The following is a 243,793-nucleotide window of genomic DNA, read 5'->3' on the forward strand; positions in this document are numbered from 1 at the left end:
AGGCTCTGAAGTCACATTTATTGACTGGCAAAGGAGGAAGGCCCCCACCCACTATTGGTGGGGCCTCCCAGGGGCTGGCAATTCTGCGTTTTCTTTGTCTTTTTCCCTCCCCCCCTCCCGAGACAGGGTTGTGTAGCCTTGGCTGTCCTGGACTTACTTGTAGACCAGGCTGGCCTCAAACTCACAAAGATCTACCTGCCTCTGCCTCCCAAGTGCTGGGATTAAAGGTGTGCACCACCATGCCCGGCAATTCTGCGTTTTCTAAGAAAGCAGGCTGAGCAAGCCATTGGTCCACTGAGCAACACTCATTTATGACCTCTGCATCAGTTCCTGCCTCCAGGTTTCTGGCCTGTTTGAGCTCCTAGCCTGACTTCCCTGGATAATGGATAAGCTAGGCTATAAGATGAAACAGACCTGGGATCTGACTTTCACACGAACTCTGGTGCCCCATATTTGACCACGTCCCCTGGATGGGGAGGCCTGGTGGCACTCAGGGGAAGGATAGCAGGCTACCAAGAAGAGACTTGATACCCTATGAGCATATACAGGGGGAGGAGGTCCCCCTCAGTCACAGTCATGGGGGAGGGGAGTAAGGGAAAATGGGAGGGAGGGAGGAATGGGAGGATACAAGGGATGGGATAACAATTGAGATGTAATATGAATAAATTAATAAAATATATTTTTTTTAAAAAAGATGAAATAGGGGCTGGAGAGGTGGCTCAGTGGTTAAGAGCACTGCCTGCTCTTCTGAAGGACCCGGATTCAATTCCCAGCACCCACATGGCACCTCACAACTGTCTGTAACTACAAGATCTGACACCCTCACACCAATATACGTAGATTAAAGTTAAATAAAATATTTTTTTAAAAAAAGATGAAACAGACCTATCTGGTGACATCCATGGGAGTGGAGTAACAGAAGCACTAATGGTCAGGGTGAGAGGGGCAGGAGGAGATCCTAGGCAGCAGGGGCCCCTAGCCACAGCTCAGCAGGGCGAACCAGACTCCAACAACTCAGCCTGTGAGATCTTGGAGCAGTTCTGACCCTGTGGAACAAATGTCTTTTCCAGACAGGGGGGCAGTCACCTTGAGGGCAGCAGCCAGCCCTTCTAGAGCACCTGACACCTGAGCAGCGGGCTCCTCCCTACCCTCTTTCCTCTCAGCTGTTCCTTTCTGGCCGTCTCCTTGACCCCAGAGTCTTGGAAGCAAAGACCTAGTTGCTTGTCCACAGCTGAGATAAGTAGTGAATGGCCTTTGTGTCTCGGTTGACAAAATGGAAGGGGGGAAAAAAAGAAGCAAAAACAAAATAAACAAGCCCCACCCTTCTGCTTGCTGGGGAAGAATTCCTATAAGCCCAGATTCCTATAGACCATTTTGTTCAAGCTCCCTTTATAGTTAAAGATGAGTAACCTTCAACTTCCTGTCTTCAGGGAGGGCACAGGGGTCTCGGGAGGGAAGGCTGGGATCACAGGCATGTGCCAGCCACCAAGCTCAACTTAGACCTTTCTTTTCACTCTAAGTACTGATTTCATCTTAATTAGTAGAAGATGCAGGAAATGGGACCAGCTGGTGACTGCCTTGCCAACACTAGGTTGTTAACCTTGAAACAGTATTTTATAACTGTGAGCAACTGATCCTTCCACAGGATGTCCCTGTGAAGAAGTCATTTCTATGACAGGGCCAACCCCTTTCCCAGGGCTGCCCTCTGCTGGCTGCTGAGGACTGCTCCTGGCTCTCTTCCACAGCTACAAACTGCCTTCTCATCCCATCAGCTCCCCTGCTGCCTTCCCTGGCCTGCATCCTCAGTACTGTTGTCACTCTTGCTCCAGTGGCTGCCTAGTACCTACAGAAAGGATCCAAATTCCTTAGCCAGGCACCCAGCATCTTTTATAAACTGCGCCCCTCCCCTCCCCCCCCCCACTCCCCCACCTCGCCTGCCTCTCCCCGGCCCCAACAGGGTTTCTCTCTGAGTAACAGCCCTGGCTGTCCTGGACTTACTTTGTAGGCCAGGTTGGCCTCGAATTCTCGGAGATCCGCCTGCCTCTGCCTCCCCAGTGCTGGGATTAAAGGCATGTGCCACCACTCCTGGCTGCCTGTGTTCTTTTTTTTTTTTTTTTTTTTTTTTTTTGGTTTTTCGAGACAGGGTTTCTCTGTGTAGCCTTGGCCATCCTGGACTTACTTTGTAGACCAGGCTGGCCTCGAACTCACAGCGATCCACCTGCCTCTGCCTCCTGAGTGCTGGGATTAAAGGCGTGCGCCACCACGCCCGGCTCTGTGTTCTTTTTTTTTTTTTTTTTTTTTTGGCTCTGTGTTCTTTATGAAATGATCCCAAACTGTTTTCTAGTCTCCCATGCTGTTTCTATCCATTCGCTGTTATACAGAGCACAGCTTGAAAAACCAGCCCTGGGCCGGGCGTGGTGGCACACGCCTGTAATCCTAGCATTTGGGAAGCAGAGGCAGGGGAAGCTCTGTGAGTTCCATGACAGCCAGGTCTACAAAGTGAGTCCAGGACAGCAGGACTGTAAGAAAAACCCTGTCTAGAAAAATAAAAAAAGAGGGGCTGGAGAGATGGCTCAGGGGTTAAGAGCACTGGCTGCTCTTCCAGAGGTCCTGAGTTCAATTCCCAGCAACCACATGGTGGCTCACATCTATCTATAATGTCATCTGATGTCCTCTTCTGGCCTACAGGTGTACAAACAGGCAGAGCACTGTATACATAATAAATAAATCTTAAAAAAAAAAAAGAAAAGAAAAGAAAAGAAAAACCAACCCCATCCAAAAGCCACCCCATCCAGCCCACATCCAAAAGGATGGAGCAGCCTCATCCATGCTGCTCTGGCCTGGAGTCTGCACTGTTCTCATCCACAGATGTCTGGGAAGTCTAAGAGGATGTGCAGCAGGGTCTCAAAAAATGTACAGAAAAAAAATAGAGAAGTAACTGTGGTTGAGGACTTGGCGCATTCACTATAGTCCCTTCCCATGCAAGCATCTGACCTGAAGTTTGAACCACTGAACTCATAAGAGGAAAAAAAAATGGTGATGTGTGTTTACAATCCCAGTTCCAGGAAAGTGGAGACAGGCAGATCCCCAGGCTCACTGGCTAGCCAGTCTAGCCCAATCGGAGAGCTCTAGGTCCCAGTGAGAGACCCTGCCTAAAAACAAAAACAAAAACCCAAGTAGGGACTAGTGTGATGGCTCAGTTGTAAAAGCTTGCCGCCTAGCCTGCTAAGCTGAATTCAATTCCTGGAACCTATTGGTAGAAGGAGATAACTGACCCCAGAAAGTAATCCTCCAGCCTCCACACAAGCCACTTAGTATGAACATGCCCACAAATAAAATGAATTAAAACAACAAAACCCCACAGCACAACAAAACGTCGCCCTTGACACTCACACACACACACCGCAGCAACAGTGCTAACAAACACTGTTTGTTTTTTGTTTTTTGAAGACAGGGTTTTTCTGAGTAGCCCTGGCTGTCCTGGAACTAGCTCTGTGGACCAGGCTGGCCTCGAACTCACAGCGATCTGCCTGCCTCTGCCTGCCAAGGGCTGGGATTAAATGCCTACACCATCACCACCACCACCAGGCCTGTTCTAGCACCTTTAAACCCAGATTCTTCCCTTCCTTAGCCAGACGGGGTAGAAAGGCACAGTCTAACTTCCATCTGGCAGATGTGGAAACAAAGCTCAGAGAGGCTTAGTAACTAGTTTGCAGCCACACAGAAAGGCAGTTCAGCAAGGCAAGGGCCCTGGTCCATAGACCCCCTGGTCCTGCCACTGAGCCATTAACACTAAAATCTTCCCCCACACGTCTTTCAGTGCCTAAACTCACACACAGCTGAAGAATAATAAGAATCATCGGTTTTTCCATTCCCCAGGCTCTCCCCCTGGGAATTGTCCCACTGTTGTGACCAGGTGTTTCCTTGCTGTCACGCTCTGGCCTCCACCTCTCCTTTTCCCACATGAAAGCAGCCTCCTGCCTAGAGCCATTCAGGAAGTCACATGGTAAACTTCAATAGTACCTTCTGCCCCTCAGAGGCTGTGTGACCCGTGAGAAGTCCCCATTATTTTCTGGGTCCGCCCCCTTTTGTCCAGTGAAGGATGAATCTTTGAGGGTTGAAGTTTCTGGATCACGTGATGCACCTCTCAAGCTAGCAGTATTTTTTGTTTGTTTGTTTGTTTGTTTAATTCAGTGCCCTTAAGGCTTTGTGAAATGTCATTTGCAGAAGCCATTAACCATATCACAGTGCTGTCCAGTGACACTGAGGTCTGTGGGTCCTTACCTCACGATGGAGAGTGGCACAGTGCCCAGGGCTGGCTGCCTTGAGACCCCATCCCCCACTCTTCATGCACCCCTCCCAGCCCCTGAAGTTCAGACTGGAGAAACCTACCTACCTGCAAGCTAAGATCAGGCCAGGCATCTGCCAACCTCTCCTAAAACCTAGCGGTATTCAAACCCCACAGCCCCAGGATGGACATTAAAGGTTCCTGTTTTCCCTCTTCTCCCTAAGAGGTCTCTGGGCGGTGGGCTCATGGCTGGCGGCAGTGCGAATGTGCGGACTGAAATTAGGTGACTCAGTACAAGGAGGGATCCCACTGTAGGCTTGGAGAAGCCATTGTAAAGCACAAGGTGCGGGTTCCGCTCTTAGGCAGGGCTATGGGTGGCAGACGCTTTGGATGGGCTGTTACAGCCTTATCCACAGGGCAGGGACCCAGGAAAGAAGCTGAGGCCTGACTGGTAAACCAGCTGTGGTCCTTGTTCGCCTCGCTGGGATGCAGTGGGCAATCCATGGCTTAGATGATGGCCACACAGTTGCCAACTTTGTAGAGTAATAGGATTATGGGATAGAGAGACAGCTCAGGTCCCATATGGTGGTCCACAACTGTCTGTAACAGTGGCCCTAGGGGATCCCAATGCCCTTTGCTGGCTGCGCAGATAAAGCATGAGCCTGGTACACATGCGGAACACCTACACACATAAATATATAGCTTTAAGCATTTGGGGGAAAAAAGTGCTGGCACACACCTTTAATTACAGCACTTGGGAGGCAGAGGCAGACAGATCTCTGTGAGTTCAAGGCCAACCTAGTCTACAAAGCAAGTCCAGGATGGACAGGCTAGGCTATACAGAGAAACCCTGTCTCGAAAAAACAAACGAAAACATTTGCAAGCAAAAAAACAAACAAACAAACAAAAAAGGAATCCCAGGATGGCGGAGGGTGTTCCTCCTGTAACGGGAGTTCCCAGGCAGCCTTGCTCAGCAAGGCTCACTCCCAGCTCTCCTGCTTTCTCCTTGAGAACAACGTCAGAGGCCAGGAGCCTCCCACCCATGCCCTCCTTACCTGGAGCAGCCATGGTGCCCCAATAGGACCCCTTAGAGCTCAGAGAATCACCTGCCTCTGCCTCCCAAGCGCTGGGATTAAAGGTGTGTGCCACTATGCCTGGCGATTTTTTTTTTTAATTTATTTTATGTGTATGAGTGTTTTGTTTGCATACATATGTGGATTGCATGCATGCCTGATGCATTCCTCTGGAGCGCAGAAGAGGCATCGGAACCCCTAGGACTGGAATTATAAACAGTCGTGAACTACCGTGCTAGGAAGAGCAGCAAGTCCTCTTAGCCACTGAGCCATCTCTCCAGCCACACCTCCCCCTCCCCCCCAAAAAAACCCATGAGGCACTTTTATATAAGAAAAATCAGCCAAACATGGAGGATCTCACCTGAAATCCTAAAATTTGGGAGGCTGAGGCAGGAGGATTGCTATGAGTTTAAAGCCAAGCTGGATTACAGAGTAAAGCGTTTTCAAACTCCACTAGCCTGATCCTCAAAAAAAAAAAAACGCTGAAGAAGAAAGAAAAATCAAATTAGTGAAACCTGGTGGGGAGGGGCATGCGTGGCAGTCAGCGGAGCCTTGGCTGGATACAGAGCAAGGTGCTACAGACCCAGGGGCTGGTCCCTGCTAACACCTCTACTTACCCTGGCAGGGAACAAAAGGCCACCTTTTAGGGGAGGTGGTCAAAAAGGAAGAGTCTTTTGTTTTTCTTTTCTTGTTAGCTCTTAAGTTGGTTTTATTTTGTATCTAGGGTAAGGTAACACTTTATTCCATAAAATAGAATGTATTCCTGGAGAATACTGTTTTTTAACTTCAAAGCTTTGCTGATACAGTTGAGGCTAGGAAGAACCATACAAGATTTAAAAAAAAAAAAAAAAAGCATTTTCCCCCCCACAGAAAATGCTTCCTAAGTGAGAACTGGGAAACCCCAGGGCACTGTTACCCCACAGCAGGTCCTGGAAGCTCCCAGGGCACTTGGTTGACACAGTTCACATTTACATGGTGGATACCTAGGTGCCAGGTCAGGGCCCTAACTGCCCAGCATTCCAGCTCTCCAGACTAAGCGGCTGCCCCCCACCACATGGCCTGACAGGGAGGTGATTGTGTCATCCAGAGGGAGTGTGCTGGTTTATTGGAAAAGGATGGCCCACAGCTGAGGCCAAAGAGGTGGGTTGAGTCTGAGGTTGATGACACTGTGCAGGGAGTCAGCCAGGCAGGAGCCTTAGACCAGAGAGGGCTAGGACCGGCCCAAGCACGGGACAGTGGCTGAACCACATTGTAGAAAAGGCCTGCTGGACAAGTGTAGTCCTAAGACAAATGGTTACTCTAGCAAAGACTCAGGTGCCGGAGAAGAAGGGAGGCAGAGTGAGGGGGCTATCTCAGGGTCTGGGGGCCACACTCAAGCACCTTGCTGACAAGGAAGCAGCCCCTGTGGGCAGCAGGTAGACAGCAGGTTAACTCTGGGATAGTTCACACATATCATGCAGGTCTTGGGACCCAGCCATCATGAAGGGAAGGTAATGGGACTGTCACCCATTACAGTCCCAAAGAGGGTGAGTGCCTGAGCCCTGGGCCGGACAATAAGCTGTACTGTTTCCCAGCTCATGGTCCCTCTAGGCCTGCTTGGAGACCACAGGGTTCCTTGTGGTGTGTGTTCTGCCGAGTGTGCAGAGGAAACACCTGCCCCAGAATATGACATCACCACTGCAACAATCTCTGACACAAATCCATTTGGCAGGGGCTTCACTTATACCTAGCAACCGAGTCACCAACAAATCACCTATCGCTTATTCAAAAACAGCTGAGCATTGTTAGTCCTTCAATGGGTCAGTTAACCTGGACAAGGACTCCCCCTCTCCAGACCTCATGAAGAGCAGGGCTGTAAGAACCAAGTGGGAAGCTGGGCATGGTGGCACACACCTTTAACCCCAGCATTTGGGAGACAGAGGCAGGCGGATCTCTGTGAGTTCGAGGCCAGCCTGGTCTACAAAGTGAGTCCAGTACAGGCAATGCTACACACAGAGAAACCCGTGTCTCGAAAAACCAACCAACCAAAGAACCACGTGGGTACCGAAATAGTGAAGCTTAGCGGGAGGCCAGCCTGGTCTACAGAACCAAGTCCAGGACAGCCAAGGTTACACAGAGAACCCCTGTCTCGAAAGACCAAAATGAACCCCACTTGTAATATGTGACAGCTGGCCCCCCCATACCCCTCCATATCCCCGGTGTCCAGGGAGATTCCTTGTAAACTGCTGTTGGCTGCCAGCAATGACAAAGCCAGATGCCTGAGCCACAGCAACCTCCCCTCGGGATCTATGTTCACCTGCCTCACTGTGCCAGCCCTGCCTCCAAGCTGAAGTGACAGAAACTGGTCCCTCAGGATCACAGCAGCGGGGGCCTTTCTGCTCTGTGATTAAGGCAGAGGGGGTGAAACAGAATGTCTGTCAGGTTAGATTTTTTTTTCATGGCAGCAGGGCTCCAGAAAACATGTGACACGCAACCTTTTGAAATATGTCTTATTTGTTTAGCTTCTTTTTTTTAAGTGCAGAGATTAACGAATGTGAACACCTTTTAAGAAGCTGCATCATGATCAGGCAGTGGTAGCACATGCCTTTAATTCTAGCACACTTATGCAAAGGCAGGTGAATGTCTGTGAGTTCAAGGCCAGCCTGTTCTAGAGAGTGAGTTCCAGGACAGTTGAGGATGCAGAGAAACCCTGTCTTGGGTAAAGGAGGAGGAGGAAGAGGAGGCTGGAGAGATGGTTCAGTGATTAAGAGCACTGTTTGCTTTTCCAGAGGTCCTGAGTTCAATTCCCAACAACCACATGGTGGCTCACAACCATCCATAATGTTCTTCTGGCCTACAGGGATACATGCCGAAGAAGAAGGAAGAAAGAAGGAAGATGGAAGAAGGAGAAGAAATAGAAGAAGAAGAAGAGGAGGAAGAGGAAGAAGAGCTGGAGAAGGAGGAGGAGGAGGAGGAAGAAGGAGAAGAAGATAGCAGGAGCAAGTGGCAGCTGCTGCATCAGGGGGCTGGAGAGATGGCTTGCATTTATGAGCACATGTTGCTCTTGCAGGGACCTGAATTTGGTTCCCAAAACCCACTTTGGATAGCCTGTAGCTCCAGCTGCAGGGGATCTGGTGCCCTCTACTGGTTTCCTTGAGTTACACACACACACACACACACACACACACACACACACACACACACACACACACACACACACACACAAATAAAATCAGATGTGGTGGGTGCATGCCTTTAATCCCAGCACTTGGGAGTCAGAGGCAGGTAGATCTCTGTGAGTTCCAGGCCAGCCTGGTCTACATAGCAAATTCCAGACCAGCCAGGGCTCAAAAAATAAAAATAATAAAATAAATCTTTAAAAAAGGAAGATACATTACACAATGAAGCTGTCGTTTCCACACATATATGAGCGCCCTCATGACATGGACTCCTCCACTTTTACAGGGCCTCAGGAAAGCACTCTAGAAAAATGAAGTTCCAAAATGGCTGTTTAGCAGAGCAACTATGGGACGGTCCTGGCTGAGGCCCTTCTTCTTTGCCAATTACTTCCAGGTTGTGAGGACATTTCTCCCTGAGTCTCTCGAGCGGCCTGCTCTGGGCCCCACTGGTTGGCCTGGACGGCTTCTGAGGTCTCGGTCAGCCCCGTCACCCTGGGCCAGCTCCTCATCGTACCTGAAACAGGGGAGGTCTTGCTCAGTCAGGGGCTGCTGAGCTGCTGTGGAACAAACATGTCACTGGAAACAGCCACCTAGCTCCAGATTCTGGGCACATCCCTGCCCCCCCCATACCAGGGAGTCCACTGAATACCACGCAAGGCCACAGATCCTGGGAGAGAAACCCAGCCACACCGCCACCGTGGACAGTCCGCCCATTTCAATAGGCCTCTAGGCAGAATTTGGTACGGGCCTCAGAGGAGCTGTGAGTGAGTCAGCTGGCCCTCCTGTCTGAGGATGCTTCACACTGTGTGGGGTAGGGCCCAATCCCATCTCAGACAGAGAACCTGGCATCAGTGGACTGCTAGAAAGGGCCTGGGTCATCACGTCTGCTCTGCCAGCTGATGACTGTATCTCAGCCCTATGCAGCAGTGTCGAGGAACAGCCGGGACCTCAAAACTGAAGAACTGGAAGAGACTTGGTGCCCATTAGCAGGGCTCCTGAGAGTGGTGAGATGTGCTACCCAGAACAGACCCCGCATTTTTTTTCAATAAGGCCAAGAATATTTCCTACTAATACTAAAATAGAGCCAGGATGAACGAGGCTGGCCATGACTGTGACACCAAGGCCACAGGGGCAACGAGGGGGCACTGACACCCTGGGCACAAGAGCTCCCTTCTCTCCACACTGGCATACTCTGAAGGGATGCTATGACCATAGATGAAATGCAGTATTCTTGGCCGTGTACAGGGATAGGACAGCACCTAAGGATGTGAGCCCCGCCCATCCCATCAGCAGCAATTCCTACTGCTGCCACTAGAACCCAACCTGGAGCCATCTGGGAACATCCATGGACACCGATGGGCATCATGGGGAAGAGTTTCCAACTGCCAGTTCCAGCCCAAAGCCCTCTGCTCCCTGAGAGGAGTGTGAGAGGGGAGCTCAGGCCTAGGGGGAAGGCTCTGGCCTCTGCTTCTTAAGCTGGAGATGAGCGTCCTGCCGGCTCTGCACATAGACAGAGGACCTCACAAGCTCCATTGGGCCACCCACCTTGCCACATCCTGCTGAACTAAAGAGGGACCCACTGAAACCCTGATGGTTCTAGAACCTCGCATGGACTCTCCACCACAGAGGCCCTCGGGACTGAGCCCAAAGGCTCCCACTGCAACTGACATGGGCCGCTCTCATTTTGCCTTTACGTCTCACACTGCCGACCCCATGTGGCTCTGGAGCGGGCCCATGCCCAAATGTACCAAGTGTACCCCTGAACTCTGCACTCCTCGTCAAAGACCCCTGTGCCCTCCACTAGCCCTTGACCGTCTCCCTCACCTTCTGCTGTATGAGAAGCCTGGCTGTTCCTGGAGCCCTGGGGAACGTGGACTGTTTCCTCTCTCTCAGACCCCTGGGTCTGGAGAGGCCTGCACTCTAGACCTTCTCAGCCCTAGCAGGCCAGGCCAGCAGAAGCCTATTCTAACCCCTTATATATCAACTCTGGGTCTAGCCCTTGATCCCCTGGCCATGGGCACTTGTTTGGTGACCTGGACATTTGTCCACGTTAGTGCTATCACCATACCATAACAAGCCTTAGTCTTGTCTTGGTCAGTGCCCGCATCCTGCACGGCCTCTTGTACCAACCCGCAGCCTCTGACAGCTCCCCTTCCCGGGGTCCCCATGGGGGCCACCTGCCCTCCCACACTCTCTTCTTCTCTTGCCTTCCTGGCCAGCTCCCACTGCTGGTCCCTTCCGATTCCACTGCTGTCCCTACCTGAGGCTGCTGACCTTAAGAGGACATCAGCCACACTCGGTCAGTGGTTACTTTTGGGGTACCCTCTAAGGCCCTGAGCTGCCTCCCTCCTTTCTTTTCTCAGTACTCTCCCACCACCCCAGCTTCTACAACTGTACGCAGAAAAATGGGTGGAGGCTACACAGGGGGTCCAGAGTGCAGGCCTGGGTTCAGAGCCTCCCACCAGAGGTGCACCTGAGACCCGAGAGCAAGAGTGCTCATCGCGAAATGTCCCCTCATGTTTAAACTTTAAATTAAATGCTTATGTGTAGGACAAAGAGAGGTAGTGCACACCTTTAATCCCAACTCTTGAAAGGCAGAGGCAGGGGTTTATTTTCGAGTTTAAGGTCAGCCTGATCTTCATAGTGAGTGAGACTCTGTCTCAGAAAACAAAACCAACCAACCAAAAAATGCTTATTTGCACTCAGGGGCAGTAGAGGTCACCATCCATCTTGGGGGATTGTATCAAGTACCCTTTCTTTCTTTCTTTCCTTCTTTATTTTTTATTTTTTTTAAAGATTTATTTATTATTATGTATACAGTGCTCTCCCTGCATGTACACCTGCAGGCCAGAAGAGGGCATCAGATCACATTATAGATGGTTGTGAGCCACCATGTGGTTGCTGGGAATTGAACTCATGACCTCTGGAAGAGCAGTCAGTGCTCTTAACCTCTGAGCCATCCCTCCAGCCCCTTTTTTTGGTTTTTCGGGACAGGGTTTCTCTATGTAAAAGCTCTGGCTTTCCTGGAACTCACTCTGTAGCCCAGGCTGGCCTCGAACTCACGGAGATCCACCTGCCTCTGCCTCCCAAGGGCTGGGATTAAAGGCGTATGCCACCACTGGCCGGCTCAAGTACCCTTTCTTGCAACTTGTTTTTCTCACCCAACCTCAAGGCCCACAGTATATGCAACATTAGGCCAATCTTTTATTTATTTATTTATTTTGGTGGGGCAGGTGAAGGAAGGGTTTCTCTGTGTAGCCTTGGGTGTCTTGGAACTAGCTGTATAGACCAGGCTGGCCTCGAACTCACAGAGATCCACCTGCCTCTTAGGCCATCTAGCCTCCAATGGTATGAACACTTTAGTCAACCACTGTCCTCCTGATTACTGTTTGGACTGAGGCCCACACAGCTACCCACGGTATGAGCCTGGCACTTTGTGCACCCTGCTCCTAGCACTTCACAGGCGAGAAGCACTGGGGCTCAGACCCAGCCCATCACCTGGCATGTGGCGGATGCTCTGTAAGTATCGACTACACAGAACAGACCCAAACCACTTTTTGGTGTCTTCAACATCTATCCCCCAGCATCAACAGACAGACACACCCTCCACCAACCACCCCCATATCTGAATATCAGGCGAGAACACAGGACCTCCGGGGAGGCATACCATGGACTTACAGGATTTCATAGTTGCCAAGCACTTCCTTGGGGGGAGACTTGTTCCATTTGCAGTCCGGAATCTCGCCGTTAGGGACTGCGATGTTCAGGGTGTCGTTAATCAGGTTGTACTTAAGGATTCGGTCATTGGCGGTGCTGGAGGTAAGGGATGGCGAGGCGTTAACCTATAGGAAGAAAAACACGCGTCCTTCACCGTGACCTTCCCCCTGTGGAGTGAGGGGATGGGGAACCAGCGCGGGCCACGCCTGCCATGCGCTCCAAGGTGCTTGTCACCCTTTAACACAGGCATCTCACACCTGCCAAGCACCTCATCCCGGAAGCTGTCACAGTTAGCTGTCAATGTGACAGAACTCTAGAGTTGTCTGGTAGAAAAGCGCTCAGACCAGATTGGCCTGTTAGTGCGTCTGGGAGGCATTTTCTTTAGACCTTTTTCTTTATACATTTCTTTATTTGTGCATGGGGTGTGTGTGTGTGTGTGTGTGTGTGTGTGTGTGTGTGTGTGTGTGTGTGTGTGTGTATCTGTGTGGGCATACACATGTTAGTGCACGTGCGGAGGTCAGTGGACAACTTGTGTGAGTCAGGGCTCCACTTCCACCACGTAGGTCCTGGAAACCAAACCCAGGCTGTCAGGCTTGGCAGCAGGTCCGCTAATACCCACTGAACCATCTTGTTGGCCCTGTGAAGCCAATGGAAGGAATATCAGCATCCATCTGAGTCTGCATCAATTCTGGGCATATGTGGCCAGCTGCCTCCCACATCCACACCACCATGCCTTTCCCACCATGAAGGATTATGGCCTCAAAGTACTTACCAAATAAAGCCTTCATGCCTGAAGTTGTTTTACTGTCAGGTATCTGACCACAGTGCTGAGGAATAATACCATGGCTGTGGCCAGGGAAAAGGCTTGCCGTGCGGCAGGGTATGCACATCTCTTCGTTTCTACATTGGCCACCACTACATACTCTCTGCTTCAGATGGATCCACTTTCTTTCTTTTCTTTTCTTTTTGGTTTTTCAAGACAGGGTTTCTCTGTATAGCCTTGGCTGTCTTGGACTAACTTTGTAGACCAGGCTGGCTTCAAACTCACAGCAATCCGCCTACCTCTGCCTCCCAAGTACTAAGATTAAAGGTGTGCGCCACCACCGCCTGGCTAATGCATCCACTTTCTAATTACACCTTAACACACACTGGAGAAGAGCGAGAATGTGGCTGGGTATGGTGGCGCATGCCTTCAAATCCCAGCACTCGGGAGGCTGAGGCAGGTGGAGTTCGAGGCCAGCCTGGTCTACAAATCGAGTCCAGGACAGCCAAAGCTAACACAGAGAGACTCTGTCTCGAAAAAACAAAAAACAAACAAAGAAAAAAAGAAGATCGAGAATGTCCCCTTCTCCTGTGGCAGGGCTAGCCAAGGTGGCAGGGCTAGCCAAGGTGGCAGGGCTAGGCAAGGTGGCGGGGCTAGGCAGGGTGGCGGGGCTAGGCAGGGTGGCGGGGCTAGGCAGGGTGGCGGGGCTAGGCAGGGTGGCGGGGCTGGGCAGGGTGGCGGGGCTAGGCAGGGTGGCGGGGCTAGGCAGGGTGGCGGGGCTAGGCAGGGGGGCGGGCTAGGCAAGGTGGCGGGGCTAGGCAAGGTGGCGGGGCTAGGCAAGGTGGCGGGGCTAGGCAAGGTGGCGGGGCTAGGCAGGGTGGCAGGGCTAGGCAGGGTGGCGGGGCTAGGCAAGGTGGCGGGGCTAGGCAAGGTGGCGGGGCTAGGCAGGGTGGCGGGGCTGGGAGTTACCTCGATCAGCCAGGGCTTCAGCTTGTCGTCAATGATGATGTCATAGCCATAGCATTCGAAGCAGTGCTTGTCATTGTTCATCACAGGCTGTGGAGTGAGCAAAAGGTGAAAAGCCACGTCAGCAGGGACCACGTCAGCAGGGACCACGTCAGCAGGGACCACAGGTCTCCTCCCACGCTGCTGACTTCCTGTCACAGGCATGCACGCACGCACCCGCAGGCTGCCTTCTATCCCTTCCAGCCCTGTGAAACCAGGTGCACACCGGATGATACCAGCTGACTGAGATACACCTTCGATAACCTTTCCCTGTGAGCTGAACAACTGAGGGGTGTTGGTGGGGGGATGCCTTGAGTGGATGGAGAAGCTGTCAATAAAACGCTGTTTGTTGGGCAGAAGGACAGGGCGGAGCTTCCTAGAGGAGGTTGGTGGCACGCCTTTAATCCCAGCACTCAGGAGGCAGAGGCAAGTGGATCTCTGTGAGTTCAAGGCCAGCCTGGTCTACAAAGCGAGTCCAGGACAGCCAAGGCTACCCAGAGAAACCCTGTCTTAGAGAAAAAAAACAAAAAAAAAAAAAAACCAAACAAGCCAAGAGGAAGTGGGAAGAGCTGGTAGCTGGGAAGTTGACAGTTGGGAAAGAAGCCGCCCCAGGAGTCATCAGATTGGCATATTATTGGCATATATGTAGGTTTTGAGGCCTTAAGATTAGAGTAGTTTAGATTCTGCCCAGCATAGTGGTTGCAGCTTTAAAATACACTATAATCTCACTGTGTCAGCTATTTGCACAGTAGGCCATACTGATTAAGTTATTTGCAACAGATGTTGGAAAGATGGCTCAGCTGTTAAGAGCACTTATTGCTCTTTCAGAGGACCCTAGTTCAGCTCCTAGAACCATGTCAGGCAACGGACAACCATCTGGAACTCCAGATTCAGGGGATCCAATGCTTCCGGCCTCTGTGGGCACCTGCACTCATGCATATACCCACAGGCAGGCATGCGTGCATGTACACACACACACACACACACACACACACACACACACACACACACACACACACACACACACACACACACAGAAAGCCTGCCTACTTAAAGAGCTTGGGAATCACCACCCAGTAAAAAGGCCCTTCTGTGAGGCAGCTGTGCAGTCTTCTCCTCAGGGAGGGTGACGGGTCCAACCTGGGAGTTTCACATCTCTCACATGCTCCATGGTGACATGTCACCATCCCATGTCCCCAGGTACTGTGTCCTCAGGTCCCACACAATTGGGTGGGTCTGTCAGGGGCCAGCTAGGTACCAGGCTAGACCACACTGTTCTCAGAGGGAGAGCTGAGGACCTCTGAGTCCTGGGGTGACCTCAGCAGTGGGCTGGTTGCCTTCCTGTTCCTGCTGACAGACGGAATGGGAGACAAGGAGGTGGGCTTTGGGTCAGGAGCCTTTCCCTCTGTCCTTAGCTCTGGAGTCAGATCCCCCATTTTTCTTGAGAGTTATATGGGGAAGCAAAGACAGCCCAGAGATAGACACCATCTGTGAAGCCCTGAAAATAGGGGAGCAGTGCACCATGCTTGTTCTTTTCTATTTGCTCAAAAATAGAAGTACACCTGCCTAAAAACTGCACACCATTGAGTACATCAAAGGCGAGGTCAGGAACAAAGAAGGAGGCTATTTTCAACCTTAAATAGCCACGAGACAGCAACATTAAGCTGCCTGAGATGAAAGCCGCTGCAAATGCTGCCCCGGGGAGTAGCCTCTCATGCCAAAATACCCACCAAGAAGGGCTGTGGTCTATGTAGTGCACTCTAGGACAGCCTGGTCTACACAGCACACTCTAGGACAGCCTGGTCTAATCTAGCACATACTGCAGGCCAACCATGACTGTACAGTGAGAACATGTCTCAAAGAAAGAAGCCAGGCGTGGTGGCGCACGCCTTTAATCCCACCACTCTTGAGTTTGAGGCCAGCCTGGTCTACAAAGCGAGTCCAGGACAGCTAAGGCTACACAGAGAAAGCGTCTCAAAAAACAAAAAGCCAAAAAACAAAAACAAAACAACCCCCCCCCAAAAAAAAGAAGGAAAGAAAGAAAAAAGAAAAAAAGAAAAACAAAACAAAACAGAGGAGCAACGGATCTGAGGGTGAGAAGAGTTGGGTGGGTAAGTCGGGGCTAGGATGAGTGGAGGGAGGGGAAACGGTGGTCACAATGTATTGCATGAGAGAATTAAAAAAAAAAAAAAAGAGAGAGAGAGATGACGTGAATGGGACCCTGTACTTCTGCTTTAGGGTCTGTGGCCATATCTGAGGCTCTATGTTCCCCTGGGCAGTGTCTCCCCAGAAACTGGCCCAAATCCCTTCCCAGTGCTGCCTGACACATAGGCAGGGAAGAGAGAACAGAAGCACCCCAGCTGTGGAATATTTCCTGAGAAGCCCTGGTTAGCCCAGGGACCATCTGACCCACCCCCCACCTGTTACTCACTGCCCTGCCCCCACCTGTCACTCACCACCCCACCCCCCCACCTGTCACTCACCGCCACTGCCTTGAGAGACTGCACGATGATCCAGTGGATCTCATCAAACAGCTTGCTGGTCACTTCCCTGCCTCGGGTGCTCTCGAGGTAGAGTCGCAGGTTGTTGACGGTCCACTTGCCACCATGGATGTGGTTGTAGTCCTCCTGGTGAGGGAGGGAGGGCACGTGGCCTTCAGGGCACAGTCTGGAGTAACCCAGCCCCTTGCCCTCAAGTGCCTCCTGGGTATGAACAGGCACCCTGCAGCAAGACAGAGGGGAACCCTGGCCAGGGTGGTCTGTGCCGTCTACTCCACACACTGTTAGGTGTTCAACTACCTACTAGTCTCTTAAGTGACTGTTTATACTCAGTGGCCCACAGTGTCACCTGCCACCTGGGTCCCCTCCCGAGAAGCCGCTCTAGGTGAATGCTTTTGGTCCTGGTGTTTCACCACAGCAATGGTAACCCTAACTAGGACAAACGTGTATATTGACAGTTCTGGCGCTTGGTGGGCTGAGGCAGGAGGACAGCCAGGGCTACTTAGCAAGAGTCAATCTCAGAAAGGCAGTAACTCCTTTAGGACCAGCACTTGGGAGGCAGAGGCAGGCAGAATCTTGGTGAGTTCGAGGCCAGCCTGGTCTACATAGCAAGTTCCATCACAGCCAAGGCAAGACTTTATCTTTAAAAAAAAAAAAAAAAAAAAAAAAGACAAAAACAGCAACAACAACCCCCCCCCAAAAAAAAGAAAAAAGAAGGAAAAGAAAACCCAACAATAACAGCAACATCACAACAACAACAAAAAAAGTGAAAATGTCTAACTCTTTAATGTATAATTTTAAAAACAATTGACAATGAGCTGGGTGGTGGTGGCGCGCACTCCTTTAATCCCAGCACTCGGGCAGAGGCAGGCGGATCTCTGTGAGTTTGAGTCCAGCCTGGTCTACGAAGCGAGTTTCAGGACAGCCAGGGCTACACAGAGAAACCCTGACTGGAAAAATCAAAACAAAACAACTGACAAAAAAAGAGAAAGGGTTTTTGAGGGGTAAAACCCTTCCAGCGAGACACCGCCCTGCCCAGATGCAGAGGTGAAAAACGAGCAAGTCTCCTGGTTTCCAGTCACCTCAGAACATCTCATCGCCCCCAGTTTGCAAGCGTGGCAGGCCTCAGGCTCAGCTGGCGCTTGCTTCTCGGCCTGCCAAGCCCGCTCCTCCTGGGCTTGCAGCAACCAGGATCCACCCCAGCTGCCTGAGAGGCACCCCCTGGATGGCACAGAGGCTCCGGGCTTCAGTGACAGCCAGTCTTTGGCCACACTGAGTCCTCTCACCAGGAGAAGGGGCAGCTTTACAATGTTCAGAGTAACGTGCTCTCTTTCTAACTCAAGTGTGCACTGGTGTCAAATTTTCACACGAGGTTCAAGCTGCGCTTTCAAAAGAGGGAGGGCTTTGCCAATCAAAAGCACTTCGTGCCGGGCGTGGTGGCGCATGCCTTTAATCCCAGCACTCGGGAGGCAGAGGCAGGCGGATTGCTGTGAGTTCGAAGCCAGCCTGGTCTACAAAGTGAGTCCAGGATGGCCAAGGCTACACGGAGAAACCCTGTCTCGAAAAACCAAAAAAAAAAAAAAAAAAAAAAGCACTTCGTGAGGCAACACACACACACACACACGCGCACACACAAAACAGTGTTCATTGGCTTAGGTGAACTGAATACATTTTCAATCTACAGTATTTTCAATTTTAGGCAGGTTTGTGGCTTGAAAAATGGCTCCGTAGTTAAGAGCACTTGCTGCTCTTCCAGAGGACCTGGTTGGGTCCCAACCCCCATGTTGGGTGGCTCACAACCACCTGAAACATCCCTTCCAGCATGTGTGATGCCCTCTTCTGGCCTCTGCGGGCACCTATGTTCACAGACACACAGACATACACACACACACACACACACACACACACACACACACACACACACAGAGATAGGCACAAATAATAATAATAATAATAATAATAATAATAATAATAATAACAACAACAACAATAATAAAGACAGCTTTAAACTGGGCTTGTTGGTGCCAGTGTGTGACTCCGGCTACTCCTACATTGAGTCAGGGAGAGTCACAAGTTCAAGGCCCGCCTGGGCTATAGCAAGAACTCAGGGTCCGCCTGAGCAACTTAGTAAGATACCATCTCAAAATAAAAAGCAAGAGGAGGCTAGGAGGCTGGGAATATGGGTCGGTTGTAGAGGGCTTACCCAACAGCACACACCAGGCCCTAAGGCCACTTTCAGCCCAATGACCAACAGAGAGAAACAGGTTTGCCAGGACCCCACCATCTCAGGTCAAGGGCCCCCTCTTTGACTAAGGGAGAAGAGGAGCCTCCAGCATTGAGATGACTTGTCCAAGATCACAGAAGTGGAAAGGCGGGGCTTGAACCTATACTCTAAGCTCCCCCACCTCAACTCCTACCCTATGCAGACATTCAGGTAACATGCCTGGGACAGCCATGCCTGCTACCCTGAGATCTTTCAATGTCTGGGCCTCAGGCCACTGGGGTCACCAATGGCTCTCCTAGAACTAGCCTGGTCCCCTCTTACAAAAACGTACGAGAGAGAATCCCACAAAGCCAGGCTACTTCCTGCGGCGCAAAGAGGAGCCACTCACCCCGTGCTTCTGGATGGCTACGTTGGTAAGGTGGACGAACATGTTGTCCAGCTCGCTGGTACTCGGGGTGTACTTCACTGTGCAGAAGCGGCAGAACCCAAGCTTGTACCTGGGAGGGAACTCACACCGGGTCACAGGAGACGAGAAAGAGGATACACTATCCACTCGACAGAAGACTGGCTGCTAACTTCCAGTGCTTTGTGTAGCCCAGGCTATCCCCAAACTCATGATTTTTCCATCTCTACCTCCTCAGTGCTAGTGACACTTGCTTCAAATGTCCAAAAAGAGTGCTGTTCTTATTTGTAAGACTTACGGTAACTTCTAGGCCAGCTGCTTTTAAACAAGAGCCACCTCTCTGATACCCACCCTGAGCCAGGCGAGGTGCGTCCCCCATGTCACTGAGTCATTAATAAGACTCAAAATAACACTATGCAGTGAGCCCCAGGAGGCATGGCGAGACTCTTACATGTAGCAGCGCAGTGGTCGGTATGTGGATACCAGGACGTAGAGACGCAGGTCAAACTTCCTCCCGCCGATGAGTAGTGGATTATTGATGTAGAGCGAGATCACGTAGGCCTCTTTTGTGGACTGAGACACAAACCTACACACATCAGACAGTCACAGTTAGACTGTAAAAGATATGAGATTAAAGGCGCAACTTGCAAAGGGAAGAAGTGACAACTTACTGGCCAGCTTTTGGAGTTTTAAAAATTTTTTTATTTTTGTTTGGTTTTTCAAGACAGGGTTCCCCTGTGTAGCCTTGGCTATCCTGGACTAGTTTTGCAGACCAGGCTGGCCTTGAACTCACAGTGATTCGCCTATCTCTGCCTCCCGAGTGCTGGGATTAAAGGCGTGCGCCACCACACCCCGCCAGCTTTCATTTTTAATTAATTCACTTATTTAATGTGTATGGGTGCTCTGACTGTATGTCTGTCTGGGCACCACGTGCATGCAGTGTCTATGGAGGAACTGGAGTTGCACACAGTTGTGAGCCACCATGTGGGTGCTGGGAATCAAACCTGGGTCCTCTGGAAAAGCAGCCAGCGCTCTCTTAACAGCTGAGCCATCTCTCTCCAGCCCCAGTTAGCTCTAATCACCAAATTCACACAGCCTAGAATCATCTAGGAAGAGTCTTCATGGGGCTCTCTCTATACTGGGTTGGCTTGTGGGTATGTCTGTGGGGAACTTTTTCTGTGCATCATGTGCATGGTCCATGGAGGTCAGAAGAGGTATTAGGTTCCCTGGAACTAGAGTTATTACATACAGTTGTGAGCCACCACATTGATTCTGCAAATGCAGCCCCGGTCCTCTGCAAGAACAGCAAGTGCTCTTAACCAGTGAGTCATCCATCTCTCCTGCCAATCTTAATGAATTATGTACAAAGGGAGCCTACTGTGAGCGGCACCATTCCCTAGGCTAGGGATCCTGAGCTTTATGATAAAGAAAGCTGGTAAGCACATATAAGCAAGAGGCTGTGCATATATTAATTTCTCTCCATTCTTGACTGTGGATGGGATGTAAAGAAGACATTTCAAGTTCCTGCCCCCTTGACTTTTCTGTGATGGAACGTGACCTGGAATTGAGAGCTAAGATCAACCTTACCTCCTTTGAGTTGCTCTGTGTCACTGTGTCTTATCACAGCAACAGAAATCAAACTACGGCGGCATTAAAATTAGAAATCTGTATGCAACTGAGTATGGTGACGCACTCCTTGGCATTCACCCAGAGGAGCTGAGAATCATCACACAGAAAACCCTGCAGAGTGATGCTTGAAACAGCATCAATCATGGCTGCCAGGAGATGCCAGCAATCAAGGTGGCTTCCGTAGGTGAGTGGGTAAAACTGCCAGATAACAGAATTTTTTACTCAGTGACAAAAATAGTGTGTGAACAAGCCAGATGACATAATGTATGCCAAGTACTTAGGGAAGCCCTTAAAAACACACAGCTTGTTGGGGCTGGAGAGATGGCTCAGAAGAGCACTGTCTGCTCTTCCAGAGATCCTGACTTCAATTCCCAGCAACCACAAGGTGGCTCACAACCATCTATAATGAGATCTGGTGCCCTCTTGTGGCCTGCAGGTATACATGCAGGCAGAACAATGTATACATAATAAATAAATTAAAACAAAAACAAAACAAAAACCAGACACACACACAGACACAGCTTGTTGCACACCTTTAATCTCAGCACTCAGGAGGCAGAGGCAGGTGGATCTCTGTGAGTTAGAGGCCAGCTTGGTTTACAAAGTGATTCTAGGACAGCCAAGGCTGAACAGAGAAACCCTGTCTTGAAGATCCAAAAACAAAAACAAAAAACTAGAAACCAAAACACACACACACACACAGCTAAGTGACAGCAGCCTACCTAAAAAGGCTCCATACTGTGCCTCTAGCCAGATGACATCCTGAAAATGAGAAAACCAGGTGGGAGGTGGTGGCGCACGCCTTTAATCCCAGCACTCAGGAGGCAGAGGCACCTGGATCTCTGTGAGTTCGAGGCCAGCCTAGTCTAGAAAGTGAGTCCAGGACAGCCAAGGCTACACAGAGAAAACCCTGTCTCAAAAATAAAATAAAATAAAAATAAAAATAAAAGGGGAAAACTAGGCAGGTGGGCTGGAAGGAATGGTAGGTGAACAGAGCCCAGTGAAAGAGCTTTGTATGACCCTGTGGGGTGGACACATCACCACACACAGTCTAAGCTCACAGAATGACCAAAGCAAAAGTGAATCTTGGCAGAGATGGTAAACCATACCTGTGCGCACGCGAAAAAGAAATGTAATTTAAAAAAATCAAAGGAATCTGTTGACAAAGATATGTGTAATTGGTAACAAGCTCCTTGCCTCCCTCCGAGTGGGACTGGGGGTGACAAGGGAACCATGGATGACATCTCAGCTAGAAGCCATGGCAGGAGTTGCGGGACCCCCACTACCCCCCAGAGCCCACCCAGGTGTCATCAGATTGAAACATTCTGCACAGGAAGGGTCCTCTGCCACTCAGGGGACTCCTGACAGATAAGTCATCACTCCTGGGAAAGGACCATGCTGAGGCCTTGCTCCAGGCCATGCCAGGCAGCTCAGGACCCTTCAACAGCAGAGGCGAGCTGCTAACACAAGGGCAAACTAGACTCCACCTGCCAGCCAAGCTGCTGCCGGCCTAGGTGTCCCCGGCAGGACATGCCTACTCTCCCCGGCTTTACCCTGGTGACCTGCTCCCCCAGGACAGGTACTGTTAGTGCTTCTAGTTCCATTAGTTGCAGAATCAGAGGTCCCCAAATCTGAAGCGTGCCACACCTGTGCGTGCCTGCCTCAACCAGCTTGGGAACCAAATGGCCTGCAAAGCCACCGCCCAGGACCTGTATGGCTTACTATGGGGACATCTGTAGTTAATTTACATGTCTTCAGCCACAAGAGCCCTGCCAGGGTACCACATAACAAGCACACAGCTGGAAAAGCAGGTAAGGCTGCCCAGCCCGCGGCCGAGGCCGCCGGAACCTCACACGCGGTTGGGGCTTCTCAACTCACGAGGCCGTCTTGCTGTCTCGGGACCACTTTTTAATCTGGGAGAGCTTGTTGATGAGGAAGATGCCCTTTCCCTGGGCTTTGCCACATGGCTTCATGATCCAGGTGCTGGACGGGCTCTTCCGGAACTCCTCTACAAACAGGTTGTAGTCAGCGGGGAGCATGTAGGTGACCGGCACAAAGTCTGAAGTAAAGAGACCCATTGTCATAAGCAGCTGCCCACCTGGGGCTAAGGGCAGGAAAACCTCACCATGGTTCAGGGCTTCTCAGCTCACTGTCACCTCAACCCTGGACCTATGTGACAGGACCGCTGCTGTCCTACTCCTGTGTACACTAAGAAAGGACCTTGGTGAGCTATGTGAGTAGAACTTTACAGAAGTACACCACTTAAACCCTGAATAAGCTTTCTGCTATGCAGATATCATTCCTACTTAGCAGATGGGGGAAACTGAGGCCAGAAAAGTTGATGATAAATTCTGTTCAGGGCCTGGAAAGAAGTCTCAGTAATTAAGAACACTTGGCTGCTCTTGCCTAGGTCCCGGGTTCTATTCCTAGCACCCATACGGTGGCTCATAACCATCTGTGATTCCATTTCCTGGTGATCCAATGCCCTCTTCTGGTCTCCATGGGTACTGCACACAGGCGGTAAGCAGACAAAATGCCCATACACATACAATAAAATAAAAATAAATAAAATCTCAAAAAAGTTTTTTTCCATTCTGCCCTGGTATGGGATCCTGAACTGCCAAGTAGCCCAGTCTTGATCCCTACATAGAAAAGGGATACACACAGCCAGATGTGGTGGCGCATGCCTTTAATCCCAGGACATGGGAGGCATAGGCAGAGGCAGGCAGATTGCTGTGAGTTCAAGGCCAGCCTGGTCCTCTAGAAAAACCAAAAAATTTAAAAAAAATTAAAAATAAAAAGAAAGAAAGAAAGAGAGAGAGAGAGAGAGAAGGGACACACACAATCCCTGAGTGTGGCTCAAGAGAGTGGTGACACTGGGCATACTCTTGTCCCTACTAATTTTGTCTCTCAGCAACTCCATGGTCACAGAAACTCAAACTCCAAGCCAAGCTCAGCCCTGCCTACTCGCCTGATGACATAAGAGGTTAAACAGATGCCCACAGAACCTGCCCCAACCCATCCACTTGCCTCAGTGCTTTGAGCTCCTAAAATAATTAACTCAGTGTGCTAGTTGGTTTTTGTCAACTTGACATAAACCTAGACATGACTGGAAAGAGGAAATCTTTTTTTTTTTTTTTTTCCTGAGACAGGGTTTCTCTGTGTAACAGAGCCCTGGCTGTCCTAGACTCACTTGGTATACAACGCTGGCCTCGAACTCACAGAGATCCACCTGCCTTTGCCACCTGAATGCTGAGATTACAGATGTGTGTCACCATGCCTGGCTTGGGAAGGGGAGATCGTAAGAAAATGCCTGTAGGCAAGACTATAGAGCATTTTTTTTTTGATTGAGGACTGATGTGGAGCACCCAGCCTACTGTAGGCAGTGGCATTCCCAGTCAGATGGTCCTGGAGCATATAAGAAAGCAGGCTGAAAGGTGGTAGCAGGACATGCCTTTAATCCCTTGGGAGGCAGAGGCAGGAGGATCTCTGAGTTGGAGGCTAGCCTGGTCTACAAAGAGAGTCCAGGACAGCCAGAGCTGTTACAGAGAAACCATGTCTCAAAAAAAACAAAACAAAACAAAGCAAAAATAAACCAAAGTGAGGTCAGGACAACCTGAGCTATACAGTGAAACCCTGTCTCAAAAAAAAAAACAGAAAAAGGGGCTGGAGAGATGGCTCAGCGGTTAAGAGCACTGTTTGCTCTTTGAGAGGTCCTGAGTTCAATTCCCGGCAACCACATGGTGGCTCACAACCATCTATAATGTGATCTGATGCCCTCTTCTGGCATGCAGGTATACAGGCAGATAGAGCACTCATATACATAAAATAAATAAATAAATCTTTAATTAAAAAAAAAAAAAAACAAAACAGAGCTGGGCATGGTGGCGCACGCCTTTAATCCCAGCAGTCGGGAGGCAGAGGCAGGCGGATCAATGTGAGTTCGAGGCCAGCCTGGTCTACAAAGTGAGTCCAGGATGGCCAAGGCTACACAGAGAAACCCTGTCTCGAAAAACCAAAACAAACAAACAAACAAAAAAACAAAACAAAAACAAAAACAGATGGGCCCAGGGGTTCCGCTCAAACTAAGGCACCAGCCAAGGACAATACAGGAGGTAAACTTTAAACCCCTTCCCAGATCTAGCCAATGGTCAGAACAGTCTCCACACTTGAGTGGAGAGTGGGATATGACTTTCACACGTACTCTGGTGCCTCACATTTGACCATGTCCCCTGGAGGGGGAGACCTGGTGGCACTCAGAGGAAGGACAGCAGGTTGCCAAGAAGAGACTTGATACCCTATGAGCATATACAGGGGGAGGTAATCCCCCTCAGGAACAGTCATAGGGGAGGGGAACAATGGGAAAATGGGAGGGAGGGAAGAATGGGAGGATACAAGGGATGGGATAACCATTGAGATGTAACAAGAATAAATTAAAAAAGAAAAAAACAGGAAAAGGAAGGAAAGAAGGAAGGAAGGAAGACAGACTGAGCAATCAGCAACAGGAAGTGAGCCAGTAAGTGGTACCCCATCATGGCCTTTGCTTCAGCTCCTGCCTTGAGTTCCTGTCCTGACTTCCCTCAGAGATGGAATGTGATGCAAGACTTGTAAGATGAGACACACCCTTTCCTCCCTAAGGTGCGTTTGGTCATGATTTCTATCACAGAAACAGAAGCGCTCACTAGGACACTCAGCCACTGACTTAGGACCCGGGACACGTGGGAAGGCACCAACCCAGATAGATGTATTTTCCATTCTCGTCTTTCTCCGCCAGGGGGCTCCCTTCCTTCTCCAGTTCCTTCCTGTATCTTTTGATGTTCTTCACCATCAGGTCCTTGCGGGTCAGTTCATAGTGGTTGGGGAAGTGGTTGACGATCTGGTCGTCTGAGAGCCGGTACCCAGTCTCCACGCTGAACACATTGCGAATGGTCTGCACACTCATCCTGAAACAGAGGCACGGCAGGGGCTGGGGCTTGGAGCTGGGTCTGCCTGCACGCCTCTTCACAGCCCTGCCAGCCTTTAGAGAGCCCTTACAGGTTATCGGTGTCGTCCACGGCAGGGGTGATGGGCTGTGGCCAGGCTGAAGGTGGCTCTGTCCCTGGACACTTGTGGCCCCAAGTAGAGCCCATTTATTGCTCACTGGCTGGCACCAGGCTCACAGATGTGCACGTTGCATACTCAGAGGTCTGAAGAGGCATCGGATCGCCTGGAACTGGAGTCTCGGGTGGTTGTGAGCCACCGTGCGGGGGCTGCGAATCAAACCCAGATCTTCTGGAAGAGCTCTTAATTGATGAGCCATCGCTCCAGTGCCCTTCAGGCTGATTGTTAACCCAGCTGACAGACAAGGTGGGGCAGACCTTTCAGAACTATGTCAGGAAATCAATTTGTTCCCAAGTTCAGAAAAAGCATCCAAACACTAATATCAACACGGTGACTTGAGGCCCCCAAGTCAACATATCTTATTCTTGGGCTCGCACAAGGAGGGCTCAAGAGGAAAGTCAAATGGATTCATTTTTTTTTGTTTGATTGGAGACAGGGTTTCTCTGTGCAGCCCTGGCTGTCCTGGAACTCATTCTGTAGATCAGGCTGCCTCAAATTCAAAGATCTACCTTCCTCTGTCTCCCAAGTGCTGGGATTAAAGGCATGTGCCACCAACATCTGGCTTGGACTCATATATTCTCTCTCTCTCTCTCTCTCTCTCTCTCTCTCTCTCTCTCTCTCTCTCTCTCTTTCTCTCCCTGGCTGTCCTGGACTCACTTTGCAGACTAAGCTAATCTCAAATTCACAGTGATCCACTTGCCTCTGCCTCCCAAGTGCTGACATTAAGGGTGTGCGCCATCACACCTAGCTTGGATTCATTCTTATTCTATTCTTTTTCTGCACTGCAGGTTGAACCCTGGCAACTGCACATCCTAGGCAAGTGATCTACTACTGAGCTCTATGCCCAGCTAAGAAACGGTCTTCAAATCCTCTAACAAAGCCACTGTGCCTACCGACCTCATGGAGGCACGGGGAAGGTGTATAAAGGAAGGAAGGTTGCTTGGTAACTATGAGGGAACCTCTGAATCACAAATCAAGGCAGCTTGCCACAGGCCTCCCTCTGTGGACTCAATGCTGCCCCACCCCACAGACAAGCCTAAAGAGCTGCCCATAGTACCCACTCCATGATGACTGAAACAGAGGGCCTCTTTAAATGTCCTATCATAGGAAAGATCAGTCACACAGAACCGCAAAAACCCAGACTCAGCTTTCATGGCTGACAGCCCGGGGCCTGGCCCCCAACTCACTTCTCATAGTTTCCCTTGGAAGAAATTTCTCTGTAAGAAATTCCCAGACAGGGTTCCCCTTTGCTCAAAATATTTCCACTTAACACTCTCTAGCAGTTAAGGGCTCCTTTTGCATTTATTTTACTTAAACGTTTTTAGGTATATTTATATATTTGTGCATATGAATGTGTGGGCACTCGTGTGAAAACCACGAGGTCCTGAGTTTGCATTTCAGCATCCACAAAAAAAGCCAGGTGTGGGGCTAGAGAGATGGCTCAACAGTTAAGAGCATTGTCTGCTCTTCCAGAGGTCCTAAGTTCAATTCCCAGCAACCACATGGTGGCTCATAACCACCTATAATGTCATCTGATGCCCTCTTCTGGTATGCAGGTGTACATTCAGATACCTGCAGATAGAGCATTCATATAAATAAAATAAATCTTAAAAAAAAAAAAAAGCCAGGTATGAGCTGGGTGTGGTGGTGCACATCTTTAATCCCAGCACACAGGAGGCAAAGGCAGGTGGATGGATGTGAGTTCAAGGCCAGCCTGGTCTACAAAGCGAGTTCAGGACAGCAAGGCTACTCAGAGAAACTCTGTGTCAAAGGAAAAAAAAAAAAAAAAAGCTGGGTGTAGTAGTGTGCACAGGTGATCCTAGCACTGAGGAGGCAGGTGGAGGTGGGGGTGGTCCCTGGAGCTTGCTTAGTAGTCTAGCCAGTCTGGGAAGTCAGTGAGCTCCTGTTTCGGTGAGAGACTGTGCCTCAAAAACTAAGGTGGAGGGGCTGGAGAGATAGCTCACTAGTTAAGAGCACTTCCTGCTCTTCCAAAGGACCCAGGTTCAATTCCCAGCACCCACATAGCAGCTCACAACTATCTCTAACTCCAAGATCTGACACTCTCACACCAACCCACATAAATTAAAGTTAAATAAAACGCTTAAAAAAAAAAAAAAAACAACTAAGGTGGAGGGTGATAGACACAGACACCAGATACTGACCTCAGGCCTCCTCATGCACCTACACAGACACATGGAAACCCAAACACAGATATACATGAACACACACACACACACACACACACACACAAAAGCACGCCAGGCAAGATGGTATAGGCCTTTAATTCCAGCAGCTGTGTAGTGACACCCTGTCTTTAAGGTGGAGGGGGGAGCTCTAAAGCCTCTGTGGTGGTACACGCTTACGCTCACAGTTCTCTGGAGGCTGAGGTCAAAACAGGATGAGCCTAGAAGCTAAAGGCTAGTCTAGGCAAAATAGTGAGATCTCTAACTTTGTCCCTGCAAAAGGTCAAATAAAAAGAGCTCCAAGAGGCTGGAGAGAGGGCTCAGTGGTTAAGAGCACTGACAGCTCTTCCAGAGGTTCTGAGTTCAATTCCCAGCAACCACATGGTACCTCACAACCATCTATAATGAGTCTGGTGTCCTCTTCTGGCCTGCAGGTGTTTGTGCATGCAGAACACTGAATACATAATAATGAATAAATCTTAAAAAAGAAAGAAAGAAAGAAAGAAAGCTCCAAACACTTCTTCCCTGAACAAGGATGGCACTCAGTGCCCTCCACTGGCACTGGAGGTCTAATGAGTACCTCACTGGGCACTGCCAGGCCAGCTTCATGTCACTGTTCAGTTCAGGCCTCTCTCCCAGAACTCAGTGAGCAAAGTGCTTGCTGAATCTTACTTTTCTGTTTCTGGAACAAGACACCATGACCAAGGTGACTCATAAAACAAAGCATTTACCTGAGGGCTGCTAGAGCCAATGACTGTCATGGCGGAGAGCGCTGCAGCAGGCAGGCAGGCAGGCAGGCATGGTGCTGGAGTGGTAGATGAGAGCTCACACTCCTATCCACAAGCATGAGACAAAGAGGAAGAGAGCCAGAGGCATCGAGATCCAGCTACCTGGACTCTGGGTTTCGCCAGGCCAGTCAAGGAGGAAAAACCAAAGATGCTGGACAGACAGAAAACAAAGACCTGGCGGGCAGTGGTGGCGCACGCCTTTAATCCCAGCACTAGGGAGGCAGAGGCAGGTAGATCTCTGTGAGTTCGAGGCCAGCCTGGTCTACAAAGCGAGTCCAGGACAGCCAAGGCTACACAGAGAAACCCTGTCTCAAAAAACAAAGGAAAAAAGAAAACAAAGACCCAGCAAGCACATCTGGAGGAAAGGCCTAAACGAAGTGGTCCAAAGTTTAGGCCACGTCCAGCAACCTGGGCCTGCTGGACTAAGCTGCAGGTGACAAACCCTGGAGGAAGTTCCCAGCCACATGCTTCTTACAGCTGCCTGGCCTCTGAGAGACTGATGTGTCTCGGGTCCCTGGCCCGGCCCGCTGTTCAGAAGCACCATTATTAACTGGTTCCAAGCACTGAGCTCAGGCTACTTACACAGAAACACAAAAGGTAGACATGGCTTGAACAGGCTCAACTGACTATAGATTTGGGGAAAACTAAAAACAACAACAACAAAAAAACCCCCACACAGCTTTTTTCTCTTACCAGTAAAAATTCCAATCTTCATTTTCTGTCACTTGGACCCACCCTCTCTTCTCAAAGTTGTTGATTAGTACCGACTTCTCAATGTCAGTGACCCACTTCACCTTTCCCGCCATGATCCTAGAAGAGACCCAGGGCGTTACACTCAGAAACATCACTAGGATCAACTCCCCGCACCCCCACCAAGGGGATCCCCTAATCACTATGCACAGTGAACACACACACCCTCTACCCCAAGGACTGCTGGTAACGTCTACAGACGCCCTGGCCACCATATATGGGGAAAGAAGGACACTTCAGATATCTAGCACAAGGGGTCGGGAGACACTGGTCAACACCCCACATGCATACAGGCCTCCATTCCTCCATAAGTCCCCAGCCTCTATGGCAACCAGAGCTAAAGGGGTTAATGAAGCCGTCACCCATAAGCATCCAATGGCACCTGGGTCACAACAGAGTCACGAAGGGGCTACGAGGGCAGGAGAGGCTCTGTTCAGAGCACACGAGGAAGGCTGATCTGAGGTGTGGACCCCTGAGCTGACCTCTGACGAAGGAGCAAGAGCTTGCACATCCTGCCTGCGCATCTTCATCCTCTGTCCCCCACTGCTTATCTCTCCTTTACCTCTCTCATTCTTTTTTTTTTGGTTTTGTTTTGTTTTGTGAGACAGGGTCTCTCTGTGTAGCCCCTGGCTATCCTGGAACTCACTCTGTAGACCACGCTGGTCTTTTTTTTTTTTTTTTTTTTTTTTTTTTTTTGGTTTTTCAAGACAGGGTTTCTCTGTGTAGCCTTGGCTGTCCTGGACTCGCTTTGTGGACCAGGCTGGCCTTGAACTCACAGTGATCCACCTGCCTTTGCCTCCCGAGTGCTGGACCAGGTTGGTCTTGAACTCACAGAAATCTACCTGCCTCTGCCTCCCAAGTGATGGAAATAAAGACATGCACCACCACTACCCAGCTACTTCTCTCATTTAAAAAAAAAAAAACAATTTTAAGATTTATTTATTTAATCATGTATAAAGTAGTCTGCCTGCATGTACGCCTGCAGACCAGAAGAGGCCATCAGATCACATGCTAGATGGTTGTGAGCCACCATGTGGTTGCTGTGAGTTGTAGTCAGGACCTCTGTAAGATTATTTATTTATTTACTATGTATACATTGCTCTGCCTGCTTGTAGCTCTGACGGCCAGAAGAGGGCACCAGATCTCACTATAGATGGTTGTGAGCCACCATGTAATGCTGGGAATTGAACTCAAGACCTCTGGAAGAGCAGCCAGTGCTCTTAACCACTGAGCCATCTCTCCAGCCCCTTAATCATGCTCTTTTTAAAAAAGAATTGTGAGATTTTTATTTTTATTTTATATGTATGTGTACAACCACTCACAGATCGCCAGGTACCTGTAGATGTGACATTGGCCCTCCTAACCCCCAACGTCCCGCATCCTCAGCTGGGCAGGAAGTGAGCCTGAACCTTGGGAGGCCAGAGGTTCAGGTCCATCACCCAGTGCTCTCCCCAGACACCATACACACACATTCTCTGCCCCGCCTGCCATGGGAGTGTTAGCACTTACCATAGGTCCTTCTGCAGTTCCCTGGAGTGCCCAGCGTCTCTCAGCAGCACTGACAAAAACACAAGTGACACACAACTGGTAAGTGGCACAGTTATGAAGCAAAACTTGACCAGCCAAATAGATGCCCAGGGATGGCATCTTGTTAACAAACATGCACAGGAAAGGCTCTTAAATGAGAAAGGCTTTGGAGTAGTCAGCCATGATGGGTCACACGTCATCCTAAGAGGCAGAAGCTAGAGGGAGGAAGATCCCAGGAAGTTCATGGTTAGCCTGATCTATATGTCATGCCCAGGCCAGCCAGGGCTGTACAGTGAGGCCTTGTCTCAAAAGAAAATACAATCAGGTGCTTTCAATCCCAGCACTCTCAAGGCAGAGACAGGTGGGTCACTTTGAGTTTGAGGCTGGCCTGGTCTATATAGTGAATTCCAGGACAGGGGGTCTACACAATGAGACCCTATCTCAAAATAAACACACACACGCACGCACACACACACACACACACACACACACACACACGTGTGAAAGGGAGGAAGGAAGAAAGAAAGCCTCTAGGATTACTGTACACACATATACCCATACACTCACAGAGGCACATATGCACAAATAATAAAAAATGTAATCTTAAAACATTTATACATTGAAGCCAGGCATGGTCACACACGCTCTTATAATCCCAGCAGGGAGGCAGAGACAGGCTGATCTCATGAGTTCAAGGCCAGCCTGGTCTACAGAGAGGGTTTCAGGGTAGCCAAGGCTACAGAGAGAAATCCTGTCTCAAAAAACTAAAAAACAAAAACAAAACAAAGCAAAACAAAAAACATTTGCACATCATGAAAACTTACGCAAGACAAAGCCATTCAAGGTGAGCAGTCACAACTAGGGCATTTACGGAAGACAAAATGCCACCCACCTCGTCCAGGTGACAGGGTATAGCCTTCACAAAAGGGAGAACAAGGTTTCCCATGGCCACTCACAGCCTAGCCTTTGCAACGACAGTCACTTGGGCCAGCAGAGAGCTGACTGCGATGGTCCAGTCCCAGGATGGTAACGGACACATAGGGCAATGCCTGTTAAGGCATTAACAAAACAGTGGCAGTGAAATGGCTCAGCAGCTAAGAGCACTGGCTGCTCTTCCAGAGGTCCTGAGTTAAGTTCCCAGCTCACAAACCATTTATAAAGTAATCTTATATCCTCTTCCGGCTTGCAGGTGTACATGCAGGCAGAGCAGTCATACAACAACAACAAACCCAAACAAACAAAAAAATACAACACTGTGACAAAGCTCAGCTGTGGTCCTGGAGGGGACAAATCAGGTGTCAGCTGTGTCCTAGAAGAACTGCACCCCGCCCCCAAGTCCATACAGGGCTCTCCATAGCCCCATAGCTCTGCTAGACAAACAGCAGGCCTGATGGCCATCCCAGCTGAACCCAGCTGGTTCTTGGACACACACACATCCAGTGAAACCACTAGCCAAAATATAAATTCCCTTTGTTTGGATCGAATAGGGGCTACTCAGCCAATCAGTGGGTGAGAGAGTGTCCGGCCCTGCCGGCCTGAGAAAGAAACAACAGTCATCCATAAGGCCTTGGCTATCATGGAACACGCCAAATGTGACCAGGAGATCTGCAGCTCAGAACACTTACCTGGTGGAGTGTGCCTACAACCGCAGGAGGACCAACAGACACACCAGAGAGCTTCACTGCCTGCTATGATTACAGCCCTAGACAGGAGTCAAGACTGCCTTCTAAGAAACAGCAAACAGAAGAGAACTTAGCAGTCTCATCAGCCCTCTGCATCCAGCTTCAGAAAACAAAGACCCTCTCTGATTCCCACACTTTGACATTTTTACAAATCAGTGTCAGTCAAGTCCCAATGACACCAGGATTCCCAGTATAATTTTCTTTTTCCCAACAAGCTTTCACTAAAAGGGAGAAAAAGCTACCTTTAAGGAAACAAGAGCTAAGGGGCTAGAGCTGTAGGTGCAGGAACTGCTTGTGCAGAGGACCTAAGTTTGGTTCCCAGCACTCAGGCCAGGCAGCTCACAACCTCCAGTAACTCCAGCTCCAGGGTCTCACATACGCCCCCTTTTGGCCTTCACTGGCACCTACACTCACATGCACACACCCACACAGAGCCATACACATATATACCTAAGTAAAAATTAAATACTGAGGAATATTTAAGTAAAATAATATATAATACTGCACACCCATGTCCTGGATCCCTTTCCACACCACGGTCTGCTGCCAGTGCCATGCCTCCAAAGTGGCTGTCTACCAATGTCTCCAATTCCTTGAGAGAACAGAGCAGAGCCTCTTTTTTCTGTTTTTTCTTTTTGTGCTGTCATATGCCAGCACTGTAATACGCTCATTAAATGCTCCACCGAACAAAGCCAGCTTTACCAACTCCAACTCGGTTTGCAGCGCTATACTTCCAGTTGAGGACGCAGTTCCTGCAAACCGCTCCCCCCTCCCCGCCGCTGCTCCACAGAGGACCACAACTCCCAGACAGCCCTCCTAACAAAGACTACATCACCTCGGCTCTGTGCAGTCTTGTAGAGGAGCTAGAGGAGCCACCTTGAGCTCCCGCACAGGTGCGGCGACCCCCACGCCCCACAACAGATGCCACCGCAAACAATACAGACTGCGGATGCACTGAAAGCCTAGGAGCCCACGAGCCTGGACTAGACCGAAGGAAGGATAACGATGCAATTACAGCAATCTGACGGCACAAAGCAAATCCCAGGAGCTCAGAAGAGGGAATAACGTTGAACGGCGCTGACCTGGACTGGGCATCAGGAGCTAAACCGCCCGGATCCTCCACCGGCGCGCCCGCCCGCGCGTGCGCAGTCTCCACCCACGGCCACGCCCACGGCGCATGGGACACCGCCCAGTCTCTCTACTGCAACCAGTCAGCCCCACTCCGGCTCCACTTCCGGAGAGGTGTCCTAGCAACAGAGGACGCGACTACTGACTGCAAGACTGCTTCCGGATATGGCTTTTCCTGCAGGGTGTCTGAGAGGCTTAGAGCCTAGGAAGCGAAGGGCGGCCTATCCGTACACCTTCCAGGCCACAGAAGTGAGTTGCAAGGGCTAGAGGCATCGGATAAAGGCTCTTGCCGCCAAACTTCCGTGATGGAAGGAAAAAACAGACACCTGAAAATAGTCCTTTGATCTCCATCCATTTGCTTGCCGTGGTGAATGCCCACACACATACAATACATTTTCTTTTCTTTCTTTCTTTTCCTTTGGTTTTTCGAGGACAGGGTTTCTCTGTGTAGCCTTGGCTGTCCTGGACTCACTCTGTAGACCAGGCTGGCCTCGAACTCACAATGATCCGCCTGCTTCTGCCTCCATGAGTGCTGGGATTAAAGACGTGCACCACCACACCGGTTTGTAATTAAAAAAAAAAAAAAAAAAAAAAAGTAATGAATCTGGAGAAATTGCTCAGGGAGGACCCGAGTTCAGTTCCTAGCACCCCTGTCAGGCTGCACACAATTACCTATATGTGAGTCACTCCAACTCCGTGAGATCCGAAGCCCAAAGACAATGGCGTTATGGGAACCTACACACGTAACACACACCTGCACACACACACAAACGAGATAAAATAAAAAATAAAAAAAGCTGCATAGTGCCCTTCCAAAGGACCCAAGTTCAATTCCCAGCACTCCCATGATGACTATAACCTTCTGTTAACAATGCACATGGTGCGCGGAAATATATGTCGGCTAAGCACACGAAATACATAAAATTTTAAAAACGAAAATTAAATTTAAAAAATTTGAAGGACAGGGTGTAAGATGACAGCGTGAGCCTGGCGTCTGGAGGTGAAGAGGGCGCTGCACAGGGTGTAAGATGACAGCGTGAGCCTGGCGTCTGGAGGTGAAGAGGGCGCTGGACAGGATGTAAGATGACAGCGTGAGCCTGGCGTCTGGAGGTGAAGAGGGCGCTGGACAGGGTGTAAGATGACAGCGTGAGCCTGGCGTCTGGAGGTGAAGAGGGCGCTGGACAGGGTGGGCCAGTCCTTTGTCTCCTTCGGTCTATTCTACTGTCACCGAATTTACCATCCAGAAAACAGGTAAGAATTAACCCCAGTTTCTGCAGCTATAGTGTAATGTACATTCCATTCAGCATGTAGTGATGACAAGGGGCCCTCTCAAAGGACTTAAAGCGTTCTTCCAAACAGTGAGCTTTATGCCTGTGCTTGCTGAGCCTCCTGTGTGCACATGCGTGGAGAGACCAGAGGCCATCTTCAAGTGTCTTTCCTAAAACATATTCCACCATAGTTTTTTGGGTTTGTTTTTTTAAAGATTTATTTATTTATTATGTATACAGCATTCTGCCTGCACACCAGAAGAGGGCACCAGATCTCGTTATAGATGGTTGTGAGCCACCATGTGGTTGCTGGGAATTGAACTCATGACCTTTGGGAGAGCAGTCAGTGCAGTCAGTGCTCTTAACCTCTGAGCCATCTCTCCAGCCCCCCACCATAGTTTTGTTGTTGTTGTTGTTGTGGTAGTGGTGGTGTACCCCCATAATCCCCTCCCCCATCCCATGCCCTGGAGCTGGAAGCTGCCAAGTAGGGAGACTGGCTTAGCTAGCAATCCCCAGGGACCTCCCTGTCTCTCTTTTCCCAACTGTGGGATTACAAGCACACGCCACCAGGCCCTGTTTTTCTTCCTTCCTTTCTTCCTTCCTTTCTTTCTTTCTTTCTTTCTTTCTTTCTTTTTTTTTTTTTTTTTTTCTTCTTTTTTGTTTTTTGCTTTTTCAAGACTGGATTTTTCTTTGTAGCCCTGGCTATTCTAGAACTAGGTGTGTTGACCAGGCTAGCCTCAAACTCAGAGTTTCTGCCTGCCTTTGCCTCCCTAGTGCTGAGATTAAAGGTGTGCACAACTATAAAAGTATCTTTTATTCTCCTGGCTCATTTACTGTCTGGGAGGCTTACAGCCTCCTGCTAACTTAGGCCTAGTCCTGGAATCATGTGGCCTCCACACAATCTAACCTAGGCCTAGAATGTTTTCAGCCTCTGAGACTTACTGCCTACTGAGCTCACCCTTACTTGTTCTTTCTGAGATCTGGGCTGACGGGTTCAACTCAGCTGTTCTGGCTCAAACTCCTCTCCCAGGTGACTTATTCTACCTGGCTTCTCTCTCAGCCTGGAATTGCTCTGCTTGGCCTCAAACTCTCTAATCTGGTGGCTTCTCGTTTTCTGGCTCATTTGGTCTTCACCTGAGTTCTCCCTCCCTCTCTCTCTCTCTCTCTCTCTCTCTCTCTCTCTCTCTGCAACCCATCTCTCTATTACTGTCCTGGTAAAACTGCCTCCTCTCTCTGTAAAACTGCCTCTTAAGTGGCTTCCCTTTCCTCCTCTTCTTGTAAGAGTTGGGACGTGTCCTATTCTGTCACATCTTCTCTGACTCATCACCTTTTCTGCCACTCAATTAGACATTACTTTCCAACACGGGTGTTTCCCTCTGCAAACTAACTTTACCTTCACTTGGGATTAAAAGCACGTATCTCTACCACCTCACCTGGACCCAAGCTTTTCTTTACCTGATACTTGCTCTGTACCAGGTTGGCCTTGAACTCAGATCTGTCTGTCTCTGTTTCCTGGATTAAAGGCATGTTTGTATCCCAGCCAGATCACACAGACCTAGAAGGTCTTTGGATGTGATCTCTTGCCAGAGCAGCCATGTTCTGAATTAAGATTTCTCTACAGGCCACCACGCCCAGCTATGCACCATTTTTTCAACATATATTCAAGGTAGAACTCAATCCTCGTAGCACAGCAAGCAGGTTACCAACCAAGCTACTGATTTATAGTCTGGAGGTTGCAGGTGCATGGTACCTTAAGTATGTATAGAAATGAGAAGAAAAAACTTGACAAATTAGTTCTTTCCTTCTATCATGTGAGGCCTGAGCATCAAACTTAGGTTGTCAGTCTCAGCAGCAATCTCTTTTACCTCCTGAGCCTTCTCACTGGCCCCTCAAATGCCCATTTTAAAATCGTTTCCTTAGGCCAGGCAGTGGTGGTGCACACCTTAATCCCAGCACTCGGGAGGCAGAGGCAGGTGGATCTCTGTGAGTTCAAGGATAGCCTGGTCTACAAAGTGAGTCCAGGACGGTCAAGGCTAACACAGAGAAACCCTGTCTCAAAAACAAAAACAAACAGAGGAAAACAAACAAACAAACAAAATTCTTTCGTTGGGGCTGGAGAGATGGCTCAGTAGTTAAGAGCACTGACTTGTCTTCCAGATGCACCCTGGTTCAGTTCCCAGCAACCCCATGGCAGCTCACAACTGTCTGTAACTCCAAGATCTGACACCTTCACACAGTTATACATGCAGGCAAAACACCAGTGCACATAAAATAAACTATTTAAAAAACCCTTTCCTAGCCGGGCGTGGTGGCACACGTCTTGAATCCCAGCACTTGAGAGGCAGAGGCAGGCAGATCGCTGTGAGTTCGAGGCCAGCCTGGTCTACAAAGTGAGTCCAGGATGGCCAAGTCTACACAGAGAAAACCTGTCTCGAAAAACAAAAAACAAAAAAAAAAATCCTTTCCTTCCTGAACATGATGGTCTACTAGTGTTACTTTTTAAAATGTGTGTTACAGTTTCTCTTTTTCCAGACAGGGTTTCTCTTCAATGCCCAAGCTCTCACTTTTAAAACCACAAACGGGCCGGGCGTGGTGGCGCACGCCTTTAATCCCAGCACTCGGGAGGCAGAGGCAAGCGAACAGCTGTGGAGGCCAGCCTGGTCTACAAAGGGAGTCCAGGACAGCCAAGGTTAGCACAGAGAGACCCTGTCTTGAAAAACCAAACAAACCCATAAACAGGGCGCGCGCGCAGGTCGTAGTACTGTAGCTGTGATCCGTGGGTTCCTGCAAATGGCTCCGTGGTCTATCTGCCTCAGGCGTTGACACCCATGACTGTGCGCCAAGGCCCTTGCGGACAGGTTGCCGGTGAGCCTGCCCCGGCTGTTTGGAGCTGCTTGGAAGCCTGTTGTTGTCAGGGTCTGGGGGACTCGAGGGCCACTCTGGTGTGCGGTGACCAGGCCCACTTTCTGCTCAGGTGTACGCCGAGACCGGGCCCTGAGGCATGGCAGCTTGCTCATGGCTATCCATGACTACTATCAACGACGCCTGGGCTCCTCAACCCCCAACAGCTCCTGCAAAGAGTATCTGGGGGACGCCGTGCCCCACTCCCTGGGTCTCCCTAACGCCAACCCGGACCACTGGTGGGCCAGTTTCTTTTTCACGAAGTCCACCCTCCCATTTGTGACACAGTGTTGGAATCTGCTGAGCACTCAGCAGAATCCCTCTAGTCCCCCAGAAGCCCGATCACCCGTGGCCTGGCTCCTGAAACCATGAAGCAGCAGCCAGTCAGCCATGCTGGCCAGGCTGACACCAGGGCCCCATCCTGATCTGGCAGAATCACCAGCCAGTCCAAGTTTAAGCGGAGTTAGGCTAGAGTCCCATGCACCCACCCGGCCAGTGGGCTGTAAACTAGGAAGGCTGCAGCAATAGCTGGAGAGCGCCCCCTCTTGGTTCACAGCGCAGAGCTTTCCTGGCCCCATAACTGTGCCTTGCACCAAACAGAAAATAAACTCCCAGCAGCCATCCTTAAAAAAAAAAAATAAATAAATAAAAAGAAGACAGGCTTGGTGGCTCATGCTTTTAATCCCAGCACTTGAGAGGCAGAGGCAGGAGGATCGCTGTGAGTTCAAGGCCAGCCTGGTCTACAAAGAGAGTCCAGAACAGTTACGGCTACACAGAGAAGCCCTCTCGAAAAACAAAAAACAAAACAAACAAACAAACAAAAAAAAAAAAAAAAATTAAGGGGCTGGAGAGATAGCTCAATGGTTAAGAGCACCACCTGCACTTTCAAAGGTCCTGAGTTCAATTCCCAGCAACCACATGGTGGTTCACAATCATCTGTAATGTGATCTGATGTCCTCTTCTGGCCTACAGGTATACATGCAGGCAGAACACTGTATACATACTAATAAAAAAAAAACTCTTAAAAAAGTAAAATAGAAAAAAAAAACCTAAAATAGAACCACAAAAAGCAAATAAGTATTATCTTAATTAAATTAGTGTTGATTTTTAAAGATTTATTTATTTTTGAAACAAGATGATCTTGCTATGCTGGCCTGGAATTCTCTGAATAGAAAAAAAATCAGAGATACAACTTCCAGAGATTAAAGGCATATGACATCATACTTGGCTAAATATATCTGACTTTTTAAAATGATATATGAATTGTTACTCAGCTTTTTAAAGCTATTTTGAAGAATGACTAAGATGTCTAAACCAAGAAACTAGTCTTACTTCAGAACAGATCCACTTTTGGATTTGGCTTTCTGCCCAAGTGACCATCTGCGTTAAGTCTATGCCATGACTAGAAAACTAGACAACATTCCCAACAAACAAAAACACCAAGAAATGCTCTGAAGATCCAAAAACAGATGATTGTGGAAATTCCAATTAAAAATGAGTACAAACACTCAAGAAAAAAAGTGAGATTTCAGCTGGGCGTGTCACTGAGTGCTATTAATCCCAGCACTCAGGAGGCACAGGAAGGCAGATTGATGTGAGTTGGAGGCCAGCCTGGTCTACAAAGCGAGTCCAGAACAGCCAAGGTTACACAGAGAGAACCTGTCTCAAAAAAACAAAAAACAAAACAAAACAACAACAACAAAATGAGGTTTCTGTGCAAGCCCTTGGTCAAAACCCCTTTATCTCTCCACCTCCACCTCTCACAGCCCCACACCCCCCAGCCATGCGCGGAAGGGCCCGTGGGAAGACCGGTAGACAGAAAGTTGCTTGCTGAGGCAGTCCGCTGAGAAGCGTGTGTGTGTGTGTGTGTGTGTGTGTGTGTGTGTGTGTGTGTGAAGCCTAATGCTGCGACCCTTTAGTACAGCTCCTCATGTTGTGGTGACCCCCCCCAACCATAACTACTTTATAACTGTAATTTTGCTACTGTTATAAATCTTAATATAAATATCTGATATGTGACCCCACACACCCACAGGGGTCACAATCCACAGTCTGAGAACCTCTGCTTTCAGGAAAGCTGGCAGTTTTGAGAAAGGCAAAATAATTGAGCGAGAGCAGCGAGTGCAAGCCTGACAGTGGTGGCACACACCTTTAATCTTAGCAGAGGCAGAGGCAGGGAGGTGAGCTCGAGGCCAGCCCGGTATAAAGAGCAAGTTCTAGGACAGCCAAGGCTACACAGAAAAAACTGTCTTTAAAACAAACAAACAAACAACAACAAAACCCAAGCAAACAAAAAGAGAGAAGTTAGTACAATCAACACACTGGACACGATCAATCCATCTTCCAAAGCCAGCCTGTCACCTGCTTTGCACACCTCGGAGAGTCTCACGTTTTTTCAATCAGCTTATTAATATGGGAACACAATGATTTTAGTACCAGTTAACTGAATGGGCCCTTTCCTTCCTGGTCTAGATTAATTTCTGTTACTGTGATAAAATACCCTGAGGAAAGGCTACTTAGGGCAAGAAAGGGTGTATTTACCTTATAATTAATTCCTAGTCCTAGGGCATCATTCAGGAAACCAAGGCAGAGGCCAAGCCACACCACATCCACTGTCAGCAGTGGAGAAACAATGGGGTTTTAAGCACTTCCACTCTCATCTAAGAGTTTCCAGTCTTACCTAATTCAGGACCCTGCCAGGGGAATGGTGCTGCCCACAGTGGGCTAGATCTTTTTTTTATATCAGTAGCAACAAGACAGACCCCAACTGATAAACTCAGAAGTCAAGCTGGTGGAGAGGATTCCTCCATTGAGGCTCTTTCCTCTCAGCTGATTTCAGACTGTGGAAAGTTGATTTAAAACTGACCACTAGACTTCCCCAAAAAGAACTTTATTCTTGGGGCTGAGAGATGGCTCAGTGGTTAAGAGCACCACCTGCTCTTCCAGAGGTCCTGAGTTCGATTCCCAGCAACCACATGGTGGCTCGCAGCCATCTATGGTGTGATCTGATACCCTCTTCTGTTTATAAAGCACTCATATGTAATAAATAAAATAAATAAATCTTAAAAAAAAAAAAAAAGAACTTCATTCTTGGGCTGGGCCGTAGCCCACTGGTAAAGAACATGCCATTAAGTAATGTAAACAATTCAAACAGCTTTAGGAAGTCCCTAAAATTGACTGGATTCCACTAGGCCCCTCCCTGCTAGAGCAAGCAATAAAAACTGAGAGTCCCCTTCACAGAAGCCAAGCAGCAAAGAAGACTGAGACAGGACCAGCTGTCTGGAAGATGCAGAAGCTAGCTGAGCTGCCTGGGAAAGATTTAGACCAACTGAGGCACCTGGAAAGGCCACTCGCCAACCTGTTGTGTGGCCTGTAGGCTGTGCAGTGTGTTGCAGGTTCCCAGCATTATGAGTTATTACCCATGCTGAGGTGGCCTTTGGTGACGCAGCTGTCTCTGAGTCATTTCTGCCCCTAAAAGCGACCCTAATAAAGCCTGTCGTTCACAAAGTTGGACTTTGCTGGTATCCATTCTTTGGTCTGTCAGGGGCTCCTTATGTGGGGGTGAACAGACCTGTGTGTAGCATTTCCCTGAGAGTTTTATCACACACCACATGGTTAGCACATATATACAAGGTGTTTAATCTCCTGGGGAGCTGTGGTGGTAGTGGGGTTGTCCATTCGTCTCACTGTAAATCTCTATGACCCACAGTTTGTATTCAACCGTTAATTATGTTTTTTTTTTTTTTTTTTTTTCACCAATAAGAAGGTTTGAAAACAGACTGGAAAGATGGCTCAGCCATTTAGAGTACTCACTGCTTTTGCAGAGGATGGGAGTTCAGTTCCCAGTACATATGGCAACTCACAGCTGCCTGTAACTTCAGTTCCGGGAGATCACATGGCGCCTTGTGGCCTCACACGGGCACAGTGAGCATGCATACATGCAGACCAAACATCCTTGCGCATGAAATAAAGATAAATCAATCTTTTAGAAAAAAACAAAAAACAAAATAGAGGAAGTTGTGAGAACATACACCACTCGATTGTCAACAGAAGAGCCTGGATTTGAAGCTCTGAAGCCTTGCATTACTGCTACAGAATTTAAGGAGGCAAGGCTTCCTTAAATCCCCACCCCCGCCCTCCTCCCAGCCCCAATGCCTTTTCCATCCCTAAGCCTAAATACCTTTGGCACCATCTAGTGGAACCATTTAATATAATCTGCTGGAGGCCTTCGCATCTCAGGACAGGCCTTGCACTGTGGAGAGAGAGAGAAGCCCGGGAGGCACTCTGAGGCCTTGTTCTGCTGCCTCCTGGAAGGTATTCAACAAACCTTGCCCTGTTGATGAGGCTTACTGAAGAGGTCAGGATGTGGTGTCTAAGAAGAAAGCACTTGGGCTGGAGAGATGGCTCAAAGGTTAAGAGCACTGTCTGCTCTTCCCAAGGTCCTGAGTTCAATTCCCAGCACCCACATGGTAGCTTACAACCACCTGTAGTGAGATCTGGTGTCTTCGTGTGGTAGGCAGGCACACGTGTGGGCAGAATACTGTATAAATAAAAAATAAATCTTTTTTTTTGTTTTGTTTTTGTTTTTATTTTTTGTTTTTCCAGACAGGGTTTCTCTGTGTAGCCTTGGCTGTCCTGGACTCGCTTTGTAGACCAGGCTGTCCTCGAACTCACAGCGATCCGCTTGCCTCTGCCTCCCGAGTGCTGGGATTAAAGGCGTGGGCCACCACGCCCGGCTCAAAAAAATAAATCTTAAAAAAAAAAAAAGAAGCACTTGAAAAATTCCTGCGTCAGGACACTATCCTCAGACAGTCTGGAGTCCAGAAGTGAAGAGGGCCGGTCGGTGGTGGCACACTCCTTTAATCCCAGCACTTGGGAGGCAGAGGCAGGTAGATCGTAGTGAGTTCGAGGCCAACCTGGTCTACAAAGTGAGTCCAGGACAGCCAGGGCTACACAGGGAAACCCTGTCGCAAAAAACAAAAAACGGAAGTGAACCTGAACCACCGGCCGCCAGAGAGGTTCTCAAAATGCTGCTGTGGTACTGATGGTGAGGCTGGCATGTGGGGAACCAGTCCCTGGGGACAAATCTGGCCGGGTACAGCTACTTGACGCATGAATACGAGAGCGCCGATCCCAGCTCCACCTCTCAGTTCTGCGTCAGCAGTTTACAGACCCTGTAGATGTGGGCTGAGTTTCCCAAGTGAGCATTTCAACCATAAAGCCCCGTTGAATCGCCAGCGGGCAGGTCTTCCCCTGGCTCTCTTCCAGGAACAGCTGCTGAGCTGGCTGCTCCCTGGTGGGGGCCTGGCTGTCAGGTCCCTTCTTCTACCCCTCTCCCTTTCTTGTTTATTTCTGCTCCTTCAGAGCCTCTACCCCTTGTGCCCCTCTTTCTCACCACGTAAAGCTGAGCGGCTGTACAGTCTGTAAGGAGGAAGGAACAACCACCTTCTTCCATGGGAAACCTTGGTCAGATAGAGGTTCCAATTGAGGTGGCCTCTCCTCAGCAGGCTGCATCTCCATTTTCTTCCTTCTCTCAGAACTCTAGTCCGGCACCGAAAGAAGACGGAAAGATAAAAATAAATAAATAAATAAACAAACAAACAACCAAACCAAACCAACCAAACAAGCAACAAACAAAAACCACCACTTACTGCTCTTATAGAGGGTCAGTATTTTTAAAAAAAGATTTATTTATTTATTAAGTATACAGTGTTTTGCCTAAAATAAAAGAAACAAATCTAAAACTAAAACAAAAGGGACTCTGGCCTCTATACCAGTTGTTGGACTTTCCAGTTGCAAATGTTCTTCCATTAGATCAGGAGTCCCCTGGGGATGAGGGTGATAGCGTGTCCCCAGCGTCACACTGAGGAGGTGCAGGGAGCTTTGAGAAGGCTCTGGTGAGGGAGGGACCTAGTAGTTGGGAGTCTCACACTGATGAGTTCAGACGGGGGCTGTGCCAGCCAAACCCATCTGACACCACCTTCCTCACTCTGAAATTAGGCTATGACGGGACTTAAGGCAGGATACAAAGGAGAAAGAAAAGTGACAGCGTTGGGCTTTGCGACTGTGTGTTAGCCAGGGTTTCTATTATTTTGCCTTACAGCTTATGAGCCCATTTTCCAGGAAGTCAGGGCAGGAACTCAGGCTGAACCTGGAGGCAGTAGCTGATGCAGAGGCCCTGAAGAAACCCTGCTTACTGGCTTGCTCCTCCTGGCTGGCCTGCTTCCTTACAGCCATCAGAACCACCAGCCCAAGGGCGGTGCTGCCCACAGTGAACTGGGTGGCTCCCTCATTAATCATCAATCAAGAAAACGCACACAGGCTTGGCCACAAGCCAATCTGATGGGCGTCTTCCAAAATGACTCTAGCTTGTCTCAAGCTAACATAAAATCAGGCGGCACGGGGCCCAACACAAACTTCCTCAGGACTCTCCTGCCGGAACCCCCAACTCGACACACACATGCTCAGCCCCAGCCTTGCTGAGGACAGACAGAGCTATGCTTGACAGTGGCTCCCCCCCTCTCAGGCAAAGCACCAGGCCAGCCTCTTTCTTTCTTTAAAAAAAAAAAAAAAAAAAAATCTCAGCTGGCCGTGGTGGTGCATGCCTTTAATGCCAGCACTTGAGAGGCAGAGGCAGGATGGCCACTGTGAGTTTGAGGCCAAGGCTACACAGAGAGCCCCTGTCTCAGCATCCCTCCCAATCTCTGTATGCATACATGTACATGCATGCATGTATGCACATGCAGAGGCCAGAAAAGAATACCAGATCCCCTGGAGCTGAAATTATAGGTAGCTGCGTACCGAGCTGGTGAGAAGCAACTACACACCCTCTGCAAAAGCAACTCTTTGGTTTGGTTTTCCTTTTTTTCCAGATAGCCTTGGTAATCTTGGTTAACCAAAAGCCTTTTGTTTTTTTGTGTAGCCTTGACTGTCCTGGACTCTCTTTGCAGACCAGGCTGGCCTTGAACTCACAGTGATCTGCTTGCCTCCCAAGTGCTGGGATTAAAGGCTTGTGCCACCCACCACCTGGCTTGTAAGAGCAACTCTTTACCTGAAGCAGCATCTCTCCAGCACCTGAGAGACTAGTGTTTCCTCAGGCGTGCCCACACTCGGGATCTCTAACCTTCTTCTCCTAGCTCGAATGACTTCTTCCCAGATCCTTACCTGAAACATCTAGTATGACAATGTTACATGTCAATCATCTGGGAGATGAGTCTCTGGACACGCCAGCCACAGCTTAGTTTAATTAGATTAATAGGGTGGCGTCATTTGCAGGGTGGGAGCCTGGCCTGTGTGATTGAGAACGGAAGCTGGACAGCAACACTGTCTTCCTTTCTGTCTTCTCCCTGACTGCAGTTATAGGAGGAGCTGCCCTGCTCTTGCCACACGCCTTCCCTGCCTGCCACTTTGTCCCCGTCCCTGTACCCACCCCCTCCACTCTGTCCCTCTGGAACTGTGAGCACCTTTTGTCCCTTAAGTTGCTTTTGTCAGAGTATCTTGTCACAGAAAAGAGAAACTAGCTGGGTGGTGATGGCACACGCCTGTAATCCCAGCACCAGAGAGGCAGGGGCAGGCGGATCTCATGAGTTTGAGGCCAGTGTGGTCTACAGAGTGAGTTCCAGGACAGCCAGGGCTACACAGAGAAACCCTGTGTCAAAAACAAAAACAACAGCAAGAACAACAACAACAAAACACACACACACACACACACACACAAAATCCCCACAAAAACAAAAACAAAAAACCCCAAACAAACAAAAAAGAAAAAAGAAAGAAAAACAAACAAAGAAGAAAAGAAAGACAGAAAGGAGAAACTAAGGCACTCAGGTCAGAGAGCACAAACATCCAAATGTTTCAGACGACCCCAGGATGCCCTAAGTGAAGGTGGCATCTGCCTCTCTCTAGAGAGCAGGCTGTCCCGCCTTCTGGCTCTGTCCCCTCTTGTCCACCCTGTATCGCCCGCATTGGCTGCTTTTATTGACATTTCTGGGCACAGGGGAGACGGTTAGGTGGGTAAGAGCACTTTCTGTGCAAACACCAGGACCCAAGTTCAGACCCCAGCACCCCTGTGGAGCGCCTGTGACCCTGGCGCTGTGGTGAGTGGACACGGGAGGAGTTCTGAGGCTTGCTGGTCACCAGGCCAGCCCCTGGTTCATTGAGAGACCTTGATCCAAAGGAATAAGGTAGGTGATGGAGCAGGACACGTGAAATTCCACCCTGGCTTCCTGACATTTGCACGTGCACGTATGCACACACCACAGAATATATAATAAAGTGCTAGCGACATTTCTTTCACACTTCAGGGGGGACACGGCAACATACATACATCCCCAGAGGAAAAAACAAGCCCACAGACATTTAAAGAAAAACAGATAATTTTCCGTGAGAGGAAAAGTCTAGAAATACTTCCATCCCTAGCCTCTCTTCATTCTCTGAGGCAGCAACTGAGGAAGGGAGACCCAACAGGCTGGGGGATGACAGGCTGGTTCCTGCCTCCCATAGAACCTTGCGGGTGACCTGCCTGACCTGGTGTTTTCAGGGATAGCCAGAGTGTGAGGACAGGTAAAACAAAAGTCTCTCCGTTGTGAGGCAGAACGCTGCTGAGGGCCCTTCGCGGATGCCAGGAGAGCAAACATGTTCACAGGACCTGCCTTCTTAGGCAGAGAAGAGGGAGCTGGGCCAGAAGAGGCCATTCTCAGGGCGCCCCGAAAAGAGCAGCCATGTGACCGGCCCTCCTCACTGGCTGTGCTTGCTGAAAGTGCTGTGGTGAGTTGCTGGGGCTGTAATTGTTTCAGAGAAAACCTGCTATCATGCTGATAAGCTGCCTGTCAAAGGATGTTATTTCTGGACGGGAGGAGACTTCACAGGGCTGGGGCTTCTTCCTGTCTGCACCATGTGGGTCCACGGCCTCCCACCAAACCTGCCTTGAGTGATAACCAGGGGACGTTGACAGCCTGTGGCTCAAGGCCTCCATGATGCTGCAGGGCCAGCTATCTCAGGACCCTGGATTCCTGGAATTGTCTGACAGTGGAGGCCTGGTCTCCGTCCCTTGACAAGCCATGCACACCAAAACAGGTTCTTTTGATCACCCCAGCCACTGGCTCATGGCCTGACACTTGTCTACACTAAATTGCTATTAAATAGCCGTGGCACCAAGCCGAGCAAGCTGCGTTACCTAGTCTGCCAGGATTGTTTTTGTCACTAGTGAAGCTGGCCTAGTCCAAATCACCCTGAACCTAGCTAGCTGAGTCTCCCTGACAGCTGTCAATATGGATCTTGGTGATCATCATTATCACCATCTTCTTCTTCTTCTTCTTCTTCTTCTTCTTCTTCTTCTTCTTCTTCTTCTTCTTCTTCTTCTTCTTCCTCTCTCTCTCTCTCTCTCTCCCCCTCCCCGCCACCTTCCCCTCCTCTCCCTCCCCCTTCTCTCTCTCTCTGTCTCTCTTTTTTCCCCAAGTCAGGGTTTCTCTGTGTAGCCTTGGCTGACCTGGACTCACTTTGTAGACCAGGCTGGCCTTGAACTCACAGAGACCCATCTGCCTCTGCTTCCCAGAGTGCTGGGATTACAGGTGTGCGCCACTACACCGGGCTGGGCATGGTCCTCATCTTTTAACCTTTTGAGTCTTTTCTCATCCTTCATGGACTTGGATTCTATTCGGTTTCAGTTTTTCATTTCCCCAACAAAACATATAGGAATAGTAAGCATTTGACTCAGTGCACACTGGACAGTGTGTGTGCCAAATAACATGTACATCTCCCAGAAGCTCTTTTGTACCCCTCAACCCCTGCCCCCCATCTCCATTATTTTCCCTCAGCCATTGATGACTTTTACTTTGTTTCGAGCTGCTTTTTCTTCTTCTTCTTCCCCTCCTCTTCTTCCTCCTCCTCCTCCTTCTTCTTCTTCGTTTTTCAAGACAGAGTTCCTCTGTGTAGCCTTGGCTGTCCTGGACTCTCTTTGTACACCAGGTTGGCCTCGAACTCACAGCAATCCACTGGGATTAAAGGCATGCGCCACCACTACCTGGCTTCCACCAGTATTTGTTAAACAAAAGATCCAAAGTCAGCTCAAGGCCCAAACTTGACCTGAAGCCAGTGCTGTGAGTGTCAGCTGGGCCATAGATACAAGTGACCATAGGCCCAGAGGGCATCGGGATTATGAGGACGCAGAGGTGGCTGCAGGCAACACCTCTGGATTAGGCCTTCAGAGAGAAAAAGGCACGTCTCTGAGTAGCAGAATGTGCAGCCTAGTGGCTCTGGGATAGAGCATGGGACCTACATCGTGAAACAGAGGGCCAACCCCTGAGGGGTGTCCCCTGACCGCCACATGTTTAGTCCCCTCCCCAACTAACTAGTCAACCAACCAACTAACTAACTAACCAACTAACTAACTAAGTAAGTAAATGTTTCAAAAGAATGTACAAGGCAAGAGAAGAGAAAGTGCTGAGCCCTGGGGACAGACAGAGGCAGCTTCTGTTATTATCGCTTTTATTATTTCTTGTATCTGACCCAGGACTTTGTGAAGCCACACTCTTTTTGGGGGGTGGGTCGAGACAGGGTTTCTCTGTGTAGCCCTGCCTGTCCTGGAATTTGCTGTGTAGACCAGGCTTGAAATCAGAGATCTGCCTGCCTCTACCTCCCAAGTGCTGGGATCCACACTTTCATTTAAGTGGTTTTTACCAAATTTTCCTCATTTATCTCTTTTCTTTCTTTTTTTCTAAAAAAATCATTTAAGCCCTGTCTTGAAAAACAAAACAAAAATTCATTTTAGACAGGGCCTCTTGTATCCCAGGCTAACCTGGAACTCCTTGTGTAAGCGAGGATAGCCTTGAACTGCTGCCCTCCAGTGTCCACTTCCCATGTCCTGGGATAACAGGTGTGCATGAACACAGGCAGCCTTTTCTAACTTAAATGGAGTCTCAATGTCTTGCCCAGAACCTACGCAATTTCCCAGCCTCCCCAGTTTCAGGGAGGGATGGGATGAACCAATGCACCAGCCCAACCCTGCATGTTGCCTTGGGAATCGTGTAAGCTAAATATTTTCTAACGATTTTCATTCACTCCTTCCCTGGGCCCTTAAGTCCCCCGTCTGCCCACCTTCCCCCATTTATTCTGCTAATGTTTACAGAACACTTAACTATGTGCCTAGCGTTGTGCCTCTAGATGCCCTTGCACATCTCTTCAAACACGTCAAGTCTTTCCGGCCTGTGAGACCCCTTACCATTGCCCTCTCTTTTCTGACTCTCAATTGGTTCATCTCAAAATGCACTGGCAGAGAGGTCTCAAGCCCTTCCTCCCCCCATCCTCCCCCTACCCCCCAAACTCCAGGCTGTGGCAACACCTGGTGGTTATGAGCAACGGCTAGGGCTAAACTCACCTCTGGCCTTGGAGGTGACCACAAGACTGGAAAGGTCAGAGTGGCAGGTTGGAAGGCCCCTGGGATTACAGTCTGCCCAGGAACCTCTAACGAATGGGGAAGGGCTGTCTTCTCAGATCAGGAGAACATTTAAGGACCCCCCCCCCCAAGTTTCACCTTTCTCCTAAAGCGAGAGGGAAGAGCCAAGCCAAGCCTGGCGAAGCACCCAGTAGGAGTCACTTGCCCCGGTCTTGACCTCCGCTGTCCCAGAAAGGAGCGGACCTGGGGTAAACAAGCTTTGTTGTTGTCCTGATAGTGGTTACTTTGTTATTCTGTCAAGCCCTCCACCCTAATACACGGCGGAGCTCCGGGTCTCGAGAACTCGAGAGTCAACTTCTCCCACTCCGCCTGTAATTCTAGATTTCTCCTCTCCCCACCCTCATCCCCTTGTCACCCTAAACTATCGCCGGAGGGCTAGGCGAGCTGCCTTTACCTCGGGAGAGGGGAGGGGAGGAGACGGGGAAGGGGGAGCCTGGGAGGCGCAGCGGGAAGCTTGTAGCCGGCGGGAGCACAAGGAAGCCACAGATTTCACGGCTGGTTTCTTGGAAGAACTTTCGATCTTCGTGAATTTTTGAGATACTTAACTCCCATGTGTGGCAGCCTAAACAGCGCGGAGTTTTGAGCATTTGCTTTATCTAATCGTTTAGGAATCGAGCCATCATCGTTCTGAGTCTCAGTTTCTACGTGGGTCAGGAAAACAAAAACAAAAACAAAACACCAAGCCCTTTAGGAGTACTGTGGGGACTAAGCAAGCAGCCCTTGCTAGGGCTTGGATGATGCACACAGACCCGGCCAGCGGCGACGTCTGCGGATACTCGGGAGCGGAGAGAGCGCTCGCAGACGCATTGGCGCGGACACCCGGGCGGGCAGCTGAGGGACCTCTGCAACTTAACGGCATTCCTACTGCGAGCGGTTCCGTAGCCTCTTAGTGGGGCGGGGCGGGGGATCCGGAGCCCGAGAGGGAGGGGAGAAGAAGAGGAGGGGCGGGGCGGGCGCGGTCACCTATCAGGGCCCAGCCCGCCGCTCACAATAACCCGCCTCCAACCAGCGCCCCCGACTCCGCCACCGCCGTCCGGGCCGAGAGGTGTTCGGGCAGCTCGCCCGCCGCTTCGCCCGCCGCTACGCCCGCTGAGCCTGGCAGGTAAGCGCTGGGCAGCCCCAGGCCAAGTAGCCGGGAGGTTGGGGAACCTGTGTCCAAGTCCCTCGGTGGTCCCGGCTCCGAAAGGTCCCCTCCGCGACTGCCACCCCCGAAGGTGCGAGCCGCGTCCGCGTGTCACGCTGCGCGTAATGGAGTGGCCCTTGAGACCTGGCCGCAGGACGTGGTGAGCAAGTGCCCCTCGCTGTCGCCGTGCCCTCGTGTTGAAACCTTAAGGGGAGCGGCTCGGGAATGCACTGTGTGGCTGCGACCTGGGTGCGGCACTGCCAGAGTAGGGCGGCCGCCTCTGCCCGGGCCACGGGCGGGCGGAAGATGGCGTCGGTACCTGTCCCTGCGAGGACCTGAGCGTTCTCATCTGTCCCTCCCTCGGGAATCCTAGGATTCGTACCGTCCCTGGGGCGGCCTGGTGGTTCACCCCTGCCCGGGACAGAATCCGGATTTCCCGTCTATACTCGCTGGGATCTGGGGACGCAGGGCTTCGAGGGGCGGCAGAGGGCCGTAGGAGCAATCCAGACCAGCACTTCCCCGAAACTCCTCGCCACCTACCCGCCCAGCCCAGCTAGCTGGACACCGCAGAGGCGCCTACCGGGTTCTTTACATCTGGGGGTAGGGTAGGGGGCAGGAAGGTCGCCCTTGCGCTTCCAGCCACAATCAGCATTAGAGGCTCAAGAGCTGTCCTCTCCGCCTTGTGGCTTTACAGATGCAGGTGGTTTTGCAAACTTAATTGTTCCGAAGTGCACTGAGCCACCCTGTAAGGTGTTGTTTATTGTTGTTGTCACTGTAGTTGGTAACACTGTTACTGTGACCTGGAGCCAGCTGCAGCTCCTTAGAAAGCTGGTCACGTTCCTACTTTGGAAAGGGGCGGGGTTGGGGTTGGGGATGGCAATAGATCTTATTCTAGGTTGGAGATTCATGTAAACCCAGGAGTGGTAGGACTCATTTAAAGTAGACTGAGGCTTATGTCCCAGCAGTCACATAGAGCTGGCTTGATCAAAGGCCAAAGGACTTTGCTAGAGGCCACACCAATCTCTACATGTGGCCCTCTTCCTGACTTAGTGGCTTCCTAGAGGGTCCTCGCCATTCTGCAAATCAGTTTGTTGAGTTTGTGAAACGGATCCAGGTTTAGCCAGGTGGGGAGGAACATCACCCAAGAGGCTGCAGAGCTAGTTAGCAATGCTGCTACCTAGATTGCCTCTCCATTTGGGCATGTTTTAGAGGAGGCCCTCCCATAGCACTGTGTGTGTGTGTGTTTTGGTTTTTTGAGACAGGGTTTCTCTGTGTAGGCTTGACTATCCTGGACTCGCTTTGTAGACTAGGCTGGCCTCGAACTCACAGCGATCCACTTGACTCTGCCTCCCAAGTGCTCAGATTAAAGGCGTGTGCCACCACTCCCAGCCCTTTCTCTGTCTCTCTGTCTCTGTCTCTGTTTTCGTGTTTTCGGTTTTTCGAGACAGGGTTTCTCTGTGTAGCCTTGGCTGTCCTGGACTCACTTTGTTTTACAAGTATCCACTGAAGGTGGTCATTGGGGCCTGCTGGCTTTGGATCTAGGGTCCTGCCTAGGGCATGGGCCTACTGTTCACCTCTCAGGCCTGCTCCTCCCCATGGTCTCCTTTCTCCCTACTTCCTCATTTTCTCCCACCAGGATTTGAGGCTTTCTGTTTTGTTTGTTTTGGGGCCGTGTCTCACTGTAGCCTACTCTGGCCTCCTGCTCACTGTGTAGCTGAGGATGGTCTTGAAGGTAGCATTCTCTTACCTTCACTTCCTGAATACTAGTCACTGTGCCTAGTTTATTTGGAGCGGGGGATGGGACTCGTGGCTCTGTGCACACTAAGCCAGTGCCACCAACCAAGACCCTTAGTTTTGTCTGTCTTTCCTTTCTTCTCCCTCTTTCTTTTCTTTCTTTCTTTTTTTGGTTTTTTGATAGGGTTTCTCTGTGTAGCCTTTGCTCTCCTTGAACTCACTCTGTAGACCAGGCTGGCCTCGAACTCCCAGAGATCCACCTGCCTCTGCCTCCCGAGTGCCGGGATTACTGGCGTGCTGCCACTATGGCAAGCTTGCTTTCTCTTTTTCTTACATAGGGCCTCACTATGTAGTAGAGGCTAGCCTTTCATCCTCCTCAATCCCCCTGCCTCCGCCTGCTGTTGATTCTTACGTTGGTTTCTCCTGCTAATAACACAATGCCTTGGGTGGAGTCAAAGTTGTAAAGAAACAAAATTTATTTTGGTTCATGATTCTGGGTTCATGTGGGGTTGAGGGACTGTACTGGGTGATGGCTCACATGACACACATTGTGCATGTGTATGTGACACTCATAGAGTGTCCCCTTATAAAGGTGCCAGTATGTACTTACAACTTTGTCTCACTTTAGTCACCTCCCAAAGGCGACTAAGCCTCTAAGCCCCACAGTGAGGTTGAGTTCTCCCGTCTAAATGCCTCACAATGGGGATTAAATGCTAGCACTCCAAGCTTTGGGAGCTTCAGGTCACACCTGAGCACAGCACCTTCACTCTCAGAGCTTCAGGGTCACAGAGCTGACACTGACCGTGGCTACTGTTTCTCCGTAGTCCCTCTACAGTTAGGTTTTTGGGGTTTTTTTGTTTGGTTGGTTTGGTTTGGTTTTTCAAGGCAGGGGTTCTCTGTGTAGCCTTGACTATTCTGGACTCACTTTGTAGACCAGGCTGGCCTCGAACTTACAGTGATCCTCCTGCCTCTGACACCCCCGAGTGCTGGGATTAAAGGCGTGCGCCGCCACCACCCGGCTACAGTTAGGTGGGGTTTTTTTTTTGTTGGTTTTTTGAGACAGGGTTTCTCTGTGTAGCCTTGGCCATCCTGGACTCACTTTGTAGACCAGGCTGGCCTCGAACTCACAGCGATCTGCCTGCCTCTGCCTCCCAAGTGCTGGGATTAAAGGCGTGCGCCACCACGCCCGGCTCAGCTACAGTTAGGTTTTAAAGGTTGCCTTTGGCTTTGCTTTTTTATGCTTTGGAGACAAAGTCTCACACTTCACCACCCAGGCTATCTTCTGAACTCTTGATTCTCTGGCCTCTGAGATCCTGGGGTTACAGGCCTATGACTTAATATTTACTTCTCTTACTCAAAAAGTTACCTTGCCAGAGGATGTTGGCTTCCAGCCCACACCCAACAGCGTGGAGCATTATTTTCCAATTTGGTGACAAGCTCATTTAACTTATCTTCTAAGCTGCCCCCTAGTTCGTATTTTAAACTTTCCTTTGTTTTGTTTCCAGTCCTGGGGACGGGACTCCGGGCTTTGTGTGTTTTAAGCAACACGCTGACACTGAGCTACACCCCAGCCATAGTTGTTCCTTTTTCTGTACAGACATTTATTTCCTCAGACACTGAGAGGTAAGAGTTCATCTGAGAGATACAGCCCTGTCCCTGTGAGGCTGTATCTGACTCTTCGTCTTTTGATGTCTTTGCTCAGTTGACACCTTCTCTCACAACTCGGCCATGTCTACCCTTCTTGTCATCTCATCGATTAATTGTTCTGTCCTAAGCCCTTGGCTATCTGAAATAATCTCCTATATTTGTGTCCAGACGTACCGTGGCCTGCAGGTTCTATGAGACAAGGAGGATCAGATGGTAGGTCCCTGGTGCCTGTTGTCGCCTGGACGCTTAGAATAAGTCTCTGTCTCTGGGTGGAGGGGTTACCTGCATGCTCGTTGCTGTAAGGTGGTTGATATACAGTAATGAAATTACTGCTGGATTCACTGAGAGCAAAGAAACCAGAGACTGTGGACTGGAGAGGTAGCTCAGGCAGTAGAGTGGCTGGATAAGACACACAGGTCCCTGGGTTCAACTCCCAGTACCACTTAAACCAGGGCTAGTGGTGAACATCTGTAACGCTAACAGCCGGGAGGAAACAGAAATTCAAGGTCATTCATGCTTGGCTGCATTTTGAGTTAGAGGCCAACCTGGAATACAGGAGACCCTGTCTTGAAAGAAAAGCAAAGGGACAGGGTACAGCTAGCCATCCTGCCTTATATCCCTTTCCCATCGCCTCTCGCTCAGTGGCAGGGACGGGGTAGTTGGAAGGGCATATTGGCCAGTGAAACTTCAAGCTGCCTTGCCACAGACAGTACTTACTTCCCCTCTCCCTGGAAAGCATCCTGTTTTCAGTGAGTCAGCTCCCTTTCCTGGACAATTGATGGCTCTTGCTTCCCCTGCGGCTGGCTGAGTGGATCCCACGAGAGAGTCCCTGTTTTGCTGTCTGCCTAGAACAATTCCAAAGCTGTTCAAGGAAATGCTGAGCAGCGCCCGGCTTTTGTTGGTAGCGGCCACCAGGAAGCCAGCAATGGACCAGGCATGTGTGGTTGCTTCTTTCTCCTACCGTTAAGGAGAAGGCTGAAGCCGAGCCTTAGGAGAAATATGTCAGCAAGATACATTCCAGGCCCAAGTTTCTTGGCTCTGAGGCAGGCGGGGAGAGGCCAAGGCACAGGGCAGCACAGAGAGGACAGCTGATTTACCTAGTGTCAACATTAGGTTGTGACAATACAAAACACCCTCTGGGCACTGCCAAGCAAACCTGTTTTTCTGGAGATGGGAGAAAACTTGGTGCTCATTACCCTGCCTGAGGAGAGGCTCACCATGCCAGGAAGGGCAGTGAAGGAGAGCCCACCTGGCCACCTGGTGAAAAGCTGTGTGCCGAAGATGTGACAGTCAGGGTTCAGAACAAGTGGGTTTTTTCAACCCCAGAAGAGGAAACATTCATAAAGAAGGGGCTGGAAAAGAGAAGCTTCCCCAAATGGGGACCAGGCTAGCTGGTTCAGGACATTGGGACAGTACTGTCCCAGAACACTGGGACAACCAAGGCAGTCCTCAGGTGTAGACCCTCCTGTAGACCCAGGAGGCCGTCAGTGTGGACATGTCATTCCTCCTGTGAGCCGTTAATGAGCACATACTCCTTAGGGCACGCTTCCAGTGAGGCCATCCTCCTAACAGGTGACCTCACAGCCCAGTCTAAGCATATGTCCACTCTAGGGTCCTCCACACAGGGGCTTTATCTGCCCTGTCCCTGCGAGCTGCCCTTTCTTGCTGCTTTGTCATGCCTTTCCCCCCTTGCAGACAAGTAAACGTTTAATGAGGCCATAAAAAGGCCAACTGGGGCTCAGAGGTTAAGAGCACCGTCTGCTCTTCCAAAGGTCCCAAGTTCAATTCCTAGCAACCACATGGTGGCTCACGACCATTTATAATGAGATCTGGTGGGTAGGAGCACACGCGGGCAGAATACTGTATAAATAATAATAATAATAAAATGCCAAGTGGCCAATTCAGGTCAGCTGACCCAAGATGCTGGGATGACAGCAAGGAGCAGTTGAATTACGTCTGGAGGCCTGAGGGGCAAGCAGGTCCCCTGGCCTAGCTGGGGTGTGAGATGCTGGAGAGTCAGTAAGAGGGTCTGGTAAGAGCCCAGCAACATCGGAAGGAAGGGGGCAGATGCAGTCCGCCTCCCAGAGAAGCCCAGTCAGTGCCAGTGCTTCCTCCTTGAACATTCCAGAGCAGATGAAGAACTTAGAAGCTGAAGGGGGAGGTGGTAGCTTGTCACTCTGTCCTTCTCTGATGGAGGCAGAAAAGCACAGAGTCCTCCCTCCCTCCCTCTCTCTCTCTCTCTCTCTCTCTCTCTCTCTCTCTCAGTCAGAAGAAGTGTTCCGTCTCATACTTCCGCTGCTGGTTGGCCATGGCCTGGCTTATACTGGCCAGGTGCTCTACCATAGACTTGCAGCTCCAGACTGGAGCATTCTCACAGAGGGTTAACCAGGCAGACATACCTCTGAACCTCTCTTCCCTGATGAGCAATTAGGGGTCCAGGAGGCTTAAGGGAATCTGTCCAAAGTTACATAAAGCCCAGGGATCCAGAAGGCTAGTATTTTTTGAGACAGGGTTTCTCTGTGTAGCCTTGGCTATCCTGGACTCACTTTCTAGACCAGGCTGGCCTCGAACTCACAGAGATCTGCCTGCCTCCGCCTCCTGAGTGCTAGGATTAAAGGTGAGCGCCACCATGTCCAGCCTTAGAGGGCCAGTCTTAACAGGGGAGTTTTCCTCAGAAATACATGTCAAACAAAACACTTGCGGGGTCTCCTATCTTGTGCCCAGAAAGCGGGAAACAGAACCAGGCGGGCGACTCCCCCTATGTATATAGCTGAACGTCCTTGTATGTCTTCCTGCAGTTTTCAGGGGCACCATAGGTGAGAGCCAATTAGAGATCTGGAAAGCAGCCAGGTGCTGGGTCAGGGATGATATGCAATTAAATGCTTTTTGTCAAACATTAAACCAAGGAGCCAGGCAGTGGTGGCGCACACCTTAAATCCCAGCACTCAGAAGGCAGAGGCAGGCGAATCTCTGAGTTCAAGTGTGAATTCCAGGACAACCAGGGCTACACAAAGAAATCCTGTCTTGAAAAATCAATCAGTCAACCTCAGTTGATAGAGTGCTTGCCAGCGTCCACGAAACCCTGGGGTCTTTTCCCATTTCTACATAAAACTGGACAGGGAAGAGTGTGTCTGGAACCCCAGCACTCAGGAAGTGGCAGCAGCAGGATCAGAAATTCAAGGCCATCCTGAGCTATGTTTTGAATTCAAGGCCAGCCTTGAAACGCGGGGATGGGGGGGGCACGGACAGAGCTGCATAAAGGGAGGCAGAGGCAGGCTCTGGATGCTGGGGGCTGGGACACAACCCGGGCAGGCCGGGCCGGGAAGGACAGGAGTCACACGTCGCCTGCCCACCCACTACCCTGGCAGCCGCACTAGTCGAGCGGGAGAGCCGATTCCTAGTCATGTTCTGCCCAGCCTTTGTCGAGGGCTGGCCCTTCGGAAAGGCTCCTTGAACAGCGGGGGAGCAGGCCAGCCACCATAACCGAGAACTCCATGTCCACCCCTACATCGAAGCCCAAGCGAGCCAAGGTGGCCAAGAAGTCCATGGACCACCCCAAGTATTCGGACATGATCGTGGCTGCCATCCAGGCAGAGAAGAACCGCGCCGGCTCCTCGCGCCAGTCCATCCAAAAGTATAACAAGAGCCACTACAAGGTGGGTGAGAACGCCGACTCCCAGATCAAGTTCTCCATCAAGTGCCTGGTGACCGCTGGTGTCCTCAAGCAAACCAAAGGGGTGGGCGCCTTGGGCTCCTTCAGGCTGGCCAAGGGCAACGAGCCCAAGAGGTCGGTGGCTTACAAGAGGATCAAGAACGAAGTCAAGAAAGTGGCCACTCCAAAGAAAGCAGCCAAGTCCAAGAAGGCTGCCTCCAAAGCCCCAGGCAAAAAACCCAAAGCCACCCTGGTCAAGAAGGCCAAGAGAAGCTGGCTGCCACGCCCAAGAAAGCCAACCTAAGATTGTCAAAGCCATGCCAGTTAATGAATCCAAACCCAAGAAGGCCAAGCCCGTGAAGCCCAAAGCCAAGTCCAGGGCCAAGAGGGCCAGCAAGAAGGAGTGACCATGAAGGCTTTGCTTGTGGACACTCCTCCCTCCCTCCTGTTTTCTATAAATACATTTCTCTCTCTTGATCTCATCTGCACCCCTTTGCCCATTCTATTCTGACTTTATATAAAAAAAGAACAAGAGTTTGGATTCCTCAGGCATTGTGGAATGATCCCTTTTTCCTTAACCCACTGTGCAAAGACAGCAAACAGACGTCATCTTTGTGATGAAGATTTTTTTTTTTAACTGGGTTAGGGATTGGGGAGTAGGGAGCGTGTTGGGTAGTTTGTTTACTATGAAATTGGCAAAGGTCTGGTTAGGTGAGGGAACTCAGGAACTAAGGTTTGTCTTTTAAGGCTTTCTTAGGTTGTTTATCTCATGAGTTTCAAAATCTTTGCTTGGGAGCAGGTGATAACCCACCTAGCTGGCCAAAGAGGGAGGGAAGGAAAAACTCCCTGGGCTGCCCTACCAATGGTGAGCATTTGGGGACCTGGTTTTTGTTTTTGTCTGTTTCCTCTTCTACCCTAGTGCCTCCCCATTGTCTAGAAGGGGAAAGGGGTCCCAGTGATAGCTGGTTAGAGAAGCCATAGCTTCTCACTACCAGGATCTAGCCATTGGGGTCTTCTCAGCAGTCTCTGTTAAAATGGGAGTGGAATTAGGGGGAGGGGCAGGGAGTCAGCCAAGTGCCTGTGGAAACGGGTTTTTTCCACATGATTGATGAATTGTGTCCTAAGAGGACTTTGTTCTTTTCCTTTTTTTCCCCCTCCTTTCCCTCCCTGTATAAGATGTGGCTTTGCTTGGTGCCACTTCAGTTCTACCACCTGCCACTTAAAACCCCCTAACCTCTTCTTGAGTCTTTTCTACGTAGGTGAGGAGGGGGAGAGGCAGGCAGTGGACTGTAAGACCCACTACAGTTGGTTTGAATTTGCTAGGTAGCTTTAGAGAGCCAGGGCGGTGTGCATGTGTGTGTATGTACATATCCGTATCTAAGATTAGTTAGTATTATATCACTTCGGGAGCTGGGAGAAAAAAACCTGTACAGCTAATTGTCTTTCTCTTGTTTTAATAAAATAGGAAACTCGCGCATCTCCTACCCCTTTTAAACAACCGTTATCAGTGCCAGGGAGGAAAATTTGCTGTGGTTGTAATTTTAAAACTTTAAAATAAGGGGGTCTGGAGAGATGGCTCAGAGGTTAAGAGCACTGGCTGCTCTTCCAGGGATCCTGAGTTCAATTCCCAGCAACCACATGGTGGCTCACAACCATCTATAATAGGATCTGATGCCCTCTTCTGGCCTGCAAGGGTATTGTGCACACAAGGTGCGCGCGCGCACACACACACACACACACACACACACACACACACACACACACACACACAGGCAAAACACAGGAAGTCACATAAATAAACCTAACGGCGTCTGTGCTCAGGGGCAGCCCTGAGGCTGGTGGTGACATGAGCAGGCAAGACTGACGGGCAGAGCTTGCAGGGTTACTTCCAGGCCGCCACTTTCCAAGCTACTGGCCAACACGTCCCTTTTTATGTCCCTTCCTTTCCGCTCTCCTCTTCCCCATCTTCCTTCCTTTTCCACTGTTTCTCTATCGCTGCTGGGAAATGCGCCCCGCCCATCCCCCCACCCCCCTAGTTAGTTGTTTTGGACATCTGCAGGTTCCTTGGACGGGGTGTCCTGAGTCGGGCTTGCAAAATAACTTTAATCCATTAACAAGAGTCCCCCCCCTCCTCTTTGAATTGCTGTTGCCAGTCACAGGCATGGAATCAGACTGTAAGATGACGGACGCATCTGTGGTAAAAATGTCATGTCCCTCCTACAGACTATATCGCTGGGCCCCCATAATAGTATCTCCATTCTAGAAGTGAGAAGACACGAAGCTCAGAGAGGCTTACCTGTCTGCCCAAGGACACCCAGCAGCCTGTTTCCATCCTCCAAGCCACAGAGGAAACAACAGTGTCCAGTACAGTTGGGTGGAGATAAAGGGAGGCAGAGAAGGGGTTGGGGATTTAGCTCAGTGGTAGAGTGCGCAAGGTCCTGGGTTCGGTTCTCAGCTCTGGGGGGAAAAAGGGAGACAGAGAATGGCTGTGGAACTTGATGCCCGGGCTGAGCTCTTCCAGACCCATAGGAATGGAATGACCATTTTCCCAAGCATGCCCAGTTGGTGGGCACTGCATTTGCAAAGGTCCAGGGTCCCAGCTCAGGCTTCCAAGGTGTGGTCAGACAAGAGGCCAAGACCTGGGTGGCTGGCTGGAAGAGTGATTGTACCATGCCACTGGGGGTGGGGTGGGGGGTCCTGGGGATCCTCAGGTCAGCTCTGAGGCCTCTACCTGGGGGATGTCTGCTATAGAGAAGGTCTGCCCAGGGTGGAGCTGGTCTGATGGCTGACAGCAGGGATTCTGCCCAGCCCCGGGGCCACACGCATTTGCCCTCACCATTCTGATTCTTGGCCTTAGGTGGACACAGAGGCTCATGGGAAAGGCTTAGGTGAGCTGATTTGTGATGGTGGTGGAAGAGTTTACACTGGGCACACAGGGAGCTAATCCACACACAGAACTGAACCTTGCGCACGCGCGCGCGCACACACACACACACACACACACACACACACACACACACACACCCATCAGATTCTAAAAGGGGCAAGCTGTGGGACAAGGAGCCCCAGCAATGTGGCTGCATTATCTCTATTCAACAGCAGGTAGGGAAACTGAGTCCCAAGGATGGGAAAGGTGAATTGCTGAAGTCAGGATGGTAATGAGGTCAGGGTGGCGTCTGTCCCAGGCCCATTAAGATATAAGAGCCTTGGAGCCCAAGAGGGTTCTAAGGAAGACAGAGATGGGTGCCCGACTCCCCAGCAGGGCCGGTTCTCTCAGGCCTCGGGTGTCAGCAGCCAGCTGGTGCTGGGGATGCTGGGAAATCAGGCTGCCAGGGCAAAAGGATCAAGGTGAGGGCCAGATGTCCAGCCTCAGGGATGAAGTTCCACCCCACTGTGGTCCCCTGCCAGAGGCAGGGTTGGGTGGGTTGGGAACGTGGGTCTCCAGTGTGGAGAGGAAGGTAGAGAGGTGGAGGCTGCGGTTTGGGGACAGGGAGGAAGAGAAGGAAGGGACGGATGCAAATTAGGGCCTGGTCTGCTTTCCCAGGGAAATGGCCTTGCATGCTGATTCATGCCTGGCCTGAGCCTCACGGGAGGAAGTTTCTGGACACAATTTTACAAGGCCCCCCACACCCACATATGTGTGTACACACATAGACACATGCATAAGCATTTGCACGTCTGCTTCAAGACCTCTTGGCCATAAGCACATCCGTGCCTCTCTTTATCTGCGTCTTTAATGCTATTTACTTACTATTTTATTTTGGTGTTTTGAGATGAAGGCTCGGGTAGTTCAGGATGTCCTCTAATTTGCTCTGTAGACCAGGCTGGCCTTAAACTCTGCTCCTCCTGCTTTCACAGGATTACAGCCTGTGCATAGCGCCAGCTTCTTTCATATCCTTTGTGTCGGAGCTTTAGAGTTTCTGTATGAGGATTCAACAAGGCAAACGTGCCCTGAACGAAGCCTTCTTTTTCTTTTCTGTTGTTACTGAAAAAAAATTTACTCATGCTCAACTGGGTTTGTTTGTTTTGTTTTGTTTTTGAGACAGGATCTCACTGTATAGCCTTGGCTGTCCTGGAACTCACTGTGTAGACTGGACTGGCCAGACCAAACTCAGAGATCCCCCTGCCTCTGCCTCCCTAGTGGTGAGATTAAAGGTGAGCGCCACCATGATTGATCAGTGAAGTCGTTTTTTTTGCTTGCTTGGTTTGTGGCGCTAGTGACTCTGGCCTTTTGACCTGTGTCTCTGACATCCACAGTCCTGTGAGTGGCTGTCTGTGACGCTGCATAGATGCACATGCCTGCTGACCTGTTGAAGGAGTCTTAGCAGGCAGAAAGCGACCCCCGAGGGGTCCTAATGCTGAGCCTTGTCCTTGCCTCAGAGACCCCAGTGTAGGACAGATGTGGTGTCTGCTGCCTTCTGTGGTGAGCCCTGCATTCTGCTCTCTGCAGTACAGTGCCATGGTCAGTGAGGTCAGGATGGCTCTGTGAGATGGTGGCATTGCTGGCCAGGGTTGGGAATGCTGCCTATGAAATGCAAGTTCATTTAATAGGAATGGGAAAGCGCCTATCATGGCCCATTGGGGCTCTGAGTGGCTTCAAGCCAGGCTAGCTAAACACCTGTTGGCATCTCTATCTTGCAGATTCTTGACCTCCCCCCCTTTTTTTTTTTTTTTTTTTTTGTTAAACTGCCACCGCCAAGTACTCCCCGGGGACAAATGTGTCAAGAGTTTTGAGGTAACTGTGTGAGCATGTGGGTAACACCAGATAGACTTGTCTGGGCCCCTTCCCAAGTTCCTGGTCTAGTGATGTGTGTATGTGTGTGGGGGTCTTGCTCCCACCTTAGAGCTCTGCAGCTCTGTCTGCAGGTGCACCGAGCAGGTGGAGCCCCCTTCCCTCCTGCTGCAGCCCACAGTTTCTGCCTCCAGGCGAAGGTGTTGCCTAGCAGGTGTGGTTTCTGTGGCTGTGTTTATGCTTCTCATCCCAAAGCCAGGCTCTTGTGAGATTTGAGCTTTCCGAAGTCGGGGTGGGGGTTGGGGGGACAGACGGGACAGATGTCAGCCTCTCCTCTACCTTCCTCTTGGAGGGGAGACAGCCACCTCTTTGTTGAGACAGAAACTGCCCACGTATTCTTTTTCCACTCCTGGAAGCAAGAACAATGCTGTCCTTATATGGCTTCTCAAAGCCTGGAGCTCACCACGCCCTCATGCCTGCTGTGGTGGCTGATGACGTCACCTTGTGTTCACTCAGCCCTTTGATTGCGCACACCTTTGAGGTGCATTGCTGACAATCACCTGTCTCAAGACAACCTTGAGACACCTGGAGGGTCGCAGCTTAGGTTTTAGTCCCCAAGTGCCTAGGCTTCCCGCCAATCTTTCTTTAGCACAGGGAGTGGACAGTGAATGGACTCTTCGGTGTTTAGTTGTGGGTGTCCTCTGGAGGATGGCTTTGTGCACTGTGGGTGCGGTCAGTCCACTTCACGGTGGACGTTGGTCTGCCTTGGAGAAGGGATGGGACATCTTAGGTCCCTATCCATTTTCTGCTCAGAATGAACATTTCCAAGACCCAGTGTGCCCTCTGAAGAGAAAACTCACTTTCAGGGTGGTTCTTGTGTGTCTGTGTGTGTTCCTGGCGATAAAACCAGGGCCTTGCACATGCCAGGCAAGTGTTTTACCCCTCACTGAGTTATTGGGGGGTAAAATAAAGGAATCTTTGCAAGCACTCTGGACACAGCCTGGCACAGGGTAGGGAAGCAGGCTCAGGCCAGCAGGACCGTCTCAGGATTCGGTGGCAGAAATGTTTCGGGCTTATGATACTATCTGCTTATATACAGTGAGATGTACTGATGGCCAGGGCAGGAAGATGGCTGTAGTTACCTCAGCACTGAAACAGAAGCCAGGCCTGCAATCTTAGTGCAGGGGCCGCAGAGACTGGAGGACCCCAGGAGCTTGCTGTCCAGCCAGGCTGGCAGAAGCGACTCTAGGTCCAAGCGGAGGACCCTGTCTCAGAAAAAGGTGGAGACAAGATGACGGCTGTAGTTACCTCAGCACTGAAACAGAAGCCAGGCCTGCAATCTTAGTGCAGGGGCCGCAGAGACTGGAGGACCCCAGGAGCTTGCTGCCCAGCCAGGCTGGCAGAAGTGACTCTAGGTCCAAGCGGAGGACCCTGTCTCAGAAAAAGGTGGAGACAAGATGACGGCTGTAGTTACCTCAGCACTGAAACAGAAGCCAGGCCTGCAATCTTAGTGCAGGGGCCGCAGAGACTGGAGGACCCCAGGAGCTTGCTGCCCAGCCAGGCTGGCAGAAGCGACTCTAGGTCCAAGCGGAGGACCCTGTCTCAGAAAAAGGTGGAGACAAGATGACACCAGCATTGACCTCTGGCCTTTCATACACACTTGTACACCTCCACCACCCCCTGCTTCCACACACATGCATGCACACACAAGATGTATTGTGGGGATGATGTCAGAGCCTACTCATGAAATTCAGTTGCCTCTCCTATGCACATTTACATATAGGCTGAAGGCAATTTATATGAAATATTAAGTAATTCTGTGCATGCTATAAAGTTCCCATACTCTGAGCTATCAGATACGTGGTGTGATGTTGGAGCTCAGAGTTTTTAACTTTGGATTCTTGAGTAGGGCTGCTCAATACCCTTTCCCATCTTCTTTTTCTTTTCTTTTTCTTCTTCTTTATTTTTATTTTTATTTTTTGAGACAAGGTCTCTGTGTCATCCTGAAGCTCTGGGCTGGACTGCAACTTACTGTGTCCCCCAGGCTGACCTTGAACTCAAGACAATCCTTCTGCCTCAGCGTTGAGATGACATGTGTGCCCTAGCATTTGAGATGGTCTGTTAAGAGTCCAGATCCAAGCAGGGCATGGTGGCACATGCCTGTAATCCCAGCACTCAGGGAGGCAGAGGCAGGCAGATCTCTGTGAGTTCAAAGCCAGCCTGGTCTACAAAGCAAGTCCAGGCTACACAGAGAAACCCTGTCTCACCTGCTCCCCCCCCCAAAAAAAAGGAGTCCAGATTCATACAATCATTGCCTTGATGCCATGGACCTAAGGCAGCCAGGTACCATGTGGAGTGACCTATGGTGACTCAATCACAGAGTCCACCCAGCCTGTCTCAGAGGAGATAGAGCCATTAATGCTGTGAGAGTCAGCACTGTGGGAGTTCTGGAAGCCTCTGACCACAGGGATTGAAAACTCTGAATGGGAGCTGGGCGTGGTGGCGCACGCCTTTAATCCCAGCACTCGGGAGGCAGAGGCAGGCGGATCGCTGTGAGTTCAAAGCCAGCCTGGTCTACAAAGTGAGTCCAGGATGGCCAAGGCTACACAGAGAAACCTTGTCTTGAAAAACCAAAAAAAAAAAAAAAAAAAACTCAAGCCGGGCGTGGTGGCGCACGCCTTTAATCCCAGCACTCGGGAGGCAGAGGCAGGCGGATCGCTGTGAGTTCGAGGCCAGCCTAGTCTACAAAGCGAGTCCATGATGGCCAAGGCTACACAGAGAAACCCTGTCTCGAAAAACCAAAAAAAAAAAAGAAAACTCTGAATGGGAATTTGAACCCACTGGGGAGGCTGGGAGTGGCTTTACTGTCGCGTAGTTGCTCAGGCTAGGCTTTCTCTATGGCCCTGTCTGCTGTCCTTGCTGACAGGAGGGGAGCTGCCCTGGCCAGGACTCACTAACTCCCTTCCTTCCTTCCTTCCTTCCTTCCTTCCTTCCTTCTTTCCTTCCTTCCTGCTCTTCTGTTTCAACTGTCACTTCATTGCAAGATGGTATAGCTAATTACAAGCTGATAACTTGTTAATCTTAGTAAGGCAGCAAGTTGCTATGTTTATTCAAAAGTGATCACCAGATAATTCCAGATGTGGAGCAAGGATTAGCGATGTCTGCTGACTGACCAACGGGCTTGAGCCACTAAATGGACCTTGACCTTTTTTTAGGAAGGGTGCACGTCATTTCAATAGACAGCAATACAGGAAGAGCTTGTCACACGGAGCTTGAGCGTTCCTGGCATGCAGCCTTAGATCCTCAGTGCGCTTGGCCGTGGTCTCCCTTCCCGCTGTACAGAGATGCTATGCACCACATGCTTCTCCACCCGGTCGGTCGTGTGCTCTTGCTCCTTGCCATGCATCCCGTCCTGTACAGAAATGTGGTCATCCGAGTACTCCTGACCTCCTCGTGTGTCTCCTGGGAAATGTCCCTCCAAGGTCATGCCTCCTGGGAAGTGACCTCCAAGGCCATGGTAACATTATTCCTCCAAGTGTCAAAGAGGTAACGGTGCTTCTGACCCCAGTGCCTGCAGTGCTTTCTTCATGTCAACCTGCATCCTGGGTTTGTTTGATGGCCGACTGCTTTACTCCTTCTAGTTGAGCAGTTATAAAGTGTATCGACAACTTCTCCGATAGAGGAGCACAGACAATGGGCCCTCCTACTGATGTGGTAGAGGACGCCTCTGGGTGGGTGTATATTTCTTTGGGTAGAAAATATAAGATAAACCTAGTTCTAAACACACAGGGACCTCTTAACACTGGTTTAAACCAAAGGATGAAGAATTCCTTAGTTCAAGATGAACTTCTCCTCCACCCACGGTCAGGGAGAGGCGGTAAAGGCACAAGACGTGGGTGTCCTGTGTGAAAGACCCTTGTGCCTGTAATACTCCTGGTCCCAAGATGGGTTGTATTCTTTAGACATGGGCTGCTGTGGTGGCAGCAGAGAGTTCCACCAGGGGCAGCATGGTCTGCAAAGGTTCAGGCAGTGGCCTTTGAGTCCCTGTGAGCCTGGCATTGCATCGACTCCCTTTATTCCAACCCTGTGTTCAAATTCTCTTGAGATCTCATTGGCCAGACTTGCAAGGGATGCTGGGTAAGGGAGTGGGTAGGAGGGCCTTGATGGGTACAGAAGAGTTGTCTGAGCAGGAGGTGAGGGTTGGTGAGAGAGCAAAATTGAAGCCTCTGCAGGGGCTGGGGGAGAGGGGACTGTGAGGCCTCCCTGTGTGGCCTCCCTGGTTCTGAAGATGCGTATGTGTCTACAGGTGTGTTTAAAGGAAAGACTGTCCAGCAAGGGAAGGGCTATGGGATCACAGAGGACACTCATCTTATTTTACTCATTTGCCATAATTTCTCCAGCGCAATAGCGGACATAGAAGAGGGGGGTGGGGTGGACATAGCAGCACATGCCTTTAATCCCAGCACTCAGGAGGCAGAGGCAGGCAGATCTATGAGTCAAAGTCAGCCCAGTCTACAGAGGAAGTTCCAGGACATCCAGGACTACATAGAGAAACCTTGTCTCAGAAAGGGGGGAGCGGGCCAAGCACAGTGGTGCGTGCCTGTAATCCCAGCACTTGGGAGGCAGAGGTAGGTGGGATCTGTGAGTTCGAGGCTAGCCTGGTCTACAAAGCAAGTCTAGGACAGCCAAGGCCTGTCTCAGAAAAACCAAAGGGGGTTGTTGAAGGTCTGCGAGGTGGCTTAGTGGGTAAGGTGCGACCTGAGTTTTATTCCTAGAAGTCATATGAAGGTGGAAAGAGAGCACCAACTCCACAGAGTTGCACATCTGTGTGTACAGTGTGGCATGGGCCCCCTTCCATTATGCCCCCCACACTGAAACTAAGGAAATAATGAATAAACAAATAAGTGACTGTAGAGCGCAAGGCTGGAGGTGTAGCTCGGCCATGACAGACTGTCCTAGCTTTATCTTCCATGAGGTACAGGTACAGGACAGAAACAGCAAACCCCACTAGGTGTGTGCTCTTCATAAAGGGCAGGGCCAAGGAGTCGCCCTCCTCGGGAGCTTGCTGTGTGGGGAGGGGTGCCTGGACTTGTCTCTGTCCCCAGGGACAGAGGCTCTGAGCATCCTCTCACGGCAGAGACCCCAGGACTTGGTGACCTTCTGAGGCGCACAGCCTGTGTGGAGCAGGACTCTGGAGGGGGCTGGGGCTGGAGAGTTGGAGGTTGGCCCAGCAGCTCAGAAGAAATAGCCACAGAGACAGGAAGGTTATCTTAGGTATGGGGCAGCAGAGCCTGATATTTCCTCTCATTACAAGGGTCACGGCCCGTGCTTCTGTGGTCAGAGAGAGGAAAGTGACAGCCACTTTCTCTAGCTCAGGGGAGCCTTTAGTTATGAAGACCTGAAGACATGGGGAACTTTTTGTGTGTATGCATGTTATGTGTGGGTAGGCATGCATATGTGTGTGCATGTACATGTGCTTGCACACATGTGGAGGCCAGAGGTCAACATTGGGTGCTGTTTCCCTAAGAGCTGTCCATCTTGGTTCCCCCCCGCCAAGATTTATTTGTAATTGTGTGTGAGGGGGTTGTGTGGGTATATGCATGAGAGTGCGGGTGCCCTTGGAGGGCAAAAGAGGGTTTCTGACGCCCCTGGAGCTGGAGTTTATAAGGGGTTGTGAGCTGCCAATGTAGATGCTGGGAATCAAACTCTGGTCCTCTGCAAGAGCAGTATACACTCTAATCGGCTGAGGCGTGCGTCTAGCACTGACTTGGATTTCTGCAACAGGATCTGGAACCCGGGGCTCACTGATGAAGCTGCATTGCCTGGCCAGCAAACCCCAGGGACCCTGTTTGCAGCTCCCTGGCACTGGGGCTCCAGGCATGTGGCACCATCTTGCATTCTGCAGAATTTAACTCAGGCTCTCGTGCTTGCATGGTGAAGCGCTTCATGGGCTAAGCTCATGACTTTGCTGCTCAGGTCTGGTGACTGGGCAGAGCTGTGCTGGCCAGACAGCATTCTCAGGCTCTGTGACAGACTGGGGGTGGAGGGACAGTGGGGAGGAGTCTACTCAGATTCCATGGGCTTCCTGGTCTTCAGCGGTCAAGGACAGAGGACCAGAAGCTTTTGTGGCCTGCTTTGGGAAAGATAGTCCAGCTTGCCTGAGTGGCCTTGGTGGAAGCAGCTCTGGTTTCTGTGACTCAACTAGGGGAGAGGAGGGCGGGGAACGCTCATGTTCCAAGGCCTTATGGTCCTCATGGGATCCCTGTACCCCATATACCAAGCGCCTGCTTTGTTCTGAGTCTCAGCAGCCACCATGCATAGTTCTGGAGAACAAGTCACACTCAAGCCTATTTTATCCCACAGAAGACATGTCGGAGGCCACAGACCTCATCAAGACTCTCCTGCAGGACCAGGTCCCCCAACCTCCAATGGCCTCTGGGGCTCCCAGCATGAAGGAGACTGCAGGGGGAGAAAACCTTAGTCTTGTGAGAGACTTGGACCTCATGGAGTGCCTGGAGGGCAGGTAGGGCTCCGTCCCCAGTGCCCTCCTCTGGGCAGGGGTTGAAACAGCACCTTCTATCCTGAGGGGTGAGGGAGGGGTGAGAAAGCAGGGTGAGAGAGAACAGGGCACCCCTGAAGGTGCTCCTCAGTCGCACGAGGCTCACAACAGTGTGTTTCCGGGGTGTCAAGACCAGCATATTGCAGCCTGAACCTGGGCCATCTCGTTTCACTAGCAGGGGCCATGTCTGTCATTGCCTCTCTGTCCAGATGGGGAAGGCAGGGGCCCTCCCTGCTTGGGCTATGAGACCCACTCACTTCCCAGCAGAAAGAAAGCAGCCATACTGGCCAGAACTAGTCTGTGCACATAGGCAGGTCAGCCCAGGCTCTCCGTGTGTACCCTCAGTTTCAGGGCTCTCTACCACTCTGGGTGTGGAATTAGGCTGGGACTATTTGATTGCCTGCCGCCTTACTTTCTGCTCCATTCCTGAGTGAGGTGGAGCCTGGGACAGTGTTTTCCTGGGGTCTCCCAGGGTATAGATGGGACCAAAACCTCTCAACCCGGTTGCCAACCTTCCGGGGCTCCTCCCACCCTTGTCACCATCAGAATCAGGAACTGGCCTGGGACAGTGGGTAGGTGGTGCAGGTGGCCCCTGAGGGCCTCTGTGCAGGGACTTTCCAGTGAGCTGCTGAGTCACTGGAGTGGAATGTGCGGGCAAATCCCAGAAAAGGCTCAGGCAGACTGGTTTCACTGTGTGTCCATGCATTCACCACACGAGTTCATCTCCTGTTTCACGGGAGAACTTGAATTTTATAAAAGACTTAGGTGCACGAGTGCTTGCCTGCACATTATGCCTGTGCAGTATGTACATACCTGGTGGTGGCTGAACTCAGAAGGGGGTGCTGTATCCCCTGGAACTAGAGTTAGAGATGGTTGTAAACAGTCATATCTTCTGCGAGAGCAACATGGGCTTTTTCCCTGCTGAGCCATTTCTCCAGCCCCGAGATTTTCTTTAAATTGAAGTCACGCACCACCACGCCTGGCTCATTTGGGAATTTGGTTTAGCGAGTGTTGCTAGGCAAGGCGCTGTCAACCACTCTCCATCTGGGGAAGGTGTGGACACAAGTGTTTCAGGACTGGGAACCAGGGACGTGGAGTAGGAGGATACACTGAGACCCTGTAGGAAATCAACTGGAGGGGGCTCAGAGCACCCCCACCTGCTCGTCCCCACCAATTCACTGTTATTAGCAAAGCCCACCAGGCAAGCCCTTCCCAAGATTCTCTAGGGAGAAAGTTCAGGTGGTGAAGTTGTTCCGGGTTAGGTCGTCCAGATTTCCAGGCATGTTAACGAGACATTCCTACTACTAATGTCTGACTTCCGCAAGAGGCATATATGTGGTATGGGATGGGATAGGCCCTCGGTTGGCCCCTCTGCCTCATGTCCCAGTGGCCTGTGACCTATCCTGCAGGGGCACATTTGAAATGGCTTTTACTCCAAAGTGAACCCATGGATGAGAGGGACACCAAGAAGGTTTGCTAGCCGGGCGTGGTGGCGCACGCCTTTAATCCCAGCACTCGGGAGGCAGAGGCAGGCGGATCGCTGTGAGTTCGAGGCCAGCCTGGTCTACAAAGCGAGTCCATGATGGCCAAGGCTACACAGAGAAACCCTGTCTCAAAAAACCAAAAAAAAAAAAAAAGAAGGTTTGCTGCTGGCCCCTAGCATCCCACTGTGCTCCACTCCCTAGGCCCTGAGTCCCATAGGAACCGGCGGGCTGGCTGGGTGGTAAGGCCTCCGCAGCATAACCACACCAAACTGCCCTGTGCCTTCCTGCAGAAACCAGGTGGCCCTGAGGCTGGCCTACATCGGTGATGAGATGGACCTGTGTTTGCGGAGTCCCCGTCTGGCCCAGCTGCCTGAGATTGCCATGTACAGGTACCCAGCTGCCTGGGTCGGAGCCAGACCAAGGGAGCCCCGCAAATCTTGGAAGAGTGTGGGAGCTCCCAGGCAAGGTTGAAACCCCTTGCTTCCCAGCCCCCACCTGGGTCCCCCAACCTTCCCTTTGGCCTTAGCAGTTGTAGATCAGGCGCCACCTAGGACCTTCCTATGTCCCTCATCAAGCTGTACAGTCCTGAGAGATCCCAACTTAGAGTGGACTTGGCCCCAGAGGCAGCCCTTCCATTGATCACCCAGGACAGGTGTAGGCAGCAACTTGTTCTGAGTGTGGGATGCTCCTTGTGGCTGGCTCTGGGCAGAGACCTAGGCCTAGGGAGAGACGCCTTTCTTAGTGGAGAGAACGGGGTGCCAAGGGGCAGAGAGGCTCTCTGTGGCCATGCTATGTGGGTCACACACGTAGGCTTCCAGTAGCTGCTGCTCCAGTAACCGCCTTGCTTATCTCATGTCTAATAGACTCGCTACCACCTACAGCCAGACAGGCGTCAGGGGCATTTTCAGACGCTTGATTCGCGGCTTCGCCAACCTGAGGGAAAACATCTGGTCCTGGAGAGTCCTAATTCCTGGCGGCTGGGTAAGAGCCTTGAAGCCTCTTGTCCTCAGCTGTGCTGTCTTGTTGGCCGGTTTCCACCCCTCTCTACAGCTTCATCCCTGCCTCTCTCTGCATCTGTCCCATCCTAGCAGTCTTAGTGTATGCAGCAGCTGCTTGCCTGGCTGGTGAAGTCACGAAGGTTCAAGTACACACTCAACAGTGCTTTTTGGCCCTCCTGCAGGGAGCCTTCCTCTGGCAGAGAGGACCCTCAGCCGTAGTCTCAGGGTCGCCTCCCCTGCTCACCCCCACTGGCTGAATGCCCTTATTTGCACTGTGTCCCAGATCCCCCCAGTTGTACATAGAGTCTCCTCACCCAGGGCAGTCACTGGGCCTCACTCTTCTCTCTCTCTTGGTCCCACAGGTGTCTCCCAACCAGTCCCGCAGACAGCTGTTTCCCATGGTGCTATTGGTCCTCTTGCTGCTGGGTGAGGCCTGGCATTTGCAGCTTCAGTGAGGTCCAGCGGGGGCAGGGCAGGCCCCTGCCCCTCAACCCCCCCAGAGGTGCCGGCACCCTAACGGGGTGTTTTCTGACTGTTCCCCCCCCCTTTTTTTTTTTAATATTTAACTAGGATAGTGCTGAGATTTCATACAGGTTTTTCTGGGTTTTTGTAAGGCAAATGAATTCACTATACCTCAGGGGCGTTACTGGCTAAATGCCCCTGAGGCCTGGCTGGCCCCTCTCTCTGACCCCTGCCTGCCTTCCTCTTGGCAGGCTGGTCCTGTGGTCACCAGTGGGGGGAGTGCTGGCCACACCCCTGTCTGTGAAGCTTTGAGGCAGAGAATCTACTGGACTAGATTCCTATGGGGTGGAGAGTTCAATAAAGTGCTGTTTCTAGGAGAGTTCAATAAATTGTTTCCAGCCAGTCTGAGAATCTTCACTCACCACTCCCCTCAGCAAGACCAGGGGCCAAGTTAGGTGGCTGACTTGGGCCTGCTGGGATGGAGGTTCTGAGACAGCAGGGCAACTTCCCTGAGGTGACTGGGATTGTCTGAGCCCTGTCATGCGACCACACCCTGTGTGCGGTTATGGGATGCCCTGGTTCAGGTCTGTAAGACAGCTGCCCTCATGCTGGGCTCACTGGAGCCCGAGCATCTGAGAAGGTGGCACCTGCTCCATAGACAGGCAGAGGTGCTCCAGACCCAGGACCTATGGAGGCGACCACAGGAGCAGTCCCCCGCAAATGCTGACTGCTTTCCACAGCCCTCATTTACAGGTGGGCTGCACTGCCTGCTTGGTGCCAACTCAGGAGCTAAGGCCATTTGCCAGCCTCAGCTAGGACAGACGTGCTTACTCGGAGTGGGGCACTTTGGAGGTCACAAGGCCTGTAAGTACCACTGGCCAGGACCAGGGACAGTTGCACAAGAACAGGACAGTTGGCCAGTTGGCCGTGGCACAGGTCCTGTCCAGAGGCTGAGAGCCCCGCTGAGCAGTCTATCCGGATTAGGCCCAGGCTCCCCACCAACAAAACAAGCTCATGGCTTCATTCCCAGGACTCACCTCGGAATGAGAAAGCCAGCCGGCAGCTGAGGATGGCTCGTGTTTATTATGTGTCTTCCCAGGAGCTTCACTGCACTCCTGCTGTGGAGCAGGCTGCAGTCTGAGGGAAGCCAGACACAGCTGACAATGCAGTGACCACTGTCCCATGGATAGCTCCGTGGGGATGAACTGGGGCTGGCCTAGGGAGGTCAGGGTCCTCAGCCAGCCTTCCTGCCCAGACACATCCCACACCTTACACCATGTTCCAAGTTCTACCAGGGACCACCCACTCTAGGGCATACAGCAGGCACTTAATATGTGCTCCTTGGATATGTATGGCATATGGAACTCAATCATCCAGCTGTCGAGTGAGGAGAGGACAAAGTGGCTGTGAAGGCCACCAGACAGTCAAGGCCAAAGGAGCGAAGGAGCTAAAAGTCTCGGCCCAGGGTGGGCAGCATGTCACGAGAGGCTGAGAAGCCCCTCTGGCAACATGCCTGACTTGAAGCCAAGTAATGTATCCACAGTATCCACGGAGCAAGTCTAAGGTTACCCCAGGCTAGCCCTTCCTGGCATCACTGAGGGGCATGGCTGGGTACAGAGGCAGAGCAGCAGCAGGCTGGGCAGGAGTCTGTAGGAACTCTTTCCCCGAGCAGCCAGATGTCTTGTCAGGTGGAGGATGGGCTGAGCCACACACTGGCACACAAGGGCTAAGCTCTGAGGGAAGCCTTAGCCACAACTGAGGCTGCAGTGACCAGTGTCCTCAAGGCCCTCAGAGGTCAGGGTTTGTGCTGGACTGCATCACATCCACGTGGCTGTAGGACTTCCACGCCTGCCTGTTGCAGCTCTTCAGGATGCTCCCCAGCTGCTGCCCAGGGCCCACCTCAAAGGTGCTGGGGAACTCGGTGCCCTTCTTCCGCTCATAGATAGAGTGCATCGTCTGCTCCCACTTCACTGGAGACACCACCTGCTGCCCCAGCAGCTTCCGGATGTGCTGCGGGTGCATGTATTTATGCCCACTGACATTGGAGTGGACAGCAACCAGCGGCTTCTTGATGTTAATCGAGCCTAGGATGTTCACCAGGGGCTCCACAGCTGGCTCCATGAGGCAGGTATGGAAGCCGCCGCTCACCGGCAGCATCTTCGTGCGCCTGAAGTGATACTTAGCAGAATTCTTCCGGAGAAACTGCAGGGCCTGGAGGGAAAAACAAGAGGAATCTCACAGGCGCAAAGGTTCCAGCTGTTGCTGGCATCCTTGCGCTATACACAGCTATGTGTGTATGTCACTGGGACGGAACCCATGGGACTTGGTGTACATGTGAGCATGCAAGCATGTGAGTGTGTGTTGCTCTGACAGAACCCAGAGGTCTGTGTATGCAAAGCAAGACTTCCACTCTTGAGTTCCACCCTCAGCCCTTGGTTTTTTGTTTGTTTTGTTTTTTTGAGACAGGGTCTCTCTGTGTAGCCTTTGCTGTCCTAGACTCATTTTGTAGACCTGGCTGGCCTTGAACTCACAGAGATCCACTTGCCTCTACCTCCCAACTGCTGGGATTAAAAGCATGCACCACCACGCCCGGCTAACCCTTAGTTGTTTTGAGACAAGGCCATGGTACAGAGCCCAGGCTAGCTTTGGAATCACAATCTCCTGTCTCAGCTTCCCGAGTGCTGGGACTACAAGGTGTGCATCACCACATGTAGCCCACAAGCCCTTCAGCTATAATCTTAGTTCACTCTTTCACCTGCCCCAACTGAAAAGTGGCCATGGCTCTTAAGTAGAAATATAGTCTGTCTTGGCCTACAATTGACCAGTGTGGTGGCTCTAACCATCTTCATCACCTCTGAAATGGCACAAGTTAATTCGCTCCAAAAGGCTGCTGTTCAGCTACAATGCAGAGACAGGCTGGGTGACAGCTCATCAGTTAAGAGCACACATTGCTCTAGCAAAGGACCTGAATTCAGTTCCCAACACGCATGTATGGCAGCTCACAACTGTAACTGCAGTTTCAGGGGATCCAACACACACACACACACACACACACACACACACACACACACACACACACACACACACTTCAAGGTAAGTACTGTTTTTCATTTGGAGACAGGGATCTGTATATACGGCCTTGGCTGTCCTGGATCACATAGTATGTAGACCAGGCTGGCCTCAAATTCACAAAGATCCACTTGCCTCTGCCTCCCAGGTGCTGGGATTAAAGGTGTGCGCTACCCTGCCTGGCAAAAATAAATCTTAAAAGGGGGGAGGGTTTGTACAGAGCATCTGGAGGAGCCAGTGGCACCTAGCATACATATTAGTTTCAGTCCAGAATCCTGTTTCCTGCTGATTGCTCCATGCCTCTCTACACTGCCTGCATGACAGGACCTCAGAGGAAGACCCAAGCCCACATCGCCAGCTCCTTGTCCTTTGAGCCCCAGGTGCCGGTGTCTATTTGAGTCTCTCTACAGAAAAAAAGAGGGTTTCACTTCAGCCAAAAACCTTGACCAAGGGCCCCTCAGTTTAAATGGCATCAGGAGCCAATAGTCCAAGCACGCTGCTTTGTGCAAACCACAGAATCTGCAAAGATGTTTCAGTTGGTGCACATTCTTCTGGGTCACAGCCAGGCCTGCTGAGAGGCTTTCTGGCGGGAAGACCACCCACTCTGCACCCCGTTCCCAGGCCCGTTCAGTGGCAGTTGGGATGGGCCTTGGTTTCCTCGTCTATGAATGTGTAAGTTACCCTCAGGCGATGACGAGAGCTGAGCTTGGACAGAGCACAATGGTCAGGTCAGAGGTTCTCAGGCTCTCACACCACACCCCCACTGTAATTACACTGCAGTTACCCATGCTCAGTTAAGAAGGTGCTGCTCTCCCTGTTGGTCATCTCTGTGCCCCACTTCCTCACGAATGCACACTGCTCTCCTGGGCATGGTAATGGGGCATCTAACCAATGAACACCAAACTCCTTCCTGTCTTTAGTCCTAACTTCCAATCTGACCCAGCAGTCAGCCTCAGGGTGACAATCGCTGCCACAGAGCCTGGCAGAGCAGGTGTGTGCTCCATGCCATGAGAGGTCCGGGTTGGCTGCCATTACTGTTTCCAGTCCTTTTTCAACCCCAGTGCTTCTGCACCCACTGAGGACACACCTCAGGACTGGGAGACTGACTCATACCACCGTCCTCTCTACCACACCTAAATTTGACCTCATGCAGGCAATGATGCAGACAGCTGCTCAATGACACTTCTTACGGCATGTGGTCCCCAAGTGCTTCTCAGGCAGGGTTGCCATGGCAGCAAGGCCACAGTCTCTAGATCCAGAAGGTGCCTCTATGAAGCTCTAGTTCTACTTACTGCTGAAGGCGAAGGAGCTTTTCCTATATCGGTTGCTGGGAATGGGGCTCCCCGCTCAGTGAAACCCCAGCCTTCACCTGAGCCTTTTGCAATAGCGTACCAAGGCTACTTTAGTACTTGGCTTCTTAGCCAGGGTCCCCAGGCACAGTATACAGACTTCATGTGGTAGAGCAGAGTTCTGCCTGCCAGGGCCTCCTGAGCCACTTACACTACTCACGGGGGTGGGTATGGTGACCCTCTACCATAACAGTATGTCACCAAGAGGCTGTGGTGCTCATAGGTTCAGAGGTATTTGATTACACCCAGCAAAGGTGACCCAGAGAGTGGAGACAAAATGACTGGCCAAGTGAGGGAACCACCAGAATAAGAATGTGGGTTTAGTGGCAAAGAACTGTGTGTGTGTGCAGTTTTGTTGGTTGGTTGGTTGGGTTTTTGAGATAGGGCGGTACCATGTAACCGGTTGGCCTGGAAGACTGGTTCAGAATCGCCCTGTCTGCAGGGCAGCAGGCGATATCCTGGCTTCTGCTTGCCTCTGCAGTGCTCACTCTGTCACACAAGCCCTTGGCCCTCAGGAGATTTCTCCAGACCATGCTCAGCAAGGCACCCACTCTCCTACTAGGACATCACAGGGGTGCACTGACTCCCTGCTCCACACAGACTGGAGCCTGTGAGGGTTTCTCCCATCAACACTAACCTCAAGGTGTCCTGAGATGACCCTGCAATCAGGAAAGAGGTAGTTGGACACCTGGCACACCGGGTTCTCTATTCCCAAAGATTTGCAGTGCTCCCGGGCTTCCATGCAGGCAAAGGAGAAGTTGGACTGACGCTGGCCAAGGACAGACAGCATCCCGCTAGGAACAGCATCTGATGCTTCTTGCATAGCTTCGGCTCGGACCTTCACTGCATACAGACCTATCCAGAGAAAAGTGTGGTTGGAAGTCCAACTGTGAAATCGAGGTTGAGCCATCATCAAGGGAAATAGTGACAGTGGTGCTGGCTCCAGCTCTGGGGCCAGAGCTCTAATTATCTTTAGCTGAGCACTGAGTGGTCATGCCCAGCGTATGCTGGACACTTACTGCATAGGATCAATTTGAGCTCAAATCCCTAGCACCCACATAAAAAGTTAAGTATAGCAATGTAAGTCTCTAACCCAGCAAAGTGGGAGGGTGGGGCAGAAGCAGAGACCGCCAGCCTAGCTCCCAGGTCAGGAAGAGAATGTCTCAGAGGAATGAGGGATAAGACACACACTGTTCTTCTCCAGGCTCTGTTAGTGCACAGACACAGGTCTGCCTACCTGCACACACATGTGCACACAACCAGAGAGAGAAAGGGGCGGGGGGAAGGGAAGCAAATGTGAAAAGCAGGATGCTCACTATATTAACTCAAATAACTTGGGCTGGAAAACTGCCTCAGTGTTTAAGAGTGCCTGTGTTCTTGCAGAGGACTAGGATTCTGCTCTCATCACCCACATGGAGACATCTGACAACTGCCTGCAACTCCAGTCCCAGGGAATCCATGCCTAGGCACTGCACACACATGGCACGCATACCCTCATGCAAGTACAGGCACACATACAAATAGATAAACCTTTAACTCAAGGAGCTTCCTGCCTAGTTGGTTGTCGCAACTGTGAGACATCTGATTGACAATGAAGGGCAGAGACCAGGGGACCTGCTATAAGGAGCACCCTACAATGCTCAGGAGAACCCCAAACACCAGTGTGGCTGCTTTGGAGTCCAGGGAGGGGCAGGGAGGACAGACTTGGAGCCACAGCTTTAGGCTCACCTTTCAGCTAGTAATCTGGGACAGTGGCATGCATTCTTCCTGGGATGCTACTGAAAATGGCACATGTGGCCAGGCATGGTGGTGCATACCTTTAATCCCAGCACTCAAGATGCAGAGGCAGGCGGATGTCTGTGAGTTCAAGGCCAGCCTGGTCTATAAAGAGAGTCCAGGACAGCCAAGGCCACACAGAGAAACCTTGTCTCAAAAAAAAAAAAAAAAAAAAAAAAAAAAAAAAAAAAAAAAGAAAGAAAGAAAGAAAGAAAAGAAAATGGCACTTGCTCTTAGGAGAGACTCAAGAGGACAAGCAAGACCAGCAGACACACAGGTGGCTGTAAAACTACATACATGGACAACATAAATCATGGCTGTCATAAACCAGGCAGGAAACCCAAGTAGAGCATGCGACTCAGCACTGCCACCGCAGGAGGTAGAAATGGGCTCAGGTAAAGGGTGCTGACAGGCTGTACCCAGGCAAGCAGCTCCAAGGCTGAAACATAGAGGAAGGGCTATGACAGCGCTCCTGGCCTCCCCCATGTCTGTTCCTTGTGCAAGATAGGCTGACAGGAACAAGGAGAGACACAGCACTGCCTGGGGTTTGACTGAAGACAGAGAACCCGAGGGGCAAGCCCCACGCTCTTCTCCATGCATAGCACTCACTCAGCACTTGGGTATATCTGTGTGGGATTTACAACTCTGTGCCCCAGGCAACTGTGGGACACACACATGTAGAACTGTGACAGGAGGCAGAAGACACACTGTAGGATAGAGAGTATGTGTGGACATCACCCACGTGAGTGGTGATGCAAGGGTTATGACACATGCCACACAAAAATATTCAGCACACATCTGTGACTGCAGCGTCATTCTGCAAACTGCACACACTGAACTACAAAGCTAATGCTTTCAGTAGGACATGGAAACATTGCTAGCCCTTCCATGACTAATACGCTTTTAAAAACAGCACTGGGCTGGAGATGTAGCTCAGTGGCAGGGTGCTTGCCTAGCATGCTTGAGGCCATAGGTTCAATGCCCAGCATGGCTCACTCAAGAATACCTCATTGCCATTTCCTCTTCCATTACCCCCCGTAGGCATGCTATTAATCCCAGCACTCTGGAGGCAGAGCAGGCGGATCGCTATGAGTTCGAGGCCAGCCTGGTCTACAAAGCAAGCCCAGGACAGCCAAGATAACATAGAGAAATCGTGTCCAAAAAATAAAAACAAACAAACAAAAATTGTCCTTTGATATCCTCACATACACTGAGGCATATGCATGCACACACATATACACACATGCACACTCATGCACAATTGTATTTTATGTAATTAAAGAAGAATGCAGGGGCTGGAGAGGTGGCTCTGCAGTTAAAAGCACTGGCTGCTCTTCCAGAGGTCCTGAGTTCAATTCCCAGCAACCACATGGTGGCTCACAACCATCTATAATGTGATCTAATGCCTCTTCTGGCCTGCAGGTATACATGCAGACAGAGCATTCATACACATTAAATAAATAAATAAATCATAAAAGAAGAGGAAGAAGGAGAAGGAGGGGGAGAAGGAGGAGGAGAAAAAGAAGAAGGAGAAGAAATAATAACACAGAGGGCAGTGAAGGAAGGCAGTCAAAGGAAGAGACCTCATGAGATCACACACATGCGCGCATGCTAGCATCGAATGCTTCAGACTTCAAAGGGGATCAGTGGAATCTGGCCTTGAGCTCCAGTGTCATCTGCAGAGTGGGCTGCCCACAGAGCCCAGCAGGAACACACCCTGCACCAGCCATGCTCCTTGTGTACCTTCAGAAAACTCCATGGCTCCGGCAAACACAAGGGCTGCAAACTCGCCCACGCTGAACCCAGCCGCAGCAACACAGTTCTCGATGACCTGCGGAGACAGAGCAGAACATGAGGCTCAATCCTCGGGATGAGCTCAGGCCTGGGATAGGCACCCAAGCAGGACAGGTAAGTGTCACCGTGAGCCGATTCTACTGGACTCCTATTCCCGCTTTACTGATGAGGGGCTTGCCTAGCAAGGCAGGCTAAAACCGACCCTAGGGACACCATGAGCCAGCGCTCCGGATCCTTTTTCCTCTGCCCAGAGTGGCTTCTTGGACACATGAGGTACAGAAGTTACATGCACACTGCCTATGCCACTCACGGCTGTAACCACAGCAGGGGGGGGGGCGAGGGGGCTGAAGCTAAAGGGTTTTGAGTTCAGCGCTAGTACAGCTGCGTTACAGTTCACCTTTTCCATGTTCCTGAACAAAAGAACAAGCATTAAGCACCTGACTTTCTGGCGGCTAGAGAGATGGCTCAGAGGTTAAAAGCACTGGCTGCTCTTCCAGAGAACCCTGGATCAATTCCCAGCAGCTCACAGCTGGTTGTAATGACTTTCAGAGGCTCTGACACCCTCAGAGACATGGATGCAGATAATACAGCAATGCACATGGAATAAAATTAAATGATATTTTAAAACATGTATGATTTTTCCAGGCCACAGAGAGCTGGGTTTAGTCCCCAGGCCTGCTTTGCACTACTGTTAACATAAGGAGGTACTGCTAGTATAAAGTCCCAGCACAGGCTTGGCCCAGCGTAAGCGCTGAGTGAATGTGCCACAGGACCACACTCCTGCTGTAACTCTGAGCCCCTGTCACTCCTAACACTTACAAGGTGGCTGTGAACGTTGGAACAGAGGGTCTCACCAGGGGTCAACATGTACTGTCCCGGAATTCCTCCATCTCAACAGCAAGTGAAGTCATGTGCTCTGGTATATGTCATGCCACGTCCTCCCGTCTTTTTAGACAGGCTCTCACTCTGTAGCCCTGACTGACTTGGAACTCAGAGAGATCTGCCTCCTGAGTGTTGAGATTATAGGTATGCACCTCTAAGCCTGGCACCTCCTCTTAATGTGTTTTCTTTAAAGATTGTATTTCTCTCTCTCCCTCCCTCTCTCTCTCCCTCCCTCCCTCTCTCTCTCCCTCCCTCCCTCCCTCCCTCCCTCCCTCTCTCTCTGTGTATGTGTGTGTGTGTGCGCGCGCGCGCGCGCGCGTGCGCGCGCACGTGCCAGTGGAGGCCAGGAGAGGGCAATGGATTCCTTGGAACTTGAGTTACAGGCATCTGTAAGCCAGGGTCCTGGGGACTAAAACTGACTTCTAAAAGAGCAGTAAACACTTTTAATGGCTGAGCCAGCTCTGCAGCCCCTCATGTCATCTTCTTAGGCCCTTTCATTTAAAGAAGTCATCTTTAAAAAATCATTTAAAAAGTGATAGAGAGATGGATGGCTCAGCAGTTAAGAGTACCAGCTGTTCTAGAGAACCAGCTTTGATTCCCAGCAGGTTACAAATTGTCTTTTAACTCCAATCCCAGCAGCGTCCCCTTGTGGACCCTGAGGACACTAGTTATGCATGTGGCGCACAGACATCCCTGCAAAACAACCATACATAAAATAAATCTTAGCCAGGCGTGGTGCCCACGCCTTTAGTCCCAGCACTTAGGAGGCAGAGGCAGGCAGATCCCTGTGAGTTTGAGGCCAGCCTGGTCTACAAAGCAAGTCCAGGACAGCCAAGGCTACACAGAGAAACCCTGGCTCAAAAAACCAAAACAAACAAAACAGGAAAAAAAAAATCTTAACATTTAATAACTACTCCAGCAACTCAATCTCATTTAAAATCACAGCCCTGCTGGGCATGGTGTCTCACACCTTTGATCCTAGGACTGGGGAAGCAGAGGCAGGTGGATCACTGCGAGTTCAAGGCCAGCCTGGTCTACAGAGTAAGTTCCAGAACAGCCAAAGCTACCCAGAGAAACCCTGTCTCGAAACACCAAAATTTAAAAAAAAAATTGTTTTTATGTGCATTGGTATTTTGCTTATATGTATGTCCATGTGAGGGTGCCAGAGCCTCTGGAACTGGAGTTACAGTCAGTCGTGACCTGCTATGTACGTGCTGGGAATTGAATCAGGGTCCTCTGGAAGAGCAGCCAGTGCTCTTAACTGCTAAACCATCTCTCTAGCCCCTCCCAAGAAAAAAAAAAAATTGTGTGTGTGTGTGTGTGTGTGTGTGGCCGGGTGTGGTGGCACCTGCCTTTAGTTCCAGCACTCAACAAGTAGAGGCAGGAGGATCTCTTTGAGTTTGAGACCAGCCTGGTCTCCAGGGCAGTCACACAGAGAAATCCTATCTATGTGTATGATCGGGGTGGTGGTGGCATACATCTTTTATCCCAGTCCTCTGTAGTCAAAGGCAGGTGGACCTCCATGAGTTCGAGAACAGCCTGGTCTACAGAGTGAATTCCAGGACAGGCAGGGCTACACAGAGAAACTCTGGGAGACTTATGTGAATGAATGTTTTGCCTGTTTGTATGTTACGTGCACGTAGTGTGCATACCTGATAGCTACAGAAGCCAGAAAAATGGCCTCGGATCCCATAGAAGTGGCATTATGGATGGTTGTGAATCACCACGTAAGTGCAGGGAGCCAAACCCAGGTTCTCTTAACTTCTGAGCCATCTCACCAGCCCAATACATTTATCATTAATGTACTATGTTAACACCGTCTTTAATGTACTATGTTAACTCAGTGCGTTAAGTGTGAACTGAGGATCAGAAGGGGGACCAGTAGGAACCAAACTGAGGACCCCGAGACCCTGCGAGACCCAGCAGGCGGGGTCCGGCGCTCTCTTCTCGGCTCACCGCCGGCTGCAGGTGATGTAGCTTCTCCACGGCGGCCAGCGAAGCCACGAAGACGGCGGGCTGGCAGTGCACCGTGCGGTCCAGGTCCTCCTGAGGCCCGTGCAGGCACAGCTCCAGTAGATCGTAGCCGAGCACCCGGTGCGCGGCCTCGTAGAGCTGCCGCACGCGCGGGAAGCGGAGCAGGCCGCCACCCATGCCGACCACCTGGCTGCCCTGGCCGGGGAAGAGCAGCACGGAGCAGCGTGCGGGCGGCCGCCGTGCCACCGCTTCCTGGGCTCCCTCCTCGATCGTGCTGGCGTCCCGCAGCAGCTCCGCCACGTCCACGGCATCCGGCGGCGGCTCCCGGAGGCTCGAAGCGGCGCGGCGTCCCCAGGTTCCCCAGGCCCACGCGGCCCGAACAACCCGGGCGCTCATAGCGAAACACAGAGGCGGTGTTCGTTACCACGGCGGCTGAGACGCACTGCGGCTGCGCAGCGGTGCGGTCCTTCGTTTAGTTCCTGTCGGGTCGCTTAGGCAACCAGAAATAAAAAGGTTCCTATGTTACTGAACCACCCCAGCTCTCAAACCATTTGCAAAAGTGATTTTTTTAGTTTCCTTAAACCTCTCCAGCCAGGAACCCCAGACAGTATTCCACAGTGAGCCTTCAATAGGTATTTACGCACTAAATTGTGCGACGCCGTCCAGTGGAATGTAAAAGAGTACTGCGAACCCTGCGCATTGTTTGTTTGCTTGTTTTGTTTTCGCCCATACTTCTGCCAAGCGAACTAAGCAAAAAGTTTTCTCTGGTTGTTGGAATTACAGCCATGCGCCACCGTGCCTTGCAGAGGGTGTCTTCTAATCTAAGGATATTAATCTAATTCATGAATGTTCTACCTAATGATCTAGTCATCCCGACTCTCCGAGGGCCCTATCTCTAAACACTCTCACCCTGGGAATAAAGGATTAATATAGGAATTTTGAGGGGATGTATCACTCAGTCCACAGAAATCTACATCAGCACATCTATTTCACTGAGTTTGAAGAAAATCAAATAAGCATTTCAGGGTGTTCAGTCTTGTTTTATTTGTGTGTGTGTGTGAGAGAGAGAGAGACAGAGACAGAGAGAGAGAGAGAGAGAGAGAGAGAGAGAGAGAGAGAGAGAGAGAGAGAGAGAGAGAGAGAGAGAGAAAGAGAGAGAGAGACAGAGAGAGAGAGAGAGAGACAGAGAGACAGAGAGACAGAGACAGACACAGAGAGAGAGAGAGAGAGAGAGAGAAGGACAGAGAGAGAGAGAGAGAGAGAGAGAGAGAGAGAGAGAGAGAGAGGGCACGCGCACACAAGTGACCTGTGTAACCTGGAATTTACTATGTAGACCAGGCTGGCCTCCAACCCATAGATATCTGACTGGCTCTGCCTCTTGAGAGCTGGGACTAAAGGTGTGCGCCACCCTCACACATGACTATTTTTAATTCTCTCTCTCTCTCTCTCTCTCTCTCTCTCTCTCTCTCTCTCTCTCTCTCTGTGTGTGTGTGTGTGTGTGTGTGTGTGTGTGTGTGTAGGGTATTGAAACCTCTGGATCTGGAGCTATAGGCGATTTTGGATTTTCAGCGGCTTTATGTCGGTGCTGGGAATGGAACTCAGGTCCTCTGCAAGAGCTGTTGTAACTTGCTTAACCTGCTTAAACTCTATAGCCCCTCATTGAGACCTACTTTAGTTCCCAGTGTAAGTGTGGCTCCCCTGTTAACACCTGCTGTTGCTTTTAATATATCAGAAGTCATTTTGCCTCCAAGTCTCCATTTTGATCATAAAGTGAAATTAAGTTCACGTTCTCAAGCTTTACCTGCCTGGAGCTTGAGCAGCCTTTTACTTACAACTCAACACTTGGTGAACGCTCTGCTTGAATTAATGATTTATGTTCTACTCAAACAAACCCACAGCGGGGCGTGGTGGCGCACGCCTTTAATCCCAGCACTCAGGAGGCAGAGGTAGACGGATCGCTGTGACTTCGAGGTCAGCCTGGTCTACAAAGCGAGTCCGGGACAGCCAAGGCTACACAGAGAAACCCTATCTCGAAAACCTAAAAAACAAAAACAAAAAAGCAAAAAAACCCAAAACCACAATACCTGCTATGTTCCTTTGTCCTGGAACTGTGGGGAACTGGAAAGTCCCAAGCCTATATCCTAGCCAATCAGCTTAAAATACTTTGTTAGCCACCTGGATACATTGTTTGAGGAACAAAATCGATTATTCTTGTGTTTATCTGGTCAAAATGATGTAATGCTGCCCTCCCCTTGTTTCTCAGCTGGTTACCTGGTTAAGGTTTTTCTTATAAAAAAGCCTGCCTTAGAATCAGACCAATGTCACAGTCTGGTTTCTGAATTCAGACTGTGTTCCTGGCCAGTCAATTTTTGCTCAGTGTTCAAATAAACTTCCATCAATCTGACTCTGGTGTTCGAGTGGTCAACAGAGTAATATGTATTCTTAAATGTGTAGCCATGCCAGGTGTGGTGACGCATGCCTTTAATCCCAGCACTTGTGTGGCAGAAGAAGGCAGATCGCTGTGAGTTCGAGGCCAGTCTGTTCTACAAAGTGAGTCCAGGACAGCCACGGCTACACAGAGAAAGCCTGTCTCAACCACCACCACCACCACCACTGAAATGTGGAGCCATCTTTCTCTAGCCTTAAGGTCTTGCTTTTGACAAGGAAAGGTACATACGTATCCCACTAGAGGGGATTACATTGTGGAAGGAGTGAGACCTGCTAGCACACCCCCACAGCTGGCTTTTTACTTGGATTCTGCATATCTGAATTCAGGTCCTAAAACTTGTGCAGAAGCTATCTTCCTGGTCCAAAGAAGTCTTTTATTTATTTATTTATTTTAAAAGATGTATTTATTTATCGTTTATACAATGTTCTGCCTGCATGTACACCTGCAGGCCAGAAGAGGGCACCAGATCTCATTATAGATGGCTGTGAGCCACCATGTGGTTGCTAGGAATTGAATTCAGGACCTTTAAAAGAGCAGATGGTGCTCTTAACCTCTAAGCCATCTCTACAGCCTCCTCCCCCCAAAGAAGCCTTTTAAAGACATAAATTCCTGCTAGGTGGTGGTGGTGCATGCTTGTAATCCCAGCAGTCAGGGAAGCAGAGGCAGGTGGATCGCTGTGAGTTCGAGGCCAGCCTGGTCTACAAAGTGAGTCCAGGACAGCCAAGGCTACACAGAGAAACCCTGTCTGGAAAAACCAAGCCAAGCCAAGCCAAACAGAAACCTGGTCTCCTTTCTTCCACAGCATTCTTCAAAAGCTCAGCTCTGCACAGTAGCAGCTGCTTCTAGAATCAGGAGAAAGAAATGGCAAAGACCTGTTTGCAAACATCCGTGAAAAATGGTTACCCCTCTCCATCCACTGGTCCCTGTTCCCAGAACCATCTGAGCTTGTGTTTGGAAAGGGTCAATGGAAGGGTGGGTCATGAATTGGGGGGGGGTTGCGGGGAGGGTTCCTCTGAAACAGGATGACTTAAAGACCCACTCCAGCACTCTGCTTTAGTGAGGTCCCAGAATCCTATTTCAAAGGAAAACCCTGAAATCATTGCTATTCCAGGAACAATGAACCTGAACTACTGACCTGTCACCAACAGGCTTATTTTGTCAATTCTTCTTCTTCTTCTTCTTCTTCTTCTTCTTCTTCTTCTTCTTCTTCTTCTTCTTCTTCTTCTTCTTCTTCCTTCTCCTCCTCCTCTTCTTCTTCCTCCTCCTCTATTATTATTATTATTATTATTATTATTATTATTATTATTATTATTATTATTATTATTATTATCTTTTCTCTGTGTAATAGCCCTGGCTGTCCTGGAACTCACTTTGTAGACCAGGCTGTCCTTGAACTCAGAGATTTGCCTGCCTGTGTCTCCTGACTCCTGGCTTTTGTTCATTTCTTTTATTGTGAAAAGACACCTGAGGTTTCCCATGAATCTGCAGAAAGCCTCTTAAGGACAGAAAAGAAAGCCAACATATAGAATTTGGAGACTGAGGAAAGAAGAAAACAACTATTTTTAAAAATTAACTTTAGGGCCAGTGAGATGGCTCTGTGGGTAAGAGGGCTTGCTACTGAACCCCAAATCCTGAATTTGGACCCCGAGAACACACATGATGGAAGGAGAGAACCAAGTTTGGCAAGCTTTCCACTCACCTCATATACCAAATAAGTGGATGTAAAAAAATTTTTACAAATTGTCATCAACCTCTTCAGAAGGTAAGATAGCACATTTATAAGATAGGAATGGGTAATGATAGAATCATATGCACAGAAAACAAATAGTAAAGCAGAACTGTAGCACTCAGTGATGTCCAGAAGAAGCCGCTGGGGAGGGAGGGAACAAATGAAGCAAAGCGTAAGAACTAAGCAAGACCAGAGCGGGAAGATCAGCACAGGAAGTCCAGGGCTCTGAGTGACAGCCATTCCAGAAAGAGAAGTGAGGAAACAGAGGACAGGAAAGCTGGGGTGTGGAGGGGGGGGGGGGGAGGGGGAGGGGGGGAGGGAGGGAGGGAGGCGATTCAGTTCTGAAAAGTAACAATGATCAGGCTTTTCCACACTGACAGGGGCTGTTGAAGCCAGGCAGGCGTGGTGGTACACACCTGTAGCCCCAGAACTTGAGAGAACCGTGAGTTAAAGGCCTGCCTGGATTGCACAGGAGGCTCCAAAAATAAGATTTAAAAAAAAAAAAAAAATGAGAGCCGGGCCTGGTGGCACACGCCTTTAATCCCAGCACTCGGGAGGCAGAGGCAGGCGGATCACTGTGAGTTCGAGGCCAGCCTGGTCTACAAAGTGAGTCCAAGATGGCCAAGGCTACACAGAGAAACCCTGTCTCGAAAAAAAAAAAAAAAAAAAAAACCCAAACAAACAAACAAAAAAATGAGAACTGGAAAGATGTCTCAGAGGTTAAGAGCCATCTCTGGCTGCTCTTCCAGAGGACCTGGGTTCAATTCTCACAACCATCTCTTAACTTCAGTCCTAGGATGTCTAATACCCCCCCCCTTTTTTTTTTTTTGCCTCTGTGGGCACCAGGCACAGACATGGTGCACATACATACACATGGCAAGATACCCATAGACGTAAAATCAAAACAAAGGTAAGAAGAAGCAGGCCCTTCGAGAGCTGGCTCGATGGGCTAAGCTTAAACTCACATAGAAGGTTGTGCTTGCAAAATTTCAAAACTTTGCATCCCACACTTAAACTTTTCCATAAAGAACCAGATAAACTGGGCAGTGGTGGTGCACACCTTTAATCCCAGCACTGGGTAGGCAGAGGCAGGTAGATCTCTGAGAGTTAGTTTGAGGCCAGCCTGGTCTACAAGGTGAGCCCAGGACAGCCAGCGCTACACAGAGAAACCCTATCTTAAAAAACAAAAAACAAAACAAAACCCCCAAAAGAATCAGACAGGTAGCATCCAAAGTCTGTGGCAACAAGGTGGTATCAACAGCCGAATGGACCAGCGACCATACTGGTGTCACAGCACACAGCACGAGGCCACTAGACCACAACACATCTTCAAGGTTCTGAAAGACAGTAGACTTCTTAGAGAGGCACCAGTCCACCATGGGTGGTGGGGTGGAGGTGGGGGTTGGGCATGGGGCACAGATTTGTAAGGTCACTTTCAGGCACTCTGGAAAGAGCTCTAGGAGGACTGGCTGAACCTGGACAAAATGGAGCCACTAAGAAGGGCGATGCTTTAGTCTGTTGCCGTTATCAAACACCACAGACTGGACCACTTATATAGAGTAGAAGTTTATTCCAGGTACAGTCCTCAGTATCGGAAGGTTCAAGGTCAGAAACTGCATCTGACGAGGGCCTCCTTGCTGGTGGGACCAAAGAGAGGCTGGAGCTAGCCCTAACCCTAGGGCTATGAGCACACATCGCTTTAAGCTTCCACGGCCAGTTTGGTCAGATGGAGCAGCATGCAGGGTGGGCAGGGTGGCCTCAGTCTGCCACCTTTCTCAGCGGATCAGGCCAGGATACCCAAGTTGAGCCGCTTAGCTAATTTATCCAGTGAAACAACAGCCACGAGGCTAGAGAAATGGATCAGTGGTTAAGAACGGAGACCTGGATTCAGTTCCTAGAATTCATACGGCGGCTTCCAACCATTACAACCATCCTTAACTCCAGTTCCAGGGGTCCTGTATACTTTTCTGGCTTCTGGGGGATAGCGCGTGTGTGTGCGACCGTGACACACACACACACACACACACACACACACACACACACACACACACACTCAAATACATAATAAACAAAACAAAACCCTACCACAGCCAGGGCTGTCCCAGGTGCTGCTGGGCTGGGCATGGGTGGGATCGGCTAGAGGGTTCTGGTGTGGCAAGTCCCCTTACCATCTGGATGGCTGTCCCACTTGAGCATGAGGTCAATAGCATAGATGGCCCGAGATGAGGGGTAGTCACAGAGACCCATGGGCGGTGGCTTGGCACAGGCCACTTGGAACAGCTCTGTGAAGGCCTTGAAGATCTCAGCCTGGGGACAAGCAATACTGTCACAGGGTTTCCTTGAGCCTGGCTTTGGGACTAACAAAGCCCACTGCCCTCTCTTCAGGCCTGTTCTGCCATCCCTCCTACATTCTTTATGTCTCTAGGCTTGGCCGAATGGCCGCCATGTCTGCCTGTCCCCACACTCCTGGAGCCCATTTCTGCTTCGCATTAAGTTAGAAGCTCAGAGCTTCCTGTATTCTAGGCAAGGACCATCGCCGAGCCATGCCCCCATGCAGGACTCTACCCCCTGCAAACCTGCTGTGTTTTTCCAGTGATCAGCCTTCTGCCAAGCCCTGTGATCTCAATGGCTTGGCTTCCTGGGGCTGGTGGAGCCTATTGCTCTTGGGCTACCTCAGTACACCCCCAAATTCCCTCCCTCCCACTGAGGAACATCCTAAAGAGGCCCCGGAGCCTCCATGTACGGGCCCAGAGTACATGGGGAGGGGATGGTCTTAGAATCCCTCTGCCCAGCCTGGCAGAGCCCAAGACTCACCTGGACACCATTCCAGGGGAACTCTGGGTACTGCTTCTCAAACTGGGGGATGAACTCATTATAGTGCACCTGCAATAGACGAGAGCCAGTTATGGTGGTGGCAGCTGCCTCTAGGATGAAAGGATGAGGCAGGACTGATCTCACAGCCCACTGTTTGGTCCAGCTCTGGTCCTCGGGCCACACATGAGGAACAGGAGACCAAGGTTAGGCTCTAGGCAGACAGAGAGGGACCAGTCTGAGTCTCAGTTTCCTCTCCTGCTCAGCCCACTGACTCTGCAGGGCTCCCCAAAAAGCACCCAAGGACAAGATTCCTAGACTAAGGTTTTACCAAAACATCTGAATAAGGAGGCCCAGACTTCTCCCAGAGAACATCCTTAGGACTGGCTCCCAACAATGCCAGGGGCCTTGATGAGCAATCTGGGTCTTGGGTTTCGATCCCATCAAAGGTGAGAGGGACAAGACGCAACACGGCCACTCTGGCCCACTGGGAGTCTAAATCAGCACAGCCACTCTGCTGGGGCAGCTCCTTTCTCACAAACCCACTTAGAAGATGCTTGGGTAGGCCAGAGAGGTGCCTCAGAGAGCCATTAGCCATGGCACCTACGTTACTTATGAGGTCTGGTCCACTAGCCTACGCATCAAGTATTCACACACCAGGCCAAGAAAGAACTCAGAATGCAGGGCGCACGCCTTTAATCCCAGCGCTTGGGAGGCAGAGGCAGGCGGATCGCTGTGAGTTCGAGGCCAGCCTGGTCCACAAAGTGAGTTGAGTCCAGGACAGCCAAGGATACACAGAGAAACTCTGTCTTGAAAAACCAAAAAAACAAAACAAAACAAAACAAAACAAACAAACAAACAAACAAACAAAAAGAAATAAAAGAAAGAAAGAATGAACAAACTCAGAGTTTAAGGCCAGCCTGGGCTACATGAGCCCATGTCTCAAAAAGAAAAACGAACAAAAAAGAAACCTAACCAATTGAAAACAAACAAACAAATCCTAATATCCAGAGGAAAAAAATCAGGCATTCTGGGAAGGGAGAGTGATGTAAGGCTCGGGGCTTCCTGGGTCTCCTGTCAGACAGGATCAGGTGTTCTGTGCTCACACTCCTTAGCTCTGAAGATGTAACAAATCCAGCAATCTAGCTCCTCTCCCCTCACCACACCCAGAACCGGGACCTGGTGCATGCTCCCTGCCGCCCCAGGGGGCACTGCTGGCCCGCTGTCTGCCTTGAGGCCTTCAGCCCTGGCATGTAATGACACTGTCATCTCGTTGTGCCCACTGGCTGTGCGGCAGTGACCCTTATGAAGACCTCACTCCACTGACTGTGATAACCAGAACCCGGGGCCCCACCAGCCCCTACCTGCTTCAGCACCACATCCAGGTCATAGTTCATGACGGTGAAATGCTTCTCATAGTCGTCTAAGTCATTGAGGGCGAAGGGCCTGAGAGACAAGCGGACAGACATGCGTGGACTCCCACGCTCCATGCAGAGCAGCCACACACCACTGGGGGGTGGGGGGCACTGCTCCCCTTGTCTGTGGGGGCTTGAGTTGAGGGTCAAGAGCAGTGATGTGCTGTGGAGATTCTCCGTAAGCTGTGACATGTCACCATCATGCTGGGCTGACAGCTAATTCATTACAACAGTGATGCCACCGAGCTGGGCGTGGTAGCACGCGCCTTTAACCCCAGCACTCGGGAGGCAGAGGCAGGCGGATCTCTGTGAGTTCGAGGCCAGCCTGGACTACCAAGTGAGTCCAGTACAGCCAGCACTGTTACACAGAGAAACCCTATCTCAAAAAACAAACAAACAAACAAAACAAAACAAAAAAACCCAAAAGACAAAAACAAAAACTGGGGTTGGGGATTTAGCTCAGTGGTAGAGCGCTTGCCTAGCAAGCCCAAGGCCCTGGGTTCGGTCCTCAGCTCTGGGGCGGGGCGGAGGGGACACTTGAGAAGCCACGGGCTGTGTGATGTGGTGAGAGAAGAGCCAGCGCAGGCTTTCTGGCCCCACAGTGAAGGAGGCGTTCCCTGGACCAGCCCTCAGCGCCTGGGCCCCACTCTTCTCCGCTTACCGGTTGGAGAAGCGCAGCCAGAACACATCGTAAACACACAGCCTCAGTGGCTTCACTGAACGCAGCAGCACGACGTAGCGGATGTCAAACTTGACGGTCCCCACATCTTCTCGGAGGAACAAGACGGGACTTTCAATGTACTTGGACACAACCTGGAAGGTAGACGTGAACTTGCCAGTAGATTCCACCTCACCTGGGCGGGACAGGGTACACGGCAGCTCTGTACCCTGAGACCCATGATGGGGGGAGTCTCCTTCACCTGTGTCCACAGAAGGACTCTAGGTAGCACTATCACAGCCAGCTATGGCTCCCCCTACTCCTGTGCTAAGGCATGGCAAATTCTTTATGTTCACCTCTATTTTATACTTTGTACCACACGCATGCAGTGTCCAGAGGCCTGAAGAGAGCAGAACGTTAGGTGTCCTGAACTGGTGCTACAGACAGCTGTGAGGCACTCTGTGGGTGCTGGAAACAGAACCTGGGTCCTCTGTAAGAGTAGCAAGTGTTCTTAACCACCGACCCATCTCTCTAATCTCCCCGCCCACACACCCCAGACAGGGTGACTCTGTGACAGAGTCCTAGCTGTCCTGGACTCACTTTATAGACCAGGCTGGCATCAAAGTCAGATCCGTCTGCTTCTGCCTCCTGAATGCTTGGATTAAGGTGTGCACCGCCATGCCCAAATCCTACCTTTTTTTATTTAATTAAAAAAAAAAAAAAAAAAAATGCCATCCCATCAAGTTTCAACATTTCTGTGCACACACATGTGTGTAAGCTGGCGTCAACCTTGACTGTCATTCCCTAGGTGTTATCCATACTGATTTTTTTTTTGTTTTGGATTTTTGAGACAGTTTCTTTGTGTAGCCTTGGCTGTCCTGGACTCCCTTTGTAGACCAGGCTGGCCTTGAACTCACAATGATCCGCCTGCCTCTGCCTCCCAAGTGCTAGGATTAAAGGCATGCGCCACCACTGCCTGGCTGATTTTTTTTTTTTTTTTTTAAAGCCATGGTCTCACTGGCCTGGAGTGTGACAAGCAGGCTAGACTGAGCATGCTTGGCTCTCCCTGCCCCGTTCCCATGGGTTCTCGGGACTGAACTCCAGTTCTCCTGCTTACAAAGCAAGTACTTTCTTTACCCACTGGGCCATCTCCTTAGCCCTGCTTCCAGGTCTTAAAAAGACAAATTCTCACCAACAGTTCTATCCACTCCCACCTGCTGCCTCAAGTCCCTACAGTGATTGACAGCCCTCAAAGCTCATTTCCTTCCAGCTTGTACCATGATCATGTCCCTCCACCACAGCCATACCTCAGGATAGTGTCCTGAAACAGCTTCCCGGTAAAGCCAGAGGATGCCCCATCCCTACAGGATCCTCACCATAGACCCACTCCACAAGTGATCGGCCCACATGCAGTGATAGGATCTGATCCTCACAAGCAGAGCGACCCCAAGTCATAGTTGCCTCCCCCAACCTCAGACCTAGCCACAGAAGTCCTGAGGCCACTCTCCTTGGTGTGTCTGCTTGTGTTTTGGTACACCTAGGTGTGGTGAGCTGTGTACCCACCTTGGGGGTACTCTCTCGGTGGCGAATGATGCTGTGGAGGTTGTTGGTGACATGAGTGTCCAGGCTGCGGGCCAGGTTCCAGGGCTTGCAGATCCAGTGATTGTCATCACCCCTGGAGGAGACACTGGTTGAGCCGTGCCCGCCTTTCAGACACTGGGCCCTGACGATGTAGAGGCAGACTGGCTAGCCAACATTTTTTTTTTGTTTTGTTTTTAAAAGGAAACACAATGTCACAGGGACACTGGGCTATCAGCAAGAGTTTGATGGAGCCTACGGAATGTTACAGGAGGGAAGCCCTCACCTCCCAAAGGCAACAAGAAAGAAGCTTAGGTGCCCAGCTAAGAAGTAGGCTGGGCATTGCAATAAGGCAGGGGCACATTTAATGGGACGGTGCCTAGGAGTGTCTGTTTATCCCATCTCTAGTCTAGGGGACTTACCGCCTCTCCCGGTGCTGGAAACAGCTGACAAACTGGGGCAGCTCAGTGAGCAGATTGAAGGTTCGGGGCAGCCAGGGGGGACCCTCAGGACCGCCAGCCCGTCGAGCAATGGAAGCCAGACAATCCTTAACAGTCAGCAGGTTCTCACAGGGGAATTGGTTCAGCAGCACCTGCGGCCTCTCTTCGCTGAGCTTCCTGGGGGTGGAGACCAGTACAGCCAACTTAGAGGTCACTTAGCACAGCAGAGAGCAGAGTTGAGTTTAGAAGGAGACTTGAGGGCCTGAGGAGAATGGCAGGCAGTCAGAGACACTGGCTATGAGGCCCGGCGGGCTGTAGGGTACCCACCTGTAGTCCTTGAAATGCGAGAAGTGGTAGAGGATGTCCGAGTCGGCCTCGCTTTCAGTAAAGGCGAAACGTGGGTGGGTGAGGTGGCAGAGCACCTGTTGCATGTCGGTGTGGACTCTGTGGAGAGACCTGCGTGAGCGGTGGCCTAGCTGCAGGAGCTCCTGGGCACCCTGATTCTGTGGCAGCGAGTCCCAAGGAATTCCTGGTGTTGGCAGCCTGTGCCTAAACCAATTTCCTCTGCCCAGCTGTAGGAGGGACACTTATGCCTCCAGCTTCCCCATAGGAGATGGGAGGACAGAGCCTACCAGCGGGAAAACATGATGGATATGAGGCAGGCAAGCATAGGGAGAGCTTAGCACCTGGGACTCCGCTTGGCTTGGGCTACACGCGCCTCACTCTGAACAGGGAACAGAGCAAAATTCTCCTCCCAATAATGACACCAAACGTGGACAGTTTCTATTCAAAAGTACACCCTGGTGGGAGGGAAAATCTGGCCTGAGCTGGCGGAGGGTGTAAGGGCAATAAGGTGGAACTGCCCTCAAATGAACATTTAGGGGAGAACCCTTCCTTTATTTACTATCTTATGCCCATGCATTAAGTGGCAACACCTATGATCAGGGTCAGATGCATTATGGGAACGGATGTGCATAGTGAGTAAAAGGGCTAGGTAATCTAAGCCTCTTTAGTCAAAATGGAGAGGCCAGTTGCGTTGCGCTCGCCTTTAACCTCAGCACTAGGGAGGCAGAGGCAGGCGGATCTCCAAGTTCAAGACCAGCTTGGTCTATAGAGCAAGCTCAAGGATAGCCAGGGCTACAGAGAAACCCTATCTCCAGCAATGATAGTAAGAACTACCCACATTATACCCCGAAGAACTAACTTTTTCTTGAATCCCATACAAGGGAACCTCAAACAATAATTGGGACCTCTGAATGTCTTCAGACTGTGAGCCACTCTGTCAGTCTTGACAGGATGTTCCTTTATCGCTTCTATTACTTTGTTTTAAATAAAAGTGTCTTTGCTTCTCTATAATCTGTGTGAACTCTCATTTCTTTCATACACTTATTTGTGTGTGTTTGTGTGTGTGTGTGTACAGGGGTCAGAGGACAACTTGTGGTGCTCAGAGATGTCACAACCAGACCTTTCGGTTGCTGTGCTGAGGTTCATGAACAGGAATGCCAGACCAGGGAGGATGACTTAACGAGTCAAGTGCTCACCTTGTAACCACCAGGATCTGAGGTGTAAAAACCATAGGTGTTGTGGAGCGCAGTTAGAATCCCAGGGCCTGGAAGATTCAAACGGGCAGATGGGTGGAGCTCCTTAGCCCGCCCAGCCTATTCTAATTGACTCAACAGGAAGAGAGTGAGGGCTGCGAACAAGTGGGTGTGGCTAGGCATAGTGCCTAGGGCCTTACTACCACAAGGAACAGAAAGTGGTTAGTTTTGTTTTTTGTTTTCGCGTAGTGCTAGGGATTGAACTCAAACAAAGGACTCCACCGTGTGGCTATATCGCCAGTCCTGCATTAAAAAAAAAAAAATCGGAAATTCAGCCAGGGTCAGTCGAATAAAGAATATAATATAAAAAAAAACAAAAAAAAAAAAAAAAAAAAAAAAAGAATATAATATAAAACACGGTCAGCGCTGGCCTCAAACTCACTGTTATTCTCGGGTCTCAGCCACCTGGGGTGGGATTACAAGCACGTGCCACCACAGTTTAGCATTCGTCGTCTGCAGAACAGTGGCCTGCAGTCCAACCGTGGGGAGAGAAGACAGAGATGCCTGGCCAAGGGCGGGCCTGGGAAACCAGGGTGCCTCGGGGTGCGGCGCGGGGCGGGGCGGGGCGGGGTCAGCGGCCACCAACCTCTGTGCGCAGTGTCCTTCAAGGAGCAGCCTGCGACCGTGAGGTGAGACCCCGGCAGCGGGGAACCAAAAGGGACTCTGAGGCCAGGACCCAGCGGGCGGGACTCCTCCCGAGAGTGTGCTGCTGAGGCGGGTTGGCACCCTGGGGACTGCGACCAAAGTCCTGGGCCTCGGTAGGGCTGCGGGCGGTGGCTGCAGGCGGCAACGGGGCGGAGAAAGGAGGGAGCCTCTCATGCTGCTGGGAATCCTGCCTTCCTTGCAGGGGAGTGCGGAGATCCGTGGGAAACTAAGGCCCTGCGGAGGCCAAGTGTGGGAGCCAGGGCTCGTGCCCTTGCCCACTGAGACCCAAGCCTGCTTCTCCCGCATGTGTGCTATGGACGCGTCGTGATATGTGCACTCGGGCACTGTGTGTGTATGCTTCTGTGCCTGGCGGGGGGCTGGACTCAGACCTGCCACCGAGAAAACTCCTGACAGTGGGTATCTGAGGGGTTGAGGGGGTGAGGGCGACAGTCAGCAGGCTTGGTTTTTTTACTCTATACTTTAGCTTTTCTCTGATCGGACTTTTCAGTTTCTTCTTTTTGTGCCCCTCTTGTTCGGGGTTGTGCAAGCGGCTCCTGAAAGCCAGCTTTGTTTGAAAAAGTTGCCACTCCGCAAACGCCATTTCCCCACGCTCTAGACCTCAGGCAGTTCCTGTCGCAGGTCCCTAACAGACCTGTTGCTGGCACAGTGATTACTTTCAGAATGAGAAAGGCGGGTAAAAGGTACAGGGAGGATTTGCAGGTTCATTAAGAAGAAAAAGTCCAAAAATTCACCGGAACGGCAATGGGGCAATGGATCGCTGGAAGATAAGCTCAGGAACGGGGAGGAGCTTCGTGCAGTGAAAAAAAGAGAACAAGGCCAGCCAGCTCCCTTTGGTTTCTGGTTCACAGTCTCTAGGGAGGCCCCCAGAGCAACAGGCACCCCAGGTCCACAGGCTCTGTTCCTGAGTAGTAGAGGATCTGGGTTGCCTAGCCAGGAGGGAAGCAGTACAGAGGCTCCAGCCCTGCTAAGGGAGGGCTCTCTCTCTTTCTGTCTTGCTGTCCCACAAAGAGATGGGTTCTCAGGCTCCATGGAGCGAGAGCACCAAGTATGGAGAGGGTAATGCCGTTGGCCTGAGGCCCTTAGGACCCTGGGAAGAGAGTCATGGCAGCCTGTGGACTTGATTCTTGTCCAGGGCACTGTATCCCAAGTGGAGGTGATGGAGGTATCCAGGAGTGGCCATGTATCATGGTGGCTGTTAGAGACACAGCCCTGGAACATTCTACAGTCTCCTGACCCTCGGTTTCTTCACCTGAAAAGAGGCACTAACAATACAGTCTCCTTTGGGTACTAAGCAGGTTGTGTGGTTCCAAGAGAGGTGGCTGACCCCTTGCCCTGTGGCCACTGTGAGGGATACATGAGCTTAGATGGGATGAGCAAGAGAGGCCAGTGCCACCAAGGAGTGAATGACACTCGGTCTCGCCTCCTTCCCCTGAGGTCCTACACCTGTGTTCTGCTCTGCACTGTCCTACTCCCTCTGTCCAAGGTGCTCCCCAGAGGTGGAGGGGTAACACAGCCTCCTCCAGGGGAAGCAGATGAGTGGTCCCCACACTGACAGCCACATCCCTGTGTGGAGTTTTCCAGGGAGATTTTGGTGTCCTGTCCTTCCTTACTGGGACATTTCAAGGACCCTTAGCAAGCCAGTAGCAGGCTAAAGCTTTAGATGCTACGAGCCTTCTAGAAGAGACCGAAATAAAGAGTGAACAGCAGGCTTACCCCCCTCTGAGTACCCAGGCCCTGTCCTCTGTACCATCCTGGGACTTCACCATAAGCTGACATCCTGTCCAGCTCAGCCATAGCCAAGGGTGACTCAGCTCTGTGGGCCCCACCCCTGCCTGTCCACCACCCCTCCGTGTGGGTGACTCAGGAACTGGGCAGTCTCCAAGAGGCCCCTGGAAGGTCCCTGGCCTAACTTTCTCCTGCAGTTTCAAGTGGGGCTGGTGACTGTCCTGTTTTGTGACCTTGGAAGGGAATAGGGGTCCCCCCTCTGTTCCCCTCAGGGCAGCAAAGCCTAGCCTTTGTGGGGCTGCTGGAGCCCGGGATTCAGCGTCCTGTCCCTAGATCCTGTGCTCATGGTATGTCCTTGGGACAGCTACCAGCCTTTTTCTATTTAGCAAATGCATAGTGGGAGACTCGATGGGCCCTGAAACCCATCAGCAGAGACACTTGATGTCCTCTGAAGCTTGACGTGGGGAGTGTTTGAGACGCCGCTGCCCTTATGGGAACGGATGTGCATAGTGAGTAAAAGGGCTAGGTAATCAAAGCCTCTTTAGTCAAAATGGAGAGGCCAGTTGTTCCGTTGCGCTCGCCTTTAACCATCAGCATAGGGAGGCAGAGGAGGCGGATCTCCCACGGTTCAAGACCAGCTTGGTCTATAGAGCAAGCTCAAGGATAGCCAGGGCTACAGAGAAACCTATCTTCCAGCCAATGATAGTACGAATACCCACATTATACCCCGAGGACCTAACTTCTTGAATCCATACAAGGGGAACCTCAAACATAATTGGGACCTCTGAATGTCTTCAGACTGTGGCCCTCTGTCAGTCTTGACAGGAGTTCTTTATCGCTTCTATACTTGTTTTAAATAAAAAGTGTCTTTGCTTCTCTATAATCTGTGTGAACTCTCATTTCTTTCATACACTTATTTGTGTGTGTTTGTGTGTGTGTGTGTACAGGGGTCAGAGGACAACTTGTGGTAAGGCAATTGGCTCTCTCTCTTAACTATGTGGGTCCCAGGAATTGCATTTCAGTGGTCAGGAATGGTGGCAGGTCCCTTGACTGGCCAAGCCATCTGGTTGGCCCTTTTATTTCACTCTTGAATAAGAGTCAGGAGAGCGAACCACTGCAGGCAGGACTCTGACTGGGCCCCCATCTAGTCCATTCCAGAGGGGATAACAGTGCATGTAGGAGTGGGGTTCACAGCCAGATCAGTGTCTCAGGACACACCCTTTGCTTGGGCTAGGGCTCTGGCTTCAGGGAAGAGGAGGAGGACAGAGGAGAGAGGTCACCCCTAGGACCTGGGCAGAGTGAAACACACGGCCCAATTCTAGCTGGACCGAATATGAGTAGCCATGGGTAGGGCATCCGGAGGCCTGTAGAGAGGGCTCCTAGAAAGGCAGAGGCCCTGCTTAGCACCAGGTGGGTGTGGCTCTTTACCCAGGCCTGACGACATTTAGTCTAGCTGTGTCTTCCCCCATCACTGCCCACACCCTCGGACTCCTCTGACGGGCTCTCCTGGCAACACCGGTGCCTTTTCCCTTTATTGAGATATGGTCTCACTCTGTAGCCCAGGATGGCTGAGAGCTTGTGGCAATCCTCAGGCCTCTGTCTCTCATATTGAGATGATAGGAATGTCACTGTGCCTGGCAGTTTCGAATTTTCAAGGACAAGTTCAACAGTGGCCTCCTCCAGGCAGCCCCGCCCACCTTCGCGCATCCCTTGAGGGGTACCATTGCCATCATGCCTGGATTCCAAGGACACGGACGCTGACTTGGGGTCCAGAAAGGCCTTGCTTTGGGACCTGGGAATGGCAGTGACCAAAGGTAAGTTTCATCGGCAACAGCTATGTACCTGAAGATGTGGCCCTGGCGTTGTGACACTGGGCTAATGGCGAGTGGCAGTTTCTCCTTGTTTTCCTTCAAAATGGCCTAGGATCAGAGGCAGAAATAGACCCCAATGAAGAGAGCAAAGGACCATGAGTTTCCCCAAGCCTGCCGGTCAGGCCCAGCCTTTCACATCCTTGACTCTCTAAGAGGCAGCGCAGGGCTACCTGACCCCAGGCTCTGAACTCAGGCCTCTCAGGTGTCCGGGTTGTTCTCGTCTGTGCTGTGCCAGGAGGAGCTGCTTGGTCTGAGAGGAGCCGCTGAGGGCTGTTCCTGGCCTAAGCTGGCTAACAGTTTAAAACATGTCCACAGACGCTGACACTCTCCTGAAAGGCAGGGCCTAGTCCACCCCGGGGCCCAAGGAGCTCCTTCTAATAAGCAGCAGAGAGGAAGTGCCAGATCTTAGCCCAGATCACAGGTCTCTCAACTCCCTCCAGTTTGCTCCTGGATCAATCACATGAAGAAAAGATAGCTGCCACACCTCAGCGGGGACACACAGAAGCCCACAGAGAGGCACCTTTGTGGAGACACCGAGCCTTCCAACAGCTAGCACGTCTCACCAAGCCTGAGTGCTGCACACAAATATCTCAGCTCCAGGGGACAGTCTGTGCGTCCAGAGACCTCGAACCAGAAGCACTTGCTGAGCACTGTCTCCAGCTCCTATCCCCCAGAAACTGGCAGAGGGGTGGAGGTGGGGGTCGGGTAAGGGACGACAATAAATAAGTTATTGTCTTAAGCCACTGGAGCAGTTTGTCATCAGCACAGGTCACCCCAAGGTGACCAGATCGCAGCCTGGACCCATGGTCTTGTGCAAATGAGGTTTGGATGAGGAGTATCTGGCCTGCTGCTCCTCCCTTTCCTTCCCTCAATGGCTTCCCAATGAGACTGCCAATTCTTCATGATCCATTAAATAAAGCCAGAGGCCAGTGGAACCTTCCCTAGCCATCCTCATACGTCACCTGGAGCACAGAATCCCATGCTCAGCAAACCCTGACTAGATACGAGCACTCAGGAGGTCACTCAGGAGGTCGTGAGCCCAACTCTGAACCCCCAGCATGAGGCATGACATCATCTCCTGTCTTGCTGGATTCAGCATGGTGCAATGAGGCCATGACTGTGGCATGTCCCTGCCAAGCAGCAACCTCAAAGAGCTTCCGGTGCAACTCGAGTCAACTTACTTAACCCTTCTACAACCTTTGGAGGCCCTAGGTGGGTATCAGATACCTGCATGCCAGGCTAGACTCAAACAGTTACCACCAACAGAACTGCGAATACAGGACGGCCCATCTACAAGGCCCCAGGCCCAGGGGCCGAGTTTCACCCACCTCCTTAAAGCTTTTTATTTTGTGTGTTGAGTGTTTACCTGCATACGAATTTGCGCATCCTGTGTGCGCAGTGTCCATGGAGACAGAAGAAGGTGTTGGGTACCAGGAACTTGAGTTATAGATTGTTGTGAACTACCTGACCTGGGTGCTGGAAACTCCATACAGCTCCTCTGCAGTAGCAGCCAATGCTTTTACTACTAAGCTCTCGCTCCAGACACTAGGGGCTGTGCTCCTGGTTGGTATTGGGCCTTTGTGTGAACTCATTATAGCTAGATGCTTCTGAGTGAACTTGCAGGGCCCTGACCTACAGGCTGCCCAGTGAAAGCAAGGACTCTCTGAGGGTCTGCTGTGTTGTGAGATGTACAATTGGCCCTTTGAGCCTATGGGCTCCACTATTTTAGAACCAACCAACAGTAGGTCGAAAGTGTTTCTGGGGGCCCGGTGTCGGGGCGCACACCTTTAATCCCAGCACTCAGGAGGCAGAGGCAGGCAGATCTCTGTGAGTTCGAGGCTAGCCTGGTCTACAGAGTGAGCTCTAGGACAGACAGGACTAAAACAGAGAAACTCTGTCTTAAAAAAGAAAACAAACAAACAAACAAACAAAAGTGTTTCTGGGGATGTGGGGGAAGTCCTCTGAAGGGAATGCATGTAGACATTGTTTCCAAACTACATGACTGTCTACAGAGCAGTGCTACTGTATTGAGAATTTCGAACAATCTCAGGAAGACAAGTGATACTAGAAGCTGTGCTGGCAGTTTTATGTGAGACACCTGAACACCTGCGTATCTTAGTATCTGTGCAATCTTGTGACCCAACCCTATGGATGCTGAGGAACAACTGGTGTCTTCCTGTCCCCTATGAGGCGAGAGAGAGAGAGCCGTGAGCACAGCCAAATCTGGCTGCACAGGCCTTCCCTTCCCAAATGCAGGTCACCTGGGATCTAGATCAGCACAGATGGCCACACTGTGTGGCTCAGGAGCTAGCGCACAGTAAGACTTTTATCTCTCAGATGCTCCTCAAATAATTCCATCCCACAGTAGCTAGTTGGGAGCCCGGAATCCAGATGACACTTAACATTTGGGAAGTGGATAGAGAACATTCCAGAAACCATCAAACACCAGGCCCAGGGCCACACCTGATAGTACTCGGCAGGAGGCTCAGGCGTAGAGGACCTGAGGTCCAGCATGTCAGCGGGGGCCCAGGGCAGCAGCATGCATTTCCGGATCAGAGGGTCTGCCTCTCCGTAGGCAAAGTCCCGGGTCACCTCCTCTGTGCCAAGACACGCGTGCCCATCAGTGGGGGTCGTAGGAGGCCCACCCAGGGCCCATCCTCTGGGGGGTATGCAGGCAGCTGACTTACCACCTGTGTCTAAGTCCCTTAGGGGCCACAGCAGTGTGTAGGCCACCTGCTGGGGCATGTAGAAGAAAGGAGCGGTGGCAAAGCTGGGGACATCTGAGTGCTGGATTCTTGAGCCAAATTCATCCATGATGTACCACACCGGCACCTTCTCTTCAGCTGTCTGCGCACAGGACACAACAATCCTCCAGCACGTGTCCACCCACCTATTGCCTCCCTTACCTATGCACTCAACATCAACCCTTGTTCATTTCTGCACACTTCTGAGCTCTGAGGTTCCCTCATTCCCAATAACAGCCCAAGCCTGTGGAAACAAGGCACTAGGCCCAGTAAGGGCAGGGATGGATCCCATGTGAGGTATGCTGAGGGAGGGGAGGGGGCTTGAGGCGGGGGTTGAGGGTTGGGGCGGGGGATGAGGCTAGAAACTCGGCAGGGTGGTGGGTGGAGGCCTGAAGGTGTGTCAAAGTGTTCTCTCCTCTCAAGGGTGGCGAGAAGCATACAGAGCAACGGAATTGGCAGGGACAGCTAAGTCACTGGAGCCCGGGTTGAGAGGCCTAAGGGAGCCCTGTACCCCTGTAAGTGCAAAGGCAGCATAGGTACCTTGCTCCCCAGGTAGCAAAAGAAGGTCTTGTATGTAGCCCTGGCTGGCCTAAAACTAGGTAGACTAGGCTGGCCTTGAACTCACAGAGATCCACCCTACCTCTTTCTCCTGAGTAAAGGGGTGTGCCTCCATGTCTGGCTGTAACTTGTCTTCTTTGGTTTTGCAATTGGTAACATACTTCTGATAAAGGCACAGGGTCGGAGCAGGGCTTCTGCCAGTCCCGGGAGAAAGCGTGTACTCACCCCATGGGCCAGCTGATAGGTCTGGTTGAACTTCCACATCTCCTCCAGCACCAGGCCCACTGCCTCTGGGCTGGGCACCTCACCATGGAACTCGATGCCCATCAGGTTGGCCATCCGGTGCAAGAGGCCAGGTACCTGCTGCAGCTGTTTACGCGCATGCTCCACACGACATGTCCAGGCATGGTCAATGAGGAAGATGCTGCAGGCACAAGCCACACCTAAGTCGCCAGGCCAGTGCTTCTTACCCTTCTTAACACTGTGACCTTGACAGCTCACCATGCTGTGGTAACCTCCAAGCATAAAAATTATCTTCACTGCTACTTCATAGCTGTAATTCTATTCATGTCTTTGTTTTTTCAGTTGTCTTATGTGACCCCTGGGAAAAGGTTATTTAACCCCCCCCCCCCACAGGGGGTCACGGCCCACAGGTTGAGAACCGCTGCACTAAGCAGTCAAGAACAGAGAAGCGGGGAAAGGGAGCAGAAGAAGAAATGCAGTGCCCAGCCTCTCTGAGACTTGCTTTCCCAGCACGTGTAGCACCCTGGCCCAATGCCACCACTCTGCCACTCAACTCTGAGAAGCAAGGGCTCCTTCTCTAAGCTCTGAAGCAGGACAAGGGGGCCCCACTTCCCACCCCCTACCCCCCAGACAGACACGAGCTTCACATGGGACAAATGTGGTCATGCTGACTGCAACCACCAGGTAAGTGTCAGAGCCTGGCTGCAGGTACAGGGCAAAGGCTCGTGCTGCCACCCTGCTCACAGCAGACCTGTGACAGGCATTCAACACACGCAAGGCTCCACATACCAGTAGGAGCATCAGGCCAGCGACACAGGTGCAGAGCGCACGTGTACAAGCATGTGCACCCCAGGACCTATGAGCACCAAGAACATCCTGTGGGAGAGAGGTCTGTGCTGTCCTTCTAACCCTGGGCCCGGCAAGCTTTGACGGATTAGGTGCCCAGTGAACAAGGGCGCCTCTTGCTGGCCTCCGCCCCTGAGCACATTAGCCCCTGCAGACAGCAATGTTCCAGGTCACTGGTCAAAGTCAAGTTCAGTAATATATTAGTATGCTCTTAGTTTCCCAGTCCGTTTGCACGACCTGAAACAAAGGCTGGTTTATTCCTGCACAAAGCAGTGTGTGATAAATCTACGACGTGTGCACTTGGGGGTGACTGAGAAGTGTGACAATAGTCATCATCAGGTAGGTATGGGGTAAAGAGGACGGAGGACTTCCAGGGCCTGGCAAGTGTGGGATGCTCAGAGGGACAAAGTCCTTAGGGCAGAGGGGACTAAAGGACACGTGTGCTCTGTGAGGGTCAGAGCTGTCAGCTTGACAGAATGGAGGGTCATCTGGGAGTCGGGCCTCTGCGTGTGGCTGTGAGGGGCTGTCGTGATGGTGTTAACGGAGTCGGGAAGATGCCTCATTTGTGGGCGGGACCATTCCCTGGGCAGGGGACCCTGGACTGTGCGCATAAAATGTCCAGAACCAGCTGAGTACCAACAACACTTCATTGTTCTGTTTCCAGATTGCAGATATAATATGAAAAATCTTGCTACTGGACCATCCCCTGCACCCACCCCTACCTGTCATGAAAGACTGCTTTAAGCTCTTGTTGCTGGACTCGCCTGCACCCACCCCAACCCTTCCCAACAGATGATCTTACACTGTGACCCACAATAATCCCTTTCTCTCAGCTGACCTGGTTGGCGTATTTTATCACAGAAACAGGCAAAGTTACCAAGACAAGTTCCAACCAGTTTGTGTGTTTGTGTGGGTCATTCCCAGCCACTCCCCAGAGTGCTGAGGTTTGGAACAGAACTGGGCTGACCTGAGGCTCAAGCGTTTGGGGCAGTGAGGGACCTAAGTCACTTGCAGGTAGACGTAAGTGCCAGTTGGGGTGTGGCTCTAGCGTCAGTGGAGTGGCCTTGGCTCCCTCAGGGGCTGGTGAAGGAGAAGATGACACCTTGGTAGACTAAGTAGATGCCAGGGAAACTCACAAAGTTATGTTCCTAAGGCTCCAACAAAGCCTCTGGTCCCCGGGAACCTTCCCCAGGACTGAGTCAGCAGGCTTCGGGGAGACGGGGCAAAGGTCTTCAACAAAGCCAGGCTCAGTTAGGTTTATCTGGGGTCAGCAGCCACATCTTTAGCCAACTGATAACTTCATGCAAACCCGTCCCTCCCCTGGGTTTGCTTGCCCTCAACAAAGCTAGGAGCTATAGCATTCCGTGTTGGCCATCACCACCGTGAGGTCACAGGGCTGTGTTCTCAGGGGGCATCAAGCATGATTCCTGGCAGGCTGTCAAGAGCACAGGCTCGCACACTACCCCAAAGCTCATGGGAACACCGCTGGCCACACACATCACAGGGAACAGGAGTCCGAATGAAATCTCTCTTAAGGGGCTGGAGAGATGGCTCAGTGGTTAAGAGCACTGCCTGCTCTTCAAGAGGTCCTGAGTTCAATTCCCAGCAACCACATGGTGGCTCACAACCATCTATAATGTGATCTGATGCCCTCTTTAGCAGATAAAGCACTCATAGACAAATAGTTAAAAAAAAAAAAAAAAAAAAAAAAAAAAAAAAAAAAAAGAACTCTCTCTTAAAAAACAAAACAAAACAACAAAACAATGCCTAGATGCAGGTCCTACCTGTTGGGGTCATCGGCCTGGACACCGTTCTCACAGGTCACGATGACCTTGTAGCACAGCTCGCTCCCGGGATTGGGCTGCTTCCTCTGAGCCTCCCTGGCAGCCTCGTCCTCAGCCTCCTCCACCTCCTGCACCTGCATTATCCCAAATATCTCCCCGGCATCGAAAACCTAAGGCCAAAGCAGTGAATCAGGGGTGTGGGTAGGAGACCTTGCTCCTGAGCTCTCCACCCCTAGGAGCAAGGCCCATCTTTTTGTTTCGTTTTGTTTTCTGAGACAGGGTTTCTCTGTGTAGCCTTGGCTGTCCTGGACTCACTCTGTAGACCAGGCTGGCCTTGAACTCACAGTGATCTGCCTGCCTCTGCCTCCCAAGTGCTGGGATTAAAAGGGTGCCCCACTGGCGCCCGGCTTGTTTTTTTTTGTTTTTGTTTTTGTTTTTTCTCTGTGTAGCCCTGGCTGTCCTGGAATTCTCTTTGTAGACCAGGCTGGCCTTGAACTCACAGTGCTCCACCTGCCTCTGCCTCCCGAGTGCTGGGATTAAAGGCGTGCGCCACCACGCCCGGCAACGAGCCCCATTTATTATATAGCCCCTTAGCAACAGCTAACAGAGGAACTGAGACCTCTCTCGGGACATCCCAGGGTGGCAATCTATGCCACACTCTCCTGTGCCGCCACCCAAAGGACACACTGCACTTTAGCAAAGGCATAAGGCACCCACAGCAGAGTCCTCTCTATACCCCTCGCTTTACAAGGGAAATGAGCCCTCAAAGGCAGGGGCGTGGCTCCAGGGTTGGAGGTGAATGTGGGCTCAGGATAGTGGTTGGCTAGGGGGACCCTGATTTCCCTTTCACCAGAGCTACTCTGAGGCCAGGACAGCTGAGGCAGCCCACAGATGTGTCCTGTCCCTGTTGTCAATGTCACCGCCGCCACCACCACTGTCGCCGACCTCCAGCAGAAAGTGTGGGTAACTCTCAAGGTCAAGTAGTAACTGTAATGTGTGGGCTTGGACTTCCCAGGCCAAGAACTGGGAGTCAAGGACAGCTGGAGTAGCCACGCGTCTTTCTCTTCTCCCCACGCTGCCTCCCAGTTCCCATCATGCCCTCACCCCAGGCCTGTCATGAGCCTGCGAGAGAGAGGGTGGGCGGGCAGGCTTTGGAATCTGAGGCCCGCTTGTGAGGTTTGGATCTTGGCTTTGCCACATCTTTCATATGCGGCAAAGTTACCTAAGCCCTCTGTGACTCGGTTTACCCATCTGTACTATGGGAAAGGTCTGAGGTTGTTGAGAATTTAATTATTGACACAAAGTCAGGCACAGAGCGGGGCCTGGGCCGTGGTGGCAAAGGCGCTTACAAACCAGGCTCCACTCTTACACTTCTTTCAGACTCAGTTTCTTCACTTCTGAAAGGGGTTATCATCTGTAGGACATCTGTGGGGATCAGGTAAGTTGGGGTCTTCTCTGAAATCTCTACCACACTCCGGGGCAGCTACAATTCACTAGGGACGGACATGTTTTTTAAGTGGCCAGAAGAAAGGGGACTCAAAGCTCCGCGAGGGTTAGACCCGGGTCCTCCGGAGCTGGGAAGCTTACCGGAGGGAGCACTCAGGAGGCGAGACTCAGGCCTGCAGTTCTGGGGTGCTGAAGGAAGTGGCCACAGGCTGGGAAGGGTGGGGTGGCGAGAGTGTAAGGTGCTTTGTGGCGAAGCTTTACAACTTAAATTTGGTCACCGATTTCTCAGGGTGGAACGAGAGGACTAACTCCTGAAAGTTGTTCTGTGACTTCCACGGGCCAAGCAGAAGATAAGGGAAAGCTTTGCTTTTGAGGAAGCTCTTAGGTGAGGAACAAGTGCAGACTTCTGATCCCTGATGCAGCCCTGGGTTAGGGGAGGCTTGCCCTCATTTAAAACTAGGGGGGCTAGAACCTACTACTAATCAGGCATCACTGGTCCTCCAAAGCCCCAGCCTTTTACCCCAGACCTTCTAGGCTACATACAAGCAGGCCTAACCTGACGCCTGGCTTCTCCTCTGCTGTGGCTTGAAGGCACCAACCTCAACCTGTTTAGCTGTAGGGCCCCGCTGTCCCGCCCCCAACTCTACATAAGATGTTCCTGCAAGTGATGGGGAGGGTGCTTTTTTAAATTTGATTTTAGCAACACCTCCTGTCTCCTGTCTTTTCTGCATTAGTGATCAAGGTAAAGGAATCAGGATTGCCTGCCTGGTGGGGGAGGGGGGCTCTCTGCAGGCAGGTGCACAGTCCTGCTGAGCAGTCACTCCCTCAGGGCCTGGTGGCACATCTCACTGTGGTGACTCAGCTTTGTCTGGAATGGCTCAGGGGCGCCTGGGGGGGGGGGAGGGGGAGAAGCAACCAATGCCTGTCCCTGGCTAGGCTGTAGCAGCCCAAGTGAGAAGGGACATGACACGTGCTGGAGTTCTTGTCTCCCATGGTCCTCCTCCATCTCCCCCCACCCAGGGAGCCAGGTGCTGGTGTTTTTCCATCCCTGCTTTCCAAAAGACACATGGTTTAGGTGGGGAGCCACTTGACCAAGTGAGGGTGCCCCCACCCCAGGCTGGCTTAGTGGGATCCCAGGGCATTTCCAAAACGGTCCAACAGCATCGTGGGCACACTTTTATCTTCACTAACATATGGGGGTCCAGTTCTATCTCAGCATTGGCCTGGGAAACAAGGCAAGTGTGCACAAAGTGGCAGCACAGGGGAGGGCCCACCACCTTAGCAAAGGAGACCCAGCTGTAGGAGGTACCTCTCTGTAAGGAGGTGCTATTGACAGATGTGCCTCCATCTGTGACCTGGTAATGTCTGATAATCACACTTAATACCCCAACCCACCACACAGGTCACTGCAGGAGCTAGCCTTGGGGCTGACAGGCAGTTGTAGCCTCAGGACACTGCTCAGGACCACTTACACTGTGCCCCACCCCACACGGCAAGCACTCTAACAGTGAGCTGCAGCACAGCCCTACCTACAGACTTAAGCCCATAGGTAGCGTGGAACTGAGTCAAAGAGAGTGATTCGGTCCTATAGCAAGGCTCAGGGGACTCCTAGTTCTCGCTGTCTCCTGGTCACCTGCAGCCTTAGTGGGTCTCAGTTTGGAGGTGGCGCCCTAAGGGAAGCCACGCTCTGGCTTCGGAAAGCACCCTCTGCCAGCCCAGCAGCTGCTCTGTCTTCAGCACCCAAAATCCACGGCCCAGTTCTTAGGCAGCAGAAGCCGGACACCTCGCGAAGGCCTAGCTCCGGTGAAAGATGAAGCCATTTCCTCAAAGATGGGGAACACCTTTCATCCTCCCTCGGCGTCTTCTTCGTCTCCCAGAACCTCCATTCTCCTTAGCCTACAAAGGGGGTGACCTGCGACTCGTGCAGTGGAAAACAACTACACAGAGTCCTACGGACCAAGGAGAGCTGCACTGAACTGATGCTGGTGGGCCCTGAAACTAACTGGAGCTCCTGCCTCTGTCGAAGCCTCAGTTTCCTCATCTGTAAGTGGTGTCGCGAGTCCTACTCCTTACACACAGCAGCCAAGGTGCTGGGATGCCGCGAGCCAAGCGCAAGTCAGTTTCCAGGTACCAGCGCATCCTACGCGGGCCCAGACCCTGCAGGATGGCCGTACTGGCGCAACTCTCGGTCGGTCCCCCTCTGACTCCCAGGTACACCCCGCTCCTGAGCTTGTAAGTGGCTTCCCTTACAGGGCTGTGCTGCGCCCCCCACTCGTTTGCACAGCCCGCCCGCAGCCCGCGCCGCCCCGCACCTCGTGCTCCAGCTTGTGCAGAAGGCGGCCCCACAGCCTCTCCGGAACGCCCGAGGAGCGCAGCGCGGGGCCGTGCAGCGCCACGAACTCGTCCAGCATCCTCGCGCTCAGCGTCTCAGCACGGCCCGGGCTGACATGCTGCGGCCCGGGATGGCCCTCCATGGTGCTCGGATGTCCGCCGCACCGCCCACAGCCGGATTTAAGAGTACCGTACTCCAGCGCCTGCGTGCGAGGCTGCAAGGTCCCGAGTGTGCGCAAGCGCGCTGGGGGCGTGTCTTTTTCCCATTCATCCTGGGGCCGCCGCGGAGGATGCTGGGAGTACTGCTTAGAGCGCCCCAAGTGGTCAGAGCCAGAAGAGACCGTCCTCAGGGGGCAGGTGAAGTTGAGAAGAGGGACAAGGGGTTGGGATTGGGAGCAAAGATAGTGGACGGCGACGCACAGGACAGGACACGGACAGATGGACGACGATGACAGAAAGGTCTTCCTCGCTCTGGCTACAATTTTGTCTTGCTTGACAAATTTTAATTTTAGTTAAAAAATTATTATTGTTAATGTTATCTTACTAATTAATTAATTGGTTTTTCAAGAAAAGGTTTCTTTTGTAGTTCTGGCTGTCCTGGACTCGCTTTGGAGATCAGGCTGGCCTCAAACTCACAGAGACCTGCCTGCCTCTGCCTCCCTAATGCTGGGATCATTATAGGTGTGTGCCACCACGCCCAGCTTATTATTTTTTTAAATTTTATTTTATGTGTATGAGTGCTTACCTGCATGTATGTATGTGCAAAGCTCGTGGAGGTCAGAAGAGAGCGTCAGGTCCTTTGGAACTGTCATTACACATGGGGTGCAGGGATCCGAACTTGGGCCTGCTGCAAGGGCAGTTAACTACCAAGCCATTTTCGCGGCCTTGTTTTGCAATGTCTTGATTGGCCTCTGATTTAGAATTTCCTTTCTGTTTTGCTCTCTCCCAGCAGATCTCGGACAGAGAAGAGGAGCCAAAACTTCCATTCCTGGTAACAGTCCCCTGGGCCATGTTTGGCAAGTCTGTCTAATTGTAGCCTCTTGCTCTGTCCTCCCCTCTTCAGGGAGGCAATGCCTCTGTATCATACAATATTTTTGTCTCTGTATTTTTCTCCTGTCTGCTTTCTTGCTTTGTGTGAGGTTTGCTGTGCAAGGTCATTGGAAACTTTGTTACCTTGGCCAGCTCTTGCTACAGCAGAAAACTCAAACGCCCAGATATTTGTGAGACAAAGAGCATAATGTGTGAGAGGTTTCCTTTGAGAACTCTAAACAACACATAAAGTCTGCCTAAGATCTGCCACATACAGGGAGCTTGTTTAACAGTATGTGGGCATGTGATTTTGTTTTGTTTTATTTTTCTGTTACCCAGACCTCTGGCTGTCCTGGACTCTCTTTGTAGACCAGGCTGGCCTCATATTCACAGAGATCCTCCTGCCTCTGCCTCCCGAATGTTGGGATTAAAAGTGTGTGCTACCAGCCGGGCGTGGTGGCGCACGCCTTTAATCCCAGCACTCGGGAGGCAGAGGCAGGTGGATCGCTGTGAGTTCGAGGCCAGCCTGGTCTACAAAGTGAGTCCAGGACAGCCAAAGCTACACAGAGAAACCCTGTCTCGAAAAACCAAAAAAAAAAAAAAAAAAAAAAAAAGTGTGTGCTACCATGCCTGGCTGTGGGCATGTTATGTTACAAGTGTGATTTTTGTTCAAGGGACTCCTAAACAATTGCCGATCTTACTGTGCTGCTACTATTTATTAATATATACATATATAAAGTTTATCTAAGGCTGGCCACATGGAAAAGTAAAGGTGAGAACAAGATTAGGACCTAAGCATATCACGTAAAGTCCAAGCAAAACCTTATTTAGTTTGGTTCATACGTAAACGTGTTGTGGCCGAACGCCATGGTGGGAACTCATGTGCCGAACGCCATGGTGGGAACTCATGTGGAGGATGCTGGGTAATAACCTCAGGTCATGAAGAATTGAGTCTGGCTGTATTAGGTGGTACCACCCCTCTAGCCATAAAGCATTGCCCCAGCCTGACCATTCTGCTCCATGTGCAGAAATGATATGCCTAGGTATCAAAAAACAACCCTTCCCTTCCCGCCCCACCCCCCAAGTCAAACCACAAAAATAGCCGTAGTGCGCCGGGTGTGGTGGCACACGCCTTTAATCCCAGCACTCGGGAGGCAGAGGCAGGCGGATCGCTGTGAGTTCGAGGCCAACCTGGTCTACAAAGTGAGTCCAGGATGGCCAAGGCTACACAGAGAAACCTTGTCTCAAAAAACCAAAAAAAAAAAAAAAAAAAAAAAAGCTGTAGCTTCCTGGTAGCTGTGTATGTGTGTGCATTGGTGTGTGCATATTCCTTAGCTCCTTAGCCCCTCTAAATGCACTGTTAGGTCCCAGACCCCAAGAGGCAGTGCTATAGAAAGATTGCTGGTAGCATTTCTCAGAAAACAGGCTCTGCCTGCCAAACGCAGCCACTTGCATTATCTTCCCTGCCTTTGGTGCTCTTTTGACACGTATCTCTGGTTACATGCTAACCCCCAAGGCTCCTCTGGCCACTACTAACATGCCTTTGTTTTTGTTTTGCTTTTTATTTTTATTTTTGTTTGTTAGTTTTTAAGGTTTTTCGAGACAGGGTTTCTCTGTGTAGCCTTGGCTGTCCTGGAGTCATTTTGTAGACCAGGCTGGCCTCGAACTCATAGAGATCCTCCCACTTCTGCCTCCCAACTTGCTCCCATCACGCCCAGCAACTTGCCTTTCTTATAAATATCAATCCTCTCACGCCAGCCTCCTGGCCCTTCTCATTCCCCCATTATGCTGGTTCCCACGCTGTTCCAGCTTACAGCTCAACCGCCTCCACAGCTACTCCCCTCTTTCTAATGCCAAGGTCCCCCCACCCCCACATTTTCTCTCTGCTCCCAGGAGATAGCCCTGGCTGTGGCCAGTCTACTCACCTCTCTCCTCCCCTCCCCCAGAAGTAGCCACTGGCTCCTCTGGACTCCTCCAGATGCCTCTGGCTAGTCTTTCTCACACATCTATGATCAAAATCTCCTACCCACAGTGGTTTTATTTATCCGCTCTCTCACGTGCTCAACCTTCACCCCCCAGAAAGGCCCAGGCCTCTCACTGTCCCAGTAAAGCAGCTTCGACCTGTTGAGATGGAGTTTGTCTCGCTTTTTTTTTTTAACAGAGGGGGCCCCCTCCTGTGCATGACCTCCACGGCTTTGAACTGCACCCTCTCCAGCTTCCTTGCCACTCCGCCTCCACTGCTGAGTCCTCCCCCACTGGCGTCTGGCTGCAGACATTCACCCCGCTGCTCTCTGCTGAGGGTCCTTGTCATCACTCTTTGGGCTCAGTTTACACGTCACCTCCCTACTTAGCCACCGAATGTACATTTGATCAACATAAGACTACCTCTGAGAGAAGGGGTGTGTGTGTGTGTGTGTGTGTTTGTGTGTGTGTGTGTGTTTGTGTGTGTGTGTGTGTGTGTGTGTGTGTGTGTGTGTGTGTGTGTGTGATAATATTGCCTCAGGAAACATCAGAAACTCAGAACCGTGGCTTTGGTCCCTGAGGAGAGCTTGTGTGCTGAGAGTGGTGCTGAGGTACACACAGGGAACGGGGTGCACTTAGGAAACGGGGTGCAGATAGGGTAGGGGCTTCTCACGCTCGACAGAGCCCAGCATATGGGACTACACCGACATCTCATCCAGAGAGAGGGCAGTGTGCAGGCAGGAGAGCCAGTAACAATTTCACCCACTTAAACAAAACAAACAACAAAATCCAGCCAGGTGTGGTAGCGCACACCTTTAATCCCAGCACTCCAGAGGTAGAGGCAGGAGGATCGCTGTGAGTTCAAGACCAGCCTGGTCTACAGAGAAAGGGCACTCAGGGTTACACAGAGAAACCCTGTCTAGAAAAAAAAATCCTCTTATCAGACAAGATTGTATGTTTCATTGAATTACATACACACTGTTATATCCTGTTTATTTTTGAAATTTGAAAAAATGTTATGAGACTGTTGTTTTCCTATTTCCTTTTTTGCCTATGTATTTTGTATGTATATATTATGTATGTGTGTGTGTATTTTACGTATGTATGTGATAGTGTGTGTATGTTCATATGTGTGTGGGTGCACGTGCACTTTGACCCACTGCCTGCGGACTCGGCCTGCCGCTTGCTCCAAGGAGCCACCAGTCTCCACATCCTGAGCTCTGGGATCACAGGTGCCCTTCACTCAAGGTGTGCATGTATGTGGGTGATGGTGACCCCAATTCCGGTCTTCATTTCTCTCAGGCAAATACTTTACCCACTGAGCCATCACCCAGCTCTTTTCCCTTTCTTAAGACAGGTCTTGCTGTGTTGCCTATTGTCACACCACCTTCTGGGGACTTGTGTTGATCCCCATAGGGTTGTGCTGCTCTCTCAGCCTTGGAGAGCTGCCTTCTGGGGTGGGCAGCAGCTGGTGCAGGCACTCAGAACTGCCCATGCTGAGGGTAAGTGACTGTAGAGTGCTCCGCCAGAGGCAGGACAGCTCTAGACACCGTCCCACACCCCCCACCAAGGCTCAGGAAGCACTGAGGAAGTGGGGGTGGAGAGAATGCAAGTGATGGAGGATGGAGGATAGGGAGGAGGGCTGTGAAATTATGCCTTCTGGGCATGCTGTGGCTGTTGCACACACAAGCTTGGCTGTTGCAACACAGGCTTGGCTGTTGCACACAGAGGCTTGGCCGTTGCACACAGAGGCTTGGCTGTTGCACACACAGGCTTGGCTGTTGCACACACAAGCTTGGCTGTTGCACACACAGGCTTGGCTGTTGCACACACAGGCTTGGCTGTTGCACTCATAGGCTTGGCTGTTGTATGCACAAGCTTGGCTGTTGCACACACAGGCTTGGCTGTTACACACAAGCTTGGCTGTTGCACACACAGGCTTGGTTGTTACACACACAAGCTTGGCTGTTGCACACACAGGCTTGGCCATTGCACACAGAGGCTTGGCTGTTGCACACACAGGCTTGGCTGTTGCACACACAAGCTTGGCTGTTGCACACACAGGCTTGGCTGTTGCACTCATAGGCTTGGCTGTTGTATGCACAAGCTTGGCTGTTGCACACACAGGCTTGGCTGTTACACACAAGCTTGGCTGTTGCACACACAGGCTTGGTTGTTACACACACAGGCTTGGCTGTTGCACACACAAGCTTGGCTGTTGCATACACAGGCTTGGCTGTTGCACACACAGGCTTGGCTGTTGCACATATAAGCTTGGCTGTTGCACACACAGGCTCACGGCAGCTGTGGTTACCTGTACCAAGTCAAGCCAGTTCAAACTCTAGCATGGATGGAGGAGGGAAGCAGAGGCCTCACCTTCCCTGAGTTGAGGAGCTACTGGCAGTTGAAGGCTTCTGGGGAGGACAGAGCCACTTTCTCTTTAGGTATGGCCACTTCTGGGTTGTTCATGCTCCAGTAGATGGTCCCTCAGCCATGCACATATGGAGAGCATTAACTGGGCTCAATGGGACACATACATATATTTGGATGTGACGCTGAGAGGAAGACATATGAGGTGGGGCAAAGGGGGACTTGAAGTTAGGGAGGAACCCAGATGTGATCAAGCTATGTTATGTACAGCAGTGGTTCTCAGCTTCCAAACACTGTGACCCTTTACAGTTCTTCATGTTGTGGTGACTTCCAACTGTGAAATCATTTCATTGCTACTTTATAACTGTAATTTTGCTACTGTTGTGAACCATACTGTATATATCTGATATGCAGGATATCTAATATGAGGCCCCTTCCACAAAGGGGACACAACCCACAGGTTGAGAACTGCTGATATACAGGTCTAAGAATTTCAAAGGATGGATACCTCCTGCTCTTGTAGAGGACCTGAGTTCAGTTCCCAGCACCCACATCATCTGTAACTCCAGCTCCAGGATCTCAGACACCCTCTTTTAGCCTCTGACAACAGTATAGTCACGTGCACATGCACACGTATACACACACACAGACACAGAGAGAGAGAGAGAGAGAGAGAGAGAGAGAGAGAGAGAGAGAGAGAGACAGATACATGGACAGATACACATACATGCCAGTATATAACTAAAAATAAACTAAAATCTTTACAGAAACAATTAAGAAATCTTTCCTATCACAAGACTAGGAATATATTCTCCTGGAACTTGTTTTTGGAGTGGAGCCTGAAGCCAGGAGCATCAAAAATTCCCGATACCACATTCCCTGATCTCTTTCTTTATTTTTTGGATTCCAGTGGCTTTTTTCCATATCCTCAGTCATAACCTCTCAAGAAAATGAGAAATGAACAATACTTAGGCTCGTTTCCTGTTTATTATTAAAGTGATCTCCACAAGTGTTTAATTACATGCATAGGGGAAAAACACGGTAGAGAAAAGCGTTGACTACTGAGGCAGCTGGAAGGCAAACTTGGTTATGTGGATACTGGTCATGTGTGTTAGGACTGCCACTCAGGGCCCAGACAGACTGTGTACATGTGGAGGCCAGGGCGAAGGCTGGGGTGCAGGAGTGCATCCATCTCTTGAGCAGTGTCAGTGGCTTCTGGGTGCATGTGGCTCTGCCCTTGGCAAAGCTTATGGTGGATATAAACATGTTTTTGTGACCTTGGCAAAACTTGTGGTTTTTTGTTTGTTTGTTTTTTTCTTTTCTGACAGATCTGTTTGAAAGCCCACTGCCGCTTCCCCTGTGCAGTGCTGACAGGCACTGGGCCTCTCATGTGCAGGCCTGAGGGCTTCTAGGTCTATACAGGCATCGTAGATGGTGGTGACAGTTCCTGTCTGGACGGTAAGGATCCTGGCTCTTACCCAAGGGATGCCGAGTGCATCCTTTCTCTGAGTGTGTGTAAGGAAGCATGGGATGTCACCAAGGTCAACACTAATTCTTCTAGCTTCTCATTCCTTTTGGGCATGTGGCTTGGTCTCTCAGAGTCAAATGTCCAGGCCTGACCCAGGGTTTACTTTAGTCCCTGGCATGAGACTGAAGGCCCATAAAATCCTTTTGCCTTTGTTGCTTCCTGTTGAGTCACGGCAGTGGAGACTTTCAGCTCTTACAACCAAGGCCTTTGCACTGGCATGGCCAGGCACGGGCCGCTGAGGCCACCGCCAACTAAGGGTCCACTGGTGGGAGCTATCCAAACAAGGTGCCAGAGAGAGCACAGGCTATCTCATATCACCTGGGCCCTGAAGAATCCCCTACCTGGTACCTTGACAAAAGTTTTGGCAGGTTAAGTAGAGTGAAAACCCGCTCTGTCCTGCCCTGGAGAAGAGCTACTTGTGCCATTTCTGTGTTTTCGCTCACGAGTCCCTCAGTCTGAATGGCATCAGCCGGACACTGCCTGCTTGAGCAGAAGGGCTGAGCTACACCTCAGTGCATCTTTGGTGAAGTAAAGCTGTACAGTGTTTGCCAGGTCGGTCACACTTCCAGACTAGCCCTGGGCAAGGAGAAAGCACTGGTCCTCCTGCCCTCCAGGTCATGTAGCAGATGCCACTGTCCTGGGTAGGTTGTTTGTGTCCGTGTTGCTCCCCAGTCAGTCTTTCTAGAAGTCTGGCATACTGTAGGTACTCAGAAAATGTTTGCTGGGTGACCTAACTCATTGTAGGCCTTTGTTTTTTTTCTGCTGAGCGATGGGATGAGAGGGGCCTCCATAACATACTCAGTCTCCAAGCGTCAGTTTAGGATCCGCCCAAGCCTGGCCAGCCAGAGCCTCTTTCGGTAGAAGAGCCATCGGAAAGTGAGCAGGTTCTCTCGTAAAGCTTTGGAACCAGGACCTTTGCACCTGTATTTTGGTTCTATTTCATCTGTGTGTTCCAGACCAAAAGACGGCAGGAGGGGAAAGGTGGCCAAGGTTTCCACCTTGGACTTTGTACCTGAGTCTCTGTGACCACTCCAAGTAGGGGAGGATCAAGGCAAGACTGTCTTGGGGAGCCAGAGTTTGGGAAAGTGGTCACTACCAGTAGCCACAGGTACCTGCTGATTGTGCTGTCCGAGGCTTGGGGGGGGGGGGGGGGGTGGAGGCAGGGTGAGAAGGGTAGTATAGCCACAGCCCCAAGGCTCTTTAATCAGTACAAATGACCAGGACAATTAAAAGGCCCATTTGGAGTGGCAGATGATGTGGCCCACTGTTGCCACCCACAAGTGGAAGGCTGGGCTGACCACTGACCCTCACGGCAGGTTTCTTTCCTTCTAAGATAAGTGCCAGGAAGTGTGAGGACCAGAAGTCAAAGTCAGGAAGAGTTTCCGAGTGCTTTGCTGGGGTGCCTACAATTCCAGGTCCCACATAACAACCATCTCCTGGAACCCAGGGGACAGCTGGCTTTTCCTCTATCATCTCTATAGAGGTCTTCAGGTTGCCTGGGCGTGAAGCTCTACCAGGAATGGGACCAAGCAGAAATGAAGCTGGAGGGACATGGACTCCCCTCAGCCTTTGCCAGGTGCCAGGGCTTTGGGAACTATTTTATAGGTGGGATGTAAGCTACAAAAGGACTTGATCATGAGACCGAGGGGTCTAGCCTGTGCTACACCCATTCCTTCCCCAGGGGACACTGGGCATGACATGTCCACAGTTGGGGGGGGGACATTATTCTAGAGAGAGGACATAGTCGGGTGTGTGAATGGGCACCCAGGTGGCAACTGCCAAAGGCCACTAAAGAGTTGTAGGCAGGATTTAGGAGGACCTGAGAACTCTTCCCGGTGCTTTCTGTTTTTTTAAGAAGATTAAAAATTAAACCTGAAGCCCTTAAGTGGGCTGTTTAACTTGAGATGTCAATCTAACTGGACAGGCCTGAGCCCCCCAAATGCTTCCTGTGGTGTGGCAGGGCAGTGATGGTGGTGTCCCCGAGGAGGTTTATATGTATCAGGAACTAGAGAAGAGTCCTGTCCTCACCTACGTTGGTGACATCCTTCAGTGGAGAGGTGGGAGTGGGAAGCAAAATTGGAGGGAGGGGCTGGAGAGATGGCTCAGTAGTTAAGAGCATTGACTGTTCTTCCAGAGGTCATGAGTTCAATTCCCAGCAACCACACGGTGGCTCACAACCATCTGTAATGTGATCTGATGCTCTCTTCTGGCCTGCAGGTGTACATGCAGACATAATAAAATATTTTTTTAAAAAAATTGGAGGGAGGGCAAACTCACTACCAGACCTGGGACAGCCAACCAGTACAGTGCTCCTGGTTCTGGCCTTCGGACTGGCCACCCCGATGCCCGCAGTCTTTCATCTGAACACCACCGCCAGCTTTCCGGCTTCTCCGGTTTGCAGACGATGCCTTGCAGAACTTCTTGGCCACCATAATGCTTTGAGCTGATTCTTTTAATTCCCTCCTTGTGTGTCTTTATGTGTGTCCTTGTTTGCTTCATTTTCCTGGAGAAGGTGAGTGTTGCTGGGTCCGTTCTGGGGGACGTTGATCTCTCTGAGGGTGACCAGTGGTCCAACAAAAGGATGAGGGGGGATTCTCCCCAGTACAGTTGTGCTGCAGGGACTTTGAGCTGCACAGAGGCAGTAGACCCCCGACCCTGACCTACTGCCAAGTACAGAAAGCCCACCTGCCGCCCTCCATGAAAGAGACTGATGGCCACTGGGGTTCTCTTCTGTGTTGTGGACCCATGTGGTGGCAGTAGCTTGTCCCTGAGTTCCAAGCCTGTGTTCAGATGTGTGGTGCCCTGTCATCAAGCTGTGGTTCTCCGGGCCTGGCTCGCCTGCCCACACATCTTCACAGTGTCCAATGAGTCACATGTGTTTTCTGACACAGCTCACTTACGTCATCAGGTTAGGATAGGGACCAGAAAACCTTAGAGTTCATTTTGAGATTCCCCCCATGTTCTTCCAAGTTCTAATATCTGTTAATTTGAAAAATACAGACCGGTCTCTATGTGTATCTGACAGCCGGCAGCAAGCAGTCCGAGGCACAAGCAAGGTCTCTGCATGAAAGGGCGACTTCCCAGCCCCTGGGATGCCAGGCAGCTTGGCCACACAAAGGGCTCCTCTCTTTAAGAGACGGAGAAGCATCAGGGAGGCTCCCAGTAGCCTCTGCCTTTGGAGGGAGGCCTCCCCTCCTAGGCCTTGCTTTCTCCTCCTGTTGCAGTAAAGAGTGGGGGGCTGCTCTCTGAACACAGCCTGCACATCCCTGAGGAAGACCTTGTTTCTGGTGACCTGTAGGCACAGTTCAGAGTCAGTGAGTGCTCAAGGGGAGTGTTCTGCTGAGGGCAGTGATGTTGCTTGTGAAGCCACACCCCCCACCCCTCACCATCAGTCAATGCCTCACCCATGGTACCATCTACTTCCATCCCTATCAAGCCACACTCAATAGCACGGTCAAGCACATCTGTGTCCTTTCCAGGCTGGGGGGAGGGGGCGCTCGGCCTCTCCCACACAGAGGTGGCAAGCGCTGGGAGGCAAGGTTTGATCACTGGGGGGGGGGGGGCGGCACCGGGCCGGGGGGGGGGGGAAGGCTGGCAACAGTGATTAGTGCTACAGTTGCTGAAGAGAACCCTTCCATAGTACCCACCCACACAGAGAAGTAGATATATTTAGTATTTATATATGTATATAGAACTTCTTCTTTAGATGTTCTTTTAAGGCAGAAGCGTTAGTCTGCGGATTTCTCTCCTGGAGGACCTGTTCCATCTCTCACAGAGTCCCTTAAGCTCCATGACCTGGCCTGGTGTCCTGTGTGCCTCTGGCTGGAGGAGCCGGCAGGGTGTGGTAGTTCCGCAGGCATTGGCACAGGCTTATCAACCCCCGAGATGGCACCTCCACACACCCCTCCTGGCCTGGCCTGGCCTGGCCCCGTGTGGGTGACAATGGCCCATGCTTTCCGGAGCCTGCAGGGAGCTGGCCACGTTCCCCTCTCCCAACACCTCAGGCCAAGGGCACAGTAGTTCTGTTCCCCCTGTGGTGGGTACAGTGTGTCCTGGCCCAGGTAGACCTCAGGGTAGGGGGTGGGGGGGGTGAGCGGTTCAGGAGGGAATATTCTAGGTGTCCTGGGAAACAGAGGCAAAAAGGTGGGTGAAGGCTTTCTGAAGCAGTGTTTGTTTCCACACAGGAGTGGCAGACCCGCCGAGGGGTCTGGGCCGGGTCTAGGCCTTCCATGGGGTTGGGACAAGCTGGATGGCTTGGCCAGAGGCAGGTGTCATGGGGTTTCCCCAAGGCAGCCTGGGGGCCCACGGAGCCTCCTTTCAGCTCCTGCTGTGGAGGGAAGGCACGCTCCCCTCCCCCTTGGTTCCCACTATCCCCAAGCAGGACAGGTTATTTGTAGGGCCGCAGGAACCGAGACACTTTGGAACGCAGCAGTTTGATAAAGGACCGAGGGAACATCTCCTTGGATTCCTGGGCTGTGTATTTGAAGTAGTTTTGTGGGTGTGCCAACACGTCGAAGAGGGCCTTGATCAGCTTCTTGTCCTGCAAGACATGGGGACACACTGTGGGACAGCGTGCAGGCAGGGGATCGGGATTTCTGCCTAAAGCAAATGGCAGCTCCAGGAGGAACCAGGAGCTTGAGGACAGCTGGCCAAGCTTGTGCCTGTGAAACCATCACTGCACCCCAGCGCCCCCTGGTGGAAGAGAAGGCACGGTGACAACTGAGCGGGGTGGGGGTGGGGCTGAGGGGGGGGGGGGGGGGGCGGATGTGGCTCCTATTCCTGGTCTCCTGCCCCTAGGCTGAGGGAACTACCCTCCAGAGGCTGAGCTGGGTTTCACTCAGTGAGACATGGATCCTCTGTGTGATAGTCACAGTTTGCCCTCTATGACATGGTGCCCTGCTTCACAGGGCTGTAGGCAGGATGAAGAGGGAGGACTCCACTGATTTTTAAGACACTGTCCATTGGCCGGGCAGTGGTGGCACACACCTTTAATTCCAGCACTTGGGAGGCAGAGGCAGGCAGTTCGCTGTGAGTTTGAGGCCAGCCTGGTCTACAAAAGCAAGTCCAGGACAGTCAAGGCTACACAGAGAAACCCTGTCTTGAAAAACCAAAAACCAAACCAAAACCAAAACCAAAACAAAACCAAGACACTGTCTGCTAAACCACCCACATTTCACAAACAAAAGGCTGAGGTTGAGGACTTCAACTAAAGCACTTTGCCAGGTGCTGGTCCCCAACTCCATGGCAGTCAGTTTGTCTCAAACCTCATGGACCAGAAGCGAGGCAGACGGTCCAGATACAGTCCTACATCAGGGCCTCTGACCCAACACCCTCCTCCCATTTCTTCTCCAGGGGTCAAGAGTCAGGGCAAGCAAGGGCAAGGATGGCCCCCCCCCCAACCATTCTACCAGACTCACAGGGGTTCCTTTGAAGAACAAAACCAAACAAACCAAACAAAACCAAACCCAAAAACTCACTTTCAAAATTTCCTGATGGTTCTCCGAGGCGTACAAGCGCCCATCGCGCACGATGTCTTCTATCAGCTGCTGGTAGTCCTCTGGGAGCCGGCCAGCAGGGGGATGGAAGGTGGAGGGGGCTTGAGACCTTACACCTCCCTCCTCTGCCCTCCCCAGCTCCCTGGACCCGCCTTGGACAGCTGGTGGTGGCTGGATGTAGCTGTCTCTTGGCCTTTGCTTCTGGGGTCCCCTCCACCTGCTTTGTCCTCCTGGTGGCTTAGCTGCCCCTGTTTAACCTTGCAAACCCTGGTGGGTCAGGACCTTCTGTGAAGCCCACACAGACAGCACCAACAGATGGTCCCTCCTCTTGACTGCACCCCCCACTGCTACCCCTCCCACCCCACCCCCTCCATACCCCTTGGGTTTCCACATTGCCTAGTCCTCAGTTCTGTCTCTGTGTTTGTGCCCTGACTCAGAGGCGGGGATGTGCAACTCATTTCTGAGTCCCCCAGGCCGGGCCTTGGCTGGCACTCAGTTGGCTGTGACAAGACAGTGGTACCTTACCGTCGTAGGTGACATAGGGCACTTGAAACCCTTTGCCGCTGTTGGCTTCGTTGGATTTGAACTGGATCCAGAGTTTGCGAGAGCGGGAGGTAAAGGCGATGGGCCGCTCATAGGTCTGGCACGTCTCATAGGTGGTGACTGATGTGGGTGAGGCTGTAGGGAATACAAAGCCTTTGCAATGGCTACCCCAGGCTCACAGCTCACTGCCTCAGGCCACTCAGCTCCCCCACTTCATCAATCTCTACCACCAGGGCACCCAGCCTCTTTGCTCCTCTTCACCCGCCCTGCCCCTGTAACCTGTTCGGCTGGCCTCAACCTTCTTCTGAGGCCTTTCCATTTCCTGCCCATAAAGCCAACCTGATGCTGCTGCTTGCCTCCAGCCATGTTCCTGTTACTCTTTTGGACTCCCCCTTACAGCCTCCCTGTCTCCCTTCGGCTTGTGGCTCCTCCGTGGCAGGGACAGGAGCCTGGCTCAAGCAGGTATAGAAAATGAGCCATCGTGGGCCAAGGCCACCCGAAGCTCAGGTTTAAAAAGTCCTCTCACCTGGGGCTTAGTGACTACTCTGAGCTGCCTCCCTGATTGGCAGAGGAGATCTGCCTGTGGGTGCTCAGTGAGCTAGTAGTGTTAGGGGTGGACGGAGGAGAGGGGGTTCCAGGCTAGGCTCTGACCAGCTGGGCAGGCCCCTCACTCCTTCTGGCTACAACCTTCCATTCGCACACTGTGGTTTTCTGGGCTATCGACCAACCAACAAGAAGGCTATATATGAAGTAACAAAGCTGTGTGGGGCCTCTAGCAGGGCCTCCCCCTTTCCCTCCACCTGTCTTTCTATTCATAGATGGTCTAGCTCCAGGCCAATGGTGTAATTTTATGCCTGCTTGGGCACTATTCGGACTCGCGGTCCACACCTATGGTGTCCACCACGCAGTGGTCAGGGTTCTGAGGGTAGAACCAGGTCCCTGCCAGGGCGTTCAGTTACTTCCTGGGCTTTCTCTCCGGGTTTGGCCTGTTGGAGGGACCTGCGGTTTGAGATTTCAGTCCTCCATATCTGGGAAGCCTCTCTGAGCTCTGTGCTAGCTCCATGGTAGGACTCCCATTGTGAGCAGGGCCGCCTACTCTTTGCCTGACCCCATCTGGAGAGTGTCCGTAGGCACAGATGCCTCTACTCCTTTCTGGAATATGACCTTTGGCACAGTTCCCTGATAGTTCTCTCTCTCTCTCTCTCTGCGCCTATAAGATAATTAGGTACTGTGTTCCCTTTCATGAACATACTGCCAAATGCAAATATATCATCCTTGGCACTGCTAGCCCCATCTAATAGTGTACACCTACCCTAGGAACCCCATCCCCCAACACCCCAAGAACTATATAGCTCTTGTTCACCCTGAATAAAGTTGAGCAGTCTCCCTGAAGCTGCTCCTGAAGAGTTTTATTTCGTTCATCCTCACAGGCCATCAAGACCCCCAGTTTGTTGCTTCTGCTTCCTTGTCCCCGGGGACTGGTGGCCAATGGCCCCCCGGAACAAGGGAGAGCCACAGTGGCCTACACTTTTCTCCACCACTGCTAAAGGTGGGCTCTCTGTTTATCCTCCTGCCCCCCCCCCCCCCCCCCCCAGCCATCCTTCCCTCACCTGACAGGAGCTAGGGTTCCAGGAATGGCTAGCCCAGGTGTGTCTGACTGGCTCTTTGTTCCTCCAAGCCTCTGAGGGAGGTCAGAGGCCTATAGGATAGGAGGGAGCTTCCCTATAGAATAGGAGGTTCTTATTTGAGGTAAGGTGGTATAAATTGGGGAGGGGCCACTGCAGCTGGCTGGACAACTGGAAGAGAGATTGAGACTGAGAGGTTGGGACCCAAATTGACTAGGTCCAAATTCCCATCTCAGGGCAGCCCTACGCCTTCTATCCTACCTACCTCATGGGGCCCTTGGAGCCACCTGCTTTCTGAGACCTTCCTTCCAGCAGGTGGAGCTGAACCCATCTGGAGAAGGGTGTGGGCACATGAGCTGTCTGGTCTTACCTGTCCCAGGCCCCACAAGCCAGAACTCACCGCTCTTCCTCATGACCAGGACATCGCCACACTCGTCCTCAATTGGTAGGAAGATCTCGGGGACCACGATGAGGATCCTGCGCTTGGGGGGAGGTGCGATGTGCCACACACACTCGGCATTGGCTGGGTAGTCTCCAGGGTAGTTGGGGGACTCGATATAGCCTGTGTAGTCCCCGAGCTCGCCACCACAGTGCTGGTCTGTGGGTACCACGGTCAAGGGACTTGTCAGGCTGGCTGCATGGGTGTTCTAGCTCTCAAAGGTGTTAGAGATGCAGGGCAGGGCCAGTAGGGCACTCCAGTGCCAGCTAGTCCAGCCTTGCGTTGACTCGGGATTGCTGTTGTGCAACCAGGGGGCAGGTCCTCAGCTGATAGTACTGGGTTCCCTGGCACCTGGCCCGGGCTTTTGTTTCTTATGGGGCCTCCCTCACCTGGCACAGGCCACTGTCTCTCTGAGTCCTGGCTTTTTATCACCCTCAGTGTTCTGTAGGGTGTGTGTGCCCCCAGCCAGCCTAACATCCCAGCTGTGTCTCAGGTGTGAAAGGTCAAATGAAACCTCACTTTGCATTTACTTCTCAGCCCCACTGCGTCCCTCCAAGCACTGGGCACAGTTGCTTTGCACACCAGAGGCGGGGCAGCACAGGGATCAATGTGCAGAGAAAAGCAGGTGGGTCACACAGAGGGCAGGAGTGGCCCCAACCCTCCTATAAATCTCATGCCACCCTATATATTTGTTAAAGGCAGGGTCCTATGTAGTACAGTTTGGCTTCAAACTTGACATGTAGCCAAGGATGGCCTTGAACTTCCCCAGCTCCCAAGTGCTGGGATTACAGGCATGTGCCACCAAGCCAGGTTTATGTGTTGCTGGGGGTAGAACCCAGGCCTTGTACCAACTGAGCTCCCCCTCATCCCCCAGCCTCCTCTTTAAACTAGTACATTTGTTTACTACATTAGTACATTTTGTGTGTGTGTGAGTGTGTGCCATGGCTTGCATACTGAGTCAGAGGACAACTTCCACTATGTGGCTCCCAGGAATTGAACTCAGGTCCTCAGACTTGGCAGTGAGTGCCTTTACCTGTTGAGCCATCCTCCCTCCTACCCTTTTGAGGCAGGATCTCACTCGGTAGCCCAGGCTGGCTTTGAACTTAAGATTCTCCTGCCTTAATCTTCTGTGTGCTTGGGCCACGTGTTGTTCAGGCCTTTAAACCAAGCACTCAGGAGGCAGAGGCAGGTGGCTTTCTCTGAGTTCTAAGTCTGTGGGGTCTACACAGTGAGATGCTGTCTAAAATAAGTAAGTTTCTGAGAAACAGTTGTGCCTCCAGTGTTCTAGAATCTTCTCTCACATCTGGCTTCCCCATCTTTACTCATTAAAACATATATTTTCAGCTAAATATAATAGTTGATTAATCTTTAAAACGATAAGTCTGTGTTTGACAGATGCTGTGCCTGAGGTGTGGCGGGGGCATGGCAAGGTTGGGGACAGTCCTGGACAAAGGGCTGACCAAACGACCAACCTTTTAAGGCTTCTAGGTAGCTCCAGATATGACCAACAACCAGGGGAGGAACTAAAAATTTATTGGAGAAGTGTGAAAAGTAGAAACGCTGAGAAATAGCCAGGTATGATGGCACACATCTTTAATTTTAACACTCTGGAAGCTGAGGCAGATGGATCTTTGAGAGTTCAAGGCCAGCCTGGTCTCTATATGCTAGTTCCAGGCCAGTCAGGTCTACATAGAAAGACTCTGCATAGGGACTCTCAAAACAAAAATCTAACAACAATAGCAACAAAAACTCTCAGAAATTGAGTAAAAGCCCTAATTTGGTATCCTTTTATATCTGAAGACTGCTGTGCCGAGAGCTGGGGGGCTGGTAGGGAAAGGGCAGGTTGTCTGCACCATGTTTTTTTTGAACCCAAGTCTCCCAGATTCCCACAGGCCTATCAGGCCCTCCTCTAGCCCTTCCCCATTGGTCCATATTTAGGTCCCCGAGTTTTGCTGCTTTCTAGCATTTGTATGGTGCCAGGTGATGACTTAGGTGGCGTGTGCCTTGTAGAGTGTAAGGCAGGTGCTTGGTAGCTGCTTTGCAGCTTGCCACCTGCAGGTACAGAGCCCGCTTTCTTTCTCTGGGTACCTACAAACTAGGTTCAGGGTCTGGCCTGGGCTAAGGCTCAGGTAGTGTCAAGCACACATGGGGAATTATGCACCGTGGTGCATTCATGTTTATTGTACAGTGGGCAGAGCTTGGGCTGCCTCACCTTGCCAAGAGGCCACTGGTCTCCTCTCAGAGGGTGAGGTCACGTCTCACTTGCTCCCTCCCCCTTGTCTAGCATCCCCAGCATTCCTCCTGGGAAGAGCGACACTTACTTTTGCAGTGTGTGACGTTGGTGGAGCCATCAAAATCAGTGCTGGTATTGCCTGGGCAGGTGATGCAGTAATTCTGGCCAAACTCAGGCTGATAGGTGCCCACGGGACAGCGGATGCACCGGTGGGTGCTGGTATTGTAGTAATGGCCAGGAGAGCAGTGCACTGTGGGGGGAGGACATGTGGGTGGGGTACTGATAGGCAAGGGCACGGGAGGCCCTGTGCTCTCAAGGCTCTCCTCACCAGAAGACTTCTCTGATTTGTCTCACCACCACGGTGGTGGGTGAGCCCACCCATGGTGAGGAAGAGCTTGGGGGTCAGTGCTGTTCACACTGAGGATGTTTGGGGCTTCAGCGGGCGTGTGTGTGTGTGTGTGTGTGTGTGTGTGTGTGTGTGTGTGTGTGTGACAGTATGACTTGAGGTGGTCAGGGCATGAAGGGAGGGGGAGTGGCAAGCTACACCAGACACGTCTACATAGTGAACAGGCAGTGGAGCTAAGGGGGCAGGTGTGGGGCAGGGTGGTGGTGGTGGTGGACTGCAGAACTCTGCTCCTACAACTGAGCAAGAGATGACACAGGGCAGCCTGTGTGCCAGGGGACCCTCTGCCCGTAGCAGGCTCTGTGGCATTGAGGATCCCAGCCACCTGGCCTTGGCTGGCAGCACAGGGTCACAGAGAGCCAGCAGGGCAGGGATAAGAGGGGGAGTGTCAGCGAGTGAGGAGGGGGTGGTCTGGGTGCAGAGGAGAGGAGAAACCTGGAGGGTGGCCAGGACTGATATTATCTGCTCTGGTAGGCCCCTCTGCCACTGCCTGCTTATATGTCCTCTCTTTTTTCTCCCAGCGTCCTCTCTTTCTGGCACCTTCCTCTCCCTTCCCTTTCAGCAGCCTACCTACTCCATTGAGGTGTTGGTACCCCAACCCTCACCCCCCCACCCCCGCCTTTGACTCTCCCCGTGCTTAGTAGGTTCAAGTCTAGCTGCTATCTTTTTCTGGTGTGTGACAGGGTGCCGGTCACTCATGACCCTGCTGGAGTCTCTAGACCCCTCCTCTGACTTTGCAAAGGAGGAAGTGTGTGTGTGTGTGTGTGTGTGTGTGTGTGTGTGTGTGTGTGTGTATGTGTGTGTGCGTGGTGAGGGGAGGGGAAATGTGTCCCAGAGTATCTGGTGCCTCACCTTTGGCCTCACAGTCCTGGAAAGAGGCAGTACCCGTGTGCTTGGTGAGCAGTCCTCCTCCACAGGGGAAGCAGCTGGTACGCCCAGGCTCGGGTTGGTATGTGCCCACTGGGCAGGCCTGGCAAGGCTTGAAACCATCCGCTGAGAAGTAGCCTGGGGAACACTGGCCTGGAAGTCAGAGGTCACGGCTCAGGTAGGGGGAGGGGCGCTGTAGCTACTAAGATATGAGAGGTTGGCCCTGCTCCTGCCCTCCCTGGAAATGGTACCCCTGGGGTGGGTGGGGAGCAAAGAATGGGGTGACTTGGGTTGGAGACAGTAGGCCCTGGGTCTTGAGCTGTTTATTGTGTGGCCTTGCCAGCTTGACTTTCCATCTCTCACCAGCACCATTGGCTAAGGCCAAGTAAGGAGCAAGGGGCCTCACTGTCAAGCTGGGGTGCAGAAGAGGAGGTGCTCACACCCCAGTTTCCCAGGGGCAGGTGTCAGGTGCTCATAGAAGGAATAGCCTAGGGTTCTAGGCTGATGCTGACTGATCTGCCAGCTGGACAGGCCAGAATCGGGGGAGGAGTGTGAGGAGGGTCTTTGAGAACCAAGGGCCTGCCAGGACAAAGAGGGGCCACAGGAAAGCCACCCCAAGCTCAGCGCTCCTGTAGACATGTGGGTACAGGTGTTGCAATATGGAGTGAGTTTAACGCCTCTTGACCCAGGTGCTGAGATCCTCAACTTCCATCCAATTCTCCCCTCCCATGACTACTCTGTGCTTTAATGGCCACCATTTTCTCGGGAATCACATTCCTGGGGGCCAGAGGATCAAGGTGGTGGTTGGCAGCCACAGGAGCTCTGATTGGAGTCTGGGCTCTCTTGTGGGCTGGAGGAGACTTGGAGGTTTCTGCTCCTCCTGGGGTCCACACACCCTTCCTCCAAGATACTATGCCTTTCCAGACCTGAGGCCTTGGTGTGTGTTCCCTAGGGTGAGGCTGGTATAGCCCAGCCGAAGAGGCTAATGAGAAACTCGGCTCCATGTTGCAGAAGTGGCTGGGCGGGCAGTACATGGCAGGGCTGTGTGCTAACACAACTGCCTGGGTAAACTGGAAACTGGCTTCTCAACCACCAATAGGGCAAATGACATGTTAAGTTCCTCTATGTAGAGAGAGTTCTGGCGGAAGTGGATCTCCTGACTTTGGTGAAGCATCTCACAGACCTTGGGGTGTCATTTAAACATTCATGTTTTCTTTTACAAGCCACTGGTCTGCCAGTGACTTTGTGTGCATATGTAAGGCATGTGTGTGCCTGTATGTGTGTGTGTGTGTGTGTGTGTGTGTGTGTGTGTGTGTGTGTGTGTGTGTGAGTGGTGACTATGTGGAAAGGGTAGATAGAGCTTCAGATAAGGTCACAGTTTATGACTATACATGACATTTTTGCTTTTGGTCTCAGAGCTTCGTGAGGGGCCGAGGGACCTTGTCTGGAACTTGCCCCCACCCAGCCCCCCCTCCAGGTGGGCCACACTCGCCTCCACATTCGGATACATTGCGGGCACCGGCCAGCCCCAGCCCTTCACTGCTGGGGCATGGCGTGCAGCTGAGCTGGCCTTCCATGTCCTGGTAGGTTCCCGACACACATGGCACGCACTGGCCAGGCTCGCCGCTGAAGTAGGTGCCAGAAGCACAGGGTACTGCAGGGGCAGAATGGAGAAACAGCCATCAGGGGCCATCCCCTGTGTGAGATAAGACACAGCCTTAGCCCTGGGGCTCTAAGAGCCTATCCAGAAGAGTAGAGAACACCACCCAGCTGGCAGCCATCTGTGAGGACCCTATAGGTGGACCCTGCTGCTCCTTCTTAGAGTGGTCCACACAGCCCTTCACCACAGCTGGGCTCTGGACTGCATCTGGACATCTGGATTTCTGCGTTTCTCTGGCCTACACCTTGCCCTCAGCCTGACTTTTTGGTTTTAGCTAAGATCTCTGTGCCCTAGATGTCTCTACCCGGACCTCCCATGCCAAACCCCTTCCTCCTTTCTTGCCTCTCTGTTGGGAGCTGGCACCCTAGGACAAAACACAGCACAGAAAGAGCCTGGGGACCAGTAGAAGGCAGAAGGGATGAGAAGGCCCAATGGTGACAGACTATTGTGAGGCAATGCAGAGATGAAGGGCAGCAGAGAGACAGCGCGATGGGCTGCTGAGAGCCACAGAAGACGTTTGTAAGGAGAGAGGCTAAGGGCAAAGGGGACCACGCTTGTCACTGTTGGAAGGGAGTGCAGGTGATTAAAGGGGAGACTGAGGAAGACCTCTGAGGTGCCCAATTGGATGCATGGTTATGGACTGCATTTTCATCTTAGACACAAAGATGTAGGCAGACAGACAGTTGGACACAGACAGACGCACACAGAGACACAAGCATAGATACATACACATACAAACACACACATACAGAGACACACAGGCATAGGCACAGACACAGATAAGAGAGGGGGAGGGGAGAAAGGGGGAAGGGGAAATGGGGAGCACACACAGCATATGTTATACATGATCCATATATGGAATATACCCATTTTTTTTTGTTTTGTTTGACTAGGTATCTGAAAACTTGAAATGACTCCCAGGCAAGCTGAGAAAGGTAAGAGACCCAGTATAAGTGGAGCCCCTTGCTGTCCCTCATGGAATGCGAACACATGAGTAGATCACGCTCTTTGTGTGGAGCTCCTGATGTGGGCTCTTCAGTCTGTTCAGCATCTTTCCCGGAGCATGATGGGAAGTCTCTGCATGTCCCTCCGCCCCCTCTTCCTTGACTTCCTGGATCAATGAGTGATCCCTGGTTTGAGTGGCACCCCATGAAATCTTCCTCTAGATGCTGAGGGACCTGCTCCCAGACCTCTCTAGCCCACTGTTAGCCTTCCTTCCGTGGTCACATCCTACACTCAGCCTCAGAGAGATAGTACACAGCGAGGCTCACTCACCTGGGGCATGTCTCTGTGGCTGCCCTTTTCATCTCCCTGTGTGTGCATCCTGCTCCCTGCTCACCGTCCATCATCCTCATGAGGACCAGGTCTCCGCCCCAAGGGCCACCACAGCTGTATGCTGTCTCTGAATCTGTTTCCTCCCACTGGACATTTCCATGTGAGACTGCCTGGGTCTGGCTGTGCTTACTGCTCCCAGCCTCGCTCCTATAGTGTGCTGAGCCCGGCCCCTCTACTTCTTGGGTGGTACCCCAGGGGCATGATGGTGGAGGCTGTAGAAAGACCTCCACCTGAACCGCACTACAGGCTGGAGCGGGCCCTGGCTGGTCCCTCAGGGACTCATGGCTCACTACTGTATGCTGTGCTGTCCTGACCCTGTCCCCTTTCCTCAGGGCTATGGTGACAGTCACATGCCTGGTCCAGCACCAGAAGAGAGGGCGTGTCCTGACAGCAAGTGCCATGCTCTCCTCCTTGGCAGGCCTGTCCATCTGTCCCCGTCACGTGTCTGCGTTCCCTGTTCTCACTGCTGTTCACCAGGGCCACCAGGGCCAGGAAGGTTAGAGTCAGTGGACTCACCACATTTGCCATCCTGTAGTATTTGGCCAATGCCACATGTCCCTGTCCCCTCTAGTGCCTTGGCTGGCCGCTGGGCCACCTCATACTCAGTGCCCGAGACCTGGACGTAGAACTGATGCCGGCCGATGGACTTTCGTAGAGCCTTGATGGCAGCCTGCAGGCTCTGTTCGGCACGCTTCCGCATGCAGTCAGCTTCGCAGGTGTCTGCAGGGGTGAAAGGGACCCAGTGAGAGTAACTGTAACCTACTAATGGCCCCCTTATGTCCTAAGAGCTCCCCCTGAGCCACGCCCTGTGCTGGGCTTCTGTCTAAACTACTTCAGTTTTGGAGGGGGGGCGGGACATTAGAGGTATCTGACAAGAAAAGGAAGATTGAAGGCCTAAGAGGCATGGCCCATCCAAGGCCATCAAGTAGATCTGAGCCTTAGCAAGGCCTCTGCCCATTCTCAAGGACTGCCACTGTCTCCAGGGTAGTATCAGCTCTGACCGGGTAGATATAAAATGTCCTCAAGGGCCAGAGAGATGGCGTAGCTAGCAAAGTGCTTGCTGCGTAATCATGAGGATCTGAGTTCTGAGCCCGCACCCCCATCCCTAGTACCCATATTAAACCCTAGGTGGATGTGTAATCCCAGCACTGGGGTAGGTAGACAGGTGTATCCTCAGAGCTCATTAGCTAGCCAATCTGTCAATCAAAGAACTCAATAGTCACTGAGAGACCCTGTCTCAAAATAATCAGGTAGGACAAGGCGTGACTACCTGCCTTTAATCCTAGTGCTATAGAAATGGGGGATCTTTGTGAGTCTGGAGGCCAGTTGGGTCTACACAGCAAGTTCCAGGCCAGCCAGTGCTAAATAGTGAGACGTGGTCTTAAAAAAAGGGGGGGGGTGGGGACATTGACTTTTGGCACTCGCATGCTGGTTTCCCCCAGGTGCACCAGCACCCCATGGCGCTGTCTTAGCCATAAAGGTTCCTGCACTGAAGGCGTGGCCCCCTAGCTGGCAGTGCTATGTGGAGGCTCGGGCACCGTTAGGTGGTGGGTTTTAGCTGGAGGAAGTAGGTCACAGAGGTGGATCCTCGGGGACTTGGGTCCCTCTCTGTCTCTCTTTGCTTCCTGTTTGCTTCTGCTCTGCTTCCTCATGGCTCCTTGAGGTGCAGTCTCCTCTCTGACCTCAGTGCCTTCCTGTCTCTGAGCTCCGTTCCTCACCACGTCTACTGGATTAACTTTGATTTCACTCTCTAGTTTAGAAGGCTTCCTTCCAGAACCTTCTCTTGTCCTACATATTCTTATGGCCCTTCCACCTCGTCTCACCTGCACCAATGACTTACACACACCTTCCTCCCCATGGATGAGAGGGCTTCTAGGGCAGGGCACGGCCACAACGCCCACTGCCCAGACCAGGCACACACCACTAAACACAACTGCCAATAGCAACCAACTGTGTCACTGCTTACCACTGGAGCCAGGTAGGGTGGCTGCATGCCTGTAATCCCAGCATTCAAGAAGTGGAGGCAGGAGGATCAGAAGTTAAGATCATTCTCAGCTGCATATAAGCTTTAGGGGGTAGCCTGAGCTACATAAAACCCTGTCTTAAGAGTGAACAACCCGAGCCAGGCGTGGTGGCGCACACCTCTAATCCCAGCATTCTGTGAGGCTGAGGCAGGAGGACCTCTGTGAGTTTGAGTCTAGCCGGGTCTACATAGTTCCAGGACAGCCACAGCCAGGGCTGCAGGATAGATAGAACCTGTCTCAAAGGACTGATGATGATGATGAGATGATGCAGCAACCATCCCACTTGTCACCCAGCATTCACCTACAGCTAGGAAGGATTGTCTGTATGAAGCACAACCGCACATCACAAGCTCCTCTCACTGGCTGGGAAGAGGGCCTGGCAGTTACTATGGGGAGGTTCTACCCCGTCCTTCCTGCCCTCGCAGGGACATAGAGTTGGGGTACTTTGCTGTCTCTGCCCGTTAGCTGTGCTCCAAGTGTTACCCTGCGCTGCCTCCTGCACTCAGGGCTCCAGGGCTTGCCCTGCAGTGTGCAGCACTCCCCCAAAGCCCCTATTTCTCTTCTCTATGGCTCTCTCAGCCTCATGCCTACCAGACTCCCAGTCCCCAGGACCACTTCACCCACCTGAGGCCTCACTCATCTTCATCTCTACCTCAAACTCTGCCGTGATGTGGGACACCTCCTTGGATGGGGACTTGCGGCCTCGACGCCTCTTCTTGGAGGAGTCACACTTGAGGGTCACAAAAGTCACGTGGCAGTTATCTGAACAGAGAAGAGCACACTGTGGCAGAGGTGATCTATGTCAGAAGCAGGGTCCCTCCATGTCCAGGAGGCCATGGGACAGATGAGGACACTGGTGGTTTGAGTAGGAATGGTCCCATAGACTCCTGTGTGTGAATGCTTGGCCCAGAGGGAGTGTCCCTAGTAGGAGGTGTGGCCTTGTTGGAGTAGGTGTGGCTTTGTAGGAAGAAGTGTGTCACTGTGGGGGTGGGCTTTGAAGTCTCCTGGGCTTAAGCTGCACCCAGTATGGCTCACAGTCCCTCTTTGCTGCTGTGGATCAGGATGCAGAACTCTCAGCTCCTCCTCCAGCACCATGTCTGCCTGCTCGCCGCCATGCTTCCCACCATGATGATAATGGACTAAACCTCTGAACCTGTGAGCCAGCCCCAAGTAAATGGTTTCCTTTATCTGAGTGGCTGCCATGGTGGTTATGGCATCTCTTCACAGCAATAAAACCCTATGCAGACACTGAGACAGCATGAGACCAGAGCTGCTCAGGGTCCCACAGGGCCAACCCTGAGTGACAAACCACCAAATATGGAGGTCTCCTAATACTTTGTGAGGAGGCCATGTGCCTGCCCACTTTGCACTTGCTGAGGGTTTGGCCAGGAGACCCTACACTCCAGGTAAAGCCTGCTGAGGGCTGAGTTTTGCAGGCCCATGGGAGGATCTCAAGAGCCCAGAGATGGCGGCTTCCCTCCTGGGCTTCTTACCATGCTAGTACCTGCTTTTCTCACAGACTGAGATCTAAACTCTCTTTCGTTAGTGTTCCACCAGGCCACAAGGTACATGCGTTCTCTGTGTGTGTGTGTGTGTGTGTGTGTGTGAGGCTGCAACAGTGGCTCGTTAGGTGCTATAGTACCCATATCTCCCACTCATGACTGTGTTGGCAGTACGGGCCAGACATGGCTCAGAGGGCTTAGGGGATGGGTGACAGACAGGTCCTATGCTTGGCAACCCAACCCAGTAGGGCTGGGAACTTCTCCTCTGCTCACTGGGTAAGCAGGGGAGGTGGCCCACTTACCTAGAAGGGGATGCCTCAGGGTGTCCTTTGCTCGTTCCTGGTTGCGGGGTCGGAGATGGCACTTGGCATCTCTGATCTTGAAGCGGGCCTTCTGCCTGATGGGGGTGGTAGGGGCATCTGGGGAAAGCCAAAATTCCCCCAGGTGGCGGCCTCTCCTGTGGGCAAGGAGGTAGTGGGGGACGGGGGCTGCCAGAGGAGAGGTCCTTCTGGAGCTGGGTGGGGCTTGGTGTGGGCCCTTCTGCCCTGGCAGCCCTCCTGGGTAGAGGAACATCCCCTGCCCCACTTAGTTTCCTCTCTGTAAGGCCTGGTGGGGTCAAGCTCAAGGCCAGGGGCCAGGCAGAGATCTTCCACAGGGAGGAAAGCATGCTGCTCACTTCCTCCTTGAGGGCCAAAGACACAGACATGGCTGGTGCTTTGAGGAAAGAGGACAGCAGAGAAAGGTAAGGAAGGGGTAGGGAGGGGCTTCAAACCCTAGGAGACTGAGACCATAGACTTCTCTGGAATACATCCCAGCTCCATGACTAGAGTCTATGACCCTAAAAGCCCAGAACCCATGCTAGATGTGTTAGGCATGGCAGCATCCATCCCTGTATTCTGTGGGAGCTGGATCGGGTCTGAGAGGCAGAGAAGCTGAGCACATCTCGGCCACAGTGTTTGAGGGCAGAGCTCTGAGGCCTAAGTTCAAGGCTACTCTTTGCTATATAGCTTGTTCGAGGCCAGCCTGGGCTATATGAGACCCTGTTTCAAACAATGGCAGGTCTGTGCAGTTACTGAATCACCTCTGACCGCAGTCAGAAAGGCTCGCTTGTGGCTCCCTGACTTATGGGCTGGGCCTCAGCCTCCAGGCTTCTAGGGCCTGACCCTGCCATACCTCCAGAATCCCAAGCCATGATGGGCAGGGCCCAGAGTGGGAAATGTTTCCTTGGGTGACCTCCATCCCTGTCCTGAATCATGCACCAGAGGAAAGGATGAAATAGTCATTTAGGCAGTGTCATTTTGGACAGGTCCAAGGTTACCTGAGCAGCTGGGCCCTGTGCTGGAGCTGGTGCCGTTGCCTTTCCGTAGTGTCTTGCCCTGAAGACCTGGAACACCGCAGCTCACGATGTAGCTGTTCTCAGAATCTGTGGAGAAACCAGTGAGTAAGGTTGGCCATGGTGTACCTCCACGTGGAAGCTGCCCAGGTCTACGAGAGCGAGGCAGTTAGCTGTCTGTGGAGCCCTGCACAGGGCTCTGCCCTGCTGAGCAGTGGGAAGCAGATGTGTACCTCAGGAAGCAGAACCCATCCCATCCCATCCCAGAGAGTCAGGGGTTACCTGGCATGAAGAGACTGTGGCCCAGGCAGGACAGGAAGCAGTTCTCCACTCCACCCACCTTGCCACAGGACAGCTGGGCCTGGGCAGAGGCCCTGGACCGAGACAGGCACCCGTTCATCTCTGAGGAGAAAGGAAAGGCAGAAAGGGCTTGGGTGAGGTCAGAGGGCCTCTGGGTGCCAGAAGGGGCCATAAATGTGGGTCAGTCCAGTCTCTCAACCCCCTCACAGGGCCAGACTGTAGGAGGAGGGCTCTTGGAGACAGGAAGATGCAGGCCCACTCGGCAGTGTGGGGTGCTGGCCACTGACAGCCAGCTTATTCAGTCCCTCTACAGTACTGGTCTTGGCTGACTGAGGAAAGGTTGTTTGCATTCTCAGGAGCTCCTGAAGGCAGGCTTGTACTCAGAGCAGGTGCTGGGGCCCATCTGGGGTCAGAGACAGCTGCATAAGAACATGGACAGGGACCAACTTCAAGATGCAAAGTGGGGCAGCACCCCCATCCAGGAGGCACCTGAAGATGTCCAAAGCACCTCCTTAGAACCTCCCCTGTGGTTATTGTTAAAAGACTGAAAACATCTGGCTGGAGAGATGGCTTTGTGGTTAAGAGCACTGGCTGTTCTTCCAGAGGACCTGGGTTCAGTTCCCATATGTGCGGCTCACAACTGTCTGTAACTCAAATTGTGGATCCTTCACACAGACATACGTGCAGGCCAAACACACATTATACTGGCTGGCTTTGTGCGTCACCTTGACACAAGTTGAAGTCATCACAGAGAAAGGCGCCTCAGTTGAGGAAATGCCTCCATGAGATCCAGATGTAAGGCATTTTCTCAGTTAGTGATTCAAAGGGGAGGGCCCAGCCCACTGTGGGTGGTGCTGTCCCTGGGCTGGTGGTCCTGGGTTTTATAAGAAAGCAGGCTGAGCAAACCATGAGGAACAGGCCAGTAAGCAGCACCCCTCCACGGCCTCTGCATCAGCTCCTGCCTCCAGGTTCCTGCCCTGCTTCAGTTCCTGTCCTGACTTCCTCCATGATAGACTATGATCTGGAAATATATATAAGCCAAAGAAACCCTTTCCTCCTCAAACTGCTTTTTGGTCATAGTGTTTTGTTGCAGCAATAGAAACCCTAACTAAGGCACACATAAGGTAAAAATAAATAAACTTTAAAAAAGAAGAAGATTGAAAACCTCCTACGGAAAGGGGCCGGGGAGGTGGCTTTTAGTGCAAACTTGAGGACCTGAGTTCGGAGTCCCCAGCATGTAAAAGCCAGGTGTGGGAGCACATGTCTGTAACCCCAGCCTGGGAGTGTCAGTGGGAGTGGTGTCAGAGGCAGGTGGATCCCTGGAGCTCATTACCCAGCTAGCCTGGCTGAATTGATGAGTTCCAAGTTCAGTGAGAGACCCTGCTTAAAAAAAAATAAGGTGAAGCGCAAGAGAGAAAAACACTCAGGGTAGGCTTCTGGCTGCCACGCCCACATGGACACATAGGCACATGCACCTGCACACACACATGCAGCTATGTACATATACCATAGATAGATAGATGGATGGATGGATAGATAGATGGGTAGATAGATAGATAGATGGACAGATGGATAGAGATGGATGGATAGATAGATAGAGAGATAGACAGACTGATGGACAGACAGACAGAGGGGGGAGAAGAGAGAATATGAATGAAAAGATAAAAGGACAGGAAAGGTTAGCATGCACCCAGTAGGCAGAATGCCACTGAGCCAGTGCCCAGGTGAAGCCACTTCAGTGACCAGATCACAAGGCTCCATCAAGCCACACTTAGACTCTCTGAAATCCAAACCCAACACCACCTGAAGCAAATCTGCCTCACTCTCCCTCTGAGGATGCTTAACCTGTGCCTTTGCTCAGCGAGCAAGCCTGGAACACAGCTCTCCTTCAAAGAGCCCACTGCTCAACTTCCTGTGTGGGATGCCGAGTGGCCGGTGCTTCCTTTGGTGAATCTGAGCTCACTCTCCCCAGTGCATCTATCAGCCCTTCCAGTCAACCTGTCCCTCCCTCCACCCTATCCGCGCCCCCCCCCCCCCAGAACTGAATGCAGAACCTCACGCATGCTACTTAAGTCTCTGCCACTGACCTGAGCTATGGGCCTGAGTTAGAGATGGTTGTGAGCCACCCTGTAGGTGCTGGGAATCTATCTTGGCTCCTCTGGAAGAGCATCCAGTGCTCTTAACTGCTGAGCCAGGTCCCCAGCCCCTCCTGACTTCTCCTTCATCTTTTCTTCCTTCTTCTTCTTCCTTTTTTTTTTTGGTTTGTTTTGAGACAGGGTTTCTCTGTGTTAGCCTTGGATGTCCTGGACTTGTTTTGTAGACCAGGCTGGTTTCAAACTCACAGCAATCCACTTGCCTCTGCCTCTGAGTGCTGGGACTATACCCGGTCTGACTCCTTTACTTTCTTTTCTTTCTTTCTTTTTCTTTTCTTTTTTTCCCCTGAGACAGGGCTTCTCTGTTTAGCCTTGGCTGTCCTGGACTAATGCAGACCAGGCTGCCCTCGAATTCACAGAGATCCGACTGCCTCTGCCTCCCGAGTGCTGGGAGTAAAGGTGTGCACCATCACTGCCTGCTCTGACTTCTTTCTTCCCTTTTTCTTTTTGGTTTTTCGAAACAAGGTTTCTCTGTTTAGCCTTCGCTGTCCTGGACTTGCTGTGTAGACCAGGCTGGCCTCAAACTCACAATGATCTGCCTGCCTCTGCCTCCCAAGTTTTGGGATTAAAGGTGTGTACCACCACACCAATATTCTGACTTCTTTCTTAATGAGCCCTATTACCTTGGTGCTGAGTTTGGCCAAGGAAAAACTTCATTGAAAAACAAAAACAAACAAACAAAAGAACAGAGCTGGGCAATGGTGGTGCACGGCTTTAATCCCAGCACTTGGGAGGCAGAAGCAGGCGGATTGCTGTGAGTCTACAAAGCGAGTCCAGGACAGCCAAGGCTACACAGAGAAACCCTGTCTCGAAAAACAAACAAACAAAAAGAAAAAACCCACCCAAAACCCAAATCAAACCAACCAACAACCAAACAAACAAAAAAAGAAAGAAAAGAAAGAAAAAGAAAAAAAGAAAAACTTCATTGTATAGGATTTTATTAAAATAATTTGCCAGGGCCAGGGGATAACTTAGTTAGTAAAGTCCTTGGCCCACAGGCATGAGGCCCTGAGTTCTATTCCTAAAAAGCATGTAAAAGAAGCTGGCTGTGACAGCACAGGCTTGTCATCCAGCGCTGGGGAGGCAGAGACAGGCTAATTGGCAAGCTTATTCGAGTGAGAGAAGACATCTGATGCCCTGCCTGGGCTTCCACATGGGTGAGCATCTACATGGTCACCTACACAGCCATGTGGTGGTTCACATGACCCACTGAGTGTTCAGAACCACCCCCTGTGCTGTATGCTGAATGGCATGGGTATGAACTCTGTGCACAGCCTGTGAGCTGTCTCAATACAGCTGGAAACAACAGGAAACAAACAAACAAACAAACAAACAAACAAACAAACAAACCCAGGAGAGATGCCATCAGTACGATGACGCAGGAATTACCCAGTTGGGTCGAGCCTTTCTCAGAACTCCCGTGTCATTATAGGGTAACTGCTTACAGAGAGCCATGGCGGAGCATTTGGAGTCATGAGCAACTCTGGAGTGCCAAGAAAACCTGAGCACTTTATGGTCCCAGCTACACCCTGAGGCCCACAGTGTAGGAGCCGGAAGTCACAGGACATGCTTTCCCAGGTCACCCCTCTCAACAGGCTGCTCCGACCTGAGTACTAAGGCCAGGGCCTCCGCTGACAGACAGCCGAATCCCGCACCACCACAGACACTGTGCCTGACAGCAATCTGATCCTTAGAGCTAGGATGCTATCTGGGGAGACCAGGCCATCCCCCAAGAGCCCCCACACATAGATGTCTGCTAACACATTCCTGACATCACACCCTAGGGGACCATCTCACAGGCATGGAAGGTTTTCCTTTGTCAAGCAATTTATCACTGCTGGAACCAACTGGGCCCTGGGCAGATACACAGACGACTGGCAATGAGCTTTAGGATGCCCTTGGGGCTCCTGGTTTCTAGACAAGCTGAAGCAGCCAGTTCTGCTAAGGATCTTTGCACTTCCAGGAGCTGAAACAGAACATTCTGGCCCTCACTCTGAAAACACTCGCCGAGTAATAAAGGCTCATTGTATTGGAGGAGTTTGTCATGAACTGCTCAGAAATGCCACTATCTTCATTATCTTTGCTGCCCTGCAAGGCTAGAAATGAATTTTCCAGAGTGTAAACCTGTGGTGCAGAAGCCTTAGCGGAGGCTCTTTAGGGACCATTGCAGTGCACAGAAACTGTCTACCCAGGATTCAGAACAGAAGGCTGCAGCCAAAGGCCATGGGAAGAAACCCACTTAGACATCAACCATTGCTGGGCCCCGTGTGCTCCTCGGAGTGTGTTCACACTTCAGTCTTCTTTAGATGATGGGGCCTCGCGCAGCCCTGTTTGGCTCTAGATTTGCCATGGAGCTGGGGAGAACCTTGAACTTCTGGTCCTCTGCCAGCACCTCCTAGGCTCTGAGATGACAAGTGTGCACTGTGTCATCACAGCCAGCTGTCCTTCTGCCCTCTCACGATGGTTCCCACCATTTGGATTTACAGTTGGACCTTTCTGACTTAACCCAGCATGACAGCCGTCTGCATCTCACTAAAGGGAGAGCTGCTATGTGAATTCTGTAATCAGATCTCCATTTATTACTACTTTGAAAGCCACAAGGCCTGCTCTTTGTGATCAAAGAGAGAGGGAAAGGCCTTAGTATTGGGATAGGCAGCCTTCGGGATCTCCTGGGCATGTGTGGGTATCTATCACCCCGTCTTCTCCCAGCCTGGCACCACTGAGAAGGGTCTCATCTCTCAAGAAAAGCTGGAGAGCTGATAGCACAAGGACCAGGCTGACTGCTCTGTGGAGGCTGTGTGATCTTTCCAATTTCAGGACCTTCCACTGCAACACTCTGTGACCTCTGTTCTCCTTCCAGGAACCGGAGGGACAGGGTCCTTTTGAAGGGTGTAGTAATAATGGGTGAAATAGATCATGGGATTACACTGGCCATCCATGGGGACCAGGCAATCCAGAGTGCTCACAAAAAGTTTGCCCTAGGGTGGGGATATGTAATCCTAGCATTTGGGAGGTGGAAATGGTGATCGGGAGTTCAAGGCCAGCCTCAGCCACCAGGGTGTGACTCAGTGGTGGAATAGGGCAGCAGGCCCTGGCTTCCAGTTTCAGCACCACCAAACAGATGGATAGGAAGGACCCTTCTTCTGGGTGACAGTGAAAACTGCAGCCTGTGCAGCCATGCAGAGGGAGCATGGGAGAACTCAGCAGCTGACTTGCTGCCATCACAGTCCTCAACTGCAGAACAGCCTGCGACTTTACTTGGTCATCTGTGGCTCTAGCATCTGCTTTGTGTTGGACCTGGTTTCACAGCAGCGTGAGGGAAGCAAGCCAGCCTGAGGCTGAGGGAAGGCCATTTGGATATCTGAGACCTTGGTCCTGCTGGCTCATGGACACAGAAAGCCTTCTAGCACCTTCCACTAATGTCCTCAGTTATACCTGTCTGTCTCAGTCAGCCCATGCCCAGCATTCAATGCCTCAGGTGACTTAAAGGAGAAAGTGGTGTAACATGTCACTCACAAACACAACATTAAGAGCAGCCAGACCAATGGCAGTTAGCCCTCCACCAGTGACAGTCAGGCCACCAATGGGAATCAGACCTTGTGGTGGTTTGAATAAGAACGGACCCCATAGACTCATATATTTGAATGCACTAGTTGAAAGGATTATAAGGATTAGGAGGCGTGGCCTTATTAGAGTAGGTGTGGCCTCTTTGTAGGAAGTGTGTCACTCGGGGGTGGGTTTTGAGGTTTCAAAAGCCCGTTGCCAGGCCTAAGCACTCTGCCTGTGGATCAGGACACAGCTCTCAGCTCCTTCTCCAGCACCATGTCTGCCCGCATGCTGCCGTGCCTCCCACCATAATGATGACAGACTAAAGCTCTGAAGCCGTAAGCAAGCTCCTCATTAAATGCTCTCTCTTCTAAGAGTTGCCTTGGTCATGGTGTCTCTCCACAGCAACAGAACACTAAGACAGGCCTTCTCAAATGGCACATCTTTCAGGGTTAGTGCCACAGTGAAGACTAGACAAGCCCTGGCACTTCAGGCATCCTTGGCTCTGGGAGGGTAGGGGCAGGGTGGGTTAGCATGGAGCACACAGATGGAAGACCCTGATGGCTTTTCTAACAACTGGACCCTGGCTGGGCATGGTGGGGCATGCTTATCATGCCAACGTTTAGGAGGCAGAGGCAGGAGGATTTTGTGAGTTTGAAGCCAGCCTGGTCTATTTAGTGAGTTTCAGGGCAGCCACGGCTACATATTGAGACCCTGTGTCAAAACAACAGAATAAAAAGGGATGAGGTAAACCGGGCCTTTGATTCTCAAGTGAATGAAGTGTGTGAGCTTTAGTTTTCTTCATTAATAGGGACCGAACCTAATGTCTCATGTACGCTAGGCAGGTACTCTATACTGAGGTGTATCGCTAGCCTTTTTTTAAACTTTTATTTTGAGACTGGGTCTCACCGAATTGTTCAAACTCCTGGAATTCACTCGACTGACCTTGAGCTCACTCTGTTGTTAAGGTCAACTCTTTGATCCTCCTGCCTCAGCCTCTAGGGTCTCTGGGATTCTACATGCCTAGCATCTGCCTTTGTAAGGCTTGCTTTGGTTGTGCAGGACATGGCAGGGCAGCAGCCTGGAGAGTAAGTCCCAGGAGGCCAGGCACACGGCACCCCCAGGACTACCCCCTGGCCCTTTGGTAGCTCATCTGGTATTCACTAGATCAGTGAACGTGTGTCATCAGAACGTAGAGCAGACTCAGAACCCTTGTACACAGGGCATGGGAAACCAGGGCTATCTAGGAGGCAGTGTTGCCCCTGTGAGGGGCTGGCAGCTGGGCGGGAAGTAGGGGTGGGATTTGCAGACCTGGTATTGCCATGGCTACCACAGGGCTCAACCACTCTATTCCCTGAGGACCAGAGGGAGCTGATGAAGGTGGCGACTTCGATCTACCTCCAGTTTCCAGTAGGGTCCCAGGTCCACAGCCTCGACTACACAGACTCCCAGATCTCATGCTCTGTGGCCCTCTCCCACCTCAGCCCCGCCCCCGCCCGTCCCATATCTCCAGCTGACTCGAGGCTTGTCTGGGCTCCCATGTTCCTCCCTCATCCACAAGCCTTGTTTCCCACTAGACTAGGATCCAGGGAGCCCCTTAAACCTCTGCAGTCACTGTCTCTTGCATGCCTTCCTCACATAAAGAGGGCCAGCAGTGGCCCCTCCCCACTCACCCACACAGTCCTTCCGGTTCCAGTGCAGCCTCCTCCCCGGTGGGCAGACACACTCGTAGCTCCCCTTGGTGTTGACACAGCCCTGCTCACAGCTGCCGTTGTCCATGCTACACTCATCCACGTCTGGAAACATAGGCAGGAGAGTGAGGGCAGGAGGGGGTGGGGACCACCAGTCTAGGCCATACCCACAGTGCCGGGAGGCCTGGCAGCACCCAGGACCAGAGACCAGGAAGCTCTTGAACCTAGTCCACTCTGACAGAGGTCCCAGGAATCACGAACAGCTCATCCCCGCAGGGAAGGCACCAGCTCTTTTGCCAGCCTCAGTTTCCCCTCCCACATAGTGGGCACCAGAGTGAAAGGAGCCACCCGAGACCCTTCTTCCTCTAACCAAAAGTCTCCTTTAGATGAAGGCTAGCCCTCCCTGCTCCAGGCCACGCCAGCTGCCAGCACACAAGTGTCCCACCAGTCAGGGATGTGGCACTTGTTGGCACTTTGAGAGTCCCTTGACAACAGCACCAAAACCCAGTGGCTTCTCCCACCCCACCTCCCAGTATTACCTGGTCCCCTCAAGCTCCCAGCCATCCTCAGGTCATAGACAAAGACGGGAGATCATGACCCCCTTCACCAGCCACATCTGCCCTGAGGCCCTTCAGCTCAGCTCACACTCCTGCTTGCTATCGTGGGCATGGAACTCAGGGCTTGGGTGAGAACTCCATTCCAGGCTCCTGAATCTTCTCTCCATCTCTGGCCCCAACCCCCAACCCTAAAGGCTCGATGTCTCAGGTCATTGGATAAATTCCTGGCTCCCATGCTCCTGTCCTGGTAAAACGAGAGCCCTTTGTCAATGCAAATATGACTGTACTGTACTCTGCCTTGAGCCTTCCTGCTTTGGTGTGGAGCACTGTGAAGAAGCCCTTAGCTTTCCTCCAGGCTCATGTAGCCTTGTGTATCCTGGGCAGGTATGTCCCTGGGGGAATTATCCTGTTTCCTGCAGCTTGTGGTGGACTCATACTCATGACATCCCCTGCCTCTGTGATTTGTACACTCCGTTCTCTCTGGACCATTTTCCCATCATTACTCAAACATTCCTCCTTCAGGATTCCTACTGCCTCTCACCATCCTTCCTATCTCTGGAATGCACATTCTAGAATTTTCTGTGCCTTGCTCATCCCTTCCTGGACTGGGGTACCCCAGGAAAAGAGGTTCTGAGCTTATGCCTCCAAGTTGGCTAAGGCACCCTGTGTGTCCCATGCCCTGCCTCTCTATTCCTTTGTCTGTCCTCTGCTTGGCAGAACCCCGCTATCCCTGAGCTTCCCAGCTTTGCAAGTCCCTCCCAGGTCCACCAGGGTCAAGGTTTGGGTTGGGGTATGGGGAGCAGTGTTGATGGCCATATGGCCAGGTGCGTGCCTCGAGGGGGAGGTGGCCCTGGCGGGCGGGCTGCAGACCTCCGCAGTGTGTTGTCCCGTAGAGTGTGTAGCCTCGGTGACACAGGCACTGGAAGCTGCCAGGGGAGTTGATGCAGATGTGGTCACAGGTCCGTTCAAAGGAACACTCGTCGATGTCTGTGGCCACAAGAAGACAGCATGGGGCGCCAGTGTGAGGTGGCTAGGCAGGTCCATCACTCAATAAACATCCTACCTAGATGGTCCCTGGGTCCTGAGGTTCAGCACAGCCTCCTATAATATATTAGATTTCTTGTTGCTCAGTTTCCTACATTGTCTCTGTTAGCCTTGTTGCTGGGGCAGAATCCTCTCATGTCTGTTATGGAAGTAGGTGGGGCAAAATATCATAAGTAGAGGGTTATTGTGGACCTCTGTTATGTTAATATCTCACTCACCTGTGGTTAGGAAAGATATTTACATTTACAGAAGCACTTGTACATACATGCGTGCATGTGTTTGTATGTGTGTGTGTGTGTGTGTGTGTGTGTGTGCCTGTATGTGTCTGTGTGTTTACCTGTGTAGGCCAGAAGTTAATACTGGGTCTCTTCTTCATTTGCTGTCCACCTTAATTACTTATTTACAACAATTTTCATGTTTTTAACCATGTGTCTGTGAGTGCAGTGCCTAAGGAGGACAGGAGACTGTCAGAGACCCAGGAGCTGGAGTTACAGGCTGCTGTAAGCCTCCTGATGTGGGTGCTGGGAACTGAACCCAGGTCCTCTGAGAGAGCAATTCACGCTCTTAGCCACCATGCCATCGCTCCAGCCTTATTTTTCACTTTTGAGACAGGGCTTTTTGCTGAATAGGAAGCTAGACTGGCTGCCTAAGCAAGTCCCAGAGGTCCTTTCTACTCCACCCTGGTTGCCATCCTGGGTCTACAGGCCTATGTTGCCGTGCTTGGCTTTTACATGGCTGCTGAGAATGCGAAATCTGCACTTCATACTGAGCCAGCTCCCTGCCATGTTTTTGTTTTACTTCTGACACTGGGTCTCATTATGACACCCAAGCTGGCTTTAAACTTCTGACTTTCCTGCCTTGCTTTCAGAGTACTGCTGGGATTACAGGCCTGGGGTGCCATGCCTGGAGAGGAAAGGTACTTCATACACAGGCCACAAAGGAAAATGACTGGGACCTGCCCAAGAACCTGTAAGAGGCAGTTGAAATGGAAGATAATAAACTTGCAATGTTGACCAAAGTGTGTTCTCATCACCCCAAGATGTTTCTGGAGAGGTTAGGAAAGTGTCACAAGCAGAAGAGGGGGCAGGAAATACACTGCCCATGGGTTTTAAAAAGTAGCTCTTACAGCACACGACGTTTGACTATGAATTTCCTCTGGCAGCCAAAGAAAAAAAAAAAAAGGAATGGGAAAGGAGAGTCATGGGTTGCCTGCTCATCAGCCATCCCATGATACAGAAATTGGTACCCTGACCATAGTGCTTGTTGGAGGAATATGGAGGACCTTGGGACTTTGGGCTAGAAAAGCAGTAGAAACGCTTTAAGTGGGAGTTAAGGGGCCATCCTAGTAGGGACATGGAAGACAGGGGTGCTGAGGGCGATTTGAACTGTGAGGGTCCAGCTGAAGAAGTTTCAGAAGGGAAGAATATTAATAAGTGGCTTAGAAAACACTCTTGTGACATCTTGGTGAAGAATGTGGCCGCTTTCTGCCTTTTGTTTTAGAAACCTGCCTGAGGCTAAATTGAAGAGTTTTGGATTGTCGGTGTTGGCAGAGGAGATTTAAAGACAGCCTAGTATTGACTGTGTCATGTGGTTACCAGTGGTCAACTCTTATGCAGATCTATAGTGAAAAGGAACTAGCTGGACAAAGAGGAATACAAAATGGACAGTTTAAGGAGAAAAGAGGCACCAGGAAAGATGATGTTGGAGCCAAGTCCTGAGCTCAAGGGGACAAAAAGCTTAAAGGAAACCCTGATGCAGGCTGGAGAGATGGCTCAGAGGTTAAGGACACTGACTGTTCCTCCAGAGGTCCTGAGTTCAATTCCCAGCAACCACATGGTGGCTCACAACCATCTATAATGTGACCTGATGCCTTCTTCTGGCCTGCAGGTGTACACACAGGCAGAGCACTGTATACATAATAATAAATAAATCTTAAAAAAAAAAAAGAAAACCCTGATGCTAAATGGAATAAAGGGAGTGGTGACCTCAAATGAGACCCCTCCCAGCTAGTCTTCCAACTTGTGAAAAGGAGCATAAGCTGGGAAGGGAGCCATCAACAACTGAAAGCTGATGCAAATGCTACTGAACAGGGGACCAAGTTCCAGCCCCCCAAAGCAGAACACATTGGCCATGGCTCTGCCTTTAGAATCAAGAATACAAGAAAGGGACTGTGGGATCCTCCTCCTCCTCCTTGAGGGCTGTCTAAGGAAAACTGCTGAGGCCAGGCATGTGTTAGGGGTGTCCCTGTATAGAAGCCCAGAGAGGCCATTATGGGAAGCTGTGAAGAGGAAACCTGCATCTCACTGGAGAGCCCAAGATGTTGGAGACGTCAGAGTGTGGGATACCTGCCAAGGAGAGCTGCTAACAGGGAGTGGAACCAGCCTGAGGGAGAGAAGTGTGTCGCAGTCAACAAAACTGAAAGGAAGCGGAGATATGAAAAGCACTTTGACATCAGACATGAGATGCAGAGTTTGGAGCTTGCCTTGCTGGGTTTTGTTTGCGCTTTGGTCCAGTATTTCCTCACTGTGTTCCCTTCCCTCCCCTTTGGAATGGCAATGTTTATCCTGTGCCATGTGATCTACCTTTTTTATTTTGATTTTATAGGTTATACTTAAGAGAGTGCCTTGAAGCCGGGCATGGTGGCTCACACTTTTAATCTCAGCACTCAGGAGGGAGAGGCAGGTGGATTGCTGTGAGTTCAAGGCCAGCCTGGTCTACAAAGCAAGTCCAGGACAGCCAAGACTACACAGAGAAACCCTGTCTTGAAAAACCAAAAAACAACAAACAAACAAGAGATTTCCTTGAGTCTTGGAAGACTTTTTTTTTTGAGATCGGGTTTCTCTGTGTAACATGGAACTCTCTTTGTAGACCAGGCTAGCTTCAAACTCACAGAGATATGCCTGCCTCTGCTTCCTGAGTGCTGGGATTAAAGCCATGTGCCACCATGCCCAGCTTGAATTTTTAAGATGTCTTAGACTGTGAAAGACTGTGGGGACTTTTGAAGATGGAATAAATGCATTTTTCATTATGTTACAGGGAGTGGAATGTGGTGGGTTGAGTAAGAATGGCCCCCATAGGCTCATATATTTGAATAGGTAGTCACCAGGGAGTAGAGCTGTTTAAAAGGATTATAAGGCGTCGGAGGTGTGGCCTTGGTGGAGGAAGTGTGTTACTGGAGATAGGCCCAGTCTCAGTCTCTGTATAAGGATCAGGATGATACTGCTCCAGCTGGTGCTCCAGCACCGTGCTCCCCACCTCAATAACGGACTAAGCCTCTGAAACTGTGAGCAAGCCTCCAGGTAAGTGTTTTCTCTTATAAGAGTTGCCTTGATCCTGGTGTCACTTCACAGAAATAGAATTGTGACTCGTAATAGCTGTTTTCCTCAGAGTCTATGCCTACAGTAGAGTGTCTCCTGTGAGCATGGGATTAATTTCTCCTGCAAAATGGACACTGACCTGGCCCTCCGTGGGCACAGCACTCAAGAGTTTGTTCTTCGGATACATCGGCACTAACTCTAGTCACGTCACACTTACTCGGGTGTGCCGTGGGTGTTCCAATGAGGATATGAGCTCTCCTTGGGGTCTGGGAGGATCTCCTGAGCCAAGAATGGGTCCTGCTTGGAATGGAGGAGGGATGCCCCAGGCAAAGGCAGGGAAGCCAGGGGACTGAATGAAGGCCAGAGGGCACTGGAAAGGTACGAGGGTCTCTAAGGAGCATGGACTCTTCTCTGCTGGACCTGGGAAGCCTTCAGATAGATGAGTTGGGCAAGGAGTGGAAACACAAATGGGCCTGGGTGGAGAGTTCGCCAGCAAGGGTCCTGATGCAGAGCCTGGGCGTGCCTACTGTCTTGCCTTCTCTCTCAAGGGCAGGTGAGGATGCAAGACCAAAGACCTTTCCTAATGCTGTGGCCCTTTAATACAGTTCCTCGTGTTGTGGTGACCCCCCCCCCCACCATAAAGTTATCTCATGGTTACTTCCTAACTGTAATTTGCTACTGTTATGAATCATAACGTAAATAGTTGTTAAACAGGATATCTGATATGTGACCCTCATGAAAGGAGTTTCAACTCTCAGAGGGGTCGCAACCCACAGGTTGAGAACCAATGCTCAGCTCTTCCACAGAGCTTGGTAAATTGATGGTGAAAGAAAACCAGAGTGTGTGGAGGAGCCCTCGGGGCTAGCTAGCTGCTGAGACCCTGACCAGCATGCATCCAGAGAAGATGGGCCAGGATGCTCCCCCGAGAGAGAGAGGCTTGGCCTAGGGAGCATGTGGCTGGCCCTGACCCAGTAGGAGGCCAGGTTGGTACCCCTTGGTGGCCTGCTTTTATCAGGACCTGAGGCTTGAGGGCCTCACTGCCTAGACACTGAACTGCATTCACAGGCAGAGGTTGCCAGTCTAACAGACAAAGGGTTGCCTACTCGGCAAACTACTGAGGCCTCACAGAAACAAGACAGTCAGACCCTGATAAGCTAGTCAGGATTAAAGCTGAGGCTTTTTGTCTCAAGTTGGTCCCCCAGGGTACCTGCCTCCTTCCCAATGGTCCCATTCAGCCCCACTGAGGTCTCATGTACCCCAAACTCCCTCTCCTAATGAGACAACTTCCTGCTTCTCTTAGGAAATTATTTGTCTAGCATGTCATCAGGGCCTTTCCCAGGAATCTCCCTCCTCCTGGATCCCTGGATTCTACCTAGGGGGCTACTGCACTTGAGTTATCCAAGCCACTGTTGCAAAGTGTCTGTGATGTGTGATGCCTTCCACCAGGAGGCAGTATTGCGCATTCAGAGATGGACTGCCTGCACAGGGAAGGCATGGGTGGGAGGGGAGAGCGGTGGATCCCTCTCTGGGCCTTAGTTTCCCCCTGTGTGTGTGTGTGCGTGTGCGTGTGCGTGTGCGTGTGTGTGTGAGAGAGAGAGAGAGAGAGAGAGAGAGAGAGAGAGAGAGAGAGAGAGAGAGAGAGAGAGAGAGAGAGAGAGAGAGAGAGAGACTGTATAGCCCAGGCTAGACTCAATCTTGTAATCATGCCCCAGCTGGAATTGGGGGCATGTACCATCATGGCCAGTTCTTTTCTCATCTATAAAGGGGATAGGGGACAAGGTTGGACTGTGTGGCTTTAAGTCATGAAGGACAACAGGTGAGCAAGAGTCTGTAAGAATTTGGAAGACAGGAACACTGACCATGACTGCTGACCGTGAATGGTAGCTGGGGCCTGGCAGGCGCTCACCTTGGCACGTCCTCTCGTCCGTCAGTAGCTTGTGGCCCTTTTGGCAGCCGCACTCAAAGCTGCCCACCGTGTTCCGGCAGAAGTGGTCACAGCCTCCATTGTTCATCAAGCACTCATTGATGTCTGGGGGGGGGGGGAAGGGGGGAAGTACACTCAGGTGCCAAGGTGGGGATGGCCTGGGGAAGCGGGGAGTGTGCCACCCGGTCTTCTTGGCCTTGACCTGCCTGCTGCTCACTGCCTAGGGCTGGTCCCCAGTTGAGCATAGATGCGAAGAGCCTGGGTGAAAGAACCTTAGGCGAACAGATCAACAGGAACAGAGGTCCTCCCCACCTTGTCCCTTTACTCAAACATCTGGGGGGGCATTCTGGAAGAATTGAGGCTGCAGCAACGGCTGCCACAGGTGACAATGAGGCAAGCAGATTAAAAAAAAAGGGGGCTCCCCTTAACACAAGATGACACCATGAGGATGACAGAGAGTCATGCCTCTAAGGCACTACGACTTCGTGGGTGTCAGTACACTTGAGAAACAGGTGTCACTGCTTGCTGCCTGCTGAGGAGAGGCTGTGTAGAGGAGGACGCCTATTCTTGGGGGACATGAGAGAGAGCCTGAGGACAGCAGAGGTGGACCCGTAGGGCCAGGGACATCCTGAGAATGTTCACCAAGTTGAGATAAATGAGGGTGTCAACAGCAAGGCAAGGATCCTAGACAGTAGGGGGAGCTGAGGGCACAGAGGCCTTGGGCCCAGGCTCATGTGTATAGGGGTGCTCTAATGGGGTGAGCCACAGGAATGCACAGGCCAGCCCCCCTCTTTCCTTCTGCTATCTCACTGGGCACAGCCTGGCCACTTGGGGGGATGCTATGAGTGAGGCTTTTCAGGTGGGTGCTGAGGGAGGCCAAGGGCTGGGCTGTGCTGTGCTGCAAGTTGGGTGAGGACACCTTCTTTCCTACTTTGATGAAAGTCCTGGCAGGTGGCCTGCTTGGCCCAGGGCATGGGGGGGGGGGTGAGGAAGAGGGAGAGCAGGTAGTGGGTGGGGGCTCTCCCACTCTATTCTGGGAGATGGTGGGAGGCTCCAGTATCAGAAGCAATCTAGACTCCGGTCCAGGAGCCTTCTCTTCAGGGAAGGATCAGTTAGCAAGATTCTCATTTGATAGTGCGTGCGTGCGGCACTGTACAAAACGGGGAGCCTGGGGCCGGGTGGCCCAGAACAGAGTGAGATCTGTGGTTAGCTCCCCAGGTCCATGGCCCCCATGATTGGGCAAATGCTTCACCTTCCCACCCTGCCTCCACCTGCTCAGCTGCTCCCAGCTGGGCCAGGCCTTTCAGCTCTGGGTTTCCCAGCTGTTATCGTCCCCCCACCTGCCCTGTAGCCACCTGTCTTGTCTGATGATGACTTCTAGGCTTTCAGAAAACACTGAACCTTTGAAGTTATTGCCTTTGATTTTGTCCCCTGGACCCCCGCCAAGATCAGAGTGTATACCTGACTGGTGAGCTAGAACCAGGGCAGGTCCTCAAGTGTACTAGGAAGCCCCTGTTGGCTTGTGCTGCCCAGGTCCCTAAGCCCTGCCGGGAGCTCTCCAGCTCTCTATCAAGAACTCCACAATGCCACCCCTGAGTCTGTGGTCACCTCCTGGCTTCTTGGACTCGAAAATAGCACAATGGCCGTGTTAGGCACTTACACATGAGCCCCTAGTCCTTCAATGGGAGTACCATCTATGGAGGACTCTCAACTCTGCCTTCACCTCTGCCATGGTCAACCTGGCCCAAACAATGTCACCTGAAGCCTTGCTGCTCTTTCAGATTCTGCCCAGAGTCCAGACAGTGCTGTGAGACCATCTCAAAATGACAACCTGAGCCTGGGCCTGTCCTACCTAACCTTGGGGCTTGGGATGGGGGTGGGGGGCTGGCCAGCACTCCCTGGAAGTGCTAATGAAGGACCATTGCCTCCTACCTTCCCCCTGCAGCTCATAGGAACTCCATCACGCATGGGGCAAGATGCTAGTGCATCTTTACCTCAGAGGCTGACAGCATCTGAACCCAGCAGAAACCAGAAACGTCGTCGCAGTTGCATGAGTGTGCTGGCCAACTCCAGCACAAGTCGGGAGGGAATGAGGGCCCTAGGGAGTGACTCACATTCTTAAAGGAGATTTGGCCAAAAGGCTGGGCAGAGCCAGCCTGGTTAAAGGGCCCAACCATTGAAGAAGAGCCGTGGGAAGCCAGGAGTCACTAGGCGGCTGGGGCCAGTGGGCCTATGGCTATACTGTCTCCTTTACACTCATCTCTCCTAAAATGGAGTAAAGAGCAGAACATGGTCTGCACTACTGGCACAGGGTGGGGCAGCAGCGCCCCCCTCCCTCACTTGCTCCCCCTCAGACCTCATACAGCCCAGGTCCTTTCTGGCTAGATAAGTTGGCTCCCTGATGTGAGCAGCTGGTTTCTAGCTCTCCATCCCTGTGTCTCAGAGGGTGCAGCGAGGCCTGGGTCTACCCTCTGCTCGCCCAGGTTACTGTATGCTGACAGCTTTACTGTGTCATTGGTGGGCTGTGAGGAAAACTGTGGGAAGCTTCGCCTTGCCTTCTCTCTTGCATAGGCACAGGGCAGTCTTGCCTCCCACCTCAGCCACCTTCATCCTCACCCCTGGACGCCTCAGTTTCTATACTAAATAAAACCCTTTTGCCTTAGGTGTGGTAGTGACACACAATGATGCATGCCCTGTACCAGGCTGTCCCTACTAGCTCAACACTAAAAGGCCGAGGGTTGGGCCACACACCATACCCCCATTTCTACAGCTGAAGGCCCAGAAGGATCTGCAGTGGTTCCTGTTAGTTCTTAAGCTGCAGGCCAATTCTATAGTATCGGGACCTTCCTGACCCAGGGTGCTCCAGGTGTGCCACAGTACCCTGCTGGGGACTCTCCTCTTCTTGACATCTCTCCCATAGCCACTCCTGTGATTGCCAGCTGCTTTTGTTCATCTGCCTACCAGCCTGGTTAGCTGGGCCCAGCTGTGGGACCATATGGACTTTCTGGGGCCACGCAGGGCCGGACCAATGCAGTCCATGTGCTGACCTTTGCACGTCTTTCCATCCGGCTGCAGTGTGAATCCAACTGGGCAGCTGCACCGCACGCCAGTGGCAGTGTCCTTGCACGTCCGGTCACAGCCTCCATTGTTGACTGCACATGTCTCTGGGGGAGGGGAGGGGAGAGACAGAGATGCTCAGTTTCCCCCAGGAACCAGCTACCATCTTTCCCCATTGGTGAGAGCAGGAATCATCTGTGGTACCCTGGATGTTGGGATATTTCCTGAGCTTCAAGCTCTCAGTCTTTAAAATGGGTGACCGGTTCAGTTCCCATGGAAATGCTTGCTAGTGGGCTGTGCTGGGGTAAAAGTTATCGCTCACAGTGGGGAGGTCATTCTTAGGGTCAGTGCTGAGACTAGCCTAGTGTCTACTTAGGGCTGTTCTAAATCCTTGCCCTGCTTGGGTTCAGACACCCAACCCTCCTGGCGCCTGCCAGAGGCACGGAGGTTCTTAAGCCCAGCCTGGTGTGAAATGGCTGTCCAGCCTGGCCACAGGACTCAGTTCCTACAGGCTGCACACCATCCATCATCCTAAGGAGGCTCCGAGCCTCACATCTGTTCTCGCTGAACCATTTCCCATTTGCCAAAGCGTCTGGTTTCTGTCCACTTGAAGTCTGTCTAGTGCCTCCTCCCCCTTCTGCAAAATTCAAAAGGACCCGAGTGGTTGGGGGCACAACGGAGGTCACTGAAGCTGCTGTGGGGTGACATTGATCCTCCACAGGTCTGCAGAAGACTGGCAGAGCTGGCTCTCCGGGATGTGGTGGCTCGCCCACCACTCTCCCAGATCTCTGGCCGTTTGCCACCTGGTTTTCGTCATGAGCACCTGGAAGGCTTGCTTCTCGGAGAAAGTGCCCGTGTGAGTGGGCTTCTCTCGCCCTCTGCTGTGGGGCAGCAGAGTGCCATAGGGAGATCACCTCCACAGCCTGTGCTACCTTCATGCCTACGCCTCCATCTTGCTTCACCTGGTACCTGGCTATGTCGGCTTTTCCCGAAGGTTCTTACTCAGTTCTGCAAATGTCATGGGTCTCCTCTGCAAAGACTTTGAGAGTGAGGGTGAGTGAAAGAATAGTGGGAGACTCTTGGGTACCAGCTATCCACACGGCAATTCCATCAGATTTGCTGTGTCTAACCTTTGAACCTTGCCCTAGAGAGGGTTAAGGGTGCAGGGAGAGGGAAGGGAGCCTACTAGCCTGTATGCAAACACAAGTGTCACTGAGAGGTCACAGTGGTGGGCGCCATTTGCTTCAGGGGCTAGGAGGTCCCCAGGGACAGCCCCTTCTTTCTCAAGGCCAGCATCACCGCTGGCCATCACCATCCAGGAAGAGCCATGGTTGCCACTGGAAGCCATGTGCTTTCCACCTGCCACTTTTCTGGGCTGGCCTCTCTGAGTTTCAGACTAGTATCTCCAGCTGGGGATGGGGCATTTCTGTGCCTGGGCTTCTTTGTGGCATTCAAGGCCCTATTTCCTTATGCTTTTTGACCCAAGCCATCTCGCCAAGGCACTTCCAGGCACCGTGAAGGCTGACCTTCCTCACACGTAGGCAGGTGGGCCCCTGTGCCAGCACAGGCCAGTTCTAACTGGTTTGTAGCCTATGTGCTACCCTCTCATCTCCTCACAGAGGCACCCACTGGGACAGAAGGGTGAGGTAGAAGGCAGCCCCACACCCAGGGAACAAAAAACAAGCTCCCCCTCCCCCGACCAAGGGCCAAGGTGAAGATCAAATAGACTCTCCACATAAAAGCCAATAAGGCCCAGGTGCCGACCTGGAGGGTGCTCACCAGATGTTTCTTTTCCTGGAGCTAAACCAGAGGGGGGGAATCCTGCCACCCACCCCAGCAGAGAGCCTGCCAGCCTTTCATGTGGGACAGCCCTCTGGAGAGGGGCAGAAAAGCTACCTGTCTTCCAGGTGTGCGTAATTATAGCTCAGTGGTACGGGAATGTGGGGGAGGGGAAATAGGGACGCAGGCTGGGGCTGGATGGGCCCTGGGTGTCTCTGGTGGTGGTGGTAGGGTCCAGGCATCAGGGACTGTGTCCTTGGGAACTAGACCTGGTAGTTTGTGATTCCTCTTTTCCTTTTGATGGGGCTTGGAATTTAACCAACAGGGCCTTGGGGGACCTTCTGACCTCATTTGCTCACTGGGTGGACTGAGGTTGAGACAGGGAGTTGGGCTCTGTTACAGTGATCCCCCATTCTTGCACCTCCCCCACGCCAATCTTTTAGTCCTCCTTGCATTGTCCACAGCGCCTCATTACAGTGATCGCCAGAGGCCTCCTTCGGCCCCCCCACCCCCCATGTTTCACACCTCTGCCTTCCCAGTTCCTGGACCTCACTTCCTCAGTGGGGAGCCTGTGCCCAGCTGTGTAGACCTGGTGGCAGCGGTGGCTGGCATTGGCTTGGCTGCGCTAACCACACAGCTCCCTGGGCACAGGGTTCTAGCTCATACCCTTCAATCTGCCTCTGAGAAACCTGCTCAAGGGGCCTGTGTGTGGCCTGTGCAGTCACATACATACATGGCTGGATGCTATTCCCTGTGCCCTAAGTCCTTCCGCAGAAGGGAGTTCCCTCCTGCAGCAATATCCTCCCATCCTTCCGCCTCTCTGGTACCTCACTTGGGATCTGGTAAGACTGCTTCTTCAGAGCTCCCAATTGTAGTCTTCATTTTTACTGTGGCCATGCTGTCACCGTCCTGTGATGTCACAGCCAAAAAGTCCCTCCTCTAGACCACTGCCTCACTCTGAGTAGCTAAGTGCTTTTGGGGGAACAGTCCCTGAGCAGTTTAGTGCCTGGCCTGGTCTCCATGGGTAATCCATCTTCCTGTACCACAAGACATCACCTCCACCCTCTCCACCTCAGCCATCTTGTTCTGGGCGAGGGATACCACAAAATGCAACACATGTGGGGCCCACCGAGGTCCCCTGTGGGACACAGGCCAGCAGGGTGGGGCTGAGCATCCTGTCTCTAGAAGCTTCTGGGTACTGCTGAAGGCATCATCAGCCTGGAGTACTGCACAAATCCCATCTCAGAGGACCTTACATACAGCCTTACCTCTCTGTCCCTCAAGACTAGAAGGCCACCTAGATCTGAGGTTTGGTCTCGACTGTTTCAGAGAAACTTGGAAAAATGTTTCTCTCTTTACGGAGGGTGGCAGATGAGAGTTGGAGTCTGAGGCAGGCTATTCCAGCGTTTGTGGTTCCTCACCCTAGTGGCCGCCTCTGGTTTCCATCCCAAGCCCTGAGCTGGGGTTGGTGTACAGGCTGGCCTGGTAAGGCCTGGGTTCTGTCCACCAGGACTATGGTGCTGGAGCGTAAGGGAAAGAGGGCTTCACTCAAGGGTCAGAGGCAAGTTCATCTGTGATCGTGGGAATTCCATCTTTCTGTGTGCCCTGGCTCCTTGCTGAGAGCTACTGGGCTCTTCCTAATGGCTGTTTCGCCCCTCCTTCAAGAGAACCACCCTCCAAGAGGCACAGCTCTCCTCATGTGAGAAGGCACCTTCTTATCCATTACCCTCAAAAGAGCTTGCAGCAGTAAAACAAAAACAAAAACAAAAACCCTGTCCCTTTTGTGGGCAGTACTGAGGCTTAGAGGAGTTTTTTCACGTGAAATGGATGCCTCACTTGTGGCTCAGTGAGAAAGTATGGCGTCCAGCTAGAGACTGCAGGGCACTGAACCGGTTGTGGGACCATCTCGGGCCAGCCCTGGGAACTGTACGGCCATAGAAAAGCAGCCTGTGTGTCCAGGTCATATAGGCACCAAAGGAGCTGCATGCTCAACCTATGCAGCCATTAGACATCGGGCCAAGGAGTACACTGGACCAGCCTAGGACCCTGGCTTTGGTGATACAGCCCCAGGGTGGCTCACTGAGGAAGCAGGGATGGCCCAAGGTAGATGGAGGTCTGTGCCCATGGTGGCATGACTCTGATACAGAAGGACGCAAGAGCAAAAGAGCAGCCACACAATGGGAGCAGCCCCTTGTTGAGGCCCTGGGGGTTGGCACCACCATTGGTCAGCAAGTTCCCTGAAGGACAGTCTTACCCCCACATCCCTATCCCAGGATCAAACTTGAGCTGTGGGGTCAGACATTCCAGATCCCTCTGCACATGGAATCTGGCACCCCCTGCCCATTGCTGAATCATTTAATAATCCTTTTCTGAGTGGCTCTGAGCCAGGCAGATGTGCTTGGGACCCAACCCTGGTCTTACAGAGACCACAGTCTAGTGGGCAGTGCAGAGGGCAATCAGACAGTGTTTTGACAACAAGGGAGGAGCCACGGAGATGAACTGTCCTACCCAGGGTTGAGCTGCTTCCCAGGGGAGATGGCCCAAGGCTAAGACCTTGCTTCTCTCACTGACTTTTCTGCTGGGTGACCCCTTTAGCTAAGCCAGTGAAGTCACTGGGGCTTAGAAGCCCACAGTCCCACGCTTTCTGAAGCTCAGCCCTCAGGATGACATTATTTGTTTGGTTGCCCCCTGAGTCACCATATGGCTCCAGAAAGAACCATGCCTGGGTATATCCCTTTTGGGCTAAAGCTGGGGTAAAGAGAATGATTTTGGGGTTCAGGCCCAGACATGAGAGGCAGCAGGGCAGAGTTCCGGGATAGCTTGACCCAAGAGCTGGGTACAGACCATTGGGCAGTGTGCCAGACTATTCCCACAAGCTGGTGGATTTTAGGCAAAGGACTGACTCTTCTCTCTAGAATGTTGGTTCTCACTTGTGTGTTGTGCCTGGCCTCTCTGAGGGCTTGTCAAAGGCACAATCTTCTCCCAAGAGGCTCTGACCAGAGTGTGTGTGTGTGTGTAGGGGTGGGGAGGGTCTTCCTGTGGGGCCATCACTCAGCTATGTCCCTTGAAGATCTGACCCTGATGGGGAGCTGCCCCAAACCCTGGTTGCATCTTGTATAGGTCTCAGTCAGGGTGGGTTCATGTGCCTTTCAGCCTCTAGAACTGGCTGTAGCAGCTATGAAGGAGCCAGCTACCAGCCCTCTCCATCTAGCTACTGACTGGCCTCTGACCCTCTCCCCTCAGCTAATTGCTGACCTTCTGGGATAAACGTCATTCTCCTTGGTATGGCCGTTACATATAGTCTCCTCTATCCCATCTCCACCGGAGGTGGGGTCAGGGGCATCTCAAGTTCAGCTCTGTCATGTGACAGGTTGGAATCTGTCACTATGTTGGCTGTCATGAGCAAGGACTGTCATACTCAATCCTGTCACGCAGTAGGGAGTGGTACAGTACGTGTGGAGTGGGGAGGGGAAGCCAAGGGGAGAGGCTCAGTGCAATGAGATGAGGAGGTTGGGAAGGGAAGGACCGGGTCCCCAGGGGAAGCAGGAGAGAAGTCTGCCTACATTTAGCATTAGCACTGCCCAGGGCTGAGGCCAGCAGGATTCTGCACCCATGATGCTCAAAGGGTCCAGCAGGCTTCAGAGGCAGCCTTGGTGCTCTCTGGATTGTCTTCCTAGCACAGCCTGGTGGTGGTGAGGCCCACAAAGCCCTTGCTGATGGTGGCCTGGCTGTGTAGGTCCCATCCTGTAGGCTGTGGGGAGACAGACCACCATTAGGGGGTCTCCAGAAGTGGCAGACCAAGCGCTTGCGACTATGGATTCTGGGCATGTTAGAGAAGAGCTATATGCACCTAAAGGTGTTGGGATGTTTGCATGACTGTTGGGAAAGCAGAGTCCACCTTGGGAATCCACAGGTCTGCAGAAAGAACTGGAAGGTAGGACAGAACAACCCAGGAGAGAAACAACAGCCAGCAGGACAACGGAGGTCTTTCCTTAGGCCAGGAGGCAGGAACAGGGGCCTCAGGATGCTAGCCTGGCCCTGCCTTCCTGCTCTCTTTCCCTAGCCATGAGGTTCAGTGTTCCCGGAAGACAAAGGATGCCCACAGGAAGTGTCTCTCTAGAGTTCACTGAGGGGGAAGGAGAGGAGGAGGGGGAGGAGGAGGGGAGGGGGAGGAGGAAGGGAGGGGGAGGAGGAAGGAAAGGGGAGAGGAGGGGAGAGTCATGTCTGTTCTGTGTATGGGAAGAACCCAGCCAGGTCACACAGCAGGTGGATATCTGGGTTTGTGCCCTTTGTCTTTGTCTATGTAGGGATGTCCTCTGGTTATGTGTGACACAGTGGTCTGCAGAGTGTAGATTGTTCTGTGCAGACTCCCCGTCAACAGCAGCTAGTACCTGCTGAGCATGCCCTTGCCTGCCCAGGGCACCGGAAGACAGAGCCACAGTGTCTGGCTGAAGGGACTGTGTGCACCACTTCTGTGCCACTAAGGACCTATGGTTAGCCAAGAGGCTGCTCAACAGAGGGAAAGCCCCTATTCAGATTTCAATGGCTGCCCCGGGTGGGGTGGGGGGATGGCCCTTGGGCTAGAGGAGGCGGTATGTGGGGTCTGATGCGAGCCTTGATTCAAGGCAGCATACCTCTCTTTCCCAGCCTGTGAGACCCTGGAGGTGGAGACTGGCTTCTTGGAAAAGGGTCAATATGAGTTCCTGGCTGATCTTTGGCTTCCTCAGGTTCCTCAGCAGTAAGAGCCAACCAAGCCGAGGTGAGGCAAGGTTGGGGGTCTCTCTCTTTACCATGGACCTGCCTCAGGTTTGATTCCCCACTGGCATTCTACAGACCTGGCAAAGTGGGGACACCGAGGAGACAGAAAGACCCGTGACTTAGCACCCGCTCCGGCTACACACAAGGTCGGAAATTGAACATGGGGCTCCTTCGAGCTTCTTTGGGGGGGGGACACAGCTCCTACCCCTGTCCTGAGCAAAAGGAAAAGTGAAGCTTAGGGATGGGAGGTGATGCTGGCTGGTACCTGGGACAGTATGGAGGCCAGATCTGACTGCAGAAGCTGGAACTGGAAAGAGGAACCCTGCTGTGTGCCCGGAATTCTATCTAACTATGGGGAGACCGTGCATCTTTAGCAACAAACTCCATCTTTGAGGCTCAACCTGAAGCCTCACCCCGACCACCCACTGCTACTTTGCCCACGTCAGTCTTGGAAGCCTGTTTGAGAGAGTCTTGAGAGTTGCCTGCTCACCCTGGCCCGCATGCTCAGTTCAGAGGAACTTGGCTAGAGAGATATGCAGAAGGCATGCCGGAGGTGGGGAACAGATCATGCCCTCCCCAGGTAGATAGGCTGAGAGGAAAGCCTCATGAACTTGCCTGTTTCTATATGGAGGCACACTATAATGGGGTGAAGGAAGGTCATGATGTTTTCTGGCACCTTCCATTGGTGGCATGTGGATACACAGAGCCACCTGAGTGCTGGCAAGGCTGGGACTCAGCAGAAACATCAGGTATACAGGATGGGCAGTGTAGGTCATAGTTTAAAAGGATTTGGGGGTACATGGAGGGGACAAGGAGCTCAGGAGAGAGAGGAAGGGAGGAGGTTGGACCTCTGGGGAGAGGGGAGAGGAAGTGTAGCAGGGCAGAGAGAAAAAGGCACGGGCCCCACGGTACACCCTGAGAGGGCTGAGACCAAGAAGCATCTGAGTGTCAAAGGTGCCTGGCCCCACTATGATAGATGGAACACAGGGCATGGAAGACGAGGGCCCGAGGTAGGGTTGCCATCTGTTTGTGAGGCTCCCTCCTTAGCTATGCTGCTAGCCAAGCTCAGTCTCCAGGCCCAGAAGCACGGCTTGTGCATCTTTGTGTGGCTCCTATCTTTCAAGTGTCATTTTCTTTATCTGGGGTCAGCCAGAGGCCTCATTCCTATTTGATAAACCTTGCTGGGACCCTGCACCTCACCCCACTCTTCATGCTGACAGCCAAATCACCATTAACTCCTACCAGCTGTATGTATATATGTAAGACGGAATCAAGAGAGGGAGATGACTAGCCACACGTGGGGTCAGTCCAGCGGCTGGGTGTAGCTTGGTCACCTGACCCTTTTTACCTGTGCCCAGCCTCTGGCCTTCTGTGGGGAGTTATATCCTGTTAGCACAGAAGGGGCACACAGTTGGTGCAGAGCTGGACTGTGGTCCAGTGGGGATGCGAATGTGGACATGGGGAAGGTCGAGTGAGGACAGGAGATGGCCTTGCTAGGTGGAATTGCCCTAGGTGGTGCTGGGTAGTGATGGGGGATGGGACCCATTGAGGCACGACAGGAAGAGGGTACATCCAGAGAGACAGGGGCCATCCAGGTGAGTGGGGGATGTAGGACTGGGAAAAACAAGAAACAGACATGGGGCTCCTGACTGGAAAGGACCAGAGGGAATTGAGCAACTTGTGGGGAGAAATGTCTGGAGCTAGCCTCTCATGAGGCTGGAGGTAGTGTGTGGCAGTGTCACCTTTAGTTTTCCCTATCCCACAGTTCTCTGGGTCCCTCCCCTTCCTGGACCCCTCACAATGCAGCTGACTTTGGGGGTGCTGTCATGCCTACCACGCTCTTCAACTTTCACCTCCTTGGAGGCTGGTTGAGTAAGTGTGTGTGTGGGACACCAACTCAAGGGGACCCCAGCCTCTGCAGGAGAAGAAGGCTGCAGCAGGAAGTGCCTCCCGGCAGGACACACCCACAAATGAAGCTACCCCCACCCTCACCTCAGCACCAGAGGCCTTGGTGAGGGAAGTAGGAGAGCAGAGACAGAAGCTGGGAGACAGGCTGCGGGTGAAGGACAGGGCAGAGCCAGTGGTAGTGCTGGATCCATCTTGCTTGCTCATCAAACAGACTTCTGGTTGCCTCTACTCTTGGTCTTGTCCCCTGGCCACCTATGCCAACAGCTGGTACTGTTGAGTGTCGCTCACGGATCAGGTACTATGCTAGATGCTTTTTCTGCATGGGCTTGTAGCATCTCCACAGCTCTAGTGGGTACGTGACATGCAATTCCCAGTTCGAAGAAGTCTCTGGGAGAGCTAAGAAAATATCCCTGGCGGGCGTGGCTCCCAGGGGCCTGGAAGGCTGGTCCCAGGGCCAAAGTTTTTAACCTCCCCTCCAAGCCCAGGCACCTCTGAACCATGTCTATGCACTGGCTGCTGATCAAGAGAATCATGGACCGAAATTCTGGCCATCCAGGGAACATTTATGAAGATGGACAGGTAAGGCTTTGGGGGGGGGGACTCCTCTTCTTGTAAACCTAGAACCTGCCCCCCCTTTTGACTAGGCAGTGCCCAGTTTTCTCTGACATCTGTAATATGTCAGGAGAATCCATTCCTGAACAGACTCCAAGGGGAAGCAGAGAAACATGGGCCTGAAGGGGTCGGGTGAGAGGTTAAGAGCCAGCTAGGAGAGTCCAGGCAGGAAGTTTCTCAGCTCCCCACGCTCTCTCTCTGTGTCCTTATCCATATCAGCACCGGCTCTCAGTGAAGCCTGGGCAGAACACAAGGCTGGGGTCACTGTCCTGGGGGATGGGCGCACTGCTCTCCCGCAGGCTCCCGTAGAGCCCCACTGGCTGGTTGTAGGTTCCGCTACTCAGTGCCTTTGGGAGAACAGACTAAAGCTAAGCAGTTGCTGAGCTGCAGGGAGACTCTGGCGACTGGCTTCGGACTTGGTATCTGCAGGAGCTTGCCCTAGCTGTGTTTACCTCCCACCTCAGGACTCTGGGCTTGTCCTCATGATATGGGGCAGATGCCTGTGGGGCTGTGGGGACCCAAGTAAGTAGCACTGTAGAGGAGGGGAAATTTGGGCAGAGGGGCTGAAGACACTAGGCTGTCAGGGAAGGTGGGGACCACTGCAAGGATTGATGGGGAGGCTCTCACTGTCCACTATGTCTCATAGGTATAGGACTGGGTTTGGAGTGTCTACTATAGGCAGGAAGACTTGGGAGTCCTGGACTGGATCAACGAGAGAGGACCACTGTGGACTGTGCCTTAAGAGAGGGCCCTCAGCCTTGGCTGGACCACCTGTTAGAACTCAGAACCCACATGGCAAGAAGGGCTTTGCTGACAGGATTGTGTTGAGGGCCCTGCACTGGGTGGCCTCCTTAGCCTGTCAGGTATGAATAGTCTCTAGCTACCCAACCCCGCAACTCTCTTCTCCTCACTCTCAGAAGGATAAGGATGGCCTCACTGTGGGCTTTCCCTCAACCAATGGGGTAGCACTCTGCTGTCCCACCAGGGATGGAGTCACCCCTGCCATTATGCCTCTCTCTACTACATGGCTCTCACAAGGGTCAGCTGGCTTTTCCTGTCCTGCCTGGTGCTGACAGGAGTGGGCGTTCTGAACCTGAAAAGCTACCAGCACCTTTGCCTGAGTGACACTGCAGGCTTAAGTCAAGACTGGGTCACTTCCAGTCTGTAAACTGGGACCCTTGTAGTCAAAACTAACACAGCTTGGGCAAAGTAGCAGGCCCCAAGAGGGAGCTGGGGGCCTTAGAGACTGACATGCTCCTGGGCTTCAGGCCCTCTGTGTGTTGTGTCCTCTGGACCTGTCTGTGTGTCCCAAGTCTGGCTCACACCTATGACAACTGACTTGTGGGCATCTAAGGGATGTGACCTCTGTGGTTAGGGACAGAACCTTGCCTGGGGAGTTCCTGGTTCTAACAGTTACGAGTTCACTGAGAACTGATCTCAATCCTGCACCTCCGTTGTGAAGGCCATGATGAGAAGACACTGCCAGAGGGATGTACGGCCCCGGGCTCCCACAAGGAAGGGAGGCTCTCTCGGCCTGAGAATCATCCTGTTCCAGATATGTACAGAGCACAGAAATCCAGAGTGGGATGCAAGGCAGGAAGGGGAGGGCCATTGCATCCTGATGGGTGTACCCTCCGCCTCCAGCTTCCCCCTTCCCTCCTCAAATAAACCCCATCCACAATGGCTCCTGGGTTGGAAGAAACCTGTGTGGTCATCTGTACGACAACTGGACATGATGTCTTGGCTCTAGTGAACTGGGAGGGCTCAGTGTCCCCGCCTATCTGCTCTCATGTCCCATCTTCACCATGGTCCTCTGGTGGAGAAGCTGGTCAGCACAGGGGGCAGAGGTACAACCTAAGAAGCCAGGTGGACCAGGACCTGGTCTGTCATGGAATTGCCTCTCCTGCTGCCAGCTGCTTCCCCTTAGCCTGTCTTCCCTCCCTCCCATTTTGGGTTCTCAGAGGCCCAGGCCACCTCCAGCCCCAGAACTCTCCCAAGACAGTATGTTAGCGTTCCCTCTCTGAGGTCAATACCATCAGCTCAACTTGGTTCTACCTCCCCTCCCTGTCTGCCTGTCTTTGCACACATGGCCTGCCTCTGAATATAATGCCCAAACACACCCTGACAAGCATGAAACAAAAGAGGCGTGGTCACCTCGGCTCTCCTTCAGACCCTGCATTGGCTAACATTACCAGGGAGCTGCCTTGCCTCACTGGGGGTTGGCTACCCACTAGGGTCTGAAGTCTCAGAGCATCCGCACCCTAACTCTTTTCACGGGGTGGGGGGGATGGGGGGGAGGTGCTGTTTCAGAGAGAAGTGCATTTCCGCTGGGGTCTCCATGTTGGTATTACAAAAGGAGGTAATCTCTCTAAGACCTTCATCGCTCACCTCCAGGACCCACATGGCCACGATCCCTAATGGGGATCAGCTGTGTAGGGTAATGAGCAGCCTGGGGCCAGCCATGGAGCCTCAGCTTCTTCCTCTGAGCAATAAGGACCCCTCGGCTCAACCTTACGGCCACCAAGGCTTGAGTGAGCCTGACAGTGCCACCGAGCAGGTTGTGACAACCCTGGAGACTGTAGCTGTGTTCAGGAGGCCCAGGCATGTGGCATAGCCTATAGGCCAGCAACCTAGAACAGGAGGACTCACCGATGGGCAAGGGAAGGAGGGAGTGCTGAGGCGGAACCCTGTGTCTTGTTTATAGTCTGCTGTCAAGGGTGTTCACGCTTTCCTTCCCTTTCTCCTCCGGCTGGTCTAACAGCAGCCTTGCCAGCAGGACACCCTGCTGCACAGAACCCCTCCCCCCCGCCAGGGTCCCGGTGGCTGTTGAGTGTTAGCATGGCATGCTGACCCTGGGAGCCTAACATACATGTTGACGTTTACATGAACAGAGGAGGCTTATGCGCTCAGGCCACTAGACATGGGTGCTGGGTTCTCTTCTACAACATCCAAAGAGATAACCGTGTTTGATGGAGGGTAGTAATGAGGTCCCATCGGCACTGGAGCCCCGCCCCCCCCACATTCACACACAACACACAGAGACCCCCCACACCACACCACACCACACCACACACCTCCTCATGCGTACCCTCACCCACATGCTAGCACATACACAGGCTCACACAGCAGTACACCTCCCCGCCAACATCCATACGCTCTCCTAGTCACACAGTTCCCCCCAGGGCCAGGATTCACTCACACTCACCCACACGCCCAAAAGGGCCAAGGAGAACAGGGGAAGTGGAAGGAGTGTTACCCATGAGGAGCCGCCGTTTCACCCGCTTGTCCACATCAGCTACTGACGTGGCATTGAACTGAGAGCGTTCAATTGCAGCCTCATCCTTCTCTAGAACACAAGTAAGGGACAAACACGGAGCCCGTGGTTAATGAGAGCCCACTTCCCGCGGCCCAAGACAGTCAGCCTCTTGGCGTGGTGCACACAAAAGCCAACACAGCATGCCGGGCCAGCACGGTGCCCTCGCCAAGGGCTCATCCCAGGAACTTTCCAGGCGGGTGTGCTCAGGGTAAAGCAAAGAGGCAGCGGAGGGTGGGAGGGATGGCATGCAGACAAGGAAGGTGGCCACGACACAACCCGGACACAGTGGGGGCGGGGGGGACACATGCAGACAAGCAGGGTAGGCGGCTGAGGTCAGAGCAGGAAGCCTGTGCCGAGGATGCAGAAGCAGACAGCATGCTATAGGCTCACAGAGAGAAGTGGTTATAGGTCCCTGTGGCTTGAGCGTACAGGTGCAGGACAAAGCATAGGACGAAGGGATAGGTTTGCGAGGTCTGGTGATGGATATACCCGGGACAGCAGCAGATGCCCTGTTACAAGGATGCTGCCACTCATGCAAAATTAAAAACAAAACTTACAGAGAAACAACACATACATACACACAGAACGCTGGATCCCATTGGACAGACAGACTGTCCAGGGGATCTGGGTAGCACTGGTTGCCTGCTTGTCTAGAGGACCAGAGCTAAGCATTCAAGTGTTTGACAAGGAGCTGCAGAGACGGGTCAGTCATTTTAGGAGCGTGCAGGAGGGACACTGCTTGGGCGGGCCAGGGAACCTCCAGCCACTGGGCACAAAGCTGCACCAAGATGCTTTGCTGAGAGCAAAGCTGAACGGGGAGCTTTCTCATCCTGGCCAGGAGTTGAAGCCACAGTGGCTGGAGCTGGGTAGGGGATGGTTTCTAACCAGAGGGGGCAGACAGGAAGTGTGGGGCTTAGGGGGGGTGGGTGGAAGAGATCCAAGCAAGGAACTGTCACATGCAGCAGACATTAAAAAAAAAATAATAATAAAAATAAGATGAGAGAGGATGAGGAAGACACAGACAAGAAGGGTTAGACCCAGGCTGGAGTTATCCGCCCAGCAACTGTCTGTGCTGGTCCAGTGGCTGCAGGACAGGCTCGACTGGACGTGGGAAACTCGGACAGGAAGACAGAGCAGGAGACCAGAGTGGCTCAAGGGAACTCTGGGCAGGACAGCAAAGGGAGAGAGGCTGGAGGACAGATGGTTCTAGATGGGATAAGGCTGCAATAGACACTGGTCTGAGACCTGGTTTGGCTTTGGAAAAAAAAACATTTTTTTTTTTTTTTTTTTTTGTCGGTTGGTTTGGTTTTGGCTTTTGGCTCTGAAAAAATGATTAACGAATGTCAGTTATCAGACAAGACAGGCAATCAGGGACCATCACAAGAGAAGCAGCGGGAATGAGGGTAAAAAAAAAACAAAAACAAAAACAAAAAAACAAAATAAAATAAATGGCCGTCTGAGAGAAGAGACCACACAGAGGAGGGAGAGCCACCACAGGCATTCAGGACAACCCCTACCACGGAGGGGATGGCCTGGGATCCCTGCCCAGCCTAGCACCCAGCTTTCCAAGACACCAAGGAGCAGAGGCAGGGGACGGGGTAAGACAGCAGCTTTGGGACACGTGTGCACACATGGGTTCACCAACACCTTTCTGTCACTCAAAAAAAACCCTCAAGAAACACCCTTCAAGTTGATAAGAAGAAGCAGTGGGGGGGGGGGCGGCAGGCTTTTCAAAGAAGTAGCAAACATTACACGACCCCATCGACCGTTGGGCCCCAGTGAGCAGACACTTGGCCCCAAAGTCTGAAATTCTTTTTACTTAGTTAAAAAAAAAAATCTCGCTGTTGTTTTTGAATAGGAGAAAAAAAAAGCATATTAGTAATTATCACATAAAATAACCACAAATGTTCAAGCTGCCGTTGGGAACATGAGCCTGGAAGAAGGGAAGTGGCCGAGTCTCACTCAGGACTCCATAGAGCAAGCTGGGGTGATGACAGGGGCAGGAGCATTGCTGAGAAGGGACTTCAGGTGGGTGAGGAAGTCCTAGGGAGAGCCGGCCAACTCAGAATGAGAAGCAGTCCCAAGCACGCACGCCCCACGCAGGGTGCACACCTCCACCCTCACAGTGAGCCCACGTGCTAGGAAACTCAGTTTCCACACGGCTGTGTGCAGCGCTCACACAGACTCAGTAAGGCTGCCAACGGTTTTCCACGTTAGAAAATACTGGGGCTTTAGGGACAGTCGCCCCTAAGATGAAGCGCGGTGCTGCAAGACACTTCCCTGCTTTGAGGATGAGGCTGGGAGCAACCCCACTAGGGAGGCCCAACCTAGATGTCCCTAGGGAACTTGGTCCCAGGGGACTAAGGGATCCTGGATTAATCTTCAGAGAGGATGCCCTTGGGATGTCTGTCATCCCCATTGGCCTTGTGGGTGCTTCCTCTTCTTGTCTCGCCTCTGTTTCCTCTGGGATGGGGGGGGTGGGTGGGTGGGGTACCACACAGGGTACCTGCAGGGGCAGTATGGCACAAAGTGGTACTAGGTTACAGCACCTACTTACCAATGCATGTCCGACCGTCCGCATGTAGGGCGTACTTCTGATGGCAGCCGCACATGGGGCCTGTGTCTGTGTCCTCGCAGCTGTGCTGGCAGCCTCCGTTTCCATAGTTACAGGTTACTAATAAGTCCCCAAGTGTACACACGTGTGTATAAACAGAGCAACAACAGAAATCGTTAGTTTATAGGCACTGGTTATTTTTTGAGGGGGAGGCGAGGGGTTGAGGAAGGTAAGAGCTTGAGGCTGCCAGGGAATAGCCCTTTGAGGATTGAGGGCAGCTGACAGATGTGCATCTCCATCCTTGAATCTCTCCAGGGTGTCAGACAGAAATGCTTGTCTCTAGAGTGAAAAGGGAGGACCCAGTAGTGGACTCTGGGCCCCACATAGCTAATGCATGAAGCAGGGTGGGGGTGGGGGTGGGGATACCCACACAAGACACTTTAACCCCATCAGTCTCATTGAGGCAAAATGCCCTTTAATATTGGGACAGACAGGGTCAATTGTGGGGGAGATCGAGACTGTGGTTCAAAATGACATCTATTTCCTTAGCTCTTCTTGCACAGCTCTATCTACTGCCTGTGTCAGATGTCTCTATGGATACCTCTCTCCCTCCCCCTGCCCCCTCTCTCTGGGTCCTAATTATGAGACATCTCAAGCTAGCTATGTTCCCTCACAGCTCTGACTCTGGAGCTCAACAATGCCTTGATAGACGAAACGTAAGCAAATTAATGTCATCTGGGGTGTATGCTGAGAACAATTTATATTATGTGGCTGGTGATGATGGTGGCTCGGGGATCTAGGGCTCGTCAACCCAGACACTCCCGGCAGCAGTAGCAGCAGCAGCAACCTGCATGGAAAGGGGACTGAGCAAGAAGGAGCCAGTCTGAAAATGATACAGTCAGGTTTTTTTTTTTTTTTTTAAAACAGAAGATGGTCCATTGCCACTGTCTAGGGGGAGGGAGGTCACCAGAAGAGGACAAGCATCTAAGTCACATCTCTCCCAAGGGCTTTTGGAGACTCTACTTTATCACGCAAAGAGCTGGTGGGTAAAATGAATGTCACTGGCGTGCCCACACAGCATGTACTCATGGAGACCTTGACTGGTTGTCCGTAATCTGCCTACATAATTGCTTATGAAAGTCTGTCTGAGGCCAGGCCTGGTTAGAGGAGCACCGAATTCTAGATCTGAGAGTTTGAATGGGTCACCTATTAAGCAGATCCATTCAGATGGCTGGCAAGGGAGAGAAGTTGCTGGTGGTGGTGGTGGGGGGGTGACTTCCTGGGAATGGCTTCCAAACACTGCAGAATGGACCTCTGCAGTCACATTCGCATAGGTTTCTCCGTAGAAAGGAATTGCAATGGCCTTCTGGGTTCACTTGTCCCAAGAGCCCCTGGACTCATGTAGTCTCCATAGCAGGCGAGAACAGGTGGGTGTCTTACTGTCTCTATCACCTGGAGCCTCTCAGTGGCGTGCTCCTCTTAACCCAACCTAGAAAAGTTAGACAGCCCACAGGCTGTCCTCCATGAAGTCAGGGATGATGGTGATAGACAGCAAACTGGTGTTTCCCGGGCCCAGGAGCAGGGCCTGAATATGTCCTAGGGGACGGGCCAATGCCAGACTGGGCATTATGTGGCTTGTTTGTTTGTAGTTACTGAAAATTCTCTTCAGAGTGGACACAGGGGCATCTTGGGAGAAGACAGTGAGAGTACCACAGACAGTCCCCAGCTCTGCATGCTGGGCTCTCGGAAGACCAAGATGGATAAAAGAATGTCCTCATCTCTGCAAAGGGCCCTAGCCTCTGGAGGGATGAGGGCATGGGGTGTGGAGACTTACAGCCTCTCTCAACCAGCCGAGAGGTTGGTAAGCCCAGCCTGGGCTCCCGACCAACCCTAGAGTCCAAGGGTCTTGAAATACAAGTGAGCTTGGGGTTCATGCAGCGCTGCACCATCCTTCGTGCTGATCCTCGTCTTCTACCTCATTTGAGACAGGGTCTCTCTTCTTGTTTCCCACCGTGTACACCAGGCTAGCTGACCCTCGGACTTCCAGGCATTCTCCTGTCTCCACCTCCCATCTCACGACAGAAAAACTGGGATGGCAGGCACACACTACCGTGCCTAGATTTACGTGGGAAAACCCATTGTTTTTGTTGTTGATGCTTTTGTTTTTTGAGACAGGGTTTCTCTGTGTAGCCCTGGCTGTACTGGAACTTGCTCTGTATACCAGGCTGGCCTCAAACTCATAGAGATCCACCCACTTCTGCCTCCTGAGTGCTGGAATTAAAGGTGGGTGCTACTACCACCCAGCCTTTTTCCCCCCTTTCTTTGGTCTTCCAATCCATTTTTAACAATGCCTCACAAACACTCAGAAGAAACCAAAGCCGGAAGACCTCCTGGGTGCCTGCCACCTCCCAGGGAGGCCATAGGGCTTTCCCCAACTCTTTGGCCTAGGACATGGAAATGTTTTCTAATCCTTGTCAAGGATGGTGGAACTGTGCACCCATGGGGCAGTAAATGTTCCTAGCCTGGGCTTAGCCTTTTCCTGACCTGAGTTGACTAGGATAGGAGTCTTAGCTTTCCACCGACTCTGACTTGTCCCCAGTTCTTCCAGCCAAGCCAGATACCCAGAGGAGTTTTGTGGGTAAGCCTTCTTGTGTGGCACTTGTCTCAGATGGCTTACGGTGGTGAACTGGTCCGGTGGGGTCGCTGGTGGCCCTCTTTCTACTGTTGCCATGGAGCAAGTCTTCAGAGACTATGCTTGTCTACAGCCTGGTCCTGCTCCTGTCTTTGCTCAGCACAAGGACGGGGAGAGCTGGAGGCAGCCCCACCTGCTCTGAGAGTGGCCAGGTAGTGGGTATTTTCTCTGAGGTTGGAAGAATCCATCTGTGGAACCAGGCTAGGGCCCAGGCTAGCTCTGTCCTGCCTTGGTGACAGCCGACATGCATGTCTTTACTGTTCCATGGGAAGAGCTGAGGAGTGATGAGACTGGCCCGCATCCTGACCACGGGCAGACGCCGTAGAAATGGCATCCTTGAACACAGCGACAATCTTCTTCATCAGAACAGATGTTTGCAATTCTGCCCCGGCTGCATGTAGTCCGAGGCGGAGACAGAATACATAGGATGTGGAAGGTTAACTGACGAGGTGGGGGTGGGGCCTCCTATCTGTGGCTGTGGGGAAGCCATTGTCCATGCTGGCACAAGACTTTCTGGTGGCGTGGCTGTGTTGAGGTTTCCTGTGCTTCATAAATAAGCCCAATAAACTCACTGGCTCCCCACGTTGGACTTGGGTGAACTCATACTCCTGTCTATCAGTGATAGGGCAAGCAGGCGCTTGTTCACGTCTCCCCAGGAAAAGCTTGCAAAACGCCAGAGGCAAAGGAAGTGCCTTTACTTTTGGCAAATGGGTAGATAGCATAGGAGGCTGATGCATGAACCCCGGGAGACAGGGTTAGCAGCAGGGGAAGGGGTGCCAAGAGAGTCACAGTGTCTGGGGATGGTGGCCCAGCTGTCTTCTGCTGGGAACGGAGGAATGAAGGGAAGCCGTGGCCTTTAGAGTGGTGTTGGTCAGCCCAGACGCTGGAGTTCAGGCAGCTGGGAGTACATCCTTCAAGGTCAGAAGCACCTTGTCTGGCCTGTGTTTCTATGTCACAATGTGGGACTGATAAAGTGTGTGTGTGTGTGTGTGTGTGTGTGTGTGTGTGTGTGTCAGATGGGTTCCCTCAGTTCTTAGCAGGCCCAGAACAAATACAGCCCAGCCTGGGTAACCCCAGGATCAGTGAGCAGAGCCTGCATGACATTGGCTTCTCAGGAAGCTGTTGGTGGGGCGCCTTGTGTCCGACGCCCTGGAACCCTTTGAATGTCTTAACCTCTGTTTTCTTTCCCAGTTCCATTCCTCTTCATGGGCTGGATTCCCATGTTAAGAAGAGGTTGGGGTAGCGATGGGTGTGGTGGTACACACCTTTAATCCTAACACTCCGGAGGCAGAGGCAGAGGGCAGAGGCAGGTGGATCTCTGCGATTTCCAGGCCAGCCTGGTCTACATAGCAAGACATAGTGAAACCCTGTCCCATAAAACCCCCAATAAAAAGAGGCTGCACCATGTTGAGTTCTGTGGCAGATCTCCTCCAGGCAGGCAAGTAGGCCTTGAAATGGTGCCTCTGTCCTGCTGCCTTCTTCAGATACGGGGCTCACGGTTGTATGCTGCCCTGCAGAGGTCTGTTTTATTTTATTTTATTTTATTTGAGATAGGCTCTCATGTAGCACAGGCTGGCTACATAGCTAAGGTTGACTTTGAACTTCTCCTGTCTTTATCTCCCAAGTGCTAGATCTATAGGTGTGTGTCACCATGCCTAGTTTATGTGGTGCTGGGATGGAACCCAGGGCAAGGCAAACACTCTATTACCCAAACTGCTTCCTGACCCTGGGTTCTGACCTTTGAACCTGGAAAAAATGTCAGCACCAGGTCCACTTCCTCCCATCCATCCTCTCCCAAACACCCTCCTTTGCTTCCTTTATACTCTTCTGTCACCTAAGGTAAAGTAGGGCTTTAAGACCTCTGAGCTGCACCCCTTCATCCCCAAAGAGAGTTTAGAGTTCAGGGCTCTACAGATGATAGTCTAAACCAGTACCTGGGTCTATATTGATAGTGCCATACAAAGTATTAAAAAAATCCCCAAGCTGGGAGGTCTTGACCCATCCACCCACCTTCCTCGAGCCCCTCGGCAGACTCCGTTCTTCCCCCACCCCAGGATGCTGAGATCCCTCCCTGACCAGCACCCTGGACAGACCCATCATAGAACAACGGTAGGAGACGTGTGGGGGTGTCTGACCCATTTGCCTCCATCTACCTACGTGTGCAGTCCTTCTGGTTTTGGGCAAGGTCAAAGCCGGGCCTGCAGTCACAGGCTACCCCACCTTTGGGTGTCTCCCGGCAGATGTGGGCACAGCCATGGTCTTTGTTCATGCAGCTCATACCCTCTGGGAAGAGAGACAGACAAGACAGAGGTTGGAGACCAATGGAAGCAGAAGGCTGTGGAGAGGCGACTGGTGGTGCCCCACGGTGGGTGTGTTTAGTCAGCTACTTCAGACACCACTCACATGTACACAGGCATGTGTGTGCACGAACACACACTCAGCCACAGTGTATTCTGCCACAGTGCCTGGGTCCTGTAAGGTACGGTCTGAATGGCATCTCTGAGCCCGTAGGCACAGCTCCTGCCTAACATCAGATTGCAGGGTTAAGCGTATAGTACTGCCTTCAATCGGGTCATTTGGCCTTTGTCCTCAGCCACTAATGGCTGCAGGACACCTTTGTATCCACTCATTAAACTCTGTTTCCTCCCTGTCTGCCTGGAGTGGCTTGAGCTTCCTTCCAATGACCCCAGTTGATGTTTATCTTCTTGGTGACTTGTGAGGAGTTTCCAGAATTTATGAGGTCGGGGGTGGGGGTTGGGGGGTGGGTAGGGGGGGGTCAAGTGAGAGGTTGTAGGTCACAAGTCCATCAAGAGGCCACAGGCAGATCAAAGGGCAGAGAGCTGCTGTGTGCTGCGCGCCGGCTCTGGGACCTAATGTCACCTCCACCTGAGCGTGCACAGTGGATGAAGCCATCTGGGAGAGGGGAGGAAACCCCTGAGGTGGGGACCACATGAGGTGGCCTCTCATGGGAGAGGACCACACTGGATCCTGTCCTAGGGGAGGAGAGTGTAATTGTGACCCTATGTGCTGGACATGAGCCCTTGGTAACACAGGGACACGTTTGAAAGGACAAGTCTCTGGCTGTTATAATATAGACCAGGAAAGTCTTGGGCTGGAGGTGTGACTCGGTTGTAGAGCACTTTGGCTGGCACACTGGCAGCCATGGGTTCCTTCCCAGCACCATGAAAAAGATAAGAAGTAAAGGAAAGGCAGTCTAAAGTTAATTCACAGATGGGCATGAGCGAAGACTGCATTTTGCCCAACACCTGACTTTACCACCTCTTGCTCTTTGTATCCCTCCCTTTGATTCGCTCCTTAATTCAAGCCAAACTGCTATTCCCAGTGCAGAGAAAGCATCATCTGCTGACCCATAAGGGACAGGCAAAGCACCCAATGCATCCATCGAAGGAGGTGACCCCACCCCTTTTCTCTCCTCAATTTCCAACAGCACCCAGGCCTGATGGCAGTGACAGAGGTGTGATGACCGCTTTTCAATAGTCCCTGGGAGGGAACTGCTCTGTTGCCACAGCCTATTTCTGTATAAGCACTCCTACCTCAGCTGGCCACCAGTAGCCAGGGTTGCTCCTGAGCCCATATGAGCTAACCCAGGCGTGAGGCTTCATTAGCAAAGCCCCTGTGGGCGTGAATCTGGTTTCCCCATAAGCTGTGTGCCTTGGAGACCATGGTTTCTTCTTTGAGCCTCACCTAGAAACAAACATGTGCAACGCCAACACCCTCAGCCTCCAGGATTAGGTATAAATGTTCACCAAAGCCACAGCCAGGAAGATGCCAAGTGCTTGGCAGGCATTCAATGGGCCAAGTACCTCTGCAGACCCTGGCCTGCTCCTGCAGATCTGAGGGACTCTGATGGGTCCTAGCTGGTGGAGCATGTTTCAGAGCTGGCTTCAAGATGGGGACTTCCTTGGTGATCCAGAGACTCAGTTTCCTGTCTGGTTTTCTGGGACACCTGCCTAGTGAGAGTCTCGCTGCCAAGCAGCTCCCCTTGACTCATAATGGGAACCGTCAGTGGGCAGCTCACAGCCTAGGTCACACTCACTGCTTGCTAATGTGGCTGCTTCTGTAACTCTCCAGTGTTTCAGCTGTGACATGACCTTCGGTCCCCTGACCCCACATACATCCTCCCAAGGTCCACAATCTCGTGCAGTCTGCTCTACTCCCCGGCTTCTCCTTCCTGGTTCCTTCCTCCTATCTGCTATAAATGACTTCCTGAGGCCATCCCTGAGGCCATCAGTTCCATAAAGTCTCTTGACTGACCCCAGGTTATCCTCCAGGTCACACTGACTTCCCAGCTGCCCCATGCTAGCCCAGATCAGTGCCTTTAGTGGACCTAGTTTGTCTTTCCAGGCAGGGAAGAGCCCATATGCTCTGTTTAGCTCAGCTTGCGTGAGGTGAAGAAAGGGAGATTGAATTTCCATTTCTAGTCAAAGAATTGCAACTTCTGAGAAGCCCTGTACACCATCAGGCGGGAGGATGGGGGATGCTGATGCATCTCTAGACGCTGGTACCATAGAGTGCCAGGCTTTAGAACTGCCACGCCTTCTCCTCTGAGGGTCTGCCACCATTGAGCCTTTCCTTTCAGGCATCTGACTTTAGTCATGAGCCAAGGGGCCACACCCTGGAGAGATTCTGGGGGAGTAGTAATGTGCCCCCGTGACTGCCGCAACTGATGGTCAGTCATCAGGAAGAGAATAACAGAGCTGGTCTTGAGGGCACAGTGAGAAGATTCCAGAAGTTTTCTCTCTTAGTCTGCTCTACAACCTCCTGGTGGTGGTGGTGGTGGTGTGTGTGTGTGTGTATGTGTGAGTATGTGTATGTGTGTGTGTGTGAGTGTGTGTACACATGCTTGTATGGAAGGCCTCTGTTCCCCGCTGTAACCTAGAGGCAGAGCCAAAGCTTCTGAGTTTAGCCTCCCGTCTCAGGCTCCTATACCAAGCCCTTCGTGGGTACACTATAGACTTGGTTCCTCTCCGTCAGGATCCAGAGATGCCTGCTTCCCACTGAGGGTGGGGACAGGCTGGGGGCATTACTGAAGCTGAACTGGGGGTCCTCTTTATGTTCCTGGCAGCTATAATCTTTGTTGTATTTAAAAGTAACAACTTAAATATTACTACGTGCAAACATAATGATTTTTACCCAAACCAGCATTTTCTAAATCAAGGGAGGACATGGGCCCGAGAGGCACGGCCGGCCTTTCAGTAGGCATGCCAGGCACTAGGTACCAGCTTCTCCTGTCTCATGCGTGTGGTTTGGACCCCAGATTGGAAGCTGCTTCCCAGCCTCTGTGGCCTCTGCCAGGCTGCTCTGGCAGCTTTGGCTGAGGATGGATTTCCCCACTAACCAACCTACATTCCTCTCAAGCATAGCCCCTTGGCTACTCATGCTGAGCCCATGGGTACTCAGCCCCAGGCCCAGGCCCAGCTGGGATGGTGTAACATAGCTTCCATGGCTCGGGTGCGACTGCAGGCCTTATCTGTCCTCCTATAGATCTCTACCTGGACCTCGTCTGCTCCCGATAGGGCTGCAAACCACAAGCTTTCCAGCACACACCTCCCTAGGTATAGGTATGGGAGCCACGTGTACCGAGTTCAGAGAAAGGCTGCTTGTTTCCCTCTATAGAGGAGTCAAGACAATTTCAGTTGTTCCCGGAAGTCCTGGTTTTCACATGCCTGGTGCCCGCCGCTCAGGCTGCCCGCCAGCTCGAAGCTAATCTGATCTGACCCATCCAAATCCAATTAAGCTCCACAAACCTGGGCTGAGTGTCTCCTCAGTGCTAGGCCAGGCTGGGCAGGAGCAACCGGGAGACAAGGCCCTCAGCTGCCACATTGATCACTAGGTCTGTATGCAACTATCACGTGCTCTGAGCAGCTTACCTCACATCTGCACCTCAGCTTCACCTGTTGGGTAGAATTAGACAGCCATGGGTCTTGCTTCCAAGGTGGGACAAGTGGGGACAAAGCTGTCCTTGGACCTCAACCAAGGGAGGAGGAAGCCATGGAAGGCTGCCACCAGAGGGGTGAAGTGCATGTGCTGGGGGACTTCTGATTGCTTTTGAGGGACAGGGTTTCAAGCCAGGAACAAAGAGGAAGCTGCCACAGTACCCTGAGAGGGATGGAGAAGCGGTTGGGAGAGCAGCGGTTCTCAACCTGTGGGTCACAAGACCCTTTTGGGGGGATCGCATATCAGATACCCTGCATATCACATATTAACATTATGACTCATAACAGTAGCAAAATTATAGTTATGAAGTAGCAACAAAATAATTTTATAATTGGAGGTCACCACCGCCATCACAACACAAGGAACTGTAGTAAAGGGTTGCAGCACTAGAAAGGTTGAAAAGCACTCTCATAGAGTTTTCTGGAAGATGGGGCATATGGCCTGAAGCCCTCACTATTCTTCATTCACTCTTTACAAGTCTGAGATGGCCGCATGTCTGCTTTACAAGCCACCCATGGGAGTGGGTCAGCATTGTGGAAGACATGTCTGGCCATACCTGGCCCAATGCCCCTTTTTACTATCTTCCCTAGATCCTTTGACAGGCCCATGGAGCTTTCTCATCAAGGCCTTTCCCCATAGGGCAGCTGTCAGCCTAAGAGATAGCCCCATGTGTGTGGAGATATGACAGTGCTCTGCCTGCCACACCAGTGTGCATGTCACATTCCCTCAGCATAGGTCTGGCACCTTTGCCCCAGTCAGAGTTGGAATGTGTGCCTCCCGAGGGTCATCAGTAACATCACTATCTAGGTTCTTGTCCCTCAAACCAATGGCCTTGCTCCACCCCCCACCCTAGCCCACCTCCTACTTGGAAGGATTTGCTTTCCCTTCACTTCCTCAACAGAAAGTGAAAGCACAAAGAAAGAGGCTGGGACCTTAGGGGGCTTCCACAGCTCAGAATTTCCCCAGCCTGTGAGGGAAACCAAACCTAGCTTATGGACTTTGAGAGAACCCCAAGTGAAGGGAGGTCCAGGACAGAGTGGGGAAGAGAGGATAATGAAGGTCCCTGGAGCGCCTGCCTAGGGGTCAAGTTTTGTTGTGCCATCTTGTCAACCCGTCAGGCCAACTTTAGAAGGATGTAAGCTGGGGGTACCTATTACATGCCCTTCTGAGACAGGAGCACTGAGGCACACACAGGCTGATAACCTGTCTAGGGTGAAGAGTTGGCTTATGGGACAATACAGAAGCCAAAGAGATGGCATCCGCTCTGGGCTGTCTAGTCTGCTTTGCATGAGGGCAACGGGAGCCACTTACTCCATATGGGCACTTTGCACAAATGACCTCCATGAAGCCCAGGCTGGTTCTTCAAAGACTGAGACATGAAGGCTCAGTACTTTGAGGGTCATGGTGAGGAGAGATGGACAGTGAGAAGTGGGCTATAATCCATGCTGGACCCAGAACCTGCTCTCTTAGAGGACACGGGGTGGCCACGGGCACTTGAGTTCTTCCAACCCCTGTAGCTACTTCGCCATTCTGTCCTGCTGGGGCCCGGGGGCAACAAGGAATGCTGGGAAATCTTTCTCCTTTTCCCACCCATGTCTGTGGCTTCCTCCACTCAGGTTGCATGCCCTCTCTCATTCTGACTAGCCACTTTGGATTGTTTGGTACTGCTTTTTCTGGAAGCTCTCCTGCTCTTGTCTTTTCCTCCATCTTGAGGCTGGATTAGAGTCTGGCACCTCCATTCCACCCTGTGTCTGTCACAGCACTTGCCGTGCTATGGTTAGACAGTGCCCCTCCATCAGGTGGAGGCTTCTTGAGGGCTCCTGGCCACACTTGAGTATAATTTGTCCCCGTGTATTAAGACCCTGAAGCTAGCCATCCTGGGCATCAGCATAAGGAAGACACCCAGGTAGCATCAGTGTCTTTGTCTGCAGCCTGGTGCTGGATGCAGGGGGCCTCTGGTCTCCATTCCCTAATAGGGCACGAATGGTATCTCTGCCCCTGGAGTGTGGGGCAAAAGTCTATTGTCACCTGACTCAGGCTTCAGCAGAAAAGGTGTGTGTGTGTGTGTGTGTGTGTGTGTGTGTGTGTGTGTGTGAGAGAGAGAGAGAGAGAGAGAGAGAGAGAGAGAGAGAGAGAGAGAGAGAGAGAAGTTGTTGTCACCTGTAGCTTGTCAGCCTGCCTCTGGAAAAATCTAGATATTAAGAGGTCAGGCAATTGCTGCCTAGACTTCCATCTTCCTACAAGCCAGAGAGTCATTGTTGGGGAGAAGAGAGAGACTGTGTGGCTTCACCCACCCAGGGCTCCTCTGTGAGCTAGGGTCTTGTAGACCTCCCTAACTGAACATCCTGGTGGTTGAATTCCAGGAAAACCACAGCTCCAGCATATGGATGCTGCGGCTCATGAGAAGGAGGGGCGCTTGCCCCAGGTCTCCAGTGGCCATCCTAATGCCATCTCTCATCCCACCAGCCTGGCCCCTGATTGGCTCCTCACCTCCCCCGCCCCCCACCTTTCTTCACTCCTCTCTCTTTTTCATCTGGAACAGTGCAGGGGAAGGAGTCTCCCTCTGGTCTTGAGTATGTGACCCAGCACCGGGGCTCGCTCATTGTCCCTTCTGCCTGCAAAGCACCCGGCTCCCTTTATGGGGCTCAGTTGGCTCTCCCTCTCAACCAGAGCTTCAAAAGGACAGCTCCTGGGTCCTTTGGGGGGGGGGTTGGTCTGGTCCCTCAGTGATCACTGCCTCCTGAAACTATGTGTGGTTGGCTCCTGGCAATGCTGGATGAAATGGGGCACTGGGTGGGGGAGGGCTTGCTTTCTAGACAGTTCAGCACCCTGGACGGATATGCTTGTCCAGTCATGAGGACTCCAGGAAAGCTGCATCAAGAAACAGGGCACTTTTTTTTTTTTTTTTTTTTTTTTTTTTTTGCATACAGTGGGGAGGACGAATCCCAGATGTTTGCAGAGGTGGGTGGTGTGACTCCAGCATTACCGCAGCCTTCTCTTGTTATCTACTTGGAACCCGCTCAGCTTCCTACCTGTGAACTGGGGAGCCTTGAAACCTTTTCCTTAAAAGTGCTGCAGGGCATGAAAAGTGGCGCTGGGGGCAGACTCCCTGTCAGCGCCCACCTCTGAGATGCAGGGCCACCCTTCCTTCCTCCTCACCTCTTGAAGTTCCTCAGGCTGGTCACTAGGTGTCACTACAACCAAGTCGAAGCCTTTCCAAGGACCTGGAGGCCACTTCAGAGGAGAGGTCTGGCTGGAAGAAGGACTGAAATGGGCTGGCCTCCTGCCCAGTGGGCCACAGATCCTTCACCCTCTCCAGCAAACAGCCACATGGCCCAACCAGACTGGATTATCAGATAGACAGTGAGCACTTCCTAATTGTACATCCCAAATGTCACAGGGACATGTTTATTTACATATAAACAGTAAACCTATAGTAACTCCTCAATCTTATCCCTTCCCACAGGATCCCTAAAGGAAGTCACATGGACAGCTTGTTCCATGCCACCCTTACTTGGCCCCAGACCTGAGGCAGAAAGAGTCCAGCCTGCTATGTGTGTAACTCTTTCTTCACAGGGCAGCTGTGTCTACTGGACCCTGAGAGGACGGCAGGTACCCAAGCCACATGGAGAACCTCTCTGTATTCCCAAAGCTGAGACCACAGGCTGCTCCTGCCATTTAGTCAAATCTAGAGGCAGTGCTTAGCAAATACAGGTGTCACTGCAGAGGTGGGGTGGGATGGGTGGAATGGGGTGGCATAGTAGGGAGGGGTAGGGTAAGAGTCAAGATCTGAGCTATGGCCCACCCAGCTGTGTCTCCTGGAGAGAAGCCAGCTTACAGGAGAAAAAATAGGCTGAGGGGACAATTGTACTTCTGACAGATGAACCTCAGGGTGGCGGGGGTGGGGGATGGGGGGCAGACCCTGCTAGAAGGATCTGGGTTGGGGGGAAGATCAGCTGACCTGATGGCCACAGTGTAGGTAGGTCTAAGTCTTGGCTGAACCATAGACCCATGGCAAGTAAATACTGGGTGTCCCTGCGTGGCCTCTCTAGGCTGTGCACTGTTCAGCACAAAGAACGGGCAAGCACGTTATAAATCTAAGCAACAAAGCCCAGGCATCTGAGAAGGTTCCCAAGGGAGCAATGATTAGAGTAGACAGGGAGCAGTGTGAGGAGGGGACAGGGATGTGGAGAGGCAGAAGTTAGCAGGGGCTGGTTTGTGAAAAGGACAGGCTATGGGGAAGCTGAGGGGAAGATCAAGTGAGGAGGGACATGGCTGCGGGCTGGGTGCATGAAGGCTGGGGTGGGGGGGGGGGGCGGGAGCTGGCAGCAGCTGCAATCACTTTGGCCAGAGGTCAGCAACTGGCAGCCCTGACCCAGGTAGAGGGCAGCATGCATGGCAAAGCTGGGGTGCTCCATGTCTCAGGGGGCCGAGGCTGCATGCTACATACCCTTCTGTCCACTTGTTTGTTTGGGTATATGGTCATGCGATTAGACTTGAGAACAGAGCCATCCTCTGCTAATTTTCTATGGTCAGAACTCTCTACATCACACCACTGGGATAACAGCAGTACCACACAGATCACACTCAAGAGCCATCAAAATCTAGGCCCAGTCCTGCTCAGCTGTGAAGCTTACGGCTAGATATGATGCATGTGCTAGTGATACGGGGCTGCAGAGGCCCCGGGATGGGCATTTCCTAAGGGCCACAGCTTGTGCACACAACCTCCGCATAAGCAATCCCGACATGAGCTTCACGTTCGCAGCAAGAAACCAAGGCTCGAAAAACTTACTGCTGAGAAGGGACCCAGGGCCAGGTGGACTGTCCCTTGCCTTGGTACCATCTGGACTGTAGCTCACCTCCCACCCTTCAGTAGCCACTCCTGGAGACCCCAAGGGCCTACAGCTCGGCGGAAAGATCCCCTGCCAGCACTGAGAAGTAAGCCCTGTGGTGCCCTTGGCGCCGGCTTGAGGCCAGGCCAGGAGAAGTACATGAAGCTGGCTTACCAGCCAAAGGAGTTGTTTATGGGGTGGGAGGCTCATAAAAAATAATGGGATGGATTTATTGTCCCGGCCTTGAGGGCCATTCCAGACCGCACAGGGCCAGGCCAGGCCTCTTCCAGTAGCACCATAAATCTCCACGCTAAGTGCCAGGGATGTCCCGTCCTCCCGCCCACCTGGTCTGTCACAAGACAAGGAAGTTCAAGGAGCCTTTACCCCTACGTGGCCTGCCACAGCCCCCATAGCCAGTGATGGAAGGTCTCAACACAAGGTAGGGACGACCCTGGCCCTGTAGGAGTTACAGAGGGGCCCCTGGAGTACAGACCTGGCTTACTCCCCAAGATGTGAAAATCATATCTAGGGGAGGGGGGACCACTAGCTATGTACACTTACAGCTAAGCTGTGACTTGGCTGGGGACTCTTGTATGGGACAGAGGGGCTCCATCTGTGGGTTTGTTTATTGGAATTTGGAAGTGAGAAAGAGAAAGAGTTGGCTGTATTACCAAAAAAAAAAAGAGTCCAACCTTCCCCATCTTTAAGTGCCCCCACATAGTACCACATGGAAAGGGAAGCCATTTTCCTTTAAGGGGCATGGAAGTACTTATTTGAGGCACTTCATAGGGTGGCTGTGAGCACCAGGAGAATGCCCAGTGGAAAGCCATCATAAAGCCAAAGGGACTGGAACTGGGCAGGCGAGGGTGCCTATGGCTGATGCAAGGCTAGAGAAGATCAGTGTCCAGTCAGCCTTCAGGACAAGTGAAAGCCAGAGCGGTTGGCTTAAAGTCAAAGGCAGGAAAATGATGGGACAGACACGGGGAAGGCAGCAAGAGGGCCCTGGATAGAGTCGGGATATTAGCTCAGAGGCCACCCCTGTAGCAATCAATTCCTAACCCAAATTCCTGTACTCCAAACCCCTCAGGTGGCCTCTGCCAAGCAGCCGGGTCTGGCCACCTCCACGAGCTTAGGTAGTAGGCTCAGATCCCAGAGTCAGGTGAGCTTGGCTTTTCCCACTGCTCTGACCATGGCCAGCTCAGGTGGGGATATGTGGTGCAGGGCCTTGCTTCCATGCCTCAGGAGTCTGGCTACTGGTCGGAAGGAACTATCTCATTCCTAATCCTAGCGTGTATGAAGTGTGACCCCCGGAAGTCCCTATCAACACCCACACTAAAACAGAACCCCTAATACAACAGTGTAAAAAGTGGGGGCCTTTGTGAACGGTTAGGTTAGTAGGTCTCAGGGGTGGCGGTAACCTTAAAAGTAGCTACAGGCAATAGCTAGGCCCTTTGTTACGTCTGAACACAGAGAGAGGCACCGCCTGTGTAGCATAGGTGTCCCCACCCGATATGGAGCACTCTGGAGCCTCGTCCTTCAAGTTCATAGGCCCCAGAACAGAACAGAACAGAACAGAACAGAAACCATCCTGAGTACTTGTAGCAACAAGAAAGGACCAAAACAGTACATGGTTTCCCTTGCTATGGACAGACTGAGCAGAGGGGTGGGTGAGCTCTCCCCTGCCCCCACCCCCAGTCCTTGTGGTGTAACTCCCTTTGTGCATGGTCTGGTAGACACCTGTTTCAGACCTGCCTCTCTTTTGCAGTCTATGGTTTGGTGAAAATGTACCTTGGTACAAAGATGTGGGCCTCATAAGCGTCATGCAAAGAGGTGGGACAGAGGAACTCGGGGTACAGGGTCACTAAGGTACCTGCCAGATGATAGGCAGAATCTTGCAAACCCTTCCCCCCCCACCCCCAAGAAAACACACACACACACACACACACACACACACACAAATACACACACACATATAGAGGGAGGTCTGAGACTCCACAGTGTCCTGGGATCCTGACCTCCAATGAGGTCCCCAAGTCTTGAGGTTTTCCTCCTTCATTCAAACCCTTTCAGACCCTGGGGCCCGAGTCAGCCGCTCAAGAGGGGCAGGGGAGGTGCTCTGTATAAGCCATTTTTGAAGGCTCTGATTCACACACCACGTCGGATTCTGAGTAGGACTCGGCATCTTTAACTTTTAAAAATATAGGAGATCGGCTGTCATGTATAAGACCCTGGGCCATATCTGAGAAAACAAAAAAACAAACACCAAACCCCCAAACCCAGACTGACCTTTCACTCAGGTTCCATTGACTCCCAGGTTTCTAGGCTGTAAAGAGAACAGAGCTTCGCCTTGTTCAGGAGCACCCGCCACTGAAATACTCGGCACTTCTATGATGTGAGCAACAGGACAGTCTGAAGTATAAACCCGAGGTAGACAGGCTCTCGCGAAGGTCTGCAGGCCCTGCCTCACACCTGCCTCAGACATCCTGTCACTCTCTTGGTCACCTTCCCCTCAGTACCCTGTCACTCACTTCCCTGTCAGTCACCCACCTGTCACCTCTTCCTCAACTACTCTCCTGTCACATTCCTCTCAGACATCTTGTCACCCTTCCCTCAGCCACCTTTCTGTTACTTCTCCACCAGCCTTTCCTTTACCAACTTCCTGTCAGCCATGATCCTGCTATTTTTCCTCTGAAACATTCTGTCACATTTCTCTTAGCCATCTTCCTGTCACTTTCTCTTCTTATATTGTCACCTCCTCTCACTATTCTCCTGCCACTGTCTCTTCGGCTATCCTGCCATCGGCTCCACGATGCCTGTCACTTTCTTGTCAGCCACCTTCTTGTCTCCTCCCCCGTCAGCCATTTTCTTGTCATCTTCCCCATTACTCACCTTGTCACTTTCTCCTCAGCCATCCTGCCTTCTCCTCAGACACCCTAGTTATTTCCTCAGCCATCTTCCTGTCATCTTTCCCTTCAGTCATCCTCATACCCTCCTTCATCATCTTTCTGTCACGTTCCCTGTAGCCACCCCCTGCCATGCTTTTTCTGTCACCTTCCCTTTAACCATACTCCTGTCACCTTCCTGTCAGGCATCCTGTCACACCCCCTCCCCAGTCATTTCCCTCTCACTTTCCCCTTGACCACCCTACTGCCATCTCCCCCCTGAGCCATCTTGCCAGTTTCCTCTTAGTTACCCTCCCTCAAGCCATCTTGTTCCACACTCATGCACCTGTGGGATGGCTGGGAGTGTGGCCCAGCTCCCTGCTTGCCTGAGAGATGGATAATGATCTTGTGATCAAAATGTGGCTCCCACATCCATTTCTCAAGGCAAAAACCAAACTCCTGTTAAACACAATTATTTATGTCTTTCCTGGTTCTGAAAGTTTGGAGTGTGGCTTTGGGCTCCTAGGGACACCCTCTAGCCTACAGGAGGGATCTTAGATGTTAAAGAACACTGGGGAGGGGCTGGAGAGATGGCTCAGAGGTTGAGAGCACTGGCTGTTCTTCCAAAGGTCCTGAGTTCAATTCCCAGCAACCACATGGTGGCTCACAACCATCTATAATGAGATCTGATGTCCTCTTCTGGTGTGCAGGCAGAATACTGCATACATAATGAATAAATAAATCTTAAAAAAAAAAAAAAAAAAAAAAAAGAACACTGGGGAATGGTGAAGGACAGGCTGGACAATAGAGATGCAGCTGCTGGACCCAACAGGGTGGAAAGGGGTGACTGGCCCTGGGGCATGGGAGGCTGTGGAGTCACAGTCTAGGGGAGGCTGGGGGTGACTTAAAAGCAGTCAAAGAAAGTATCAGGGCTGAGGACAGGGTGAGAGCAATCTTCTCTAGTGAGGTTGCGTGGTGCCCACAGTAGGCTAATTCCTTGTACTCACTCTACCAGGCTCTGGTCCCCTCGATCAGAAGGCACTGGAAGGCCGGGGTGTCTGAGGACCCTTCTTCACACTCTTGCAGAAAAGTGACAGAAACCTATGTAACGTGCTTTATCTTCAGGGCACTACCTGGGGCTGTTTTTCAGTCTCAGCTGCTATTGGTGTCTGGCCAGATGCTCCTGCTAATCCCTTGTCATCTCCTTCCCACCACGAACTCCTGCTCTCCCCATTCTCCCTCTTAACGCAGCAGCCTTGCAGAATCCCACCCACGCTGTGCCAGCCCTCCGTCCATGCGTGACCACGGGTCGCGTCCCTGGTCAGCTACCAGCTCTCAGAGGCTTCTCCAGCCCCTGACTAACATCAGCTTGACTAGCCTCTGGTCCCTCAGCTCTATTCCTCCGGGCACGTGTCAATCAACCGGCACATCACACAGCTGGGTACCACAGTCCCAACACTGGCTGCTAGCTTGCTGGGTAGAGAAATTATTCTTCTCTTTTGGTCTCCATTACTTTTTCCCTAAAAGAGAAGTGGAAAAACCATGGGTGTGTTTGTGGCCCCTTTAAGCCCTATGGAGCAGCCTGGGAGGTAGTGATGATTCGAACTCAGATCCCCCTGGGTTCTAGTCTCGTGACTACTCCAAAGGGCCAGGAACCTGGGCCCAGTATTTACATGGCTCTCTCTGTGCTGTGGGAGTGGCTTGTGTCTTTCTCATAAGGCTCAATGCTGGCAGTACCATCTCAAGGCTACGTTTCAACTCAAGCACCAGGCGAGACTCTAAGTCTCTGTTCCCCAGATGATCCTAAACACCCCCTGCTCTGCTACAATTACTAACAGTGACCCTTTCACTGTCAGTAAAGCCCTGGCTTGGAGAGTAGGTGACAGAGTCCTTTCAGGGCATCCTTCTGTCCTGTCGGTGCTGGGCAGAAAGCACAGCTGTTTGGAAAATGCAGGCTCTTTTTTTTTTTTTTTTTTTAATTACTTGTGCGCATGTGCCACAGCATATATGTGGTCGTCAAAGACCAACTTGTGGGGAACCCATTCTCCCCTTCTACCATGTGGGTCCCCCGAGTCTGTCTCAGGTCATCAGGCTTCCTGGTAGGAACCTTCACCTGCTGAGCTATCTCCCTGGCTCCAAATGAAAATTCTTGACCACAGTGTTGATGTGAATCTGCGCCTTTGGGGAAAACTGGGTGGAGGGCACATGGAACTTCTCTTTGAGCTTGCTTTTTTTTTTTTTTTTTTTTTTGCTTTTGTGAATCTAGAATTATTTCAAAGCAAAAAGTTGTTAATGCTTCTATTATTTTGTCTTCAGTTATATTGGAATATTCACACCTCCAAAGTTCCAGGTAAAATAAACAGATTCCCCAAATGCTTCCAGTGTGGCTTAATACACACAATAGCCAAGTGTAATTTAACCCAAGGCCGTTTGCATACCATCTGACCCTTGGAGATGCAACCATATCTATAAACTATGGGCATGGTAAATGGCAATGCCAGAGCTCATCGTGCCCCCTAAACAAGCTGAGAGGCCCTCAGCCTCTGACCTGGACTTCTGTATGACTGAAATGGCTTCTGACCCTTAGTGCCGGACCTGCTCTCAGAAGCTTCTCCAGCCCCTGAATAACCTGATCAGATCAGTGGCATCTGACAGCCAGCAATAGCAGCATCAAAAGACATGTGCTCACTTGATGCCCGGAGCATTGGAGATACTCAACTTGGGGGCCGATAGCAACACATGTTTTCTGTCTCTAGTAGGGCAGCTGTCTGTATAATTAAGTTCATAGCGAAAACTGCAAACTGTACAGGAAAGGGGAGCGGCTCTGCTCGGGGTGAGAGAGGGGGGAAAGTGTTATGAGATGGTTTAGAAATACCCTGCCACAGAATGGCTCTGGAGACACGATGGGCATCTGGACCTGCAAGTAGTGTCATGTGGAAAAGGGGTTGTCTGCTACACCAGGACTCTTCCAGAGTCCTAGAGACCTGGGCTGGCCATTGTGAGGGACTCCTGGAACCCCCTGTGTGGCCTGCTCTCTGCACCCCAGCCTGGATTCAGGATGCCATGCCTGACTGGGGGATTCTTCCTCAATGACACTGACAACCTTGTGCAAGTTCCCTGACTCTTCGGTGTCCATCTTGGAAATGGGCCACTGCAAGGAGGCAGAGGCAAACAGGAAAGTACTTGGTCTTACACAGTGAGCACACAAGTGACAAATGAGGGTGCCAGATGCCCAGGCACTGACTCATCAGATGACGACCCCCTAAAGCACCAATAGTGCTCTTGAAGGCCAAGTCTTGAGCCTTGTGGCACTGTGGCCCTGAATCCTAGGGGAGTGCCATGGAGGGAGGACCCTGGGGTCCTCTGCATCCATTTACACACGTGCTTAGGCATATACAGAAGACCCTCAGCCAGATGTAGAATGCTTTAGGTCAGCTCCATGCTCATAGGTCTGCAGTACAGCATGTCTCTTGGCCGGGTCTGATCTAGATCTCAAGAAAGCAAGGCATGGCCAGCCTCTCTGTAGTGTGCTCCCCTTAGGCTGGGTAGGGTCTGCAGGTGTGAGTCTCTGAATCTATCTGTCCACCCATGTCCAGCGTGGACTGCACTGCCTCCATAGTCATAGCAATGACCTGAGGGTGCTCCAACATGCCTACCCATCCCACCCAGGGCTAGTACAGCCCAGCCCTGTTCAAACCTGCCTTCCTCTTCTTTTCTTTCTTCCTGCTCTGTCCCTTCCAGAGGCTCCAGTTTGCTGTGGAAATTAGAGTTGTGGTCCACAATGTCCCTGTCCTTAGTAAGTTCCTAGCTGCAAGGAGCTGTCACAATCATGAAGGACAAGAAGTCCCAAGGGCCTTGGGAGCCAGGTATAATAGGGCACAGCTGTGGTGTCAGCTATTCCAGCAGCCGAGGCCAGCCTGTCATTGGAGCCTATGAGTTTGAGGCAAACCTGGGCAACAGAGCGGAGAGCCATCTCAGACTAAATAAAAAAGGGGCCCTGGGGCTAGGATTGGCTACAAGCAGCTCGTGAACCCCGCCCCCTCCCTCTGTAAGTTTGTGTTGCTTCCTATAGTTGTGGAGGCAAGGTGATGTTTCCTCACACCTGCTGCGTCCAGCCCATGCCAAGGCTGACTGACCCACAGCAGGTGACTAGCGAGGTTCTATGCACAGCCCTGAGAAACAGTTTCCTGCAGCACAAAAGCAGGTGCACCTCAGTGTCACAGGTGATCAGGGATCAGAAATGTCGATGACTGTAGCCAACGAAGTGACCATGGTTGGGATGGTGCCATTGTTCACCCCTTAGCTGAGGAAAACAAACCTTCCGAATCCCCAAGGCATTTGCTCCAGCTTAAAGCCATAGAGGAACTCAGTCTTGTTCTAAACTGGAAAAAAAAAGTCGCATATCCCCAACCTAGGATCTGAAGGCACCCCGCTTGTGAACAACCAATTGAACCAGTAAGTGGGGAGATGAGGGGGCCACCTTCCTCCACATAGCTGGGAGTCTGTGGCCTTCAGAGGCCCTTCTAGATCGCCACCCAGCATGGGTCAGACTGAAGGAAAAAGGAAAGTCACCCAGGAGGCCGTATCTTCTTGGAGCATGAGTTTGACATACTTTAAGGATAGAAAGGGCAGGGCTGGGAGAGGCAGAAAGCCCAAGGTGTTAGCCACTGGGTACCCAGGCCTGTGGCTGGCTCAGTGCAGCAGAGGCTGGTCCGAGTCTACAGTGGCCCTTGGGCTGAGGGCCAGAGGTTGAACAGAGGGCTGTGCGGCTGTCAGGGTATCAAAGCCAGTACCAAGAAGTATTAAACAGAAGGACTAGCTAGATTCCAATCGTCCCAGGGTCCCCTCCCATCCAGGGCAGCCTTAGCTGTCGCCCCGTGTCAAATCAAGCTTTGCCAGAAGTTCTGGGGACCAGAAGGAATTAACTGGCTACATGTCACCCCCTAGGGCAGATTTTACACTTGGATGCTCAAAGCATTTTCCCTGAGGGGTGAAACTTTTTTTTTTTAAATAGCCAAAGGACCTAAAGAGGCAGAAGTGACAGCAGAGGCCCCAGGAGATCTGAAACCAAGAACATAACACTCCCAATCCAGCCTGGGCTTGATCCATGAGCCTCAGGCCATGGTTTATGCTGGCGCCTGAGAAGCCAGGCTACTCAGAAGGGCTGAGCTGTGGTGGCCTTGTTTCTGGGCCAGAAGCCCAGACTGACCTTGGCCTACCCTTCTCATACAACTAATCAAAATCAGTCTATGCTTTGGGTGGGTGGGTGGGTAGGGGGAGTCCAGAGATCCAAAGGAGAATTAACCAGTCAAGTAACACAAAGAGTCTAACTTGCCAAGGCCTCTGGGCCTACCTGCCTCTCCCAGGTCCACAAGATCAGAGGTCACATGAGGAGGCAAGGCGGTCTCCATCCTAGCACTTCCGGCAGGCTTCGATTTTGAGCCATCACGCTCACCACTACCGTGGCTGACGCTATCGTGGGCCCTTGTGACAACCACAGACTGTGCCACCACCTGGGAGGTAGGCTACCTGCCTGCCCAGAACCCTGTGGTCTGTCTTCTCCCGTGTAATATGCACAGTTAGGCCACGTTCGATCGCCTTGTCTCCTCAGCAGCCCTGGCGGTGCCACTGTTTATCCTGCAAGATGGCTTCAAGAAGTTCCCCGTGAGCTTTTGAGTTGGCTTTCATAGCCCAGATTTAAAAATCCACTCAAAATTCCCAGTAAGGAAATGGACCTTCTTTCATCCACATGATAGTCAACACAGCTTCAGGTTGAAGTGCTGCTATACCTGGTTTATTGCTCCAATATATTTCAAGGAAATAAATATTCCCAGGAATCATTTTCTAGTAGAAACCACACATAATTTCCACTTCTCAACCTCTGGTAGCCACACCAAACACCAGCAGGTCATACCAGGCTCTCTTTGTAGCTTCAGACACCCTGCTGCCCCAAACTCATGGCCACTATCATCTGAGTGAGAAAGCTGAGGCTCCAGGCATACAGAGAGCTTGCTGAAGAGTAGTTCCAGAAAGGATGGGACACCTAGGTTCACATCTGGGGCTCTGCTGAGCTGAGCCAAGCTGAGCATAAGCCTTTTTTTTTCTTCTCCTTGTCTTTCAGTCTCAAACTTTTAGCTTCCCCTTCCTTGTCAAAGGTCAGTCTTGGAGGACGGACAGTGGGCTGTTCTTTCTATCTTCCTTGTGTCTCCAGCCTTGACTGTTCAGGACAGCCTGGCCCCAGAAGCCTTAGTTTGTGGCGCTATCCTGCCAGGCCTCTCTGCAGCAGTATACAGCCCTGCCTGGGGATCAAGAGCTTGTTTGGCAACTGATGATGCCTTTGCTGTTGCTGTTCACTTGGCCCAGGTTTGATGCATGTGTTGGCCCAGGCTCCATATGTGTTGGCTTCTGACCAGCTCAGCCCACCCCATAGCTCTGCTGTCAAAGGCCAAACTTCAACCCACCTCAGGACCACCAGTGCCCTGATACCAGTAACCTTCACCTGTTGGACTTGGATAGTGACCAGCTCTGTCCCCAGTCCACCCACCCAGCTTCAGCCTACTCAGTCACCACTGGCCTCCAGGGGCAGTCGGCTCTCAATCACAAGGTCCCTCAGCAGGCTGGTGACTCAGAAACACGCAGCAGATAATCACTGGCTTATGGGGACATAAGGCGACAGCAGCCCTTTCCGAAGGGCGTCTGGAGAACATGGAATCTCCAACAAAGAGGAAGACAACTTGTTTGGTCATAACCACCACCTGTGGCCCCATCGCGTACAAACAGGAGAGATACCAACAGTTGACGGAGGGAAGGAGCCAGAAAGATTTCTACGAAGAATCAACACTGGTAGCACAAAATAGCCACCGAGGTCACCACCGAAAGCCCTGCCCTGCCCCTGAAGCCCCTGGAGTCCACATGTAGAGAGGGCTACCCCTTCCCACAGGGTTGGAAGGCAAGTGTGGCCAACACAGGCTGTACTTACCATTGGAGCGGTGTATGCAGGTGTGTTGGTTGTCACTGAGAAAAAAGCCACTGTGGCACTGACACTCATAGCTGCCCATGGCATTGACACAGATCTGCTGGCAGCCACCATTGTTGTCTTGACACTCGTCCACATCTGCGAGGAGAGGGAGAAAAGGCGAGGAGAGACATCACATCTGGAGCTAGTGGGCCACACACTCAGTCGGTTTCTCCATCAGTCAATGAAGGGTTTCCACAGAGATGCCGCATGGCGTTGTACAATGGACAGACTGCATGGGAGTGCTCCACGGCACCACGCTGTAATGCTATTGCATGACTGTATCCATAGCAACAGGCTGTGGCGATATTGTATTGGGGTACTCCATGCACTATGCTATGATGGTACTGTAGTGAGAATTTTGAAATTTTGATTTCTTAAAAAAAAAAAAAAAAAAAAACCAGAAATATTACAAGAATATGTTTTTATTTTAAGTCCAGGTGTGCGGCTATGGCGCTGCTTCGCAGCAGCTGACTATGATTTGCCTCATGCTCTAGCAGGGGCATGGTTTTGCCAGCTGCAGATAGTTTCTGCAATTGTGTGATGCTTGGAATTCAGGGGTCTTTTCAGAGGGCATATAAATGCTAGAGCCCTGTTGTTGGTTAGTTGTGGTTTGTTAAGTAGTTGTGTGAGGAGGAGGAGGAAGAGGAGGAGGAGGAGGAGGAGAAGAAATTAGATTTTCTGACAGCGAAGATTAAACTTGCCCCACAGAGATCAATGCTTCTAATCAGCAGGAAGTAGTCTAAGATAATGTTACCCCATTCCTCTATCATTTTTCTCTGCTGTCTAGTGTTAGGGGGTTGAAAGGAAAAAAGAAAAGGGATAGAGAAGGGTGGGAAAAAGAACCCATCAAGCAGCAAAGGCTGGGTTACAGGGTACTACTCCATGGCATGATGCTATGAAAGTATTGTGAGGGAGTAACCCATGGCACCATCTATGACAGTACTAAACAGGGGCACCCCATAGTACCATGCTAGGGAGATGCTACATGGGGGAGACTCCAGAGGTATTTCATAGCTCTCCATAGGCATACTGCATGGCATCCCATGGAAATCCTTAACTACGGAACCACAGAAGTGGTCAGTTACAAGGACTAGAGGGTCATGACTGTGTGCCTAAATAGTTCTAGGCATCTTTCCCCCTATTAACTCTAGTCCTTGCACCAACCCTATTAGATCCAGCCCATTTGTAAACAAACGATCTAGATCCATATGCAAGGATGCATGGAGAGTGACAGGGGCAGACTTTAGACCCAGCATATTGACCCCTAAGCCTGGCCTCTCCTCTGACATCACTGGTCCCCAGGATGATAGTGTAGATTGAAGTGTCTCCCCCCAACACATGCTGTGGTTAAGGGTCTCCCCAGCCACATCCCAGCATTCCCCACTTCTTCAACCCACCTCGGGTTTACAGTTGGCAGCACAAGACCCTGGAGCCCTGAGGGGGAGGCCAGGGCAGCCTGTGCCACCCTGAAGGTCTCAGCTTGGCAGATTGATTTCAAAAGCCTGGAGGCTGGGGGAAGATTTGAAAAGACCCTGACCTCTGGCTGCCAGGACTGCCGGGGGAAGGCTGCCAAGAGGTCTTTCCCACTCGGCAGGAGGCACCGGCTCAGGGCCGACACTCTCTTCTGACCAGAGGCTGCGGGCACAAAGGGTGTGACTGGCTGAAAGGGCCTTTATGGAGCTCTGGCCCTCAGCAGAACACCATGTTTCAATTACCAGAGTCATAACCCCCTACTCTGTCGGTTTGTTTAATGAAAAGAAGGGCTTCTTAAACCTTAATGTTCCATGGCTGTATTGTCATTTTAATAGGCAAATACATAAAACCACAAAGCAATATGCGTGTGGAGCTACTGACTGTGTCCAGCCAATCCACGGCCTCCAACACACACACACACACACACACACACACACACACACACACACACACACACACAAACACACACGCCACATACACAGGCATGTGCGCACACACACATGTACATCCTTCCCTTTCATGCACACGTGCGCATATATTTTGGCAATGAAATTTTCCCATTCTTTTTAACACAGACATCTTTTGCTATTGAAACCAAAAGGATGTGAGGAAGGTAGAGGCAGGCGGTGACCTGCACCGAACCAGGGACAGCTTGGCTCTGCAGGGCTGTCAGCTGGGTCCTATTTAGGCTGGAGGACTGCAGACCACTTAACCACCCAGGAGACCGCGGCTGCCTTTGAGGCCCACAGCGTGGAGCATCATTACTCTCTGGCGAGCTCAAATGTCAGCCAAGCAGTGTGGCTGACAGAGGAAGGAAACAGAGCTCTCAGCTCTAAAAAGCCACCGAAGGTTCCAGCTCACTTGCTGAGAGGAACAGCGGGCTCAGAGGCTGAGGTGGGAGGCCAGGGAGAGGGGGAAGGTGTTATTGGTTCTCTGAGTAGCCTCTTCTCCAGTCATGTTGATGGCTCCCTGCTGGCCCAGTGCTACCAGCACCTTTGCTTAGGGCACCCCAAAGTGCACACAGCTGCCAGCTCTCCTCTGTGCTCCAGCCTGTGGCTCTGCATTGGGCACTGGCTGGTCATCTGAGCAATAGGAAGCCAGCATCCTGGGCACTTACTGTGGATCAAGGGGCCTCACTAGCGTTGCCTCAGAATCCTGTGCGATGGGGTGTATTTTGTTCATGGGACTCTCACACTCATGGAGCTGAAGTGACCTGGGTGACCCACACAGTAGGTCAGTGTGAAGGCTGAACTCCAGAGCCCTAGGGCAAGAGCCTGCAGCCACCTTGCTAGGCAGGCCGTGCCCCTCCCGCCCCCCAAAAATGCATTCAGACCAGATATGAAGAACCTGCTTGTCTCCTGAGCTTGCGTCTGGGATCAGCTTAAGCAACTCACTCCTTAAGACCCGTAAGACGGAAATCTATGAGCGGTGTGGATGGACGGTGACTCTGGCTCTTCTACCTCTGGCTCAACAGCACTGAGGGTGGGCACCTGTGCCTGGGTCTTAGCCCACAGCTAACCATGGCCTTGGGATGCAGCTAAGCCCTCCATCCATTACCGCCACTCTCCTCCTGGCTCCGAGACTCTTGGCCTTACCAGTCCAAGCGAAGTCCCCACTGCGAGACAGACAAAGCGAAGTTGGACCCTCCAAGCTCACTGCACGGGGACAGAAATGCTGCCTTGGCCTGGATGCTACTCATCTGCAGCCATCTGGCTTGGCCTAGCTCTGCACCTCACTGAGAGCTAGGAGCACAGGGCAGTTGACACGAGGCATCCACAGGCTCTCAGTGATCTGGCAGGGTGGCTGTGCTGCTGGGATGGGGCTGTTTATACTAGCAGGGAACAATGATTCGCCAACGCTGATGAATAATTTGAAACAAATGCAAGGCCATGTAAACATGTCGTTGCCTTGCTCCCAATGATAAAACCCCAAGATTAAGCAGGCGGGAAGAGAGAGCTGTCCCTCCGTACCCTTCTCCACTATGTCCAAACAGAGCCCCCACGCCCTCCCTAAGTAGGATAGAAAGTTCTGGGGACACCGAGTCCCAGTACAGCCCGAGGCCATACACATGACCTCTTTCACAGACACTCCGCATCTCAAGTCTCAGACAGGATTCAGGGGAGATGGAGAATCATCAACCTGGTGTAGGTGGAATCACAGGATGTCTGCCTATAAACCTAGGACAGATAGGGTTCACCTGGCAGAGTCCTGCGGAAGAACAGCCCCTTGGCAGTCCCTTGGAGTTACCTGTACACTGTGACCCAGCACCAGGTGCATCCTGCTATAAAAGGGACCTTCAGGGCCAGAAGGGAGTCCATACGAGGCACTGGGCTCCCTGAGAGCTGCTCTGCCTTTCCCTGGATGCATAGGCAGTGCTGAGTCTTACCTCCAGGAAGTGCCGGGGGACTGCGGACTGTCTTCCAGGAAGAAGCCCTTTGGAGCACTGGGATACAAGCCGGCTTTTTCCTCTCTTCATGGAATCATGATTGTTCTCATTGATGGACTGGGTGTCCGGTCCTGAGGGGAGCCCCTCCTAGCTTGCCCCCATCCCAGTGAGTGGCAACATGATGCCTTATTATTGCCTAGGATGTCCTATGCTAGACCAGCCCCACCTCAGTGCTCACTGAGATCCACCTAGAAGCGCACCCCTCCCCCCATCTCCCATCTGGTCTGACCTGGGTCTGGCCCTTATTACCTCTGGTTCCCAGAAGAGAACAGAGAAGGAAGGAGACTTTTCCAAAGCCCCAAAGAGGCAGAGTGTTCTCCTGTCAGCGAGAACAACCTAGTTGGTTCCACGGGGCAGAGTTGCTTTTCTTTCCTCCTCTTTCTGCCCTTCCCCCTCCCCCCCTCGCCAATTCCTCTCTCCCAGCCCCCCCCCCCACGCTTTAGTGTTTTCTTCCAGTGTCCCCAGCTCTGGAGGCCTTACACCTCCATTTCTTCCCTTTGCCTAGATCACGGGCCCTGCTGTACCGCCACCCCTGCCATGGGTGAGGATAGGCCTTGTGTCTGTCTCCCTCACAACTTTCTGGGGGCATAGAGGCTGGCCTGGGGTGGTAGAGCAAGAAGCCTCTCTGGCCGCAATATCACAACTCATTTTGAGAGGGAGGCTAGCTGCTGCAGCTGAGAGCTGTATTGGCTCACCGGGCATCCAGAGGGACTTGCCCAGGCTGTCCATGCCAGTCTCTGGGAGCTTGTTTCTTCTAGTATCAGGGCGTGCCCTACTCACATATGCTTATACATAACTTTCTCCATGGATAGGTTCGGTCCAAACCCTTGCCTTTTTGTGTCCATAGACATGGACCACTGAGTGAATATGAATGCCACGTGGGGTTTTAGACCAGGAAACCAGGATGGGAGGCTTCCTGGAGGAGGTGATGGGCTGTGAGCTAGAGGTGATGCTAGACGAAAAAAGGGGTTTGCTATTGTGTTACAGCTGGGGAGTTTTATATTATTGATAGCGGTGATAAAGTTAATTGTTCCGAGAATGGATGATACCCCAGCTAGGTGAAGAGAGAAGATAGCTAGGTCCACAGATGCTCCAGCATGTGCTAAGTTTCCTGCTAAGGGTGCATAAACAGTTCATCCTGTTCCGGCTCCAGCTTCAACTATTGATGATGCTGGGAGGAGAAGAAATAAGAGGGGAAGAAGTCAGAAACTTATATTATTTATCCGGGGGAAGGCTATGTCAGGTGCGCCAATTATTAGAGGTACCAATCAGTTTCCAAAGCCTCCGATTATTATAGGTATTACTATAAAGAAAATTATGACAAATGCATGGGCAATTACGACTACATTGTAGATTTGATTGTCACCTAATAGGGCTCCTGGTTGACCTAGTTGGGCTCGAATAAGAATGCTAAGAGCTGTCCCTACTATTCCTGCTCAGGCCCCGAAGATAAGATATAGTGTTCCAATGTCTTTGTGATTTGTTGAAAAAAGTCAACGATTGATGAACATAGGTAAGATGGCTGAGTAGGCATTAGACTGTAAATCTAAGAACAGAGGTTGGCAGGGCAGGGCATAGTGACGAGACTGTGAATGCTACAGCAGGGGGAGAGTTCTCCAAGCCCCCAAGGACAGCGACTGGCTAGGTCCCCGTGCTGGCTAAGGCAGCTGGGAAAGCTAAGCCCTGCATGGAGTGTGTCCTGAGCTGGGCTCTCACTGCTCTGTGGCCGATGACTCTGCAAGGTTCTCAAAAGCCATCCTCAGCTCTGCTGGGCCCTGCAGTCCAGCCAATAGAATGATTCTCTCGGAGAAGTTAGCATGGTGGCCTGACAAGCTGGCTGTCACTAACCCTTAAGGCCTCGGGAAGACTGAACCTGTGTGTGGTGAGACCCTCAAGGGGCACTCTCTAACCCAGGCTCCTGGAACAGAGACCCTGGAACAGGGTGGGCCTGGGGGTGTCTTGCTTCTGAACACTGACACTCTATCATCTTCCTCAGGGAACCCCTGGGCATCGAAACTAGGCTACAAAGAGGATTCTAGAAGGCTCTAGAGGAGACCCTGAACCAGGTAGCAGGGCCAAAGAACACAGAGCAAGCAGCTTATCTTGAAGGCCCAGCTTGGCGACTGATGCCAGGACGAGCTTGTACCCTCTGTGAGATAAAGAGGTTCCCTCCTTTAACAGATAGTGAACCCCTGCATGGAGCACCCCCCCTGTTAGCTAGCTGAGGTGACAGACCGCAAATGGGGAGGAGGCAGGGTCTTGAGTGGTTCCCCCCACCCTACCCCAAGGCAACCCACAATAAGAACTGTTTGGTAAATGTTCTTTCAGTCAAAGGCAGTGGCCAGTGGCAGGTGGGGAGTGCCGGAGCCTATGAAGGCCTGAATACCCAAGGTCACAGGAACCCTCACTTCCGTTCAGTCTGGTGTGAACCTTACCTGCCCAAGCCTGAGAAACACTCTGCTTCCCAACATTGCTTTTTTGTCTCCCTCTCACCCCAATAGTCTCACCCGGGCTACGAACTTGTCCTCCACTGCTAGTCCCTCTGTGTCCCCAGCTCCCATGGCAAGGTCCATCTCAGACCTCAGTGTCCCTCCATATGCACATTCTGACTCGCATCTCCGGGCTTTCCAGGGATGCACACTCCAAGAGTGTGGCCACCGAGGACTCCAGCTTTGACAGAACACAGCATCGACGATCGGGCCTAACAGCATCTCTGGGGTCACTGCCCCGTCTGACAGTGACGTTGGAGCAGGCAGCCTTTAGCTGTGACTCCTGCCCAGCTTTGCTCTGCGGATACTGTCCTCACCCTCCAGTTCCCACTGGCCCTGAGGGGTCATTTCAGGGCTGTGGCCCACTCACTGCGGTTGTCTCCCCACAGGAAGGGTCTCTGAGGCCAGGGCATAGGCTTCTGGAGGGTGGCTGGCTGCATGAGGTCTGTGGTTTGCCCCCAAGGGCGGCTGCTTGGACCCAGGTGGGGCAGTTTTTTTGTTGTTGTTGTTTTGTTTTTATTAATAGTGGCCTGTTTGTCATCTTTTGGACGAGGAACCCAAGTTTGGAGTTATTTATAACTGAAAATTACTCCTTGATCCTGCTTTGGTTGCTTTGTGTTTCCCAGGAACACTCACATTTTGACACAGAGACTCTGTGTTTCGAGTGGACCCCACCCATGTTTCTGTGGCTGCCCAGGAATTCACTGTGCATTAGGCCTTGCACAGGCTCCGGCATCCTGTGGGCGGGAACCGAAGCTCAGGCTCCACCACTGAGCTTTGCCACCTGGTCCTGGCAGAAGCAATACACTCGCACGCGTTCACCCCTCCCATCCCTGCCCCCCCAACCACCTCCCCCCCTCCCCCCCCCAGGGCAGCTGAGGCAGAAATGCCTCTTGGCTATCGAATGACTCTTGCAAAATTGCATTTGATGAGTTAAGTGTAAATAAACGCGAACCAGATGGATTGGATTTTTGGGTAAAATACACATGGGTCTTAGAGATCTGGGGCCTGAGTTCCAACAGAGCCTGAATGCTCCCAAACTGTCAAGATCTCTGGCTCTGAGCAGGCAGGAGGCATAAGCGGGTCATTGTGGACATGGACCTGTCTGCTTACTGCTCTGGGTGGTGTCTGAAGCCTTTTCCGTGCCCCCTGGAAGCCAGCGTCGGGCAGCTTGCTGGGCAGGGCCCAAGCCTGAAGGCCTATGTGTAGCTCACCTCTCTAGACCAGCAAAACACACACACACACACACACACACACACACACACACACACACACACACACAAAAGAAAAAAAAACCCAAGCCGGCCCAGGAGGCGCAGGCTCTGCTGGAGCTACCTGTATCCAGGCACAGCTCCTCTACACAAGCTGGACCTTCTAAACGCAGCTGCTAACCCCAGCACTCCAGGGCTCTGTGTCTCTAAGGACAAACTGGCTGCCTAACTCAGACTTTAGATTAAGACCCTATTAGAACTGCCTGTGTCCCTGTGACCACTGCCTATGGGGTCTGGATCTTTTTTCCTACAGGCCAGATGGGGTAGGAGTCAGCGAGTGACTGCTCTGACCTCAGGCTGCTGAGCCATGCAAGGCCTGGGTTTCCTTCTCCACGAGGCAGGGATGACAATAGTCTAGATATGTTGGGGGCTGAGCGGGGCCGGGGGGGGCGTTAAAGAAAGTACAGAGTCAAAGCCCTCAGCACCCAATCTAGCCCACATAGCTACCAACAAACATGGCGGACAAAGACGCAGCGAGTGCCTTGAATCTCTGGGGATGGCAGGCATGGCATGCTGGACAGCCAAGTCCCTTCCAAATTGGAAAAGTGACAACAAGCCACACGAGAAGGGAGCGGTCAGCCTGCCTGGCCTTCTGGTCCCTGAGCGGAGGAGTTCCTTAGGCTTCTTAAAGTGTCTCCCTCCTGACTTAGCTTCAGGCCACTCACCTCCCAGGACTGTTCTAGGGCTGGGGGTGGGGGAGGATGGGTGTGTGTGTGGGGGGGGGACACACCCAGCTTATGGCTGTGCTTAAAGCTGACCAGAACCAGGGGCGGAACTGTGCGTGTGGTCCTCTCCTCACAGTGCGTGGGACAGTGTTCTTCTGATCTTTTATTTCTGCAGTTGCTTTTTAGAATGGAGATGCAGTTCACACGTTTGTGTGTACCTTGGCCATTTTTATTTTTAGCATACTCACTATGTTCTGTAGCGGATCATCACTACTAAATCTCGAACATGTCCTTGCCGCCAAACAATAGGGACGTACCCCTGCACAGTGAATCCCAAGACCCCAGAATCCCAGGTCTTCTCTGTCTCTACATATGTACCTAGTCTTGACATTTCATATTGATAGAATCAATACCATCTATATTACATTAATTATAATATATATTTATAAAATATAATATTTATAATAAATACTGCCCTTTCAGTGCGGCTTCTTTTACACGGCATCATGCTTTTAAGCTTCACCACATTGCAGCATGTATTAGAAGCTTCATTGTTTTTTTTTTTTAATAACTAAGTAATATTTTCACACCTCTATATCTGCTGCAATTTTGTTTATTCTCCAGTTAATGGACTTTAGGATCATTTCAACTTCGATGAATTATGAACTATGCTTCAGATATTCACATATGGGCTTTTGAGTATACTTGTTTCTTGGAAATATGCTAAGGACTAGCATTGTCGGATAATATGATAAATCTCTATCTGATTGTATTTTACATTATTCATTTACTTTGCACACCATGGAAGGTGTGGGCCAGCTTGTGGGAATTGGTTCTTTCCCATCATGCCTGGTCTAAGGATTGAACCCAGGTCCCCAGTCTGCGTAGCAGATGACCTAGCTCCCCAGCCCTGTAACTAAGCCCTCCTTTTATTTTAAATTCTGTATGTCTGTATGTGATTATACACGTGTGTGAGTGGAGATGCCCACGGAGTCCAGAAGATGATATTGGATCCCCTGGAGCTGGAGTTACAGGTGGATGTGGGTGCAGAGAATCAAGCTCAGGCCCTCTGAGAGAGCGGCAAGTGTCTTAGCACTGGGCCATCTCTCCAGTACCCCTGGGTTTAACTTTTTGAGACATCTCTAACAGTTTTCTGTTGGGCTACATCACTTTACATTGCTACCAGCGAAGTGTGAGGCTTCCGGGCTCGCCCCATCAGCATAGTGAGCGCCTGTTATATTTTTTGTTTGAAGGGTCACTCTAGTGGGTATTACCTGGTGTCTTCTGGCTCCTAGTTACGCTTCCCCGGCTACTAACAGCCACGAACAGTTTTTCCAAATGCCCAGTGGCTATTTGTGTATCTTCTTTAGAGGATGGTCTATTCAACTCCAACTCCTTCTGCTTTTTTTTTTTTTTTTTTTTTTTTTTTAACAACTGGGTTGTATAAAATCTAATGCAGGGTGGCTTGGTGGCTCACGCTTGGGTGATGTTGTTTGAGTTTTTTATACACCCCTGGGTACCAGGCCCTGGTCAGAGAGACAGCTGGGAATTCCCACTCTGTCTACCTTCCTTTGCCAAAGCTGGAAGTGCTGAGAAACGGAGGCTCCATCCAGAGCCGGGAACAGATAGGCTAGGCTCCTCTCTCGCCGCCCCCCATACCCTCCCCATCCCCCTTACATTCTGCTCTGATCACGCCCCACAGCAACACCTTTGAATAACTGCTAATCTGCCCTCACTGCTCGGCACCTCCTCTGCCATCCTCTCAACTTGGACATTGGCCGCTGTGGTTGCCTGCCTTTGGCTGTCCAGCAGGCGCACCTGACCTACCAGGGGCCAGGCTGGCCTAACATCACCTCCCACGGAAGAGCAGAGTCAAACACAGCCCTGCTCCACTGTTAGCCTCTAGCTCACCGCAAAGCAGTACGGCTCATAGTCACTTGATCCAAACACCTGGCTGTCAACCTCAATCCCACCTTCCCACCCAGAAGTCTGGTCCCAGTAATGGCTGGACCTGCTGCAACCACCCCCCCCCCCCAGCACAAGCTGACCTCCTTACCTCCCCCACTCCATCTTGATAGCTGGCCAGTCTCCCTCGCTCTGACCTGTATTCCTGCCTTTACCCCTCACCCCCTCATCAAAAAGGCCATATTACCTGCTTCCTGAAGCCCCTCCCCTAAAGGGCCCACAAACAGGCTCCTCTTTCCCTAGTCACCAAAGGCTATGGTGACCACTCTGGCTGCATGCCCACCAGCCTGGCCTCTGCTTGCCAACTCCATTCTGGTCATACTTATGGTGTCTGAGTTACCTGTCCAGTTTGCTATGATAAAACATCTGGTCACTAAAGCAACCTCAGGGTCAAAGGGTTTTATTTCTGCTCATGGTTCTAGGTTACAGTCTGCCATGGGAGGGGGGGGGAGGGAAGGGCAGTGTAGCAGCAGAGGCTTGGCAGGGCTGGTCTCATCGCATGTCTGGGTATAAGCTCTCAGCTCACCTTCTCTTTTATGCTGTGTAGGACCCAGACCAGGCAATGGCCCTGCCCACATTAAGGCTGGCTCTCTTCCCATATCAATTAATAGAATCAAGAAAGCCCATGTGCTGGCCTAGGCAAGCTCTCACCAAGACGACTCCTGGGTTAGTCTAAACTGTGTCACACTGACAATTAACCCTGACCCTCTTACACAGGGAGATCGGCTCTCCCAGTAATCTCTCAATACCACAGGGTGAGATGGGACTCTGCTTCAGTAGGGTACCAGCTCCATTCCAGGAAGGTCCCCAGTCAGCAGCCTGCCCACAGCCCACACGTGGGTGGAGAAGCAGGGACAGGAACAGAACTTCCCTCTCCATGGGCCCCACACAGCACAGCTGTGAGTGTGACCCTGGCCGGACATCTGTGGGAGGTACTCAAGTTGTTGTTGTTGTTTTTTTTTTTTTTTAAATTTCTTTTGATGAGGATAAGAATGGAGGGTTGGGAGCAGGGGGGGAGGGAAGCCAACCAAACAAACAAGGCATGGAAATAGAACTCTGGGAGGAGAGCGGAGCTCAGGGTCTGGCAGGGCCTGAGGGAGAGGCCTGCAAGGGCCCAGATGGGAGCAATGACCTCTGTGCTGTGCCTCTTCTCTCAACAGGATCTTAGAGAGGAGCAGGCCCAGAGTCACCCTGACACCCCCACTGACATGAAGCGGCACGGGTCCTCAGCCAGCCCATCCTGCCAAGCACACTGGTTTGTGTTTAGCCTCACTACTGCGTTGGGGGTCTCCAGGCCTCAATTCTTCTGACCGCAGCACTTGGCAGGGCCAATCGAGCTCTCGGGCACAGGGCAGGGCAGGCGTCTGTGGGGCTCAGGGATGTCTTTCTTTTAGTATGTGTGTGTAGATACACATGTGCGTCTAGGTGGGGATGCACGTGGGCTCATGCGTGTGGATGCCATAGGTCAATATTAGTGTCTTTCTCAACTGTATTCTTTGAGGCAGGCTCTCTCTCACTGAACCTGGAATTTGCCAGGTGGCTAGGTTTGCTGCCCCAAAAGTCCCAGGACAATGGTTCTCAAGCTTTCTTTTTTCTTTTCTTTTTTTGGTTTTTCAAGACAGGGTTTCTCTGTGTTGACTGTCCTGGACTCACTTTGTAGACCAGGCTGGCCTCAAACTCACAGCCTCTGCCTCCCGAGTGCTGGGATTAAAGGCGTGTGCCACCACAACCACTTGGTTCTCAAGCTTTCTAATGCTGCGATCCTTTACTTCAGGTCTTCATGTTGTGGTGACCCCAAACCATGAAATTATTTCATTGCTGCTTTCATAACAATGGGGGTAGGGGAGGTTGGGTGACTTTCTAGTGAGGGTCAAAGGAGAAATTGGGGACAGGCTTAACATCTACTTTGCTGGGAATTTAGGCAAGAAAAATTTAGGTTGGCACAGCAGATAGGACCTCTTAGGACCCCTATGTCCATTGTGGGAGCCTGGCTTCCTCACTGTGGAGCCTCCATTGTGAGCCAGCCCCTGAATAGTCTATGTGGAAGGACCAATGGCTGGTCCTAAATACTTCTGTTGTTATCTGGTCCCTGGGCAGCAAGCAGATGGACTGAGGGGTGAGGGGCGTGGCGGCGGCAAGATGGCTTACAGAATCCTGTCTTTGTGGAGGCTGCACTTGGGAGGTGATGAAGCAGGCACACCTAATGTCATGGAGAGCGCCAGCGGGCACAGGGTGTCCCCGCCTGACATCTATTTCTAGTTGCATGTGGTCCGGATGAGGTGGGTAAGAGGGAGGTTTGCTGGGCAGGCGGATGCACGGGCTGGCTGATGGCCATCAGAAACAGCCAGGGCCCCATCCTGCTGTGTGAGGGCAGTGGTGGCTGCATCATTTGCTCAGACACAGCCAGGCCCTGCATATGTTTGGGTGATCCAAGACGCTACCTAGGGCCCAGTGATCCAAGTTTAGCAAGAGTGTTGCCAGAGGTATGGGCTGGAGATGGCGAGGGGGGTGTGGGGGGGGCACTCTCATTTGTTGCCAGTGCCCCTTTTAGGTGCACAACTCAGCGCTGGGTCTGGGCCTATAATTTGGAGGCAGAGTATTTTTAAAGATTCTTCACAAGACACTTATTTATTGCTTATTTCCCCGGGTTCCGACTGAGCTCTCAGCACGGAGGCTGCAAAGGCAACACGGGGAAGGGAAGTGTCTTGCTTGCTTGCCTGCTGCCCTCTGTCTGTGTTTACTTTGCTGTTTGTGGACTCTTCTGTTACAGAGTCTCCACTCTGGGACAGAGCAAGGCTTCTTCCTCAGGCCATCAAATAGAGATCTATCCAAAGCTGAGGCTGGCGTGAGGTGGGGTGACAACAGGCTTCACTGGGGGATAGAGGGGTGGGGAGGGCAGCTCTGAACATTCGCTTGGCTGCATAATGAAGTCTTGACTGCTGACTGAAGAAGAGAGAAAGAAAAGAAAACCTATGCCCCTCGTAGCTACTGTGTTTCTCCACACAGACCATACATGGCCTCTACAGACCATGACCACCTCCAGCAGGCCATACCCACAAACTCTTTCCCCACAGACCACACCCACACAGGCCATACCCTGACACAAGCCATGCTGTTCCCACACAGACCCCCGTAGACATGCCTCTGCAGATGACTGACGTACTGAGACCACAGCTGCATAGAACATGCCTCTGTAAGCTATGCTTCCCACAGAGACCATGCCTCCACACACATCAACATGCTACATTCCCAGGGTCCCCCCTGGAGCCACCATCATGCCACCTTCCCACATAAAACTGAGAGCACAGAACTGGCCTCTAACTCCAACCCTGCCCAGAAAGGGAGTCAGAAGTGAAGGACCAGGCCACCTGATTTCCCAGTGCATGTTCTCCATCTAGAGCAGAGAGGGGAAGGCTAGGCCCAGAGACATTGGGTAGATGGATTCTGAGTCCTTGCTGACCTCTAGCTGGTAAGACACCTTCCCAATGGACCTGCCCTGATGGCTGTGTGCTATAAGCTCTGCTCCAATGGCGGGTCTACACACCCACCACTGTCAGGCTTACATTCACACTGTCAGGTCTGCATGCTCACACCACTGTCTGGTCTGCACTCTCACCACTGTCAGGTCTGCATGCTCACACCACTGTCTGGTCTGCTCTCTCACCACTGTCAGTCTGCATGCTCACACCACTGTCTGGTCTGCACTCTCACCACTGTCAGTCTGCATGCTCACACCACTGTCTGGTCTGCTCTCTCACCACTGTCGGGTCTGCATGCTCACACCACTGTCTGGTCTGCACTCTCACCACTGTCAGTCTGCATGCTCACACCACTGTCTGGTCTGCTCTCTCACCACTGTCGGGTCTGCATGCTCACACCACTGTCTGGTCTGCACTCTCACCACTGTCAGTCTGCATGCTCACACCACTGTCAGGCCTATGCTCACCACTGTCAGTCTGCATGCTCACACCACTGTCTGGTCTGCACTCTCACCACTGTCAGGCCTATGTTCACCACTGTCAGGTGGATGCACACCACTGTCAGGTCTCGTGCAGACCACTGTTGGGTCTGCACACTCCCCACTGTCAGGCTACCTCCTATTGATGCCCTACCCTTCCCCCCCACCCTCCCCGCCAGTTATTCCTGTCTTATACAAGAACCAACACAGGCCTGGGATGGATAGCCAAGTCGATCTGGAGCATGGCTCTCTAGGGGTTCTCAGGGAAGGAGGGTGACCCCCTCCCAGACTCTCAAGGCTGCTTTTAAGGGATGCCACAGAAATCATGTAGTCAGAGAAGGCTTTTCTGGGGGCTGTACCTTGGTCATGGCCTGAGGGACAAGTGTGCATGTGTGGGTGAGCCAAATAGGCTTAACTAGGAGGCTGGGGCAGGCCATTCCAGTAGCAGGGACTATAGGGACCAGGCCTGAAGAGCAGGAAGGAAGTTGGTCAGGGGAGTGAAAGTCACTACATGTGCTGGAGGTCACAGTCCTGAGGCAGTGGTGGCGGGGGGGGGGGGGGGGGGGGGGGCTGGAGGGCCTGGGGGGATGGGTTATCTCCCTGGGATGAGGAAGATGTGAAAATAAGCTTGGCTATTGTCCCTGAGGCTAACTCACAGGCTCTGGAGGGAGAAGCAGCCCGGTGAGGTGGTCCCAGACTGTTCCTGAGGCTTCAGGGACCTGGTGGGGGTAGGGATGGGTTCCATGGTACCCCATACCCCCTAGTCTCCCTGCCCATTTCAGCCAGAGCAGCATGACCCCTAGATGATATATGAAGAAAAGGAATTCCTTTGCTGTTCACACAGCCTCACGAAGTCTGAAAACTCCATTTACTGAATCTTACATACCACGTAGAAACTGAGGCTGGGAGACAGAGGGTCCCAGTATCCTCTAGGAAGGTAGCAGGCCCCAGCGCCTTGTTCTTAGCCCACTGTTCTTTCATTCCAGTGCTGGCTTGGGCTTCTAAAATAAGCTCACCCCACTTCCTGGCTGGCCCAGGAGAAGGGGTGGGGAGCCTCCCCACCCCCAGCTTGAAACCATTCCACCTCTCCACACCTGCTTTCCATTTTTGCAGTGATGGGGCAATCCAGCACGTGTTTCTTTTTCTCAGGCCAAGGAATTTCTACCAAATTAACAGATGCAAACCTGCAGTGCTTGCACATGGCCTGTAATCCCTGCACTCTAGAGGGTAGAAAGAATCAAGAGGATCAGAAGAAGTTCAAGGCCGGGTCCTCATACGTAGTAAGTTCAAGTCCAGGCCGGGCTACGTGAGATCCTGTCTCAGCAGAAATGGAGGCAAATGAACAGTTGTAAAATGCTGAGAGAAGTGGTCTGCCTGCCTTGAACTCTGACAGCAAGCGCAACCCAGTATTTCTATTCCCCTCAGCGTGGGCCAAGATGAGAAGGAGGCAGGACAAGGATCTAGGGAGAAGTCGCTCTCCTTTACCTCAGGAAAACTGATGCTCCTGCAGAGGAAGTAGAGCTAGCCCAGGCTGTTTAACTTTAGGTTTGGATGGTCAACATCTTTCCCCTAGTCAGAAACAATTTGGAGCTGCTTGAGCATGGAAACAAAGAACAGTGGAGGCTTCTTGGGGTTTGGGGGAGCAATGCTAGCTCCAGCTGACTTCCCAGTGGTACTTTTGTCTCTCTCTCTCTCTCTCTCTCTCTCTCTCTCTCTCTCTCTCTCTCTCTCTCACACACACACACACACACACACACACACACACCCAGCACGGCACAGGGAGCTGTGATGGCCACTCCCACCCCCAAGATTTAGGCATCCCAGCGACTTCCTCCCCAAATACAACTGGGCGCTGCAAGGGTCTCCCCAGTGCCCTTCTCCCCCCCTCCTCTTCTACCTGTTGGTCTCTGAAGTCACTTACAACACTTGCCCTCATCTGGACACAACAGACAATGGCTAGCTCTACCTCACAGGGGCCAGGACAAGTCTGAGAAATAAGAGGATGTGACCGGCTAAGTGTGAGAAGCCTTGATGTCATATGATCCCGCATCCCATCGTGAGGATGGAGGGTTGTCTGAACTGGAGTCTTTGAGAAGCAGTTTATCTGACAGAAGCACCTCATAGGACATAGGGGCTCAGGTCTCTGTCACAGGTTCTCGGTACACAGCTCACAGGCCAGGCTTGCCCACTGCATCTTCACCAGCTCAAAATCAGACTATTTTTTCTGTATAAAGTTCTCTGACTTTGTATACTAGGACAGTGGTAAGTAGATAATTGACATCTACGGAGCCTTTGATAGGTGCAAGGATCCACACTGGGTCCTTTACAAAGCTCATCTCTCCTTTGGTCTCAGAAATAAATATGGTCACTGGCCCCACCTTACAGTAGAGCCACAGAAAAGCTGAGTTAGTTGCCCATGGTCACACAGTGGTGGACTCAGGCAGGGTGTCCAAAGCCAGGCAGGCTAAGTGTCCGTGATCCCTAAGATCAGGGACCACGTCATCCATATTGGATCTCTCATCCAAGGGAACCACAGAAGGCGGGTACACGTGATCTTTCTTTTCAGGGGTGGGGGTTGAGACAGGGTTTCTCTGTGTAGCCTTGGATGCCCTGAAACCCACTCTGTAGACCAGGCTGACCTCGAACTCACAGTGATCTGCCTGCCTCTGCCTCCCCTAAGTGCTAGGGTTAAAGGCCTGTGTCACCACGCCCCGCTATGTGATCTTTATAAAATAGACCATTATTAACATCTCTGGTATTCAAAGCCATCTTGAAGCTAATGTCTTACACTTCCCCCTGGGTCAGACTCCAAAGACAACTGACCTTGCCTGCCATTGCTACTTGGGAGACTGGTTATTATCTCAAACAGAATGCAACCAAGCCCACCCCAAACACTGGTCTGTCCCCTCCCCACCCGAGGCATCTTCACCCAAGTCACAAGGCAGAGCCACACAAACACTGAAGGCCAAAGCCCAACAGTTGGCTTTGGGCCTTGCTCTCCCTGACCTCCTAAGTTGAATCCATCAGGATTTCCGGTTGCAAAATGCATTTTGAGTTCAGCCACCACCTTCACTGCTGTCACCCTACATCCACTGAGTCACCAGCACCCAGCCAAGCCATTATAGGGGTCTTCTCTGCTGAAACACCCTACCCCTCATCCCTGTAACAGTCTACTTGAAACCAGGAAGGGTTTTTACTAAAATCTCAATCAAACCATGTTAGCCTCTGGTCAAAACGTCCCCCATCTTCTCAGTTACTTGGAATAAAATTCACCGTGTGGTGGTTTGAATAGGAATGGCCCCCATAGACTCATGTGTTTGAATACTTGGCCCATAAGGAGTGACACTATTGGGAGGTGTGGCCTTGTTGGAGGAGGCATGGCCTTGTTGGAGTGGGCATGGCCTTGTTGGAGTGGGTGTGGCCTCGTAGGAGGAAGTGTGCCACAGTAGGGAAGGGCTTTGAAGTCTCATATGCTCAAGCTATGCCCAAGGTGGCTCACAGTCTCTCTTTGCTGCCTCAGGATCAAGATGAAGAACTCTCTGCTCCATCTCCAGCATCACGTCTGCCTGCATGCTGCCATGTTTTCTGTTGTAAGAATAAAGGACTAAACCTCTGAACTGTAAGGCAGCCCCAATTAGGTATTTCCCTTTCTAAGAGTTGCCATGGTCATGGTGTCTCTTCACAGCAATACAACCCTAACTAAGACAACCCTCTTCTAGGGTCCTGAAGCAATCTGTGACCAGTCCCTGTCTGCCGCCTGGACCCGTCTCCTAGCCCCTCCCTCACTATGACTCTCTAAACACAGTGACCTGTCCCCAGACTCGCCAAGCTTGTCTCCCTTCTGTTGGCACAGGGTTCCCCAGATCTCTACAAGGCACTTCCTCCTCTTCCCTGATGCCCCCTCCCACATCTTCTCCCCTTAAATCAGGGCAGGCCATTAAAACCATGAGTTTGAGGGAAGTTCCCACACTGGACCTTGTTCTGCAGGCACCGAGCCACCTTGCAGGGAAGGCTCACCTGATCTGAAGGAGAACCCAGACAGAAAGGCCACCCATAAACATTTTGGCCACCACCCAGCAACCACCACTAGATTCGAGCCAGGAAGCTTCCAGATGGTTCCAGCTTCTGGCGTTTTCATGTCTTTCGGTTGAGGCTCCAGGCACCTCGGTGCAGAGACTGGCCATCCCTGACTAGGTTCTGGAACGACGGAACCCACAGGCAGAGAACGGGGGTATTTTTACGCCACCTGGTGCAGTATGGCTTTCATGTAGCACTGTGATTAGAACCCAGTGATCTGTTCAGGTGGGAAACCCTTTTATTCACTCAGTCAACAACTCGTGATAGGCAGCTTTTCAAAAGCAGGAGACATGTAAGAGGGCTTGAGGCACTGGCAGTAAGCAAGAGTGCAATGTGAGAGGAGGGGCAGGCAGGGCTTTGTGTTGGGTTCCTCGTGAGATGGGGACTTTAGGAAAATGGGGCTATATCTGTCACACAGGGTGAGACAAAGTCCCAAGGGAGATGCCTGTGCAAGGGTCCAAACCCTCCCGTCAGTGCAGGAAGGAAGTGCCCTCTTGCCCTTTGGCACACCACTGCTCACTGATCTGGAGGAGGCTGGGGCTGCAGAACAGACTTGGTGGCTCCGACACAACACATCAAGGACTCTCCCTGAGCCTGGTCTCCCTTCCTGGGCTTGTGTTTTTCTGGGTGCTGTGGGGCAGGGGCAGGCAACAGGCATAGGCTCTAGACTTGAACGTGACAAATGCCGGGTCTGGTCTAAGCTGTGCTTCATGCTGGTCTTTTGACCCTGAGTAGGTCATTTTTCCTGGGCCTAATTTTCCTCAGTTAGAAGTTTCTATCCATCTAGGTCCTAGATTCTAGGAAGGGGCCACTGGTGGCATCTACCTATGGGTGTTGTTGGAGATCAGTGGAATAGCACAAACCCAACACAGGGCAGCCTCATACAGAAATGCACGCCTCACCTCACCTAGGTAGGACTGAGCACAAAGTGACGCACACAGTAGGTATTCAACACTTGTTCACTGACACAGAACCATCTGGTTAATCAATCAGCTTGTCTGCCCGATGCAACTACAAATAACTTCTCTTCAGTGGGGATCAAAGTTCTGGGGACCAGTCCAGAACTCCAGCTGGGAGCAACTTGAGAAACACATTTTTCAGTAAGTCAAGTCAAAGATGAAGGCTGAAGATGTCTGGCTAAGTGAACCGATGGCTTTGGAGAAAGAGAGCCTCGCTTTGTGGAGATGGGAGGAAAAATGACCCGCTGCTGGTTCTAATTTAAGATGAAAAAAAAAATCTTATTCTATTAGCCTAAATATTGCTCAGCTGGCCGATCGCACTAAGTTTGGAATAATATTTTTTCAAACAGAACTGCTATTTCAAGTAATTACACAGCTAAAGGCAGCCATTTCGGGCTGAGTAAGATTTCCTCCTGGTTTTCATTCCCTCTGGTGTCATTTTCTGTTATATTTGAGAAATTCCTCAATAAAGATGTCAAATGAGAGAAGTCGTCACTCTCCAGAGCACAGACTTGGCTCCCCTCCAGGACGCTGGTCACAGACAAGACATCTCCGCAAGAAAACAGGCTCGCCTGCTCCAAAGTAGAAACAGTGAACACTCAAGATGGGAAAGTGACCCGGATCCTCACTTCTCCCAGTGGACTCCAGGAGCTTTTCAAACCCCCCCCCCGGCTCCCCATTACTCTCTAAGATGGTCAGCGCTTTGACCCCCAGCAACTTAGCTAGCCCTTCACAGCCTTGGGATAAAACTCTGTGCGGGAAGCTTCCACAGACAACAGGAAGTTTTATGAGCAAGAAATGGTGTGTGTGTGTGTGTGTGTGTGTGTGTGTGTGTGTGTGTGTGTGTGTGTGTGTGTATACACTGCGGGCAGTCAGGTCAGCGGAATTCACACTCGCTCCATGGGGGCAGCTGGAGACAGTCTCCTCTCTAGTGCCACACTGGCGTGTGGCCAAGGGGTGCCCTGCCCTGGCCATCACACTTTTAGGGACTGCTACTCCTATAGTTTCCAGCTTCCTTCTGGAAGACTGGGTCCACGAGGGGGGACATGACTACCTGCGACATGTTCCCTCCCCTCCCCGGTTCCAGAGCATTCCCGGGCATTCGGGACCCTAACATGTCCTGTCTAAATGGCCTCACCCTTTTGAATCTCAGAGGGACAAATGATACTTGTGTCTGAGCCACATCAATAGGGCAGCTAGCTGCTTTGGGGTACAAGCCAGAACCCCAACAGATTAGGGGTCCTCCTGTTCAGGGTGGTATCTGATGGAGGAGGGGATGGAAAGGGGGGAGAGGAGCAGGCTTCACTCGCGCTTGCACCATCTGGCACAGAGTGCAAGGAGTCCCAGAATTCAGAAATCATATCCGGCCTAAAGGTCACTAGGAAGGCACTTGTGAGAGCGTTGCTATCACTGAGGGATTATAGTTATATTGGATGCAGGCCTTCCCTGGGATCCTGCCTTGAGCCTTGCAAATATGGGGGGGGGGGGCCAGGACAACAGTCATCAAGCTAGAGTGAAAGGAAAATGTCTTTTCTTTCTTTCTTCCGCCCCCCCCCCCTTTCTTTTTAAGACAGCGTCTCGTGTAGCCCAGGCTAGCCAGATGAACACCTGACCCTCTTGCCTTCACCTCCCAAGCATGAGGGTCACAGGTGTGTTCCAGGATTCCTGGCTAGAAAATACTGCTGTTTGTGAGCTTTCCCCTAATTTGGAAGTGCTGACACTTCCTTCTTGGATGGCAATATAACTATAATGCGGGGCAGGGGGGGGCGGAGGGAGAAACCGCAGCCCCTGGGTCAGAGGTGGGCTGTGGGCTACCAACTTAAAAACTCTGCCAGGGTACGATGGTGACATCCGGTTCCCAAGTCCCCTCCAGATTTAGTCAGGCCACTATTTCTGTGAGGCTAGTCTTATAGACCATTGCATAGCTGTGGAAGGAAGAGCCGAAAGAGCTGGCCCCAGGCTCTAGGAGTCAGGAAGAGTCGGGACATCAGAGTCTGTGCTGGACTCTTGCATATCCCAACCTTTGTTGCCCCTCAATTACAGTCTGCCTCAGTCTCCAATGCAGCCCAGGCATTTGCCCTCCCCATCCCCTGAGTGTGTGTGTGTGTGCGTGCGTGTGTGTGCGTTACATGGTGTATGTTCCTGAGAAGGCCTAAAGCCAACCTCTGGTGTCATTTCTCAAGCCTTGGCCTGGAACTCACCAAGTCAAGCTAGGCTGGGTGACCGGTAAGCCCCAGGGAGCCTCTGATTTTTGTCTCCTGCTCTGGCTGGAGTTTAAGTGTAGGGTCTGGCGAGCAAACTCAGGTCCTTGTGCTCACAAAGCAAGCATCTTACCAACTGAGCTATCTCTCTGACTCCCAGGCACCTATTCTTAATGTGCTTCATGGCTGTAAGGCCGAGGTTCTAAAAGTTCAGCCAAGCAGCCTGGGGTCACAGGGTCGGTCTGGGCTGGAGCTGGCTGCAACCAAGGCCTGACTCCTCTGAGTCTGGAGTTTTCTCTTGAGAAGGAAAAAGAGCAAACAAAGGGAGCCTGTAGGAAAGGTCTGCCCTCGGCTGCCACAGGATCTGTGCTCAGAGTGGGAGGGGGCAGAGGGCCTTTGCCTAGGTCTTTCATATCTATCAGAGTAAAAAGAGTCCAGAGTGAAAACAATGTGGTTGAAACAAAGACCCGTACAGACTTTGCCATCAGGCTGGAGGCTGGTGGGATGGGGGTGCCTGGCCTAGCAGGGGTAAGGGTGGCTCTTCACAGAAAAGAATGCAGAGTCCACCAGGGAGTCCAGGGTGTCACACAGACAATCTAGGGATCACAGACCATGGGCTCTGTTCCCAGGAAGCTCTGGGGGCATCAAAGCAGCTCGCTTAAAACATCTTCACGTCCCCTGGCCACGGAGCCCACGCTGTACCATTTCTGCTGTCGGACACTTCCGCTTTTCACATCTACTGACTTCACTGAACCCTTGCTCGGACTCCTATGAGACAGGGATTACACATTCCTTGTTGTAGGAAGTAAACTGAGGCATGGAGAAAGGAAGATACTGACCAACGACTAAACAGCTCAGAACTGGAGAGCCAAGGCTTAAACGTCAAACCAGCAGCATCCAGATCCGTCCAGAGTGATACTGCTTGCTTCCAGCAGGCTCTATCTATCCCCCAAGGACCAGGGTTGAGCTGTGCCATCACTGACACTGACTGCTCAACTACTGAACCGTCATTTGTTGCAGACACCTGGGGAGGCAGCTGGGTGAGGAGTGAGTGACAACAATTTGCCTGGATGTGACACTGTACAAGCTGTGTGGTCCCTAGTCAAAGGCCCTGCCTGGCTCCGCAGTCTCAAAGCCCAGCCCGAAGTAGCTGCCTGCAGCCCTACACACATTGTGCCCAGACCTAGAAACTTCTTCCCCCTCAGGGAGCCTGCTGAGAGCTTCCTCTCTGAAGCCCTGGCAATCCCCCTGCACCCGCAGCCTTGCCCCAGCCAGGGGTAGCTTTTCACAGGCCCTTCTGGTCTTTACTAACTGTTGTCCAGACCTCTGTTTTGGCACTTCTTTGGGGTGTAATTACATGTTCACAGATCTGTTTCCCATAATGAGCTCATCTGAGCCCCCAACACGCATTAAACAAAACCAGACAGGAGCTTTCAGACTGCATGCCACTAGGAAGGGGAGGCCTAAGAGCTTGAGGTATTGAACCCTTTTGCCTAGTGGTGACAAGCCAGCTGGCACCACAAGGGTCGGCTTGGCCCTTTTAAAAAATTCCTGCATGCAAGACTAACAAATCTGGGTGATCTTTCAGCCCTTCAGATCCATTTGTGGCAAGGATTCCGAAGGATCTCTTTAGGAAAACAGGGAAGAAAGTGTTTTCTGCCCAGACTCCCTCTGGATTCCGATGGCAAATGCAGAAAGATGGCTGAGCCGCTGGAGCAACGATTGCTGACTATTTAGTTTGTATGCAGTGCGGGCCCCTCGGCTTTGTATTCATTTCACCCAGCCTGGCGACATAGTGGCACACTGACCTGGTGGAGACGTAGCTCAAAGACCATGACAATACTAACAGCCATGACAGCTTTCTTCCACTGACAAGGGGCAAAGACCCTGACAGGCCTATGACCTGCTCATAGCCACGCTCCTGTCAATCTGCTCATGGCCACGCTCCTGTCAATCTGCTCATGGCCACGCTCCTGTCAATCTGCTCACGGCCATGTTCCTGTCAATCTGCTCACAGCCAGGCTCCTGTCAATCACATATATGCCCTCCTGCCCTATGCTTCTGCCGCTAATGGCAGAGGCGAGCTGGGAGCTGCCGCATCTGTTCTGAGATCTGTGTGCGGTTCACTAGCTGCTGTCCCTTTTTAATGACCAAGTGTGTGTGTGTGTGTGTGTGTGTGTGTGTGTGTGGTATGTGTGCTGCAGCACATATGTGGGGGGTCAAGTTGTTCAGCTTGCAGTAGTAGGTTCTCTCCTTCCACCACATAAATCCTGAGGACTGAACTTTGTCAGGCTTGGGTGGCAGGTGCCTTTATATACTGTAGTGATTTGAATAAGAAATGCTCCCCAAAGCTGAGCGGCCTGTGGTGGTCCACGTCTTTAATCCCAGGAGGCAGAGGCAGGTGGAGCTCTGTGAGTTCGAGCCCAACCTGGTCTACAGAGTGACACTTCAAGTTTTCTTTCTGTCTGTTTTATGTTTGCAATTGAAGATGTGACCCCCTCAGCTTCCTGCTCCTGCCTCCATGCCTCAGTGCCTGTTGCTTGCTGCCATGCCTCCCCACTTTGATGCACTTTTATTCATCTGGAACCATAAGCCAAAATAAACTCTGGCTTCCATAAGTTGTCTTGATTATGGTGTGTTTTGTTTTTTTGCTTGTTTTTTGGTTTCTTCGAGACAGGGTTTCTCTCTGTAGGCCTGGCTGTCTTGGACTCCCTTTGTAGACCAGGTGGGCCTTAAACTCACAGAAATACACCTGCCTCTGTCTCCTGAGTGCTGGGATTAAAGGCATGCACCACCACCATTTGGCTTGGTCATGGCGTTTTATCACAGCAGCATAGTAACTAACCCACTGAGCTACCTCACTGGTCTAGGGGTCCTTAAAAGAAGAGGCAATTAAGACCCAGAAAGACACCACCAGAGGTGTGCACGCACAAAGTGCACATGCTGACATACACAAGAAGGCAGCCATTTGCACCTGATCTTGGTCCTCCAGCCTCTAAAACAGCGAGGAAGAAAACTTCTGCCATTGAAGCTGCATGGCTTGTGGTATTTTGTTACGGCAACTTGGCAGACTACTACAAGGAGCCAGAGGAAGGTGCATCTGTGTACAGCCCCTCCCCCAACTTGTCATCCTAGGACTGAGAAACAGGAAGGCTATCCGCAGACAGCAAGGCTCAGCCTTGCCACTCACCTAGGCAGTTGTGTCCATCGTGAGCCAGCATGAAGCCATCAAAGCAGGTGCACCTGTAGTTCCCAGGGATGTTGATGCAGTCGTGGACACAGCCCCCATTGTAGTAGTCATTCTCGCACTCATCAATGTCTGCAAAGGCAGAGGCATGAAAAAAATATCAGAATAAGAACTTGGTTGTCCTCTCCCACCAGCCGCAAGCCACTATGACACGACTTAGCAGGGGATGCGTCCGCTTTAATCGCCAACTCAACACAACCCAGGAAGAGAGTCTTGGTGAGGGACTGTCTTCATGGGGGCTTACTTGTGGGCACAGCCTGTGGGGCACTCTCTTAAGGAGGCTAATTGATATGGGAGCATCTAGCCCACTGTGGGTGGTGCCATTCCCTAGGCCAAAGGATCTGAGCTGGACAAGAGTGAAGAAATCAGCCGGGCGTGGTGGCGCACGCCTTTAATCCCAGCACTCGGGAGGCAGAGGCAGGCGGATCGCTGTGAGTTCAAGACCAGCCTGGTCTACAAAGTGAGTCCAGGATGGCCAAGGCTACACAGAGAAACCCTGTCTCGAAAAACAACAACAAAAAAAAAAGAGTGAAGAAATCAAGTGGAGCACAGACAAACTGGCAAGCAAGCACGACACACTCATTTTTTTCATTGCTCTTGCCTGTGGGTGTGATGTGACAAGCTGTTTGAAGTAACTGCCTTGATGTCCCCACATTGATGGGCTGTAGCCTGGAGCTGTATCAGGAATGACATTTCTTTTCCCCTAAGTTGATTTTTGTCTTCCCCCTTTAAGTCACAACCCCAGAATAAACTTAGAATAGGGGATAACTCAACAAACACTCAGTAAAATTCACCTGGGGGGGTCGGGGTGGGGAGGCTGAAGAGTTATTTGAAAAAAACTTTTGGCTCAGCAGCAAGGCTGACTGCCCTTGTGTGTGTTGTACATGTGTGTGTACATGTGCGTGGGGGGGGGGACTTCCAATTCCTGCCACAGTGAAGCAGGTGAGAGTCAAGCCTGGTTCTGTCTCCTTCTAAAGCCTGTCAACACTATCAACATATGGGGGTGCTTCTGCATCCATGGAAACATTCCCTCTCTTGAAGCAGGGAGACCAAGTAAAATAAACTCCGTACATCACCGAGAAGTGTCATCTCTGGAATGAAAGAATGTCCATTCCACCCCCCCCCACCTCCCCACCCCTCCACCCCCCACCCCAAACCCAGTAGCTGCCTTCCCTATGGCCCAAGGCCTGGCTTTCGGCTGTTCTAGCTTCCTTCTTATAACAAAGACTTCTGTCTCATAAACAATGCTCAATAGCTTTAGTAAAGGTCATTCTTTATGCTGTTTTAAGTCTTTTTTTTTCCCCCCTTCAACATTTCCCAGCAGGGGTCAAAGGGCTATCAGTTCTGGGGTTCCGGAAAGAAGAATAAGGGCACGTCTAGTCTACATTCAGTGAGATGTTTCTATGCCCAAGGGGCTAGCCAGACTGTCCGCCCTTACCTCTACAGTCTGCCCAGGGACTGTGTGCTGATTACATTTCTGCCAACCTGACACAAGCTGGAGTCATCTGAGAGGAGGGAACCTTAATCAAGAAAATGCCTCGATAAGATCAGACGGTAGGCAAGCCTGTAGGGCACTGATCCAGTCACTAAGCCCACTATGGGTGGGGCCATCCTTAGGCTGGTGGTCCTAGGTTCTATAAGAAAGCAGGCTGAGCAAGCCACAAGGAGCCAGCCAGTAAGCAGCACCCCTCCATGGCCTCTGCATCAACTCCTACTTCCAGGTTCTTACCCTGTTTGACTTCCCCCAGTGATGGACTACAAATACGGAAGTGTTTCCTCCTCCAGCTTGTTTTTGGTCATGGTGCCTCAGCATGGCAATGGTAGCCCTAACTAAGACAGGGATTCAGTGCCAGGCCATAGGCCCAGGGCACTGAAGGAACCTTGAGTAGGGAGGCTAAAACCTTGCCAGAGGCCACATATCTAGAAGGGATACAAGTGGGATTCTATGCAATGAAATATGGGGCTGGAGAGATGGCTCGTAGGTTAAGAGCCTGCTGCTCTTCCAAAGGTCTTGAGTTCAATTCCCAGCAACCACATGGTGGCTCACAACCATCTATAATGAGATCTGGTGTCCTCTTCTCGCCTGCAGCTATACATGTAGACCACTGTATAAATAATAAACTTAAAAAAGAAAGAAAGAAGTATGACTCTGGAACCTCAGGGAACCTACACCCAGCCTCGACCCCTCAGGCATGGCCTCTAGGCACAGAATGACCCTACCAGCCATGGTCTGGAGCCCTGGCATTTTGGCTAGGTCTTTGGTCACCCCACTTCCAAATACTCCTTGAGCTCAGTGCCTCCTAGTTACACTGAGCCCAGCCTTCACAGCCTCCAGGATGACCTTTATAGAGAGAGAACATGTCATAGCTGAACCGAAAGTGATTCGTAAGCCACAGAAGGAACGTTTCTGAGACAAGAAGCATTTCCTCCCCTATCTGCCAGGAGTGGGAGTTTAGGTGAAGTTCTAGTGGAAGCGGGAAGAGTCTGACCCCAAGCCTGGAGCCCGGCAGGGAAACCGCGGAGACCCATGCTCTCACCAGCTGGTGTGCAGGGGAGCCACGGCACAGCCATTGCTGCTTAGTATAGTATAGGAATGGTAGTCTGGTGACCCAGGAGCTCACTCACCCACTCCTGATCCTTCCAGCAAGGGTTTAAGCAGAGCACGGACACCCCAAAGAGCAAAAGCAATGAGCAGGCGCGCAAGCCCACTCTGCTACCCCACCAGCCAGCCAGCCGGAGGGAAGAACGAGATAGGGCTGAGACTCAAAGGTCTCAATCAAGACGCTCCCTCAGTGCTTGCAGCAGCCACCTGCGCCAGCTGGGAAGCAGAACTGAGTTAGCAATAAGGCCGAATCACCTTTAATCAGGACTCTAAATATACTAGCAGTTTAAATAACATTAAGGAAAGAGGTAAGACTTTAGGTTTACGGAAAGAGTGCAAGGTGTTCTAACTCCTGAGGGATACCAGTTGCTTCCAGGTTCTGCATGCTGCCCTGACCGCCCAGAGCCACGCACACGTCACTCCTGTGCTTCTAAGGTAATGCATCCCAGCTTTAATTCACCAATCCGCACAGTCCTGGAATTCCCCATCTCAGGCAGCATTGTTTTCCTTCCACATCTAGGATACCAAGAATGGCTTTTCCTTTCTCTCTCTCTCTCTCTCTCTCTCTCTCTCTCTCTCTCTCTCTCTCTCTCTCTCTCTCTCTCTCTGTCTATGCATGTGTGTGCATATGTGTGAGTGATGATGCAGAGGACAGAGGTCAATGTTGGGTGTCTTCCTCTACTGCTCTTCACCTTATTTTTGGAGACAGGGTCTCTCAGTGAACCCAGAGCTCACTGATTTGCGCAGATAGGCTGGATCCCCAATCAGCTCCAAGGATCCACACCTGACCCCATCATTTCCCTTAAGTGCTGGAGTCACAGGCATAGGTTTGTTTGTTTGCTGTTGTTTTTTGTTTCGTTTTTTTTTTTTTTAAACCTAAGTGCATTTTTTCTACATCGTCAACATGGTAACAGGCTTCCTTCCACTGTCTGCTAGCATGAACATCACCTCACTTCCTCACCACCTCTCACCGAATGAACCAGGCAGGACCCCTCCACCCCAAGAACCCCCTTCCCTCTTTGCTTCTCTCCCTCCACCTGGTGACTGGCCAGATTCCAGCAGAGTCTGATTCAATCAGCCTGTACCACCCACAACCGCTGTTGGTTGCACGGCGGGTACCGGACTTAGGGTGGATCGGACAGAATGAGGGAAAAGACTTCTGTGTCTTTTTGTGGGGTGCAATAACCATTCTCATGCTGCCCCTCAACAGGCAGTAAGTCAGCCCTCCTCCTGAAACGAGAGCCCCTCCCTCCAGACCTCACTGCGGTCCTGTGGATGACTGGTTTTTTACGGCTGATCAGACTCAAGTGTGGAGAGGTTAGAGAACTTCTTAAAGTCACGCAGTAGGTGACAGGACAGCGCACATCCTTCCTCCTAAGTCACACTATCTAGCATAGGCCAGCCATGGGCAAAATTATCCATACCAGCATTTCATCCTCAGCACATTGCTATTGTGTCCTGAGAAAGTTGCTCAGCCCCTCAAGTGTTGTTCCTCCCTCTGCCCTTCCACCTGTTCCTCCTCCATCCACACATGTGTGCACACCATCCACATATGTGTGCACACATTTCCATCTGCCCAACCAGTAGGCCGTCAGCCACACATCCATTCAGCCAAAACCCATCTTCCTCCTGCTGGCAACATGTCTATGCACTCTCTGCCACAGCCACTCACATTCCCACCCAGCCTTTCTCCTGTTTACCTGTCTATGCTAAAACATGCTCACCTTAGTATGTAAGCTGGGTGATCATCCTTCAATTCACCAGTCACCTCTGCACCTACCCATTTACCCAGGCAAACATTCACCCATATTCAAATATCCACTCATTTATACAACCATGTATATATTTGGCCATACACTATCCTCCAATTAATTAAAAAATGTGCATTCATATATCTGTTTGCTCATATGTCCATCTAAATGCTTACCTACCCATCCATAGATTCACTGATGCAAACAGACACACACACAGACACCCACACACAGACACACAGACACACATACACCCATATACACTGACACACATATACCCACTCCTCACCACACCCCCCCACCACACACCCCCACACCCCCCACACCACACCCCCCACACTACACACCCCCACACCACACCCCCTCACCACACACCCCCACACCACCCCCCCACTACCACCCCCCACCACACCCCCCACACTACACACCCCCACACCACACCCCCCCACCACACACCCCACACCACACCCCCCCACACCACACCCCCTCCACACCACCCCCACACCACACCCCCCCACACCCCCACTACACCCCCACCCCACCCCCCCACTACCACACCCCCCCACACCACACACCCCCCACACTACAACACCCCCCCACACCCCCCCACACCCCCCCACACCACACCACACCCCCCACACCACACCCCCCACACCACACCCACCCACACCACACCCCCCACACCACACCCACACACCACACCACACCCCCCACCCACACCCCCCCACACCACACCACACCCCCCCACACCACACCCCCTCACACCACACCCCCCCCACACCACACCCCCCCACACCCCCTACCCATTCATCTTTATGTCCAACATATGAACATTCGCCCATCTATTTACCCAAACTTCCCTTCACTAATTCACTCATTTCCTTCAAATAGCTTAGAAATAAAAAACAATATGAGTTTCAGAAATAAAGTTTTAAGACAGAGGGGGAAAAAATGAGATGGGCTGGCTGATGACACTGTTCAGTGATACGGTTGGTAACCCCAGCACAGTTACAAAAGGTGAGCCCAAACACAGCGGAGTTTCCTAGATGCCAACAGAGACAGAAATATTATAGGGCCATCATGTCCATAATTTGCAATTAAACCAGCTGTTTAGTGGTGGTGAGATCTGAGCATCCATTGGTCTCCAAACAGGGCGGCAATCCTTGTCCTGACTGAGGATAATTATCTCCATGGACCTGGCCTAATTTTAACCTATGCCTGCTGCCTGTGTCTAACGAGGAACATTTTTGCTACCAGGATGATGGTTTCAGCACCATTCCGTAGCATGTAAATAAAGTGACTGCTGGATAGTCAGTGAAATGATTTCTGAGCCTTCTTCTCACTGACTCTCCATAGGGAAGGCCATAGTAGACTCTGATGGGCTGAGTGGGGAGGGAGCTTGGGATGACAGATGCTCACACAGCGGCCAGCTTCTTATGTGTGTCCTGAGATCTGCACTCGGCCATCAGGCTGGTGTGACCACTTGGCCTTTACTTACTGAACCATTTACTTGGCCTCCACCTTATCATTGGAGACAGGGTCTCATACGAAACCAGGAGCTCACTGATTCGGCTGAAATGCTGTTGCTGGCCAGCAAGCCCCAGGGATCCTCCTGTCTCCATTTCCCAGGTCCTGGGGTTCCAGGCACACACTGTTCCTAATGGCTTTTGTGTGGGCACTGGGGACCAGACTCTGGCCCTCGGGCTTGCATCAACTGAGCCTTTCCTTAGCCTCTTTCTAGGAGTTTTAGTAGGACGTGGATCTCGTAGGAATACCAACATGTGGAGGAAAGAGACAGAGCTGGTGGCGTTGTCATCTGGGAAGAGTGTGTTGGAAAGTGTGTGTTAATGAGGAGCGGCTCCAGGTCCTCCTCCCGAGACCCTCAGACAGTGGCTGCATCCAGGTTCACCCTCTCCTCCCTGCTGTAAGAGCCACAGCCTCAGGGGTCATGGGGGTGATGAAAACAGGTCCTCTTGAGCCAGGTCGGTGGTGGTGCAGGCCTTTAATCCCAGCACTTGGGAGGCAGAGGCAGGTGGAGTGCTGTGAGTTCGAGGCCAGCCTAGTCTACAAAGTGAGTCCAGGACAGCCAAGGCTACACAGAGAAAGCCTGTTTCGGGGAGAAAAAAAAAAAAAAAAAAAAAAAAAAAAAAAAAAAGAAAAGAAAATAGGTCTTCTTGCTCCAAACACTCATTAAGGAGAAAAGTCACCAAGTGAAAGACCTCATGGGCATCCTATCCCCAGCATACTGTGACTTGAGACTGAGGAGTGGTGGTGACAGTGGTAAATAGGAGGATGGATATGAACAAAGTGGGCAGGACAAAGTGAGGACCACCAGCTCGCTGTCTATTCTGCTCTTCTTTCAGCTTAGATGTTTCAAATTATTATTTGTTTTTGCTTTGTTTTTTTGACACAGGGTTTCTCTGTATAACAGCCCTGGCTGTCCTGGACTTGCTTTGTTAGATCAGGCTGGCCTTGAACTCACAGAATCTGCCTGCCTCTGTCTCCCAAGTGCTGGGATTACAGGCAGGCACCACCGTCACCTGGCTTAAAATTAATTATTAAAAAATAATTTATTACTTTCAATTTTATGTGCATTGGTGTTTTGCCTGCCTATATGTCTGTGTGAGGGTGTCGGATCCTCTGGAACTGGAGTTACAGACGGATGTGAGCCTCCATGTGGTTGCTGGGAATTGAACCCAGGTCCTCTGGAAAAGCAGCCAGTGCTCCTAACCACTGAGCCATCTCTCCAGCCCCTAACTAAAAAATTTTAATGATTAAATGTTTATTACATTTATCTCTGTTTTGTGCGTGATAAAAATTTTAATTGCTGTGTGTGTGTGTGTGTGTGTGTGTGTGTGTTTTCCTTCCACCATGTGGTCTCAGGAATTGAACTCAGGCCATCAGGCTTGACAGCAGTCCCCCTCATTCTGTGAGCCATCTCACCTTTCCCTTTTAGTGACAACTTAGTTCCCAGTAGAGGATAGTTTTCAATACCCATCAGAACAGAACAAACAACACAAGAACCATGCATTATGGGCTATTTCAAAGGTCCCATGGTCCTACTTTTCCTAATTAGAGTGTCAGAGCACACACCATCCCAAAGCCGTGGTCTTGTGCCAGCAGCACTGGGTGGATCCCAAAGAGGATGGATTTTTTTTCTCCATTTAATTCAAAATTTATTCTCACTACTTATAAAATATAATATATTTATTCTGTGGCACCTAGGTTCTAGAAGATTCTCTCCCAATGAATCAGACTGCATTGTCATTTTATTTTAATACTGTTTTTGGATAATTTTTTTTCTCTTTTCTTTTTAAACTGAGGCTGATAGGAAAACTTCAAAAGGAAGGCTTTGAAAGCTACCACACTTTCACTCTCAGAAGCCATTACTGACAAGGTCTCACTTCCCCCTGATGGGCATTTTTCTAGACATTCTTCTCGGATGGGAGACCCCAGTGCTCTAACAAAGACCCCTGTCCCTGACTGGATGCTAGCTTGTCCCTCCTTTGTCTGTGGCTTTAAGAAAACCATGCCCTCTTTAGATAGACATCCATTCTGGGAGAGACGTATGGCTTAGGAAGTTGAGTCCTTATTGATGAATAAATCTTAATCCGGTTTGTTGGCTAATTACGCTCTCGGAAAGGTAGTTTCTCACTGCCTCGCAGGAAGGATTAAGTCCTCTGTCTCCGGTGGTGCAGGGTTAAGCTCCAGGTCTGTAATGACTGAGTAATGAGACCAGCTCTCTAAGGACCCCTGGCATCCATCGATCAGGTTTCCCCTCTACGGAGACAATGCCAGAAGTGGGCCCAGCAGTTAATTACCGGAGAGGTCAAAGGTCATGCAAAACCAACACCAATCTATATACTTTCTCATTCCTAACTGCGTACAATGTCCTCGGCTCAGCCAGAGGGAGTGCAGGTCTCCCTACCCCACTCTGAGATCTGAGATAACCATGGGGTTGCAGCTACTTTGTGACCTCTTCCAGTGCCCTATGTGGCTTCTGGGCATCATTAAGTACACTTCTACAGTTCTCTGTGCCTGGGGCACCTTCCCCCACCCAGGCTCCTCATCACCCTGGCTTGGGATTTGGTGTTTTGCTCCTTCCAAAGTTTAGCCTATCTCCTGCCTCCTACACTGAGCCCCAGCTCCCCCACGTATAGACACCACCATTACTGTGACATTGGAAGCTGCTAGTCCATGGGGACTTGTGTCTTGTTCAACCTGAGCCTCAGAAGCTGGCAGAATTCGAGCACTGGCTGAATGCTAAACAAACAAAACAAGAACCTGGCTGTTGCTTCCACTGACCAGCCCTTCTGATGTGTGGGACAGCCCAGGGCCGTGTGCCGGGCCCTGCACAAAGGACAACCCCAAGAGGTGCGTGTTGCCCATCTTAACTTCAGGCCAAGGGAAACTAGGAATTCAAAGGCAAGTGGAGCCAGGAACTGAGCCAGGCTGCCTGACTTCAAAACTAACACTGTTCAGTCACAAAAGGCTGAATACTACGCGATCTTTTCCATAAGACGTCTACTGAACAGGCCAGCCCAGAGACAGAACGCATACTAGCAGTGTCCAGGGAGTGTGGGGTGTGTGTAGGGGGGTGCAGGTCTGGGTGTGGGGGTGGCAGCTAAGACATACGGAATTTCCAAATTGATGGTGGGGATGAGCAAAACTGGGGGATTCACTAAAAGGCCCTGGCTTGCAGACTTCACATGGGTCAACTATGTGGTATGTGAACTGTAGGTCAACAAAGCGGGTTTTGAAAATAAAGAGAAAGAGGGCTGGTGAGACAGCACATGATTTCCCAGAACCCACATAAAACTGAAAGGCAAGAGCAGCCTCCACTGTGTCTCTGTCCTCTACAGCACACTGTGGCACGAGCCCTGCCTGCATCACACAAACATGCAATCATTTTTTTTTTTTTACTAGAAGAAAAGCCAGTGTTATTGTTGTAGTTATCCACTGAACAAGCTGGTTTTTTGGCTTTTTCTGCCTGGTGCAGGGGGGCCATGAGGGTTGGTTACTTTCCTGTGTACAGCATTTTCTATTTGGCTTGTTTTTCAAAAAGTGTTTTTGGACAGGCCCCTACTATGTAGCTCAGGCTGGCCTCCAAGTTTTGTCTTCCTCCACCTTCCAGGTATTGGCATTTCCGGATTGGCTCAAGGATGCTCACTTTGAACTATCCTCTATGGCACTGCTCAGCCTGGGTTCGGGGTAGGGTGCGTTCTCCCAAGATCAGAAGGGTGTCCCTACCATGCCACTAGGAAAACAATGGACAAGTTATAGCAGTTCTCCCTCAGCAATACCCTAGTTCTTCTTTGCGACTTTTCTTCAGGCTCTGGCTTCAAGACCTTAGGAAACACCGGTTGAGGGTCCCTGAGCCCTGGAAATGTCTGGGGGTAGCAGTGAGGAGCTTGTGGGGCTCAAACAGCCCTGTGCTCCCTTCTGCCTGTTACAAGCTGGATCCCAGGAGCTGGCAGCAGTTCTCTCCTTCATTTGGCAAGACTGGGGCAAGTGGGGCTACGCACCTGGAAAGTTAAGAATCTTCTAGGGGCTCCAAACCCAGCCCTGGGATCATCAGCAACGGGAGACCCAGCTCAAAATAAAAGAGCTGGTCCACCCCCCTTGGATTGCATAGAGGTGCAACTGAGGGTCAGCAGAGGGGGTTTTGAGCACTAAGCCTTGGCTGATGGTAGTTTAGGTCAGGGACCCCCAGCTCAGCTTCCTGTCCTTGTTACAGGCTGATGACCCTGAGTTGAACTCACCTGGGTGGAAGGGCTCCCCATCTTTCTCCCTAGATCCCTGTAGGGTGTTACCCTCCAAAAAAACAGAAGTAACAGAGGAGATTATCCTCATGGCAACCGGCTAAACCTTCCCTGTGGCCCGGGTAGGAAGGACCACCTCTACTTCCCTACTCACGGGGCAAGTGAGCTGCAAAGCCGGAACTTAACACAAGTGGGTTAGCTTTGGACTCAGTGCCCTTAACCTAGATGATGCCATCCCAGGGCTGTCCCATGTCTCAGAGGACCAGAACGTCACAGTATTCACTGCTCATGGTATTCACTGTGGATCAGGACACCTGCCTGCCTTCATTCTGTGCCTATGCCAAGGCCTCTTGTCCTCACCCTGGATCACAGGAAGCTGCCCACCTGGCTATAGGGAGAAACTAACAGGACCCCAGTGAGGTGCAGGTCTGCCTGTGGGACTGTCAGTGGGAGGGACAGGTGGGTGAGCTCCATTGATGGTCAACGCATTTACCTCGAGTTACCTCGAGGGTGGGCAGGAAGTTCTTCTCACAGTAGGGAGCCCAAGGGGTCTGGGACCTCTCTCTGTCTCGGAACTTGGCAGTCAGCATGGAGTAGTTTGGAAGACCCACAAGGCTTGAGGCCCTGATCTCCGTAGATTCATTCTCAGCTCCTCAAGACAGAAGGCATAGGTCCTCTGAGGGAAGGGTGCATTTTGGAAACTCTGGAAGGACTTGGGGGGGGAGGATCAACCCTGACAGCTGTTAGGAATCCAGGTCTCAAGCCTTAGGCAACCACTGTTGCCACAGTCCCATACCTCCCAGGACTGCAGCCTGGATCCATCTGGAAGACCCAGTCAGGGCAGCCTCTGGGACCCCCTGACCTTGCCCGTATACACAAGCCCCCGGCACTCTTTGTCTCAAGGCCTTTGGGGGAAGGCCCATATCCATCTCAGTAGCGCTCAAAGGCCAACAAGCCCACAGTTTATTTTCTTAGAAATAATGGTTTTTTTCTGGTTAGCATTCCTGTGATGGAAACACAAATACAGCCACTGTAATAAGAAGCAGCAGAGGGGAGGGGAGGGGGTAGGAGGGGGTGGGAGGGTGGAGGGCCTGCAGGCAGTGCTGAGAAGGACTGCCACCTGGGGTGGGGGGTGGGGGGGAACAACCCAGGGGGGTGGGAAGTCAGGTGGAAAAGGAGCTTTAGAGGGGAAGAGCTCTGCACAAAGCCTCTGAGGCCACCTTCAACATACACTAGAGCAGTGGTTCTCCCTTCACGCTGCGGCCCGTCAATACACTTCCTTATGTTGTAGTGACCCCCCTCAACCGTAAAATGATTTTCGTTGCTACTTCATAACTGTAATTTGGCTACTGTTATGAATCATAACATCTGAGATGCAGGCCATTTGATATGTGAGCCCCTATAGGGGTCACGACCCACAGGTTGAGAACCAGTGCCCTAGAGTCAGGTGCAGTCTGCTCAAGTGTGAGTTCCCAGGCAGGTGTTGCTGTTCCTATCAGCAAGAGAGGCAGTTTGAGGAAACCAGGGCTCCCATTACTTGCAGAATTTTGGGGGTCGGTGAGCCCCCTTTGAGTCTCTTCTATCTACTGGCCCTAGAGCTGGAGGCATAGGAGACCTGTTTGTGCTCCACTCTCCTAGCCTGGCTTGGATGACACTCGTGCAAGCACATTCTCTCTCTACCTTCTACCCCTCACCTCATCACCGTTTCTTCCCCACCACAGGCAGGGGTAGATACCCTCGCTGCTTTTCCACCCCTACTGAGTCCTGCCTCTTTGTTGTTTTTTGTGGGTTTTTTGTTGTTGTTGTTGTTATTTTGTTTTGTTTTTTCAGGACAAGGCTTCTCTGTGTAGTCTTGGCTCTCCTGGACTTGTAGACCAGGCTGGCCTTGAATTCACAGCAATCCGACTGCCTCTGGGGTTGTAGGCGTGTGCGGCCACGCCCAACTCTGCTTCTTTTTTTTTCTAACTCATTTTGTCTTTCCCAGCTCCCTGCTGACAGTGGGGGTTATGCCTAGGAACAGATCTGGGCTCCAGCACTAAGCCGAACAGTGAGAAGACCCTGGGCCAACACTATGGACACTCCAAGCCAGATCCCACATTTTAGAGGAACCTATCTCCAATACAAACCCTTCAAGTGCATAAGGTTTTCATTGTCCCTGCTACAGATAGTCATGGGCCTCAAAAAAGTCCTAAGGGTCTTAAACTGCCATTGACAAGGACCAGTCACAAGCAACCCTGCCTTTGATGGTTAGGTTTGTTTGGGGTCTTTGTTGTTGTTGTTGGTTTTTTTTTTTTTTTCATTTGTTTTGTTTTGTTTTCCTTTTAAGATTTATTTTTATTTTATGTGTAGTGTTTCCCTTGAATGTATGTATGTGCACCACATGTGCGATTGTTGCTCACAGAGGTCAAAAGAGGGTGTTGGATCCCCTGGAAGTGGAATTACAGATGACTGTGAGCCGCCATGTGGGTGCTGAGAACCAAACCTGGGTCATTGGCAGGAAGAGCAAGAGCTCCTCGCCACTGAGTCATGGAAGAGTCTAGGTCAAGTTGGCGTGTGGGCGTGTCTGTGGAGACTTGTCCCAAATGTTAACTGATGTGGGAAGCCCCAGTACATTGTGGGCAGCACAGCACCATCCCCTGGTTTGGGGGCCTGGACTGTGTAGAGAGGGTTCGCTTATCACTAACCAAGCAGGCACCATGGGTGCGTTTGTCTCTCTGTGTGGTTGTTCCTGCCTTAACCTCCCCACAATGCTGGACTGTACCCAGGAACTGTAAGGGAAAACACACTCATTCCTTCCTGTGTAGCTTTTCTTTTCTTTTTTCAAGTTTCAATTTATTTATTTTTATTTTTTAAATATATTTTATTAATTTATTCATATTACATCTCAATTGTTATCCCATCCCTTGTATCCTCCCATTCCTCCCTCCCTCCCATTTTCCCCTTACTCCCCTCCCCTATGACTGTGACTGAGGGGGACCTCCTCCCCCTGTATATGCTCATAGGGTATCTTTTTTTTTTTTTAAAGATTTATTTATTTATTATGTATACAGTGCTTTGCCTGCATGTACACCTGCACACCAGAAGAGGGAACCAGATCTCATGATAGATGGTTGTGAGCCACCATGCGGTTGCTGGGAATTGAACTCAGGACCTTTGGAAGAGCAGACGGTGCTCTTAACCGCTGAGCCATCTCTCCAGCCCCTCATAGGGTATCTTTTCATCAGAGTCTGATGAAAATTTTGTCACAGAACTGAACCGGAATGAGAACACCATTTAATTGCTACCTGGGACTAAGTAGCTGGGAGCTTGAAGTCTCATCCAGACCCCTCTTGCCTGCCTGGTCTGCTGGATCCCAGCTTTCATCTTGGGCAGCACACACATTAGCATGCATAATTGCATGTTTTTCAGACTTAGGGGGAGGAGAACGTTCCCTTGCTAGCTTCCCACCCGCCAGCTTTTCCTGACCTCCCCTGCCCCAAGCAAAAATTTACCTGGAGTTTCAATAAAGTGTGCTATAATCAAGATGGAAATGACTTAATAAGACCTTGGCCATTATTCGTTATGAAGGTCAATTGGTTTTACGTTTTTTTTTTTTTTCCCCCACTTAATGATAAACTAAATGAATCGCTGGGTGTGTTATTAAGAGTTTGGTTAAAAACCCTTTAATGACATGCTCTGTAATCTACCTAACGTCCGTGATTGACAAGTACACCCTGGGGATATAAAATCCAGGAAGTGATTATTTACATCCATTACATACATGCTAATTTTGCAATCTCTGATGGTTGTCATTTTTTTTTCTCTTTTCACACACATTCCCCAAAAGGAAAATAGTAATATATTTAATATACTGTGGCCAAAACAAAAATCTCATTTCCCCCAAGAGCTTTAATTACAGCATTTTGAAAAGGGCCTGAGTTGAAAAACCTGCAAGAGGAATAAACCGCTTGAATGAATGGTCTGAAAATTAAGTGCACATAGAAAGGCGATGTGCGCTGTGGGTTCAGACTAAACGGCCATTAGGGGGGGGGGGTGCCTTGGTTATTTAAACAGGCCATTTGAGGGTGGTTTGTTCCTTATTTGAGGCCTGGTCCTGATTATAAACGAGAGCTTTTAATTAAGATTAGTAAGACCCAATTCAAGCTATAATTTGGTCCTTTTCCTTAGCAAATGTCTATGAAAACAAGGCGATTAAGGTTAAATGAGTTGAAGCATTTAAGGGGGATGAGTTGCCCCCTCCTGGCCCCAGCCTGCCCCTCTGGCCGAATAAGCACAAACAGGCCTGGTTAATTCAGAACAGGGGGCCAGCTCCGGCAGGGCTGGCCCCCATGGCCTCCAAAAGGCCTGTGCCCAAAGGGCCCCGTGAGACCTGGGTGCGCCAGCTTGGCTAAGGGAAGAGGGACTGAGAAAACAGAGTGCGCAAAAGTCCCAGGGTAGAAAGGAGCTGGAATTTGAGAAAGTAAATAAAGGTGGTTGGGGTGAGATTCAGGAAGGGAGGATTTAAAAAAAAAAAAAAAAAAAAAGCAGTAGTTCAAAGTATTTGGCCAGAAACTTGGGGTGTGCCCAAGGGGAGGGCTCCCATCTATTCCAGGATGGTGTGATCTTAGGGGGTCATAGTTATAGACCTGTCCCCAGGTAACGACTGCCGAGGAAAGGGTCCCTATGACCTCCTCTGTCAGTGCACAGCAAGGGAACCCTCTCCCCACAGCCTTCAGACTTCGGACGGACTGTTGAGACCCCATGGCTGATGGCTGGAGCCAGCCTCTGCCTCTACTTGGCTGGATCACCTGTCTGAAGACTGAGCTCTCTGGACTCAGTTTCCCCAGATGAACTCTGTCACTGGTCCGTGCCAGTTAGAGACTTCAGTTTCCTCACCTGCTAGTTTTCCAGGTGTGCGAGTCTCAGGGAGGCCTTTCCCAGTGATCCCCAAGCTAGTAGCTGCCTTCTGCCAACATGTTTGGACCAGCCTCAGAGGAGTGGTGTGGGACACCACAACCTAGGGCGACAGGCTCTGAGGGAGGGATGATAACAAGTGGGGATTCACCTGTTTGAGAATCAAGGAAAGCTTCCAGAAGGAGGTGACCCTGGGGATACACTCCCCTCTCCTCACAGCCAGGTTTCTGGGATTGGAATCAGACAGGTGACAGCAGCAGCCCTTGAGGCGGGTCCAGGAGAAACCCAGAAACATAGAACGCAGTATGGCAGGGCTTACAGTGGGAGTATGAAGGGATCTGGAAAGGTCTAACAGCAGGAGCAATCACCTATCCAGTTCAGGGGCCTCCTGGTACCCTAAGATGCGTCTTCCAACTTTGTACATCCACAAGTTCACTTCCACCAGGACGCAAGTCACGGAGAAAGCTCTACTGCCTCATCAGAACCTTATCAGTGGCCCAAGGCAGCCCCATTTGTCCTCAGCAAGCCCCTGCCTCACAGTCACTGTCAGCCCACAGAAAGCCCTCTGCCAGCACTAACACAATCACCAGGACGAGATGAGAATTAAACAATAATGGACACTGCCTCAAGGTCATCCATAGCTCATCACCATTGTCACCATCAGTACCACAATCTCTATCTCCACCAATCATAATCATCTCATCACCAATACCACCAGCGTCAATATCAGTCATCACCAGACTAACATCATTAATATCATCACCACCCTTGCCTTCACCATCACCATCATCACCACCCTCACTAATGTTATTTTTTTTTCATTACCATCACCATAACCTTCATAAAGCACTATCAGTATATTTGCTATATATATATATTAAACATATATATGTTGTTATATTATCATATCCACCATTACCAATATCACCTTCATCATCAAATCACTAGGAGCAACAGCATCACCCTTGGTAGCGGGTGTATGTAGCTCAGTAGTACAGCATTTGTCATGTGGTTTGCACAAGGCTCTGGGTTTGGATCTCAGCACTGCAGAAAGACGATAAAAAGAAAAACCTCCACCTCACCATCACCTGCCAGTGCTACTGCCATCACCAGGGCAGCAGCAGCTAATGCTTGTGTGTCACACCTGAAATGGCAGGCTACACTCTCATGGGTTAAATGTGCCGGCGCACTTAACCCTTACCTTCCACAAAGCATCTTCTAGAATGGTGCTTCTTGTACAGACAGGGGTTGAGTGGCTTTGCTTAGACACAGGCTGGACACGAGTCCCAGCACTCTGGCTTAAGATCTATTCTTTAATGACTGCTTGGTTGAATGAGGGCCATTCAGAACGTGACAGACAGTGCAGTGACCACAGCAGACGCGCAGCCATGGGCCCACCACACCTGGGCTCTCATCCCAATCCTGGCAAGGCCCTTCTCTCTCATGTCTCTTCTGGACCATGCAAACCAGGAAATGAACATCTGGGTGGTCTCTGAGCTCCCTGAGGCCACCCTGAATGTGGCCTGTCAGCCCCTCCAGATGTGTCTACAGCCTTCTGGGGGTATCCATTTAGGGAATCTGATGGCCCCTGTGTTACTATTCCAGCAGGCTGTACTGATGCCAATCAATGCCGTGTGTGAGTCTTCAGGAACAGGGACACCCAAGACAAGCAGGCTGGGTCCACCCAGGCCCTTAGAACCTGGGCCAGGCAGCATTCACTGTGTGTTAAGATCAGCACTGATGAATGATGTCAGCTGGAAGGTTCCACCAGCTGAAGGACAGGGCACATGGTACCTTGCGCATCACCTCCAAGGTGTGTGGCACTGAGGGCCTTTACCATTCACGACCCCCTTTGCAGCTACTCTGACAGCACGTAGTAGCAGGTACACACGCGTCTACATGTTGAATACTAGGAGCTAGGCACCAGGGTTGGGCAGGCTTCACACACTGCAGTGTCTGGCCTAGTCTTCAGCATGGGTGGGGAACAGTTTGGGCTCATAGAGCCAAAGGAGACACTGAGGTTTGCTGTGTGCACGTCAGAGGTAGCCTGCAACCAAGGCTCCTTGCAGAGGCCAGGCTGTTCCCTGCTTTCTTCTCACAAGACATAGGGTTAGGATGTCACCATCACAGGAAAGATCTTCCTGGCAATTCCCATGCTCCCTACTTCCCACCATCCTCCACTCACTGGGGTCTCACAAATTGTTCATCCAAACTCCAGTCTGGGCGGGGCTTGGGGCTCAGACTAAAGATATTCCACAGGCCAGGGTTATCGCTAGGCCCTGCTCCTGGAGCTGGGAGAAGAATGACAGATTCACTTTGTAAGAGAGGTGCTCCTGAGTTCCTGGGGGTACAGCCAGAGGTAGGTGTGTGTGTGTGTGTGTGTGTGTGTGTGTGTGTGTGTGTGTGTTTCCATAGGCATTCCAACTTCCTTTTGGGGGCACAGGTGGGCAAAAATCCACAGAGCCAGACTCTTGGGCTGGGACACAACTCAGTTGTAGAAGATTGCCTAGTATACAGGGAGCCCTGGGTCTGATCCCTAACACTCCATCCAACAGGCGTGGTGATACACATCTGTAATCACAGAAATAGAGGCAGCCTCCTGAGTTCAAGGCCAGCCTCTGCAGAGGAATGGTAGTTCAGAACACGCCTGCTCTGGCAAGAGATCACATCCAAAGGTCTTGTGGGTCTGTGTGATCCGGCTGGAATACAAACACGCCTTTAATCCAAGAGACAGAAACAAACATATTTGAGTTCAAGGCCAGCCTGGTGTAGAGCAAGTATCAGGTAAAGAAAAGCTTAGATCCAGATGTGGGTGGCACATGCCTTTAATCCCAAACAAAGGTAAAGTTAGTTTGCAGAAGGAAGCACCCATGTTGGAAAGTGATGTCTAACTGAGTGGCAGAAAAGGTGATGAATCAATGAAGGATATGCCCAGCTCTCACAAGAACAGAGAGGAAAGGGAAGCTACTTAAGAGGCAGTTTTACAGAGAAAGAGGAGACTGTTTTTAACAGGACAGTAATAGAGAGATGGGTTGCAGAGAGAGAGAGAGAGAGAGAGAGAGAGAGAGAGCGAGAGAGAGAGCACTCAGGTGAAGACGGAACAGGCCAGAAAATGAGAAGACAGAAGATTAGAGCATATTGCTGAGTTAGTCTGAGGCCAAGCAGAGCAATTCCGGGCTGAGAGAAAAGCCAGATTAAATAAGCCAGCCTTTAGAAGCTGACTAAAAGCAATGGGCCAGTGATGACGGAATTCCCTGGGGCACTGGGCAGCTGCAACGCCCCAACTCTGCAGAGCCTGGTCAGAAGGGGCAGTACCTCATCCCGTTTTCACGCAATGCTTGCCTAACGCAATCCCACGCTGACAACTGAGAGCCAGAGTGCCCGAGTGAGGATCAGAAACCTCTGGTTTTAGTCCTGTCTGCATCACTGTAAAACTTTGGAAACCCTGCACTTGATGCCTGCCTCAGTTGATTTTCATCTGTACACTGAGGGTGGGTGGCAATGCCTGGGTCATGGGTACATGGATCAAGGAGAAAACACTGTAGACCCCAAAAGCCAAACTCTGCCCAATTCATCAGGATCTAATGATCTAGTCCAGGCTAGTCTCAAACCCACTGTGTAGCCCAAGATGTTCTAGCCTATAGAGCCACTTGGTTTGAACTCTTTTTATTTTTTGTTTTTCTAGACAGAGTTTCTCTGTGTATCTTTGGCTGTTCTGGTCTCACTTTGTAGACAAGGCTGGCCTTGAACTCACAGCAACCCACCTGCTTCTGCCTCCCAAACGCTAGGATTAAAGGCGTGCACCACCACCACCCAGCCTATTTTATTTCTTATTTTTTGCTTTTTTGAGACAAGGTTTCTCTGTGTAGCTCTGGCTGTCCTGGAACTCACTTTTGTAAACCAGGCTGGCCTCAAACTCAGAGGTCTCCTTGCCTCTGCTTCCTGTGTGCTGGGATTAAAGCTATGTATTACTGTGTCTGCCCTGGGGAATGGGTTTCTACTTTTGAACCCATTCATAAACCCATCACCCCAGATGCAGGGAGAAGAGGCAAGACAGATGGATGAATAGATTGAATCACACTATCTAAGCTTTAAAAAGAGGAGCCAGTCTCACACCCCATTCATGGGCAGGTCCTCGGTAGAAGCTGCAGGTTACACAGGGTGGTTAAGAGGCTGAAGTTAAGGACCCAGAAGGTAAGTTACTCTGGTTTAAAAAAAAAAAAAAAAAAAAAAAAAAAAAAAAAAAAAAAAATATAATATATATATATATATATATATATATATATATATATATATATATACACACACACACACACACACATATTTATTTATTTTGCATACAGTGTTGTGCCTGCATGTACACCTGTACACCAGAACTCAATATAGATGGTTGTGAGCCACCATGTGGTTGCTGGGAATTGAACTCAGGACCTTTGGAAGAGCAGCCAAAGCTCTTAACCTCTGAGCCATCTCTCTAGTCCCTAGTCTGTGTTTTTACTGGTTCCCATACATAGTCAGGACAAGACACACAAATGCTCATTCAACCTTGATTTCTAACAGAAAAAAGAGGCCAATGTTTAGGTGAAAGCTGGGTACCCCACATTTTCATCTTTCACTCTTCAGATGAGCAGCTATGTCGACATTCCAGGAGGTCTGCAGGCCTCTGGACAGCTTAAGACTTGACAGAAGCCGGAGCTATCTGTGTCTACAGTGCTAGGCTGCAGGTTCAGGCCACTGGTATGCCACAAGGCAGGCCTCGGCCACCTCCCTCCGGGTCCCCACTTGGTGGGGAAGGCTGAGGGAACTCACCTTCACACTGCCTCCCTTCCCCTTTGTAGCCAGGCTTGCAGAGACATTTGTAGGACTTGGGTGTGTTCTGGCAGATGGCATCTATGTGGCAGTCGTCTGTGCCCTCTGAGCATTCATCCACGTCCGCAGCTCCTGTGGGGGGGAGAAGAAACTGCAGGTGAAGAAGTGTGCTAGGAAGCCATCTGAGACGTGCCGGAAGTCCGTGCCCCCATCCTACCACAGGGGGAACTAATCTTGACAGTTCCGTGGCAATTTGGTCTAACAAGGGGCAATTGGTTACATCCTTGAGGCAGCTTCTTTGTGCCAGGCACACGTCATCACACATCTGGTCTTTATTTTCATAACAGTCCTACTAGGTAGGGCTATTATCCTCACACTCAAGATACGGAGACACTGAAGGCTAGGGACACCAGAAAGGAAAGCCTCTCTGTGGATCTTGGTTTCTATCCCTCCACACTCCTCATTCCAAAAGAGTCCTCTGAAGGACCTAACCCCTTGGTTGCAGATGAGGAAACTGAGGCAGAATGGGGTCCAAGTATCATATTGAGCAGGGGCCATCCCCAGGGAGGTTGCAGGTAATCAAGCAGAGAGGCCATGGGAAGGGTAATCCTCTGGGATGCAATCCAGAGTGGAGTCTCTCCACCTGCCTTTCCCTCTGCTGACCCAGGCCCCTGACCCCAGAAAGCCAGTTCTCAGAGCTCAGCTTCTAGACCTTAGCACCATGCCGGCTCAGAGGGCTCTGGTGCATCCTCCCTCCCCTCCTGTCCCCAGCACAAAGATACAGAAAGCTGTAGTCATGGTTGTATGATGAAAAAGGCCCTCTGTACTCACACCTGATCCTCCTCTCTCCTCCTGCCCCCTCACTCGATAGCTCGTGCTGAGTTTACTCAGGTTTAGGTTTAGATGGGGCAGGGGTGGGGATGGGGGTGTTGAGGCCAGTGATAGATAATACTGGACCAGACTTTGACTCCATCATAGAACGAGCTTGTCTGGGTGTCACTCTCCTTCCAGCTGGCTGTGACCACCACACAGATGGACAGGCAGAAGGACTCAGGTGAGCAGACAAGGGACTCTCAGCAGCTGCCCTGAGGACAGTCCCCCTGGGAGATTCCAAATGTCCCTATCTCTTCATCCATCTGGCCTCACCTTAGGCTTCATGGTACCCAATAATGTCCACTTTGGATTCAACCACACCCCCCCCCCTGCTGGACACTGGGCTCTAGTTCTGTGCCCCACCCCACCTCAGACTCCTCTTCTTCACTCCAAACTCCAAGGTACCACCAGTTCACCAGAGGAGGGGGGGCCCGCCTTGGAAAGAAGCACAACAGACTCTTCCCTGCACACATGTGCACACACATACACACACACACACACACACACACACACACACGCACGCACGCACGCACACGCACATATGCAAAACACACATACACACAAGTGTGGCATCCCATGGCCAGCTACCTCTGCTCAAGTGTTCGGTCCAGCTCTACCGCTGCCCAAAGCCATTAGGCAAGAGGCAAGTGGCAGGCGACATAGTAGAACAGAGAGTACATGCCAAGGCCACGCAGGAGGTTGTGGGGGAGGGGCTTTCTGGGGAGCTGGCCACAGAGAGACCATGACTGCAAGGGCAGGACACCAGAGAGGGTCAGATCACCTCTAAGAGAGAATCATCGTCTCACTTCCCATGGGTCAGGGCATGAGACTGAGGGACAGGACGGGTCCTGGAAGGAGTGGGGGCGGGGAGGAGGGTGTCTGAGGTCCCTTCTGTCTCCCACCTAGGTAGGCAGGATGAAAACACAGAAGTTGGGAAGTGATGGGTGGGGCTGTCTGCCTTTCAAATTATAAACTTGGCCGGGGAAAGAGGGAGCCTGGCTGAGCCAGGTTGCAGATCCCTGTACAAGCCTCACATACCGGGCTGCTCCCTTCAACCCTGGTTTCCTTATTCTGAGATCAGACGCTGAGGTTCTACAGTTACCAAGGCTTCCACAGAGCAAAAAGGGGAGGCAAAGGCAGATAGGCACCGGGAGGAACGGAGAGGAAGGGAGAGAGACACACAGGACAGTCCTACAAAGGTGAAGGATCCCGAATCTTGGAAGGAATGCCCCTGGCTCCGTGTCTGCTGTGGGACTCTCACAAACAGACCTCACTCCTGAGGGCTAGAGTGAGAGCAACGCAGGACCCTCTGTGCACTGGAAATGTGAAGAAAGGCTCGGTGTGCAGCTCTGCCCCGGAGCCCCCTTCCCTGAAACTCAGATCACGAAGAAATACCCCCAACCTAGCAGCTCCTGGGCTCTGACCGAAGGCTGGCTTCCTCCTGTGCCTCCTGCCCCCTCTCTCTGATGTACGTCGTCGACACACCAAGTCCTGGTTTCGTGTTCCCATCCACCCCCTTCCCTGCGTCTGTCTGTCTCTTCTCCCCCTCCGGTCTGACAGTCCATCTGTCCATCTCTTCCCAGACATCTCCATCCTTCCTCTCTCCCTCGGTCCCCTCCCTCGGCGCCGCCCCTCTGAGTCCTCCCGTCTCTCTGTCTGGTGTCCATCTGTCTCCTCCTCTCAGTCCTTTGATCTGCCTTTCTCCTTCCCGCTGTCCACTGCCTCCTCGCTCCCCTCCCTAGTCTCCTCTCCCCTCTTCCCTCCCGCGGCTGTCTTTCTCAGGGCTTCTTCCTGGACCCTTTTGTCTGTTCCCTCTGCGCCTCGGCTCCTGTCCGTCTGTCCCTACACCTCCCCGCATCCCCTCCATTTTCAGCACATTCTTTTTGGCCATCTCCGAGGGTTTGCTTTGCGGCAGCTGCCGAGTCCTCGACCCTGGGGGAGCACAGCTCAGGGGTCCCCGCCTGTCTCCGTATGCATGCCGGGCCCCTCAGGCGGCCGTCGCTCTTCCTTTCTTCCTCCGGCCTCCCGCTTCCCCTCCCGGGGCCTCAACCCACCCCGCCCCCGCCGGTCCCCTGCGCCCGGGGCGCTCACAGAAGTTTGCAAGGAGGCAGGACCCGGCGCGGGGCGGCCTCAGACGGCGCGGGGTAGCAGCCCGTAGGACCTCGCGCGCCCGCAGTCCCTCGGGTTCTCGCACTTACCTGGGAGCCCGCTGCCCCCCACCAGCCGCCCGCGCGCTCCCAAAGCGAGCAGCACGCACAAGTGCCAGCGCACGGCCGCCGCGCCCATGCTCGCTGCGGGCCGCGCCGGGTGCGGGCGTGCGGGGCACGGGACGCACGGAGCAGTCGCTCCGCGAGCGCTCCTGTCTGCTGCGAGCTCCGCTACCGCTCGGGCTCCGGAGACACCCGGCCGGCGCGTAGGACTAGCTGACAGCCGCGCGCTCATTGGCCTGCGGCCGCGGGGGGCGGAGCTCCGTGGGAGGCCGACCAGTGGGCGTCGGGTGGTGTGGCTTGCGGGCGTCTGGGCCCGCCCCCTCTTTGGGGAGGGGCGGGCGGCAGGTGGGGGGTGGGAGCTGAGTGAGCTAGGGTCGCGGTGCCGGGTGTCACCCGGCCGGGACTGATCCCAGGCCGCTCTTCCCCAGACCTGTTCTATACCCTGGGTCCCCAAGGTCCACAGTGGCTGTTCCTCTGGCGCAGCACCCCTCAGCCCCCCTCCCACGCCCCACTCAATAGGGAGAGTTGAGGTGAAGAAAGGCCCCGAGGCACCCAGGATTAGTGAAGGCGAAGCTTAGTGCACGCCGACCCATAAGCACTTATTAAGGTCCTACTGGGTGCCAAGTGCTGCTCGGGGAGCTGCAAACTAGCCCGCATGGAAAGCTCTTGAAGATAGTTTCATAATTTACACACAAAAATCAAAGGAACTTTTCAGTACTGCCCCGAGGACAATGGTTATAGGAGTGTTTGTCTTGGACAACCTCGCGTCCGCCGAGAGCCTTGCTTTCAGGGAATGGACACACGACTTGGCAGGGCTCTGTAGCCTCACTGTCCCCAGGAGCTTGTTGCTTCGCCAAGCTCAGGTCCTCGGGTGACAGGCCCGGAGGGGCTGGGGGTCATAGCATCGTGGTCACCCTGGCCCAGATCCTCCCCAGGCCTGGGGTCTACACCTGACCCCTCGGCCTTGGGGCCTGGCAGGCACTCAATGGCCGCTCTCAGCTTGGGAGGCAGGACGCTGAAAAAGTTTAGTAAACCCCAAGGCCCATCTCCTTGACAACCACCAATAAGAGCTTCTGTTTTCTCCTGCTCTCCAGACTCAAAGACTTTTCTCTTTTTGTCCACTCTGCCTGTGCAGGGTTGCTCCCAGAGGCTCCCCTCCACGCGGGCTCTCTTCCTCCCTGCCCCCAACACACACACACTTCTGCAGCCACCTCCAAGATCCCAGAATGCTAAATCCAAGTGTCTCAGCTTCTGCTGCCAGCCAGATTTCCTGTGGTCTTGTGGCATTGGGTTGGAGATTCAAACAAGAGACCCATATACCCGCGTTGTGCAGAAAGGATTAGGGAGAAAGAGGTGGGGCCCTGGCCTCTATTTCATCTATCTCCATCTCCTACCCTGCTACTGCCTGCATTTTCTTTCCCTGGTTGCTTTTGGCCATGTAATTAATTTGGGAGATCTTGTTACCATGGTTTATATTGTCTTCTCTCAGCTGTACGGTTTTGAGATTTTCCCCCCTTCTGTGCAACCAATCTATTTTTGAGAAGTGTTTTCAAGGGGACTTTTTGTTTGTTTTGTTTTGTTTTTGTTTGTTTTTTGAGACAGGGTTTCTCTGTGTGGCCTTGGCTGTCCTAGACTAGGCTGGCATCAAACTCACAGTGATCTGCCTGCCTCTGCCTCCTGAGTGCTGGGATTACAGGTGTGCGCCCATCATGGACCAGCCTCAAGGGGATTTCTTAACACGATGTTTTTTCAGGGGCTCCCACCCCAACTCAGGTGTCTCTAAACTCAAAAGCAGCCATGAGACTTTCCAAGTTCTAACTCTCAATAGGAAGGTGGGACGGAAGCTGGGAATGGTTTGGGGTTTCCTACAGTCCACAGGGACTCCCACTAATATGCAATTTTTGTCTGCAGTAACCTTTATCTCAGTAATCTTGAAGGTCAAGTTTGCTGATGACCTAACACCCTTCAAGTGTGCAAAGAGAAGTGGCTCCCTCTAGGAGACCATGGCACCTGTGAATGTGCAGAACCAGAGGAGTTAGGGGCGGGGGTAACACTGGAGGACTGTATCTCTAAGTTCTGACCAAGGAGATGGTTTATAGGGCAGAGAATGATGCTTTGTCTCTTGGAGCAGAAGCAATACTTGTGTGATTGTACTAGGGCGGGTTGCGTAGATGGGGTCAGTGCTCCAATGAACTAAGAATATCTTGGCACCCCTCCACACTGAGCTGAGAAAGTGGAGGCCACTGGCTTGGGAAGCAGACTGGTCAACCTCAAGTCCAAGCTCTGCACGTCATTTGGAGCACCTGTGCCTTCCTCTGACGTCCCTTCTAAACTAACCACAGGCAAGGCAGCCTGGCAGACAGCATGTCTTCTGCACCCTGAGCCCACGTCACACTTCTGGAAGAGCCTTTGTCCCCTTCTGCCCACACCTCTGTCCCTGCTCCGTAAGCTGGGTGCAAGACCTCCTTCAGGCTCAGAAATGAAAGTCCCCACTTTCACCCCCGAGTTGTCCCTCTGTCTCCACCCAAAAATGGGATTCCAAGGGCCTCATCTGTGACCACAGTCCCTGAAGGGAGCCAAGGCAATTATTATCAGGCGAATCTGCGCATGAATGAATGTAACAGCGAATGAATGGGGGAAACAAATGGTCACAGAAACAAGCCAGAACCAGTTGTGAATGCCTATTGCTCTGCTGAGGTGACTTTGGCTTAAGAACGCAGCCAGCTGCTGTCTTTCTCCTAAACAACCCATTTTCTGTGCCCTGTGGGAATCTAGGCTGGTCAGTAGAACCCCAAATCTTGAGTGCTCAGAGAGGACGACCCTGGACTTGGGGCCCTTTGGCTCCCCCTGGTGACGGTTCACAATGGTGTTTGCCTGTAAGGAGGCAAGAGGAATTACCCAGTTCCCCTCTTCCTTCTGGACACATCATCCGCGACCCAACCTCACCTCTTAATGGCAGGAAAGTCGTGACCTAGCCTCAGATCACAATCTCAGTGCCAGACCGGCCTGATGATGGTGTCCCTGTCGCCTACACCTCTGCAGTCTCTTAGAGTTGCTGGGAGGATAAAACCAGGCAAGGACGACAGGGGAACTCTCTGAGCCTCAATCTCCTCTTCACTAACAGAAGAGCAACGCGGGTGTCTTCTGGGCAGGATTGAATGAGATGCTGAGCCCAAAGCCCTCAGTAGCATGGCATGTAGAACATTAGAGGGAATGCTCACATTAGTGTCCTTATAATTACATTACTCCCGCTGGTCCGAATGGTAGCAACAGCCATCGAGCTGTAAATGCCTTCTTTTGGACACTTTTAACCAGAAAGGGTTCTCTCTAGGTTAGCTGTGAGGGCTCTTTGGGATACAGAGTTCTCTGTAGCCATGAAATGTTAACACACAGATGGCATGCCTACGCGTGGATGACCTCCAAGGCTTTTGCATGTTTTTTTCCTAAGAAAAAGAAAGAAAATTACCTAATTCCTCCCACTGCTGTAGGTGCCCCTTTATTTTCCATGCTGGCCTTTCTGCAGTTCCCTGTGAGATTCTGAGCCATATAGCTTCTTTAGGTTCTTTTCTTTTTAAAAATATTTATTTACTTATTATGTATACAGCGCTCTGTCTGCATGTACATCTGCAGGCCAGAAGAGGGCATCCGATCACATAATAGATGGTTATGAGCTACCATGTGGTTGCTGGGAATTGAACTCAGGACCTCTAGAAGAGCAGTCAGTGCTCTTAACCTCTGAGCCATCTCTCCAGCCCGTGGGTTCTTTTCTTGGGCTGGGCTGTCAGATGAGGTCTCAGTCTGCAGGCAACTGGGATCCAAACTCTGAGATGGCCCAGAGTTGTGACCCAGTGTCTTCTTTCCCTCTCACCTAGTATAATGTTAGATAGCATTTTTTCTTCATCCCTCTGTACTGGATGTGGTACTGGGACATCAGTGAATCCTGCCATCTACTCTGTGACACAGAAATTGCTGCCTTCCCCACTAGACGCCCGAGAAAATGGATCTGAGGTTGCCTGTCTAGGATCACAGAGCTAGCAAATATCAGAGGTGGGATTTGAACCTGGGTCTGTACAGCTTGTTCATAAAACACAGAGATCAAAGGGCAGAGAGGCACCATGCCAGCAGCTGACACTATTCACTGTAAGGCTTTGGGGTTTTTTGTTTTTGTTCCAATACTGACAAAAGTGGTTTCTAAATGGTGCCTAAATCTTAGCAATTCACAATCTACCTGC

The 243,793-nt window shown here is 51.6% G+C and overlaps 6 protein-coding genes across 10 annotated transcripts; 2 read left to right on the top strand and 4 right to left on the bottom strand.

Annotated features, from left to right (window-relative positions):
• Nucleotides 1–8,692: 8,692 nt before the first annotated feature.
• Nucleotides 8,693–33,956, bottom strand: Ttll1 (TTL family tubulin polyglutamylase complex subunit L1). Of its 2 annotated transcripts, none has more exons than XM_051160106.1 (11): nucleotides 33,871–33,956; nucleotides 31,089–31,137; nucleotides 29,523–29,639; nucleotides 25,493–25,701; nucleotides 22,637–22,817; nucleotides 19,581–19,715; nucleotides 19,115–19,223; nucleotides 16,488–16,631; nucleotides 13,969–14,055; nucleotides 12,198–12,361; nucleotides 8,693–9,033 (listed from the first exon to the last, which is right to left on the bottom strand). In XM_051160106.1, the coding sequence occupies exons 1-11, from the start codon at nucleotides 33,881–33,883 to the stop codon at nucleotides 8,904–8,906; spliced, it is 1,338 nt and encodes a 445-aa protein (XP_051016063.1). In that variant the 5' UTR covers nucleotides 33,884–33,956; the 3' UTR covers nucleotides 8,693–8,903. The 2 variants fall into 2 exon arrangements, with proteins under 2 accessions (XP_051016063.1, XP_051016064.1); XM_051160107.1 differs by lacking the exon at nucleotides 33,871–33,956 and adding an exon at nucleotides 33,624–33,864.
• A 23,479-nt stretch (nucleotides 33,957–57,435) lies between these two features.
• On the top strand, nucleotides 57,436–57,997 carry LOC127201063 (histone H1.0-like). Its single transcript, XM_051159412.1, has one exon. It carries the CDS (start codon nucleotides 57,536–57,538, stop codon nucleotides 57,995–57,997), a length of 462 nt encoding a protein of 153 aa, XP_051015369.1. The 5' UTR covers nucleotides 57,436–57,535.
• Nucleotides 57,998–68,791: 10,794 nt separating this feature from the next.
• On the top strand, nucleotides 68,792–71,921 carry Bik (BCL2 interacting killer). Its single transcript, XM_051159413.1, has 4 exons — nucleotides 68,792–68,948; nucleotides 70,759–70,857; nucleotides 71,332–71,449; nucleotides 71,829–71,921. The coding sequence occupies exons 1-4, from the start codon at nucleotides 68,794–68,796 to the stop codon at nucleotides 71,919–71,921; spliced, it is 465 nt and encodes a 154-aa protein (XP_051015370.1). The 5' UTR covers nucleotides 68,792–68,793.
• Nucleotides 71,922–73,480: 1,559 nt separating this feature from the next.
• On the bottom strand, nucleotides 73,481–83,210 carry Mcat (malonyl-CoA-acyl carrier protein transacylase). Of its 2 annotated transcripts, XM_051160109.1 has the most exons (4): nucleotides 82,755–83,210; nucleotides 79,866–79,953; nucleotides 76,984–77,201; nucleotides 73,481–74,139 (listed from the first exon to the last, which is right to left on the bottom strand). In XM_051160109.1, exons 1-4 carry the CDS (start codon nucleotides 83,166–83,168, stop codon nucleotides 73,717–73,719), a joined length of 1,143 nt encoding a protein of 380 aa, XP_051016066.1. In that variant the 5' UTR covers nucleotides 83,169–83,210; the 3' UTR covers nucleotides 73,481–73,716. The 2 variants fall into 2 exon arrangements, with proteins under 2 accessions (XP_051016066.1, XP_051016065.1); XM_051160108.1 differs by lacking the exon at nucleotides 76,984–77,201 and having other exon boundaries at nucleotides 73,961–74,139.
• A 5,870-nt stretch (nucleotides 83,211–89,080) lies between these two features.
• On the bottom strand, nucleotides 89,081–109,880 carry Ttll12 (tubulin tyrosine ligase like 12). Its single transcript, XM_051160110.1, has 12 exons — nucleotides 109,646–109,880; nucleotides 105,888–106,057; nucleotides 103,240–103,438; nucleotides 102,176–102,559; nucleotides 99,684–99,760; nucleotides 94,180–94,296; nucleotides 93,835–94,029; nucleotides 93,398–93,509; nucleotides 91,838–91,989; nucleotides 91,126–91,207; nucleotides 89,765–89,833; nucleotides 89,081–89,257 (listed from the first exon to the last, which is right to left on the bottom strand). The coding sequence occupies exons 1-12, from the start codon at nucleotides 109,805–109,807 to the stop codon at nucleotides 89,087–89,089; spliced, it is 1,890 nt and encodes a 629-aa protein (XP_051016067.1). The 5' UTR covers nucleotides 109,808–109,880; the 3' UTR covers nucleotides 89,081–89,086.
• Nucleotides 109,881–120,262: 10,382 nt separating this feature from the next.
• On the bottom strand, nucleotides 120,263–239,747 carry Scube1 (signal peptide, CUB domain and EGF like domain containing 1). 3 transcript variants are annotated; one of them, XM_051160111.1, is made up of 23 exons: nucleotides 239,550–239,746; nucleotides 236,479–236,610; nucleotides 216,605–216,733; nucleotides 191,872–192,006; nucleotides 173,378–173,503; nucleotides 168,532–168,648; nucleotides 165,915–166,004; nucleotides 153,592–153,708; nucleotides 150,527–150,649; nucleotides 145,130–145,246; nucleotides 143,685–143,807; nucleotides 136,295–136,414; nucleotides 135,998–136,102; nucleotides 134,982–135,098; nucleotides 133,802–133,939; nucleotides 131,670–131,873; nucleotides 129,651–129,812; nucleotides 128,144–128,311; nucleotides 126,977–127,138; nucleotides 124,617–124,814; nucleotides 122,574–122,726; nucleotides 122,031–122,110; nucleotides 120,263–121,093 (listed from the first exon to the last, which is right to left on the bottom strand). In XM_051160111.1, exons 1-23 carry the CDS (start codon nucleotides 239,635–239,637, stop codon nucleotides 120,941–120,943), a joined length of 3,057 nt encoding a protein of 1,018 aa, XP_051016068.1. In that variant the 5' UTR covers nucleotides 239,638–239,746; the 3' UTR covers nucleotides 120,263–120,940. The 3 variants fall into 3 exon arrangements, with proteins under 3 accessions (XP_051016068.1, XP_051016069.1, XP_051016070.1); XM_051160112.1 differs by lacking the exon at nucleotides 165,915–166,004; XM_051160113.1 differs by lacking the exons at nucleotides 165,915–166,004; nucleotides 168,532–168,648; nucleotides 173,378–173,503 and having other exon boundaries at nucleotides 239,550–239,747.
• Nucleotides 239,748–243,793: the final 4,046 nt, after the last annotated feature.

Source organism: Acomys russatus, chromosome 17, assembly GCF_903995435.1.
Source record: "Acomys russatus chromosome 17, mAcoRus1.1, whole genome shotgun sequence".
NCBI lineage: Eukaryota > Metazoa > Chordata > Mammalia > Rodentia > Muridae > Acomys > Acomys russatus.

Coding starts and splice junctions, on each gene's coding strand:
- Ttll12 (XM_051160110.1), bottom strand. CDS start 109,807: ATGGAGGGCCATCCCGGGCCGCAGCATGTCAGCCCGGGCCGTGCTGAG. Junction 94,030..94,179: donor TCGCATTTCAAGGACTACAG/GTGGGTACCCTA, acceptor CTCCACCCCCAG/GAAGCTCAGCGAAGAGAGGC. Junction 89,258..89,764: donor TCCCCTGGAATGGTGTCCAG/GTGAGTCTTGGG, acceptor GCTTGTCCCCAG/GCTGAGATCTTCAAGGCCTT.
- LOC127201063 (XM_051159412.1), top strand. CDS start 57,536: ATGTCCACCCCTACATCGAAGCCCAAGCGAGCCAAGGTGGCCAAGAAG.
- Ttll1 (XM_051160106.1), bottom strand. Junction 19,716..22,636: donor CGAGACAGCAAGACGGCCTC/GTGAGTTGAGAA, acceptor TGATGTGTGTAG/GTTTGTGTCTCAGTCCACAA. Junction 14,056..16,487: donor AGTCTCTCAAGGCAGTGGCG/GTGAGTGACAGG, acceptor CTCACTCCACAG/CCTGTGATGAACAATGACAA.
- Mcat (XM_051160109.1), bottom strand. CDS start 83,168: ATGAGCGCCCGGGTTGTTCGGGCCGCGTGGGCCTGGGGAACCTGGGGA. Junction 77,202..79,865: donor AGCCATGGAGTTTTCTGAAG/GTACACAAGGAG, acceptor TTCTCTGGATAG/GTCTGTATGCAGTGAAGGTC. Junction 74,140..76,983: donor TCATCTCAGGACACCTTGAG/GTTAGTGTTGAT, acceptor TTTTCCCTCCAG/GCCCTGCAGTTTCTCCGGAA.
- Bik (XM_051159413.1), top strand. CDS start 68,794: ATGTCGGAGGCCACAGACCTCATCAAGACTCTCCTGCAGGACCAGGTC. Junction 70,858..71,331: donor CCTGAGATTGCCATGTACAG/GTACCCAGCTGC, acceptor CATGTCTAATAG/ACTCGCTACCACCTACAGCC. Junction 71,450..71,828: donor TCCTAATTCCTGGCGGCTGG/GTAAGAGCCTTG, acceptor TTGGTCCCACAG/GTGTCTCCCAACCAGTCCCG.
- Scube1 (XM_051160111.1), bottom strand. CDS start 239,637: ATGGGCGCGGCGGCCGTGCGCTGGCACTTGTGCGTGCTGCTCGCTTTG. Junction 150,650..153,591: donor GGATGGAAAGACGTGCAAAG/GTCAGCACATGG, acceptor CCCCCCCCCCAG/ACATCAATGAGTGCTTGATG. Junction 129,813..131,669: donor ACTACAGGATGGCAAATGTG/GTGAGTCCACTG, acceptor CTGCCCCTGCAG/TACCCTGTGCTTCTGGCACC.